Raw genomic sequence first — 217,553 nt, forward strand, 5'->3', positions numbered from 1 at the left:
TTTCTATTTTAAAAAATAATTATATAATAATTTAAAATAAAATTTTAAACATAAAATTTATTTTAAAAACATTAAAAATATGTTAAAAATATTTTAAATCCTCAAATATATTTTTATTCTATAAAATATAATATAACAGTTTTTCAAAAATATTCTTAAAAATTATTTTTTTAGTATTATTTTAAAAATAGTTTTAAAATAAGACGTGAATTGGCAAATAATAATAATATTATTATTTTTAGTATTGTTTTTAATTTACCTTTCACGTTTTTACAAGTAGAGTTTTGGATGGTCAGACCAATGTGTTTTTCAAAACATGTTTTTAGATTAAAAAATAGTTTGACAAATTTTTATTAAAAATAATTTTATAAAAGATTAATAATTTTTTTATATTTCGACCCTCAAAGAACAAACATAGGTTAAGACAATATTTGGTAATTGTAGCCAAATCTTTAAATTTTAAAATTTACTTTTACTTGTTATTAGTTATTTTTACTTACTTCAAAAAAATTAATTATACACATACGAAAAATAATTAAAAATAAAACACATGTAAAAGTTACTTTTTTAATTAATATTTAAAAATATAAAAAATGGGTTAAAAACATTCATGTTCCCAAACAATTTTTCGTTTTATAAAACATTAAAAATAAATTTAAAAAATTATTCTCAAAAGAAATGTTTTCGAAAGCATTTCCCAAAAATGCTAAAAACCTATTTGGTCATGTTTTTCGAAACTTGTTTTTAAAAATTATTTTTTATTATTTAACTTAAAAACAGTTTTTAAAAACAAAAAACATGATAAACGAGTTAATATTTTTAAAAATGGATGAAAACAACGTCTATTTGTTATTTTAAAATTATTTTTTATTTCACTTTATTTTTTAAAATGTTAAAAAAAAATTTTAACAGAAAACTAATTTTAAATCACACTGCTATAAGATTTTCATGTTATTTGAATAACCTTTTTTTGAATAAAATATATATATATATATATTCTCTGGTCTATAAGTCAAACAGAAATAGTTGGTAAGCTCTCACCAAACCATTCCAAAATTCATTAAGAGTTGTTTTTCAGACTTTGCCTCAGATTGATAGGTAATATCTGAAGTTACAATGTCTGAAGCAGTTGCTTCCCTCCCAATCTACTAAAAACAAACAAAATTCAAGCCGATGAAACCAATGGTCCATCTAAATATAGGGAAGGAAAACAAATTCCTAGGTTCATACAACTAAGCTGCTGGGGTTGGGCCTCCCCACTTGCCATAACCAGACACACTGTGGTTTCAAATTTGGTTCAAAGAGCCTGAATCAGGAGAGTGTCATAGCTAATATTGAAGAAATCCTTTCTCCTCCAAGTAGGTCACTACATCCCCGGCCATGTCGTTCGGACTAGGGCAAACCCCATCCTTCTGTTGTATTTCTATCTGAAAAGAGAGAAGAAAAAGAAATCAGTAACAAACACAGGAAGACATGTTACACAAGAAATATCAGCTCTTCCATAGTTTAATGAACACTTGCCTCACAATTCAATGGTGGTTCATACGGATCATCTATCCCGGTGAAACCTGCAATGTAATATAACCATCAGAAAAAATAACTAAACACAAGCCACTGCATTCATCAATGCTGTTGTGATCCCCGTCACAAGCAGGTGGATCTTGGTAAAAACACAAATGACCTGAAATACGTAGGAATTAGGATACGTTATTTGGACATTGAGTTGTTCGTGTAAGTCATACAAAGCTTTATAATTATGATTTCTAGTAAAATCACACAACACAATTTCAAAATAAATAGAGGCTAGAAGAACGGGATATTTTATGATAGTAATTGCTACTTTATGAACAAAACTAATTAGACGAGCCATGTTCTAACAACAATGTTGGGGAAACACAAAATGGTGTGTTACTAACATGCTTTCAGCAGAGTGAGGATATGGGTGGGGGGGGAGGAATTTGTTTTTATTTTTTATTTTTTGTGCTCTTAGGCTACATCTTGTTGCCATTTGAATTTGAAGAAGTGGCATTAATTCAGAATCTCAAGATATTTTTGCACATGACAGCTTTAAATTCTAGGAGATATTTTTTCTACTGAAGACTCCAAGTAATGTGGAAGAAAGAAAATTATGAATGGACTCAATAGCGAGCAAATCTCATCCCCCAAAACAATACCATAGAAAATGAATAGCAAGCCAAGAAATGTAGTAAAATGCACCTCCTGGTAATCAAAGAAGAGAAAATCAAACTGTGACCTTCCATCTAGGCAAAAATGCTTGTTCCATATTTCACATCAGATTTGGTTTTTTTTTACTTTTTCTTTTTTGGAAAAACCATACTCTCAAGCAACAAATATCATCAAACCAAAGCTGCATATAAGATATTTTTTAAATGAACCTTTGATCTTTCCAGCACGTGCAAGCTTGTAAAGGCCTTTGGCATCCCTCTCCTCACACAATTGTAAAGGCATGTTCATGAAAACCTGTCAAAGTAAGTTACCATCCCATATAAGAAAAATATAAAATGGAAAAAGAAAATAATCAGATGATTACAATAAGAACAATTTCCAAAAGGGCTCTTGCCTCAATAAAATTTGCATTAGGCAACATTGCACGGCAAGCATCTCGGTCCTTTCTATATGGAGATATCAAACTGGCAATACAGATCAAACCAGCATCTGCAAAGAGTTTTGCTACTTCCCCTAAAATTCAAATCGTAACTTAGAAATGACAAGATAAGACAAAAAAAACACAGATGACACGATAAGATTCGTTCATTTCGTAAAAAAAAAAAAAAAAAGGTGGTTTGGGTGGGGGGTGCAAAACAAGCTCTTCCAAGTTTAAAAAGTTTATAAATTTTAAGTTCAAACTTTATTAATTGTGAGGGTTGCAACAAGCAATCTAATCCAAGTTATGACCTGAGGATTTTAAGAGGCGATTAATCAACTTTAAAATGTTATCCATCCCCTTGTTTTAGCCAATATATTCTCAGCATTTAAGAAGATACTTGACACTTCAGCATTTACAAAAGTTTCCTCCTGATTTTCCCACAAGCATCACATTTAGAGAGGCTGCTGTTTCTCAAGGAAATCTAAAGAACATTAATGAGATTACTTATACAAGTATTCTTTCACAATAGAAGGAAATAAAAACATCTGATAAATCATGATTATATGATACTAAATGTGCAGGCATCTCATATTTTTAATCTCAGTGCAAATGTTTCTTCATATGCCTTATAAAGAAGATGAAATATCTCTTGATACAAAGTTCAATTCAAAGCACACCTAGCTTAAACTTAATGTTAAACAAAGTTCGATTCATGCCCTACAAACACATACTTACCAACTCTGCGTATATTTTCTGTTCGATCTTCTGCTTTGAATCCAAGATCCCTGTTCAGCCCATGCCTCAGGTTATCTCCATCAAGAATGTATGACAGCTTACCCTTGGAGTGCAGTTCTCTACCTACTGTGCATGCCAATGTGCTTTTCCCTAAACAGTTTGTACAAAGTGCTTCATGAAAGGTAGTGTAAACCCAAACATATAAGAGCAAAGTAGGTTCCATTTGGGGTCTTTTTCCCAACACAAGATTCACCAAGCATGCTTAAAAACTAATTCCACATCAACAATTAACAAGAAAGAAAGAAGAAAAAGAAAGGATGATTAAATAAATATCAGGCATTCAAAAAAGTTTGTGTTTCCTTCTAATTTTCAAATTGGTCATCAAAATTCCATTTTTTTTCTTCCAGAAATTGACCATCATGCAGATCATTAACTAGAAAACCAGAAGATGCTAGTATAATTCCCTAAATTAATGAGATCCACATTCTAGGATAGCTCATTGCAAAAAAGAAGGGGCATCAAATCCACCTCCAAAATGAAACAGGGAAAACAGCAGCAGTCACTAAAAACCATGGGGCAGCCCTAAACTTTGAGACCATCAATAACTTTGAAACCATCAAGTCAATTTTCCACCATGGGCTTTGCCCTCTAATGGCAAAGCAATCAAGCAGCAAAATCTTAAATTTAGAGACCAAATAGGGGTACAGAGTAAAAAAACCCAATTCCATGAAAAGCTGGACAATTTTCAGAACAGTTCTAAGTTTCAAAAACCCAAACAAAAATAAATAAAATATAGAGAAACATAAACTACTATATCTTCCAGCAGATCCTCTTTTAGATGGTTGAACAGGAAAACAAGAAAGTTAGGAAGATAGTTTTGATAATAAACCTGATCCACTGAGGCCCGTAATCCATAGAACGCATCCCTTTTGGTTTAGTAGTTTCTGCCTTTCAGCCCTCCCAACAGGACATTCCTGCCAGAAAATGTTGGTCGAATTGCCCACAGTAGACATCAGAAATGTTATTCTTGTTCCTGCTCACAAGTATATGTCCAAATCAAAGGAAACAACCCAATTATATAAGAATACAAGATATTACTTTTTCTTTTTTTCTTTTTAAAAAAAATACAATGTATAATAAGAAAACCCGAAAATACACCATTAAAAACAAAAGGCAAACAAGAAAATATCTGGTTCTTTAAGGAAAGAAATAATCAATTGATCAGAATCCATCCTTCTTTTGAAACTAGAAAGGTTAGGCTGCCAAATTCGATATTGCAAAACACTAAGATCAGGGATTTTTTCTTGAAAAATTAACAAAATTTCCTTTTAATATTCGGTGGATTTATTATTTTTTATTTTTGGAAAGTTCAATACAAAGATAATAAAAAAGTAACAAAATCTAGTTTAGTTGCAAGAAAAAATATTGAAATAAATAAATAAATTACAAATCATTGTTTTTTCAATCTTTTCCCACAATATCTTAGGAACGGATCAAAATTCCTTTTCCCCCGTCCAGGTGTTTCTAAGAATAAGAAAACCGTTTTCCTTTTTCCTTTTTCCTTGTTTTTTTCCACGAATCAAACATAACGGTTTTCCATTGCGAAAGGCAGTGATTTCCGCCTCCCATTTTCATCCTAGTACAAAAAATTTATGATCTTGATCAAGATCAAAAGGCATTCCATGTGTTCTTTTGCCTTAACCTCGTTCAGAAGGATGTTTCCTAGCAAGAAGTTAATGCCGCGGATGTGAAAAAGAAGAACTGGACACAATTCAAAATTTCAAAGGGGTTGATCAGGAATCATCATCCGATTCATATTCCACAGAACCATCATTTAAAAGATTCAAAAGAATATTCGAGCTCGGATCAAAACTATGCGCATTCAGAAGATTCGAAAGAGAAACCAAACTGAATTCAAGCAAATAATATCACATTTTCAGCTATTAATCATCAAAAAGAAATGGAAAAAAGACCAAAAAGAAGGGAATATACAGAAAGAAACGAACCGAAGAGGGAGAAGCATGAAGCCGAGAATTCCTACTTCTGGTTTTTGAATAATCAACGCTTTGTTTTTCTTGTAAACGTTTACAATGTGGGCCTCTCATGGGCTTGGCCCAAACCCATTTTAGAATGGGCTTTTCAAGCCCACTGTGAGATGAGGATTTTCATTTTCACTGAACCCTTGCGGGAATTGGGTGGCAGAGATGATTGCCTGAAAATGCAGGCACGCCTTATGGTGGGACCCAGTTCCATCAACGGCGGTGGTTTGATCTCCGCCGCCGCCAAGGGGATGATCCTCTTGGTGGACCCGCGAACGCGGTCCCATGGTCATGGCCGTACAGCTAAGTGCCGGTGTCGGGCCGCAATCAACGGCGATCAGGACCACTACGCCGTGCTCGGACTTTCTCGGGCCGCTTCATCCGCCGACATAAAAAAGGCTTATCGCCTTCTTGCTCGAAAGGTACTCCACTTATATTTGTATTTTTGTTTGGTTGTTGAGAAATGGGAGGAAAAGAGAGAAAAATTTAGAATCTTAGGAAGCAAAATCTAACCCTAACTTGTTATAAGATTCAAAGATTTGTACCATAGCTGAGAAGCGAAAGTGGAGGAGCTTTTGCATTATAAGTGCTGATTTCTAATCAAGTCTGATTGAATACAGTTGTATTTTTCATATTGTGGACACAGCTGATATGCAAAAGGGAAACAAGAATTAGTTTTTTGGATTCTACTAATTTACTTGCTTTTGAATGTCTGCTGACTCTGCTTCATGTCTAATGAGTATCCAAAGTCTTTGTCGATGATGAGTTAGCTTGAGTGGCTTGGAGTGGTATACTACACTATTTTCTGTCAATTATTTGGGGGTTTTACGAATCCAAGTTGTTGAAATGATGCTTGCTGCGAATGAGTGGAGGAATCAATGGCTTTCTTGATGTGAATCCAATACCTGTTAGAAATTAGTCAATAAGATCTCTCCTGAAAAATGGTAGCTCGAAGATCCTCAGTGTGGAATAAATCCTTGGGAGGGTTTTAGAAGCCTTATATATTTTGAAGACTGTAGTTTAACTGTTAGTTCGTCCCATTAGACTTGTGGGAAAAGATAATTTCCAAGTGGGGTGAACATGTGTCATTTGAGACTTGTAGTGGCAGCAGACCTTGATATTCCCAGTTTAGTCTGAATCTCCTAGGTTCTGTCCCAACAACTATGCACCTTGAGCCACTTGTTAATTACATTTTGCCTGATACGAGTGGTGAGAAATTAATGACCCTCATTAAAATTCGCCCTGTTTATGCTTGCCTTGTTTATATCTTTATGACCCTACTACAGGCATTTGGAGGGTGGTTGTTAGAATGTTCCGGTCTTTGCATTTCTTCTGGTTAGGCAGTTAAAATTCATTGAGATTGGTTCTGTTTGTGGTTTGTGAATTCTTTATAAAGCATGCACCGACAAATTTTCCACAAAATGATCACACTCATGATATTATATTCTCCTTATTTCCCCTTATTAAATTGAAATGACTTAGCCATTGATATTAGTAGATGGAATGTTGGAATACTTTTGCTTTTGCATTTCTTCCAGAACAAAGCCCCATTGAGATTTAATCTTTTAGTTTTTTTTATGAACTCTCTGTAAAACAGGTATTAACAATTTGTTCCATTGTATCTTCATTCATGATTGCAGTATCATCCTGATGTTAGCAAGGATTCACAAGCTGGTGAGGTGTTTAAAAGCATACGTCTTGCATATGAAGTGAGCCATCCTTTATAATCTTCTTTGATTTCTCATTTACCAGCATCTGCTTTCAATACAAAGGAAATTGTAGAAACTTCTTTTGAGCTGTTAACAAAATTAATTAAGTGAAGGACCAAATTTGAACTTTCAAAGTGACAAAGTTTTCATGTGGTGATGTCACCATGGGCTTGGTTTAAACTGCCCAGGAACCAGTGAGTGCTAAAATTTTGACTTGATTGTACTTTGAAATTATATCGCCTGTAGCCTCCATATTACTGTGAAATATGTGTATAAATCTCCTTTTTTGCTTCCTTGTTTTTGCTCAAATTTTGGAAAATTAATGGCAAAATATTCAAGATTCCCATCTCTGCTTTTGAACAGATACTATCAAATGAAGCAACAAGATCTCAGTATGATCGAGCACTTAGATTTCAAGAGCATACTGGTTGGCCATGGAGAGGGAGCCAGAACTACAACCATGAATTTGAAGATAGGATAAGAACCTACAGATGGGCTGATCTGAGGCGGAAAATGCAACGTGAGAGATATTGGGAACGATATAATGCCAATGGGCAGAATTTTTCTGCTTACAGTGAAACAGATGAGATTTTTGAGGAAGAAACCCCTGATGAAGAGAGAGGCCCCTTCACTGAAGTGCTTAGATCTGCTTTCCTCTCTCTGTTTTTAATGCAGACATTTGGTTCCCAAATAGCTCTCACATTTACTGCTCTGATGGCTTTTGTGGACAGGAAGTTGGATGCTGGATATAAGCTAGGTTATTTAATTGCATGGATTTTAGGAGGGAGAGGTGGCATATTGCTTACTTTGTGCCTCTCATTTGCCAGTTGGGTTTGTGGAAAAACCAGCAGCAGTGTAGTCACTCTAGTGGTGGTAGCCATGTGGGTTGGCTCAAATCTTGCAAGATATGCTCCACTTCCTCAAGGTGCACTTCTTACACTATTGTACATGTCTATTAAACTACAAGTAGATCTAAACTAAATCGTTTCCTGCTTCTTGTGTAATGAATGTTTATATTCATTTTCCTAAAGGTGATTGTAAATATGTCTTTCCATCAAATAAAACTCAATGGTGTCAATTGTTTGATTATAAGGAAATGTTTAGCAATGCTGATGAAAATTCAAAATCCTTTGTATCAATATTTTGAACCCTTCCAAATGTTATCGTGCACCATCTTGTTTGCATTTATTGATTAACTTTTCCCCTTTCACTATGAGCACCAAAACTACTGTACCCTTCGGTACTTGACAATTAATCTCTTCTTTGATTTGTTCTATCCTTGAAAAATAACAGCAATGGCTTCATCTTCCAAGTTGATTCTAAGGGAGCTTTTGAATTTCTTTGCATAGCCAAACCTGTTCCAAATTGAAGTAAAATGTTTTATTTGATGGATACACAATCGCTTAAACGAAGAGCTTCCCAGATTTGGTATTCATCACAGAGAAATATTAGTTGCATTTGAAATGTACATTTTGCATTTGCAGAATAGTTCGAAATGTACAGCCCCCATGTCTACTTCATTGTACATGAACACACACAAAAGAATAGGAAGAATACACAGAAATATTAGATGGGGTCTTTTTGGGTCACTAAATTCTAAGAGTTCTTCACATCCTCATGACACTTCCCCTTCAGATTCCTCCACAGGTACCTCCCACTGGCCATGTCAACAAATACCCAGAACCCATCTGCAACCATCTGAAATTCCAAAGCACGAAAAGTTTAGGAAGTGAAAAGAGAGGAATCCCAAAATCCAAGAATTAAATGAAATAGAAATGGATTTACCGTTTTGAAGTTGAGTTCTTGTTTATCCTTAGATGATGATGATGTAGTTTGTGGGCATGAATCTTCAGAAACCAGAGCATTTTCCTGAGATGAACGAACTGTACTCCATGCAAAATACCCTGCCAATACCGCTGACAAGAACACCAATATGAACCTTAGAGGACACATTCCCCTTCTGCAAAACAAACTCCTGAGAGAGAGGCTGATACTACTTTGCGGGGTAGAGAAACAGAGAAAACTGTTGCTTTCTTGGTTGGGTTGGGGCGTGCTGGGATGGGTTGAATATAAAGAATTAGAAGACGCGTAGTTGGAAATATAGAATGTGAAATGGTGGACTTGGTACAAGAAATGATGTGGGATGATTGTGTTTACAGGGTCAAAAAATGATGGGTGGCTCCACCTACTACATCCATTTACTCATGATGGTTGTGAAAGTGTGTGGGGTTCCCCCCTCTAATTTTGTTTCTTGTTAATGAATCAGGTTAAGAAAGCTAATAATATTTAGAAAATTCTATACCATGGCATGGAATAGCACTACACCCAATTCAGTTCTTAGAAGGTATTAAAGGAAAATAAATTAAAAAATGCAAGAAAAATATTTCTCATATTTGCTTTTATTATAAAAAAATTAAATATAATTATTAATTAGGAATTTGTGTATTTTAAAATCATTTAATTTTTATATAATAAAAAAATAAAATAGTTTTAAAAAAACATATAAAAATAATTTATTAATTTTAAATTTATTTTTTATTTTCCTTTCATTCTCTTTTTTATTTTTATTTTCTTTCCTTTATATTTTTTTTTCATGTTTTCTAGAAACTAAACATAGCCTAAAATTAGTAAGAAGAAAAAGGGTATGAATATAAAATAAAATAAAACGAAATCTATGTATAAATAATGAAACTCTTTTATGATAAGGTGGTATATAAAAATGACTTGTCAACATTATATGGGCCTAATGGGTAAAGTGACTTGATTGAAAGCTTGCAGTGGTGACTGATCAAGTCTTAAAGGCATAGAATTGTAGAAGTTATTTGAATAGGCCCAGTTGGGTTGGTACATTATTGACATCTTCAATTTTGATTTCTTCCCTAGGGAAGAAGATATTTGCATGAAACTAAACGTTGACAATTTGTGCCAAATAATAAATTTACATGTTCTATTCTTTGAAGGTTGGTTGGATATTAATTTTTTGAATAATTGACTTTTCTTGGTAAATTTAAAAGGAAATATTTGATTTTATTATATTTTATTATAAGACACTTCACTTGTGACTTGAACCCATAACTTAGATCGAGTCACCCTAATGATCTCTTTTTATAACATGAGTCATTTCTGATTGAGAGTGTATTTGATAGTGATTTCAAAAAATATTTTTAACTTTTTTAACACTTAAATAATAAAAATTTTCTAAAGTGTTAAAAATATTAGAAATGTTTTATAAAATTACTACCAAACGGGTTCTGAACTCAACATTCAAAATCACTCCTTGCAAAAATAAAGTCATAATTCAAGTAAATTCGGTGATGAATTAAAAGAAAAATGGAAACTTATGAAATAGCAATTTTAGATGATATAAATTGGTTGGCCCTTTCAAAGGCAAAGTGGCCATAATCTTTCCACATCAGCAATCCTCAACCTCTGGGAGGGGACCACAGCTTCCAGTGCACAACCCACCCAAGCCCAAATCATTTCCATCATAATAGCCCAAAATCCAAGTACGAACACACTGAACTTGGGCGGCCCAAAACTGAGGAACCCATATTCTTAAATGGATTTTGGGCCCAAGGCAGCCCAATTGAGAAACCCAGGTGGAGGAATGTGAAAAGGTAATTTCAGCATATGTTACTTTTGGAAACATTTAGGAATTGTGATTTCTATTGAATTTCAAGTTTAGGAATTGCATTTTATAAATACTCTCATTAAAGAAAAATATGATTATGATATTTTGAAAATTTTTGCTTTCTAAAGTAGGTTCCAGGAAAAATAAGAATCTTTCTACTTTTTCAAAATACAAATTTAGAAAGCATGACAGCCATGATGGAAAATTTTATCCAAATACTCTTAAAGCTTGTGTGTTTGACCTTCTTCATTGCTTTTGATGTCTAAAAACATTTTTTGAAAGGGAAAAAACGAAAAAAGAAAGAAGAAAAAAAAAATGATTAGTGCTTTTCCAATGGGAATCTATCTCAATCTGCTACAGCCTATGGTGGAGTTGGTGGTTTGTTGTAGATTCTGAGGAGGATTTCCATCACCAGGTTCTCCCCTAGTGGAATCCTCATGTTTAGTTTTTTTTTTCATTATTTCTTGGATTTTGGTTTTCATGGTAGAAAAGCAAGACAGTAGAGAAAAAGACACTCAAAACATTATGGCCAACATCTTGAAACTTTATTCCTCCAACATGAATGGGTAGAGACGCAAATCCAATTTTCCCTGTAGTGTTGATGAATTATGATCCACCCCCAAATTGATTGGAACTAGAAACATCAAATCAATCAATGTCCATTCTTTCTCAAAAGAAATTAGCAAGATAATGCAGGGACTTTGCTTTGAATTTCTGCAATTCTCATTCATTTTTTCTGTAGAGAGGCTTTTAGTGAGTGGATGGGAATGTGGGTTTGAATTGTATGTTGTTGGGTAATGAGACAAAGGCAACAAGGCGTGAAGGGGGTGTCTTAGTGGAATCCACCTTTAAGGCTTTAACCCCTCATACATCACTACGCTCAATTGTCATTCTCTCAGTGACAGAAGCACACAGTCCCAGTGCTTTTCAATTATGGCCCATAATTTTATTCTAACAACTGCTTTCCAGCATCTTTCTGATACGATGGAGTAAAGGGTTTCCTGTGTTGCATGGAGGAATACGACGTGATAAGTTTTTTATATCAAACCTTATTCCCTCTTTTGATTCTTCCTGTCATTGACACAAAGAGGATTCCAGGACAAAGAGGATTCCAGGGATCAAACCACTGTTTGGAGGCTGGGAATATGACACCCAATGAAAGTTTTTGAATTTCTCACCAGACTCTAAACAAACTCTCAACTAATTAATTTTTGGATAATTATGTTCAGCAACTTCAAAACTACTATATTTGCAGGGGGAGCTCTTTGAATATGCACTGTTTTTCTATACCTCCTTTGTTTTCCATTCTTTAATTGACATGAGATTCCTAACCTTCTTTCTTTATTGAAATGTTTCTTTAGTTGCCCACAAAGTTAGTAAGTCAATTGAAAATGCTTTATAAATGACTCAACTTTTCAGTACTTTTTTTTTTTACTTCTAATACCCATATAATATTATTTCCAAATTTAAAAGTGGGGGAAAGCTGTGAAAAAGGGAAAAAATATTCTAAAACCTGAGCAAAATTGATGAGGAAATTGATAACAAAAGACAAGGGATTGAAACTTTTTGAGTATGATTAAAAGGACAAGCATGTGAAGAGTACGGCGCATTTTACTGATACATTACCAGCATTTCGATGACATAATGCATAGAACCAAACAGGTCATGTAATTATAAGTCCATTGATGCATCAAAATCATCATCCTAAATCTGGGTTTCCTGGAAAAAACTTTTTGGTCCGTAAAGTAAGGGCTTTTAGTTTTCCTGTTTCGGGCTCACTATTCTGAATTCTGATATGCAAACTTGCCATCCCACATCCATTTGAATTCTATCATTTTCTTTGTTTCAGAATATGTGCATGGAGGAGAGACTTGTGTGACCAACAACCACTAAGATTTGTGTGAAACTGTACGGATTCAGTCAATGCCCTTATCTTGTTTCCGTAAAAAAGACCCCATAATGAACTTGACCCACAAGTTCATTTCAAACTCTGGGTGTACCCTGTACCTCAATCATAACAACCCGTAAAATTTTCTGGGTGTTTTCATTACGCTCCATTTGAATTTTGTTGTTTTTTGATAAACGCAAAGACGACAAAAACAGAGCCTACTCAGGAATCTACATCATGGGTTTCTTCTTTAAACCTGGTTGCTGTTGGCTCTTGGGTTCATTTCTTAATTGGAAAAATAAGACGTGGAACATGTAAATACTTGGGGTCTCAGTCTATTCAAAGAAGTGGGTCATGGGTGTATGATCATCCAACTGAGAAAGTGAAAGTGAAAAGTGGAAATAATTCTCAAAGAAAAAGAATCAGTGAAGCAAATAATTCTCAATTAGTTTGTTAAGAGAGTAGGAGGGAGATTGGTCACTGGTATGACTATGAGTCTTCTCTATATATATACAGATACAGATATAGATATCATGCATATGAGAATACACAGATATGGTGACCCAAATCCCTAATCAATGATGATGATTTGAGAAGGTGGAGGTCGCGTCGGATTCACGGACAGATTTGTGATTCCATGACGGTGGTGGGTTAATGGAAGGTGCGTTTATACTGAGACCTCAGCAGACAGGGCATCATATTCTTCTCTCTCAAATTTGAACCTATTGCCTATTTGGTTTGATTCATTCACTTTTCTTTATTTATAAATCCCATCAAATTTTGGGTTTGGTTGCAGGGATTTGGAGATAATTTGGTGGGGTTCTGTGGAACTGATTCTGATTCTGCTGCTGGGTTTTTCACTCTGTAATCTATATATAAATATACTCTGTCTCTGGATTCGGAGTCGGAGTCGGATTTGGATTTGGATTTGGATTGGGTTAGATTATCTCTCTCAGCCTCCGGACTTCTCTCCAATTTTCGGTATCATTTCTGTCTCTGTTTCCTTTGTTTCTGATTGCTTCGTTTTCTGAAAACGAAGTGTTTTTGCTTCTGAAAAACAGAACCCATTCTTTCCGCTGTGATTGTTGGCTTTTGTTTCATTTGGTCCTTAGTCATGGTAGTTTGGAGGACTCTGGAGACCCTGGACCGTCCACATGCCATGGACCCGCCAGATGATGGTGTGATCTGGTGGGGTCTAGCACAGGTCCATGGACTCAATGGGTCACTTTTCAAAAATAATTTCTCTTTATTTATTTGTGTTTTGTTTTAAATAAAGAATAAATGATTTGAAAGCAGTGACCGTGTAATTGAAGAAATAAATTATGAGGGAGTTTTTCATCTTATCCTATCATGGAAACACTTCATGGGTCCATAACCCAATTGTTATTTATATATATTTACACTTCTTAGAAGATATCTGGATATCAGGATTTGGAGAAAAATTGTAAGTGAAAACTAGTCAAATATATAGATGAGATTTACAGCAGATCTGCTTTGATTTTGGAAATCCAAGTAATTCTCATATGGGATTCTTCATTCTTGGACTTTTAACAACATGGACCATCCCACGAATAGGACAATTAACCATCAAATTGTGTGTTTCTTGAGGAATTGGTACTGTTTAATGTTGCCCTCATACAAAACGGGAAAAGGAAACTCGATTCAGGGTGTTTTTGCTTCTGAAATTTTGCTGCCCCACAACAAAATGCTCATATAATGTCATCAATCTCAGCTTATTACAGAGATTGATGACATTATTACCTAATGGGTTTGCTTCCTTGTCACTGAAGGATGTGAATGAGGTTTATATTTATGGGATCATCTTCCCTTATTATATCTTATTGTGTTTGACTTTCAGTTGGTGGTCCTCACTCAGAAACTGTTCATCTAGTGATACGAAACTGCCTTACTGCTTACTTTAGCATAAAAGAATTGGCTAAGATTGATCTATTTTTCTCATTTTGGAGTTGAAAAGAGAGAGATCTGATCTGAATTTAGGTCTTTACACAGTTCCAAGACCAACCATGAATGCATTGGTGGCAACCAACCGAAACTTTAAGCTGGCAGCTCGCCTTTTGGGGTTGGACTCAAAGCTTGAAAAGAGTTTACTCATCCCGTTTAGGGAAATCAAGGTCAGAATGACTCTTTTTTTTTTTTCCTGATTTCTAATTTTGTAAATGTTGTTGAACTGTCAGCAGAGAAATCTTGGAAATCATTGTTTTAATGAATTTTTTTCCCCATCCTTTGGAGCCACTGCTTGAACTGATTTTGTAGTGATCTTTCCCAAACAATTTAAAAGGCGATTCCATTTTGGGGAGTAAAAGTTAAAGGGGGATTAGCTGGGTCATTCAGAGGTTCTCCAAAAACTTTGAAGAGAAATAGCATCTCCCAAAATTTTAGAAGGATGAACAGAATAGCTATCCATTCTAAATTTGCTGACTCTGTCCTGTGTGTTACTTTGAGCTTCTTCCTCTTGGACGTCATTTTTTTTAATATTTCATTTCTTTTGTACGGTCAATGGGGGCAATATGGGTCGTTTTGAAACTCCCAGTTTTCACATCTCAGACAAGTCTTCAACACTGAACTTTATGCAACACAAGAAGTTAAATGCAACCATCCAATATTCAGCTCTTTTAGTCCTCCAAATTTGAGTTGTCTACTCAATCTGTCAATTAAATTAAAATTTAAACCATTTTATCATTTATATAAACTTGATTCTCTTATGGCATGTCGCCCCATATTCTTCTGGAAAATCTCGACTATGGAGAGATTTTTATTTGATTCCTAGGTCTTATTGATCAATTCTGGTTTATTTGAGGTATGTTGCTTGTACAAGTTGTGGTTTCTAATGATATGCTCAGTTTTCTCATCCATGATAACCGAATGATTTACCATTTTTTGACTATGCTCTTTTCACTTCTTTTGAACAAAATTGCAGGTTGAGTGCACCATACCCAAAGACGATGGTACTTTGGCATCATTTGTTGGATTCAGGGTTCAACATGACAACGCTAGAGGCCCCATGAAGGGAGGGATCAGATACCACCCAGAGGTTGTTTACACTCAAGCATCTGAAATATTTTAAAAAGGGGGAAAACAATAGTTATTCTCATGCTTGGACTGACCTTTTAGATATAACTATACCTGGATTTCCTCTCCTCCCAAACGTATATGGCATTTCAACATGGCTACAACTTATACTTTTTTTTTTTTCTTAAACATCCGATTTCTCCAATTCATAAATTTGAAAAGAAAATGCTCATCTTTTTGTGACAAAAATTTATGGGAAGTTTGAGTAACTTGTTAGGTTAATTCTGTTCTCCAGGGTTTTCATGTAGCTTTAAATTAAATCTACTCTCCAGCTTGGGAACAGATTTGTGCTATTGCAGTTTCAGTTTGGATGATCGCATAGCTTTTGTAGGTTGACCCAGATGAGGTAAATGCTTTGGCACAACTAATGACATGGAAGACAGCAGTAGCAAATATTCCATACGGTGGGGCCAAAGGAGGGATAGGATGTAATCCAGGGGAGCTAAGCTTGTCTGAGCTAGAGCGACTGACAAGAGTCTTCACCCAAAAGATACATGATCTAATTGGGGTCTCCACAGATGTTCCAGCACCTGATATGGGAACAAACTCACAGGTTTGAGTATGGAAGATTTAAATAAAAGATAGTTATTTAGTTTCACTAGTTGTTTGAGTGCTGGTTTTATCATGCTAGTTATCTTTACCAAGAAACATGTGTATCAACATCCAGGGACAGAAAATAAAAAATAAATAATTGTTACCTATCAAAAGAAGAAAAAAAAAAAAGTTATGGTATCTTTGGTTTGAATGTTCAACCATATTTGGACTAACTGTGGCTTTTGTTTCTGGTTCTTGTGTTGTTGAACAGACCATGGCATGGATACTAGATGAGTACTCGAAATTTCATGGCTACTCACCTGCTGTGGTGACTGGAAAGCCTATTGTGAGTATATAGCACTCTTATGATGGGTTGAAAAGTACAGGTTTATACCATAATTGTAGGTTTAATTTCCTGTAGATGTAAATTTCTGCTGATTCAAGTACCATACATCGATTCTTTGGCATATCCTATATTGAAATCACCATGATGTATATTGCTGCCTTGGATTCTGTTTGTTTCTATAATTTGACAGTGATAAATTCTTTAAATTAGGATCTCGGTGGATCTCTGGGCAGAGATGCAGCTACAGGAAGGGGAGTACTCTTTGCAACAGAGGCCCTTCTTCATGAACATGGGAAGAGCATTGCCGGACAACGGTTTGTTGTACAGGTGACCTTTTATATTAGTAATGCCATATTTGATCTTTATGCAATTTGAGTGAATGGTTATGCAGTCAAAAAAAATTGAGATATGGTACCTTTTGAATAATAACTCATGGAAACTACCACATATTATCACACTTCCAGGGCCACTATTATAGAACAATGGATGTAAGGGAGAAAAACTTGATAAACTGGATAAATAAATCATTTATTTATAAGCTTTTTCCATTATTAATGGATCTTTTTTATCCCAGGGGTTTGGGAATGTGGGTTCCTGGGCTGCCCAACTCATCAGTGAACATGGTGGAAAGATTGTTGCTGTAAGTGACATTACTGGAGCCATTAAGAATAGCAAAGGAATTGACATTCCAAGCCTCCTCAAGCATTCTGTGGAACACCGTGGAGTCAAAGGTTTCAATGGGGCAGATCCAATAGATCCAAAGTCGATATTGGTTGAAGATTGTGACGTCCTCATCCCAGCAGCCCTTGGGGGTGTGATCAACAGGTTCTTCTCACCAGCATCTGTTTTGTTGAAGTTCACTGTTCTTCTTGTTCTTTGTTATAATTTTTATTGCAATTCAGAAATTAATAGATCTTTATCTTAATATGTAAGATATCGTAAATAAAACATTTTCCTTCAAACAGAAGAATAAAATGACAGACAAAGGGAACAGAAACAAGCTAGTACTCTAGAAGTAACATATCCAACTTCTAAAATTGTCAAACCACATTCAATCCCTATACGCTTTGATCACCAATAACCAAGAGAGTAGTGATGATTTTCTCGCTCTTTCTTTTCTTATTTTCCTTATAAGGATACCTCCAAATCCAGTACATTATGCAATGCTTTTTATGAAAGAGATAACTAACTCGGTTTATCATCATCAATTCAGTTCCTAACCTAACACTGAAGGCCAAATTTTGATCATTTTAAACAACCTTCAAAGTTTTCCTATTACTTTAAAATTCTTCAGTTCCTTTTGGATTTGGGCATTGCAACAAAATAGTCAACCATCCTAGGTTTTAGCTCATGATGCTTAATCATAAGATTCATAACTAAATGTTGTTCTTTTGGTCCGTTTGTAGGGAAAATGCAAATGAAATTAAAGCCAAATTTATTATTGAAGCAGCCAACCATCCAACAGACCCTGAAGCAGATGAGGTTAGTGCAAACTTTGAAATTTAGAGTTCTGAAAAAAAAAAAAAAAACTGCAATGCCATAACTGTTGTATTCTCTTGCAGATCCTATCAAAGAAAGGTGTTGTCATTCTTCCAGACATATATGCAAACTCGGGGGGAGTCACTGTCAGTTATTTTGAGTGGGTTCAGGTATCATACTTCCCTCTCTTCTATATTAGCAAGTTTTCCTCACAGCTACATGCCATAGAAAATAGCAGTGTTAAGAGTAGGCATTTCAACCATTTATTGAGAATTTTCTCCTGCAGTTTCTTACCACGAACAAACCAAAAATCAGGAAAAAGAATGTGATGCTAGAGCTGTAATGAATGTTGAATTTTATAAAAACTGACAATGAATGTGCACACATTTGCATGGTAGTAAAACTCAGTGGTTTTGTGACTTGCAGAACATTCAAGGTTTCATGTGGGATGAGGAGAAAGTAAACAATGAACTGCGGACGTACATGACCAGAGGGTTCAAAGATGTGAAGGAGATGTGCAGAACCCACAATTGCGATCTGCGCATGGGAGCATTCACCCTTGGAGTTAACCGTGTTGCCAGGGCAACCGTCCTTAGGGGTTGGGAAGCCTAAGAGGGTAGCTATCTGAATAAAGATGAGGGAGTCTCCTTTGGGACAAGAGTCCCTCATTCTTGTCCGTGTTTGATATGCCTGTTGCATTTTAACTAGTTCAGCAATGGTTTTGTCATTCCCTTTATGGGTTTTAATCTTATTAGCTGTATCGACAATTTCATAAGGTTTAATCATCATCTCCTATTTAAGGATATATAGGTTGCACAATTTTTATCCATTATGAGTTCATTTGCATCCTTAAGCAACAACTCATTTCACTTCCTAAATAAAATGATTTCAATAATTCTTAGAGTGTGTTTGACAGTGATTTTATTTCAGAAAATAACACTTGAAAATTTTTATCTTTTAAATATTAAAAATGATATAAACGCTTTTTAAAATCACTACTAAACACACTCCTAATACCATTTCTCTCGATTTGGGCAGTAATTGCTGAGAGGACAAAATACTCTACTCAATGGGCAGAGTGGGTTGATTGGGCTGGAAGCGACCTTGTGAAAGCTTCACTTTCATAAATGGCCTATTCAGTGTAAACTGCTTCCAACTTTTGGTTACATTTAACTGCACAAAATGCTTTATCCAAAACCAGAAGTTGATTAACCACAATTTCCTGGAATCTAGCCACCATTTTCAGATGATCTGGTAGAACTAAACCCACATTATAACCATAGAATGTGGTCACAAACAAGCCAACAGAAAACTAATTCGATTAACAAACACAAGTCAATTTAACGTCAGCATTCAAATTGAAATTCTTGTGTACCCAATGCATCTTGGAATGACAACTCGATTACAAGAAGAAGAGCACTACAAACTGTTACACAAAAGCTGTTCTATGATCTGCCTCTGCCTCTGAAGCCACCACCACGACCACCTCTAGGAGGACCTCTGCCACCCCTAGGTCCACCCCTTCCTCGAAAGCCACCACCTCCACGGCCACCACCCCTACCACCACCTCTGCCTCCACCGCGACCACCCCTAAAAGCAGCTTGTGGATGTCCCCTGCAAGATAATCCCACATCACACTTCAATTCGAAACAACAAGACATTCCAGTCGGTTAGAGTACTGGGAAACAATGTAAATAAAATTTTAGCGCTGAATAAAAGCCCAAAAAATCTGAAGGGCCAAATTCAGCATATTCCGTGAATCATACTCATTACTGCAAGTAACTGGACTGCAGTTAGGTTAGAGCAAAATGGGATGTGTTCTAATTCTCCAGAAATGACAAAGTTTGATTGGTACAGATGTATAATGCCATCTATAGCTAAACAGCACCATTTTCAATTCTATCACTAAAACCTTACTCACATGCACTAAGAAAAATGGGTTAATTCAAACAAGCTAAATTTTCCAGCTCATGCTAACATAAAATCAACTAAGACTGTAAACTTGGGCCTTGCTGTATCCCATGAACCTAAAACTGAATCCCCAGCCAGATTTATGAGAGAGACTGAGCAGATCAGCCCTATGCAGCCATCCCATACATAATCAAAGTTCTACTATAAAAATAGCATGTTATGTCTCTCTCTTATGTTGAGGAAGGTCCTTGCTAAACAATTACATCCTAATACACATACCAAAAGAAAGAAACGAGGAAGAAAAAGGAAGAAAGCACATTATTTGAGCTATTCCATTAAGCCAAATCATATATTAGGTTCTTGACCACAAAATTTGCGGCAGTCATATAGAGCTTTGAAGTCACCAAACAGTATATCATAATTACAAATCAAGAAGAAAAGGGTATGCAACAAGTAATTTTCTGAGTTAAACTATGAAAATACTGGCATTTGGAGACTTTTTAAGTCAACTAACTCAGAAAAAATTCAATCTCATATGCCCACTTTGATCATACTAGGGGAGAGAATAATGTAGCATGATAAAAATATAGATTTCACACAAGGGAATCTCATCAGTTGTAACCCAAGCTATGTCAAAGGGATACACAAATTTAGAGAACAAAACGTACGAAAGAAGAGCAAACATACTTGGGTTGGGGAAGAAATCTCTCCAAGGGCAAAAGCTTGGCAGGATCAATGAAGAACTTATCACCAGATGAATATGAAGTGGCCACGATCCCTTCCATCATTTTAACAGAGAAATACTGCCATAATAAAACAAGAACTAGATCAAACCCCTGAACCAAACATGATCTACAAATCAAAACTAGAGAATAAAATGTAGGAGAAGGCTGGCTACTCACAGACTCATTGATGGGGCCGAAGATTTCATCAACTTTCCCTATCTGGGTCTTGTTCTGCAGATAAATTGGAGCATTAAAGTAGGGTATTTTCGCATTTGTGAGCTTTGTCACTGCATCACCCTCACAAGCATGTAGGAATGTGGAAACCTCTACATACAGAAACGACAGTTGGATTTTTAGAAACAAAGGCAACAGAGGAAGTACCAAAAATTTATAAAAAATAAAAATAGAAATAGAAATTTTATTCATTTTTCTTTCTATTTTCCTACATTTTATCGAGCAAAACGAAAAGCGGAAAACGAACCTACGACTTCGGAAGGGGGGCCTTCATCGCGAAATCCACCGCGGCCACCACCGAAGCGACCACCCCTACCGCCGCCACGACCGCCGTCTCGGCCCCTGAAACCACCGCCTCTCCCTCTTGGAGGTCTCATGGTCCACTGATCAACCAAAAGTAGGAGATGAGAGGAGTTGAGGAAAAATGGGGATGGCGAGTAGCAGCGCGGGTGACTAAGGTTTAGGGTTTAAGCGGGTGTGGTGGTCTTCATCTAAGGCTTAAATTACTATAATGACCCCACATTTTCCGATTTTTCCAAAATGCCCCTGTGGTAGCTCTCACCTTTTGCTAGAAATTATATCTTTAAAATATTTTTATTAATTACAAGAATAATTTTAATATTGTTAAATTTTAATAAAAAATATATATAAAAATAAAAATGAAACTTGTTTAATATTTTTTATAGAATAAATAATAATTATAATATTTTTAAAATTTTAATATAATAAAAAATTTATTTTCCTATATTCACTTTTTGACCTTTAAATGATATTTTAACTTTCTACAATTCTCAAAATGGCAAAAGCCCTTTTCCTTCATACAGCCTACACTTGATTATGTCAAATTTAAAAGCAACAATCCTCATAGTATTTGGTTAATAATTTAATATGTACATTTATAATCTTATAAATTATATAAAATAATAAAATATCCATTTATTTTTTATTTCAATAAGCTGTAATTTTTTTCGAAAACCACGTTGTTATAGGTAAATCAATTTGTGTTTTATATGGTTAAATCCAAAAATATTTTATTTATCATCCATGAAAAATATATTGACAAATTGTATTGTATGAAATTTTATCACCCTGTCAAAGTGTCTTTATGTTATAGATGGTGTTGAACATAAGATTATAATTATTAGGGTGCAACTTGGACAAGTTGATCCAACCTAACCCAAAATCCAACCTAATATTTAAATGATTTTGAACAAATATTTTCATTACTTGGATTAGGCTTGAATTGAGTTTTCTTAACCCGATCTCAACTTGGATTGGTCTCAAGTCAAAGTTTGGACAACCCGACCCAAACTTGATTTAATATTTTTATAATATTTATTATTCTATATGATAATATTTAATTTCTTTTTTAATTAAAAAATATCAAATTATAACCTATCATATACTTTTTCATTTTTTTTTTAAAAAGATACATAAGTTTATTTTTATTTTTTTATTGTTATTTTAAATTTTTATATTATTTATTATTTAAATTTTGATATAAATATATAGAAAAAAAAGTTTTTAAAAACCATCGTATGAATTTTGAATCTTACAACCCATTAAACCCAAATAATTCAAGTCTAACCCAATCAACCTAAGTTGAATTCAATATGATCAACTCAAGTTTAACTCAACCAACCCGAATTTAGAAAAATGAGATTACATTGGATTTGGGTTGAATACTCCAATTAAAGGTTGGGTTGGATCGAGTTCAAGTCGATTGTTTCTTAATTCAGATTGGATTTAGGTTAACATGAATTCAACCAACCCACCCAAATTACAGCCCTAATAATTATGAAATATGAACAACATCCAACCCCTACTAGGCTACTGGCAGTAGCCACTCTTTTATCCATAATTTTCAAGAATCCATTTTCTGTCGATTCAAATATGGAAAATCTGGTTTTCCATTAATAATAATTCCAAGCACAATGGGAGTAATCAAGTTCAACATTAGTTGGGTGCAATTGCCAGATTACTATCAAAATATATATGTTTCTCATCAAACCCCTTTTGCCACCACTGGCTCCGATTGTTTCATGCTACACGCCCCTTCCAACTCTCTTGATTCTATTGCCTTCCATTTTTTCTTTTCCATTTTACAGAGTCATCATGTGAGCAGGATTCTACATGTAAACAACAACCTGGATTTTCTTTTCCAGGGCCTCCATTCCAAAACCAAGTGTCTTCAGAGTCCCTCCTGGCTTTCAAAATTTACTTCATATATTCTCCACCAAAATCACAAAAATATACAATCCACAAATTAACAAACAGTTCGCCCATAACAAATTGCTGCAATGTAGAGATTTTTGGACCATTTTTCCTGTAAAAAAAAAAAAAAAAGATAAGAAGAGAAAATAGACAGCAAAGTGACCAACCAGTAATTAAAAAAGTTAAAAAGGAAATTAAAAAGAAAAAAGAAAAACAGGGAAACCACCACAAAACAGTACATAAAAAAGCATGTTCCCTAGTATCAATATTCATACAAGGAAAACAAATGCTTTGATAATAAGCACCTCAAACTTTTCAGAGCCCTGCTTAAGTTGAGAAAGAAACAGATAAGCGTGGATCATGCAAAAGCAGATTTTAAAAACTTAAATCATCTTGATTTCTTCTCTAAGGCCGTGAAATAAATCTTCATGGGATTGAACAATTTGCTTGGTTAAAAAGTGACAAATGTGTGTTCATACCTTTACATGGGTGCTTGGGAAGGCAGAGGTACGAAGGGTTTCTTGAGTTTCGTCCATCATTTTACGTTTTGGTATGCTCAGTATGAAAGCTGCTTGGTCATTAGTTGCAGCCATAGATGTAATCCGGTAACCACACTCCCATCTCCGGTGTATTCCTTCACTTGGATACAGAAAATCAAGCTCCACAACCTTTGTATCAGCAACACCAGTAAAAAGGGGAAATAAATATCAGCTACTTCTAAAAGAAATTGTTCATACATTTACTAAAGTGAGAAAAATAATAAAATATTAATTGTAACCTGATCAGTATATCCAGAGTTCCTGGACATTACCACCCCCCAGCGACTTCCAGCAGTAGTCATAGATGTGACATGGAAACCTTCTTTCCACTTCTTATTAATCCATTTAAAGGGAAAGGATTCACTCACTTTGTATGACTGCTGGGTATAAGGAGTTCCTAACATAAACAGAAAACACCATATAAACACATGGGCCAACTCAAAACAATATGCAACATGACAAGATTAAATTCCATGATCAAATTTGGATAAGACTCATGTGTTAGCCTGATTAATTAAGATAGGGAGACTATCAGCATCATGAATAAAAGAGTAAGTGCCTCTAGCTATGCAACTCGGTGAAATGTCAGCACTAGGACACATTCAGAACATAATTAGTCTTCTGTCACTGATGCTCGAGCCTTGTGAAAAAAATTGCCTCTTCTAATTTGTTCGTTTTTCTTGTTCAGATTTGCGCTATTTGCACTATTCTAGAATTTTTGCACTTTCGTCACAGATTAGCAGGGAGGAGTGATGACAAGGCAATGATAACAGCAGTGGTAGTGGGTGCAGAACTGGACCAGAGGTTCTTTTTGTCAGTGGTGCAGGGCAGAAGATGGCAGGCCAAGCCTGCAGGTCTCAAAAGCCCCTAAGAGGGCCAATCCAGAGGCCACTTAATAAACCTCCATCTCTGAACTCATGATACTTATGCTTTAACTGTAACGAGTTTAAACCTCCATCTCTGAACTTGTATCCTTCCAAGTCCAAGTGCATATATATACACACACAAAAATAGCAGTATGTTATTTTGTTGGTATTGTGCCACCTTATAGAAGATTTATGCTGTTTCCTTATCATCACCAGAAAGTTAAATGCAGAGAAAAAATGAGAAGCAAAAAAGGAAACAGACAGACAAACACAGAGAATAAATGCCTTGACAATCTATGGGAATGTGATCCAACCTTTAGACATGACAACCAAAGAACTCCCATTAGCAGCCCCTGCTATTGAGCTGATGTAGTAATTCTTTTCCCACTGTTCCATAATCCAATCCTGGTGAAAATCCAAAAGTGAAAGGTCAGTAGTATCAGGTATGCATGAACCCACTCACAGAAGATAATAGAAATCAACACATGAAAAAAAATAACCTTATGCAGGAAGACAGCTGATAGTTCATAGACCTGGGAACTATAACCTGTTCCCGCATCCATAATAAGGGCCCAAAGATTTGATGAAGAGGCCACACAGCTTATATGTAACCCATCTTCATTACCCTTCTCTACGTGCTGAGGCAGCCTTGAGTCTGCTACATTGTAGTGATATCTACAAATACCATAAAAATTCTTAATGCTAACCTAAAGAAGCTCTTCATATATATGTTTACTGGCTTACACATTTTATTAGGCCTAACATATTCTGTCCAGCCCAACATCCAAATCTCAAGATTCAATCTTTTTCCTGAGGAGAATGTCTTGACCATGGATACACATGACATGGGTTAATTTCTAGACGAGACAGTACAAGATAAGCCCTCTTCAAGCACTTGTGAGGGTTCAAAAATCTTTAGGTCCACAACACTTCATACCTCACTTGAGAACTTCCTCAGGCAACATTTTACACAGACACAAAAATAAATTCACCACCTAAGGAAAAATGATAAGATCAGAGACACCACATTTCATACTTAGACAAAATTAAAACCAGTTTCACATTCAAGTTCTAAACAACACCTCCCTTGAGACAAATTAACCCTGATTTCATATTTTAGACGCAATTATATCCCTGGTTTGGAAGACAAGGAACAAAGTTGCTTTTGAGGAAGAGGAGCTGTCAATTCAAAGACTTAAGTCTTCTTTTGTTTATTTTCTTTGGTCGGAGACAAAGAGGTCTATAAAAGATGGGCCCTCGACCTTAGTTGATTTTGTTGGTTGGGTGGCTTCCCATTAAGGGTGTGGGTAGGGATGCTCTTCGGGCCTTGGCATTTTGCTAGGGAGCGAGGGGCGTTCTTCTTTTTCTTTTCTCTTTCTTGTACTTTTAGCCATTGCTTCGGTGGTTTTTTAATACAATCTCTTTATTTATCAAAAGAAAAATATATATATATTCCTTCTCATCCTTCTATTCTATCATGATAATTGTCATTTTACTTTTGCAATAAATCACATGCCAACAAAAACAGTCCCTTTGCTACTTAAAATTCCATGTACCATATACTAGCAACACCATTTGTAATTTCCTTAATCAAGACTTTGTTTCCATTCAGCTCTCCATCTATATCATTATGTAGCATTTTCATCTAAGGTTAGTGAAATTGTTTGAATTCTCTTGGCAACCCCAAAAAGGAAGGATGTTTAACAGTGTACACCATTTCTAACACAAATAAAGAGTCAGATGAAGAATTTAGGAAAATTTTAAATGAGATCTAGAAGGTGTAAACCTTTCAATATTGGGTTTGTTCTGATAATTGTTTCACATCGAGCCAGGCATATCACAAGGAAAACCCTAGTTTTTGTTCCATCTAAAGAATTTAATGAAAATTTAATGAGGCAGAACAGACTGGAAACTCAACTCTACTTGATCAGACACCATTGTGATATGACCTAAAATGGACATGCAATAAATTATGCTGAAAACCAAAACCTGATATCCTATATACAGGATGAACAACAGGATAAGTTATCAGAACATTATGTCACAGTTAGTCACAGGATAATTTATCAGAACATGAATGCCACAATTAGTTAGATTAGAATGACCAACAGCTATTAAACTGACAACATAATGGGCTCATCTGAACTGAATAAAGAACCAATTCATTCATCACATTATTTCGAAAAATTTTATTGAGGAAGTTTATGAGTTCCAGAAGATTATTAAACTTATGAAAAATGTCTCATGAGAATGGACAGGAAATAAAGAACAAAGAAAAAAGACAATCCATGAGTAAAACAAACCACATGTAGGAGTTTGGATATTACAGAACCATATATCACAGATTAAAGAATGCCATTTTGACTGAGAACATATCCATTTACCTCTGCTTCATGGGACGACGCGCATTGTAAACTGATATCCACTGGGTCGCAGGGCTACCTAATCGTACTTTCTTCTTTGGCTGCTCATCTTCTTCCAAATTTATGAGCAATCTTCCCCGCTTTTGCCCAACCTAGTCATGCAGAAGACATTACAATAAAGAAAAGGAATCCTACCATCTGATCTGAAGTAAAGAAATAAAAATATGAAACATCACAACAACCTTAAGAGCTCCATCAATTCTAATCGGTCTCGTTTGTACAGGTTCAATTAGGTTCTCAAAAAGAGATATCAGCTTGGGATAATTTGGCTCCTCGTCAAATTTCATATTAGTAACAGCTTCAAGGAACTGTTTGAATGGAGCAGGACAAAAGCAACACATCAACTCTGGTGAAGTAGCCATCTTTTTCTTACAAACAAGGAAACTCTTGTTGTCTCCCTGTAATATTCCAAATGAGAAAAAACTAAAATCAGATGAAGTTTCCTCAGCCTGAATGGATCAAAGACACAAACAATATAAAATCACCTGATAGCCCTGCCATGGTAATCTTCCTTTAATGAGAAATATTAATGTGTAAGCTAGTGACTCGAGATCATCCCTTCTACTTCCTGTCCGTCCTAAATGTGCATGCACACTTGCATACCGTATTGTTCCCCTGCCAAAAGAGGAGATTAATATATTATAAAGGTCAAAGCATTTTTTTTTTTTTTATGAACATCCAGAAATCCACAAACCTGAATATGTCAGGCCTCTGATCATAATCAACATGTTGACCAGATGTGGTGTCTTTCCATTTAGAGGCTGAAACAAAAATGTGTTAATTGCACTGGCAATAAATACTAACAATAGAAAAGCATTTGCTCTATAATGTTTAATATCAGAGGCAAAGAACAAAAATGTAACCAAAAAGAAGTGCTGAACACTCATGCACATTGTTTCACATGGTGAAACAATACTATGGTTCACACCACGCAGAGGACATGACACAACAGGTGAAAGACTTGAGGAAGGATGGCATACCCAAACCAAGATCAATAAGAAATAGCTTCTTCTCATCAGCAGTTCCAGGTTGACCAAGTAAAAAGTTCTCTGGCTTCACATCTCCATGCACAAACCTTGGTTGAGGAAGAAAAAAGATGACAATAATTAACAGAATGAAGAAGCCACTTTGAGGAAAGTGCTCAAGAGAGGCAGGATGATTCTGAGAAAGTGAAACATGGAATTATTAATAGTACTCACCCCTTCATGTGAAGCTTCTCGAGAATTGATATTGCCTCTACTGCAATGCAAGCCACCATATTTGGTGACATCCTGTTACAGGATTTAAATAAATTAAAAACAGGAAAAAAATGTCCACTTGTGTGTGTGTGTGTGTGTGAGAGAGAGAGAGAGAGAGATTCTATTTCTTACGTCTGGCCTACAGAATTCCAAAGATCCCAAAGACTTGGCCCCAACATGTCCATGACCTGACATGTTTATTTTATTTAATTCAGGCACAATGTGTAAATTTGGAAGTCCTGATGATGAACAATTTCAAACCAAAACTCACCAGAATGTAGTAATCTCCTTGGCGACCCTTGTAGTGAACCCAGGGAATCCCATAACAACCATTTAGAGTGCTTTTCAAGGGGGAAAAAGAAAGAAAAACAAAAATCAAAATGATAATTTAAGCCTTTAAATTTAAAACAAATTTAACCACAATTAGTCTTACTTGTAGACTTGCCACTCGTAAGGAGGGCCATAATTGCATCCTTTGCTATTCCGGTGCTCAAACTTCAATGCTACCTGTTATGAGAATCCCTTTAAATAGCATATCTGAAGTGACTAATCATTGAAAAACTTTGATATGGTTAAAAAAATTTGAATAGTACCTCAAGCGCATCAGGTCCCGTTCTTTCAGTGCCACCACTTACCCTTCTGCCAACATACACTTGACCAAAACCACCCTTACCTAACTTCCTTTCTATCTTGTATATAGGAGAATTACCCACTTGTACCTAGAACCAAAAACAGAAAACAACTAGATGCTTTGAAAGAATCCGTGTTGAAGAACGAGTGAAGGAAAAATCTTAACAAATGCTCCATTAGCCCCTCAGAAATCAGGGTAATGAGGGTAGAAGCAAAACCTTGGACCCTTACAACAGTCTATTCAAACACAACCATCTATGAAACTTGAGTTTTGACCTGTTACCCTACAATTTTTCATGAGTGGAATAAATTGTCAGGTCGCCTGACGAGGGTACAATTTTGGAAGATTTATGGCAATAGGTGTTTGTTACTAAAATGAGCAGGCCCACATTCGCTCATCTTGAGACTCGAATTTTAACATTTTAAAATCACATAGGAACTCAAATTGAGTAATGAGTAAACAAAGGGCTACCCTCTCTGGGACAGGAGTGGTGCTTGCTTCTTCCTCGGCTCCAATAATTTTCTCTGCACTTCCACCTTCCATTGCAATTTCTTTATCTGCCACGGCGTCTACTCGATTAAAAGCAGGCTCTGCAACACCTAAAGCACCAGCTTCTGGATGAACCTCACAAGGAGGCTCTGGATCTAAGTCTATCAATCTAATGCCCCTGCCTCTACCGGCAGCCGCTGGCCTTGTGGCTATCGCTGCTGAAGGCCCTTTTGCTAGAGGCGTAGCATTACAGCCCCTTCCTCTTCCACCACCAACTCTCCTCCTGGGTCTGTTTTGAGCAGGCAGAAGCCAATTTTCTGCTTGATCCCCTGGTTGTGGCGAAGGTTGAAGATCATCAAGCCGCTTTGATCTCCGCGGTCCACTTCGCAACTCTGGCATCCTCAACCCATGCAACTCACATCCCAATCATTCCCCTAATACGCCTTCAGTTCTTCTGTAACCCAAAAAAAAATTGAAAAGAAGAAGAAATTACAAAACAAAACAAAAGTACATGCTGTAACCACGAATCTGAAGAATACCAGCATAAAACCTCTTAAAGCAACAAAAAAAAGGCAAATCGTAGAAAAAGCCTTCCCACACGAGAAACTGGACCGCAGGCTTTTTTCTTTTTTATCATCATGAGATTATATAATTTCAAATAATAACAATAATCAGGGAACTTGTGAAGCTTCCCTCAATATCTAGCATATACAAAATCATAGAAAATAAGAAAGAAATAGTAGCGTAGTGTAAAAGCAATAGAAATGAGAAGAAGATACCATATTTGGCAAAAAAAAATATCTGCACATTTATAAGTAGAATTTTTTGTTGCATGATTTAAAACCTGATTTTTTTTTCCACTAACGAAAAAGCTAATGTAGCTAAAACAATACATATGGCTAATATTCTATATATCAACTTTGCTGAATCCATTTCGAACTAAGCGGAGATTATGCTCCAACTTCAACAAAAAAATAGGAGGTCTCACTAACAAAACAAACCCCAAAAAAATTAAAAAATAATCAAATCAACCCGATCAAACAGTCAAGAAACGATGATCGGAATCCATTCAGATTCTAAGCAACCAAACACCCTCAAATCCATCCACCAACAGCAGGACCAGAAACTCAAAAACACCATACCGATCATCAAACAGAGCCCAAAACTGAAAACAAAACACTCTTCCTACACCGAAAACACATGTACTTACAGATCGAGCCTGTGAAACTTCGAATCCACAAGGATCGGAGCCCAAATTTGATGAGATCGACGCATTCACGCTGCTGAGAACCCAGCGATGTAGCGATCATGCTCGGATCCTTGAGACTGTATCATTTTTACATTATTTTACAATATTTGAAAATCTGGAGCTGAAACCTGTGATAAAGTTGAGGATAATGGAGCTGTCTAGGGTTTGGTTGGTCCGAATCCGATTTTTATGTGAGAAAATTTGGGAAAGTGTTTTTTTTTTCGTTTGTGTTTTAAAAATGTGTCTGATGATATCCGTGCTGTCTGAACCACCTTCTCCTTGTGTTTTATACGAAGCCATCTTGAAAATTACATGGAAGCATACAAATGTGGTCCTCCGAATACCCATCAACCCCAAAAGTTTTTTAGAGTTTTGATTTTACAAGAGTCAAAAATATAAATTACTTTTGATCCAGTGCCCTGCATTAAACCCATCTTTTTTTTTAATTATATATATATATATTTACTTTTATTAAAAATATATATATATCTTAATAAAGCAATTCTCGACAATTTCACATCACACATGTACCATGTTTTTTTGCTCCATAGATTTCAAAGTATCACTCACGTGGTTATTCATTTTCCTTAGCATGAAGAAGACAAAAGTTAAATGTATTTACAAGTACAAATTTACAAAAAATAAAAATGAATCTAATAACTTTGTCAGTAGAAAAATAAATAAATTTCACTTATCTAAGAATTGAATAAATATATATATATATATATATATATATATATATTTTTTGTCTTTGGATTGAATACATTGGAATGGTTTGGTGGATAAATCATGTTCCCACATTTTAAATAATATGTCGTTATTCCATTTAATGAACAAATACTCGAGGAAGGAAGATTTAAATGAAAAAAAAAATAGATGATGTAAGACATTAAACACTAGATGGTAATTTTGTCGTATTAGGATAAGAGTATGATCATATTTCAGGTACCATTCATGTGAGTAATGAAACTAATACCATCTATTTCATTGTCCTGTTTTTGTCGCATGTTTCATGATTTTAAATATTATGTTGATACCCGGGTAAATGAAAAAATATACTATAATAGACTATATTATAGATGATCATTATGTCGTATTATGATAAAAGCAAAATTGTCTTATATACATAATTCATGTGAGTGATGAAATTGATATCGTCTATTTTGGTTTTATTTTATTTTATTTTCTTAATAATTAAAATAGTCAAATATCGAATGTTTCGATGTTCCAATTTCTTTCATTTTGAAGTTACCCTCAAAACACTAACGAGAAAAAAAAATAATATTAATGAAAAAAAATAATAATAAAACATTCAAATAGATTTGTATTTGTTGTCACATTAATGACATACAAATAAATATACTTTTATTATTAGTACTAAATATCAATCTCTTATTTTAAAATACATAAAGAATATGACTAAGACAATTCTTAATAAATATCAATCATTGAAGCACAGTCTCTTATCTTTTGACTTGTTTTCTTATAATATATGATATATTTTTAACAAACATTTATAGCTCAAAACACATTTAAAAAAATTAAGCATTTGACAAATTTTAGAAAACATGTTTAACGAGTTAAAAAATCACTTATTATATTTATGGAAAAACATTTGATAAGTGATTATCCCATAAATACTTATAAAAATCTACATATCTAAGACTAACTTTTTATATGCCTTATATGATCCCGGTATGAATTTAAGTTAATAGATATAAGAAATTGAATAACAAAACTTTTAATTTGATTTTCATCCACCATTATACTGATGGAATAGAGATTTATACTTTTTGTTTATATCATATTTTTAAAAACTTAGTAAAGTAATACACTCAACTAAGGCAATCTTTGATAAATATCAACCTTTCAAGTATTTCTTACGTGTATTCATTTTACTTATTTTCTTATACAATATGATTAAATATCATTCACTCTTTCCTTGCTCTCTGAATATATATATTTTTTTAATTTTACTCGATAGATTTCCTCAAGTCAAAACGAAGAAATTCTCATTAAATAAAATAAATTTTATTTGTTACCATTTACATCCCTTTGTACTTTTGCATTGAAAAAACAAATATATTTTTAGTATTAATGATATAAGCATGTTATAAATGTCACTAGTAATTTTGTTTTTATACGACATTCTCATGCAATTCAAATCTTCAATATTAATCATATAAACATGTTCGAATTATCATTTACCATTTTGTTTTTATATGATGCACATCTTCGATATTAATAATACATCTACAATTTTGTTTTTGCATTGCTATTGTGAGATGCACATCTTTAATATTAATTATACAAACATGTTACAACTATCGTATATAATTTGTCTTTACGTGATTCAAAACACACACATAATTGGGGTACCAAAGTCATTTTCTTAATTTATTAAATTAAATAATCTAAATACTTCGGGGATATTTGGTATAACTTAATACTTATTATTTAATGACTTAAGTTGATTTTAAGTTAAATTATATTTAAACTGTTAACTTAAAACTTATCACTTAATTTTTACTTTTAGTATTAAGATTGTTTTGATAAAATTAATTATAAATCATCATATTGACATATTTATCATTGTAAATTATAATTAAGGTAAAAAATATCGAGTACAATGAAGGTCGTGTAATAGTAAAGGAACGTGAAGGTAATTAGGGCAAATAAAGGTAAAAATGTAAAATAAAAATTTAGACTTAATTATTTTTACTATTATTTAAATTTGTTTTTTTACTTTAAGTCATACTATTAAATTATTTTACTAAATATACTCGATTTACTTAATGACTTAAATTAAATTATTAAACTGGTTTACCAAACACCCACTTATTAATAGTCAAATATATAATATTTCAAATTTTCAATTTCTTTAACTTCAAAATTACTTTCAAATAACCATAAGAAAAAAAGTAATATCGATGAAAAGAAAAAATGAATGATAAAACTTTTAATTAAACTTGTATTTGTTATCACATTAATGAAAGATGGATAAATATACTTTTATTATTAATATTAAATATCAAAATTTTATTTGAAAATAAATAAAGGACTTATTAACAAAGTCTGCACATTTGTTGTGTCTTTTTGCTACTATCAATAACTAGTTGTAAGTGTCCTAAAACTTTAAATAATATGTTGGTATTTTGGCTAACGAAAAAGTATTTGAAGAATGAAGATTTGGTTGGAAAAGATCAATCAACATAATATGCTAAACAATATATGGTAACATTGTCGTGTTTGGATAAGAGCAAAATCATATTGCATGATATCATGTTGATATTATGAGCAATGAAAATAATATTTTATAATAGACTATATCACAAATAGTCATTTTATTGCATAATTTGCATCATGATAAGAGCAAAATTGTCATACATGCATGATTTATGCGAGTAATAAAGTTGATATCGACTATTTTGGTTTATTCTTATTTTTCTATTTTTTGAATAATTAAAATAGTTTAATGTCGAATAGTATAGTTTTCAGTTTTCTTGACTTGAAGTCACCTCCCCACTGATGAAAAAAGAGTAATATCAATAAAAGGAAAAAAACTAATGATAAAACTTTCAACTAGATTTGTATTTGTTATCACATAAATAAGATGTAAATAAATATACTTTTATTATTAATACTTAATTTTAATTTTTTATTTTGAAGTAAAATCCAACCAAGACAATTCTCAATAAATACCAATTATTGAAGCAATTCATACATTCATCTTCTTTTGACTTATATTGAAAACATATTTTTATTCATCTTCTTGATAAATGTTGATTATTTTTAGATAAGTATTTGAAATCTGTATTTTATAAATTTAGATTTATATTTGAAAACATATATTTTTTTTAATTTTAATTTTTAGGTTTTTTTATTTATTTATTTTTTAATTTTCTTAAGAATTTGGAATAAATATTCGGTGGAATAGAAAATAAATAAAAAAACTGAGCATTACATATATATAGTTTGGACCGACCAAACGCAGCATTGCGTAAGATGGCTGGACGGGACCCTGAAATCAGGAAAGACACGGTCACGGACCGGTGGGTTGTCTTCTCACCTGCTAGGGCTCGAAGACCCTCCGATTTCAAATCCAAAGACTCTGCGAACCCTAACCACACCCAATCGGAGTGTCCATTCTGTAGGGGCCACGAGCACGAGTGCGCCCCAGAGATCTTCCGGTTCCCACCGGATTCCACCGTCGATTGGAAGATCAGAGTCATTCAAAATCTCTACCCTGCTCTCAGCAGAGATGTTCAACTGAACCCTAGTTCCGATGGCATGGTTCTCACTGGGTTTGGATTTCACGATGTGGTGATCGAGTCTCCGGTTCACGCCGTTCACTTGTCCGATCTCTCGCCGTCGGAGGTCGCCGAGGTTCTCCTGGCGCATAAGAAGAGGATCCACCAGTTGTCCTTCCACCAATCTGTCAAATACGTTCAGGTTTCTTAGCTTGTGCTTGAAGCTACTTTCTTTTTAGTGGGTTTCATTTCTTTATCTATTTTCTTTGTAGTTTAATGCTCAATTATGGATCTATCTGTTTTCATTTATTGGTTATTGCATTGAATTTTTGAATCATGATTAAATTATTGGCGAAAATTTTGCTAAAATTTGAATATGCTACATAAGCGAAATTCCATTTCTAGTTTTTTTTTTTTTTTTGTTCATTTCAAAACAAAATGATTATCTTTCTTTGTTAAGTCCAAGATGTCATTTCTACATCAATGGGCATGGACAGCCACCATAAGTGGGTTTGAATGAGTGTCCTTTTCTTGAAGAATTTCATGTGGCATGAATTTGGATGTCTCTATAGCTCAGTGGGTTTGTTACTGTTGCATTGCATCCTTGCAATTCTTTCTATTTACTGCACTCTCTGTGATTTTTGCTGACTCCAGTTTTATGCCTTACAGGTGTTTAAGAACCACGGTGCTTCAGCTGGGGCATCAATGAGTCATTCTCACAGCCAGATAATGGCTCTTCCAATCGTTCCTCCTACTGTTTCTTCTCGCCTTGATTGCATGAAGGGGTATTTTGAGCAGACAGGGAAGTGTAGTGTTTGTGAGATGCCAGTGAAGGATCTTTTGATTGATGAGTCAACTCATTACATTTCAATTATTCCATTTGCCGCCACATTTCCTTTTGAGATATGGATTGTTCCACGGGATCACTCTCCTCATTTCCATGAAATAGACAGTGAGAAGGTAATCATCAATTCTGGGTCCAGAATATTAAATGCAAATTGATTTTCTTGTTCTTGCTGTTTATTGAAGAATATGAGCTCTTATTTGATTAAGTTCGCTAAATGAACTATTATAAGTTGGCTAAATGGTCATCAAGCATCATATCCATGTAAAGACGTGCAATATTTATTCTAATATAAAGCAAACTTTGAAATGTGAAGGAACTATGATATCTTTTGATTATATTAAACTCAATTTATCCGGTTTTAGTAGTCGGGTTTTTAGCTTGTTGGCAATTGTGAACTGAGCAGGTAAGGCCCCTAAACCCTGAAAAATTAGAAAATTAAAAATAAATAACGATAAGGTATAACCAAATTATCATCTACCGAAGAAAAAAGAAGAAAATTATGCCGGCGGAGCCTGTTGGATTAGCAGGTGTGGAATTGCATTACAATTTCTCCTGTTAGGATTGTGTTTTATTGATGGAAGGCATATGAAATTTGAGAATGAAGGGCATTACGGCAATCACTTCTATGATGATTGTAGATAAAAGAATAATCACCATACCAGGTTGGAACTTCAGTGAAACCCTCATTTGAGGAATGGAACTGAAAATAGCATATATATATAGAGAGAGAGAGAGAGAGAGGGAAAGAGTTATTTTATGATGAGATGGAGTTTAAGGATTTTACCTGAGGTTTATTACTGATTATTATATGGCTGTGAACAAAAAAAGGTGCTGAGTTTAGTTTTTAGCTAGAAATGACTAAGAACATTTGTCAGCATGTATAAGAACCAGTATAATTTGTTTGTCTGCCATGTATTAATTTGCACTGCTGTTTATGGATTTATTCAAATACTTTGTTCATAGTTTTGATGGGCATTTGTGCAGGCAGTTGATCTTGGTGGTTTACTGAAATTGATGCTTCAGAAGATGTCTCTGCAGTTGAATAACCCGCCATTTAATTTCATGATTCACACATCTCCACTTCAGGTTACCGATTCACTACTATCCTACACCCATTGGTTTTTACAGATTGTACCTCAATTGACTGGGATCGGAGGTTTTGAACTTGGGACTGGGTGTTACATAAATCCTGTTTTCCCAGAGGATGCTGCCAAAGTTCTGAGGGAAGTAAATCTTCCAAAGTAGGGATGTAATATTGGTATTCTGATGAGAGGTACATAATTTTGTTTTGAGGAAACCACTGTTGAATGCGTTCACACAATTCCTCTTGTATGGTCAAGCACATTTATCAAAAATAAAAGATATGACCCATTCAAAAATAACTATCTAGATCAGACTTAAAGTCTGGCATATGGTGATCTGACACAACTCTTTTAGAAGTGACTTGATTGTAATGTCTGAATTCATTGTAAATGTAAAAACTGCCAGTGCTATATCACAGGGATTACTCCTGGAATAACATGCTAATTTTATGAATTGACCTGGACTTGCCTTGTATTCCTTGTACCAATGGAAATTTTGACCTTGATCATCTTTGATTTGGGTTCTATTTGATTTTGATGAACTTGTAAATTATACTTTTACTTCCCGAAAACAGGAACAAAACATAAAAATAAAAGTCAGTGGCATTCCGAAATATGATAGAAGTTTGGAGAGCAAAATTAAAGTTCAAAGCCATGATTGAAGAGTGTTGAGAGGAGAAAATGAATCACCCATTTGATTTGTGTGGTTATGGTTAGCTTCCCAATGAGGTATTGAATTTGCATGTCCCACTGCTTTTGGAGCATTCATCTGAGTTGTTCATAAAAGACAACCTGACTTCAATTCAAATTTATTTTCATTTGGCTGCAGGCAACCCTTTAAAAAATACTCAAATTAGACTGATCGATTTATTGCAGGGAAAGTTCAACTTGTAATCCATGGTTACAGAGGTAAGAAAACTCGGTAACATAAAAATTGCTTGATTACAATCAGCAATAGACGAGAACATTTACATTTCTCATAAGATATTGCATCATTTGATGAATATTGGCAACAAGAGCCAGGTGCAAATCACTCTTTTCTGCAGCAACCCTTAAATTGAGCTATAAAACAGTAATTAGCTACCCAGCAGAGTACATTTCCCAAAGATTCAAAACAGCAACCCTGCATCTTCCTCATTTCTGGTTATTCACAGGCAACACGGAAATTTAGCATTTCTAATCGAGTAACAAAATCAAACCCAGCAAAACAAGAGATATCCTTTACTTCTGGAAACCTGATTACTGGAATCTTGACTCCATCCTCTCATTTTCTACCTATGCATTGTACAGTGTACACGCTCGGCCAAAAAACTGGAATCTACTATCCATATATATAGCTCAGGAAATTGGTGAGAACCTAATTTTGACCAAAAGCCAGGTGAGGCAGGCATGGCTTATTTCTTCAACCCGCAGCTGGATAAGACCTTTTTCCCATATGGGTTTGTCCTGAGTGCTGGAATATGGGGCCTTATTGCCTCCAATAATGCAGCATGAAGTGCCCCCTGGGGAATGTAACCAAAGGGGATTTAGCGATGGAAACTTGAAGATGAAAAGTAGAATTGATATTCTCAAAGGGAGGGTTTACCTTGGAGTGGTTTAATGCGGTTTGAATGACATAATTGGCATATGGGTCCAGCATCATCTGATCTAATTGGGGATGATCCATGAATTCTTGAATGATACGAGCAAACTGCTCTTCCCCAGCATATTTCAGGCACTTCTCAACAACATTGCTGCTGTACTTCTGCATGGAGAGGTACCTATAGTAACCCTCCAATTGGTTGAGCACTTCTGTTCTTGCCCATGAACCCTCAAGTTCAAATACATATTGCACAACATAATTCCTGCCCATTTTAGTCAGATTTGAGAACTCGATAATTATTGGAAGGGGAGAGAGAGAGAGAGAGGGAGAGAGAGGGAGAGTACCCAAATGGATCTTGGGACAGGATAAGAGCATTGGCAATGATTGCAGATAGCAAACGGCGTCTATGTTCCCCATCAGAATGGCCAAGGCATTTTTGAAGTACACGGCAGCCATGACAATCCGTTGCAAGCTCAACACAGTGAGCACTCACAGCTTCAAAAAGGAACTGCAAAATGAGATCTCTCAGTATTTCATTGCAATCACCTTTAATCAAAAGCTTGTTGATAGAATGGAAGTTAACAGCATTATGTACATATGCCTCCAAACAGAGGCTGGGTATACAGTTGAACACACACAATTTCAACCATTTTGTTGATGGATTTTTTAATGTACTATAGTGGTGGTGGAAATGGGTGGGGATGCAGGGTTGACAATGTTGATAATTGCAGAAGATCAAATATCCCTTCTGTGAGCAATATATAAACAAAGCATATATAGAGGCAATTAAAATAAACTAGGGATAAAAAAAACTCCACAGGATATCTGCTCTACTACCTAACACCCAAAACCTAAACTCCCTTGCTATTCAGAAACTTCAGCAACCTATTTTCTTCTCTTTTTTTTTAAGGTTTCCAACAATCCATCAACTCTAAATTCCAAAATTATTAAATAACTATTCCCACTGTCTGTTTCTGTGAATAAAATCTTAGGCATAAGAGTTTTGGAAAGCTAAGACAGAGAGCCTTGTTTCCTAGTTTACATGTTGTCCAGCACAATTTACAGTCTCAAGATTCAACCAAGGTAATTGGGAAATCCCTCAAAGAACTTGTGGATTTTAAGTTTTTAACTAAAAGAATGAGGGTGATTATTTTGATAATCTCAACGGTTTTGGATACCAGAGGTGACGATTAGCCTGTTTGTACGTGGGTACAAGAGATGTTGACAAGACAAGGCTCCAAAAAGATTGTGCACAGCAATCAAATATCATTGCATCATGACTTCAGTATGGAAAATATGGTCATTATTCCTTTTGTGCACAAACAAAGCAATAATTTGATTACGATGGCATGGCAACCAACTGGTTCACTAGTGATGTGACCGTTATAAGATTTATCAATTCCGGAAAGGATTAGCATTGCACCAGAGGAGAATTCATTTTTGGTACAGGTCAACATTACTTCTGGTAAAATACAATTGCCTATCACTTTCTCAATTAGCGACAACTTGAAATAATTTATACGATTCGTTGCCCATGAAGATTAATAATAGTCTTGCTTCGAAGACCTCAGGAATGGCTTTCTGTATGTGAACACCTGTACCACTGTCTTGTCCACATATGTCCTAAGACAGTACTAAGAGCAATGAGAAAACATAAACCTTCAAAGCAACCAAATTTGGATGGGATTGATTTTATACGAAGTTATGTAAGATGAAAGAACCTGGTAAAGACGACAAAGAATGTTAACCAGAACAAAAGGTTATCCTCACCAATTTTCATATCCTATGCTAAAGAAGTTGTGCAATGAGTCATCAAAATGCAGAGTCACCACATCTCAAGTTCTACCAATTGAGAAATCAATTCTCAAACTTAGCGAAACTATGGAATTAACTCCATTGGCATGATAAAATCCTAGAGAACAAAATTATTGAAAACCCCAGAAAATTTAATTCTACAAGGTTGGATTAATTCTCTATCTTGGTTTCTGTCCTACATCAACAGTTTAGCAATTTTCTCATGTTTAAAACCTTCTCCTCTAACATAATTGTATGATATCATCCTTCTTTGTATCTGCTATTTTAATACAATAAATTGATTGTTTCTGATTAAAAAAAAATCCAATGAATGACTAGAAGAAGAAATAGATGCATAAATATATAATAGAAAGGTGTGAAAGCAGTTCATGCGAGCATCAATGTAGATGATAATAGTAAGAAATCACCTATACCTCAATATATCCAGGCATCAAGTACTGCAAGCAGCATTCTGCAACATGATAACCATTCAAATCTTTAATCAAATTCACGATACCAGGCTTCAGTGATGCAACAACCATCCAAAATTGCTCTGGGCTTTTAATGGTTTCAATCACCTTTTGAACAGACCTAGTCCTGTTATTGAAAAGAAAATGTTAACAGAAAGATATGCATTCATTTTAAGAATTTAAAGGAAAAGGAAAAGGGAAAGAAGCACAAACCCATGCATGTTAATTGAAACTGTAAGAAGATCTCCGGCTTTTGCAGTGATCGCAAAGACTATTTGTGTCCTCTGATCCTCGCTACACACTTCAAGCAGCTTTTGAACAAGATAATTGCCAAAAGGATGTGTCATAAGCTCAACAACATGTCCAACAATCTCAAGGAAGATCTTCTCAATATCTTCAGCATTGCCCTCTGTCATTTTCCTTTGCAAGAAACGGCAACCACTTTGATCCTTAGCCATTAAATAAATTCTACCAGTAACTTCATCTACTGAATTATACTTCCGAGTTTGCAACCTCAGATTATCATGCCTGCTGTCTTTAGTATCAAGGGGCTGGGGCCAGTATTTCCTACCATCCACTGGGGATGATCTAGTGCCAACGATATGAGCATTGTGGTAGAAATGGCCATTTGAAATCATCCTTCCATTAGAGCTCGAATTTGTAAACAATTCACTTTCTCTGATAAAGTTGATTTCTTTAACTGAATTTAGACCATTCTTCCTCATTAATATCTTTTCAGGATAAGATTGTTCCCCCATTTTCCCAAAACCTTGGACAACGTTAAAATCTTTTGGGGAAAGGGCAGGTTGCGGATTAGCAAAACTGATTGGACATTTCTTCCTCTGGCCATGCGTGAATGGACAATTCTCACCCCTTCCACAGAAACCCTGAGCATAGTAGCGACAAAGAATGCTGCTGATTAAATTGGAGCCTGAACAACCAAATCTCCTGGGAATTGCACCATCGCTGTGAAAGGATTCTTCACTAAAATTTTCATATTGATAGGAAATGGGATTGTTGACATATGATTTTTCAATGTTCCAAGTTCTAATCACATTTGATGCATTCTCACTGGCCTGAATCAGATTTCGGGCTTCTGATCGCTGATTTTGGAGATCATGCCAGTGCAGATATTTCTTATGCATTATGGAATACCGCTCCTCCTCTGCATGCAGCCATGGAATGTGAGACTCTGTAAATTCTTGTGATTGCATTCCAAGAACAGGAGACTGCAGACTTGAGAAGTAACTTTGCGAACAGGGCACATCTGGAACCTCGGTTCCAGGAGAAGAAACGGTCAAAAGAACCTGAGAAGGATTTGTTTGATAAGCTAACAGCTGGCAAGAAACAGCTTTCTCCCCCTGCACTTGATCATCAAACTTCAGAAAGTCCACATTGCGTTTCCCATTCATTTCCACATTGAATTGATCAAAGCGGTTTGGTGGGATGTCCTCAGTATTTGTTCTAGTAAGTATACTATGTGATTGTGGAGAAAGGGGGAGAGAGTCTTTTAGCAAGTTTGCAAATTGATCATCCAGTAAAAAGGTGTGATCGAGCCTCTGAGAATTGGCAGCTTTAATTGCCTCTTCTTCCCCTTTGAAGCTCAATTCTGCTAATGAAGATGAAAGGGATTGCTCACTGGGCAGGTTAGACTCCTCCTGGTCCATAATCTTGATGGGTGTCTGGTGACCGCCTTCTAGGCCTAATCTGTCACCATCTAACCTTCCGTAGGTTTCAATTTTCCCATCACAAGTTCCTTCAAATGAATTGCCTTGTTTGCCAAAGGACAAAGCAGGAGGAGGAGGAAAGGACTCTCTAGTCTCTTCATGCAAATGATTCCGTTCAAAATCCGTTGAGGAATATTTCTGTATAGAATTCTGAGGATGCCAACTTCCAGAAGTGGCATTTGGTATCAACTTTAATAGGATCTCGAGCTCATCGACTTCTTGTTCAGCCTTTCCTTCTTCCATCTTGCTGATAGCAGGAAACTTACGACTACCTCGATTTGAAAACACAGCCAGCTCTACTCAGCAGCACAGAAACACGATCTCTCTCTTCATCAAATCCCATTTAAGAGATAATCTAGTCTCTGTAATCAATGTCCACAACAAATGTAAGCATCATTCAAGCAAATATAAAATGCAAATTTTGGTCTGAGCATTGACAAACCATCAATCAGAATTTATAAAAACTGAGGATTTCTATAAAATGATGTAGCTTTCAGAATTTATAAAAACAAAAAATTTATATAAAACCATATAACTAGAATTCTCTTCCTTAGATAACCAAATTCTATTTCTATGCAACAAACATCCGAAAGATAAATGTCTATTCCCAAACTGCGATATTAAAACAAAATCCCATTTCATTGATGACGGTGGGAAGATAATTCCGCTGATAATTCAATGAAATCCACCCTGTTCGCAATCAGATTTTACAGCCAAGTCCAAAACCCCTCAAAACCACAAACAAATGACAACCCTTTATTTGGCGATCCAGATCGTCATTATCATTCAATTCTCAATTTCACAGTCAAGACGATAAATGAAATACCAAATCCGACGGTTTCAACGAAATCCGAACTCAAATTCGACAACCCCATCAAACTTACCAAAACCCCTAAAACCCTGATCATCAATAAAACACACCCAACTCAGAGGATAAATCCAGTTTCCCGGAGAACCCACCACAGAAGAGCCACAAAAAACTAAAACCCATCAATGAAAATGGGCTAACACGTCAAGAAACGGACTGAGAAAGAAGAGATAAAAGAGAACCCACGTTCCATTAAAGCGTACCAATTGAATGTGCACCAGCATTGCCATTTGCAGAGAGGGAAAAAAACGTAGAGCCTTTTGGGGTTGTGCAGAAAGGTGGAGAAGAGAAGCTTTCCAAAGAAGAATAGAGAAAAAAGAGAGAGAAAGTGAACATCAACAATAACACACAACACCAACTACATGGCAAATAACATAGCATGCATGATTTCCTTCTGTTTTTAATAAGGTTTTGGGAACTTGCTACGGCAGTTTCCACTCCTCTTCTTACTCTTTTCACATAAATCCCCTTTTGTCCTATATGTTAGACCATGCCATGTGTGGGAATATAAAGAGACAAGTAGGAAAACAATTTGGGTTTTTCCTTCTCTTCGTGTCATTCATCCAGACCCCATCTTTATTTCTTGATAGAAATTCGTAAAAATTAAAATATGTAAACAAATCTCCCGTATCTTTCGTCCCGACTTTCTTTCATTATCAACTTCTTTTTGACTATGAACCCACAAAATTCAGAGAAGTTTTCACAAATAATTTCTCTCTCTTTTAAAAACTCTTTGATTTTAAACACCCCCATCAATGATATTTGACTGGCAGTTAGAAATCAAAGTGGCAGACCCATTAACCCAGTCGTTTCTGCTTCTATTTATATCTTACTCGTTTTGATTTTCAAAAAACACTTTTCTTGAAACATATATAACAAGTATGATATCATTAGTTATGAAGATATATTCTTTTGAAGTATGGACCATGGAGGAGCCCAAACCAGCCCACATTGGAATCCTTAGGGGAGAAGAAACTGACCCATATGTCATTGACAGTGAAAAATAACGCGCTTTAGAAGAAAATGTATAGAGAAGATTCTCAGAAATAGCATGGAAGGGATTCTGGAAGGATGTTTATCTTTGGGAATGGGTGATTCAATTGGGTTCCTTGGAGGAATAGTTGGAGCCTTAGACTAGCAGGTCAAGTATTAGATTAGTTGCAACTTGCAAGTACGGTACATAGTGATAAGATACACGGTTTGGGGACTTTTTCAAAAAACTTTTGAAAGTTCAAAGTTTGTTTTTTTCTTTAATGTGATTAATTTTAATAATTTGTTTTTTTTTTTCAAAATTTAATACAAAAACAATAATAATTTGTTTTTTTTATAGAGGATAAGGGCATGTTTAATAATTAGTTTTTGAAAACAGATTTTGAAAATTGTTATCCGGTTTTTGCAAACCAAATTTTGTTTAAAAACCTAAAATGTTTTAAACTTGTTTTTAATATTTTAAAAAATAAATTTAATTATTTTAAAAAATAATTTTTATATATAGGATTCTATTTTTAATCATTTTACATATTTATATAATTATTTCTTAAAACAATACTCATAAGATAAGTAAAAACGATATCAAACAACTAAAAAACATTGTGTGAAAAGTTTAATTTTTATTTATTTAAAAATATATGTATTTTTTTTCATAAATTAGATAATTATCTTCTAAAATGTTTTTTTACTTGATAATATTAAATAAAATTATCAAAAAAGTAACTTATCGTTTTAATTTGATAAAAGTATCGTACAAATAAATATATTATAATTTTTTTATATTATATAATATGAAATACAAATCATTTTGAAAAGAATTTTCACGATCCCAAGCAATAAATAAAGTATTTTTAATTTTCTAATTAATAATGATTTTATATTTTTGTATCATGTAAATCCACCCATCTTCTATTTTTTTTGAAATGGATAAAAATCTTATTAGTTGACATAGATTAAAAAACAATTAAAACTTTTTTTTAATTTGAAAAAAAGTATTTGTATTTTAAAATATTTTTAAATTAATGAAAGTTGAAAAAAAAAATTTATATTTTTTCAAATCAATCGAGACTCACTTTTTCTTTAGTTTTTATATGATGCAATACATCACATCAATCTTATTTATAATTTCCAAAAATATATAATTTTGTGATATGAGAATTATCTTATAATTTTAATTCAAAAATATTATAAATATAAATACACATTAAATCATGACTTTATTTATTTATTTATTCCAACTTTCACTAACTCATACCCATGAAGACAAATACTAACAATAAAATCAATTGTAGCAATGACATGAAAATGAATCAAAGTTTGAATTATCACCCTAAATATTTTTTTATTTAAATTGTGAAAAACAAATATATGGTTTTTTTTTTCTAATTTGATAGAATGATGGCAATTGCCTTGGAATTATACACAATTCAAAAAATAATTTTCAAATAATTGTCTGCAAGGTACCAAAATAAAATCAAGGTACGACCATGGAGGAGTTAAGTGGACCTTTCGAGTGGGCCCAGTAAGGCCCATTGGAATTTTGGTGTCTAACCATTTATACTGGTATTTCCCTTAGCCCCTAAGGAATCTCCTTTTTGACTACTACGTATTCCACCAAAACAAGATAAGCCAAACAAGAAACAAAGTCTTCCACATAAGTCTTTAGGATTTGTTTTAGGGTAGCCCTCTTTTTCATGCCTTAATAAAGAAATGTTTCATATAAAATATTTGGTTTGTTTGGTAATGTTTTGAAATATAATTTTTTTTAAATTAGTTATTTTTTTATAATAAAATTATATTCCAAGACTCAATTTTGGAAAATATTATTATTGTTTTATTTTTCTATTTATATAATATGGTCTTACTTAAATATTCCTAATTGTGTTCATTTTTCAGAACACTCTACAAAAAAAATATTTTAAAAATACCTTTAATTTATTTTGTTTTTAAATAAAATTTTAGGGCCTATCTGGTAGTTTTATGTTTTTCTATAACAAAAAAACATAGAACACATATTTGATAACAAAAAATTATTTTTTGCTATTCAAGATATAAAATACGGTGTTTTCTATATTATTTTTTACTTTATTTTTTCACTTGTTTTCTGATGACCGCGTTATAAAATAATTATATAAATATTAAAAATAAAATATTAGATATAACATTTATTTTTAAAACATATTTAAAAATAAATTAAAAATATTTGAAGTTTCCAAACATACTTTTATTCTACAAAAATCAAATAACTCTGGTTTCAAAAACTATTTTTATAATTATTTTTTAAAACAGTTACTAAACATTTAAAATTAAAAAATTATCAAATATTTTTTTATCCTCGATTTGATATATATATATATATATATATATATATATATATAAGGATTTGAAACCCTACAAATTCAAATTCAATCATTTTGTTAATTATTTTAAAATAAGATAATTATCCTTCAAAATTTTCTTATCAAAACCACAAAAGGCCCGGAAACAACTTCATACAGCTGGCCCATGATGCAACATCCCCAAGTATTATTGGTACCATATCAATCCTTTTCTCATTTGGTTGTATTTTGTAACTTGTAATTTGCTTTTGTTTTTTTTTCCCTTTTACATATATTTTTAAACTATCTTTCCCCCTTAACCAATTAAAATTTTGGTAAACACTACCACATTGTAATAGTAATTCAACCTAATATGAGAAGAATTATTGAATAGTAAGATTAGTTATTGTTTCATTGAAAAACGTAAACTTACCATAAGTTGAATTATGACGGAATATCTTTCGGGAATATCTTTCAACTAGAAGCGATAAGTGTTCCCACCCCTTGATTGCCGACCCTCGAGAAGGTCTACGGGCCACATGTCATTGGTTAAACCCTTATGATGATTAACTACTGATAATTTCATTAAAATAGTTTATTATCTAAAAGATAGCTTAAAATAATTTTGTATTCAATGAAAATTTTATATACATTAAATATTTATTTGAAAGTTCTTTCAAAGTAGTTTTTGAAAATCAAACATAGCTTTTAAAAGTTTTTATGAGTCTATCTTCTTATTATTTTGAAAAATAAACGGATACACGTATTTCCTAAATTGAATATTAGAAGTAATTTTTGTTAATTAATCAATAATTAAACGATATCTTAATTAAGTCTTAACACTACTCCTTGAGATTTATGATATAGTTTTTATAAAAATCAATAATATGCTTTAAATTAAAGTGAAAAGCTAAAAAAAAATAAAATTGGTTGATGGGTATGTGGGGTGTGTATGGGCTACAAACACCCAAGCGGAGCCCAGAAGGAAAAAGGCCCAAACCCTAGAAAGAGTATAGAGTTCAGCGAGGGGGTTCACATTCTCGACTGATTAGGGTTTGAAAAGAATCGACTAGAAAGTCTGAAAATCTAGAAACATAAATAGATAAAAATCCAAAAAAAGAAAGAAAGAAAAAAATATATCTCCGGTTTTGGAGGCAGAGCCGTGGTGCTATTTGAATCACCGCTTTTCTCAATAGTCTCTCTATATAACCCCTTTCTTTCTCTCTCTAAAACCCTCTTTCTCTCTCTCTCTCTAAACCTCCCAAAACTCTTTGGCGGCTACCCTTTCTGCAAGCCAAACACCCATCTATCCCTTTTCGCTCCATACCATTCATTGTTGAATTTCTAGGGTTTGGGTCGCTTTGGGTCTGCTCCAGAGTTCGTCTCAGCCGTCGATCTCGTCATGGCAACCGTTGCCCCGCCGTCTGATCGTATCCTTACTCGGGTCGGCTGGTTGTGCTGTGTTTTTTTGGGTTTTTGTTTTTTCTCGATCTGTTCGATCATGGGGTTATTGATTGGTTGAATTGTTCGATTCTTTTTTTATCCTCTTATTCTATTTCGTGTGTGGGTTTTGCTTGGGTTTATGCGTATATCAGCAAGGGTGTTTTTTGCTTATATGATTTGCGATATGATTGGAGAGGTCCTCTAGGGTTTAGTATATGTGGGCTTACAGATTTGTTTGTTTGTTTGTCTTTTTTTTTTTTAATTCCTTATTTGCGGGTGTTGTAGACTTGTACTTGTTTAATATTGAAATATATGCAATTTAGGTTTGTTGATACTTTTTATGCTAAAAAGTAGTTAAAAAGGAAAAGAAACAGAACTTGGAATCTTGATACTGTTATGTCCTTATGAACTGCTAATTATTATGAAATTTGGGCTGTCATTTCCTTTACCCTTTCTGTCACAGAAGCTGCAGATTTACTGCAGAAGCTGTCATTAGACCCCCAGGCCAAGAGCCTTGAAGTATCTGAGCAGGCTAAGAAGGTAGTCTTTCTTTTTTATCCATTTATACTACTCAAAAGTTATTGTTTTTAAACTTTTATTTCGGTATTGATGCGGGTAAACATATTTTCTGCGATTCAGTTTGTGTCTGTTGATTCGGGTGATTTGGCTAATGGTTTGGGTAAACCATTTGAGCGATCCGCCACACATTTACATCAAGATTTCGTGGATCCAAATATGTGTTACCTTCCTAATGGATACCCATCTACTTATTATTTTGCACCAGGTAATTTGTTATGATAATTGTTCACAGATGACCGATGTTGGAAATAATATATGCTTGGCGTGATGTGGATTTTTCTTATACAGGTTATGATGGGCAAATGAACGAGTGGGGTGATGGCGTTGAGATGCCTCCTGTAAGTTATGCCAATTTCTCATTTATGTTTGTGTAGATGATGTGTTGACCATTTGAAGAGGAATTGCTCATAATGGTGTCTTTTAGGCATTTCTTCTGATTTGTCTCCTTTTAGGTGGTGTGAATATAACAATTATCCTGATGGTAGGTGTTAGTATCTTAGGATACAAGCACATCCAAAGTGTGTGTGTTTATATCCAAGATATATTATTGTGTTTAATTTTGTTTAATTTTTTTTTTATGTGCATCTGCACAACAAAAGTAGTTTTCTAAATGGAAATGTATCCCTTCCCTAGTGTCAAGGTTCCCCACTGGGTTGTTAAAGCGTGTGTTCATATCCACGATACATTAGTATGTTCCATTTTGTTTCATTTTTTTATATGTATATGCACAACACAAGTAGTATTCTAAGTGGAAATGTATCCCTTCCCTAGTCCCAAGGTTCCCTACTGGGTTGTTAAATTTGCTATGGTTCTTTTTTCTGGGAATGTACCTGAACTGGGAATGGACCAGCAGCTTTCATAATGATATCCACATAATTTCTAACAAGTCTACAATCAACCTAAGCCGTTCAGGGGTTGCTAAGCCATTACAACCTCCACCGGTTAAATTTTTTAACCCATGGCCCTACTTTTTTCCTGACCAAAAAAAGGGTTGTACTCCTGTTTCAAGGTTAAAATGGTGATAACTTCTAATTTTGTTAAAAAAAACCCGTGTAAAGCTTTTTTCTAGCTTAAAAGTTACAACCTATCCTCTTAATATACCATTTTTTTTTTTGGTACTAGTGGTTTTATCTATTGTCAGTTTTGGATGAGAGTTAGGTGAACTTTATGCATAAGTTTAACTACTGTTATGAAAATAGCTTTTCATCAGTTATTTTTTTGTTGACAGGGTGTATACGGTGATATATATCACCATGGTTTTGGTTATCCATATGGAACGTATCCCCCACCAGGTTCACCTGTTCCCACCATGGGACACGATGGTCAGTTGTATGGACCACAACATTACCAGTATCCTACTCCTTATTACCAGCCTCAAGCTCCAAATGGTGGGCCTTATGCTCCCAGCCAAGTCACTGCTCCCCAGGGGGATGTCTCTACTTCAGTTGCACCCGACCAAGTTCCTTTATCTGTTGAAGCGGCTAAAGGGAATACAAACAATCTAGTAAATGGTGGGAATGTGAATGGAAATAATGGCCCAAAAGCACTTAGACCGAGCCACCAAAACTCATCTTTAAGTTCAAATGGTTCCTATGGAAGGGCATCACTGCCAACAGGTGTTCCATCTTCAGGTTATCAGGATCCAAGGTTTGGGTTTGATGGAACTAGATCATTGATCCCTTCAGCAGATATGTTTTCTGATGGTCAGTCCAAACATGTAGCAAGTGTGGGTTTCTCATCACCAGTTTCTCATGCCAACAACTTTCCATCTGGAAGGAATCAGAATTTTCGCCCTATTCCGCAACTGATGGTATGTAATAGATAAAGCATTTGACAAACCATTCCAAAATTGAATGACTCCATTTTTGGTTGGCATCTGAGTCTTCAGATTAGTATATTACATTCCAGCTTATTTTAAATGGTTTTTTTCCCTTCGAAGTTGCTCTGAGATTAGGCCATTTGATATTTACTTCCAGTAAGAAATATATGTAGAGTTGTTTTCGAGTGGTGTAAAGAGGGGAAAAAAAAAAACAATCTTTGTTTCAAAATCACTTCTATTTCTCATATTGTTAATTTGTCACATGACGTTCTCTTGGTTTTACATGACCAGCTTGTTTGTTTAATTTTTATAGAAGTTGAACTTGGTTTTCAAACTTTGATTTTTCATCCACTATTTTTAAAATGATTTTATGTTATTGTATTTGTGTTCAAACCATTTTATTAAAACTTGACTTATTGATCTGATCACTGGGTTTACAGCATGCAAGGGCGGCATCTGGCTTGGGCCAGGCTTCTGGATTCATGAGCCGCATGTACCCAAACAATAGGATGTATGACCAGTATGGGAATGCATTCCGGACAGGTTCTGGATTTGGATCTAATGGCTATGATTCAAGAACAAGTGGGCGTGGTTGGTTGACTGTTGACAGCAGGTACAGAAACAAGAGCCGAGCCAATAGTGTCCTTGGCTATGGGAATGAGAATATGGATGGCTTGAATGAACTGAACAGAGGGCCTAGAGCCAAGGGTTTTAAGAATCAAAAGGGGTTTGGACCTGTCACATTAGCTGTCAGGGGCCAGAACCTCCAATTAAATGGGAATAATAGTAATAGCGATGGTAATTTGACTCTGGTTCCAGACAAGGAGCAGTACAACAGAGAAGATTTCCCTGAGAACTACTCAGATGCCAAGTTTTTCATCATTAAATCCTATAGTGAAGATGATGTTCATAAAAGCATTAAGTATAATATGTGGGCCAGCACAGCTAATGGCAATAAGAAGCTTGATGCAGCATATCAGGAAGCACAAGGAAAGTCTGGCAGCTGCCCCATATTTCTGTTATTTTCAGTGAGTATCTGTGGTTGGTTAGCTTTGTTTGAGTTCAATTTAATGTGCATTTGTGTGCTTGGTTTTACGCATCTCTCCTCTCTTTTTTCAGGTCAATGCCAGTGGGCAGTTTGTTGGTGTAGCAGAGATGGTGGGCTCTGTAGACTTTAACAGGAGTTTGGAGTATTGGCAACAGGACAAGTGGACTGGTTGCTTTCCTGTGAAATGGCATGTGATAAAAGACATTCCAAATAGTTTGTTGAAGCACATTACTCTTGAAAACAATGAAAATAAGCCTGTCACTAATAGCAGGGACACACAAGAGGTGGGTATGCTCTTCCAATCCTGCTAGTTTGATTACAAAGGGCTTTCCCAACAGTTGAAAATTTGCTGCAGGTTAAATTTGAGCAAGGCATTCAAGTCCTCAAAATTTTCAAGAATCATTCAAGTAAGACGACCATCCTAGATGATTTTGGGTTTTATGAGGCACGACAGAGAACAATGCAGGAAAAAAGGGCTAAGCAACAGCTGTTTCAAAAACAGGCAAGAATCTTGGTGCATTTTCTTTTCCCTCTGAGCAACTTCTATTCCCATTCTATTTGAGATATTTAATCTGCATTTTAACACTTTCCCATCTTTGTTTTTGCGATGTTTTTACAACTGCTTATCAATGGAAAATATTGTTTTCATTTGGAGACAACGTTCATGTATGGTTGGGACCTGTAAATTTCCTGCTATGATTTGATTATGCTTATAGAATGCTGACCTTGTAAAACAGGTACGGGATGTGAAATCCACTGATGGTGTTGCAACTGATGATAAAGACAGATTACATCAATCTGTGGATGTTGCTTCATCGTTGATCAAGGAACCAACAGGCCCAGTTAAGGCTAATGGGGAGCTGAAGGCACTGGAAGAGATTGGATCTGCTGCAGTGGCCGATGATGCTCCAAAAAGCGCCAAACAGGATGTATTGTCAGAGAAGAGAGTTGTACCAAATGGGGTTGCTAATGCTTGCTAATTGTTTATTCCTCTTCGTTGGCCCATTCCCTTGCTCGCGAGAATAGTCTGACTGAGTTGGCGGGCCTTGAGGAATGGAGGTACAAGTTTTGCTTCTGTAAAGCAGTATACAGAATCAAGTTCTGACTTTGTTCAACAGTTTGGGTGCTGGCTGGCCTTCTTCAAAGAGGGGGAAATAAAGATACAGTGTAGGGGTGTGTGGGGTGGGTAGAAAGCCCTCGCAGCTTTATCATACTTATGGTAATACAGGTTGGACTGCTTAGAATCTCAATTTCGAGGTGTTTTTTCTTGTTCTTTTTAGTTTTTAGGTTTTAGTTTAGGATTTAATTTTTTCTTTGTTATTTCAGTTTCTCACCTTCCAGTTATGTTGCTTGTTGCAATTTATGTTTTTTTCTTTCTTTTCCCCTTCTATGTAAAAAGCTAGAGTCGTCTCTCTTTCAGCTTCGTTTTTAGAAAGATTATCAGGTGGGTTGGGGGGTATGGAGGGGTTCAATGGGCTATTTTGAATTTGGAAATTTCAAAAGGAAAAAGTCACCAGAAAATTTGATAAATATATATAAATAATTTATTAATTTTAATTTATTTATTTATTTTTTTCATTCGAATTAGTTTCTTTAAAGATTAAGGTGGGAAAATTGATGATTTAATTGGAGAAGAAAATATCAATTATGATTAAGATTTATGTAATGATTCGGTCGACAAGTATTATCTTTAATGTAATATTTTTGCAATTTGTTTTCATATTTACCTTTTTTGTTCTACTTGAAGGTATGCGGTCCTTCGCTTTCACAAAATCCAATAAAAATGTATGTTTCTTTTTAGATTTATTATTGGACCATCCTAATGTAAATATTAATATCCTAATGTGGGTTTTATCTTCATTTAAATATTAATTTATCATTTTGGTTTGATAAAAGTATTTTATAAATAAATATATTATAAATCTTTTATTATATAATATAAAATACAAATTATTGTGAAAAAAATTCTCAGGTTTTTAAGTGATAAATAAAATGTTTTTAATTTCCTAATTAATAATTATTTTATATCATGTAGTGTATAAATCTACTCGTTTAAAATTTTGTTAGTTGACATCAACAATAAGATAAGAAATTTTAAAAATAAAAAATATAATTAAATCTAAAATGCATAAAAATTAAAATATAAAATAATTTTAGTTTTATTTTATTTATTTTATAGTTTTAATAGCATTTTTAATTTTTAAAATTTCTTATTATATTAATCTCAAATTAGTTTTTCTGTTAAAAAAATTGTTAAGTGGTATTATTAACATATAAAAGAGTCATTTTAACAAATAGTTATTTGAGATGTGAAAAAATGTATATATTTTAAAATGTTTTTAAATTTGTAAAGGTAAATATGATTTATAAAAGTTTAGATTTTTTTCTATATTTTTAAAATTAGTGGGTAAAAACCGTTCTTTCTATAGATTTTATCTACAAAATCCCTAATATGAAATTCCAAAATTACACGATCTTTTGTAGGACTCTCTTAAAGAACTTTATTTTGTTGAAATGTATTCACCCTAATTTCCACTTTGAATTCTTTTAAATTTCAATTTAATTTATACCTTAAAATTACCCAAATTTTCTTAATTTTGAATTAAAAATCTATACTACCTATAAAAGTAGGAGCTATTTTTTCACTTTTTTTATTTCTTAAAATACCCTAATTGACACTAATAAATAACTTAAATGATAATTTAATCTTTTTAAAATAATTTAATCTTTTTATTTTGTTACGCTTTTAAATTATTTGACGGCAAACCATTCTTAAAATTGCTATCACAAATTTAAAAGATAATTCAAAATTTAATATTTTTCATACTCATAATCAACTTAAATGATAATTTAATATTTTCATTTTCTTAGAGTTAATATAAGTCTTTTCTTAAATTGTAAAAGATAATACAAATTTTGGGAATTTAATTTTTTCATTTCTTATGATTAACCTAAGTCATTCTTGAAATCGGTATCACAAACTTAGAAGGTAATGAAAAATTTAATCTTTTCATCTGCTTCCAATATTTATTCCATCAATAATACTTTAATTTAATTTTTTAATTACTCGACACAAAAGAAATCTGTATTTCATAACTTCATTTTGATTTTATATTCAAATTTAATACTTTATTTTAATTTTATATTTAAATTCAATATTGAAAACTACTCTTAATAAACTATAAAATCAAATATTAATGTTTATGAGAAACCTCTCAAATTGGGCATTCATATTTAGTGTCTTCTCGAACATAACTACTTCATCCTTCATTCTATTTAACAAAATGATGATATAATCTACCAATACGATGTTTATTAGTTTCAACCATTGATTTTGGTTTGTTTATAATATACATGTAAAAAAATCTGATTACAGTAAAAGGTCGTTATAGAGCGTTTTTCAAATTGGATTTAAAATTGAGATGAAAGATAGTTAAAGTTTGTTTGAAACTTTCTCATAAATCATAGTTTTTTTTTTTAATAACAAATTTGAAGCATTTTAAATCATAATTGAGTGTATTTTAAGAAAAGAAAAAAAAATGCATTTAATATTTATATCTATTATTAATATTTTATTTTTATTCTAATATATATTTTATTTCTTCAACAAAATAAATTATTTAAAAAGAATTTACATGAAACTTTTTACTTTTTATAACCCGCGATTTTCATTTATTTTGAGATATTTGAATCTTTTAAACTTTTTATATTTAATTAAATAATAGTGAATCAATAATAATACTTATTATATTATAGATAATTATTGAATAAAAAATTTCATAATTCATTTACATTATTTTTTTAAAAAAATTTAAATTCATTAAGAAAATTATTACATTATTTTAAAAACACTAAGATTTTGATATAACATTTACCAAAATGATGAAAATTTTTCTAGAGATTTTAATTCTTTTGATTTTTTTTTTTAAATATTTTTAGAACAAAACTTATTTGTCTGCTACATATTCTTCTTTTGATTGAATAATTGATATATTTTATATTTATCTTTGATATAAAATTATTTAATTTAATCTAATTCTATTTTTATATTTACAAACAAAGAATAATAATAAGTTTTACAAAATATATAATGGTTTTTAAAAACAAATTAAAAATATAATTTTTAATAACATAATATAAGTCAATGATTTTTTCATTTTTAAATTTGGTACAAAAAAATGTGATCTTATTTATTTTTTAAAATTGGTTTCATATTTAATTAAATTATTTGATTTTAATATTTATATAATTTTTATATAATTTTTAAAATAATAAATTCACATATTAATTTTTTTATAGAACTTTTTTCATATTCGCTTCGTCACGTGTACATTCACCAATTAATAATAAAATTTCGAATATTTTCACATATATATTTAATTACATGTTTTTTATTTGATGGTAAAACCGCCTTATTTTCAAAAGGCGCATTCATATATAAGTAGAAAGTGGCAGGGTTCTAGAGCTTACTCGGTTGAAGTAGGGTTAGGGTTTTGGTTTCTCAGGGACTCTCTGGTTGAACACCGAGCAGGAGGAAGAAGAAATGGGGTTCCAAATGCAGCCATATGGTGTACAATCGATGCTCAAAGAAGGTCACAAGCATCTCTCTGGCCTTGAGGAAGCAGTTCTCAAGAACATTGACGCCTGCAAGCAACTCTCCGTTATCACTCGCACGTCTCTCGGTCCCAATGGTAATCCTTTTCATTTCTCATATGTTGTTCTAACCGGGACCTTTTTGGAGACTTTCGATCAGTTCGCTGTGCACTCTATCTTCTTGTTGAGTTGGGAAAATAATTGATTTTTAAATCGCGCTAGATTTGATCGGGTTATGTTTGTAAGAATTGGGTGTTTTTTTAATTTTATTATTATTATTTTTTTATGTGATTCAGGAATGAATAAGATGGTCATCAATCATTTAGACAAGATCTTTGTGACGAATGATGCTGCAACTATTGTAAATGAGCTTGAGGTTCAGCATCCTGCCGCCAAGATTTTGGTTTTGGCTAGCAAGGCTCAACAGGAGGAAATCGGTGATGGGGCTAATTTGACAATTTCTTTTGCTGGAGAGCTCCTCCAAAATGCTGAGGAGCTTATCAGGATGGGGCTGCACCCGAGTGAGATCATCAGTGGATACTCAAAAGCCATTAATAAGGTTTCTCCATGCTTGCTAATGCTTTGTTTTAACAACTAGTCTTCTCCCCTGGATGAATTTCTAGACATGCTATTCTGATTCTCTCTCTCTCTGTGTCTTCAGACTGTTGAAATTTTGGAAGAATTGGTTGAAAAAGGTTCTGAAAAAATGGATGTGCGAAACAAGGAGCAAGTTATTTCCCGAATGAAAGCTGCTGTCGCCAGCAAGCAATTTGGACAAGAAGACATTTTATGTCCTCTCATTGCAGATGTAATTAACCTGCTTATCTTTTCTTGTCTGTTGGTCTTTTACAAACTATTTGTCTTAATATTCTGATTCCATGGACTGCTTTTGTATTTTAGGCATGCATTCAAGTGTGCCCAAAGAACCCAGTTAACTTCAATGTTGATAATGTCCGAGTTGCTAAGCTTCTGGGAGGAGGTCTTCATAATTGCACAGTAGTTCGAGGTATGGCTTTGAAAACTGATGCTGTTGGGAGTATAAAGAGAGTGGAAAAGGCAAAAGTAAGAACATCTCTCTCACACACACTCTCTCTTTTGCAGATTGATTTTGTCTTGAATTGCCTCTTATTTTATTTCTCTTTCTTGTGGTAAATGTTACCCTTCCATTTAAAGTACTGCTTAATTGGAATTTCTAATGGTACTAATATTTATTGTCCACTGATTCCAAGGTCCATCTTTTTAGACGTTTATGAATTAGGATTTTTTAATGAATAATTATTTCTATATTGGACTCAAATTACTTATAGTTGTTGTTGCTGGCTTGCCCATGTAGAATTTAACCATTGGTTGGCCCCTGCTTAATTCAGGAATGGAATAATTTTATGTTTGAAACAAAAAAAGCAATTAAATGTCTTAGCTGTTGAAAATCAAACCATAACCTAGAGGCATGAAATAATGCAAATGTGGTTATTGAAAATAAGTTGGAAATTTTTTAACATGAACTGGAGTAGGGTGAATAATTTGTATGTGTTTTTGTAATGTCTCATCAATTCAATGAGATGAATTACAGTGGGCTGGTTGATTTCCTAGGTTCTATACATAAGCTAAACTTTAGATCCTGGGGTGTTTGAATTGGAAATCAAATCCTTGTAGCAAAAGTAATTTTGGGATTGGTCTTTTGATTCTTTCAGCAACATTTGTCAATACCTTCGTTTTAATTCTTAGAATGGTAATTCCATGCTAGACTGGTTTAAGTAATAATCAGGGGGATTTTCACAGATATGTTGTTTTATGAGCTGGAAATATTAAAGATTTTTTGGGGAGCATGGTAGTACACAAGGTTCACTATGTTTGTGGGGAAATATTAAAGAGTTTCATATCTGCTTCTTGTGTGTTCTTAATTTGTACGGTTTTCACAGATATGTTGTTTTATGAGGCAGAAACATTAAAGAGTTTTTGGGGAGCATGGTAGTACACAAGGTTCACCATGTTTTTGGGGAAATATTAAAGAGTTTCACATCTGCTTCTTGTGTATTCTTACTTCGTACTTTTACTTCTTCTAATCAAACATTGAATAAGTTTTCTTGGTCTGTCGAGGAGCAGTTTATTTGTATGCCTGATTAGTTGAAATTCGTTGTGTTTAAGAGACCTTCTTACTTATTTAGACAGGCTTTTAACTCTGTTTGTGATCAGGGGCATCTGTTAAAAATCCACATTATCATTGTTTCCTGTTGGGGTGTGTGAGTATTTCCATATTTAACTTATTATGGTTTTCAGACAGTTTTTGTATGGTGTAGGAACTGAAATTCTCTTCTATTCAAATTGTATTATTTTTTTTTTTCACATTCAGTATTAATTTTCTTGGTTATTTTCATATGGCTAACCATTTAGTGGGAGTTCTTGTTGACCACTTTAATCATTTATTCACCCTTTTGTAGGTTGCGGTGTTTGCCAGTGGTGTTGATACCTCTGCAACAGAAACAAAAGGAACTGTCCTAATTCATAGTGCTGAGCAGGTATATTTGGAGGAAGTTCTCCATGGAATTACTATTGTATCTATATTTCACCTAAGTTCATCATGTCTTTCTGTTCTCTTTTACTTCCTGTGTCCATGCTGTAGATAGAGCACTAATCAGGGTGGTTTCTGGTGATTGTTTGTTGGCCTTTAGTTTCAAGGTTTCAAGGTTTCTCAAGATGGTTGATTAAAAATACTACCTTATTGTTTTTCATTCTTTTCTGTTTGAAATGGTGACTCTTTCTGTGGTATGTTGTCTGATGCTATAATTATTGCATGAAATTCTTTGTTGCCTCACATGGGTTTATATTGTTACATATACATGAATTTGGAAACAATTTGTGAATTCCTTTGCTTATTTGATGCTATATTTCACTGAACCCTTATTTTTGTTGTTGCATTGCAGCTTGAGAATTACGCAAAAACTGAAGAAGCCAAAATTGAAGAGCTCATCAAAGCTGTTGCAGATTCAGGTGCCAAAGTAATTGTTAGTGGAGGGGCAGTTGGAGAGATGGCATTGCATTTCTGTGAGCGATACAAGTACATTATTTTTCATTGGCCTCAATTTTTAATTATGATTCTTCGATATGCTTTTTGATGTTGTAATAGGGATTAGACCTATGTCCAAAATGTTTTAAATGTTAAGTTTGTTTATTTTTGGAGAGGCAAATAGATCTGTATAGAAAAACACCCAACAAAAAAGAGGGGTGCACCTTATGTAAACAGGAAGTGTAGAAAAGGCTGCATCCCCAGTTTAAACAATCAATCAATTACGATAAAGAACAAGACAATATCTCTGACGGAACTCTAGACCACTCTTGCAATCTGAAGCGACAGAGCTGTGTTTTTAATGAGGTTCCTGATCAACATCTAAAGGAGGCCTTCATTAAAACCCATATGAAGTGGTCTAGAGTTCTGTTGGAGATAACAATTTTGTTGAAATGCTGTGTGTTGCACTAATTCAGTCTAACTAGAAGATGTGCTCCAAACTCAAGAAAAATATTTTCCCCATGTAGGTTGCACATGTTAGTATCATCTTTATCGGGTAAACATACATGTTTCACTCTGATACTGCCACTGCTGAGATCATGTTGGAATATGTGCTAGTGTAATCTCAACCTTTTCTCATCTTCTCTAACTTGCTGGTTATTATGATGATTCAACTCTACCGGATAAATGACACAAACACATCACATTCGCATCCACACATACATTTCTTTGCATGTGTCTTGGTATACATATATGCATAGATAAATCTACATTCACCATATTTTGCATCTTTTCTTCATCAAGGGATGCATATCCAAAAAGAACAATCTATGCATGTGGTATGGCGATGTATGAACTGAACCAGTTTGTTTCTTGCTTGCAGACTTATGGTTTTGAAAATCAGCTCAAAGTTTGAACTGCGGCGATTTTGCCGTACAACTGGAGCTGTTGCTGTTGTAAGCATATTAGCACTTGGTGTTGTTTGAAAAATTCTTTAATGGTTTCATAACATGCTTATTTAATGTGACAACAGCTGAAGCTTAGCCAGCCAAACCCAGATGATCTAGGATATGTAGATTCTGTTTCGGTTGAGGAAATTGGCGGTGTTAGGGTACTTCCAAACGTCCACCCCTATCTTCCTGGATTTAGCATTTTGGTTCATATTTTTCTTCCCTTTCATTACCATGATGCATGTGTTTTCCTCTTCAAATAATATCTATTAGGTCACCATTGTGAAAAATGAAGAAGGTGGAAACTCTGTATGCACTGTGGTTTTACGAGGAAGTACTGATAGTATATTAGATGACCTTGAAAGAGCAGTTGATGACGGTGTAAATACATACAAGGTAATTCTTATATTGGATGGGCTGGTCTTGTAAATATAGGTTTTTGAGCACTATGGAGTGGTGGTTGCATCATCTCTTACTTTTTTGTTGGAAATTTATGACGTTAATATTTGGTGCTTTACATTTCGATGCCAGGCAATGTGCAGGGACAGCCGGATTGTGCCTGGAGCTGCAGCTACAGAAATTGAGCTTGCTAGAAAATTGAAGGAATTCTCTTTTAAAGAGACAGGGTATTTCTTTGTTTCTTCTTCCTGCTGTGATCTATTTGCAGTTCTGTGGCTTTATCTCTATCAGTCTAGGAAATTTTCGATTTCTCCTCCACAAAGATCTGTTGCCAGCTTAGAAAATAAGTTGGAAAAGAAAAGTTATCTATCTGTGTCGGCCCTGACATTGATATCTTATGTGTTTTTAGATTTTCCTTGTGGTTAGTCTTCTTCATATTATGCATGTTATCTCGTGTCACATGGATGTGGATACTCATACCAAGTGCAGGTTTAGGTATTAGATTCAAAGTTTTGCACAGGTGCATTTGGTGGACTGTCTAAGAGTAACTTTCATTCGCGTGTCATTGGGTGAAGTGAAGTGTCTTCTTCAATATCATGTCCAATGTGAACAGTTTTCTCATTCTGAAATATTCTCAAAGATTGAAGTAGTATTCTAGGAAACTTGTAAAAACTAGCAATGTGTTTCTCTCTTCCTTTACACACCTATTAGGTCATGTCCCATTCGCGTAGGTGTTCCCTACCTGATTAGTTTTTGGATAGTAGTATGCTAGTGTTTTCTGGTTCAACTGAAATTGGTGAATGGTTGGAAGGTGTGGTTGAATATTGCAATTTTTTTTTTTCCCATTAATTTTATCCCCTGGCATCAGAATTCAATGTGGCAGCCTGTGCCGACTAGTCAAAATTTAACTTTGTTGATTGATTTCTGCTGCTATGGTAACTCATGACTGCCACATCCTATTAAGATGGAGGAATGGTTTTGCAGATTGGATCAGTATGCCATTGCAAAGTTTGCTGAAAGTTTTGAGATGGTTCCTAAAACCCTAGCTGAGAATGCTGGGCTTAACGCCATGGAGATAATATCTTCTCTATATGCTGAGCATTCAACTGGAAACACCAAAGTGGGCATTGACTTGGATCAAGGTGTTGTCTGTAAGGATGTTTCAACAATGAATGTTTGGGACCTCTACATCACTAAGTAAGCTTCTTTGATATGCCTTATAATCATTCAGTCCTTTTGTCTAAGTATTCCAATGTTGGTTGTTTCTCATAGTTGCTTTGTTCTTCTCTCAATGTAACTTTTAGGCAGTTCTTTTTGTGAACTTGATACGTTATTATGCATGTGAATGCACACTGAAAAACTTGTTTTGATCCTGCTTTAGATTGGATTTTGCAATTGACTATTGGGGCTCACTTATGGTACTAGTTTTAGTTTGCACTGAATGAACCATATCATAAGTCATCCACCAGTTGTCAATAGAAAACCAGCACCTTGTAGTGACTTGCAACTGGAGTGCCTAAAGGGCAAGGAAATCTAAATTGCTTAAAAGTTGTTTTCTCTGTTTTTTTTGAGTTTTAGTAATCATTGGGATACAAAAGCAAGCTGAACTCAGCAAAGTCTTAGGTTACAATGCGGGTTAGTTCATATCTTCATCTGTCCTGTTGGCCTGTACCTGTGTCTGGCATGACTTCCAAGTTTCTTCATCTCAAATATTTATTGTAATTGGTAAAGGGTGTGAATTTCCTATAGTGAAATGATGCTGCCTTCTGTATTTTTAAATTTTGATACTAATCGTAATGTCGTCATTAGCTGAGTGTTGATTCCCTAGGATCTATTATATGGATCAGTAGGTTTTCTGGAGCTTGTAATAATTTGAGGCACATTATACTGGATTCAAAGTTTCTTGGGTTTTGTACAGGTATTTTGCTCTTAAATATGCTGCAGATGCTGCCTGTACTGTACTACGAGTGGACCAGGTAATCAACTAGAGCTTGCACATGGTTACATGATTGCTCCTGTTTACCTCACTCATCACTTCATATCCTATGCAGGAACCCTTTTCTCCTCAATTTTTTTTTTTTTTTTGCTGATGAGGTCATTTTGCAAAACCACTTGCTTGCTGTCATCTGAGTCCCTAAGTCTCAAACGTATCAATGAGTTTTAGTGTAAATTGCAGTGAGATGCTGGGAACTGAATTAATATGTTAGGAAATAACTTACAGTTGCAACAACAGAAATTGAAAACAGTTGGAGTTATTTATTTGAGAAGGGAGATTAAACTGTAAGCGCTATTTGGCACTGCATTGGGAATCATTAAAAAAACACATGAAAACTTCAAGCATATATGGAGCTTTCATCATGAACTTCCTTCTATCCTACTTTTCCTTTTCAATAATTTTGCTGACCCTGCCTGGCCTTTCTATGTTGCAGATTATAATGGCAAAACCAGCGGGCGGCCCAAAAAGAGATCCAGCTGCTGGGATGGATGAGGACTAGTTTTGTGTATGGCAATCGACTATGTATTCTTGCTTTGCATCTGTTTGGGAAGGAGGTTTCTCTGTGTTTTTTTTTCAAATGCCAAATGACTTGGCCAAAGAAAATTTTGATTACCCTGAGGAGTACATGCATGTATGTGCCTCGTGTTCGACGTGGAGTGGAGTTTGGTGGTGATATCATTCCTTGTATGATGGCTATAGGTTTCAACTTAACGTAAACGTAAAATCTTTGGGTGCTGCATGTTGATTTAAGTTTCAATGAATTTATTTCTCGACTTTTTCCTCGGAAACTATTGTTGATTTTTTGGTTTTTAACTTATTAAGATTTTCTTTCCAAGTCGAAGTGTAACTTAGTTTTGGTCGCCGTATACCATCACACTTATCTTCTCGGGTCTATAAGTTGAGCAGGCTGAGTAGCATACTTTTGCATGCCTTCATACACTGGGCTGAACCATTTTATTGGGAAGTAAGCAAGTCTCTGCATTAATTAGACGTCTGGCTTGGTATGTTTACTATCAGCTTTCTATATGATGGGTGGGCCTGGTACAGAGCTGAGTCTAACAGCTCCAGGAGTAAATCTCGGGGCCAGGTGTGACTCTGGTCCGGCTTCTTGATGCCTACTCCCCTTCTTAAAGTTCTGTTTGGAAGGTTCTCAATTACAAAATTCCAACTTTAAAAAAAGATCGCCCATTTTAAGATGTGTCTCATTTATGGGACCTAACTCTAAACAAATCATTAATTGGCAAGTGACTAGTGACAACAAAAGCAAGATGAAAAGCTTGTTTGAAAATGATTTAAAGTGCTTCTAGGTTTTTTAGCACTTAAAAATAATTTTTGTGATAAAAATTTTTAGGTGTTAGAAAGTTTAAAATTATTTCCTAAATCATTATTAAATAGATTCAAAATTATGGGGATTGTCTGAGGTACAATCTAGCGGGTAAAGAAAAATCGGAGTGGCCAGTGGCCTCAGGCACAAGCTTGCTGGAATAGAGGAAGGAAGCTGTAAAGTAAAGCCCGGTAGAAACTTGACAGGATGAGGCAGGTAAATTTGATTCGTAGTGAGAGGAAAGGAGAAAAAAGTGGAGGACATCAAGCGATACAGTTGTGAGTAAAGGATGAGGCTAGCAGAGTGGCCACTGGTCACTGGTGTGTGTGGATTGTGTAAGGTGTAAAGCCTTGTTACTCTCATCACTCATGGCCTCTTCTCTTCTTTCATTCTCTCTCCCCAAATCAAACTTGATCAAGGCCTGCTCTTCCCCTCCTACTGCAACCTCCACCCTCTCCATCCCGGACACTCTTGACCAAAAATTTGGTCGCAAAGGCATTAAATTCTTGGAATCTGGCAATGTTCCACTGGTTGAGCTGACTGTTAGAAATGGCAGTTCTCTCCGGCTTCGAATACCAGATGGCCTTGTCACCTCTTACAAGCCCAAAGTCAACTGGAAGGATGATGGGTTTGAGGAGGTTCTTTACACTCTCCCTGCAGCTGCCTCAGATTCTACCAAGCCCAAAGGTGGGATTGGTTTGGTCATCAATGATGTATCCGACCCTGCTTCCAAACTCTCTCCCCTCTCCACTGAATGGGCTGTGAAGGATGTTGATTCTGATGCCATTGATGCTCTCCAGGTACTTCATCCTTTTCTCTATATATTTATGCCCCACTCTTTCTCTAAACTAGTCGGTTATTAGTTTCTATATGGTAGATTCATTCTGGATTCTGCAAAAAACAACTGCAAGTTCAGGATAAGGCTCCGTGGAACATAATCAAGAATTAATAGATATCCTTTTCAAAGTATGGCACTAGTCTAGTGAAGAGGTTTTTGGTACATTTCAGGGCATACCAGACTTATAACTAGTGTGTAAAATATCCTTCATCTTCATATAGATGCCCTTTTCCCCAATAATTTTGATGTTTGAGTTTGTGTCATGCTGAATTGTAAATCTTATTTTTCTACCAGAGGCATTGATTCATTGAAATTCTCCTTCGCAAGGAAATTTGGGTGGAGTGATATACTCATCCTTGGTAAAAGCAATTTATCACTTTAGGTTTAACGCTACTGTGCCAGAATGTATTTTTCCCCTTTTCTAGGAAATGCTTCCTATTGCTACAAAGTACAAAATGAACCTAAATTTGGAGAGCCCTGTTAGAATGCTCCAAAAAGAGTGAAGCATGAAAATAGTATGAACTGCTAAGCTTATTACTCCCAAAATAATTTGAGCAAAAAAATTGTTTGATTTTTCAATGCAATGTTGCAGGTTGAATTGAGCTGCACCAGTGGAACTCTTGATATAACCTATGTTGTCTCACTCTATCCAGAAAGCATGGCAACAGCAGTTCTTGTTAATAACAATGGCCGCAAGCCTGTGTCTCTTACCAGTGCAATGCTTAGCCATTTCAAATTTAAGAGACGAGGTGGAGCAGCGATCCAAGGGCTCAAGGGCTGCTCTTACTGCTCACACCCTCCTTTATCTTCACCCTTTGAGATTTTATCTCCTGCTGAAGCAATGAAAACTGAGTCTCCTGGCTGGTTCTCTTTTGATTCTGAGTCTGAAAAAAAACGGGGCTCCTGGACCGTACAAGATGATCCATACATCATTTTGAAGAATAAACTGAGTAGAGTATACACAACCCCACCAACAGAAAGATTGAAGGAGTTCTACGACACCCCACCTTCAAAATATGAGACCATTGATCAGGTAACCTAGGCATTCCTACTTACAAGCCAAGCTTGACATAGGCTACAACAAATAGAACATATATGGAGAACTTTTAGCTTCTATAATTTTCTATCACAAATACAATTCAGGATCTTTCCTATGCAGTGAGTAATCCAAACATCAGGAAATAATTGTTAAGATTGTGTTGGGGATGATGAATATCTGTTCAACCACCCACAATAATGCCACTGAGGAATGGAGAGATGAAAAATTGGAAGCACTAAAGAGGGCAATTTTTATTGATTACCATTCATGGACACTGCATTGTGTTGTTTGACATGCATGAAATTAGAAAGAAAGATGATCCAAGTATACTTTTGAGATCGATCTTTAGTAGTAGATACGCAAAATGAAATCCCATGTGTGAGTTCTTTTAGTACTTCTCATTATGGAATTAGCTGATCCCTGGTATATTTATATTTTCTTGATTCTTTCTGTCTGGTTCTTCTTTACAGGGCCGTGAGCTTTTCTTCAGGGTAATACGCATTGGTTATGAAGACATCTACTTGTCCAGCCCTGGTTCCCTCTCAGAGAAGTATGGGAAGGACTATTTTATCTGCACTGGCCCTGCGTCAATTCTGGTGCCTGTGGTTGTGAACCCTGGTGAAGGGTGGAGAGCAGCACAAGTTATTGAGCATGACAATTTGTAATTACATTTTTTAAAGATAGAATCAAAATTCCATTTTATTTTCTTTTCAATTTTTTTCTTGAACCTGGATCCGTTTTTCTTTTTTAAAATCAAAGTTGTAATAATATAGTTATATTGTCTACGGTCATATTTGAATTTCCAATGGATGAAATTCAGGATTCATGCGTACTCGCAATATTTGTAAGATAAGGTTATATGCTTTGGCAGAACACTCTATATATGACCAACAGTAAAGAGAGAATGGGAACTAGTCAAAATGAATCATGGGAAGACAAATATCAAAATATCTATGGAGTCTTCAACTACAACCAACCAAAGCACAAGGGCAATTATCCAAACGTATTATCCAAATGTAGGCTGCAGAGTTTAGAATAAAGCCAAAAAGGATAAAGAGACCCTCCCTCCCTCCCTCCCCCTCCCCCTCCCTCTCTCTCTCTCTCTCTCTCTCTCTCTCTCTCTCTCTCTCTCTCTCTCTCTCCCCCATGTAAAAGGAAAATATAAATTGTCTATCAACCTAAAAATGATTCTGCATTTCTGAAGAAGCATGACCATGGCTTGCAGTCCTTTCTTCTCACCCTGCCTCGGTTCTCTTTGGTCCACAAAACCCACTAAACATCTCCCTTGTCATTTCTCTACTCCTTTCCAATATAGCAACAAGAGAGAGTTCCCATTGGCTGCAGTAGCTTCAGTCCCATACATACCTGCTAATGTAGACTATTTGGAGACACAGTTCAGTGGCCATGGAGTCACCTTTGAGGGTATAGGTGACAGCTATGTTGTCAAGATGGGCTTGGAAAATGGAAGCTTGGCCAGCTTGATGCTGCCAAGCGGCTTGATCACATCATACAAGGCTCCCATGTGGCATGGGGGGACGCTAGAGGTGCTGCACACAACAGTTACAGAGGAGGATAGTGGCGCTGTTATTCAAGGAGGGGTATCTTTAGCCTTGGAATGTGAAAGTGATGGTGGGAATTCATGGTCTCCAAGTTCTTGGATTCTTCAAGATGTTAGAGGAAATGCTGAAGAGCTAATTCAGGTTAGTTCCCTATTCTGTGAGGGCATAATTACAAATTTGAAGGATGGGAAAAAGCTTTTTGATAAGGGAAGCCTATAAACTCTGGAGAACTGTTACTTTCTCCAAACTAGTATTTTCTAACAGCATCAAATTTTAAACATAAGTGTCCAAACATAGCATGGAATGTTAAATATGGCTTCTCCTCACCCTGCCTTCTTGTAATTTTGCCATTTTTGCTTTACTATTGGTGCTTGGGTCTATGAACAAATTCTTATATGAATTCAACAAGTGCAGGTAGAAATGGTTAGCAGCGACTCAGAGAATATGGCTGAAGCTAAATACATTGTGACTCTCCAACAAGATATAATAAGCTCGGAGATTGTAATATCAAACTTAAAATCTTTGCCCCTCCAACTGACTGGCTCTGTCATCAGTCATCTGACAGTCAGTAACCTGGATGCAACTTATGCCATTGGATTAGAAGGATCAAATTTCTTCAGCAGGACACCATTTTTGTCGAACTTTGGTTTAATTCCCCCAGACTTTGGCCAGAAAAATGAAGTGGGTTCTAGCCAATTATGGGGACAACCTGGGATCAGGAGATTTTTATCTGGCTCGAATGCAAAAAACCAGAACAATGCAGACCAAGTAGAAAGAATAAAAAAGGAAGAAATGGAAGGTGAAGAGGAAGACAACTACAAGCAGTTGAGTAGTGAAATGAGCAGGATTTACACCAGTGCACCACGGAACTTCACCGTCATTGACAGGGTAATTCTTTTATGAATACTAGCGTAAATTCATTTTGCTGAACAACTATATCTGTTCTTGCATTGAAACAAAATTCAAAAAATCACTCCCATGGTAACCACAATGGAGATTTTGGTTGCATTCATTGAGACTTCTTATTGGCCTTCTTTCCCCTGTTCTGTAACTCATTTCTTTTGATGGGTCATTTCTGTAAGGATGCATTTTACAAGCTTGTTTTCATCTTCGATTACCAGAGAAAAAAATAAGGCATGTGGTGCTTGGAAGACCAAGCAAACTAATCCAATTGAGAAGACAGACTACTAAAATTACCTTTTGGGTTCAATTAGGCTTTGTCATTGCTATGCCTTCTTTTTTTCATTTTTCTTTTTTTTTTTCTCTGGTTTCTACCTACCAATCTTGAGTACATTGATGAGTTTCTTTTTCTTTCTTTCCTTGCTATGAAACAGGGCAGAAGAAATTCTGTTGTAGTAGGAAGAGATGGGTTCAAGGAACTGTACATGTTCAGTCCTGGCTCCACCCATGAATGCTACAGCAAGTACACTTACATATGTGTAGGCCAGTCAGCTGTTCTTAAACCAATAATCCTAGGTCCTGAAGATGTATGGAGAGGTGGGCAACATTTACACAACCCAAATCTCTAAATCAATGTGAGCCTGAGGCAAGCTTGGCTTTTATCTTCTTTATATGCAGATATCAGATGATCTTCTTGAGTATTAATACATGCAGTGTTTCAATGCATTTACAGCATAGTTACCCTGAATGTTATATTTGCTGAAGGAGAAAACAAATAAATTGCAGATAAGCATATGTTGCAAAGGCAATCTTCAGGGTTTGGGATTCAAAGGAACCCATGTTTTTCCATTGTCATAAGAAGAAGTGATATTTCCATTGATAAGGGGAGTTTCTCAGAAGTACAAATTCCGCTCCTTTTTCTAAGCACATTAAAACAAAAACACCCCTTGGATGCAATACATGTCTACAGAAAACACAAAGGACTCATACACTGACAAACTCAAATTCTGACAAAGATTGCTACAGCTAACCACGATCCTGATTTTCTATGATCAAAAGATTTTGATACATCAGAATAGGTAAACTAAGTTGGAACTAGATTGTAGCCTCCATCCTGAGTATCAACCCACAGAAGAGAAACCAAAGTTGCAAATAGCAAAAAGATGAGACCATAAACCAATTTGAATGAAATCTTTTCTCCAGCCTTCTTCATGCCAACCATGCCAACCTCTTGAGTATCGATTGTATCTCCAGGAATCACCTCATGTGACACTTGCACATTGGCTTCAGTAGGAACATCTTCTGTTGATGACACTGATTCAGAGTCCCCTTGGGACTGGTCACCACCACCACCACTAGATAAGTTTCCATTCTTTCCAACCTCATAGTTCATATCATGGGAGAAACCGCTTTGGCCATAATTGACACTTGGGCTCCACTCATACTTGCTTGGGATGGACTTCTGAGCCTTCTATTTTGTTTCTCTGAGAAGTTTGAGTCCTGAAGAGAGTGAACAAGCTTCCGTGGAGTAGTGTAGATATTAACATTGTCAACATTAATCTGCGAGCGCAGCCTCTAATGAACAAAAGAGAGGAAAATATCACTTCCAATTCATTATCGCAAATAAAGGAACAAATGTGATCAAATAGAAATAGTTGAACAAATGGTAGAACTTAGAAGAGTCGCTGATTTAATAAACTTTAAGTTTCAGTTTACCTGAGGACTGGGAGTAGTGCTTCTTAGAACTCTATTTCTAGGAGTTCTTTGCACAAACCCAGCAAATTCATCTGTGTAATCTCCTCTTTTATTGGTTAGATCTTCATGCCTGGAGTGCTCAGAAAATGCAGCAGATACACCATTTCCCTTACTCAATTCTGAGAACAAACCATCCTTTAGTGATACATCTACCCCACCATTGCCATACCTCCAGAGCTTCCGGTTCGCGCTACCACGATCATAATCCAAGTTACGAGAAACCTGCCTTGTTGAAATTGGGGATTCAATCAAAGATTCATATTCAACAAAGGAGTCAAGGGTCTGTGATTCAGGTGACCCAGAAAAAGGAGATTGATCTCCATTACTCAATAAGTTTTTCCTCTGAATATGATCTCCCCTAACAACATTTGACCCAGCGAACAAGCCCATATCCTTGTCAAATTTAGACCCTTTCTCCGAAACTACCCTTCTTGCAGTTTGCAAAGCTTCATATGCAGCCCCCCTCACATATGCCATCTGATCAGATTGACAATTTTCCATCTCCTTAATTATAAGTCCAAGCTCCGAGAATATGCTCCTGGGATCCAGACACTTCATCAAGAAATTCACCATTTGAATAGCTGACAACCGTTTCTGAGAATTCGCCTCATCGATGCCAGCATTCAAGATGCGCAATCCAGATTGTATTAACAACCTTGCATAGGCTTCAACAATGAGACTATTGTGCTTGGCCAAAGCCATAACCAAGCTCATGTGTGTATTAGTCTGTGTGGGACTGTCCTCCAAAGCCCCAGCAACATTCTGACAAACCTCATTTACCATGTCATCAGAGGCAAACCGCCAGTTATCAGAGTCAACAAGGGCCTTCAAGCAAAGAGCAGCCCCAGAAGACAAGCTCTCATGGGAACCCAACAGGCAATCTGAAAGGGGCTTACAAAGAGAGTGGATTATATGCCGCTTCTTGTCCTCGGGAGTAGTTGGGTCAATCCCATATCTGGCAATGGCCGGGAGGACCTTGGAGCAGGCCTGATGAAGGGCAAAAGAGGCAGCTCTCAAACTCAAGGTCTTGATAATGGTGGTCATGATGTTATCAATCTGAGGAATGATGTTGGGGCCATGGACACGAGCAAGAAGCTCATAGAGTGAAATGGTGTATTCCCCATAGGAAGAACCGGGTTCTTTGGTCTCAGAAACCTGGGCAAGAAAGAGGGGAATAGCAGTGGAATCCAAATCTTTAACATAGGATTTGAGAGCTTTCATTGCTGATTTACGACTATCAGCATCTTTGTCAAGATTTGCCAACTCTCGCCGCACGATGGGACTCAGATTCCTACCCATTTCTTTACCTCAAAAAGATCTGTGCAATTCATTAATTGATCAATGAATTCTGTGCCCATATTTGAGATACCCAGGTGAAAACTTTTCAAAATCAATCAAATAACATGGAGATTAAAGTTTTTTTTTTTTTTAAAAAAAGAGGGGGTGGGGGGTGGGTGGGTGGTTTTGATGCAGAATAAGAGAATTAAGGGGAACTCAGAGAAAGAGAAAGAAATACCTGTACACAGAAGAGAGATTTTAAATGCAGTGTTATGAATGTTCTGCTTCTCAGAGAAAGAGAAACGTTCTGCCTCTCGTTAAATGAATCATCTTGAAATCGAAGACAGCGTTTCAAGGATGGAAGGTTTAGGGTGTAGGAATTGGGTTGGGGATTGTTTGCGTTTGATTGGTGCCGTGGTTTTCGCTGTGTCGGATGAGAATGAGCTTTTGTTTTTGGACTCGGACAATTCGAATCTTTTTCTGAAATTCCCCCGCTATCCCTTTCAAATCTAATTTCCTTCTTGGTATCATCCACCCACCACTCTCTAGACTTTTCTGTAAAGTTTTCTAAAATAGTTCTTTGAAACATCGTTTTTGGTTGTTTTTAGAAATAAAGTTTTGTTTCAAATTTGAAACATGAAAAACAGTTTATTTGGTTTATTCTTTTCAAGGGTGCTAGAAACTTTATATACTATAAGAATTTTTAGAATATTCTTATATTTTCAATTATTTCTCAAAATAGCCAAAACATTCTTTTAAAAAATTGATTTTCCTAAAAAAAATTTCAAATGTGTTTTATATGTTTGAAAATTATTTTCCGTTCTAAAAAACAAAAAATTATCTTTAAGAAAGTTTTTAAGACTTGTTTGGTAACTATTTTTTAAAACAAGATTCTATTTCTTCTCAATAAAAAATTGAAAAACTTTTTGACAACTAAAAATTGTTTTCTATTTTCACTTTTTAATAACAAAAAATAGAGTATTTTCAAAAAATATTTTTTAATTGTTTTCTATTGTTTTCACTCGTAAGATTATTTTGAAAAATAATTATACAAATACTTAGAATGATTAAAAATAAAACACTATACATAAATTTTATTTTAAAAATATATTTTAAAATATTAAAAACATATTAGTTCTAAAAACTGTTTTGAAAAACTATTTTTCAGAATTATTTTTGAAAATAATTACTAAATAGACCCCAAACTTACCTTTGTAATTGAATGAAAATTTTCATTTTCCATTTTTTATGAATTACCACCCACAATCATGGAAATTTTAATCACCTAAATAAAATAATATGCATGAGATCTCATTACCCTTTTAAATCTAAATTAAGTAGGAATGAAATGAAAAAACATATGAAAATAATAATAATCAATAATAATAAATAATAATAATAATAATTTCCATGGCAATAAATCTTTGGTTTATATTCCTATTTTTAACTGTAATCTAAATACGCTAATAAATGAAAATGCCGTTCCTATTTCGGGTTTTAAACATGGCTTTTATTAAATATGACATTAACAAATACCTAATTAGAGTTGATAATTGCATTTATTTACAAGCAAGAATTGACAATCACCAATGGAAGCAAAGTTCATGAGGCTTTGTTTCTTAATTTGGGTGTTTTAAGGGTAGTTTGGGGATTGATAAAAACATCTTGGACATTTTGAGTGGGGTTAGAAAAGCTTGGTTTCCCGCCCTTTTCCATAATTCTTTCTTCTTTCTTCTTTCTTCTTCCAATGATTTAAAACAAAATATTTTTGACCAAGGCCCCACTCTGTGAAATTCAATGAAAAGGGAGGCCTCATGGCCCATTGGCCCCCATCAACACAAAATACATATGCTTGAATCCTTGATGATGGCAGTGGACCTCTCCTGCATCTCCCACACTTGGGCATGAATAATGATCCACATTGAACAGAATGAATGAACACTGGTAATTTTGATCCATACTACTGCCCTGCCAAATATTATATTAGTATTAGCTACCTTTTTCTAAACCACATCCAAATGCTTTCCTAAGTACAGGCTACAGCTGCTTCAAGTTTTAATCGAACAGCGTCAATTGGAATAAGGGAATAACAGAGTAGGGAAGTGACTACCAGTCTACCAAATCCCCTGAAGGCCAGAAACATTTTCCTTTTCTTCCCCCTCTCCATTGATGTTGAAATTAGTGACCCTCCCAGTAATCAATTCCACAGCCAGCAGAAAAAAATAACAGATTTCCCAGGCCTTGAATACACATCATAAATCAGAACTTTTTGTCCTGAGTTCTCTTCGCCATGCAAAAAAATATTGAAAACAGCACTGCCTGTGTCATCTGCTGAAGCAACTCAACAGGGCTGCGGTAATAGCCTGCAGGTTGGACAATACCACTTTCCTTTGAATCTGGTCTCTGGTGTGAGCCCAACACATGAGTAGTGGAACCATTCGCCTCCTTGGCACTGTAAAGGGAAAACTGGCTAAGTAATCCAGAAAGCATCTCAACAAAATGTACAATGACATAAAACAGAACCAATTGTTAGGTTTTGGTGAGAACTGGAAATTGGGAAGTCCTGTGGCAAAGCAACCTGTTCAAATTCCAAGACTAAAACAAGCACTGATACTCTCACTACAAAACATTTTAAAAATATTGAATGCTTGTTCTTCCTGTAAATGAAACCATTCTCTTATGCTTTATTGTTTTGACTGTTCCATGTCCCATGACTATATTTGCTTTCACATTGGTGCTCAAGGATATCTTATCTATATCTCATCATAAATGTAAACTATATGGGAACAAAGCCACCAGAAAACAACTAAAGAGCAAAAGAAATACAGAGAAAATAGTGACTCACATTTTCATTGTCACAGGCAATCATGTCTCCAAAGGATACCTGAATGATTAAGAAAATTACAGCACTTTAGCACATATGACAAACACTGACCATAATTACAAATATTGATGTACAATGGGTGGTTTTGGAAAGAGTTAAAAAAATGTAAAAATAAAGGACCAGAAGTTCAAACCTGATGGCAGACACAGTATGTGGGTTCATTTGGATCAATGGGTTGATCAACATCAAGGGGAGTGGCAAAATCCTTTCTATGACTTCCTGGGGGTGGCATCAGCTCAAAATCCCTATCACGCTCTCGATCCCAATCCCTGTCTCTATAATCTACCCTCTTTGGTTGAGGTGTTCCATAAAGGAACTTGCGTTTTTCATTTTTTGGGACTATAGGTAATGGTGGAAGGATTGCTGGCTCATCTGGTGATATTTTACCCTCTGAGAAAATTGGGAAAAGAAAATTAAACAAACAGTTAGTTTCTACGTAGTCCACTAATAGAAAAAGAAAAAACCACATCATTATTGCCTCGTCACAGGAACTTCAGCTAAAGGGAATTGAAACCTTAGAACTATTTGATTGGATAATAATGATAGAATACCAGCAATATTAAGCTATCTAGCATCAAACTTTCTTTTCCCTTATAATTTTGAAATTAAACATGGGTGGAAATGACTTTATGGTGTATAAGAAACTCCTAGTAGTCCTATAAAGCATCATTAGAACAAAAAAAGGGCCTTTGGCATGAGCTCGTTAAATAATATATATGTCCATCAAGATCCTAGAACACCTTTAACAGAAGAATAGAAACTGGATAACCCAGGATGAATGCACCATACCTTGCTTTAGATCTTCTGCAAAATTGGTCAGATCCTCATCAAGACGCTTCACATGGCTATCTATCTGAATGAAAATATAAAATATATTAGAGAAACAACAGGATAAAATTCTCCTTGAATATTGCCAGAAAATATAAACGTCAACCAAGAATGGTGCCAATGTACTCTAGAGAAAAATCGATGGCAATCTTCTTAACAACTGATATCTGGATTAGCCACATAATTCAGTTCTTTAGGAAAGGAGCTTCAGAAGCAAGGACAAATATGTTAGCATCTTATAGAACTAACATGAAGAATTCTGAAAGACCAATCAAAAGACAAATCTCTGTGAAAGGAAATAAGAATAATTCAATCATCAATACTTATCTCACTTTATTTTCAGGATCATCCACCCCTCTGTATTTTAGGTAATCAGTCTGACAAGAGGTTCTAGGACAAAACTCCACGAACATATAAGAATTCCATAAACATAAAATATGCAACCATCTAAAATCACTCATTAAATCTTTCATACCTATAGCTGCAACAACTCTATTCTTTTTCAGTTTTCTCTTCTTTGGCTTTCTGTTTTATGGTATCACTTGGAAAGTAAGGTTACAAATTTATTTTAGAGTAACTAACACAGCCAAGATCCCATTGCCCATCTTGCAAACCAGATGTCTACAAGTAAATTACAGTAGTATGGTATATTTGGAATTTTATAGACATGTAAAAGGTTGAAGCACTTTTTTTTAAATGAAATTATTATCAACAATAAAACATTTATAATCATCTAACATACAAAACACCTGGTGCAATAGGGCCATGTGAATGCGCAGAAATCAATAATTACTGATAATTTTCAAAAGCTCATCAAGATTGATATGTATTGATGATTGTGCAACAATTATGTATGAAGATATAAATGAATTTAGGAAGCTCGAATAGTTTTTTTTAAAGTATCAAGATTTATTGTTGGATAATTTATCATGGTATTCCATGTTGAATGTTTGAAATTTTTTCCCACATGTTTCATCAGATACACATTATTTTCTTCATCCTAATGTGCAAAAAAGAAATGTATAAGATTGGAGCAAAAAACATAGTGAACAGGAGTCAATATGCCTCAGTTATTAATTGGATGAAGAAAGTAAAGACTATAACTAATTATGAACGGGATGAAAATCAGTGGCCCATGTGTTGGATGCAGAAATAATCCCTAACTTCTCTTATCGGACTAAAATTGATAGAAATGAGGCAAATTTACGCACCCTAGAAGGATCAGAGCTAGAAATAATTCTCTGAATCAACCCAACAAAAAATTTTACTGGGTCACTAAAATGGAAAACAGAAACACAGAGCAATAATGGTTATCAGTGAACACTCAGAACCTAGTGCCAAGCAAGATTCTGTTTCCGAATATAATGATTACTAAATCTTAATGGGATTAAAAAAGAGAAGCCGGTTTTTGCTATACTTCAGATCCCAGATGTTTTCCAAGACATCAAAGAAATATGCCTTAAGAGAGAATGTGAGAGACATCTGAGCAATGTAATTTGGCAGTTTGCCCTACTAAGCTTCTTAAAAAATCTCACAGTGCATACAAGTTTACTATGTGATGCTAGTTTTACTTGGCAAATTGCAATACAAATTCTATACCCTTCATATGATGGCATCATAAGCCATTACTAGAGGAGATCTGTGTTATCTTCCACGCTATAGTGGAAATTTCCTTCTCCATGGAGGCAAAACTAATCCCTTTATTCTCTTGTGTAGCAGTTTCTATTAGCATCACTTGGGCTTAGGGCTTTTTTTGCATGGAGAAGACTACCTTTGCCATAGCTCTTCAGGTTGTATCAAATACCCAGAGACACATGTGGCTCATGAAATTTCAAGGTTTGGGATTTATATTGCTAAATCAAAATAGAAATTTCTGTCTGAAAAAGACCTGAGTAATCATCTTTTCTCAAGAAGGAGAACCATCGTTTTTAGAAGAGGATGCCTTATACAAATCTTGAGCATAAACGGGCAAGTTATTGATCACAAAAATTATCTAGTGAATGGTGTAACAAAGACTCCATTTCAAATTCAACAGATTTGCATCTGCACAAAAGACAAAATAAGGCATTGGAAGTATAGTGCAACTACCTCTTTGTAGTCTACCATATAAGTAAATGGGTTAACAAGCGTTTGGAACAAGCATTGGCACCTAAAGATCAGAGGATTTTTATGATTTCCAATTACTAAAAGCTAATAACACAAGCTACAGAGATGCTAAAGTAGTGTAAAGTCGTTGACGCATTGTAATGTGATCATCCATAGTGCTTCACATGCCAAGGCCTTTTGAAATGCCCTGGAGTGTTATTCAATGGGCTATTGGGATCAAATTTAAAAATGCCAAACAAGCATTTCCCTGCTTTCATTTATATACATTCATCATTCTAAGAACATATTATTTATTTTTTCTTACTTATCTACAATATTGAAAGGAGGGTAAATGAAGATTTAAAAAATTATGCAGGGCTTTGTAATTGTCATGCCAAGAACTGCATTTTTCATGATTCTTTATTCATTTCCCACTTTAGGTATCCCATTAAATTGACATGTTAAGTTTCCCAAATTGCTAGAGTTCTTTATCAGACAGTCTTCATAGGAAAAAAGAGAAAAAAAGAAAAAGAAAAAAAAGGGAAAGAACCTTTCATAACTATATAGCTGCTGCGTTAAGCATTTACAGGAGGAGATAAAGCAATGCTGAAAAAAACAAAGAATGAGTAAATTTCAGCATAAGAGAAAGCTCTGCAACATAATCCTGGTTTGGCTTCTAGTCCTAGACCTCTCAAAAATGGTAACCCTAGTTTGGCTTATATGTGGTAAAACACGATCAACTCAATTATTAGTTTATTACCTAATTGGTATTTAACTTATAAATAAAGTCATAACCAATAAACACAGCAACATAATCTTGATCGATTCAAAGTCCTTATTCAAGATACCACTTAGAGATAGGACAATGAACTCCAATAGAGCAAAGCATTGGAATTAAACAATCGAAATTAAAATTAGAAAAGCAGCTTACAAGGTCAAACGCTTGTTGTGCCAATAAAACTTTCTCGGTGCACAGGCTCAGTGCATTGTCCTGATTTGCCTCAATATCTTTTCTCATTTTTTCAAATGCGACCTCATCTTCTTCAGGATTCCCTTTCTTTGAGCTCTGAGAGGACAACCCCAAGCAGTACTTCGTCTGCTGCCTCGTCTGATTTATCATGGCTTCCACCACCAAAAACAAAAGTTCAATAAATAAACCATATAAGACCCAACAAATGAACAAAAAATTATCTAGAATTAGGAAAAAGGAAAAGGGTTTTACATTGGGACCGTTCGTCGAGTTCTCGTATGGTATTGAGAAGCCTCTGAAGCTCTGCCGGCAATGTGCTTGCATCTATTAAAAAATCAAGTGAGAAATCAGATTAAGACTCCCAAAATAATTAAAAAGAAAATAAAAGCGAGGAATTGTGAAGAATCTTACACTCCAAATAGTCATCGACGAACACCCCAGTTCTTGCAATCGCCATTTCTAGGGTTTACTGTAACTCGTTGGTTTTATGGTTTCAACGAGAGGGAAAAAATATGGGGAAAAAAAAAACAAACGACGCCGTTTCGGGTCTCTTTTATTTTTATGCGCTGACAAAATCGTATTATCTTGGGCGAACGACTTCTGACCGTTGGGAAGGCCACAGAATTATGGTGGGCCCAAACAAAGCACACAATTCTGTAATTAAAGAACAGAAAAATTCTGCGGGTAATAACTGAATTTATGAACAAAATAAATTGATTAAATTCTATAGTGTAACAGAAAAGGAAAAAAGCTTTCTCCTTGGTAGTGTCTTTGGGTCAGTGGTAATATGCCATTTGGCCATGAAAGGAGCAAAAACCCGACACAGTTAAAGGCTTTTGAATGTTGATGGTAGGCGATATTCAAGTATTCATGGTCGCTAGCTCCATTTCTCTTCGTGGGTCCTTGTCAAATTCCTTGTTTCATCATTTCCCGCGTAACATCACACACCGGTCTTCTTGTAAGGTAATTTTCACCCCTCGTTTTTCTGTCCTATTTCTATCTGTTGTTGTTTTTCTTTGTTTTGAATTCTTGGCGGGTGTTGCAGTACTTTAATGGGAATGAGGGTAGGTTCAAGTCGGCTCGTTTTTGCAGTACCGCGATTTGGGATGCTTTAGATGAATCTCCTGTGGTACAAAATGGAAAGGGGATTGATTTTCTTCATCTGATGGAAGAGCGTGGAATTCGTGCCAATGTTCAGACTTACCTTTGGCTCTTTGAAGGATGTTTCAAGTCTGGGTCTCTGTTAGATGCTAAGAAGCTTCACGCTAGGATCTTCAAGTCCGGGTTTGATGGAGAAGACGTTTTGGGGAGCCGACTGATTGATGTTTACCTGGCGCATGGGGAAGTGGATAATGCAATCAAGCTTTTCGATGATATACCCAGCTCAAATGTTTCTTTATGGAATAAAGTCATTTCTGGGCTTTTGGCCAAGAAGTTGGCTAGTCAAGTACTGGGTCTCTTTTCGCTAATGATAACAGAAAATGTGACTCCTGATGAATCCACATTTGCCAGTGTCTTGAGGGCTTGCAGTGGTGGTAAAGCTCCTTTCCAAGTCATTGAACAGATTCATGCTAAGATTATTCATCATGGTTTTGGTAGTAGCCCTCTTGTATGTAATCCCTTGATTGATTTGTATTCAAAGAATGGGCATGTAGATTTGGCTAAATTGGTCTTTGAAAGATTGTTTTTGAGGGATAGCGTTTCTTGGGTGGCTATGATCTCTGGTTTATCTCAAAATGGACGAGAAGACGAAGCCATTCTCCTATTCTGTCAGATGCATAAATCCGCTGTTATTCCTACTCCTTATGTCTTCTCTAGTGTTTTAAGTGCCTGCACCAAAATAGAGTTGTTCAAGCTGGGAGAGCAGCTTCATGGCTTCATTGTTAAGTGGGGGTTATCTTCTGAGACTTTTGTGTGCAATGCCCTTGTGACATTGCACTCCCGTTGGGGCAACTTGATAGCTGCTGAGCAAATTTTCAGCAAGATGCACCGCAGGGATAGAATTTCGTATAACTCACTTATATCAGGGCTAGCACAACGTGGATTCAGTGATAGAGCTCTTCAGTTGTTTGAGAAGATGCAGCTTGATTGCATGAAACCAGATTGTGTTACAGTTGCTAGTCTGTTGAGTGCTTGCGCCTCGGTTGGTGCTGGTTATAAGGGAAAACAACTTCATTCTTATGTGATAAAGACGGGAATGTCTTCAGATCTCATTATTGAAGGTTCTCTACTTGACCTTTATGTAAAATGCTTCGACATAGAAACTGCCCATGAATACTTCCTAACAACAGAGACTGAAAATGTGGTTCTATGGAATGTGATGCTAGTGGCTTATGGGCAGTTGGGTAATCTAAGTGAGTCGTATTGGATATTTTTGCAGATGCAGATTGAAGGACTGATGCCTAACCAATACACCTACCCAAGTATATTGAGAACTTGTACTTCTTTGGGTGCTCTGGATTTAGGAGAGCAGATCCATACACAAGTCATAAAAAGTGGCTTTCAGTTTAATGTGTATGTTTGTAGCGTGCTTATAGATATGTATGCTAAGCATGGAGAACTAGATACTGCCCGGGGAATTCTCCAAAGACTGAGGGAAGAAGATGTTGTTTCTTGGACGGCTATGATTGCAGGGTACACACAGCATGATTTGTTCGCCGAAGCTCTGAAACTTTTTCAAGAAATGGAAAACCAGGGGATCCGATCTGATAACATAGGGTTTTCTAGTGCAATCAGCGCTTGTGCTGGTATTCAAGCATTAAATCAAGGACAGCAAATTCACGCTCAATCATATATTTCTGGTTACTCAGAAGATCTTTCAATTGGAAATGCACTAGTTAGTCTTTATGCTAGATGTGGTAGAGCACAAGATGCATACTTAGCATTTGAGAAAATTGATGCTAAAGATAATATATCATGGAATGCTCTTATATCAGGATTTGCACAGAGTGGGCACTGTGAGGAAGCACTGCAGGTCTTCTCTCAAATGAATCAAGCTGGAGTAGAAGCTAATTTGTTCACATTTGGCTCTGCAGTTAGCGCCACTGCCAATACAGCGAATATAAAGCAAGGGAAGCAGATTCATGCTATGATGATCAAAACAGGGCATGACTCAGAAACAGAGGCTTCCAATGTTTTAATCACATTATATTCCAAGTGTGGGAGCATTGAGGATGCGAAGAGAGAGTTCTTTGAAATGCCTGAGAAAAATGTGGTTTCATGGAATGCGATGATCACAGGCTATTCTCAACATGGATATGGTAGTGAAGCTGTAAGTCTTTTTGAGGAGATGAAACAGCTTGGTTTGATGCCAAACCATGTCACCTTTGTGGGGGTTTTATCAGCCTGTAGCCATGTGGGTTTGGTCAATGAGGGGCTCAGCTACTTCAGGTCCATGAGCAAAGAGCATGGCCTAGTCCCAAAACCAGAACATTATGTTTGTGTTGTGGATCTTCTTGGACGGGCTGCTCTTTTGTGCTGTGCAAGAGAATTCATAGAGGAGATGCCAATTGAACCGGATGCTATGATTTGGAGAACACTTTTAAGTGCTTGTACGGTTCATAAGAACATTGAGATTGGAGAGTTTGCTGCACGTCATCTTCTAGAATTGGAGCCTGAAGATTCAGCAACTTACGTGTTGCTGTCAAATATGTACGCAGTGTCTGGTAAATGGGATTATAGGGATCGAACAAGGCAAATGATGAAAGACAGAGGTGTAAAAAAAGAGCCTGGTCGCAGCTGGATCGAGGTTAAAAACTCAATTCATGCCTTCTTTGTGGGTGATAGACTCCACCCTCTAGCAGAACAGATATATGAGTATATAGATGACCTGAATGAACGGGCAGGTGAAATTGGTTATGTGCAAGACCGGTACAACCTTTTGAATGATGTGGAGCAGGAGCAGAAGGACCCAACCGCATATATTCACAGCGAAAAACTAGCTGTTGCTTTTGGACTCCTCAGCTTGACTAATACAATGCCAATACGTGTGATTAAGAATCTTCGGGTCTGTAATGATTGTCATAACTGGATTAAGTTTGTATCAAAGATTTCAAATCGAGCTATTGTAGTACGAGATGCATACCGGTTTCATCATTTTGAAGGGGGTGTTTGTTCCTGTAAAGATTACTGGTAAGGGAACTGGGGAATACAAGGAAAAGGCATACTTATGGATGGCCAGAAACTACACTTAATCTCAAGAGATGATTGTGCCCTCTGCCCTCTGCTAAGGTTCTACTTATAGAAATATGTGGTAATCACTTCAGCTCCTACTTGTTTTAATAATTTTTGTTGTGATTTTGTACTGATTTAGATGGGCTTCTGGCTTAGGAAGACCATAACCAACCAACTGGATAGCAAATGGAATTTCCATTTCTCTTAAGTATTTAAGGAAGCAAAATTCAAATCAGCATCTTCGGCAGCCTCCTGTCCGACGTCATCCATGACCTTGCTCATATGAAGAAGTTATTTTGTGTTAAACAACAGAGGGCGATTGTGACATTTTTGCTGCATTAAATTAATATCAAGACTTGAGATTGGATCTTCAATTATTTATTCCCATTCATGGTTTCCTATAAAAAGGTATAAGCCCTTCTCTCTTATCCAATCCTCTTCTCTCCACTCTTCCTTGTGAGTAGTTGTAGTGGTGGCAGAATCAGGCATGGACGACCCAGTTCCAACCTCTTCTTCCCTTCCACTTGAGGGGCGGGTGGCCATCGTTACTGGCGCCTCACGCGGGATTGGACGAGCAATCGCCATCCACCTCCGGTCTCTTGGTGCCAGACTGGTGCTCAATTATGCATCCAACTCCGCCCTAGCTGACGCCCTTGCATCTCAGCTCAATTCCCCCGATTCTTCTTCTTCTCATCCTGTAGCTATTGCAGTCCAGGCCAATGTCTCCGACCCAGACCAAGTCAAGATGCTCTTTGATCGGGCACAACAGGAGTTCGGTTCAATCCATATCCTTGTCAACTGTGCTGGGGTTCTGGATCCTAAGTACCCATCTCTAGCCAACACCACTGTGGAGGACTGGGACAATACTTTCAGCATTAACACCAGGGGCTCATTTCTGGTATGTCGAGAGGCAGCCAATCGGTTGATCCGCGGGGGTGGAGGTAGAATCATATTAATAACTACATCCGCTGTTGCGGCACTCACACCTGGGTATGCAGCCTATGCAGCCTCCAAGGCGGCTGTGGAGACCATGACCAAGATCCTAGCTAAGGAGCTCAAGGGCACCAGCGTTACCGCCAATTGTGTTGCTCCGGGACCTATAGCCACCGAGATGTTCTTTGAGGGTAAAAGTGAAGAGCTGATAAAGAGATTGGTGGATGCATGTCCTATGGGTCGTCTTGGGGAGCCCAAGGATGTTATCCAGTTGGTGGGTTTCTTGGCTACTGATGCCGGAGAGTGGATCAACGGCCAGATCATTAGGATTAATGGTGGATTTGCTGTTTAATCCATTACATGTATACACCCTATTCTCTGCTGCTTCTGAGTCTTCTTCATCCGTTTCTGTCTCTTCCCATGTCTTTAATCTCTATAATAAAAGCTGAATTTCATTTGCGTGTGTGCAATTTTTGTTGCAGAATCGAGTAAGCAATTTTCCTTTTTTTAGATTGGCAATCAAACAGCAAATATGGCACTATGTTTTTTGCAATGTTTTCATAACTGGATTGATAATTGATATAGAAAAATTATCGATTTACCGTTGTAATGGTCAAACCACAGTTGAATCATATTTTATATTTTATATTAATTAAATTTATTTATAAGAAATTAAGATTAAAAAATAATGATATTTTATTATATTATTAAAATAAATAATAAGAATAAATATAAATATATTAATATATTACATTTTATTGAATAAAAAATATATGATATTTTAGTGTAAAGATATATTCTAAATAGAAGAAAAATTATAATATATGGTTTTATATTCACATCAAAAGTTGTATATCTTATTATTTTATAATTTTAAAAAAATGATGTGCTATTTTCATCTAGATTAATATATAGTAAATAATTTAATATTAATTAATTAAGGGTTATAAATAATAAATATTTGAAAAACATATTAATTTTATATAGTAGTTTTTGACAGTAAAAATAATGTTAGACTTTAATACCTCAATGGTTCAATTGCATTTTAATTAACCAGAAATCCAAGTTCGAAGGCATGGAAGAAAAACAAGCCCAGCCCATGAGCCCATATACACCTGGGCTGGAAGTGGATAAGTGACCCATATCAAATTTTGATCAAATGAGGTTTGAACGGTTCAACGGTTCAACCATTCAACCATCGGTTCAAATGGCTCGAATCCAGTTTTTACCCCATATGGTTCAACCAAGCTTGATCGGAATACATTGTAAGACCAAAATTAAAAATTGGGAAAAAAGATACTTAGGGCCTGTTTGTTTAGTGTTTTCAAGAACTGTTTTCTGTTCTTGAAAACAAAAAACACCAAAAACTTGTTTGGTTGAGAGAGTCATTTTTGTTTTTGTTGTTTCCCGTGTTCTCAAAATGGCACTGTTTAGAGAACAAGGTGAGATTGGGCTTGTTTTCTGCTTTCGTTTTTTATTTTTGTTTTCTTAAAATATGATTTTTTTTCAAAATGTATTTTATTAAGCAAGGTGAAATATGTTATAAGAAAATAAATATTGTAAATATTAAAAAATATTAATATGAATAAAAATTAAACATTATGTTAAAAGCAGGTATAAATGTTTTCTTTATTTATCAAATTACGAATTTTATAAAAATATATATTTATATAATAAAATAATTTACTAGATTAATTATAAGTATATTAGAATATTTTACTAAACTATATGGTAAAAAAATAAAAAATAATGGACAAATACAATATAATAATAATAATAAAAAGGCAATATTATCTTTTTTACTAATATATCTCATAATTTTCTATGCTTGAACTCAAAATCAAACGGGATTTCACGAATTTTATTTTTAAAAATAACTCCAAAAATAAAAAAATAGGAGATAAAGTTCATTTTAAAAAATAAGAAAAGAAAATATTTTCCATATTAAAGGTAACCTAAATTGGTGTTGCTTTTTTTTTCTTTTTCTTAGAGTTAATTTTCAAAAGAAAGAAAAAGAAAAAAATAGAAAAATATGTTTTCTTTTTTAAGTTTTTACTAAAAATTTACCTTTAGATGTTTTTTCACTTTTTAGTAATTTATTATTTTTTTAATTTTTAAAAAAATAATTGACTTTTTTGAAATGTTAAAAATAATATATATATGGTATCAGAGTCACAGGGAGGGAAGTTGAGTTTGTTTTGAGCTTTTGATTTATCTTAGGTTGAACTCGTTATTAGCCGGAGATAGGTGTTTGTTAGGGCTGTAAAAGGGTTAGGGTGATTACTCACTAGGTTTGTTAATCTGCTATTGAACTCTAGATTAAAACCTTAAAATGAGTTCGATTTTCCGAACCATGTCTTGGAAATCCACAGATTCTCAAGACGTTGTAGTAAATAGTGAAGAGATCAATTATCCTAAGATCCAAAATGATTTAAATGATTGGTACCCAAGGTGTCTAATTAGGAAATTTACAAGAAATGAACTTTTACGTTTTTTACAAACTACACCATTAAGACCTTGAACAATCCGTAAGCTTAGAACAAGACGATCAAGTGATAAGACTCTTGGATGATAAATCCATAGAGAGACATAAGCGTGACTACAACTTCATACACTTTGGTATGATTCAAGTTACAGCTAAGCCTTTGACAAGACTAGGTTTAAACACTTCTATTGTCATGTGTCTAAGGGATAATAGACATCTTGATTACTGATATTCTATTATTGGAGTAGTCCAAGCAGGATTGAATGATGGTCTTCTTTATTTCTAGTGTTTTCATAACTTCATAGTTAGATTAAGAGATGCTAACATCTTAGATTCAACTATCCTCCATGTTAAAACCCATGGATTTAAGTTTAAAAAAGGAAACAATCCTATTTTCATCATCACCAGATTTGCCTATAAGAGTATGACTACAAGCGTTGGATCTGGAGCATTGTGCACCAGTCCCAAGGGTGAGACTACTCTCTTCCACTTAGGTATGCTAAACAAGTCAAATTTCATAATCCCCAAAAAGATTAAGTGGAATGAGGTTGAGTTTCCTGAAACTTGGCATTTTGGCTAATGTTGTTCCAGCCATAGAGCAAAGATATGAAATGATTGAGTAGATTGTTCAATATCTTGATGGGGGAGGAGATTTGATTTTCTCCAACTTTTTTCATCATTCTAGCAGCCCTAGAATTTCAGATTATGAACCCTCTAGAGCTTCAAGTTCATATATCCCAATAAGAACCACTAGAATAGAAGAAGGATTTAGTTCAGCAAATCCTAAGAACATTAAGCTAACAGGTGTAAGAAGTCACACCAACTTGACCAGACCTTTTTACATAGAGAAAAAAGAGTTTACTTAAGAATCACATCAGGATGAATCTCCTGATATGTCTCCTACTTATTCTCAGATAATTAACATTATTAGCCTTGATGATGAGGATTTTGAGATCAATAAGGATCTCTTAAGAAAAGACTTCTATTATGAAGTCAATAAGAAAATGAGAGTTTGACTCTTTAGCAAGGTCCCTAAAGACATTACAACCCTCTACCAAGAAGAATTCTATATGTACTTAAGATAAGAAAAGAAGAATGTTAAGTATTGGATCTGGTTTGAACTCTTCAAACAAGAAGAATATCCAGATTACCCTAGTAAGCGTGTTAATAACACATCCGCAAAAACCAAGATATGGAAAACTAGTGACAAGAATGTCATAGAATCCATCCACCCTTCTGAAACTAAGATAGAAAATAACATTAATGGAACCATAGTCAAAGCTTCACCTTTTAAGACTAAGCTAGAAAATAAAGGAACTGCTAGTGCTGTAAATATTAGAAGAATCATGGAATAGAACAACTACACTAACGTGTTTCTTAAAACTATAAGTGATCAACTCAACAGGGTTGAGGAGATTATTGAAACCCAAGATCACATTAAGACTTCGCTTGTTAAGAAAGATAATAAGCCTTTATTTAAGCCTTTTGAATTCTCCAAAAAATTTCAGGAAAATCCCCATATTGATCAAGCTTTTATTGATAGGATAAACCAAAAGATCAAGGATAACCTTGTTGTCCCAGAAACACCTCAGCCTTCTCACAGAAGAATCAATATGGTAAAAGGAGATATTAGTTCTGAGGCAGAGGCTGGTGAACTAATTAAGATTTTTAAGGAACCTCCTAACCAGACTGTTATGAGGATTATCCACAACCAAGAAGCCCCTAGGACTAGGAATTATTATCCTAGACCAACCTTTCCTGTTATGAAATATGAGGAAAGAAACTAGTATTCTCAAGCTTCCTACACTAGTGGTACTATCTATGAATGGAACATAGATGGTATGATTGAGTATAACATACTCACTAAGCTTCAAGAAATGACCATGGTTAGCACAACCTATAAGTTGAACAATAGATTATCAGATTAAGTTGTAGCTTGGACAATTGTTGTTGGGTTTACAAGTCAGCTTAAGGGATGGTGGGATAACTATCTCACTTTTGAGGACAGAAATGGCATCCTAAAAGCCTACCGGATTAATGAGGATAATGAAGTGGTTAAGGACGAAGAAGGACAAGATATAGAGGATGCGGTGGCTACTCTAATCTATTTAATTTCAAAACACTTTATTGGAGATCCTGCAAAGATTAAAGATAAGACTACAGATCTCTTAACCAACCTTAAGTGTCCCAAGTTTCATGACTTTAGGTAGTATAGAGAAGTTTTCTTAACCAAAGTCATGTTAAGATCAGACTGTAATCAGTCTTTTTGGAAAGAAAAGTTTATCTCAGGACTACCTAGACTTTTCTTTGAGAGATTTAGGATTAAGATAAGGAAACATTTTAATGGATAAATCCCTTATGATAAGCTTACTTATGGAGAAATCATAAGCATTGTCACAAAATAAGGAATTAAACTGTGCAATGACTTTAAACATAAGCAACAAATGAAAAATGAACAGAAGATCTACAAGAATGAATTTGGATCATTCTATAGCCAATTTGGATTTAACCAAAAAGAAACCAAGCCTCCCTTTAAGCAACGTAAGAAACGAGTAAGCAGAACGCCTAGTAAGGAAAAGTTCTATCACAACAAGAGAGGTACTCATGACATCTATAGGATGAATGAAACTAAGCATTCAAGACACATCCAAAGAATGATGAACAAGGAAGCCCAGAAAAAGCTAGAGCCCTTTCCACAATCTAAGCCAGTTTGTTTTAAGTGTGGCAAAGTAGGCCACTATAAGAAAGATTGTAGGGTTAGAAATAAAATTAATAACTTGAATGTCTTTGAAGACTTAAAAGATATGCTTTATGAAGTAATGCTAAACACCTCAGAATTTGAATCAATGACCGATTCAGATAATGAAGATGATATTAATCAACTAGATAGTAGTGGTGAGATCTCAAGCCAAACTTCTAGTGACCATGAAGATTGCATTAAGGGTAATTGTGATTGCCGACCTAAGACTATAAATGTCATAAGTCAGGATCAAGAACTTGTCCTAGATGTTTTAAGAAAAATTGAAGATGAAAAAACTAAGCAAGATCTTTATGAAGTCTTTAAGAAATCTGTCGGTAAGCAAGAAGTAAAGAAGACAATAAATCCTTATAACTTAAATTAAATCTTAACAAGATTTAACCAATAATCTACCAAAGACGTAACCATTAAGGATCTTCAAGAAGAAGTTAGACAGTATAAGAAGGAAATTAAGGATTTAAGACAATTCACAAGCTTAGGTTTGATAGACCTCCAAGAACAAATCAATAGGATTGTTGTAGGAAATATTGTTGATAACCAGGAAGACCTTGAAGAAGTTCCAGAATCTTCACAAGCTAATGATGAAGAAGCAGATGCATACTTGAATACTGTCAGTAAGGTTATTTTCCAGAGGTGGAAAGTCTCCTTTATTATTGTAATTAAGAATAAATTTGCTATTGATATTGTTATTTTGATTGATTCAGTAGTAGATTTGAATTGTCTTCAGGAAGGCCTAGTGCCTACTCAGCTTTATGAAAAAACTAGGCAAACTCTTTTTGGAGCTAATGGTAAAAGACTTGCTATTAAGTATAAGTTGTCTAATGCTCATATTTGCAACCAAGACATTTGCATTAAGCAAACCTTCATTCTAGTTAAGGATCTTAAGGAGAAAGCTCTCATTGGAGCCCCATTTCTAAGCTCTATTTATCCTATGTGGGTAGATGACCAAGGTATAAGAACTAAGCTCTTAGACAAGAAAATTCTTTTTGAATTTTCCAATCCACCAAATGTAAAAAATATAAACACCTTAAATGATCAGGTGATTCAAGCTAAGGAAAACCAAGTGAATTTTTTAAAACAATAAATTAATATTGTAAGAATAAAAAAAACAGTTGCAAGTTAAGAAAACTCAAAATGCAATAGAAAAATTTAAGGATAAGATTGTTGGAGAAGTTTGCTTTAACATTCCTAATGCGTTTTGGCATAAAAAACAGAATGAGGTAGAATTACCTTATGAACCAAACTTTAGTGAGAAAAATATTCCTACAAAAGCCCGACCTATCTAGATGAATAAAGATTTGTTAAGTTACTGTGAAAAGGAGATCCAGGATCTTCTCGACAAGAAATTGATAAGAAAGTCTAAGTCCCATTAGAGTTGTTCAGCCTTCTATGTTCAAAAACAGACTAAATTAGAAAGAAGAATACCTAGACTAGTTATCAACTACAAGCCTCTTAATGATGCATTAAGATGGATTAGGTATCATATTCCTAATAAGAAAGACCTCATTCAAAAGTTAGTTAAGTCTAAAGTTTTTTCTAAGTTTGATATGAAATCAGGATTTTGGCAGATCCAGATTGCTGAAAAAAAATAGATATAAGATTGCCTTTATGGTTCTCTTTGGACATTATGAATGGAACGTAATGCCCTTTGGCCTTAAGAATGCACTTTCAGAATTTCAAAACATAATGAATGAAATATTTAACCAGTCTTCTAATTTCATCATCGTCTATATTGATGATGTGTTAGTTTACTCTGATTCTATAGAACGACATTGGAAACATCTCAATAAATTTGTTCAGACTGTCAAAAGTAATGGTTTAAGCTTGTCAGCCACCAAAATTAACATGTTTCAGACTAAGATAAGATTCTTAGGCCATCATATCCATCAAGGAACCATAACCCCAATTCAAAGGTCAATAGAATTTGCTGATAAGTTTCATGATGAAATTGAGGATAAGAAACAATTACAACATTTCTCAGGAAGCCTTAATTATGTGTGAGACTTTATTCAAGATTTAAGCCAACTTCGTGCTTCTTTGAGACAAAGACTTAAGAAAAATCCTGTTCCATGGAATAAGGATCACACCAAAATTGTCAAGATTGTCAAATCCAGAGTTAAGACCCTATCATGACTTGCCCTAGCCGATCTAGATGCCTTTAAGATTGTTGAGATAGATTCGTCAAACATAGGATATGGTGGGATTCTTAAGCAAAAAATTAATAACCAAGAGAAGTTGGGTAGATATACTTCAAGAACTTAGAATAGTGCTCAACTCAACTACAACACCATTAAAAAAGAGATTTTAAGCATTGTTTTATGCATTTCAAAATTTCAAGATGATCTTTTGAACCAAGAGTTTTTAATAAGAGTTGATTGCAAATCTGCAAAATCAGTTTTACAAAAGGATGTTAAGAATATATCTTCTAAGCATATTTTTGCTAGATGACAAGTTATTTTAAGCAATTTTGATTTTCAAATTGAGTATATTAGAGGAGAAAATAATTTAATCCCTGATTTCTTAATGCGTGAATTTTTACAGGATTCACAAGATTATGACCCCTAAAAAAGAAAAACAACCTCTTAAACCCATTAAGAAATCTCTAGACTCTAAGAAATCTCATCTAGCTCTTTTTGAGAAATTCATGCCACTTTATTATGAACATTTTGAAGTTGCAGGTTCTTGCAGCTTTTCCAAAGATCCAATTCCTTCAGCATCACTTAAGCAATCTATCCCGAACAGGGATAATGAAACAAGTTCGAGTTTTCTACCTTCTGTGGATGATTCCTTCCTCACAAATCCTTCCACTATTGATACTAAATCCTTAACTAAAAGTCTTTGTGAATTGCAGGAAATGTGCATGACTTTAGAAAGAAAACTAGAAATAGTTGACTTTCTCAAAAGTCATCCAGATTCGATCAAGGTCCAAGCTCCATTTTCCCCACTGGGAAATGGTGAGAATAAGCAATTCACCTTACTGGTGAATGAAGCAAATTTAAGTGAGGACGAGTGGAATTGCTTCAAAATAAGAATGTATTTTCAAAATAAAGAGATATTGTATTCTCTTAAGCATGATGTTTGTTTTTTAATCTTTGAAAAAGCCAAGGCCCTTGTAGAAGAAAAACAAGTTTTTATTTCTGCCTATCTTCAAGATCTTCATATTTATCTTTCAACTATAATTGTGAGAATAAGCAATTCACCCCACTGGTGAATGAAGCAAATTTAAGTGAGGACGAGTGGAATTGCTTCAAAATAAGAATGTATTTTCAAAATAAGGAAATATTGTATTCTCTTAAGCATGATGTTTGTTTTTTAATCTTTGAAAAAGCCAAGGCCCTTGTAGAAGAAAAACAAGTTTTTATTTTTGTCTATCTTCAAGATCTTCATATTTATCTTTCAGCTATACCTGGTCTTCAAATCCCAAGTTTAAAATTAGTCAAAGATATGGAGTTTGATGGTTCTAAGATTTGTAGATTTATTGATAAACCTCTTCTCCACTAGCAAGACATCAAGAAGTTTGTTTGCAAATGCAATCGAAACTTTACGATCAGCAGGGTTTGCCTAGATTTGCAGTACTATCAGTCAATCAGTCTTTCTTTTAAGAATGGGGAATTAATCCTGACTCCATAATTACTTTTGGATTATAGACTAGTCCATCAACTGGTTCGCTCAGACCATTGCCATGCAAATAATTTTGGAAGAAAGATAGCCTTGGGGATGATTCAAGGTTTTAAGATGAATAAGAAGTTTGATGATGCCATTATCATCAGCGAAGCTTCATAATGGATCTCGTATGGCAGTCTTCTCCCAGCACAACACTATATTTCTTTCTATTATCATAACAGAAGACCAAATCTATTATCCTGCCCTTTTGAACAACCTGATATATGTGCTGAACCACTCATCAATCGGATGAAGAATTGGAGAGTTAGGATTATCAGTAGAGACTTCGAAGCCTATCCAAAGAATATGGGTTACCTTATTGTTGCAGATCCCTTTCATCATATCTTCTACAGTAAAAGGATTGATCCTTTATCGACCAAATCTGCTACTGAAGAAATCCAATTGCTTATGGAGACGTGAACATACTATATTCTCCTTTGATATCTCATTCCATCGACAAGCTTTAAGCAGTCAGCACCGAAAGCAATTTTGTCTATAAGCATGTGATACTATAGCTCTTAACTAGCTTTCCTTCGTCGAAAGCAAGATTCGTCTACTAACAAGTAAAGATTTTTACAGTAAAAAGTCAATATTCATTCACGAATAGTTACTATTTTCAGTTGGAATCAAAAGTTACAGAGTGTCTTATCATCCACTATGTTCTATTTTTTATTCTTTTTTTGGCTATTTAAGGAGGTCAAATATGAATTGTAAACACAATTCATATTTCACTATTTTTCCCGTCTTAAGCTTTCCCTTATAACCTTGACTCCTTATATTTTATTTTTATTAAATATTATATATATATATATATATATAATATTTAATAAAAATAAAATATAAGGAGTCAAAAGTTACACATGTCTTATCGTCACTACGTTATGTTTTTTATTCCTTTTTTGGAGGAGCCCGATCCTTATTGTAAACACAAATCATATTTCACTATTTTTCCGGTCTTATATATATATATATATATATAATATTTAATAAAAATAAAATATTAAAAAAACAAATCTCACAAATCTTATCACTATAAGACACTACCCTGCACAATTCAGGCTTCACCCTTACTCCCAACCCTTTCCACCATCCAAAAGTCAAATATGGCGACTCCTCTCCCCCTCCAAGACCGAATCGCAATCGTCACCGGCGCTTCCCGGGGCATTGGTCGGGCCACCGCGCTCCACCTTGCCTCGCTCGGCGCAAAACTTGTCATCAACTATACATCCAACAAGGCCCAAGCGGAACTCGTAGCAGCCGAAATCAACTCCTCCTCTTCTCATTCCTCGCCACGAGCCATCATTTGCCAGGCCGACGTCTCGGATCCGACCCAGGTGAAGTCCCTCTTCGAAACGGCAGAACAGATCTTCAACTCGCCACCCCACATCCTGGTCAACTCAGCTGGAGTCCTGGACGCCAAGTATCCCACCATAGCCAACACTTCCTTAGAGGACTTTGATAAGATTTTCAGCATCAACAGCCGAGGAGCTTTCCTGTGCTGTAGGGAGGCTGCCAACCGGATAAAGCGCGGGGGCGCCGGTCGTATTATACTGATGTCCACATCTTTGGTTGGGTCACTGAAGCCGGGTTTTGGGGCCTACGCTGCATCAAAGGCTGCTGTGGAAACAATGGCAAAGATAATGGCGAAGGAGCTCAAGGGGACAGGGATAACAGTAAACTGCGTGGCACCGGGTCCTATAGCCACAGACATGTTCTTTTCAGGGAAAAGCGAAGAGGATGTGAAGAAGGCGATTGAGGACAGCCCACTGAGTCGACTGGGAGAGACCAAGGACGTGGCTAGTGTTGTTGGCTTCTTAGCAAGTGATGGTGGTGAATGGGTTAATGGGCAGGTCGTTCGGGTTAACGGCGGATATGTGTGACCCATTCCTTGTATTTCTCTGTAGTAGCATGCCGCCAGTTGGATGGCAATGATGATTGAAAAATAAAGAGTCTGCGTTCTCATAGAATTGTAAGACAATATACAAAATATTATCATTTTGTGAAGGAAGAAATCAGAAAGTTGCAGTTGTGTTTCAAATATGATTAGAAAAAGAAGAAAATGGCCAAAGGTAACGGCTAAATGGAAGAATTTTAAGGTTAATTAAGATGGCTATAAGGACAATTTTGGATTTAGAACCCTAAAAATTTCATTACAATTTTTTATTATTTTTTTATTTTTTTATATACCAGAGGGGATGCCATTTACTATAATTTCACTTAAATGGAGACTTCTGTTATTTTTCACACGTTTATCTAAAACGACATCGTTTTTCTATCTGGGATATTCCCCTTTTCCTCTCTGGGTGCGGGAAAAAGATATTTGTAACATGTGGTGACGGATCTTTCCGTGAAGAAAACAGCACTTGCTTTCTTCCATCAAACTTGCAGACGAAAATTGGGTGTTACAAAGAGTGGGACTGTGGGAGAAGGCTGAGAACAGAAGCGAGAAATAGTAGATGATGGCACAGTTTACGGCACAGGGACAAGGGCGGTTGAAGCCCCTAGGAGTGGAACCCAAAGACCCATATCACTGCTATAAGTTTGGCGGTGGTTGTTGGCCCAGATTTCGAATCCACAGCCCCAAACTCGGATTTCTTGATTCTACCAAACTATACTCGTCATCTCTCAATACCAAATCAAACCATTTTAGAGCGCAAGCTCGGTTAAATGTGGGTCATAAGGGTATCTACGATGACGATGTCCATGCGGGTGATGGTGAGTTTGAGATGGACGAGTTGGCTTGTTTCAGAGGTTTGGTCTTGGATCTCTCTTACAGGTCTCTCCCTCCTTTGAAATCCCCCTATTTGTTTCTTACTTTCTTTAAATTATACTATTTGGAGCTCTGTTTTGTTAAATAATTGATAAAATTTCTGGGGTTGCTTTTGCTTTAGGCGTTTAGCTTTTGTATTCTTCAGTTGGTATTTTAGTGGGACTGACGTGGTATTAATTCTTATCCAATTGGGTCCCATTCTTTTAACACGCTTTAAGTATTCCCTAGTGTTGGAAGATGAGGGATTCCTACTGGAACAAGACTTGGATGCCCTTTGAAAGCAACAAAGGATATGCTATAACTTTGATTTCCAATTCAGACGAGAGTGCTATTTATGTTTTGTGTCTACTTCATGCTGTTGTAACAGCCGCTAGTATTGTAGTGTCTATTTGGTTGCAATGGCTGTCTTTGAAGGGCTCTTTCTTATCATTAGGAAGTTGATGTCCTCCCATTGGGTTCTGGGATTTCTCTGTGTATAGGATTTTATTGGTTGCTTGCACCTTATGGTTGTTAATATTTTCTTTTCTTTTCTTTTTCTTTTTGATATTTTGTCGCTTCTTAATTTTCCATACTTTGTATGTTACAGTTCTTTAGTCTATGCCCTAGGTAACACGTCCCTATAGGTGCTCTTCCCCTTTCCTGTATTTCTAAGTTTGAAGTATAATTGTTCATTGATTTCCTGATTTTCTTGTTACTATGATGTTATAATTTAGTTTATTGACATTCAAAAAGACAGAAAAGAAAGTTATAATTTCTAAGCTGTTGATTGATTTCCCACTTTGTATGGCCTTCTAAGAAAGAAACTTGCATGGTTGCTTGCTCATGCATTTCATGGTGGTTGTCCTGTGTCAGGCCTGTCAATGTTGTTTGCTGGAGGCGTGCTATTTGTTTGGAGTTCATGGAGAAGGTTAGACTGGAGGCTTATGGATTTATCTTTTATGTTTGGAAAGGGTCTATCAGTAGTAGTTTCTTCAGTTAATTACTCTGTCAAGGCAACTTTATCCATTAGAAAGTAAAGAAATATTGTGTAGCAGAACTGGAACAAGCTAATGTTATGCCAAGTAATTGGGTGAGATCATTTCACAACTGGTTCTCTGCCTTATGTCAGTCCTCATGATGGGTAGGTAAATCCCCGAAGGAAACCAGTTGTACCTGTTGCATTTAGTATATCACTTGGTAATCATATAACAAATATGCTGGTATACTGGTAGTCCTTATGGTTTACTGGTTTATATTGAGTTCCACTTAAAAAGAGACTGTCATTGTCAGATACATTATGTCTTTCCTTTTAACCAGTATGCAAAGGAACATACACATGTGCCTGTGTTGGATGGTGAATTTGCACGCACAAATGCATGCACACAAGAAATGCTCATCTTTAACTTTGAGTTCTTGACCTTGTTTTTATCCAGGCTGATGTTCTAGAATATTATGATCAGACTGTGAACTCACCCAGCGGATCCTTCTACATACCAGCTGTCTTGAGGGTATCTAGTTGAAAAGCACTATTGGCTTATTGCATTATTTTTTCTTTTCTTTTTTGAAATTTTAACACTGATGCTTGTTGGCTAACTGCTCCTTCCTTTTCTTTTTGAATAAAATGGTCCTGATCCTTGCTTGTATCACCTAGTGCATGTGAACTGACTCTCCTTTTGTGTTCCAGGTTCCACATCTACTGCAGGTTGTCAAGAGAAGAAGAATAAAAAACAACCTTAGTCGTAAAAATATATTTTATCGGGACAATTTCACTTGTCAGTAAGTAATCTGTCATTTGTCATTGATTTCCTTTCGGTCAACTTAGACAAAAAAAAAAAAAAAACCATAATTTTGCTGACTTCTTGTGGTTGAGGATAAATTTGATGAGCAAATCATAGTTTCATATGCCTAAATTTTTTCTCATGAAAAGACTTTCCAAGGTAGGAGTTCCAACAAGAGGAAAGAGAATATGAATAGTTCTATAGTAGCCTAAGAAATTTAAGCAAATCAATTTTAAGAAGACCTCTTTTGAGCTGGCTTTAATGCTAGAAGTTCAAAACTTGCAGATTGGTTTCTTCAATTAGGGATTGAATTGTGCAGATGAAATCGATGGATTAGAAATTTGGTGCTATCATGCAGGGAAGCATGAAAAACCATGGCTTGAAAGGTGTTGGATCAAGTGTGGCCACCCATGAATCAGAATTATTTTTTATCAGGTTATTCCACTTCAAAAATATAACAGAAAAAAAAAAAAAAACGCTTCCATTTTGGTATATTTGATAGCTTAATCACCTAATCAGTGAACTCAAGATGATGTCTTTTGGATGAAAATTGATAATATAGTCAATATATGAATGGAGGATCACCCCACAATGGTATTTTGTAATTTAGGTTTTAGTTTCTGATGCTAGAGTTTTTTTTTCTTCTTTTCTTTTTTTAAATAAGAATAAAAATTTTTGAAGTTCTAATGATTCTAGAAGTCTTTGTTATGAAATAGAAAGCATTTCATATTTTATTCAAGAAACCATAGGAATTAGGAATAGTATCATTTTCTATTGTAGTTTTCCTTTTTTTCCCTTTTTTTTCTTCTTTTTCACCAACTTCCTGCAAATTTCATCTATAATCAGTCATGTCTGCCTCCTTATCTAACAGCCTATTCCTTTAATTCCAAACCATAGCCCACCTGTTACTTTTATCTAGGAAGTTTTGCTCTTTAAGCGCTGTCCTAAGACATGTGGCTCCTTTTTCCAACTGCATTGTTTTGTGGCTTTCTCAGGTCCCTATGGGATAAGGCTGAATATCTATAAGCTATTATTGAGGAGGATTTGATGAAATAGAGCTTTTAGAGATATGTTTGTGTCATACTGCTATCAATGATATCCTTGATTTGTCTTTATTGATGGTTTTCTCATTGTGATCAGTTTGCAAAATCCTAACCTTTTAAAAAAGGGACTGCCTGGCTTGGAGCTCCCCTGCAAGACCAATATCCCCTTGTAAAAAACAATTGTTTTGTGATAGATGTTCATTTTTTTTTTTTAATCCTTTTAGACTACAGGAAACTTCAGGATTTTTTTATTTTTATTTTTTGGATGGGGTGGGGGTTGGCAGCCCTTATGGTGATTTAGTTGAAAAAGTATTTTCCTTGCAATGAAATTTTCTAGCAGCTGAGACAGCAAAGTTTTGTTTCCTTTTACTGTATTTCATCACATTTATAAATTGTATATTAATATGGTGGCCCTTTGTCAACAGGTATTGTTCTTCGGGTGAGAACTTGACCGTTGACCATGTTCTACCAGTTGCACGAGGTGGAGAATGGAAATGGGAAAATCTGGTAAGACATCCTATCATATAGATACTTAACTTGAAAGCAAAACATTATGAAAATTTATGTCTTTCACTTTGGTGCTCAATTGTCAGTGCTTCTAGTGCACTATGTATTCTCCTACTTTGTTAAACCAAAGTGAACAGGTCAGCTGAGAAAATTTTGTAATGGAGAGCATTTTGACAATTTCCATGTGTAGAGCTGATAGGGAATTCTTGATGTCCTGCAAGCATTGTCCACTTTTTGAATAATGTGCTCAAGAAACCATGACACAGTTTGGAGAACTCTCAGCTTAGTCTTTGTGAGAACATATGAGAGTTGTTTTTGTTTCTTGAGATTGGTTGGATGAAACTGGTCTGTAATGATTATCATGGGCAGGGGAACTCTGGAGGTTGGTGGCTTCAGGTTGGCTTTCTTTATTTTCAAATTTCTGATGCAACTCAAGTTTGGGACTTGGCAGAGATTAAATGTCATTTTCTAGAAAGATGACAATACCACTGCTAATTACCACCTGTTGCTACCCCCATGCCTCTGTTCTTTGCCTCTCCCAATAATTGGTCTAACTTTTTTTAATGGATTTGTGCCCATAAAGTCTGAAAATTTACTTAGGCACTCTCCCTTTTTGTTTTTTTGTATTTTGGTATTATATGAAAATTTTCCCTTTCCATCGTGTTAATCACAGAAGAGGAACTCTTTTTCTGGAATACTCTTAAGCGTATCTAAGCCCAACTGTGGTGTTAATGAATGGATTCAAATGCATTACTTGAGATGATGCTTTTTCTGTGAGCCTGTGACTAGAGTGGATTTCCAGGTTGCTAAGGGGAAGAGCTGAACTAATGTGGTTGTTGCCTGCACAGATGCACCCATTTGTAGACATAGAGGACTTGTATATTTAAATTTTCAATTGAATTAAATTAGGTAGGCAGTCTAACAATGTTTATTTTATAAAAGCAAGCCAACCCTGCTTTTACATTAGAGCTTGTTCAGCTATATAATTTCCTTGCTAGAATGAATCCCTGCCAGTCTGCACTAATCACTGTCACCAAAAACCTCACAGTGCCACTGGTTTTAATTTTTATTTTCTCCGACATTCTGCAAACTTACTGCTAATAGACATGCTGCTGCAACATCATCACTTCATCGTGCCAAAATATCTCAATAACTGCCAGCCACTATCATCCTCTCTTTTTATCCAAGACGGAGTTCACTGGAACTTTTAGAAAGTCTCATACCAAAGCTGACATTTTACTAAAGCATATATGAGGTATTAGTTATAATTCATAAATCATCCATAATGATTATGGGAATGGCAAGTAATTCCCAGATTATTGTGAAGATTTTGGACTGATGGCAGTCCTTACCTTCTTTTTATTTTTTGATAGGTAAATTTTTGTCCCCATTGGGACTTGAACCCAGAACCTCACACAAACCCTCCCCATCCCGTTACCACTCTGAACCTCCCACAATCCTTACCTTCTTAATTCTCATATCATTTTTCTCCCACTCAATTTTTTTTTTTTTAAATTCTCAATTATCCCTTCTATTCCTTTTTATTTATTTATTTTATTTTGCTTCACCCGAGTGCTTCTGTTCATGATATCTCTATCCATTCACCTAATTCAAAATTTCCTCCAGCTGTGGAACTTCTGCCTAGCTACTTGCACACTGTCATTGTTGGCTATTAGGGTCTCATGGCCCACTGCCCTAGCCAATCTTTTTATCAGATCTCATTGTATTGCTGAGCTTTTCTCTGTTCTCATTTGAAACCTGAAGAATCCATCATCATTAATTCCATTTCTCTCCTAGTAATTTTAGCACTATAAATTTATGTATATCCATAAGTCAGGTACAATTTTAAATTCAGAAATTGTAAGTCTCTGCATTGTCTCATGAGTGAACCAATTGAAGGCAGCAGCTTAGATACTGGTACAAAACATTGGGGATCGTTTGGTTTTGTTTGAGATTCTTCGTATCCATATATCCTTTCATACACCATTTTACTTTTATTATTAGAGTGATACTCATGTTGCCTGTAATGCAATATCTTAAGAGTAGAGCATACATGAAGATTGACCACCAGTTTGCCAAGTATTCTTTGTGTGGATTGTTCCTTTGCCTTGATGCAGTCTCTAGAGGTTTTTTTTCTCTCAAAAGGATTTTACGATGCAATCAGATAAAATTAGGCCCTTGTCTCATTTTTTTTGTTTATTATATTTTATTTCCATATACATTGTGGAGTCACCTAGCCCTTGTCTCATTTTTCCTTGTTTTTTATATTTTATTTCCATACTAAGACATCTAGGCACTACATGGATGTAAATTTAAAGCTATTTTAGCATTTCTTTCAAGTATGTTCATAGTGATGACTGAAAACACTGATGAGAAACAATGTCAAAGCAGTAAGTGCATTAGAAAATGTAAATACAGCCTAAAATTTGACTTCCCACTGTCACAAAATATTCAGAGCAGGAAAGGTAGGAAGTGGATTCACTCAAGGGGAGAGTGTTTCCAGTGACAAGGTTTTAACCCTCTATTATTCACTTCCTTAATACTTTTCCTTCTAAGTAAATAATCATGCAGTTTTTCCTTGAAACAGGTCACTGCTTGTGCAAAATGTAACTCAAAAAAGGGCCAAAAAACTTTAGAGGAATCAAATATGAAGCTGAGTAAGGTTCCCAAGGTATTTTCTGTTTCTCCTTCACCCCCCTCCATACAGTATGACTTTAAGCTCAGCTTTATTACTAGTAAATCAATTTGCCAAAAATGCCATCACATGAGTTTGTCTACAAAAAGTAATACTTGCATTGATGTGTCTTTCTAGGCAAAATTGACAAAGAAGTATATTTTTTGGAAATATTACTAGTGGACAATGTTAAAGCTCTCAACTATTTGAAGTTTTGTTGACTGACACATGAATCTCCTTTGAAAAATGATATCTGGAAATGCAACTAGTGTTTTTTATTTGTTTTCCCTCACCATTGATTGATCTTACCCTTGATCTTGCAGGCCCCAAAAGACTATGACATACTTGCCATACCCCTGACAAACACAGCTATAAGGATGCTGAGGATGAGAAAGGGTACGCCCGAAGAGTGGCGTCAATACCTATCCAAACCATCTGCAGAGCCATGACATCAATCCCTGGTGACATTTGTATATTCTTGTGCCTCATACATATCAATGTTATTGCTCATTCTGGTTGCTGAATGTAGCTAAAAGCGCCCAAAATTTACATATTGCGTAACTGATACAAGTTTAACCATTCCTCTCATGTCCTTCATGAGTCAATTGAATTCCTGTATAGTGACTCTAAATTGATATATAGTAACTCTTCCTGTGATGATGTTTTTCGTGTTCTTAGGCTATTCTTTGCCATCTGTCAAAGGTTCAAAACTCAAGCTATACTCTTGGTATTTTGTTGATGGTTGGACTGGGGTAACAGCAGGAAGTGTGATTGTTGAGAGTTTCTCACCCATGCTCCTTCCTGTTGATATCTCCTGGTCCTTTTTATGGAACTGGGTTTTCAGACTTCAATATTTGCCTTTCTTCATCAACTCTCCTTGGTTCCTCTTGGCATTTTGGATCACAATCTGGTCCTTCTGTATGGAGGAACACTCCAGCATTTTTGTTTGGGAAACCATTCAAAATTGGGAAATAATAATTTGATCATTGGATGCTTCTGCTTTATGCTGATCAGATCATGCTCAACAACCTGAGTAATTAGTTGTGTTGACCCCTGTTTGGTCCCGATGCCTGTACCTAATCATTATGAAAGAATCTGAATTTTTTATGAAGAAGATACAATAACTCTGTTGTATCACTGTCAGATTTTAACTCAGTTTCCATCTTGATGCCTAGCACATGAATCATATTTCGCCATTCTACACTTTTGCCATTTCTAACTGGCATGTACCTAGGTTCTTGCGGTTTCAGGTTTGACAAAAGATGAACAAAACTAGGGTTAGTTTGGTACTTCATTGATCCATTGGTTTAGTTTAATCACAAACCTTGTATTGATAATATACCCCCATGCATAACCCTAACTAGTTGGGATAAAGCTTACTAGTGTTAGGTATTTTCATTCTACCCATCCCCCCATTTGGATTCATTTGTGTGGCTTGTCTTATAACTACCTACTATTACCTTCTCCGTTCATTTCTGTAGTATTATTGATCACTCCCGACATTGCACATGCCTCTTCACTTCAACCATTTATCTAAGTTAATAACAACTGTTGTCTTCAATCATCGACATTCTTATGAGTAACTTTAACAAAGTTGATGATAGAATAGTTGGGCGCCAACAAGCTTTGAATGCTCTCTTGACTTTTAGCAGCATTTCAAATTTGAACAAATACACATTACTTTACCCCATTAAAAGTTCATCCTTTTTTCCCCTGATAAGTTTTCTAACAACCATTTTGGATGAACACATTTCTGGAATCCCAGGCTCCTCTCCCCACTCTTTATTGTGATGTGGTCATGGGTGTGGACTTTTTCACATACAGATGGACAGAATCATATCCAGAAGCACATTTTTTTCTCATCTCATTATTATTCATATTCTCTCTCCCCCTCCCATCTCCTACAATAATTGCTGCCTGTCTCCTGCATTGTGACTGCCATTATTCTTGCAGTAGGTAACTTTGTCCAGTTAAAACTAACTTTAAACATCAATTAAGAGACTTCAGCTTAATGATCACATAGCATGACACTAGTGGTTGCTTCAAGGTATATATACGGGGTGGGTTTGGACACCATAATGTAAAGAGTTTGGGTCTTATTAACATGTCGTAATGTGTCACCAAGCTCTTAGTGCTGGTACAAGCGTGCATGCTCATGTCTCCATGTGAACCATAAAAATGTCTAGTAAAAACAGAAGGGAACGGAAGAAAAAACAAGGGAAAATGTAATCTTTTGTTGTATTCTAAAACCATAATTGTTGAGGTTGACATTGATTTTTTCGGACTTTTGGGTTTTTTTGGAATTTAGGGAGTAAGATTGGCTGATGTTGAATGCATCCGTTTCCAAGTAAACTAAAATACTAATCCAAGGATTCCTTCCAATGCTATGTGGGGTTTCATTTTTCTTTTTAAACATGCAATCGATGTGGGATTGTGTTTCAAAAGTGAAAGTGAAAGGAAAAACAATGTCCTATTCAGGAGTTCAGTCAAATAGCACAGCAATAACATTATTTTTAAAAGCTCCAATTTAGCGATTCTTTCCCGCTTCCCCTGTCACGACTGAAGGACTTTTCTCTCTTTTCTGAAAAAAGTCCGTAACTCTCATTTCTAGGAAAAGCCATATCTTGCATTTGCAGCAGAAGGGGCATCTCTTGTAGGCTCTGAATTGACGTCCCATGATCTTGTGTGCAGACGTTTAGGACCCTTTGTGTTTATACCCGATAAACAACACCTTTCACTTAACAAAGAAAAAAGGATTAACACATAAAAAGGAACATGCTCCTGGAAATGCTGAAGGGTCCCCCTGGTAAAGGCTAGAAAAAAACTTCCCAATTTGAAGTTTTTTTATAATGAAAAAGCTAAAGGCTGTAAAACCCACTTATATGAGTTGATTTTCCATATAATTCACCTCTGACTCTACATATGGAGCAAAATAAAAAGTGGGTTTTGGTCCTTTTAGGTATTGGGCAACGAGAGGAACCCAACTCAGTTCATGGGTTAACTGTATTAGAGCCAGATTCTCAAAGAACCCCTTCTTTGTTGGTACTTGAAGTTCCCTTACTAAAACAAAAGAAACGTTTGGAAATGATGTTTGAAAATTTCAGATCTTCCTAGTCTAAAGCCATTCATCAGAAGGGACCATTATCTGTCTGACACTCCTAATTTATCCTATATATTTAAGACCACCTGGTGATCCTGGTTTAAGAAATTTAAGAATCTGGCTCCTTACCGTAGACTGGTCCTCTGATAGTTAGAATCTGGAGGCTGTTGATTCATTAAATATCCAGCACCTTAATGCACAAACAGTAGTACTTGGATTAACTTGGTAGTTTTTCAAATCTCAATAAAGAGATAAAAGGCCTAGACTTGTGGCCACAGTAATTACTCCTTCTGTACACTGTACAGCTGCATCCAAACCAAAAGCTTTTGGGTAAAATGGGAAGAAATAACCTCTCACTCTCTCTGCTTCCCTCGCACAAACAGTAACCTTTTTCCTTTTTGGGTTTCTCACCAGCTGAATAAACAACTGGGTTTAGGGGGTGGTAAACATGGTTTACTTAAGTGAAACCAAGAGAGGAAAGTAGGAAATAGACAATATAAAGATACAAAATGAGGAAATGTGGTAAGCAGTAACGGGCAGTTAGGTGTACATAGAAATTGATTGATAGGATGAGAGAGAGAGTGAGGAAGTGAGAGTGAGGGAGGGAGAGCTTTGGTTGATTGATTGAATTTAGATTTGTTATTTTAGCTTTATCTGCCGACACACAAGAGGCCATAAAGGACCACTGGGGGACAGCTGCTCAAGACTACGTTTTCTCCTGTGTTCTCTCCTCTCTCTCTTTCTTTTTATCTCCCTATTTGTATTTCTGGGTGGGTTTCAAAAATATAGCAGAGGGTGGTTATGGATTTCTACCGGGAAGTATCAGTTTCCGGTGAATACCCTCAGGAGCAGGTCCCTTCCACAGTCTGCTCCAAGCTTGGGGGCTTATCAGCTGGTTCTCTTGATGATCTTTTCTCCACCCAGAATACGGTCAGGGCTCTCTTTCTTTAACGTTTTTTGGGTACTATTTTAAGTTGTGGTCTTGTTTTACTTTCCAAGTTCTCCTTTCCTTAATATGGGTACTTTGTCTGATGAGGGTTTGAGTTTGAGGATTGAGTAGAGTTGATGAAGTGCTCTTGTTTTCTGCCTATACTTTTAATACATGTTCTACATGCCATTGGGGGCTTTTTCCTGCCACTTTAACTTCTTCTGGGGTTTCCTCTTTTACATGTTCTTTCTTGTGCAAGTCTCTGATAGAGCTACACAATCTTTTTTAACTGGGTTTTTGTTCTCTTACATGTATACATGCTGTGTCTGCTCTTTTTGGTTTGTTCACCTGTACAGTATTGGGCCAAATATCTATCTTAGATTTCTGATACTGATTTTTTTCGTTTTGGGCATAAATAAATGCAGGAAGTGGATGTTAGCTTAGAGTGGCTGTCAATTTTCGTAGAGGACTGCTTATCCAGCACCGGAAACTGCCTCCCGGCGCCCAAAAATGTTGCAAGTGATAGTGCAACCCCGAAACCCTCAAAACCCTTGCAGTCAATGCAGAAACCCCAACAAAAACCTTCGTCCCCACTGCAAAATTTGGTAATCCCAGGCAAGGCCAGAAGCAAAAGAAAAAGGGCCACAACCATAACCACCTCGTTCAGCAACTGGGTTCACCATCTAAACCCGGAAAACCAAAACCTCCATATTACCAGCTCTGACCCTCCTTTGCTTCAACAAGCTTATTGGTTGGCTGACAGTGAGCTCATTGTGCCCAAAAAGGAGGAGAGCAGCAGCAATAATAACAACAACAATAACAACAGCATGGTGAAAGAAGAAGAGGAAGTAGAAGAAGAAGAGGAGGAGGAAGAAGAAGAGGAAGAAGCAAGGGAGGAGGTGGAGGTGGAGAAGGGGAACAAGGAGAGCTGGGGCAATTTGGAGGGGAGTAATGGGCAGCCAAGGAGGTGCACCCATTGTCTAGCACAGAGGACCCCACAGTGGAGGGCAGGACCATTAGGCCCTAAAACACTCTGCAATGCATGTGGGGTGAGGTACAAGTCGGGCAGGTTGCTGCCCGAATACAGGCCGGCCAAAAGCCCTACTTTTGTGAGCTATAAGCACTCCAATTCTCATAAGAAAGTCATGGAGATGAGAATGGCTGTTCTCTCTTCCATTCCCAGTGACCAGTGAGCAGTCAGCAATCAGCAATCAGCAGTCAGCAGTGAGCATTAATTATCCCTTAAATTTGTTAGTTTTCAAAAGTTTCAACCCTCCATTTCCACCACCCTCCAATGTCCACCCAGTGTAAATCATAGTTGAAACACTAAAATCTATTCAGAAATTCTTATATATATAATGCTATTTTATATGTTTACCTCTTACTTGTTACCTTACTTCCTACTTTTATCGTTATCATTTTTCTCAAAGCCCTTTCTTTTCTGGGTAGCTGTTTAGCTCTGGCCTCTATTTGTCAGACTAGAATCCCAATGCAGAAACCCAAAACAAAAACAAAAACGAAAACGAAAAAGGACAACATTGAAGTTTTGCAAACCATATCTCTATACGAATGACAATTTTATAATGAATGAGATGCTGATCACTGAGGATAAAATATGGGTTCACAATGCTGGGCCGGTTACAGTTTCCGAGGCAAGTCGACGGTCAAAGTGATGCCAATTTTATTTATCTTCAAGATCATTTCTTTCTACTGTGTAGAGGGGATAGGAGGAGATAAGAGGACAGATGGATTCCAGGATCCACGTGAATTTTCATTATCCATGGTTGCCAGATGACTCTCATGAAAATGGGAAACAGGGGTTTTGGAGATTCTTGTCCTTTCATCATCAGCAGCGACTGCTAGTCTCTTGTCCCCCACCTTCCCCTTTTTCTCCACCTCCATACATTTATCAGTACATCTGTACATGCTCCCAAAACCAATTTCACTCTTCTTTTTTTCTCTGCTTTTTTCAGAAAATTATGCCAAATTCAGACACCCCATATGAAATGTAGAATGAGGTTTTTCCAAATCTCCCTAAAGAACTTAAATTTTTGAAATTTGAATTACCCATACAGAGGAAGAGGAGGGACGAGTCTTTTTTGAATTAGTTGGTGGTTGTTATGAGTTATGCCACTGGGCACACTCTGTAATGGGTCCCCTTGTACAATCCACTATTTGAAAACTACACCTCATGTTGACCACCCACTCCTAGATCTAATATAATCCATCCCCATTATGGGTGGAATTCCCATAGATTTCCCTCCTAAAAAACATCCTTTGATTGCTCTAAAACCATGGCTGCCGACACCCAACAACAACCTAACAACCTAAGTAAAACACCAATTTCAACTTGGGTGTAATATTATTTTTGTTGACGAATTAGAAGAATGAAATTAACAAGTGGGTCCAAACATATATCTCATCTCATGATGATCCAACCTAACAAGCATAAGCCATGTTTGGAATATTGAATAGAAGTAATTATTGCATTGTAATTCAATTTTATATCTGAATATTATTATTATTTTTAAATATTTTTATTAAAGATAAAAATTATTATGATATTTCAAACCGTCTCATAGTTTTCTAAAACACAGATAAATAATTAGGTGTGAGGTTCACAATTAAAAGTCATAGATGTATTCGTTCTGAAGTAATTCAACATTCCTTGCATCTTGTTACACAAGCCAACTAGACCTTCATTATCAAGGAGCATGAGGATAAAAAAGTTGTGACATGGTGCCCCATAAGTCTATTTCATATGGCTTCAATAATTATACTTGTCTTTAAATAATTCTATACTTCCTGCATGAGGATAAAGAGAAGTTAAAAACACAGGCTCATTATGATAAAGAAGTTGTGATGTGATACACCAGAGATCTTATTTTATGGGGCCTCAATAATTACTTTGTCAATTTTTAAGCTCATATTTTATGTGTTAATGTATGGTTAAGTTGCTTGACCCGTACATTTAGAAGTATAAGTAGAAGAGTCTAGAGTTGGAGGCTTAGGTAAAGTATATTTGATGTTTGAATTTTAGGACAAAGTAGAGATAAATTTGCAACTTGAGTTATAGAAAAACCTAAGAGAAGAGCAAAGAATACTTAAAAGCAATTGAAAGTGATATGCGAGCTTTGAGTATAAAGTATAGGAAACTAGATAGGATGCTCGAACATTCAATGTGGGCGCTCAAACACTAACATGAAAGATGTTCAAGAATGTTCTATTTTGGAAAAATTTTGAAAACTATAAATAAAAAATAAATCATAAGGCTATATGAATAAGATATTAGGGTTTAGATATAAAAACAAAGAGAGAACACTTTTTGAGTAAGTCTCGTGAAAAGAAAATGATCTATCATTAGGTACTATAGATCCAAAAAATCTTGAAAGTAGACAAGAGATGGAACTTTAATCCTCTAAGGTGTAATGTGGTTTTGAAAATTCAATCCATTAATCTTTTTTTTAAAAGAAATCAAAAAAGAAAAAAGGTACAAAAACCACTTTTTCAAGCCCGTCATAAAAGAAGAACTATTTGTCATTATTCTACTCTAAATTTGGAAATTCTTAAAAAACTTTTAAGGATAAATGATTCACTAAGAAGCACAAAAAACTAGTACATTATATACATGAAGTGTAGGTCCTAACTAAATATAAATGTATAGCGAGTTGGTATTCTTGGGACTAAATAAACTTGCACTTTGTTTCATAATTATTAGATAATTTTCACAATAAAAAGCTCTATTTACTAATATTTTTTTAAGTATATCTCATGTTTCATGCAAAAGTATGCTAGAGATATTTCTAGATTCCGTTTGACTCGTATGAGTTTCAAGAATAGAGAACTCATGCTTCACCCATCATTTTCTTTATTGTCATGCATCGACTGGTTACTTGGGCGTGCTACTTAATCATAAGTAGCATAGCTTCTTCTTATTAGTCTATCAACCTCTGGCACCTTTGCATAACTACACTAGACTAGACAAGATGACTATTAATCATGAATTAGAGAGAAAAGAATATAAAAGGGACATACTTGATAAGGTATGATATTGTTGGCACTCCTAGACTCTATTACTTCACGTGGATAATCCGAAAGAAGAAAGATAAGATCATGTTTGATAACTATTTTAATTGTTTTCACTTCTTTTATTATTTTAAAAAATAATTATATAAATATAAAAATAAAGTATTGTATATATAAATTATTTTTAAAATATTTCTAAATTTTAAGTTAACTTTTGTTTTATAAAACATGAGAGAATGGTTTCCAAAAATTGTTTTTTAAAACACTTCCCAAATAGAGTATAATAGTTTTACTTCCACTCACATATTAGCGGGTAGACTCCACGCTACAACATATTATCTGATGGGAAGGGCTTGTTCCAAAAAGTATGCCTCGGGTCATGGAATAGCTTGTGGCTAGGACTAAAAGGAAAGCCCATGACAATGCCTCCTTTCTATAACTTCTTTTCCTTTATATTATTGTTTAAAGAATCTTTGCAGGTGATTGTTTGACAACCCTTTTGTAATGGAACATATGAAGGAACCTTATAATGAAGATCCTCATATTTTTGAACCAACTATATATACATGCAGCAATGGAGAAGCTCAGTGAGTTTATTGAGATAGACAAGATACCTAACAAAACAAGCGATGAGGAAAATCAGCATGCCATACTCAAGACTCTGATAGAGATGGAGATGGACCCACACAGAGAGAAAAGCTTTTAGAAAGATCATCAGCAAAATAGAGAACAACATGGCTTGCTAAGAACAATCAAAGTGGAAGATTAAAATTATAACCACTGGAGTGTCATTAGCATTTTAAATGATATCTCCATTGAAATGATTGTTGGTTCCCACTAATTGAGATCCAAATTTTGAGTTAAGAGATGAGTCAAAGATCGTATCTTATTAGACATATAATCTGTCAATTTGAAGTGGAGGAACTTTAAAATAATCCAAGCAAAAGTTGAAAGTTGCAATAAGAGGAGTATGATCATGGGATGGGATGACAGGATGAGATATCACATCCATGGTCCATGAGCATGAGAGAGGTGGATGCTAGGCTAGAAACACAAATGAGTGTTGTTGTGTTGGTAGGTGTTTCGGGTGAATAATTGAGGCTCCTTTTAGATACTAGTTATTGTTTTTGTCTGCCCAGTGAGGAATGAGGTGGGGTCCTACCAAAGTGCCTTCATCAAGCTTTTGAAATGCAGGTGCAATTCCAAAACACATTAAAGAAAATGAAAGGGAGAATTGCATGTTGTTGGAGACAATCAAAAGCACAATATGACTGGGAGTTCTTTCATATGGCCTAATGTACATGTTGAACCCACAACATGTAACAGCTAACCAGGATACTTGTGTGTTGTCCAAATGCAACTCCAAAAACGTATTCGTTACTCCTCTGCCACGAGTTAGGCAGTGTGTGACATTTGTATAGTGGAAGAGGATGTATAGGAATCTTACAGTAAGTTCATATATGGATTATACATACTGTAGTGGTCCATAGTGGTCCTTCGCCAGCAGAATCACCACTAAAACAACTTCTGAAAGGCCATGTTATCATAGAAATGTCTGAATCAACGCTGCAAAGTTCCTTTGGTTGTGAGACTTCTGCACCAGTACTGTCATCAAATTGGGATTCAATGACCTATCTGTCTGATGTCCAATGGGTTTGCAAGTTCAAGAACACTATCACAATAAATTTAACCAAAGATAGTGATGCGCATTAGTCTGGTAGGCTCACTATACGAGTGTCATAGGCATTCACAATTGCAGTGTTTCAAGCACAGTAGGCAGTGCATGTTTCTTGGCTTGGTTCAAAATCTGGGTCAATTTAGCTGGTTTAACTAAGCCTCCCAGTGGCTTGGTTAACTTAGCAAAGAGGAAAGATAAAACCCAGATGGGAAAGCAACACCAGCGGCCAGCCCAGCTACTGTGGATTAGACCAAGTAAAAGTAAATGACAACCGATTAAACTACCTTACTATGGGGGTGAATCAAGTTCTGATACTGCCACAGGGTTAGCTTAGTTCATGCTTTCCTAAATCCTACCAGGCCCACTAAGCTTGACATCATACTATCAGAATAGAAGAATGGCAAAGTGGTTTCTATGGGGAGAGACAACATCTTCAAGCAGACTACCACAATAACAAGCCAGCATATCTTTTCCTCTGGCACAACAAAAACAAGTATCAAGAACCACCCCTCCCTTCCTTCGCACATCCAAACCCACACCTCCCATGCTGGCTGAATCCCATACCAAAGGCTTACAATGGCTCCATCTTCTTCTAGATATTAGACACTAGTCTTACAATGTTTCTTTGTGTGCTTTAAAGAGAAAAAAAGTCCCTAGGAGACAACTGATAAATGCAAAATTTACAATTCAATTAAAAAAGGAAAAAGAAGAGAGAGAGAAACCGGTGCAAGAAGTTAGCAGGGAAATGATGCTAGTTACCAAGTCAACTTTGAAAATTCGAGGGTCTAAACTTCAGATACCTCTTCTAGAAATGAGCAATAAACCAACATAAGAACTCCTGATGTCACTGAATTGAGTATTGTTCAGTTATCAAACATGGTAAACACTTATAAAGCATTCCTCTAAATGAGGCATCCTGTATAGACAATGGCAATAGTCCACAACAAGGAGCTGGACTAAGCAGACTATTTGGAATAAGGGACTGGTGATGATCCAATCCTGGGTTCCTAAAATATAACTTAGCAAAAACACCCAACATAATTCAAATACGGTTTAAAGTTCCAGTCCCTGTCTGCCAGTAAAATCATCAAAAATAACCAAGGCCACCCACTGACCAAAACCGTAGGAATAATCCTCAAGTGTGTATCACACCTATGATAACCATGATTTTTTTATTACTATTTTCATATTTTTTAAATATAAAGGAAAGGTAGAAACAATTAAAATGAAAATGAGAAAGGAAGTCTGAGGTTATTTTTATGTTTTTTAAGTATCAAAGAGAGGTGAAAACAATTGAAATGAAAATAAGAAAGAAAATCTAAGGTTGAATAGATGATTCATGGAAAACAAAGAGACCACTGAAACTAAATTTAGGTCTGAGTCGTGTGACTGACCAAAATCTTCTGGTATCATGAAGATGAAAGGAGATTTATTGAACGATGAATTGGTGTGTACAAGTAATCCTAAGAAGAGTTTACATAGATGTCTTGGAATGTAAACATAGTAACTAAAATATTTTCAAGTCTAATTAAATAATATGGGGATTATGGTAAGATAGGTAGGTGATAATTTGGCATAGCATACACATTAAAACCAAGTGCCAAATAATAATCTCCTATGAACATCATAGGGCTAACACATAAACAAAGTATATGCTAATAAGCTAAGAGATTAGTAAATTCAATGTTGTTTTATTAAAGAATCTTAAAAAAAAAAAAAAAAAACAGAAACAAAATTTAATGGGTCCTTAAGCTAACAAGAACAAATATATTAAAAAAAATGGTACATCAAGTTAACTATAGAAACAAATCTATAGGACCAGAAATGCAAGTACCATTACAAATGCTGAAGCCACCAGTGAGGGCTGCCAAAGAGAAGAAGAAGAAGAAGATTCTATCTGAACGATGAAATTGCAGCTCCCTTGGGAGATATTTTGTGTGGTCACCTTAGCCAGACCTTGAAAGTAACAGCTCAAGTCGTCCTGGTTTTTCACCTGGAAGTACATATTAAATGCATATGAAGCATTTCCTTGAGCATCCAAGCCGTTACAAGAAGACCCATATCCAAGTGCTGTGCAATCTGAGAATGTGCAAGCATAATTAATGTTATCTCCAAGTTTGCTTAGATCACCAGCATTTGGATTGAACATACACCATTTCTGAGGAAGATATGTAACATCCTTTGCAGCCACAAGAAGCTTATTTTGACCCTGACCTGAAATATCTAATGCATATTTGGGCTGCCCATCATACTTAAAGATACCCCAATGGCGCTCAAAATTCCCAGGAGCAATGCTCTTGGCATCCTCATCAATAAGTCCAAACAAGTAAACTTCAATATAACCTGGCCGAAGTGGGGTACCTATATTCCCTGCAAGTCTTGGTAACAGCCCATTATAAAATCTATAAGCATTATTTGAATTGGCATTCTTATCCCCATCTGTGGGCCAGCCCACCTCCCCTACCAAAATGGTCATGTCCCCTAAACCCACCGCTTTCAGAGCTGAAACCAAGGTATCAAAGTTGGCATCAAAAACATTGGTATATGAAATGCCATTATCGACAATGGGATTGCTTACTCCATCAAAGAATGCATAGTCAAAAGGGAAGTTGTCGTTCCCATATAGACTAAGGAAAGGGTAAATATTTACAGTGAAAGGTGCATTGTTCTTGTTCAAGAACTGAACAATCTGGGTCATGAGTTCACTGATATCAGTTCTGAACCTTCCAGCAGACGGTACGGGATTACTTTCTGGAGAGTTATAAACATCTGCATTTAAGGGCACAGTGGCTTTTATGGAGTCTCCAACCCCAGCTTCATTGAGGGCATTTTGGATGTTCTGCAGTGCAGGGAGAGTGATATTCAAGAATGACCCATTGTAGGATGAGAGGAAAGGCTCATTCCCAACTCCAACATATCTGTGCAAAGACAAAAATTATATCAAGGACGCTAATAAGGACAGCTTAATTAAGAGTTACCATTCCCACTAAATTTAAATTTTCAAAATAAAAAAACTCAGTTACAGAAAAAAGAAAAACGAAAAGAAAAGAATCTATGGACATAGAATGCTCAACATATCTTTTTCAACTAATTTGCTAGAAAATAAGCCAAAAAGGGTACATATTCGTAGTGGGTGTGTTTATCAGCAATTGAGACAGATATGTTAGAAATCTTCTTCCATTTCAATAGTCTCAAGTTACATCATTACCAAGAAAGGTTTATCTTAATTGTCAAGGATGCCCAAATTAAATTCTTAGACCAAGTTTTCTGTAATTGCACTAAGAAGAAGAATCAGATTCTTCAACTAAAGTAGAATTAGAAAAGAAATTTAACAAATAAAATATTTCCCTTTAATAAATCTGTCACTTCAACAAAGTAAATAGATTTTACGCCATCTTCCGACAAAATCTGTGATATAAAAAAGTTAAAAAAACATATTGGAGGTTTTTATAAACAGTCACGTGAAAGAAAGAAACACTCATCGTTCAAACTTCATAAAAAGAAATGTATAGACGTTCTATTTATGCTTTTCCTTCTAACCATTATACTTGGCATGGATTAGGCGTGTTAAAGAGAGGGAAAACTGCTATTTGTGATATTTTGAACAACTTTTAGATTTAATTCAGATCAAACTTGGTGTTCACAATAATGTCTTGTCCCATTTGATGTTACATAACAACCAAGTGTCACAGCCAAAACTACCTCATAACATCACTTTATCCTCTTGTCAACACCAGCAACCCCACCCTAAAGAATCTATTGCTCTGCTGTATATATAAGAAAAGAAATGAAAACTGGAATCCAATAATGAAATTGAAGTTTGGAGTTGCAACGGTTGTTGTTAGATTCAAAACTTTCTTTCATCCTCCAACAACTTCTCAGCAATCAATGAGAGCATAAGCACCAAAAACAGATCAAAAGGAAAAGCATGTGATGTATTCTGCTGACCAAATAAAAAATGAAAACTTGGACCTAAAAAAGTGGGGGAATATAAAATTAGGTACCCAATAAATTTCTTTAAATACTTTACAACGAAAAATTTCAAAGACGAGGCCATAAATGAACATCTAATGAAATCGGCAGGGAAGTAGTCAACCAATAAATTAATCCCAACTGCTTCCTCCCAAAGAATACAAAATGTAAGATTTAAATTAACAAGGCTGAAAATAAGCGAGTGGCATCTATATGGGTATTGAGGATGAGAGTAGGAGGAGTGATAATTAATCAATTCATAACATCAATGAAACAAAGAAACAGGGAAGATAACAACAGTTTCAAAGGCAAAGGCAATCGAATTGGGAATGCATATAACAGAGATAATAAAAAGGAGAGAAGAGAAAAAGATACTTGATTGTAACTCCTCCATTGAAATTGTAACGAGTGACGTTTCTGCGAACCCACGCCTTGGCTCGATCATAATCGTTCATGACAGCAAGCTGATCATTTGGAATTGCAACCATGACTTCAATGCCAGAGCCAGCGAGGGCACTCATAGTGACTGAATCCGCATCAAACAGCTTCACCTTCTGAATTCCATTGTCTTTCAACATCTGAACCACAACTTTAGGGGGCAACTTATGACTGGCCATGGTACCCCAGTTGACCCCAAGGCCTTCAACGCTAGCACAACAGAACAGCCCCACAAGCAAAACCCATGAGAAAAACCACAGCCTCCTTACCATTTTATCAGTTTTCCAGCAAAACAGAAACGGGAAGGAGGGGAGATCTCTGTAAGGCAACGGGTTTTCTGCAGGTGGGTCGGCTGGAGAACCGAAAACCCAGTGATTTTATCCCGTGAAAACTGAGATCGTCACGGGCAGCTTAGCAGCAGAGTGGTGGAAACTGGCGAACCAAAAGAAAATACCAATAAATCTCAAACCCAAAACATCCAAATATATAAACTATAACGCCAAAAGATCGTACCCACCAGTCGAAACCGATCAAACGTTATTCAGAGAGGGAGAGACCGGAAAATACGTGGGAAAAGCCAGCTCTTCCCACGAACCCAATGTAAGAGAGGAAGAGAAAATCAATCTATGAAAAAGAAGTAGAAATAGGGTAGGGATGATGAGTGATTTCAAAAAAATTTGAACAAAAAAAGCGATGAACACGAAGAAAATAGAGGGTGAGAGGAATCAAATCAACAAATGGAACAAGCAGCAATGATTAAGACAGAGCAGCAAAGGTTTCAGACTTCAGCGGGGAGAGGGGTTTTTTCTCGTGCTAAACCTCAATTGGGAATTGGGAACCCAATCCCAACGGCTATAATTCGATTCAGGAAACCAAAACACGTATCTATGCGTGGGCAGATCAGGACTCCCTTCCTTTTTTCTCCTCAACCTTTTTTTTTGGCCTTTTTGCCAAAAGCTCACCTACATATACAATAATACAAATGAAAAGAAATTCGAAATCCCCAGAAGAGAGAAGGAGAGAGAGCGCTTTGAAAAGTTGCCTTTCTCTTCTTCTGTTCTCTTCCCTTGAGTAGAAGAAAATGACAACTCAATTCCCCATTATCATTATTATCATTATCATCACCCTCCCTCCCTCCCTCTCTCTCTCTCTCTCTCCCTCTCTCCCTCAACCTTTATTTTTTTCCCTTAATTTTCTGATTTATTGTATTTAAATCAAGAAATGGGAGCTGAGGTGGGCCACTCCGCCCACTTCACCCACATTCTGACAAAGCCTCCCACGTTGCAAACCCAAATGTAGCCAACGTTAACCGATAAGGTGCGTATTGTGATTTTTTGAACTTGGATTTTTTAAATTAATAATTTCAGCCTAAGATTAATCCTGTTTCTCACATGACTCCACCCGGGAGTGTCTCACTTTTGAGGAGGTCGGTCGCCGACAGCATGACATGACGTCCTGGATGGGCCTCTTTTCAGATTCCGGGATTTGGGAAATAAATGGAAATCATCTCCCTTTTCCCATTCCCAAGTTAATACCAGCTTAGTTACATTTTTTTTTTCCAATGAGAAATCTGGCAAGAAAGACAAGTATAAAGATGGCATCTGATCCCATCCACTGATTTTTCGACCAAACGCGGGATTCCAAGGGGCCTTGTGTAAAAAGCGAACAGCCTTTGTCAAAGCATAAGAATAAATGGTAGTACCATCTAATAAAGAGATGAAATTAATGAGAACAGAGAGGCGTTCATTATTTGAATTTTATAGAAAATAACTTTTAAAGAAATTAAAAATATTATAAAATAAAAATAATTGAATTTAAAGGTAATCTATCTTTATCATAAATGTCTTTTAATATATTGATTATTTACATTAATGTTTTAAATGAAAATATTATTTTTATGAGAAAAAAAGGAAAATATTTCCGTCTAAAATAAATATTTTTTAAAATAAAAAATGGAAGGTTTAGATTTATAAAATGGGTTTCTATTCTTAAAAGAGCAATTTGAAGAAGCGTTTTCTAGTTTGAATTAAAATCATAATTTTTAAATATATCATAATTTTGTTTAAAAAAAATAAAAAATAAAGTACAATATGGGAAAAATAATAATAATAATAATAACAATTTTAAAAATATGTTCGGGATGTATGGTTTAATTGCCCAACGGGCCCTTTTGGCCCCACAGAACTCAAATTCCTGTTCCTCTGACTGCTAGCACTGCCGCCAATACGGAAAACGCATCCTATCCGCTATCCCTTCCACACTCCCATGTCTTTTTATTTGGAGTTTAGGTATTAGATGCTCCCCGCACACCATTCAATTCCCATTACGAGATAATCTATTAAGTTGATGACCTATGTGTTAAAGAAATTTTGAGAAAGGTTAATGAACAAGGCGATGACTTGGTTGAACCTTACCGGACACCCATATCATATTCAATTTCAGTCTATCAGTTGTGCACGCATGCATTTTCACTTCAATTGAAAAGGCCATTCTCGTTGTTATTATATCAATTGCGCTTACCAATCTCAATCCAAATTAACAAATCATACAACAATTCTCTTGTCGTTCTGGGTCTAGATGAAGGTTCTGAAATGACATGTTCGAAGTGTTTGGTCATTGAGCTCAACATCTTATCCAACAATTCTATTATATCCTCTCAGGATCGTTCCACACAATTTCAAAAGATTAGCATCTGAGACGACATCAATCTAAAGTTCCAAATAAATTAGTTTTTTTTTTTTCTCATACTTTTGGTAAAACTAAAAAAAAAAAAGAACTGAAATCTGACACAGTTATCGCAGGATTTTTTAAATGTTTTACCATGGAATACGAAGAGTCCAAGGATAGAATCGTAGCAGAGGGGCGGGCATTCGGGGTTATGCGATAAGGCCGGTCTTGGGGGTCCACCCTAATCCTCACAACTGGCTTTTCTGATAACAAGCATTTTTGAAAAGTACCGCCCCTATATATGACTTTCCAGTTATGTTTATATTAACTGTTTTCGGCCTCCAACACCCACGTTTCTATGAGAGAGAAAAGATTCCTGATCAGGTACCAATAAGATGAGATGGCGAAGGATACGCATTTATATCTGTCATTGAAAACATAATATCCCTTTGGATTTTGAGGTTTAAACGATTGGGCATGGTAACATGAAGTCTAATGACCCATACCCTGGTGAAAGATCAGAGGATGATCAATAAAAGGTTCTTAGTTTCCAACACTTTCTAAGCAACTGTCCGACCCAAGTTCAGGCAATTACCTGCAAGCACAAGGGTATAAAGCATGGAAAAAAAAATACTTTAGTATCATTTATTTTTAATTCAAAAATTCCATCAGCACACGATACTCATTCTGGGTGAGGAATAACAACCAAAAAAATAAAAAAGGAAATAGAGAAACACAACATATCTGATCACCCCAAAAATAAGGCCTAAATAACAATGGTTAAAATATCATTCACCTTTATAAGGTTTTGGCGAAATACACGCAACTCTCGTTGGTTTGAAATGTCATCAAATGCCATCCATATCTTTTTTATGTATCATTTTCACTCGATCTTCTCACACAAAATAACAAAGGTATTTGATGAAATTTCAAACCTGTGAAGGGTAAATGTATTTAACCAAAACCTCGAGGTAAATCTCAACCCAAATGATAACACAAGAGATTTAATGGATAAAGAATACAGAACAGAGTGTAGAGCAAGCTAGCCTTGTTACTAATGGACAACTAAACCATTTTCTAGTAAAAGTATTGCAAATGAGTAATACTTGTGATGGATTCAGGCTACTTCTAGAACATTGTCTATGAGAACCCACTTCTTGTTGCCAATAGCCGACCAACATGAGAATCCTGAAAATGGGTTTAATACTGAGAATTCCAGTATTGGGCTAAAATCTGAATAACTAGGATGATTGCTATCAACTCTGAATGCAAACAAAATTCGACTGATTTTTTAGGGTACCATGCACGACCTTAGTGGAGATACAAGGGCATGGTTATGTATGTAGGATTCCCATCAAAGTCTTTTAAATGAGGGACTGCTTTTGATAGCCACACATAAAACAGCTGCTCCTACTACCATTCCGTCAATAAGTATGAATGAGGTCAAATCACAATTTAAATGGCAGTACTAGTATTCCAAGTAACAGAAACTTGCTGACATAAAATCTAGCATAGTGGGCATGGTACAAACCAAGTGTCAACAATGATCATCGATGTAGAATCTTTTGTTCATCTTCTATACAATAAGTTCATCTTCAAGATAGTTGTATTCAAAAGTGAATTCAGTCTTGATCCTCTGGCACCTGGTATCACCATTTAATAAAAACATTAATCATGAGAACAAAATATACAAAGAAAGAAACAGCATTGTGCTCTTCATTTAAGGATGAACTTCCAAAAAAGTCATCAGAAGATTGAGATTTAAGATAATCAAACATCATGTTCACTGAGGGCTAGTGCATGCCCCCAAAAAAACAATAAATACTTTTATCTCATTTCAAATACAGAATCTGGAGTGATGAGACACCATTCAACTTCAAAGCCTATAGTTTAGATTCTTCAAAGGTTGGTTAAATAAGTAAACACTCTCATGGCTGATTTACTAACTAGGTCACCAATTCACAAGGCTTTTTCCCTTTATCTGATCAACTAACTCAGGAAGTTAAAAATTTTGTAGTTTCTAATAATACAAATCCTTAATATTTTATTTTGATAAAAAAGATCCCTCAATTATCATTTTAGCTCAGCAAGATTCCACAATGATAAGCATGGCATTTAACCACTAAAGTTTTTTTTTTTTTTTCTTCTTTTAATAACCAAGGAACCTTCCATGGCCAAACCCTTCGGACTCTCCATGGGTATCCAAACCTCAAGGTGAGAATTGCACCTACCACAACCAACACCAGGTAATCTAGGGTATTCAACCAGCAGCAGAAATTAAACTCAAGACCGTGCATCTCAACATTCACCCTAACTAATTGGGCACCCTGACAAGCTTGTAACCACTAAAGTTATGGCTTGATTATTGGAAACATTTCAAAACTCGATAGTCTTGCAGCTCCTTCAGAAAAAAATTATAGGACAAGATGAGATGCTAATTGCTTTTCTTATGAAGTTTTAACAGATTAGTTTTCAAGTTGCTAAAATTATAAAAGCCATGGTAATTAAATAAAATTAAATAAAATACTGTTAATCCAATCATTTGACGTTGTTAATCATTAGATAAAGAATAAGAAGTAGAATTAAACCTTGAACTACAGTAAGGTGAATCTAGGCAAGATTCCTTTGAGGAATAGAGCTCTTTTTAGGGAAATGACACTTTCCCCTGTGAAAGTTATGTTTTATAACATAAGGTCATTTTAAGTATCTACAAGTTACTCGTTAATGGTTGGGATGCCAACATTGCAATTACATGGTCACACCATTGCACTAGGAAAGCCATTGCTCAAGTTCTATCAGATTTTTCTATTCACACTCTATTTTCTATGGGTAATGGTACTAGGATTTGTTTTCTGGGAAGATTTATGATGGGGAAATCAACCACTTTGCTCCCAATTTCGAAACCTGTTCAGAGTAATGACAAATAGAAATTCTCTTATTTCATTTGTTTGAAATTTCTCCTCTTTGTCTTGGAACTTTAATTTTTGTTATAACCTTACTAATTAGGAATTGAGGATCTTAAAAATCTCGTGTCCTTGCCTATTCATGTAAACTTATCGCCTTCTTTTCTAGATGCAAAAGTATGGTCATTATCGCCCCCACAGGATAATTTTTGTTCTAAAATGACTACCAGACATTTGGTTAATTCATGATGCAATTACACTTGTTAAAATGAGATACATGTGATATTATGTATTTTTATGGTTAAAATAAGGAAATTGTATCAAGGAGGTTAGTCTCCAAAGGAAGAAGGGTATTTGGTCCATAAGGCAAGACCCCAAAATTTACCAAAAGATCTTCTTGGACATATAATCCAGGTTTAGATGTATATCCCTTTTTTTATAGGCAAATGAGAAATAAAAACTAAAGGCAACAAAAAGGAAGCACATGGTACACAGGAAGAATACAAGTGTGCTACAAAGTGGCTTTTGGAACAAAGAGGTTTGGATGTGTATCCTTGCTAAGCCCTAGAATATAAGTATTGTTGCATAATCATACCATGTGCATAAACAGTAATTACTTGCAATCATTTCTTCAGCGGAGCTGCTTAGATTATGTCTATGGAGCCTTTGCATTTTAAAATTGTAGAACACATAAATTTTGGTAATGGAGTGGTGTTTTTTATGGTATACGTAGTAGTATGTACAAGTTTGATGGATAGATGTAAAATAAATTCAAGGTTACCTTAATTTTTGGAAGCTTTATCTAAGAATGAATTACCTTTGAGGTTTACATCAATGTACATTTCAAATTAACTCAGTTGATCTCACGCTTTAGTTCAATCAACTACTACGACTAAGTCAATATACTAGCTTTTATGCAGCAAAATGTTAATCAAAAGTCTTATTAGTCTAAATTAAATTTATTGAATTAATTAATATCCCTGCACACCAAAGGTCTTGGGATTCAAGGAGTGACAAAATCATTCACCAAAATACATAAATCATTCATTTGTGGAGTTTTCATGCCACTGCCTGTATGAATGCAAAAAAAAAAAAAAAAAAAAAAGGAAGAAAGAAAAGAAGAAGCACAGGCCTAATTTGAATTTGAAAGGTATAAATGCAGTTCCTCAATTAGCTTATTTTGCAACCAACAAGGTATAATTGCAACTTATGAGCAGAAAAGATATAATTGCAAGGATATAATTGAACTTGATTCATATAAAAATCACCTAGATCTATGATCACAAATAAACTGGCCCCGTAAGCATCCAAAATAATATAACTAAGAGTTTGTTTATTTGTAAGATATCAACCAAACATGTTCACAAGCAAAAGCTTCAAGTAAGTGTTATGTCAACATACCATCCATGTTGTAGGTCATCATTAGCAATATGGAAATCAAAGTACACATATGTCCCCTGTTCAAATTCATCAGTGGCAACTTTTGGCTCCTCATGCCTCTGAAACCATGTGTTATATTTCCTGTGGTATCTCCACGATTGCTTCTTTAGTTCTTTTGCAGCCAAATATTGCTGATAAGTATTCTACAGGAAGTAATGCGCTTGAGAATATGCTCAAGATAACCACATAATGTTAAACACTGTATGAAGGATTGTTACAGAAAGCTAACAATACCTGCTGATAGTAAAATGCAAAGAACAGGGTGTCAGTGCCAAAAGTATCAAGACCCAGCCGTTCCCAGAAGGCAGGATTATTGACAATGGGTGCCTGTACTTGAGGATAGCTTGGAGGGGTCACTGCAGGGTGCCTCTGTAGAAGAAACAGGAAAAACATATATTTATACCATATAAATGGCTATAGAAAACTTTGCAATACCACATAAATCAAGATGCTGTCATACTGGAGTATAGTTCCTTGCACGTTCCGAGTCTTTAGGTTGAGGAAGCTTGTAAAAAGCAGCCTCAAGCATCTGTAGATTGTAAAGCTGATCATGCATCCCCCCAGAATTCACAGCTGATCCACTGAGGGTATCACCTATTGCACCAAGGTCAGATATGCTTCTTCGACCAATAACACCAAGGCTGCCAGAAGGTTGGTTAGATTGTACAGGTTGCCCAGGAGAGAGATCAGTATCTCTTGGCACTTGGGAAGGCTCTGTCAAAGAGCCAGATACTCCTGCCTGCAATACAAAAATTTATAAATCAAGATTATGTCAAAGGAAAAATATTTTTTTTTATAAAATATAAAACATCAACTCCAGTCATATAACAACAATCCTGTTTTTAGCAAACCATAACTTGCCCAAACAAGATAGTATATAAGTCAAAAACCATAAAAATCTAACATACAGATGTGTCCATTGCATATGAAGCTTTCAAATCATCCTCATTCATGAGATTCTTTCCAAGAGAACTAGGAGCAGATTCCATTGTCGAGTCATCAGATACATTTTGTTGTTGCTGCTGGTCCTCAGCTTTGACATGGCCAACATCTACATGTTATGCAAATAACATTTCATCTATTCTGGTTTTGTAATATAGAGATAATCAAAATAGAGCCTTCTGCTATTACCTCATTTCTTTTACCATTATTAATAAATACCCTGCATTTTCTAGCATCTTTAATATTCCTTTCAGTTTGTTTAATTTATTTCAAGTTCAGTCTTATGCTACTTAACTGAACATGGAAAAAATTTGATCACAAACATTGGGTTAAAATAGAGTTCTAGGCCAATTTTCATAAAAGATTCAAATCAACTGTCTCAACCCCACTTGCAAACAAGGTTGAAAGTGACATTTGTTCTGGACTTATAAGAAAGATCACTAGGGCATGGAAAATTGCAACCAAAAACTAAGATTTTTATGGAATGGAGGAGTGAAGTGCAGTTTCAACTGCCAACCCTCAAAGTGTGCCTTGTGGGAGTAATAGTCACACTGTCCCTAGCACTAAAACTATACCCCCAAAATTAGAACAAACAGGCATGACTAATTTGAGGTTACCAGCATCTTTTGGACCAGTAGATAACAAAGCTTGCTGATTAGACTGTTGGTGGATGGAACCTGGCTGTTGCTGTATGGCGGCAGATGTAACAGTGTTGAGACTAGGTGCCTGGACTCCAAGTCCCAGACCAACTTGAGGTGAGACAGATGAGCTTTGAGAATTAAACTGCACACGGAATCAAATGTTATGCAAGGAATATTGATGATTCTTTGCTTTATTTTATTTTGATAGGAAACAAGGAACAAGGAAGAATGTATATTGTTGCTTAAGAGATGTTATAAAAAGACAATAAGAAACAGATGGAATCATTAAAGGGAAAATACATATGAAGAAAAAAGGTCCCTGGAGAGACAAAATGGAGACCATCACCTTATACAAAATCAGAGCATGATAAAAAAACATAACTTCTTCCATTTTAAGCTGAATGAATTTACATTCAGCATCAAATTTTTGAAAATTCTGATCAGGGCATCCTGCAATTTTATGGATTCACCCACTGAATGACCAAATGGCATTCAAGCGATTTTGGGTTGTTAGAAACAGCTCGTTAAAACTTGAATCCCGTAGCAGACAGGAGTTGGACAGCAATTGTCCACAACATAGTGAAAATGGGAGCAGGTAAGGTAAGGAATGCTGTTGATGTAGATAGAGGGTGGCAATTCTACAAGGAGATGGGTGATAATGGAAAATGTCAGTGGCACAGTGAGGGTGGTTTAGGTGGCCGCTGATCCATAGAGGCAGTGCAGCTTGATTTGACTGTGGCATCTGGTGGTGGTTGTGATAAGAAAAGGTTGTGGGTTGATGATTAGCTTTTATTAAATAGTTAAATAGTGACAGTATTGATCAGTTCCCATTCAAATTTCCAATTAGATGACTAACAAAATAAAGGATTACTCTTTTTCTAGATGAATAGGACAGCTTTTAGATAAGCATATTAATAAAATTTGTTGGACTATTAATCTCCTAGAAATATAATAATAGGAAGCATACAAAAAAAAATTATCTCAATATATAGAACTAAATTTAACATGAACATTTTTTATGACTCCAAGTTCTTTCTGTGCCTTGTCATCTACAATCATGCCACAAAACCTTTAGAAAGCATACAGCTAGCGTTGTCCACAAATATGTTTTTCATAAGAAACCAACTTGGAAGCATAAGCAAAATAAACAAATAAATAGATAATTCGAAACAGTCTCATAAAAAAAAAAAATTGGATAATTCAAAACAAGAAATAGCACCTGCTGCAAGAGTGGGTTTTGCTGTTGTGCAGAGAACTGCTTATGATTTCCTCCAGAAAGAGGGGGCATACCAAGAATGGTACTCTGAGTTTGTTGCTGCACTTGCTGGAGACGCTGCAAAAATTTCTCCTTCTGATCAAGAGTAATTTCAGTTCTTCCCCGAAACTGTCCCTGAAAATGCAAAATAGATGAGTTCCAACAGAACAATACTTAACATTTTACTACAATGAAAGTAATTAAACCTTGAAATATAAAAATGAAGCCAAGCAAAGAGAATTTGAAGGATCATTTGGAATGCTGCAATCATACTGAATGAAGAAGAGATTAGAGATGAGATGAGGAAACCACACAATTTAACATTATTGATGAGTTCTTAACCTTTGGCAATCATTAAATTACATTGATCAATATTTGGAAAAGTCGCTAGCTGGTGCAGATCCCATTTTGGGGGTTCTAAAGGGCGGGCTGGTACTCCTAATCTAACACATTTCTGCATGATATGGCAACATATAAACCTGAAGCATCATTTTCAGACAAGACAATCTGACCGGATACCATTTCACCAAAAAATAGTCTCTATCCATATTTGATGTAAATATTCCTTCTAATGAGCTTTTCAATCATTTGACAGGGCAGATAACTATTTTGGTACGATCAAATTCTTTATGAACTTCCATAGACAACCAAATAGCATGCTCATATTTTTCCATTCTTTTAATATTTTGTATGCATAGGATAATTCTCCCAATCAACGACATGCATGTTGGGGGCATGTTGAAAAGTGTCAGCAATGTTGGCATCCTTCAGTAGACAAATGGGTTCGCCTTATTTGCCTCTCAAATGTTTAGAACTATGTAAATGTGATTCTATCCTCCTCCCTACCAGGACTTGAACCTGGAACCTCTCATCTAAGCAGTTCAATCCATTGCCACCTTAACCAGGCCTCAAGGAATACATAGGTGCACTTCTACTGTAAAAGACACCATGAAATTGTTCCGCTCTTCATCATCTGATAGAGTATGGCTGATGAGCAATGAAATGAATTAGGATAAGAATTACACCATTATATTATAAGCAATGTTTCTAGTGGACGGTTTTCTTCCAATTCAGTTTTTAGGTAGCTAGCCTCTTGCTCCAAACTGTTGTCGTCAGATATGGGTAGGTGAATAGACTTTCAACATATTTATTCATCAATTCTTTTACTTATATTTGCAACTAAAGTGATCATTTTATAAATTTCCAACCATTTTTACATTGTACCCATTGCAATCTAAATTCTTTTCAACTGAAACTACACACCAGAAGAAAAAAATTAAAGTGGATAATAAAAGAACAACTCGATATCATAATGACCCAGATAATTTGCATTTTGGTATAAGATATCCAAAAAGGGGCACGTATGTTTCAAAGTTTCTAAAAGTAGCAAATAATTCACATTTGCTTTAAAAGCATAAAGCATAAAGCATAAAGCATATACCACATAAAAACGAGCTAAAGTGGAAAGTAGAACTAAGTGGCATACCGATTCATTTTGATTCTGAAAGGAACTTCCTGGCCTCCATTGCATGCCAGGAACTACAGAAGGAGAGAAGACTCTGCCAGCTATGACTGCAGCCTCTCCAACACTACTAGAATCAGCCAAGCCAGTTCCATCATTAGTCTTGGCAGTTTGTGGCAAGATCATTCTATTACTCAGTGGGGAAACCAAAGGCTGCACCATACCACCACCCCCAAGTCTCTCATCAGCACCTAAAGTACTTCTCTTTGACATGTCACTGGCTGAAGGAACTGCACCAAGGCCTCCATTGCTTGGAATTGTAATGCCAGAACTAAGTGGGACACTTGTTGATGGTTGGCTGGATGGAACACCTCTGCCAATGCCCCTCACTAGTCCAGTTTCAACAAGAGCAGGTGAAGATCTCCTGCCTGGGAAGCTTGCAATCTCTTCTTCCTTTGCAGAACTAGACACATTAACAGGAGATGAAATAGCAGTACCTGCATTTTCCAGGACACCTCGAACAGAAGTAGAACTGGGAAGAATTGTCGGAGCAGGTGATGCAGACAAATTATGAGCTGAAACAGTCAAAGGTATAGGAGTTGCATGGCTCCCCGTTGGTGTTGATGAAGCAGAAGAACCAATTACACTATTTTTGGCAGGTGGAGTTCTTGGACCAATCTCAGAATTGCTGTCCTGTGAAGCTGTCTCCTCGGATTGTTCCGGGATGGAAGTACTCTGTTGAAGAGGAGATGTGACTGTGGCCTGGAAATGAGGGGCGTTTATAAGTAATGAGGTAAAATAACGTATAACTTAAGATACAGAAAAACGTTTTGACTCTCCTTTGGATCCACATGAGAACTGATTCCATTCTATGAAGCAGATAAAGAAATCATCAAATATGTTGACGATTGAATGTTGAGTCGTTGACAAACAAATTTTCAAAGAGAAACTTCGGTGCAAGCACACAGACACGGTTGGAATCTCTGCCACAATATACCGAACAGCAAATAGTATGCAATATAACATAATTATGGATGCGAGTTTACCATGCCAACAAATAGCAACCACCAAATGATGCATTATATTTTACCATGTCTACAAAGGACATATCACAAAATAGGTCTTCAACAAAGCTGTCAAATAAATTACAAAAGAAATAGACTACGACCACATCTTTAGTTTCTCTGAACATTTTTAAAATCCAATGCATTTTTCATGAATGCCAGGCACAAAACTAAATATTCTTGACGTAACAGTGAAAGAATGTACCGGTATTTGGGTTGGTGTCAAAGAATTCTTCAAGCTTAGAGCTGGTGCACCCTACAAAGCATAAAATTTTATTTTGAATCAACTGATATAGAGTTATCCTATGCTTTTATTCATGGCACTATGAAGAATGAACCTCAAATTCCAAGGCAAACTGCTTCTTTCAAGGTCATAGTTCATGGCATCAAGTCATAAAATATTATAGCCAAAACATGCATCCAAGATAAAAGTCATATATATCCTTCGAACAACAGATAGTGACCCATGAGTAATCAACGCATGGTGAAATTTCATGCTAATATGCAAGACCATTGCTCAGATTTAAATCAATGCCAAATGTAAGTCAGAGGCGTGGGCATTTGGTAAATTGATCCTGCAAGTCTCTAAATAAATGTCTCTAAACAGGGTAATTGACCTATTGAAGAATCAATACAACAAAAATATGGTGATACATTCAGTGTTTCAAATTGAAGGTCCAATGCTAATAATCCACACAACTAATTAGCAAACTTGAACAGCACTGAAAGGAAGAAAGAAGATGGGGTTTTTTTCCCCTCTCAGTATTAAGTCATGTCTTTGCTTCAGTATTTTTCAAACAGAATGGTTCCTCTTTGACGAGAACATTATCTTCAGCATTGTTATCAAAACATCTAGGTGATCCCAAGTGATGACACTATCAAGCATGTAAAGTAACCCATCAATAAATTATAATCATATAAAAATAAATCAATCTATAAGATGAAAGGTTCTTAAGCACTAAGACCAGAGTTATCTTAGTAACATATATAAAATGGCATTGAAACAAAGGACACCCTTAACAAGATAATAAGACTTAATCAGTAATGCAAAAGGCTACGAAGATGATCAACTCCTTACTACCGGCTGTTGTTAGCTCTCTCATAAGTCATAATCTTTGGCAGTTAGTTCAGCAAAGCTTCACATATGGGTTCTACAACAAAATATGCCCTTCAAGTTTTATTGTTACTTCCCCCCCCCCCCCCCTCTTCAACATTTTGTGGGTAACTAACTGGTGCAATGGTCATAGTCTAGAGCAGCACAAATGCACAGGTTTAAGTTTTGAAGATCGCCACCGCATGAGATAATTCCCAAGGAAAGGCCTGAATCCAACTTGACTGTCCCAAGGCCCTCCTTAGCAGGGCAACCACCACATGAGTGGCCTTTTTTTCTACTGAATATTCGTGAACAAGCACAACCTCCTAAACTTTGACTAGAACATCTCCTAAAAACCCAAGCGATTAGGACGTATCAATAAATAAATATGCATAAGGCCATGTGTATCTCATGCTTCCATCACTGGAAACATAAGCATCAGAAAACACAGGATAAGCCAGAAAGATTCACCTTAACAAGGCCTGGAGCACCAATTGTAACCAGATCTTCAAGTGATTCCACCTTGTCTAATGGCAAAGAGTTGTACAGCTCATCTACATCACTAAATTCTTCAAAGTCCTCCTGAAAAATTAATTCAAGGCAACAAAAATATTTATGTCTCATGAAGAAGCAAACATCTAAAGCAGCTCTCTCATTATTCTCATTGGTAGCAAGTCATTATCAGACCTTTTGTTATACATACAGAAGGCAATGCATGCATGTACTCATAAAATATGTCGCATCTAAAAGTGGCAGGATATGTCAAGGAAAATAAAGAAACAAAATTAAAGTTTGAGCAACTTAAACCTGATTACGTTCCACATAATCATCCAAGAAGTCTTTTACATCATTGACCTGCTCAGGACTCAATTCATCATTATCCAGTAGCCTCAAAATCAGTTCTAACTTCATTATATGAGCCTTGTGTCGAGCAATAGATGTCTCCAAATGTGTCTGCAGGACAAGTGAAATCCATCAACCACCAACAAAAATATTAGCTATCTTTCCATATAGTGCCTTTTTTTCTGTCCTACCAGTCTAGGTGGCCTTGTCTTTCCTTTTTTAACAGATAGCCCTTCAATTTCGGCTTCAAAGTTATCAACTTGACACTCCAACTCCCCCACCTGCTCAAGGCAGTACATGTTACTGAACCACATGAAAAAAAATTTAACTCAAAATAAAAGAAAACAGATCGACACTAATTCAATCACTGTAACATGGAACTATTATTTCAAATTTAAAAAATGAAACCATTATTTCAAAACACTAACAAATATCACTAAAAATGGTATAGCAAAACATCACAAAGAAAAACAAGATAGAAATGCAAATTCATAAAAAACAAAAAGAAGAAACTACTATCAAGCTGGTAGGCACTTGGGCCATCCACCCATTTGTTCATTTTCATGTTTCTCCAAACCCTACATAGCAAAAAATGTCATTTGGACTTCATTATGCAGTATGCACAAGCACAAACAACCAATTTTTTATGCAAATAATTTGACAGAATATGATGCACAACTTGCATGCCAAACTGGAAAGGATAAATCTGAAATCATTAAAACATATAGATAAAAAATGTAAAAGAAGAAAAAAGAAAAAAGAAAAACCAGTTCTGTTTTTAGGCAAAGAAAGTATAAAACATGAAATTAAGCAAAAGGCTCAGTTACAAACCACAGTGTTCAACCAGTCCCTTGTCTCTGATTTAGCCTTCTCCTTTGGGTCCTATCAAAAAAAGAATTACATGATAAACAATCTGATTAAAAGGTTAGATTTTAAAATTGAAAACATGACTAAATTAGAGTACTTTATATTAAACCGGTGCTCAATGATGCAACCAACCAAACCACCACTGAGCTCCCTCTCACCACCCAAAAGAGCACATATATTTAACAAAGAGGTCCAAGCCTGACCAGAATGGTTGATATGAACTCCTTCAAAATATAATAAAAAGTAACACCAAAAAACAAACCAAATTAACCATGCAACTCACAATAAATCTACCAATGTTCTCCAATTTGTTCTTTCCATTTTAGGAAGGCAACTAAGCTGGTAAGACGGGATTTGAACCCAGAAGGGTGTTCTAAAAATGGCACTAAAAATCTCACACTATCCAGTCCCTCACTGAGCAAGAACCATAACTATTAACTCTCTCACAAAATGGCACCAAGAAAATAAAATACAAAATTTGAAAGGTGAGCAATGCTGTTTTAAAGCATTTCTACAAAGAACAAGCTGCTTGCCAGTTGAAACACATCAAACCAATCCACATAAGGATTCAAACTAGGATAGTGGATAAACTCTGATTACTCCAAAATGAAATTAAATCATACACAACTTCTCAACAGTTTGAAACCATGATGATTGAAGCTCATTAAAAAAAAAATTACTATCAGAAATTCATGTGCTTGGTTCAACATTGGGCAGAAAGCAAGACAGTGTCTAAAACTTACAGTTTTAGGTTGTTGGCCCAGCCCTTCTTTGGAGAATGCTTTCGTCTTAGTTTCTTTTTCACATATCTTAAATCTTTCCATTTCACGCTCGATAAGCTTCCGAGCATCCAGCAGAGCCTGCTCATAAGAGGCACTAACCTATGTCAACATATATCAAAAAACAAATAACTGTCAACTTCAGAATCGAGGAGTATATGTCATAGTTATTATCAACAGAATCCACAAGCTAAAATTATCCAACTATAAAGAAATTGCTAGGAAAAATGAGGCTGAAAAGACAATAATGACACATAAATCACATCTCAAAATTGGTAATATAAATCAGAAGATGAAACTAGACAACAATGCAGAACAGTAGGAAACTCAGATACTCAAATTTCCCCCACACTTTATGATGTTAATTTCAAAATGCAAAGAAGAACTATACATCAGAAACCGTTAAATAGTTTATGGATTCTTCTTTATTAACAGGTAAAAGAACCAGCAACCATAAATGTCAATCTCAATCCATATCATTTCCTTCCATAGAAACATGGAGAAAATATCCACAAATACAACTAGTCCTTGGATATCCAATTCCAAAATTTTGAATTCTCCTTGGAACTAGAATACAATTAAAAACATATTTAGAACTGATACAGAAGTTTTGGAGGCAACAAGGTGGTGGCGGTTGCAGTTAACAAGTCAGTGAGGGTTGTATTGGAGTAGTGGTGGAGGTGGAAATTGAAGTTAGAAAATGTGGAATGTTTTTTTTTTATCAATAAGTATAATATGTATAGCAAGGAGGCGCTAAAGAAGCAACTCAAAGAGTTACAGTATAGAACAACTCACCCCCTTACAAAAGGACTCAAGACACTAGGAAAGCACAAAGAACCCTCTCCCTTAACGCATACACACCCATTCTATAAAATCTATTAAGGTCGAAGGACCATCTTTTAACCACTAGAAAATGTGGAATGTTGTGAATGGCTGTTACAGTAGTGCTGGTGGTGACAGTTATAACCCTGAAAGTGAACAGGGTAGTAGTTGCCAGGAGTGACCCAGAATTAGTGGCAATCTCAAGATTGCCAGAAACAATCGTAGCGATGGTGCTATAACTACACAGATAGTGGCAAAATAGAGTAGCGGTGGCTATGCAAGTGAAAATATCACTATGTAACACAGATACATTAAGAGCAACATTGACAGCTAAAAAAATGCAGAAATTGGTAATTAAAATAGGGAAAAATACAATAAATATTGAGAAATGACTGTCAATATAATGCACACATGAAAAATATAACATGCAAAACATACAAGCGAATGTAAAAGAATCCATCAATTGGCACCATTTCTACATTATTTCTTACACCTAAAGACAATAACATTCCTATCTAGACTCATTTTGAAAACAGGTGGCTCCCCCAACCAGAGTCTAGGAGATCCTCTAGGTGCATGACAGAAGTGAATTAGATTGCAAGCTTGAAGGTCTCAAATTTATAGCTATTAGCCCTTCTTCAATTGTAGATTTTTTTGGATTGGGGTGCTTTTTTGGGGTTACTCTTTTAATATTTGTTTCCTTTATCCATCAAATAGAAAAAGGCCTCAAATTTACAAAATATCTGCAATATGTGAGAAAGACGATTGAAAAGTGGGATAAGCAACCTTCAGATTGATTACATAAGCTAAAGTGCACGAGCAGTCAAGGTAAGAGGAAGATGCCCTGTGATGAAGGTTGTATGAAGAGGATTTGTGCTAAAAAAAGGTTGGAAGAGATTCTTCTCGGAAAGGAAGTAATATAGATGCATCCAATTGATTAATGGCAATAATAAAATTTTCCCATTGATTAGAAAATGTAGAGGAAAAGAAGTGACACACGATGAAGATGCTGTGTCCTTCTGTCTCGTGCTATTGTGGAAAAGAACATCACTGAATCGGTTAAAAGCAATCAAATCAGCAACGCCATTGCAGAGGAGAGTACTAATGATGGTGGCCGCAGTGATGGAGCTTAAATGAATATAACAACAGCTAAAATAGTCAAAATTCTGGAAATCGCCAGGGCACATGTAACATCGTGTCTCTTAAAGCTAAACCCCCACCACCCCCACCAACCCCCCCACCCCCCACCACCCAAATCGAAGTCTCTTGGGGAAAAAAAGAAAAAAAAGGAGTCAGAAAATAAAGGAAAGAGGAGAGGCAGGGACTGGGACTGAGACTGAGACTAACCTTCTTGTCCTTGATCTCGCTGGACTGAATCCATGTCTTGATCTGGTCTCTATACCGCTGAAGTTTCTTGATCTCCTTCTTCAAATCAGCCTCAAACTTCTCCTTCTGATTGGCATTATCCGTGTCGTAAACCTGAAGTAAATAGAGGAGATTAAGAAACGAATAACCGATAAACAATAAGATTTGAGATACGAGGCATTACCTTGTTCCAGATACTATCGAAAACATCCACGCCTTCCTGAACCTTCTTCAGAACCCTGTCAATCTCGCCTTGTAGTTTTCGACTCGCCCCCATTCCACCTACTGATCATCCACAACCCTATCGGTCAGCGCTGCTATTTGCCCGATCCAGGTCCTAGGGTTTCAGAGAGAGATCGAGAGAGAAGAGGAAGTTTTGAGATGGTATGTGCGGTCAGGGATGAGAATGATGGATCAGTTCGGTAAGTGAGACTGGGCTGGGCTCTTTTTGATTTTCAGCGGCTTCGACTCGCGAGGCAGCATCATGCGCGCACCCAAATCAGCGCCCACGATTTGCGAATTTTCCCGAATATTAAAAATGAAATGCATATTTCCATCAAATAAAAAGGTAAAATTTAATTTTTATTCAAGTTTTATTAACAATATTTTTCCCAACTCAAATCGATGATTATAATCCCCTCTACGATGACTTTTTAAATTAAAATTTTACTCTCTTCTCGACTTGATAAAATGAACATTTTTTCATCTGCCACTGGTAACTTAGTACTAAAGGCATAGGAAAGTAGATAATAAAAAATGAAAAAGTAGGTTTTGGTTTGTTAATTTTAAAAAATATTAAATAAATAATTTCAACATTTTATAAATCAAAATTTTTTTCTTTCATTTTTAAATTTATTTAAAATATATATACTTTTTCATAACCTAAATAATTATTTCATAAAATACATGATAGTATTAAATAAAATTATTCAAAATTAAATTATTATTTTATTAAAGTGTCTTACAAATAAATATATTTTAATTTTTTATTATATAATATTAAATACGAATTATGGTGGAAAATTTTTCAAGATTCTTAAATGATAAATAAAATATTTATAATCCCCTAATTAATAATAATTTTATAATATAAAAATATTTATAATCTCCTAATTAATAATGATTTTTATATTGTATAGTATGTAAATTCTCTTATCTTTCATTTTATTTAACAAAATTTTTGTTAATAGACATCAACAATAAAATAAAAAAATTAAAATTACAATTAAAACTAAATACAATTAAAAACAAAAAAAAAATATTTACTCTCATGGTATTTTTAGCTATTTATCATATTTATATTTTATACCAAAATGGTTTAATTAAGTGAAAGTCAATTTTTTTTTATATATTTTTGTTTTAAAGTTTTTTTTAGTTTTAATTGTATTTTAAAATATATATATATATATATATTTTATTTATCTCAAATTAGCTCTCATGATAAAAATAAAAAAAAATGTTAATGAGTATTATTAACATGTGTAAAATGGTCATTTCATGAAATAATCATTTAAATTATGAAAAAATGCATATATTTTTAAATATTTAAAGATAAATATGATCTATACAAATTTGTGTTTTTTTTTTCTATATTTTTTCAAACTATTCACTCAAAACTCACTTTTCCCGATACATTTAATGTTAAGTTACTAAATTCAAAAATATTGTAAGTACAATTTTAAGGATTTGTTTGGAAATTAATTTTAAAACAGTTTTCTCTTATCTAAAATAAAAAACATGAAAACACATTGGTAACTAAAAACAATTTTTTATTTTTTATTATTAAAAATATAAAATAATGTTTGTGGAAAGCGTATTTTAGTTATTTTCATTTGTATTTTATTTTATATTATTAAAAATATAAAATAATGTTTTTAAAAAACATGTTTTAGTTATTTTCATTTGTATTTTAAGAGTTATTTTAAAAAATAACTATATAAATATGTAAATTAAATTTTAAATTATTCAATTTATTTTTTAAATTGTTTTAAAAAAGAAGCAGGTCATGGTTACATTTAATGCTAAGCACATATTTTTAATGTTTGTTTAAATATTCAAAAAATAGAATGATTTTAATTTTTTTTTGTCTAGTTTTAATGATTTAAATTCGGTTCTTGTATACTAACAATTAAACCAATTGAATAGGAAATTGGTTGATTTGGTTCAATTCAATTTAATAATAATAATTAATTTAAGCTGGTTTATTTTATCATGCCTTGGTTCTATTTAATTTTTTAATTTATTTTAAAAATTCATGGAGCCGGCTCGCGCTGCCAATAAAGTCACTGACATGACTTTCCTCGGAAAAATTTACCCCGGCGGTCGAGAAAATTTGCAGAAGCTGAATCTTGAATGGTGCCAAAAGGGAACGAAGAGCGAAAAAAGCTCACGTAACAATGAGGCACGGAGCGTGGTAACTCAATGGTTTGGTGCTCTAAACTCTAAAGCATTCACATGCGTAAAAGGTTGTTTCCTTTTTATTTCATTGTATTTTCTGTTTGTTGTTTATATCTGCATTTGGTTGCTGAGAAAATTGATGTTTCTACGATGACTCACGGGAGTCGGGGTTTCCTCACTTAAATTTTGTTTTACGATTTAAACCTCTGATTTATTTTCTCTTTCTTTTTCTACATTTTCTCGACTACCAAACGCTGAAGCTAGTGCTTAATTATTTCTGCTTTTGTATCTAAAACTTGATTAATGGAGCCCTAGAAATCACACGCCAAGCAGTTGCCACACGAGAATGGCGGATCATGGTTCAACTTGGGTTGAAGAAATGTACCAGTACACATATATCGAGACAAATTGCATAACTGAAATTATTATACACGAGTCTCATTCGAGCTCTGAAAGAAATATGTCGGTTGATAATAGAAGTACAAGATTTTGATTTGGTTGTTAGGCATTTGATACTTATTTCCTCTCAGTCTGAGCCTGAAGGAGAGGGCTGCAGGCTGACTTTGCAGAGTTTCCGACTTCCCTCTGGGATGCCAAATTAGAATTCGAGTACTTTTTCCTCCACATTTTTTTCCTTTACAGCGGATCCTCTCAGTTCCAGCTGAAACCATTCAAATCAAATTGTTTGCAACTCAAAGTGACATCATTTTCGTCATGGGCATTTAGGTCCAATTTTGCCCCAAAACAAGGGAGCCTGTATCCATGCGACATCTTCTCATTCTCTTGTTTAACCGAATTGCCTGAATCTGCTCCATGGTTGGTTCGATCTACAAAATTGTCTGCCTCAGCTCTCCCTTTAAATCTCCCCTCAGAATAGCTGTTGCTGCCATTCCCTTTTTCTCCTTGAAGTCCAATGCGCATGGATAAATCACTGTTGCTTCTCTCGGCAGTCATTGTTCTCCTCTCAGCATCCCTTTGCATTGAGGATATAAACTGTCTATTCTCCTTTGTGTCTTCGCACCACTTCAGCACTGCATGTTGCAGCCCAGGAGGCTCTGCGGTATCTTTTGCCTCTAGAGGTGTACTACCATTAGTATATGGTCTCAACCCCATCCCACAGTTGTGTATCTCCTGGTCTCTTTGAGATCCTTCACATGAGGTCAAACAGCTGTCCATGGAACAGTCTGTGGGCTGGGTTTGGGTTTGCTGAGGGCACAAACTCTGCAGTTCTTTGAGCTCTGAAAATGCAGAATGGAGGCATTGGGTTGATACTTTAGATACCAACTCAGACAGCTGAACTTTGGCTGCTTCAAGTCCCACTGCTCCCAAGTTCTGTCTTCCTAGTGTCTCCTGGGCTTTCTCCAGCACTGCCTGTAGGTATTTTCCTTGTGCTTCGATCCGGAGCTGTAGGTGTCGCTGCACCTAGTTCAATTCAGGAAATAATTTTGTTCAAAGATTAGCTCATAATCATTTACCGACTTCAGAATGAAAAGAAAGGAACTGGAGAGCAGTGGATTGTAACATATAATGTTATAAAAATCACTTTCTGATCACATGTGTGAATTTTGACGAAACCATAAATTTGTGCAAGTTCTATCTCAAAAACTGATCAGTCAGCATGCACAAAGAATATGTAATGAAGCATTTAGATTTGTGAACTTATCTATGGATTTTGTTTCTGATTTCCTGACTCTATAATTGAACTGTTATATCCCTGGAATTAATATAATTTTCTGACATATACACTAAGGTACACACACATTATAACTCTCTCTTTTGTAAAATCAAAATATGCACATCAAACATAAAGGCTGGATGGTATGTACATCAATTCATATTTCTATTTCCAAAAAAATGTCTTTAATGTAAATTCATATTTCTATTTCCCCAAAAAAAAGGTCTTTAATTTTCTCAGATGATTATTAGGAGTTATCTTTGCAGTCATGCATTTATGGGAATTGAGGAATTATGGGGTCTGCTGTTGGATTTGTGTCCAAATCCTTGCTGGGACTTCTCTTAAATTGCAGGTATGAAATTTCATGCATGTGAAAACCTTATAGCATTATTTTCAGTAGTGCTAAGAAGGCTTTCAGTTATTCTTTAGCAATGAAGTTTTCAGTATTGCTTACCTCAAGCTGCTCATGTAACCTTCTCTGTGCTTCAATCATCTGTAGTGTTTCACTTAAATGTAAGCTCCTGGATTCAGGAATTTTCATTGTTAGTGTAAAGGGCTGAACTTGAAATTATTTTTAGAAACCAAATAACTACATGTAGATGACACACATGAAAAGATTCTACAGCTCTTACTTGTTTGTTTGGTTCCCAATGTTGGGGCTGCTCATTAGGGCTCCATTTGCTTCAGGCATCCTCTCTCCCACCACTGCAACCATACACATACTAAGTTTAGTTTTCTTATTTTGTTTTTCCCACTAAATGTTTAATACTTGGGGAATGATGCTTCCTCATTCTGAGAGTGTTAGCAAATTCTAGTCAGAATTTCAAAAGAACTTAAGAGACTATCCTCCTACCAGTTTTGCTGGTCGCACTGTTAGCTTGTCCATGAAGATTCTTACTGAGCCTGTATTTCTGTCAGAAAAATGCTAGAGTTAGTCTCTGTGGGTTACACAATTCAACAAACCACAACCCTATCAACTAAAACAAAAAGGAGGGGATATTTAGCTTATTATTGGGCATTTTCCTCTTCTCAGGCCTGTTCAGGTTTTTTTTCCTAATCACAGTGTACAGATCAACACAAGGGGTTTCGTTATTTTTTTGAAACAAGTAAAGAGTGCAACTATCAAAACAACATGGCTTTTTGTTCAAAATGATGGAATTGACAGTAGATTCCTTCAGTTAGCACCCTGTGATAGGTAACTTAATGAATGATAGATGGAAATACCTGAACATTTCTGAGTCCTATTATCACAGAAAAATTAAAAAATAACATTGGTAATATTGATACTTAACCTGTAGATGACTCTTCAGATGGTATAAGGTAAGTCCAGGAATTCCCATAAGTTTCATAACCGTTTTTGGAGTAGCCTCTGCAACAGAAAAGAGTAATATTTAAATTAGCTGAGTCTGATCATATATTTTCTCCAGAATTTCTTGAATCTCATTTTGTTGTGTACACTCACTGTCTGCCCCTCCAAGCTGATTAACTGCTTCTATGAACCGCTCATGAAGGTCTGGCGTCCATTTAAGTCTAGGCTTAGCATCAGTTGAGAGGACAAGTCCTGAATCACCAGGGCCATTCCCACCCTGCAGGAACAAATTCCTTTCAGGAGTGATGGGCGTTCTTGAAGAAGGATGGATGTTCTTTCCTTGATGATGGTGATGATGATACATCTTCTATCATCAAAACAACTGATTAATGTCTATTTTAATAGAGAACTACTTACAAACAAATAAATCTTATTCAAGATTAGTTGCATTTTTACCTGACACGTCCTTTTTTTTTTCTCTTGATCCAATCTGCTATCCTTGAAATTTAGAACTTGACGATGCTATATTCTTCACAAGTACAATTCCAAGTTCTGATACTTAGAAAAATAACTGTATACTACTGCTCTTGCCTATCTCCTGTCTTCTTTGACCAATTCTCACAAGGCAAAGGTGTGCCCAATGATGTCCTTATAAAGCCAATTGGGAATAGATGGTGAGGCGGGCATAGAATCTTGGACAGAGCCGATGGAACACAAGACCCAATCCAATCTTCACAGCGACTTGAAAAGAGATATTGTCCTCCCTGCTTTGTGCATCTGTGGGCCCTGTCCCACAACTCCACTTTCCATTCTCAGAACACACTACCGTTTGAATTCCTCTGCAGTATAACTTTTTGAAACACTTCACGCCTTGCAATAGGTACCAGAATAGATCCACCAAAGTTTTTTTGTGTACATTCGTATTCGTCCGCCTGGCAAAGGCAGGAACCCCATTCCGGGATTTAGGTGAAGAATTTTTCTGACTGGGGGTGAGGGGCATCCACTATCTCTGTTTTCTCAAAGGCTTCAAAGCCTCCTCTTCCCCACGGAAGATTCTTAGAACTCCTATATCTTTGTCCTTCACCTTGGACTTGGAGTCATTTTTTCACTCATCGATATGCATAGTAAATTGGCGGCAATATAAATGGCTTTAATTCAATCTTATCTATATTAAAGAGTGCGGATGGAGACATGAACACACATTTTAACTGGTTAAATTTGAAGAAAGTATAAGAAGATTCTGTTGACTGAAGCATCTTGAAACTTTGGAATTAGATACATACAAGAGAGAAAATTAAAAAATGGTGGAGAGATGCTCCTTGGGGATTGTTTGAAGGCAAGGAATGGAATATGGAATACATTCCTTTTTGTCTCCTTCAGTAAGTTTGGTACTTATTCAGCCCACACAGTATAAAATAGAAGATGAGGGGCCCAAATCTTTTTCATTCTTCAATTGGCATAAGATGGTTGGGTCCACAACAACGAATCCGAAGCTCTTGGGACCCAGAGAAAAGAGAAAAAAAAAGGATTGTACTTGCTTCCATACTTGCATTTGATGAAAAATGATAAGTCATGGCCTAGAGAGGACCACTTGCCTCATCCTTGACTCGTAACTTGGTTGGCTTTGCAGATTCTATGGTGTGAATCTATATACTCTTCTTACTGCATGTGATTGCATTCTTATTTCTATGCTCTTGATTATATAAGGAGTATGCACAAATGCTGTGTGCATGCAATGCAATACATGAAATATGTGCCTAAAGCTCAAAAGTCAGACCTGCGCTTTTGTACACCTATGAAGTTTGTTTTTTTTTCCTTTTTCTTTTCTCTTCTTGCTTTGATAGAATTTAATAAATTTTGAACCCATTTGTATCTGTTTTTTGGTGTCCTGTGTGCATATACATAATATAGATATGCAGATGCATGACATGCATTCATGTGAAGAAATATTTCATCCTATAAAGTTTTTGTATTCTCCTTAGCCTCTAGGAAAAAGTTATCCCCGGAAACAATAAACTATATCAACTATTAATTGCACTTCTATGTAAACACCTGATTCGTTTCTCCAGATTTGCATTCGACAAGCTTTGCATGTGTCATTGGCAATTTGGCATAGGTGCTTATGCTGTTCTATTGCACAGCAATTAAGGATCTTGTCCTATGGTGACAATCAGGAGTTCTTCTAGACCTATATATAATAGGAAGAATATATCCGTCTGAACAACAGCTAATGCAGGATAAATTTGTATATTAAGCCATTGAGACCAAATCTGCCAACTTTCCTTTAATCCCACTTGACAGAGAAATGAAACCGATTGACAAGTGAGGACACAACTTATATGTCAATACCAATGTTAGGAGTGCCCATTAGAAGTCAAAAACAAACATTGCCAAACTACATGGAAATTGCAAGAGCTCACCTATAGACACGTAAATAAAATTCCTCTTCCCTGAACATTATCTTCCATTAGCTGTAATTGACAGTTTAGGAAGATAAGCTGATTCTGATATTTCAGGATATTTTATGCAGTTTGGGGGAATCTACAAAAACCTTTAGGTAAAGTGTTAAAGAAGAATTCCTAAATAGTTATCTGGCATGTGGATAGGAATAAATTGCACAAGAGCCATGATCAGGTACCCTGCAACTCACAACTTTTAATTGCTCCCTGCTGTGTCACCACTTTTGTAGTTCCCAAGGATTATGATCATGTCTTATATTACAATATCAAGGGTTCGATATGGCAGATTTGGAACTAAGTGTGTAATGTCATTTGATTGCATAAACAAATGCAATGTAAATTTATGGTGCTGAGAAATCAATGCCTTTTTGCTACAATAGTAAAAAATATAAGGGTGTTTTGGCAACTTAAGTATGTTACAAAACTGTCACTTGGCTACCATGCCCTGTAGTAAGCAAACCATATATAAGAATTTATTGAATAAAGACATGGGATAGGTCTTGCTAGCCCTTATAGTCATCATATCATATGTGGATCTATATCTTGCTGTGCAGTCTGTTGTAATTAGAGATGTGACAATCACATGTTTTGGCGTGGTTGTAACTAGCCATAAATGAACTAAACATGTTGCTACAACTTTCACCTCATGTCCCTCAGCCTCAAGTATCCAATGATCTTTCCAGTAATGGTGCATGTAAAGTAGTTGCTTTTCCTTGATGTTGCCAAAATGCCTAAACTGCTATTACAGCTCTCCCTCTCTCTCACACACACATCCATTATGAGTGGGGGTACAGTACAATGGGAGTACTTAGCTTTTACCAATCTTATCTAACTGCTGTTACCTTCCTCTCTTTTTCCTTCTCAATATATGTTATTCTTCACTTTAGGGCAGAGAACAAGGATATTTGTTCTTTCTTGTACTTACATTTCCTCTTCAAGGCTTTTATATTAATATAATTTTACTTTTAAGGACAACTGGACAAGAAGCTCTTAGATAGAAACACATCATATATGAGAATCCAGTCAATCATAAGGGAATACAGGTGTAAGACAGCAGTTGGTTGAGGTCTGTTGACCACACGTGACAGCATTGGCTGAAATGAAAAGTGAAAAATGACCACGGAATGCTATTCCTTGTGGGAAAAAAAAAAAGTTTGGGGCCAGGGGGGAGAAAAAGTCTAAAAGATTCCCATGGAATCGAATGTGAGAATCTTAACTCCAAACTAAAGCCAACCAGTCTTATTCTCCAGTCAAGAAATGGGTTATTCTTTCTTCCCAACGCCACAAAAAATGGGTTCCCACCCATCCTATCCCCTTTACCTAATTTAGTTTGATGCCTCCGAACATTCATTTTAATGTTTAGTGCTGTTGCTTCCTTGTAAGTATTCCGTCTTTTACAAAATATTATTGCCATGTTTAGAGATTGTTTAGGTTTCTATGAATAACTTTGCTCAACCCCCCCCCCCCTTACCTTTACCCACTGTTTCTTTAACACTCATGGGCTGACATGGCATGTATATCATACTCTTGTGGTATTGCTTTCAGCACTTCTGTATTACAAGCGGTTTTGACGAAAAATATGCCTTTACAAAATTCTAGAAACACTTTTAAAAAGTTAAAAATCAGCTATAGTATTTTGTGAAAAAACACTCGATAAGTGACTCTCTCAAGAACAGCTTCAAAGAAACACACTCTTCACCAAACATGAGGGTGAAACATGAGATTTTAAGGAGGACATGGAAGGTGGTTCTGTGCAGAGTATAGACCACATGGAGTAGGGAGCTTTTTGAAGACAGACCTCCCACCTCAAGTGGGCCAAATATTCCCACTACAAAGCTAAGGATACCCACCCACCCTGTCCACCTCTTAGATATGTGATTAGACAACAATGTGAAACATATTATTCTTGCAGCCTCTCTGTTGATTGCATGGTAGAATCGTTCTTCATTTCCAAATCAAGCACGAGTTTGCAACACAGGACCGTAGCTGAAATGGCCCCCCATGCTGTATTGATGATGACACCATCATGTCACGGGGGGTGATACCATAGGCTAAAGTGGGGTGGCAAAAAAATTTGGTGGTCCAACTTAGAGAAAACCAGTGGGATATGTGGATATGGTTAGGACGAATTCTTTTAAAAAGTGGGATGGATGATATGGTCCTCGTCTAACAAGTATGTCTCCGAATGTTAAAACTGTTAAAAAGGTAGATTTTGTGTCTTCTCTCAGCCTTTTGCCTTTCCTTTTGAGATGCTTCCAATCCATTTTATCAGAAAGTTCAAAGATGAACAGTGTAGGGCGTGTTTTTTAATACTAAAATTTTTCCTATTTTCTATTATTTTTCAAAAATCTTCACAAAAACATCTAAAAATGTCTTAGATTTGTCTTCGAAAACAGTCTCTTATAAAAAAAAACCTGCATTTCTTTCTTACTAGCTCTTAATAACTTTAAAGGAAATGCATGTTGTGCTCAAAGAAATTTGTAAGATTAATTTTAGGGGGAAAGTTGGTCATGTTGAAAATTCTAGATACAAAGTGATGGGATTTTGTGGTCCTACTGCATCTCATTCTAATCTCTCCCTCCATGCGTTCTTTTCACTGAAAAAGTAACAGCCCCCAATGCTTTTATTTCAATAATAATTATCCTATTATTTTATTTCGAGAAATTGTATGGTATATTCCAAGTATTATTCCTTCAAAATCTCCGTTATCGTATATTTAGGGTTCATATCATAAATTAATCCATGTGTAAGCATCAACCCACTGCTTTTACGTGTCAGGTTTAAATTTCTCGTCTAGATGATAGGTTTTGTCACAAATCAAATTTTATTCAGATATCAGAACGATTCTAAGAGAGTTTAAAGCGCTTCATACTGTTTCGAATTTTTATTTTTGTTTTTGTTTTCAAAAACAAAACTAATATTTTTTTAACAGATTTGTTTTGACACACTTTTAAGATAAAACAGTTTTTATTTTTGAAAACGTATTATTGTTTTTTAAAATAAATTTTAACTGTGTTCAGTTGTTTTTGCAGTGTATCCGAGCGATAGCAATAAAATGTTTTGGAAATTTTTTAATCATAAAAAATATCAATGGAATAATTATAGTAGATGATAAAAAAATGTAAAAGAAAAGATAAATACTAAGGGTCTTTGTTAAATTAATTTATTAACTTAAGTTGATTTAATGATTAATTTAAATTATAAATTTGCATTTAAATTATAAATTATATCAAATATGTTTGATAAAGTAATTTTTTGATATAAATGTTTAAAATAATTTTGATAATCAGATTAATGATTTAATATACTTTAATAACTAAAATATAATTTAACTTTTTATAATGTTCCACATCAAATAGAGAATACGTTTCTCACGTTATGTATAAATTTTTTTTAATCATATTAATATGTTTGAAAGTCGTAAGAGCTTTGAAACACAACATTCTTTCTCGACTTAGATCTTACAATATCTATACTGAAAAAATCTATTAATGATTATAAAAATAGAAATATAACTAAAACAATAAAAAAATAGAGATATAACTAAGATGATATAAGGATGTGTTTGATATGTGAAAATTAAAAATGAAAATGGATATCTCATTCATTTTCTAATATCTATTCCCATGTTTGGATAAGTGACAATGAGATTGAAATTAAGAATCATTCAAATACTTATTTTGGTTTCTTAGTCCAAATTAATTTTAAAACCAGAAAAAAAACATATATATATTTTTGATTTTATAAAAAAATTATAAAATTAATTTATATGATATAAAATAAATTTAATTCAAGTCTTATTAAAGATAAAAAAATTTGCAATTACAAATAAATTAATAAAATAAACAATTTTTAATACGATATGAATAGTAATATTATGATATAATCATATAATATACTAATTTAAAATTTTTGAGGTTTTTTTTCCATATATTTTCGATGAATCAAATCTCACTTTTCCCAGTAAAAAATTATTTTCACCTATATATAATGTACAAATTTTTTAAATGAAAATAAAATATTATTTTTAATTATATGTGTATGAATATTATTATTAATTTATTTATTGTGTCATTCTCACTTGATTTGTTACTTAATATTGAAATAAAAGTAAACATTCATTTAAACCCTAAATTTCTATTTGCATCCAAATGTAAGAATTAGAATTACCAAATTTATTTTTATTAAAAAAAAACAAGAATGAGAATAAAATTTTCATTATCATTCCTTATTATATATCAAACATGGCTTTAAGTGGAATTAAAAATAAGTATTTTTATAAGTATAATTATTACTAGTTATGATAAAAACGTTAAAAATAATCCATCATAGTAATTTAATTTAATTTATTTTATAAAAATAAATTGGATTAAAAAAAATGAAATTTTTTTTGAGAAGTTTATATTATTCAAAAAATTATTAAAATAGAAAAAGAGAAAAAAAAAATGAAAAAAAACAAGGTCATTGATAAAATCTATCTTAATAAAGTTCAAATTTTATGCAAAATATTTTGTTTTTAATCAAATTGAAATCTTTTAAATGAATTCATTTTTTTCCCATCAATATCTTTTAATAAAAAAAAAAATCTAGAAGAGGAAAGGGAGTTCGTCCGTTTGATTTCATCGGTGATTTCACCAGTCATCAGACGGCGGTCGCGAAAAATACAATTGTAGTAGAGATTTGAGATCCTTCGGAAATTGGGGTTGATGGGGTTTAGGGAGGGTTTACTCGGAGGAGCCACAGAGACGATGGCAGCAGATTCCAAGCCTCCAAACAATTCCAGATGTCATCACTGTGCCGGTCCTCTGTCCAAGGACATTGTCTCTTTCTTCAATCTCTCATCTTTTCCCTTCCATACTCGTTGTTTTGGAATTTAACACTTGCCCCATCTCAATTTAACTTCTGTCATGTTCAAATCGCAGGAGACTAGCGCTTGGACCGTTCCTCCTTTCATCAGGGACAGTTTTTCTATGGTGATTCTTCGTCACTCTCCTTGTTACTGCAACAATTTGTTGCTTGAATTTCTATCTGGGTCTTCTTTGTTTTGCTTAATACAATTAGGTTTTTGGTTTTTGTTTTGGTTTAGATTGGTACTGCTGTTGGTGGAATAGCAAGTGCTTTCTACGGATTCAATTATGGTATTGTATTTAGATTTCCATTCTTCATTTTCATTCACTTGTTTTGTTATCTTGATCTAGTCCAGTTGTTCTCATTTTATCAGTAATCGTTGATTTGCTGGTATCCTATCTACTTATCTCATGGGAATGTTCTTCATGTTGTTCTTATTGTATGCTTTTTAATCCAATTTATTAGTAACATTCTTGATAATAAAAACTATATTAACAAATTAAATTGAGATCCACATAGTTACAGTTGTTAATAAGGCAAAGTTGGACTACTAAAAACTTATATACGTTGACATATCTTGCCCATGTATTAACTATTTCAAAGAGACAGGGAAAAAAAAACCCTTCTCTAAGGTTGTCATTTGCTGCAATATTTGTTTTCAATCTTCAAATCCATTTTTTACTCTGAAAAGGCATGTGTGTAATAATGTTATCTATGCTATTCTATACTCTTTGGATACACCCTCACCAGTGCTTCTTGATAGAATTGGGTAAAGAAATTAAGTGATGAACTGTTTTTACCCTTAAGACAGAAACAGGAATTTTACTGCATGTTTATGTGACACGACATAATTAAAGGAATGTATTGCACAAACGATAACATTATCATATAAGCTCCAAACTACTATTAATTGTTTGATAGACATCTGGCATTCTGATGGTTTGACTTTAACTGTGGCTTCTTTAATCTAAACTGTGAATCCTGAATCTCTGTCCCATATTTTTATTTATGAGATGTCATGGCACAATTCATTCAACGTAACAAAGCTGTAGCCCAAGTTACATTGGTTTGGCTACAGTTGTCCCCTAGTTGGAGCTACTTCCTCCCATGAATCCTGGCGAAAAACATGTCTTGTTAACCAATTCGTTGACATCTTTTTGGTTATCCTTTTGTCTTTCTAGAATTTTCAGCGTCAATGAACAACTCTTCTAGTTGATATCTTTGTGGGTCTTTGTCTTTCTTTTTATTTTTTTTTATTTTTTTCTATATATATATATTTTTTAAAATAGGAATTCTTATTAGTCTTTGAAACATATGATTGAACCCTCTCGGATGATTTTCCTTTGTCCTATCCTCAATTTACACATCCATTATTTCTTTATAAATGCATTTGTTTTTTATTCTATCTTACCTTGTATTGCCAAACATTGTTTTTTAATTTCTTATTTTGGCTGTTCATTTTTTGGACATGCTATGATGTAATTACCAAACAATTTCTACTATAAATTAGAGCTCATATTATGTTAGTTTTTCTTTAACTTGATCGATATTCTACAATTGCACAGCAATCTAGTTGTATTTCTCCACTTCATCCATTGTGCTTTACTTCAGTGGCATTGACCATTGCTTTATTTATGGATAAATGATCCCTAATATAATGGAAATGGTGACTTTGAAATATCCCTTTGCCATAAATATCCTCATTACTATTTAATATATTTTGTTTAGTCTTACATAATATCAAACCTCTAGGTACTTACTCTTGTTCCTTTTTTATAAGGTAACAGTATCTTTTATGTAGTTTAATGTGGAACTAACACCTAACTTTGTCTTATCAACTAAAACTATATTGGAAAGCCTAGGATATCAAGATGCCTAGCAAGCTCATCCATGGCCCTAGCAAAATAGAGCTGGGCTTAATGCTGATCCTTACATGATCTCATTTCTTCCATCACTTGCTTTTATGCTGGTTATTAGTCATTATACATGTTCTTAATTACATCAAATTGATATCCTGATTCATTCTAAGGTCCACGACATTGTGTCTCTAGGGACCTTATCAAATGCCTTTTTCCATATCTATTGACGCCATTTGGAGTTACGGATTTTCCATAGGACAATACACTGAAAAAATAAACTTTGTTTTCCAATATTAATCAAGAAGTTTTTTCTGCTTGATATATTATCATCATTTGTACCTATAAAAATCATCATTTATGGATGCATTCATAATTTAAATATGTCTCCTTCTCTTGATATTCTATAGTTGCTTATAACATGTAGCATTCCTTCTTGTTGATGTTTACTTCTTAAATTTTAAAGTTTTGTTCTTGTTGTGCGCCTAATTCTTTTTATTTACTGAATAGAAGATGCTATGCATTTTTTTACATGCATAGGAGACTATTTTGAGAATGAAATCTTTACATATGTTTCCCACTGCAGTGATGCCAATTGTCCAGAAGCGGGTGAAAGGACCTATGTGGTTGCATTTTCTTGTTGGTGTAAGTTTCTTAATGTGTTTATTTTGACTTCCTTTTTTCTTTGTGCTAGAGATATGCATGGTGTTTGTAAGAGAGAGTACTTTCTCTATATTCTGTTCTATTGGAGGTTTATATTGTCCCAGTGTTTTGTACAGAGCTGAGGCAAGGCTATGATTCACCTTTTAATTTGTTACTCTTTTTAGGTTTGGTTTATGCCCACTTGTTTGGAATAAGTTAATTAAGACCTTGGTTAGTAATTGTTTTCAAAAATAGTTTTTTGTTCTCTAGAACAAAAAACAGGAAAATATGTTTGACAATTAGAAAGTGAAAAATAGTTTTCTGTTTTTAAAAAGAGATAACATATTGTTTTTATAGAATATGTTTTAGTTGTTTTCAGTTCTTATATGGGGACTATTCTGAAAACAATTATACAAATTTGGAGAATGATTAAAAACAAAGTACTACATATAGAAGTTATTTTTAAAATATATATATAAAAACATGGAAAATAGGTTAAAAATTTTCAGATTCCCAAACAGTCTTCTGTTTTATAGAACATCAGAGAACAATTTTCAAAAACTATTCTCAAAAAGTAGTTTTAAGAACTATTTTTTAAAACAATTACCAAATAGGGTTAAATCTTATGATGCCCACGAGAATGTACATAGTGGGGCTCACAAAATGAACGATGTCCTGGTGATGGTCAAGGAGGGGTGGTGGTCTCAGATATTGTATCTTTGATATCACATAGAGCCTAATCAACTGCTTAGCACACATGATTAAAAATCATAATGTATCTTCACCAATGTTGGTAAATCAGCCAATTGTCATTGCTGATAAATATGCTTCTTTACCCATTTGATGTAGGAGAACACCCACATGGTTTCCTCCTGTAAGACTGCTGAGGGTATCCATGCTGTTTCTGGGACTACTAAGGATGTTTGTATATCTGCAGAATATCATCTTATGCCCACTAATCCATATATTAGTCCCTATTTTGTTTGTTTTGTCCTTCCACCAAGCACTCTTTTCCTCTAAGTTGAATGATGATCCTTATTCTGGTAATGGCTCTTTTTGGATCATCATGATCTCCAGCTCTGTGGTGGGCCATCTCATCCTCAAGCTTAGAGGTCCAGCAGTGATGAAGCATCTGACAGGAAATCTTATCGCATCCTTTTTTGGGCTCATAGCTTATAGTGCTGGCGATAGTTTTAATTGCATCTGTGGATGCTCTATTTTTTGGCACAATGAAATACACTACTTTGCTAATTTCCTTATTTGGGTCCCAAGGGGTGTATTCTCTGGAATATCTGTTTCCGATTTTCATAATATTTAGGATGCCTTCTGCCTTCTTGGCTGCTTTGCTTTATGCAGTATGAAGTCTACTTTTACTGCCCTTTTTACATCTTCCTTTTTTTTTCCTTTTGTTCTCAATGAAAAATATTTCTTATCCAAAGTCTCTTTGTATGGCTGCAGGCACCACCTGTGATTGTATTCTCTTCAACTTGCGCAGGCTTGGCAGGTGACAGATTCATTATGCATCCTTTCATTGGCTTATGTTTTGTTTGTTCATCATCTATATGTGTTTGGTGAACTCACTGAATTGGCTACATTTTTCCCCCTTTATTGCGGACTGAGGATGTGTAATTTTGCTGGAGAAACAGTGCCCAAAAGCATTCTCAGTACATGAAATGCCAACTTGGACCATATTTAGGAAGAATCCTCCTTGTCACTGGGTGGCTAAATTTTGTGTAATCAACTAGATCCCCTCAACCATATATGACCCTGAAATTTTCTCAGAATATTACTTACGAAACCCAAAATTTACAGATTCATTGGTGAGCCAGACCCCTATGTTGCAGTTACACTAGATTCTATTTTTTCCCTCTTCTGTAATACTTGGGTTAGCTGTATGGAACTTACATATGGATGTTATTTAATCTTTATGAGAATCATGACTACTTTTTTGTTCCCTTAAAAGTTATAATTTCTTTCTTTTATTGTGTCTCTTTGGCTTGTGGATTCCTATTGAAACTGTTAATATCTTCTGGGAATTCTACAGGTGGTGCAGTTCCAGCTGTAGCCCAACTCGCCTCTTCTTCTTATCATGCAGTGGTCACGTCTCGTCGATTGCCTCCTCCATCCTCACAGGATGACAAGATGCACAAGACCGGAACTGCTCTGTAATACATAATAGTTTTCTGTTGTGTTTTTAAGGAGAGAGAGAGAGGGGGGTGCTCTATGAGTTCATATATGCTCCAATGTACATGCTCTTACAAATATACATGAGTGTAGTCAGATTTTGCGGTGGTTTCTTACATTGCTTTAATAAAAAGATGGTTCTAAGCTTAGCTATGGAGTTGGAATGCTCCTCTGTGTTGCACTGGAGCATTATTCCATATCTGCTCCTATTCTTTTAGTCAGATTCTCTACCGTTTGGGAGATCACTCATCCTTCTATGTTTTCCTGTAATTCATATCAATGAATTGATTGTTTCTTGCTAAAAAATACGTCTAGGTTTACTTATTGATTCATGAAAATGTCACCAATAGGTTCTTCTTGGTCGCCTCATTATTATTATTATTAGCATTTTGGTGGTTTCAATAAAATGTTGCTATGTTCCCTTCTTTTTTTTCTTTGGCTCATAAATATCATAACTTTAGTGTAAAAGTTACTAAAACAAGGGATGCTTAATTATCTGGTGGGCTCTCCTAGCTTTGTTATACCTATCATATCAACTTTCAATTCGGATCACCATGTGAAACAATGATCAAGGTCTAAAGAAATCATATCAAGTATAAAACAGTGAGATAAAAAATCTTGGTATTATATATAGTTGATATTGTATATAGATCAATGAGTATTGGTGCCTAAAAAAGTGGGGTTTTGTGGTATAGAAAGACCCATATGAAGAAGGGCCTGTGAAATGTTCTTTTCATAGGTTGCTGTCAGTTAAAAAATCCCCAAGAGGTGAGTGGAGAATGGTGGAATGGAGAGATGCTGCATAACCACAACCAATGTTGCACAAATATGCATTTCATTATTCCCAAGTCAAGCTTATTTCCCTTCCAAAATGATTGGGTGCTGCTCGTCTTCTTTTTGAAGCATTACATCACTCCACCTGCGTTCGTGTGTAGAGCGAATGTAGATGTGGTAGGACTAGGATTCTAGGAACCCCAAAGGTTACCTAAATATTATTTAAGAACCAATAATAACAATAATGATAATGCTTCATTCATACGCATCGAATGAATGCCAACCCCTTTTCTTTTTCAGATGAAAGCACTCTTTTCAACCTCAGATTGGGCTGAGTAGTGGAAGAATAATAATAATAAGCCCCCCTCAATCACAGCCTCCCAACAATAGTCGAATTGACCAAATTAATTTCTTTATACTTTTATTCTCGAATGCCATTTGTTATGTAACCTCTGAGTTTGAGGGTTAAAAGGGGGGAGAAAGGGAAGGGAATAGGTGCTTCCTGCTTGGAATGGACCAAGTGTAAGCAAGAAGATTTGATTATTCGCTTGAATATATTATTTGTGGGTTTTGTTAATAATGAACCAATTTCAAGAATCGATGATAATACAAGGAAGTAGAATATGAATAGGAAAAGGAAAAGATTTGAAGGACATTTGAACTAACAATGACGCATATAAAGGTCGTTAGTACTTAGTTAGTAGAAGTAGTCTATGCAAAGTGGGATTGGGACTGGGAATTTTATATATGTACACATATATGTGAGTTTGTAACTGAAGCAGCATTGTGGTTTGTGCGTTAGGACTTGGGCGGTGGACTGTGGAGAAAGCGCAAAGCTTTCTATATCTCTGTGTGAGTGGGGGGTGATTTGGTGTTTAGAATGGAGGGGGGAGGAGGATGGAAAAGGCCCAAGACAAAGATAGTGTGCACGTTGGGACCGGCGTCCAGGTCTGTTGAAGTGATAGAGAAGCTTTTGAGGGCTGGTATGAACGTGGCGCGCTTCAACTTCTCCCATGGCTCCCATGCCTACCACCAGCAAACCCTTGACAATCTCAGGACTGCCATGGCCAACACCGAAACCCTCTGCGCCGTCATGTTGGATACGAAGGTCTCTCTCGCTCTTCTCTCTTTGTTTATCTATCTGCATGGCATATTTCTGGTTCTTGGGACTGGGTTTCCTGAACCCATTTAAACCCTCTTCCCTTGCATTGCCTCCAAAATTATTTTAAAAACCCTAAATAAATTTTTGAAGAAAAAGAAACAAAAGGTAGGGGAAGGCTGAAGCCTGGTTTTGAATTTTTTTTCTTTCTTATTTTTGTTAATGCAATTTATTCGTTCTTGACTTCTTCCCCTGTTTCCATCAATATATATACGTCATGACAAAGCTGACATTTCTTGGTCCGAAGCAGGGGATATTACCAAAAATATTCCAGAGAATTCTTTTTTTTATATATTTGGATGTAAACATGGCAGGGTCCAGAGATTCGTACTGGATTTTTGAAGGATGGGAAGCCTGTCCAACTCAAAAAGGGTCAAGAGATCACCATCTCCACTGACTATAGCATCAAGGGTGATGACCACATGATCTGTATGAGCTACCAAAAGCTGGCTGAGGATTTGAGGCCACAGAGTGTAATTCTATGTGCTGATGGCACTATCACCCTCACAGTCTTGGCCTGTGACAAAGAATTGGGGTTGGTTCGATGTCGTTGTGAAAACTCTGCAGTTCTGGGTGAGAGGAAGAATGTCAATCTTCCTGGGGTTGTTGTGGACCTTCCCACCTTAACAGAGAAAGACAAAGAGGATATCTTAGAATGGGGGGTACCCAATAAGATTGATATGATTGCTCTGTCTTTTGTTCGCAAAGGGTCAGACCTTGTGGAGGTCCGAATGCTGCTGGCGGAACATGCTAAGTCTATCCTTCTCATGTCAAAGGTATGTTGAGGCTGCAAAGAACTCTGTTGAAGTATTTGCATTTTTGGGAAGGATATGACTAATTTTGTGATTTGGCAGGTTGAAAATCAAGAGGGTGTTGCTAATTTTGATGAAATTCTTGCAAACTCAGATGCATTTATGGTGGCCAGGGGTGACCTTGGAATGGAGATCCCCATTGAGAAGATATTTCTTGCACAGAAAGTGATGATATATAAGTGTAACATTCAGGGAAAACCTGTAGTCACTGCAACTCAGATGTTGGAGTCCATGATCAAATCTCCCCGGCCTACACGAGCTGAAGCCACTGATGTTGCCAATGCAGTTCTTGATGGCACCGACTGTGTGATGCTGAGTGGGGAAACTGCTGCTGGGGCATACCCTGAACTTGCTGTTCAAACCATGGCCAGGATTTGCTTGGAGGCAGAGAATTCACTTAATTATGGTGATGTCTTCAAGACAATCATGGAAACTGCACCAATGCCCATGAGCCCCATAGAGAGTTTGGCCTCCTCAGCAGTGCGGGCAGCCAATGGGTCTAAGGCAGCTTTGATTTTGGTCCTGACCAGAGGTGGAACGACTGCTAATCTGGTGGCTAAGTACCGGCCCAGCATGCCAATTTTGTCTGTGGTAGTCCCGGAGATCACAGCAGATTCCTTTGATTGGTCTTGCAGTGATGAATCCCCGGCCAGACACGGCCTGATTTTCAGGGGACTGGTGCCTGTTCTATGCTCAGGATCTGCAAAAGCTTCTGACAGTGAGTCAACAGAAGAGGCTTTGGAGTTTTCACTTCAATATGCAAAGACCAAGGAAATGTGCAAGCCTGGAGACTCAGTTGTGGCATTGCACCGAGTTGGAACTGCTTCTGTGATCAAGATACTAACTGTCAAATGAAATGATGATACATTTATGGAGATTTTGTCATGTGGGGTTGGTCCAGATTTTGCAGTGGCTTGTTTTTTGGTTTACTCTGAGACCAGATAGTTATAGAATGAAGAAATCAGTCAAGGGTTTTTTTTTTTGAGGATCTCTACATATCATAGAAATCTAGGCTTTGATACTTATGGGAAGATTTTGTGAATGGGTTTTGATTTGAGGAGTTCTAATGATACATTGAACTGAATCAAGAAAGATGTTATTAATTGATATAGGATTAAGTTAACCAATAAGTGCCAACCCAATCAGAAAATGCTTTCTTGGTTTGGCATGGAATCACTTTTTATATTCTGGTGAGGTAAAATATGGAAGCAATTATTTTTATGTGACTGATTTTGTGATAAAAATAAAAATATTTTTATTATAAATGGATTATATATTGCAGGTGCTTATTTAAATATCTTTAGAATTTATATTTTTGTCTAGCTCTTGAAGGAAAATATATATATATATATATATCTGATATACCAGATTATGATATTTTATTTATGTGAGGAAAATAGGGCGGAAATGAGAAGGGGTGTTTTGGGAAATGAGAGGGCTATAAAATGAGGGGAGGGAGCCCTAGGGAAGGCCACACTACTTGATCTTATCAGAGCGGAGGGTTGATGGGCTGTGAGCGGGCGAGTCACCCACCCCTTCTAAAGGGGGCTGCAGGCGGCTCACTCTCCCTCCTTGCGTCCTTTTCCCTCTGCGATGAAGACTGCCCGCCGCCTGAGCATCATTGACGGTGATGGCTGCGCGGGCTCAACCCAACCCACACTACCATTTCACTCTTTTAATCTTTCTTCTTTTCTTTCTTTTTCCGATCTTCCCAATCTAATTCATCTTTCTTTTTTTCTGTTGTTTTCCGATCTCTTCAAATCTAACCCGATTTCTGAACCGATAATTTTTTTCTTCTGCAAGTTCTTGTATTGGGTGGAGCCTAACGATTGCCCCATTTTATCAATTTTCTGAATTTTCTTTTAGTGCGCGTTTTTTTTTTCAAGATTTTGTCTACAGTCTGGGATCCTCTAAATTTGTTCTTTGTTGTACCTGGCAGGAAATGAACGAGATGTTGAGAAAATGTTGGATCGGATCGGAGGATGTCGTCAGAGAGAGCCCTGTCCAATGTGATTGGAAAATGTGTACAGCCAAAATTTTACATGTAAAATTATGGTTTGAACTTCGAATGCCCATTGGGTGTTATGATATGTTTGTTTATTCCTGGAATGTCTTGCCGAATCAATAGTAGCAAAAACATAACTAGGCTGAAATTTTTTGATTGTTGTCTGATTGATGCACATGAAGAGAAGGTCTCAAAAATCAAAATGTGAGAATGGAATCCATGAATCCAATCACCATCGCCAACAACAGTAGCCAAAACTTACATTGATCGGAATTAATATTAAAATTGGTAACTTAACTCTTAAAACTAGTATGCTTTTTCCCAGATGCTTATATCTCAAGAGGGCTAAAAGGAAACAGAAAAAATGAAAAAAAGAAAGAAAAAGAAAAAGCCAGTTCAACACGCATGTAAAATCCTACAAAATTCTAATGTCACCCGGTGAAAACTACAATCAAGTGAATAACATAAATGAAACTATTGGACTGAGGTAGAAGATGAGGCCCCATTCCCATTCCTGCAGAAAACCTTTCTATTGAAGAAATCTTGACCCATCTTCCCTTTAAACTTGAAATGCTTTTTAAGATGATTCTTTAGCAAGGAGCCACTGCCCCCGTTTGGGCGAGGCACTGTCCAAAGCCACTTCCTTCTCACACTTTCTTTGTCATTGTCATTGCATGAAGCTTCATCATTCCTGTGGTTTCCTTGGCCACCACTTATCACAACCCCTCTGCTCCGCCTTACTGTTCTTAAAGCCATCTGCAAGGGTTCCGACACGGCCGGGGATTCCTCCAATGTTCCAATTGTTTTCAAGCACATGGGGCATGGAGGGTCATGAATCTGGGCCTTTGGGGTCATTTGCTCCAAGCATTCTGCATGAAACACGTGGCTGCAGGGTAGTATCCCAGCAATTGGCATGTCACTACCTCTCATGATTCGATGTGAACTCCATGGAGATTTCTGCCATAAAAGTTTTCCGCAAATTCCACACCTTTGATCTCCCACAGGACAGACAGGGGATCTCTGGCTTTCTACATCCATGTGCTCCGCCATGTCAAAGGTTTCTCCGTCAAACCCCATGTCAAAACTACTGGCACTGCTCCACCTGAAACCCTCCCTTCTAGAGCTCGCACTGGGATCAGGCGATGTCTCCAACTTTTGAAGCTCTGTGAGGCTTCTATGGAACTTGTGCTCAGTACTTGAATTGCTGTCAGGCCAATGAGATGGTGGGATCTGATCATCACTCGGTGTGAGCCTGCCAAGGCTAGGTCTCTCTGCATCACCAAAGGCTTCACAGTCTGAAACAGGGTTGCGAAACACTAATGGGTAAACAGGTTTTGACATAAAGGAGCGCCGACCAGAGCAGTTGCGAGTGGGGAGAGAAAGAGACTGTTTTGTAGATAATTCCCACTGGCAAGACTCAGGAAGTGAGGATGGGGACCCAAAACTGTGAGATGTTGCAGATGCTCTAGCAGTATACCGTCTCTGCAAAATGAACATCAAAAGAGAGAAGGCATTCAATAGCAGTTTTTCTTTTTTTTTAGGTTATATTTGTCAATAAAGTTGAAGCAAATAGTCACCTCGTTGGAGTGGGGAAGCCAAAAGGCCTCTGACCTTGATCCTGATAATGATACATTCAAAAAATAAACAAATGTAATTAGAATTTAACAAAGGTAAGGAACAATTCAAACAAGGCCAGACATACAACAGATTCAGTGAAAGTAAAGCTGAATAAACACAGATGAGCACAGGTACTCTCCAACAGTTATATAGCTAGTGTTTCTAAATTTGTTTTGACTCACCTCACAACATGGCAACTAAGTGAAGTGAAATCATGGGTCAAAGAAACTAAAAGAAATGTACAGTTGAGAAATTCAAAACAGATATTAGTAAGGTAAGCTACATATATACAGGGTATTGCTTTTTTTCCTCACATGCAACAACGGAGAATGGGTGTGAACAATTTTTAAGCAATGAACAAATTGATGGGAGTAGTCCATCGGGTAAGGATTACATAGTTAAAACAAAATTTATATAAAACAAAAAATCAGTTCAGTATTATGTCAAGAAAATCAACTATGGAATCCATTCTCTTACCTAGAGCAACTGCTGGAAAGTTTTAGAGAGGAAAAGAACCTTGACATGGTGTTAACTGGCTCAAAGAAGCACATAAATAAAATGACATGGCTTCAAGAGAAGTATCTAAAAAAATGGACATGATCAAGGACTGTAATTAGCATTAGACAAACTCGAGGATCAACTGAATTTTCAGTCACAGTATGCCTATAAAAAAGGGTTTAAAATAAGCATATTAAAAACATGGTACAATGGCAATTTGTGGCAAGGGAGTGGCCAATGATTGTTGGAACCGGCAAAGTAGAGCAAAATGGCCAAACTAGAATGACACAGGAAGTCTAGGAAAAGTGTAAAAAGGATCAGCGAACAACAGAGGTTAGAAACAAGGTAGGTTAGAAACAAGGTCTATACAACCAATCTCACAGAAAAACACTATCAGTGCATCCATGTACTTTTTTTATATCTGATATAGAAATTTGGTTCTGATGAAAAAATGTACATTACTAAAGCAGCAGCACTAAGCCTCACGTTTTGCTTCAAAGAGCATCATAACAACTAATTAAAACCTTATTGACTTCTCTTGTCCTTTTTCCAACACTCTTGCTATGGTGCACAGGAAGTGCTTCCACCTCTCCATTTGAAGGAGAAAGACTATGACATAGAGAGGAAAATATTTCTCCCCTGTAAAGGAGAGAAAATGGAAGAGAAAAACAAGAAATAAAAGGCTGATGAATACACAAGAAAGGTAACCGTGAAGCTTTCCAGTGTCATCGATCCTTTCTTAGATAAGAAGTCAGCTTCCATGTTAACTTATAGAGAAATCAGAGCAAATCCCAGAAAAGAAATTTGACCAGTCTTTGTCAGTGGGGAATCTCCTTATAGTGTAAAAATATCTGAATTGTGCCTGGAAGCCCACTTCACATCAACAAGCTTGGCAAACAAGATGGCCGTACTGAACTGGAAAAGATATAACATTTCCTTAGCAATCTTTGCATATGCTTCTAAGACCTATATATGACTGAACACAAACATCAATGTTCAACTCAAAGCAAATGGGAAAAGGCACTAAGGGAACTCTAGCAAGGGAGGAGGCTAAACTGGATTTTCAATCCCTTATGATGTCTGAGAGCTAAATTCCAGAGAACTTTGAACACATTTAAAACTAGACGAGGCTCTGAATCTAATTCAAGGTGGAATAAAAAACATATGTCAGCTATGGTACTTACACTCTGCAAACTTTAAGAGGATAGAAGATGAGAATTTGTTAGAGAAGCAACAAAATGGACCAGGGCTTCAAGGCCCATCATCAAAAAAAAAAAAAAGAAGAAGGAAAAGGAATCAGACATATACTCAATGAATTGTTGAGCTCAATGATATCCTTATTTTCCAAGTAAAAATAAAGAACACCACAACATGGTGTTTCATTAAAGATTTTTATAAGCATAGGATGTTTAGCTAATCATCAATTCATGCAGAGATCTTCCATGTAGGATTTTGAGCACAGTTGTTCATTCCCTTTGACGAAACAGTAACAATTATTAATCCATGTCTGTTTTAACTTCTGACCATGTAACTGTTTTCAAAATCCTTCTTTGCCATTCAAGGAATTAGCTTGAATAAGAAACAAGCAGCACTAGAACCACTTTCAAAGTTCATTAAAACAGCCAAAGTCACAAATATAAGTGGTTAAGCGCACCCCAGAAATTCTGGGAAAGGCAGAAGAGGTAAACCTAATTTCCCTTTGCAAAAGTGATCCTTTGAAATATCAAATTATGCTACATCTACTAAGAAGGATCAAGCTGACTTACCTCCCATGGAAGAAGTAGCAAACTCCCCAAGATTGAATTTCAGCATTGGTGAGGTCCAGCGGGGTGCCTGGTAATTATCAGGTGGACTACCAGAATAGGAAAGTGCACCGTCAGACACAGAATGATGATGGTTAGCATACCTATCGTCGCTGTCCACCCCACTTCTGTTTCCTTTGCTATTTAAGGAAAATGATGAACCATGTTCTGGAGCACCATAGGACCCATGAGGCAAACCGTCTGATTGCAATCTACAATCCCATGTCCGCAATGGAGGAGGAGAAAAGCTAGAGTTTGTCCGCCATTGTGGTTCTCCATGATCTGTGGAGTGGTCTCCACCTGTATTTGTTTTTGCTTCATGTGGCCCAGCGGCCACACAACAAAGTGCACCCGTGTTAGCTATTTTCTATTGCCAACAGTAAAGAAGTATCGTGATCTAGTGCAAGCCTATCAAGGATTGAAACCAGTATTTCTCATCAAAGAAAAATTCGACTGAGGTTAATAACTTCCCAGCAGAGTGAATCCAACAAGTTGGACTATTGAACTCTCATGTTACAATAAAGCATATACACAAGCACTTCAAAATCCACTGGTGATTGTGCAACTTTCTGGTTAAATTTACCACTCCAGAAGACTCAGCTTGTTGCTTGCTCTCCTGTTGCACTTCATTCAAGGCAGCATTCCATATAAGTATTTTGCCTGAGAGGTGGAGCATGTTAAGACCAGAACAACAAAGTCCCTAGCTTAAAGATAACATGCAAAAGTGGCATAAAAGAAAGGGAATTATGTACCAGTGTGGAGTGCAAAGCAATTTATAAAAGGAAAGAGAAGAAAAAACCTGAGTTCTCTAATTAACAACTAACCATAGGGTTAGATAAATTCAACTAAGCTTGCAAGTATTAAAATTCCAACTATTTTTATTCAAAACCCTGTTTCTCATGGAACTAAAACAATCCTCAGGCAATTCCTTAAGTTCATAATGTCTAGCAAATGTCACCAGAAAAATGTTCTTTATTTTGGTACTTTTTGAAATTAAAAAAAAAAAAAATCTTTTGAAACATCTTTAATATAATATATTGTTGTATTGCCTAATTTTGCAAATGGAATCAAAGAATAAGAAGGATTCAAAATCTATCTCATTGGTTGCATTTAACATCGATGGTGCAGAGGTTTTACAGAATATCACTCACAGATTTAATTTAAGTCCATTATTCTATATTTGTAAATCATTTTTTTTTATAGGCATTAATCTATATATGTATATCATGTATTCTTACTGCCTAGCCTTTTTGGGGCATTGTGTATATTTCGTGTGTACTGTTTTCACGTTTTAAAATGTTTATAATGTAAGCCCTCTTATTACCTTTAAAAAAATCTGTGTATATCATGTGACCATATGTTAGACTTATTATATACAGATTTCCTCTCAATGGACAGAAGTATCAACCATCATCTACACAAGCTGGGTGGACAGAAGCCTCCCCTCTCCATTTTACATTAGCCATATTGACTACAGTTTCTTGTAGATACCATAGATCACACAACATATTATTCTTTTCCCAATTGCAAACTAGTGGTGACAACAACACGACGATGAGACAACTATTTATCCTTCTTTTTCCATGCAATATAATTCGATTACAAAGCCTATATTGTTTTCGTCTCCCTAATTTTATTTTTTTTTGTTTGATAGGTAAAAGAGGTTATGATTCAAAGGGCAAATAAGGCAGGAAAACCGTGGTTTCCTATCAAATAATAATAATAATAATAAGGCAGGAAAACCCTATTATATATTATGTATATAAAAAACACCCCACCCATAAAAAGGCAGACAAACACCATATCAGTCCACCTCTACCAATAAAGCAGTTAAAAAAGAGACAAATTCCACTCCCTTAAATATCAATGTCTTTCACAAAAGAGTTTCTGCCATGTGGAAACCCCATTATTTGAGGCTTAGGTAGGCTCTGTTTGGATTGACTTCTCAGAAATCAAAAGCTTTTTTTTAAGCTCAATAAGAGCTCCTATATCTGTTTCATTGATTTTGTTCAAAGAGCTTATGACTTATAAATAAATAAATAAAAACTTAATATGGAAGTTAAGAAAATGTTACTTATTGTAGAAGCTTTATTTTGGCTTATGTAAGAAGTTCTTTCACATTTAATAAAACTTTTATAATACTAATGTTGCCATTTGAAAATTATGACTTTGGCTTCATCTTCCGGTTAAAGCCAAAAATATGAAGCTATTCCAAATGATGCCCTATAAATCTAGGGGAAAACATTAAAAAGGATCAACTTCTCAACAATTATGGCAGTCTTAACTCTCAACTGTGGGATACCAAGTGAGCTCTAAGAAGTTAACAAGAGAACTTGTTCATTATCACTTCTAAACCTATCTGACAATCAATGTGGTTTTCTGGTTCAATGAATCATGGCTTTATGCATTGAACAGTGTTCTATATTTTCTTGCATTGGGTGTTTCATCTCACAAGCATCCTATATTGTTAACTAGGGCAAAAAACTAATATTTATTCAATTATTAGAAGTTTCTGGAAACAATTCTTCAGCTACCAACAATTGAGAGGCATTTGACCAAGATTCATGTAGTGATCAGTTCAATTACTGAATCTTTGAGATTAGGATACTGTCACCGAAGTTGTGAGACCATAACTACAGACTATCCCCTTACAAATGATTTGTGACAGCATTTTACCTCTTTTTTTTTTTTCTTTTTTTCTATTTTCTAAAATAAGACATCAGGGTTGAAGAATAACAACTACATGCACTGAGGCAGAGGGCCTGATGGATCAAAAAACAATAATTTTAGACAATAATTTGCAATTAGAGAAACTGACAATAAGTCGAAACAATTTACATCATTTGATAATTATATTCCTAAAAAAAATGTTAGGCAGGATTTTAAAATTTAGTGAAACCTTTTACGACCGACAATTTATGTTCACAATGGGGACAGTGGATGACAACACTATCAAATTCAAAACTAATCACCACTGAAAATCTTCAACCTTACCTGAAGACAAAAAAAAAAAAAAAAGGAAGGAAAGAAAGAAGGGGGAAAATTGAACTCATACACGAAATTTCAAGTTTTCAACAGAAAGAGAAAAAAAAAAAAAAAGGAAGAGAAAGCAAATATCGCTCAAACAAATCCTCAGAGAAAGATAACCACGAGAGTTGCGGAGATCCTAATGAAATTAAGCATAAATGACAAACACAAAACTGATGGAGAAGATGAGGCAACTGACAAAGCTTGACAAAGCAAGCATAAAAGAAACAATTTCAAAGCAAACATAGGAACACGGAGCTGGCACCTGAAACACAAAAAAGAAAAAAAAAAAGATTTTGGGACAAAGGAAAGTCCCAGAATTATTGGAGGAGAGAAAGAGAGAGAGAAGGAGAGGAAGAGACACATCCATACCTCGAAATCTGTTGGGATTATTAGGGTTAGGGTTAGGGTTAGGATGATGAAAAGAAAACCCTAGCTCCGGAATGATGATGGGCGGCGATTCTGTGATGCGAGAGGAAATATTCTGCCTTTTTTTCTTTTGGTCTGTTTGACAGAGAATGAAAGCCGTATTATTGGGTAATTATTTAAGTGAATAGAATAAAATACGCTATCCACCTATTCACTACTTCATACTCTGCTCCAAACATATCAATTTCCCAGATTTGGATCACATTCATTACTGGGTATCAATCATAAAATACTCTCGCCACATCCTCCTCCTCCTTTAAATAATAATAATAATTTCTTTTTAATCTGAAATTCATATAGAATATAATTTTTTAAATTTAAATTTTATTTTCATTTTTTTAAATCTGAAATTTATGGAATCTTTTTTTTTTTAATTTATTTGTGTTCTCCCTCAATTAAAAAAAAAAAAACACTTTCATCTTTCAACTTGTATGCATTAATTTAATTCAAATCTTATTCAAAGATAAAAACATTTTTTTAATTACAAATAAATTAAAAAATAAAATCATAAATTATATTTTTTTTATAAAAAAGAAATACTATTTTAGTATATGTTAAAAATATAAGAATATTAACATCTTTCCTTTTTTTTAAGAATAATAATTATTATTATTAATTTTTTATTTAAAATAAATAACCAACCAAATTTAACATTTCTAACAATAAATAAGTAAGGTCTTTATTTAATACTCAATTATGAATATAATATTTTAAAATATTTTGATTTAATATGTAATTGATTAAATTGGTTTTTTGAATTCCAGATTATTCTTAAAATTTAAAATTAAAAGATTCATAAATTAATTTAAATTATTAATTATATTTTACTTAATTTATAACCTATTTACAACTAATATCCAATAGGTTGAATGAGTATATTTAAAATTTATAATATAAGGAATGAAATTTATTAACTCGGTTTTAAACCTACTAGATATTTAAGATAATCAACATAATCAATACTCAAATGATCATATTTTTTTTCTATGTGGATATCTTGATCCAATAAAACAATTTTCGATTGCTCTAATAAATACATCTTAGTCTCTTTAAGTTATTTTTTAAAATTATTACACCCAATCCAATCACTTTAAGTCTTACTTAATTGGAGTTTATTTGCTTAATTAAAATATTTATAAAAATATAATATATGTAAAGAAGAAACTAACCAAGTCATTAAAATGAATTTTGCCTAATGACTTTTTTAATATTATTAAGTTCCATCACTTTTGGTATTAATTAAATCGGTTTTTTAATTTCAAATTATTTTGAAAAATTAATAAATTTTATGTATCAGTTATTTATTGATTTGGATTATATTTTCTTAATAAAAAAATTTAAATTAAAAGAAATTTAGAAAAAAACACTTTTTATTTGAAGATTTTTGGTATTTGTCTTAGATAATTGAAAGAGAAAAATAATAGTATCCAGTTCAATTTTATTTGTTTTTTTGTGTTTTTTTTTTAATTTTTCTATATTTTTATTTTGTTTCTAAAAACCGATGAAAATAACTTCATTGTTTTCTATTTCACTTTGTTTCTAAAAACCGAATTAGTTTTTTTATTTCACTTTGTTTTAAAAAAATTGAAAGTAGAGAATAATGATCAAAGAGACTTTTACTACTTATACAACTCCAAAAAGAAGGTGAAGTGATTTTTTAGTCTTTTAAAAGTTTATCAAATACCTAGGTTTGTTTGGTCGGATGATTAAAAAATAATTTTTTTACTTTTAAAAACAAAAATCTATTTTTAAAAATTTTATAGGACTATTTGATTATTGTTCTTTATATCTAGCTTTTTTTAAAAAAAAAAAAAAAAGTAAAATAGAGAGCAGATTTTTATAAAATAGATTAAAGTTTTCACCTTTTTTTTTTTTGTAACAAAAAGAAACCATTGAGAAATTTAAAAACCATAAAAAAACAAATAAATTCGAACATCTTGTCACTCTTGTTTTTTGTGTTTTTCCATGGAAAAATTTTAAATATAATATTCCTTTAAATTACAAGTGTTTGTATGAATTTCTTTCAATTTAATAAAATTTTGTCATTAATTAAGTAAATTCAAAATCAAACTATACTTTTTATATAACATTTATTCATTTTTAAAAATCAATTTAATGAGTACTAAAAAGTCATGCAACTCAACTAGTTTATTTTTTACATATTTTCATAATTTTACAAAAAAATTTAACTGAACAAATAAATTTCAAATCAAACAAGATTTAATGTGTTAAATTCTTTAACGAGTCTAATATTTTTTTAAAACAACTTAGAAACTCAAATAGTAATTTAATTAATACTATAAATTTCTAAACAAAAATTAATTTAAAACAACTTTATTGTTTATCTTTTACATAAAATCATATTTAATGCATTAAATTCATTGATAAGAATAATAATTTTTAAAATAATTTAAAACTCAAATAGTGAACCAATTAATATAAAAAAAATTATGGACAAAAATTTGTTTATAATGATTTTATTATTATTTTTTACACATAATCATATTTTTATAAATTGTTTCACTATACAAATGAACTTCAAATCAAACAATACTTTATATTGAATTTATTAATGAGTTAACTTAAAAACGATTTTTAAAAATAAGTATAAGAAAATATGATCAAATCGACCCTTAATTTTTGTATCAAAGCATTTACAAAATTAAGAAACATTTATAGCTATTTTCAAATTCATTTTCGTTCTTAACACCTTATTAATTCAACTTTTATTATAAATTCGCATCATCTTTTGTTTTTTTGATATTTTTTATTATTCTAAAAATAATATGTTAATATCAATCAATATAACCAAAATAAACTTATTATCAATAAGTTTGACTTAGTTATATTGGTTAATATTAATAGGTTACTTTTAGTTTAATAGAAAAAATCAAAATATTCAATTAAAAAACAAACACCAACTAATCATATACTTTTCTATAAATGATTTGATTTAAAAAAAAAACATAACTAATCTCATTACATGAATTTTATCTTATTATTATTATTATTATTTTACTTTTTAATTTTTTTTATTTTATTTTAATCCATTTATATATATATATATATATATATATATATATATATATATGTATATGTATATATATATATATTTATTTATATGATATTTAAAATTTTAATATAATAAAGTAGATAGAGATATAAAATATAAATTATGATGATAAGGATGAAATCTAATTTATGGTAAATGAAAAAAAAAACTGAACATATAAAAAAATTAAGGTAAATATATTCCAATGATGACTTTTATTTAATTATTTTTAATATTTTATTTCATTTTTACAATAACTTTATTTTTATTTTAACAAAGTTTATTTTTCTAATAGTAAAAATATTTTTTTTAAAATTATTTAAAGAAATACGATAAATTGCTAAAAATATGTGGTGGCAAGATTTTATGAATTGTCTTTCTCGAAAAATATAGAAAAAGAAATCTCAATTTTTATAAATCAATTTTATTTTTTAAAAGTATTTTTAAACTATGTGTATTTTTTTTATAAATGAGATAATTATTTTCTAAAAGACACCTTTACTTATAACATTAAATAAATTTATCAAAAAAAAAAATTATCATTTTAATTTGATAAAATTATCTTACAAATAAACATATTATAATTTTTTTTTTATAATATAATATGATATACAAACCATTTAAAAAAAATTCTCCAGAATTCTCAAATAGTAAATAAAATGTTTTTAATTCTCTAATTAATAATGATTTTATATATTGAATTAAATAAATCCACTCATCTTCTAATTTTTTTAATAAAATTGAATAAAATTTTTATTAATTAACATCAACAATAAAATAAGAAATTTTAAAAATTAATCATACAATTAAATCTAAAATATTTAAAAATGAAATACAATTAAAACAAAAAAATACTTAAAAATTTAAAAAAATGAAATATTGATTTTCATTGTATTTCCAACTCTTTCTTGAATCTATATTTTTTATTAGTGTGATTTAAAGAAGTGAAAATTAATATTTTATTTTTATATTTTTTCATTTAAAGTTTTTTTTTAGTTTTAATTGTATTTTTAATTTTTAATATTTTTAATTGGTGTTGTTAACATGAGGGTCATTTCAAGTGATAATTATTTGAATTATGAAAAAAATAGATATATTTTAAAATATTTTTATATGGGTGAAGATAAAACTGTTATGATTTTTTTTTTAAAATTAGTGAGTAAAAATCCACTCTTCCTTTTTGGAAGAAGTGCCCCCTTTATTACACATTAATATCGTTAAATTATTTGGTTTTATATGCTAAAATTAATAAGATTTTTGCAGACACATGATAAGAAATATCTCAACAGTATTAAAATATTATTACAACTGAATATATAAAAAAAATGATAGAAAATATTTTTATTTCCACACATCACTGCACCTGTCTCCTTTTCAGTTTTCACTTTCTTCTACACCCATATGCACTGTCACTACCGTTATGGGCAAAAAAGAGTCCAAGGTTTAGCTCCATTGCAATCTGTTCTTGTTGAATTGGAGCTGCTGCATTTCTTCTCTAGAATTCAGTTTTGGGCTTTAACCAAACTTCTGTGAAAGCTCATATTCTTATTCTTATTAGGGTTATTTTTATCTTTGCAGAAATCTAAGGCAGATGGGGGCCATAAAAGCCTTTAAATTCAGAAACTGTGAGTTCCCAGAGATCTCACAGTTGGATTTTTAAAGCTTAGATTCAGCCATTAACATGGGTAGTATCATCTTGAAAAGCTTGTGCTAAAGGGTTGCCATTTCCAAGAGATTTCTGTGATGGGTCATGATATTGTGGTCAATCTGATCTTTTAAAAGGGATCTTTTGTTCAGGAAAAAAAAAATGAGAGCTTCTAGATATTCTTTCCTTGGGTTTTCTAGTATTATACCTGTCTGCTACCTTTTAGTTAATTTTGAATCTCCAACTTTCAAAAGGAGGCCCAGTTAGAGAGACCTAGAGTTCTCTTTTAAGGTTGAAAGGAGAGGAAAAGAAAGGATGTGAACCAACAAAATAGGATAAAACAATAAGAACACAGTCTACCAATCTTCCTCACACGGAGTTGAAAAAATAGAGATATATTTATGCACGAGTTGATCAAAAAAGAATTTGAGCCACACAAATTTTATTCTTACCTGAAAAGGGCAAGTAAAGCCACTCTCTCCCTCAAATTGATGGGATGCAGAATCTGTCTCTTGGGTTAAGTGAAGAGCAAGAATTTGAGGACCCACTTGCAGTTACCTATGATGGCCCTTTGTAGCTCTACTTAATACTTAATACATATGAAGATGATACGATGAGCAGAAGAGTCGCCCCTTTTGCCCTAACTGAGATCTTCCCAATGGAGTGTTTAAAATTTGTTTATCTAATTTTTGACCAAACACTTGTCCTTTCCCAATTCAATAACTATACAACAAAACAAAATTGGATTAGAGATAAAAGTGATCATGTGCTATGCTGCAGTGCTCCTGAAAAGCCCATCTGCCTTGCTTTTTCTTCTGTTGAATGAAGGGAAATTATCGTTAAGGCGGATTAAGATTAAATTACTCAAGAGTTGGGCGTGGTTGGGTATCATCCATAGGATGGAATTAAGGGTTTTATGTATTAGCTTTTGCCTGATCACTTGATCTCTCATTGTGCAACTAAAGACAAAGCTTTCTTTGTCTAATAAATGCAGCTGCAGTCTCAGGATAATACCACTCTTATGTCAATCCCTTTTCTTTCCATCTACTTGCACAAGTCCTTTCCATGTCTTCAACTTTTTCTTTTTCCTTTTGAGTTGGATTTGTTATTTCTTTTGGCCATCTGCTTCTTCTGTTACTTCAGTCATTGATCAGCTATCATAGACAGTGAGTGAGACCCACTTAAGGATAAGGTGCAGATGGGGGTGTAGTTTTAGATTTTAGTTTTCTACTCTTTCATGAAGGAATTAATACCATAAACCATATGGTTTTAAGGCCTTAAGGGGTGATGAGATTGATATCTTTGAGTGAACAAATTTCATTCCCATGTATGGTTCATTGATTTAACTAAATTTATCTTGATGAGGGGGACAGTACTCTCTTTTTTGCAAACCAAGGAACATGGGCCTTGGGGGAGAGAAGAATCCAGACTATATTTTCTATTGAGTGCTAAAGCAAAGGGCCAATGCCCCACAAAACAGGCCTTGATCCTCGAGTCCCTCACTTCCCTAGATTAATCGTTTTTGCAGGACTCCACTGCACTGCCCCTTATATGTTTCCTCCCCACATTTATTTTCCTCTCCTGCAACATTCATCTGAAATGGACCCCTTTTTTCTTGCCTCTGCAGTGAATATAAGTTCTTCCAGGAAAACACGAGCATCCATTATTACTGTACTACATTGCAGAATGCTCCCTCCCAGGCAAAATATATGTAATAATTTATTTCATTTCAATTTTACAGAAGATATTACCATTCTTCCTTTTTGTATATACATACACTGTTATTCTTCGGATGTATGCAAGTTTATTATTTACTCCTACTGCAGTCTATCCTATCCACAAGGCAAGTGGCCCCATAGGACCGAAAAATCATTTAGCTTCCATACCACCATTCTGATGCAATAAATCGAACTTTAACATTGCCCATCTGAGCGTGTTGGCGTTTGGTTGATTGTGAACTCATCAATGACTCTGGAAGTTTTTCTATTTGAGAAGCACTCAAGTTGGGCTACTTTAAAATTATATATTGACCTAATTTTTCCTTTCTTGGCAATATGTTCTAATGAGAGGCATGGAAGGAACCTTATCGCTTTATGCCACTGGCCAACGTTGGACCTTTGTAAGAGCTGTCCTCATCACCTCGATTTAAGATAATGCATAAAATTTGCAGCAGTTCATCAATAATAGCTCCATCCATCCAGCCATTGCTTCTCCTCCTCCCTTCACTTCTATATAAAAGCTTCATCAACCTCCTCCTTCCTTTTCATCCGTACTTCCCCTTTTCCATTTGGTTCTCCGTCCCCTCTCTCTCTCTTCCCTGGTGTATTTTCTGCATCTCCATTTTAGCCCATTGCTCGCAAGGCATAGCAGCTGTTTCTGCTAGGGTTATCATCTCTCTCACCCGCAGCCTTGCATGTAGGCTCAGAAAGTATGGTGCAGCCAAGGATGACTTGCCGACTCTCTACTTAGACATCTGCCTTTCTCCAAGGAGGCTTACAGTACTGATGAAGCCGGCAAGTTGTCTTTGGCTACATGCTTCTTTCTGCTCCTCATGCTAGGCTTTTGGTGATAATTAATAATACTTGGAGGCAGCTTCTTCGAAGGCTTGACCTGCTCTCTACAGCGTAAATCTTATTGTGGCTAAGAATCATAATTAATTGTTGTTTCTTCCTGCATTGTCCGAGATCAAGACCTCACGATCGATTTATCTCTATTATGTGCCGCAGCACTGATCTCTTTCTCTAACCAGAAATCAGTCTAGTGACGAAGTTACTTTTAGCATCATGTGATCTTTAATTTGTTGGGACGAGGTACATTTGCCAAATCCCTTCCGTTTATGCTTTAACTTCTCGGTTTTTCTGTTGATTCAATGCTCTTGCTAAGATGTGTTGTGCATTCGTTAGACTAAACCTTTTAGATCATGTTCAATGTGTCAATTTTCTATGGATTTACGAGTTTCTACCTTAATTAATTCCAAATTAGCGGTTGCCACCAGCCAATATTTAAGCCATTTGACAACTGTTTGATATTAGACTGAATTGATTAGAAAACATTGATCATTGTAAAATCATTCATCTAGTCTCATAATGTAAGGTGGTCAAGCCATAAAACCTAAAGAAGGTTTCAGTCTATTCTATCATTTTAGTATTTCTTTGGGTGGAAAAAAGTGTATGACCCTCTGCTGCTGCCTGGTTCTGTTGTTGGTTTCTTGAATGCATGCTTGGGCAAGTTTTCTCTCTTTCTTTTTGGGCTTCAAATGGCCAACTGGGGAACCTGCATGACTACACTGAGAGATATGCAAATTAGGAAACATTTGCTCTTCTTAAGAGATAAAAACACCATGCGGCTGGTGACTGATACAAGGATATATAGCTTCCTGAATTTGGACATGTTCAGAAGCCTGCAGCTTGGCTTGGGCTCCCCCCAAATTGATGGCGAATTACCTAGGAGAAGAAATTCAATTCTTAACATAGTGGCTGCTTTGATAGTAGAAGTTCCTTTGTAGCTTTCATGTTGTATGATTTCTTATATGTAGTCAAGCAGATTCATCGTTTTTTCAAGTTTGCTTCTGGTCAAGTATGCTTTATCATAACCTCAACATGCTTGGGCCTGGCTCAAGCGATGAGTCTACCCTTGGATGGGCCTCCTCCAATCTTGGGCCTGGGTTTAAAAGTATAAAGCCTGCACTATACAAATTGATTGAGCTCAGCCTTGGTCCAACAAATGGGACATTTTAATGCTAAGCGCCACACGAGAAAGGTACGTGGGTGTGACCCAACAGGAGAGGTTGAGACTTGAGACACATGACATCTTTGTTTAAAAAAGGCCTGGTATCACATTCGGCAATCAATTATCTTAATAAATTGTGATGTCCCTTCAATTAAGGCTCCGTATCATATCTCACAACCAATTTTTTAAAAAATTTAAGCGATTGGCTCAACGTCATATTCCACAACCAATTTTCTTAAAACTTAAGTTATCAATATTTAAATGATATTCAAAAAATCAATTTAATATATTAGCGAGTGTTTGATAAATCATCTTAATAACTTAAAGTGATTTAATAATTTAATTTAAATCATTAAATAAATTAAGTATGTATGATAATATGATTTAATAGTATGACTTAAAAGTTAAAAATAACTGTTAAGTAAAACCAATTTATTTGTTCTTAATTCTACATCTTTATTTTACTTTTTTACCATTGTTTGTTCTAATTATCTACACTATCTCCTTTTTTACTCCTCCACCTTTATTATTACTTAACCTCATTTACTCTAATTATAATTTATGAGAATAAATATATCAATTTGATGATTTAAAATATGTTTTAAGTTATTTTCATCAAACAACCTTAATACTTAAAGTAAAAATTAAGTAATAAGTTTTAAGTTTACAATTTAAGTATAATTTGATTTATAGTCAACTTAATTAATTAAGTAATAAATATCAAGTTTTAGCAAACACCTCTTAATGACTTACTTAAGTTATTAAATAGATTAAACATGTTTAATAAAATAACTTAATATTACGATTTAAAATAAAATTAATTTTAAGTATTAAGTTAAAATAATTAGTGAGGATGTCGGTTTTTTTAACTTTATGTTAAAAGCAATTTACTTTCATATTTTAGATTGCTTATTTTTCTACTTTTTTTTTTTGATTTATTATAAACTTTGTGCTAAATGAAAAAAACAACATGTTGATTTTTCTTTACTTTTTAATGTTTAATAAAAATAAAATATTATTAAAAAAAAACAACCTAATACATAACACTATTAAACATTAAAATTCTATTTAAAATTAAGTAAAAAAAACACCACCTTAGTCTTAATTTCAAATCTCCTTTGTCTTCTTTGTCTATAATATTTTACAACTATAACTTTACATTCACATCTCATCTTTTATAATAAATATTTTTATAAATATCTTTTGTATTTATAATATTTAAATAGATATTTAACAAATAAATTTATTATTTAAGATTAGTGAAAGGATAATTATTATCAAACACCCTTAATATTTAATACTTAAAATAAAAATTAAATAATAAATTTTAAGTTAATAATTTAACTTAAAATTAACTTAAATTATTAAGTAATAAACATTAAATTTGACCGAATACCCTCTTAAACTCACAACCAGTATCATTCTTTCTCATAATAATATTGAAAACATTTAAGTATTTTTATCACAAGGTTAGTAATGAAAAACAAATTTACTTTGAATAATCAATGGACCTTAACTTGATAGTCTCATTTCAAATGGAAATGATATAACCAATTCACAAATCATTAATTTTCACTAAATACTAGGATGAGAGTACTAAAAGCAAATTGAGTGAGGAAGAGGAAATGGAATGATACTTTCCAATGACCAAATAAATTTGTTGGGTCTTTGTTTTTTTCTTTTCTTAATTTTATCTGTGGATAAAATTTAGAATATGCTTTAAAATAAGCTTAGACACTCAACCCCATTTTGGCTTCAATCTTTAATTGTTTTAAAATTAGACCAAATCACTAAATAAGTAATTAATAAATATAGTTTAGACTTGGTGTCACATGATCTAACACACAATCTAAACCGTTTAAATGTATGGTAAAACAAAGATTATTAAATGATAATAAAAATATATAAGACAAAGTAAAAAAAAAAATATCTAAATTAAAAATAATAAGATCATTTATAAGATATAAAGTAATGAACCCGTTATAATATTTTGTAATCGTCACTCTTAGGGTGTTCGGGAGGGCAAATAGGTTTGGATCAAGTGAACCACACATATTCAAAATAAAAGAAGAGTGTGTGACATTGTTGAGTGTTGAGTGCTGAGTGACGTCCATTCAAGCCAATCTTTACACCGATGACAGCTGAGTAGTTAAAGATCTTAAACTTGATATGGACACATGGGATTGGGTGGGTGAGAAAAGGATAAGCCTTGAAATTAGTAAATTGCAATGGACAGAGGACCCCCCACAGCGCATTAGCTTAGCGTGTCAAGGTAGGCAGGCCACGTTGAGGCCTCCACCCACATACACGCAACCTTATCCATCGCTTTGTAATGTAGCTTCCACCCTTAAACTCATCATCATCTACTCCTGTGGTCCAACACCCAAAAGCGACCCAATCCTTTTTCAAACAAATATTCATCCTCATGCCATAGGCTACGTGGGAGATGCGAAGAATCCATCGCTGCAGGACTCCTGGAACCCACATTCCTTTTACCAGAAGCTTTGATCGACAAGAAAAAGGAAAATATCAACAGGCCCACACAGAGAGAAAAAGAGAAAAAAGAAAAAGCAAAAGAGCTCTTATATTGAAGAAGCAAATAGAGGAGCAACCTATTTAGTATTTACAATCACAAGAGGCCAAAGAGCCAGTAAACTCAGCACACATCTATATTACCTCTTGATAGCTCCCATAGATTAGCAGGCTTTGATCCAAAAAAATTAATCCAAACGCCTGCAACTCCATGGAGGCATACACTTGCTATGCCTTGGATTTTTTATGGTTTGTTAATTTCTAAACACGAATTATATGAACAAAAACACACACAACTGTACAGGGAAGGGATGAGATTGACTGTGGGGAATGCCGTCTAAATCATGGCCACGGTTTTCTCTTTCACTTCAGAGTCATGAAAACCCTTCAGGCTTGTTGAGGGAAGAGGAAGTGATAGAGGGAGAGGCAGAGGAGGAGGAAGCTCTGCATTTGAAGGGGCCGCTGCCGATGTTGCTTCTACTGCTATCTCTTCCTGTGCAGGCGTAGGCACTGGTTTCGGCGAGTAGTTAAAGGAGAAATCTTTGTTAGCAGACAGCGCCAGCAGCTCCTTCTCCTCCAGCCCCTTTGTCGGTTCAAGACTGCATCTATCTGGGGTGTGTTTGGCCAATGCATCCTTAAATTTCTTGATCTGTAAATACGATCATAATCCATAGATCAGAACAAAAAGAAAGAAACCCAAGAACATTAAACCAAATATAACCAAGTTTAAACGAATATGCTTTCAAACCCAATTTAGTTGCCACAAAAAAAAAATAAATAAATAAAATCCCAATTGGGTTGAGAATGGAATGATAGATTAAGAGAAACAGATAGGCCTGTTATTTGAAAGCACAAATATTCGAGGAAGATGAAAACTAACCGTGGCGTTGGTACAGCTGAAACTGCATAGACGGCCATGAGCCCCTCTGTAAAAACGGAAGAAGGGAAGAACATGGACGTTGAGGCTGTAACACATGGATTTATGCTCCTCATAGTTCACCTGAAGGAACTCAACATCTGGATTCATCTCTGCCAACTGACAGATCTGCCCAAATAAAAACAGAGCATCCATCTCAATGACGACATATTTTAGACAAACCCATAACTTGAAGGGCCTCCCATATCAATCGATTTTTTTTTTTTTTTTTTTGGGAAGGGGTGTAAAGGAGAGTCGCACCTTGGGATGAAGGGCTCTGCAGCCTCCACAACCAGGGGAGAAGAAATCAACAACAACCAGTTTATCCCCAGCGTTTAGAAGGGAGTCCACAAGGTCTTGGGCACCGGTCACCTCTCTCATGTTTGGTTGAAGCCCTTTCTCCCACCATTTCTGAGCTTTTCCAATGGCAAGTCCCATCTGTAGATTTCACAAACACAAAATTACAGCCAAGCCTGAAATTAAAGGGGGGAAAAGGATTTTGCCTTTGTCCTCCAAAAACACCATCTACAAGGCCCTAAAAATAGATAAACACAAGGAGTTTCGATAGAGAATGTGGAGATCCTGACCAGTGTGCAAGAAGCTTGGGCATTTCTTCTCTTGGGCATGCTTCCAATCTCTTGAAGAACGATTCTTCCGCCATGGAAGTCACTATTCGATGAAGAGGATGATAACGATCTGAGATTGCGGTGCTTCAGTTTCAGAGATGGAAACCCCCTTGCAGAAGCAGGGGCCGCTGATCTATGGTGCCCATAATCATTATTGGGGAAAGCAGAGACGCAACAACGACGATGATGATGATGGCATGGGGAAAACACGCTAGTCTTGCTCAAAATTTGGGCCATCGACGTGAAATTATGAAAACCTAAACACCGAAGAAACCCACAGAAACAGAAACGAATTTCCAAGAGAATAAAGAGATTTAAATCGCTTTGTCTTCTTTTAAGAGGGGTTTGAAAGTTGAACAAGAAAGGAAACAGGGAAATGGGAAATGGATAACAACGAAAAAACGACACAAAATACTCCACCGGAGCGGGCTGTTAATGGATGAAATGGAGTCCATGTGTCCAGCCCCCATGTGGATAACAAACACTTCCCCCTTACGTTTTCTCCTTTCCATTTTGTTTCTCTTCCAACAGTGGTCTGAAGGCGGTTTCCATGGTTGACGAGGGGGGCACGTGACGTATGTAAGTGGCAACACGTAGCGCCATCGACCATCTACCAAAACCTTGGCTTTGGGAAATAATGGATAAATTATAAAATATAGCAACAGAGAGAAAAGGATTGACGGGACCCTTGGCCATTTATTCGTTGGATACATTCCGAAAAGGGCGTCTCTTTTATGATTCAATCCTATCCATATGGCCCAAACCAATTTGGGTTGTCCATCTATTTTATCCCCATCGTCATAAGATGGGCCTTGACTTTTATCCATGTGATTAATTTTCTTTTCAAATTTTTATCACAAATCTGCACTCCCAATCACATGTTACTCGCATAATTGTAGGCATGAGAAAAATTAAACATGAAAATATAGTTTTTTTCATGTGATTATGATCATTTTATGTCTCTTTATATGAAGCAAATAAAGTGAATTACGATACATTGGTGTAGTTGGACCTTGAACTATGATGCATTGAATGATCTAACAATTTCTTTGTCAAGTCAGACAAGGAATTATTGGATTGATTTTCACAAAAAAAAAAAAGGGAGAATTCAAAGAGAACTCACACGAATTTTCGCATCGACAAAACAAGAAGTCCATAGACTAGTCAATAAGAATAAGAGCAAGAGTTGGAAGTTTTTATATATACTAATGGAATGAAAGGTTTAAGTGAAGTGTTAAGGTCCTCGACCTCTTCTTTATGACTTGTGTTAACTAGTCATGATCACTTGTACTGTTTAAGGGAAAAATAAAAAAGGTTTAAAATAAAGATTGGGTATCACCATGAAAGAAAATATCGTAAAAAAAAACAATATTTCTCAATAAATTGCAATTTTTTTTTGCGATATATCGAATGGTCAACACACTATAGTAAGCTACAACTGCTCCTGCTATTTTTTTTCTTTTTTTTTGCCGTTTAGGGGACTTGAACCCTGAGGTCCAACTCATCATATCACTAGGGCAAGTCTGCTTCTTGTTAAATGTAATACATTAAAAATATATATTCAAAGTCATCATTTAAAGAAAATTTTAGAGAGCAAATTAATTATAATTATTTTATAATTAAATACAAAAATTTCTTTTAATTGATAACCAAAAATATAAAAATTATCATAATAATTATATTCATAGTGTTTTTAATATCATTAATAAATTAATTAAATATTAAAAAATTATACATATATCATAATTTATTTTATATCATTTAATATAATTGAATTAAATGACTCATAATTTTAATATTGATATATATTTTAAAATTAGACATATTATAATAATATTATTATGAAATAATATTTGATGTAATTTAATAATAAATGTACACTTATAAAATTCATATTTTTATCGATGCATACGATATTATTATCAAATATGATAAATCATATTATACATATATGAGATATAATAATTATTTTTATTACTTTTTTTTACCACCCTGCAAGTGAATTGTTTAGAGCGGGAAGATGGGACCGGAAGTGAGCTGTTTTTTGGGCGGCTAGATGGGACGGAAAGGCAGAAACAGAGAGCTAGATTGGGACGTGCAAAAGAAAAAGCTTGGGGGAAAGCAAAAAAAAATGAGGGATAAAAAGAGGAGAGTAATTGGTTGAGAGGAAAAGTTGTACCAGGGAAAGCAAAAACAGAAAGCTAAAAGAAAAAGGCCTCCAAGTACATTTGTTGTGATTTTCCATGTTTTTTCATATTTCTGACCTCATTTTTCATCCTTTCATGTCGTTCCTAAACATGGTTGGTTAGTTTGTTGGTGGATGTGTGCTAATGCTCTGTTTTTCTCACATTTTCTCATGATTTCCATATCAGGATAAGTCGGTATATGGCTTTTAGTTTTTCTTCCCACTAATCATGGAGCCCATAGGTTTCAAAATGAAATGTGTCTTCTGTTTAATGGATCTCTTGTTAGCATTCTAGACGGTACTCTCTTTTGGAATATTTTCCTTTCCATGCAGCAGGTTAACTTGAGCCTTTTCTCTGTTCATTATCATTAGCTGTTTTTGCTTCAAATTGCACTATTTTGCTTATGGGATTTATAGTTTCTATGTTCATGGAGGACCTTTTTCTTTTAGCTTTTTGTTTCTGGTTTCCTAGGTACGAGCCTTCCCTCTCAATTGATTCCTCTCATCTTTTTCTCCTTTTTTTTTTTTTTCTTTGCTTTCCCCCAAGCTTTTTCTTTTACATGTCCCAATCTAGCTCTCTGTTTCTGCCTTTCCATCCAATCTGACCGCACTAAAAATAACTCACTTCTAATCTCATTTTCCCGCTCAAAACAACTCACTTGTGGGGTGGTAAGAAAAATGAATAAAAATAATCCTTCTATTCAAGGGGGTCTACACAAATTCTTTAATAAAACAATTTTAAAATGTCTACTATATTTCTAATTACATTTTTATGAAGTTTTTCTTATATTTTTATAAAGTTTGATTAATTTTACGTCTATCGATATTTTTTTTCAAAATATTCACCTATATATCTCTCTGGCATATCCATAAAATTGAAAAATCGATATATCCGTGATTTCCAATCTTTTTATCTTTGGGTGTCACGCATTACTATTTAGTCAATTTATGTTAGGAAATTGATAGTAATTAAGACATGTCAGAAGTAGACACAGATAAATATATAATGTGTCATACCTCTTACACGATGTGAGGTAAAATGTTATCCCTAAACTCACCTAATGTGATTTGCATTTTTTTTTTACCCATCTAAGATGAGTTATTCATCTAAGTTTATATTTCTTGGTGATCCAACCTACACTAGTGGATTGCCCATGAATTGCCAACTTGGACTAGGCTCCACCATCGTAAAAATTAATAATTGCAAAATATTTTAAGTTTTTATATCTTAAATGTTTTAAAGATGCCATAAAGTCGTATAAGAAAGAAATAAATTTGTTTTTTTAATAGAGTTAGATTTATTGAAAAAAGAAATAGGAAGGTGGTAAGGTGGAGGGATAATAATAATTACTAAGTTGTTTACAATTTTTTTTTTTCATTGCTTGATAGTTAATCTAAATTTCCTATATATATATATATATATATATATATATTTTATTATTATATAAAACAACATGAGTCTATAATCTATGTTATACGAAATATATAAAATAATGTTGAGATGTAGTTCCTCCTATTATCATATACTATTTGAATGGCGTGATGGGTCAAAGTTGGGACTCCGAATCTGACCAAGAAAGATTCCGTTGGGCTGCTTCTAGTTCTATGTTCTGCCTCCAACTATCATTGCATCGCATCCTATTCACGCTCGAAGCCAATATGCTTCTGCCTCGCCCTCTTCCTCCAGCCAAACCCAACCCATCAACAACAACGAGGTATCTTCAACTCCCAACTCTCACCATTCCCCACAATCGAACTAACAAGCTCATCGGTGTTAACCCCATCTCTACCCCCAAATCCAGCCACCGATTAACCCTCATTACAGGGTGTACCAGGAACCACAATGATGTCCCAATTTCTGTTACTTATGGTGATCATGCCGCCGCTCCCCACGAGCCTCTACCAGTCCACCGACAAACCCAAGGGAAGAACTTCTGGGGTGCTGTTAGTTTGATTATTGGCACTGCCGTCGGCCCTGGAATGCTGGGTTTGCCCGCCGCAACCATAAGATCCGGTCCACTTCCATCAACTATTTCCATCCTCCTCTCCTGGGTCTATGTTATCTCCTCTATAATCCTTGTTGCAGAGCTCAGCTTTGCTGCCATGGAAGAAGACGGGGTTGCAGAAGTGAGCTTCACTGGTCTCGCTACTAAGACTCTGGGAAATCGTTTCGGGGCTTTCGTCGCTCTAGTCTACGCCTCCCTCAGTTTTTCTTTATTGGTTGCCTGTGTGTCGGGCATTGGTTCTATTGTCTCCCAGTGGTTTCCATGGTTGAATACTATAATCGCTCATGCCTTGTTTCCTTTCGCCTTCGGAACTGTAATCTGCTTCTTTCCCTTCAAGGTCATTGATGCTGCCAACAGGGGTCTATGCGTTCTCATGCTTTTCTCCATATCTGCGCTTGTGGGCATTGGTTTATCTGTAGCGAGAAATAGCATAATGGGTTCCTTTTCTCGCGCCTCATGGGGCCTTTCCTCCGTCTTGCCTGCCATACCCGTCACTGTACTCACATTAGGTTTCCATGTTATAACCCCTTTTGTTTGCAAGATTGCTGGCGACACTATATCTGAGGTTCGTCAAGCAATACTGATCGGTGGAGCTGTTCCATTATTAATGGTTTTATCCTGGAATTTGATTGTTTTGGGACTTGCGGGAACTAACCCACCCACCTCCGGAGAACCCATCTCTCTCTTGCTTTCTGTTCATTCCTCTGCTTTATCTGCAGTTCAAGGTTTTGCGTTTTCAGCATTGGCAACTAGCTTGATTGGGTATGCTGTTAGCTTCCCCAAACAACTTGTGGATACCCTAGAGTTGATTTTTGGGACAATTTTTTCTGATCAACAATCTTGCTCTCAACCTCAAGTGGGTTGTTCTCAGGATGGAATTGGAAGGGTTGGGTTTGCTATTTATTCCAGTGCCTGTGATCTTGGAAATGTGGGGAAGGTTTCATTTATTGGATCAAGGTGTAATCCTCGTTCAGAATCTAAAATGATGTCAAGAAGGGTCAATTTTAATTCATTAAACATCCTTGTAATACCACTTGTTCTTGGTGTTCCAGTTCTCTTAGCCTCTTTTTTTCACTCGACCTTCTCTAGAGCTCTTGATTTTGCTGGGGTTTATGCAAACTGCTTTCTGTTTGGTATTCTTCCTCCAGTAATGACATACATTTACCAATCCAGGAAGATATCCAGGTATTGTCAAAACTCCCTAGTTTGATCATTGTTTACTAATTTATATTTATCTAACAACTTCCTGCCTGGATAGAGGAAAGTAAAATGAACCACAATCTAAGTTTTTTTTTTTCTTAAAGATTCTTCTCATTTTGTCAAAATCTACTAATCTTTATGAATATGACCTAGACTACATTCTATGGTCAAGACAAATTTTCTCCGGTTCATCCATTTTGAATTCACTTCAACAAATATATTTGAAATGTGACATTTCAAAAGGCCTTGGATTCCAGATTAATTGCTATCAAGTTAGTGTTTGAGATTTCTTAGAATACTTATCTTTCCGGAATTTATGCGGTCCTCTGCACATTGAATAATCTTTATCTAATCAATCAAATATTAAGCACCATTTGATGCTCAATGGATGCAATTACCCTCCCAAAAGAATTTTGCTCAATGGATGTCTTGTCCAACACCCACAGGATGATGGGCTTTCCAGCTTAACCTTATTGGGTTATTTGGTTAAAGGGGTCAACTTATCCCCCATATTTGCAAGAATAACCCATCAACCTTATTCTGCTTGAAGGAAGTACTCTGAAAGTCATGCTCGGATTTTGCAGGTTGTCCATCCTTCCAGGTGGAGATTTTGCACTTCTGCTTCTCTTTGGCATAGCTGTGGTATTGGGCATTTGGCATTAGATGGTCAGCAGCAAGATCTAACAGTAAAACAGGATCCTTTCAACAGGCTAAAGCTAACAGTCATGATCTTGTTATGCCTTAATTATTGGATAAACTGCATCTTTTGAATTTCCAAGATCATTAAAGGTCAAAATTCATCTTAAAGTCCTTTTAAGATCGCATTTGGGTTTAGAATTTCAAAGGGGAAGATTAGGGTTGAAAGTAATGTTAGAATAATCTCGGAAGTAATAATCGTGTATGGTGCAATTGTTAATGCTTATCCGACTTACACGCATATGTCAAGCTGTCCTACTGGGTGGCCGTAGGTGCGGGGTTGGGCTCTAAATATTGATTTAAATGTCTATTCATTTCCCTTTATACGCAATAGACTAAACATCAGGACTAAAGGGCACAAATGGATTCAATGCTAAAAGCAACGAGGCTAGAAGGAGATATCTGTAGTGAAAAGAGAATGCCAGATTTCTTTGAGACAAAACAGTCGGTGAAATGGGATTTGTTTACTTCTCTGGGCCATAAGTCATTTAGTATCATCTGGCTTCAATGGGTATGTGATGAAGAAGCCCTGGACTCTTCTGGCTGCATAAGTGGCCCAATGTCTATTAAATTGTTCACTGTTTAGGCAGCTATACTAGTTCAGTCACTCCTTTCTATTCTATGTTTGATGGGGTGGAGTCTTGCTCTTCTGCGCATTATCCTGTCAATCCAGTGTCCCCACACCCACGAGCGAATTACACCAGGACCCACATCCACTGGAGGGTCAAATAACTTTATCTTGACTGACTTCTTCATCTACTGGCTAACAGGTCTAGAAAGATGGGATTTTCTAAAAACTACACTGATTCTCATAAACTACTTCTCTTTTGCCTTCTGAGATATTCCAAAGTCGGCCCCAATGGTCACTTCTAGTCTTCAAGTTAAGGCATCGCCCATTGACATCCATTGGAGCACCGCCCCAATGAACTCCTGGACTGTACTTGCCTCTAGAAACCACCCAGTCATGATCATCAAAATGGATGAAGGATAACAAGTTTGAAAACTGTTCATGACTGATTGACAATCTATGGATGTTGACCATGGGCAAGGGAATGCCATTCCCTTATGGAAACCAGCAGGAAGTTTCATCATTATATTCAGAGGTATGACCGTATGAATACGCGTACCAACCTATTCCTCCAAACCCATGTTTAATCATTCTTTTTTGTATTTTTATAAAATCGTAACTGGGATTGTAGTCAAGAAAGAACAACGACCCAAAACTACGAGCTAAAGAATAATGCTCTAGAATATCCTAAATCAACTAGCCCACACCCAAATTGTTCACATCTACATCTCATCTATATGAATCAAAATAGTATATTTGGTGGTTGTGTCAATCCGTTTTATTTGGCGGTTGGGTTGAAAAGGGGAAAGGGGATTACCAAATCAAACCACCCCAAGCAGAAAAAAGTCAATTCAATTGACTTTTAATAAATCGAAACCCGGGTTTTCTTTTTTTTAAAAGGGGGAATTATCTGCTTCGATGTTAGCATGTGCGTGACCCGACCCTCGGCTTGAGTCTTTTCTTTCAGTGTGTTGAATTGTCCCATCTGTCTCAGCCCATGAAACAGTGGTGGGGATGCTGAATCTGAATACTGCTGCTTTTACTCTTCTCCTCTTTTAAGTCATACACTGTTGCAATTAATTAATTAATTAGTATCGAAAATGAGGTGATGTGATTTTCAAGTCGTATGGTTGTGAATCAGATTATAGACAAAATCGGTGGTGGGGAGGCCAGGCGCGTGCCCATCGTCATGTTACGTCATCACGAATGCTGCCTGCACACCAAAGTCAACATCTGGAGGAGTTAGGCTAACTCTTCCTTTCCCCGGAACGTTGATGGGGCGTGGCCCCACACGCTCCTCTTTTTTAACTCGGCCTTTAACTTCATTTTTGCGTATTTTATAATCCTGATTCCCGAGTTGAATCCGTATCTTGCGTTCTCGATGGATTAAATTTAATACCGGGGAATGAATGAGGTGGCATAATCCGAGTAGTTTCCAGCTCAGCTTCGCTGATGACCACATGGAACCGACTTGATCGGGCCCCTCAGTAACCACTGGGGTGACTAAAATTCCATTCAATCTGCAATCTCTCTGAAAGCGGGGCTGGGCTTTGGAGTTGAAGTTTGAGTTGCCAGCGCGCACCTTTTCTCAGTCGGCGCCTCATGTTTACTTTTTTATTTTTTTTTGAAAAAATTTCCCATATGCACGTGGGGATTCCCTTTCTCCCACACCCCAACTGGATTTCCTGCAAAATAAAAGATGGGTAAGCTTGATTTTGTGGAAATATGAAAAAAAATACAATATACTGGACAAAAAATTCAAAAAGTTGTAAGAGATTAATATAAATATGAATGTATGTTTGGGAGTATGTCTAATTTGACAGAACCCTCCAAGTGGCTTCTTCCAGTCATGGATCCATGTTCCTGGAAAGGGACAAGATATTACAAGGAGAAAGCTTAGGAAAATATGGAGGATAATGGGAGTGAAGCTGGGGAGGAGGATGAGGATGGGGCTGGGGCTTAAGCCAGGAGTGCGCCACTTCGAAATGGATGGATTTGACATTTTCCCAAAGCATTAAAGGGGGGAGTGTTGTTGGTTAGGGATGAGGGATGAGGGATGAAGGAGGATTAAAGACGAAATCCAAATTCCAAAGTCGTATTTTTAATGTGAAAGGGAGCTGGAAACATGGGTCCCAGACCAGCCCCAACATAGAAACCACCTTGTACCATTTCCTCTTTCACGGCCCTTTTCAAAGAGGTAGATAAAGCTAATTAAGAAAATACACAAAAAGGACAAGAGGAAAACCATAAAAAAATGATATTGTAAGGCTTCTCGGAGAAGTGCCGTGCAGCGCAAGGATCTTATGACTTGTGAGCTGCGGGCGAAGCCCCTCTATTTAAGCTCCTTTTCTTTCCGTTCTTCTACTTTCTTAACTGCTCTCTTTGAAAACTCCTTCAATACAGGCTCTTCTCTCCCTTGCTTTCTGCTATTGTTGTTTGTGCGTATTTGGTTTGGAATATTACTTCTTTGCTGTATTCTACATTCGCTTAGAGCTTTTTTTTTTTTAAAGGTATTAATTGATATACAGTAGTGGTGTAACCATGGAAGAGGCTTCACTTGCCGATCAAGGTGATGACCTTATGGATTTGCCCCCAGGTTTTAGATTCCACCCTACAGATGAAGAGATCATATCCTATTATCTCACAGAAAGGGTGATGAATAGTAGCTTCAGTGCAAGAGCTATCGGAGAAGTTGACCTTAACAAGTGTGAACCCTGGGATTTACCTAGTAATCTCTCTCTCTTCCTCTCTCTGTGAGTTCTTTGGTTTTTTGGATTTGGTATTTGGGGCGTTATTTCTAATCTTTTATTGGACTTGATTGTACAGAGAAAGCAAAGATGGGAGAGAAGGAATGGTATTTCTTTTGCCAGAGAGATAGGAAGTATCCTACAGGCATGAGAACGAATCGAGCTACCGAATCTGGATACTGGAAGGCCACTGGAAAGGATAAAGAGATTTACAAGGGGAAGGGTTGTCTTGTTGGGATGAAGAAGACCCTTGTTTTCTACCGAGGGAGAGCCCCCAAAGGAGAGAAAAGCAATTGGGTCATGCACGAATACAGACTGGAAGGCAAATTCTCATATTACAACCTCCCCAAAGCCGCAAAGGTACATATATATATATGCCCTATAATATCCCTTTTTCTCTTTTGAGTTTTTGTTCCAACCCAACCCCATGTCTCTGTGCCTTTTCAATGATCATCATCATCATCTTTTTCGCTAATGGGTTAGCTTTGGTAATATTTTTTTGTTTTCTCGTGAATAGCGAGGGATATTCAATATTCATGTGGAGTATTTGGAAATTTTGTTGCAGGATGAATGGGTCGTCTGTAGGGTATTCCACAAGAGCGCGGGGATCAAACGAAGTCTTATTCCTGCGCCGATAAGGATGAACTCTTTTGGGGATGATCTCTTGGACTGTTCTTCTCTACCGCCTCTTATTGACCCTCCTTATTCCAACCCCAACAAAAATGATTCCTGCTTTACAAATGGTGAAGATGAATTCAAGGGATCATCAACCAGATTTTCAGATGGAAACCACCACTACCCTTACTTCTCCCCCACCATAAACGGTCATCAACTGCAAAAGCAACAAGATCAGAAGAGCTTTCTTCTATCCCCCAATAACGTGCACACCACCTCCAACTACCAAGCCACCCTAAGCAACCCTACACCAAACTCCATTTTCTACCCCCAAGTTTCTCCCTCGAATCCTCTCTTCCCCTTCCAAGCATCCCCAACTCCTGGTTATTCACACTGGCAGATGGGTAGTTCATTCCCAAGCTTTCCGGGCTCTGGCTTCAAAGGTAGTGATCCGACCAGTACCGTAAGAGCCCAGACATCTGGCGTACAGAGGCAATGCAAGGTGGAGCAGTTCTCATCCAACCAGTCTATGGTCAGCCTCTCGCAGGACACCGGGCTCAGCACTGACATGAACACGGAGATATCCTCTGTGCTTTCAAAGCATCATGACATAGGAAACAACAGGTCTTACGAAGATCTTCAAGGTCCATCGGTCGGCCAAATCGGAGATTTGGATTATTTACTCGACTACTGAAGATACAAGAAGAAGCAGCCTGCGAGACGATCTTCTCCAACTGGTTAATCAATTAGTCCAAAAGATGAAAGGTTCTAGGGTTTCAAATATACTGTATAGTCAATTTCTTCATGTCTAGAGCGTTTCAAATTACATTTTCATGAACAGATACCAAAGGAAAAGAAATTAACATTAACTCCACGATCTCATGTACATGTTTTTTTTTTTTTCTTTACAATATTTATAATTAGTAACTCCATTTCTTATTAATTCTAGCTTTTGTTATGTTAAATTTAATAATTCATTATTGTATGAGTCAGATTTAATTCTTGTCAACTTCATAATCATTCAAATGGTGAGCTGTTTGAAACCCAAATGATTCCATTGCTGTGCTGGTAATTAAAAAGCATGGACCAATGGTCCAGTGGCTATATGAAAGGTGGGGAGAGAGGAAACGAGAGAGAGAGAGAGGGAGTTGTTGGGTTATAAAAGTAAGAGAAAGGCGTAGGTGGCGGAGGAGGAGATCGGTTACAGCAAGAGAAGAGAAGGTTCATGTGATTTGCTTCCGCCATTAACTTACTTTCTATTCAAAGCAAAGCGTCCGTTGGTCGCATACTTGCAAGGAAGAGAACCGCCCTTTTTTTTTTCTTCATTGTTTTAGACTTTAGAATAGCAAGTATTCTGTTCGAAGCAAATTAATCTACTTCTGAATCAACTAAAAACCCTGATTTCTTGCATTAAAACATGGGCGCCAACGACCAACTCCCACATTAGCACATTGCTGTCCCAGAATCAACGCGTACATATCTATATTTATATATTTATATATACAATCATCTTTCAGTTTACTTCTCATCAACTTATTTGTACCTATTCTAAATTTCTCTTCTAGAACAATTTTCTAATCAACCTGGGATTTTTCAGTACTTTTTTTTTTCTTATTTCTTATTCAATCTTGAAAGGGGGGAAAATATTTGATTTTGTTTTTGAAGTTAATTTTATAATAAAGTATTTTGAAATGAAAGAAATTAAAAAATAAAAAAAATCATTGTCACATAAGTGAAAATCATTATCACATATGTTTCAAGCATGCGTGGCCTGCATTTGCTTTCCACCTAACAAAACCATGCCAATCACAACATTATTGTACTTTGTCACTCCAAAAATTAGAAATTTTGGATCAACACGGGTGGGTTTGGGTAGCGTGAACAAAATTTGACGTGGTTCATCAACACATTCCAATTCATCACATTTTTTTTCTCACATATTTAGGTTGAGTATAATCAATGATGAAAATATTGATAATCACGAATATTTCGAAGTTATATCGATCGATATTTTGAGACAAAATATCGATAGATTAAAAATTGATCAAAACTTATAAAAATATAAGAAAAAACTCTTAAAAATGAAATTAAAAGTATAAATAGACATTTTAAAATTCTTTTGTTGAAGAAATTGATATATGTATGATATGATTTGCGATATTAAATTTAATTATATAGTATCAGTTGATAAGAAATGTGAATTTTGTAAGTGTGCACTAATTATGAAATTAAATAATTACAAATATACTAATTATTCGATTCAAATATATTATCATGTTAAGTTAATTCACTTACCTCTATTGAAAATATATTAATTAATTGTAAAAAAGTACTAATTTAAATTCAATGTTATACTAATTTAAAAATGTACTAAGTTAATTTGTTCTTAATATACTATTATTACACTTGAATATCAAAATAAAATAAAATTATTAATTTAAAATGAAATTATTGCAAAGGTACTAATTATATGATTTAAATATATTTATGATTTTTATTTAAAAATATTGGTACATTTTGATACAAAATATTTTTATATATGATTTTATATTTAATTAGTATAGAAAATAAATTATAAAATAATTAAAATTATTTATTTATAATAACTTAATTTTTCACTGATATATCTCTAAAATTTTAACGATTTTTTTCTCATTTAGGGTTGATATTTTGCTTGTATCGTCGATATATCTGTGATTATTGATATATTGTCAATATATCACCGATATTTAACGATATTTTTGTCAGAGGATATATCTTACCTATATATTACATCCACCTTCTCCGATACATGATATATCCCAATATTAAGTGTAATTGAGTTTGGTCAAATTCATGTCGACCTCTATAACCCTTTTAATAAATAAGTAGTTTTCAGATACAAATTTGATATGAATTAACTTATTTAATAATCCTACTAATTAATCTAATTATAACTTTATACTATTTAACCTTTTCTCATTAGACCATATGTAGAACTCATAGCCACAACTCTAATTCGATTATTTCCTAATAATTGTTGTACTGTACAAGTCACATTAATTTGTTGATCGATAGTATCCTGACCCTTAACTACTAGCGCATTGTAAATATTAGGCATCGTGACTGGGGGAAAAGTTACATTTAGGACCGGACCAATGATTTGAACCATATGTCCCAAGTTTTTGTTTTTTTTTTCAAGTGTGGAAACCCTAAGACCAGAAGTATGGATCAATTAAATTATAAACATATTTAGTTGAGACATGAATCACGTAGACTTATATCAGACTTAATTCAACTTAATTATTAAATAGGAGGACATGATTATTCAATGAGTTAAATAAATTATTTCATGTTTAATCTCTTTAATAATTAGGTAAAATTTTGTTTTATATTTTTAACATAATTATTATTCGTATCGAGTTAAAGTTCACCTATATAATAAAAAGCTTAAGTTTTAACATGACACAAAAATAACCCATCAATACGAATTGCTGCCCCTAGTTTTGACTCTCATTCCATCATTTGGTTGACAAATCCTTGAGCTTAAGAACTATACTAAACAAACAATACATAATATCACACAATCGTCTTAAATTAGATGGGATGTCCAAAATTTATTTTCTATATGTTTAGAAAATAGTTTTCATAGATAAAAATGAGGACGTAATTTTTAAATTTTTGTTGTGGTAAAATGCTTGATAATATAAATTAAACAATAGATTATGCGTTTATCATAATAAAATTTTGATATATGAATTGAAAATAGTTTAGGAAATAATAAAAATACAAAGTTATTTGGGTATTTCCTGAAATTAACTTCAGTTTATTATATTTTTTTGCCTTTTAGTTATTTAATTTGTAACACACCAATGATTAGGAAGATGGTATTAGATACAGTTTTTATGCTTAGGAGGACTATACTATATGTAAGAATATATTGGTGGAGCTAGAAATTCAATGGGGGACAATATTTGATAATAAGATATATTAATTGCTAGTATTTTAATAATTTGGAATTATCAATTATACATATCTCATGCAAAAAATAAAATAAAATAACGAATATTTTTTACGGGAGATGCTTTTACTTAAAAAAAAAAAAACTCATTTCTCTAAGAAATTTTTTTTAGAAGTTATAAAAGTTCAAGTAATTTAAAAATTGAAAAAATTAAAAAATAATTGAAAATTTTATATTTATTTTAAAGTTTTAAAAATATATGTATAAAAAATTCAAAATTATTACCAACAAATAAGAAAAAAAATCTTATAAATAAAAAAATTAAACTGCATCCTTAATGAAATCAGAAGTTGAATACATTCCTTTCTATTTTAATTTATACCTTAGATGATGTGATTTTATTATTATTACTATTATTTTATTCTAAAAGAAAAGGCTATGTCAACTTATGGGTGTATAAGATCGTGACATTTGAATGCATAGTCATTTTATTGTTAATTTATGGAACAACAACTTTCTCTTTCAGGGGATTGGTTTCCTCCAAATGGTGAAGCTGGCATATTTGCAGTTGAGGCTCAACTTTTTTTTTTTTCTCTTCCCTTCTTTTTTTTTTTCTGCATTTAATTATAATTTAAACAGATCAAGCACCCACCAATGGAGACTTGTTCATATCCTTCTAAACTGGAAGAAAAGTAGTCTGATAGGCATGAGCTTGTTTGAAACCTTCTCATCATATATGTTCAGTCTTTCTCTTTTCCTGTATCTTTCAATTTTGTGAAAAGTTCTTCCACAACTGTAAGCTGACTGTTTCAGGTCTGCAGCGTGATTTACTGTTGATGGGTGGAGGAGAAGCCAACACAGAATCCCCACCAGAGAAATGGTGGATATGATTTAGCTTAATGCTCTTGGTGGGGTGCTGTTGAAGGATGGAAATGGTTGTTATATACTAATAACAGTCAAGAGGCCACCCGGGAGGACTCAGTCTTCATGATGTCACTTAAATTTGCAGAAGTAGTAGGGTATCAAGATTCAACATCAAACTGAATATATATTGGAGGATATAGAAAGTGATCAAGATAAAGCAACAGGACATGTCTGTATAGAGCAACAACATGATTTTCACACATACTGAACATGAAAACAGAAATTATACATGAAGATAACAACCGACATTTCTTCCCTCTGTCCATATTTATGCAAACATAGGCATCTAGATACGGGGACTCCATCACAAGAATATCCTGCATTTAACATTCACACAAGGAAAGATTTAGAGACAGTGGAATAGATTGTGTCAGTTGAGAGGGAAAGGGGTTTTCAACTTCTCAAACTATGGTGATAATCAAGGTCTGTTATTATTTAATTCTTTTTAAATTTCTATTTATCTAGGCTGTCTGATTTGGGAGAGACTATGAAAGATCTGAGATATTTGGAGAATATTAAGAGACAAAACAAACTAAAACCCCCTTCATATATTAGAAGACTTACAGTAGGGGCTGATTTTCCATAGCTGGTTATCTCCTTTCTTCCACTTGTTGAGCACAATAGTAGTACAGTCATGGACACCTCCATGGCTCCTATCCCCATGTAAAGCATCAACATTCAAGTGAATGTTATTGATCATCCTGATACTTCTGAAATTATCTCCCAAGTCCTTGCTTTCAGTCCATAGAACAGACTCATCAAGGACATCTGGATTGTAAGGGATCAGCTGCACCTGCAGAACAATTTTATAGGACAAGTTCAAAATCCAATATATTCATGATTCCAGCAATGCCAGATAAAGAGAGGAAAGCAATAGCAAAGGGGCACCAAGCGGACGCTTACTCACAAGCTCCCATACTTCAGTTTCCCCAAGTTGCTAATCACAATGCACAGGATGAAAACTCTTGCTAATCAGTTATGATGGCCTAGAAGACTCATATAGTTCTTAGTAAGTGTTTCAGAGGGTTTTAGAATCTAGATTGAAACTCAGTGCTCAAAACCCCCCCTGTTTAACACAAAAGACATTACAAAGCAAGAGAGTCTGCATTTTAGCTATGACTTTTGAAAGTTGATTTTGGTTATAATTCTGCAAAACATACTTCTGTGACTACAACTAATCATCTTCCAAGGTGCAGGTTGTAAAAGCTATCTCTATTTGTAGTCCTATTCCTATTCTTATTCCTGATATATTTGACATTCTATGAAGTAAAATCACAGCAAGCGTAGAGCCACATGTGGTGAAGAACATCTAGAATTTCTAAAATGAAGAACCCCATCTGAACCAGGATAAACAAAGTATATTAGTTGGGGATGATGCTGCTTACTATCAAAACAAACAGATAACCAAAACAAAATTGGAAAAATTGATAGTTACTAAACCCAAATCTGGATCACTTACCCTGGCCCCTCCATACTACAGTCCCTGCAGCTGCACTTAGTCCAATGAATAACATAGGAGTCTAGTAAATGCAAAAGAAAATAAAAAAAATTGCAACTTCTACATCAGGGGAAGGAATCAGGAGAAACAAACAAGAGGAAGATCAGCAATTATGGCAGCAAAGGAAGTAGACTTACAGGATGAGAAGCCCCAATTGAATGTTTCATTGCCTGACCGGTGGCTTTATTAACCAAAGCAAAGCTTGGAAATCCCTCTTCGTCCTTCACACTTGTGCTGTATTTCTCATCTTTGATCCAGTGCTGCAACAACCAACCAGGTACAGAAGAAACAGAGAGATGTGAGCGAATTCAAGGCATTTAAAAGATGAAGCAGATAATTCAAGGAAAATCTTCATGGGGATTGATTTTTAAGTACTTGGAGCATGTCGGTTTTGTCGGATGGCGCCAGATAGACCTTCCCATCTAGGATGGTAAGGGAGTGATTAGGCTTGGCCTTGCAGAAAACCCTCACAGTGGGTTTATTGGACAGGTTAGAACCTACCCCGTGGGCTTCGTTGTGATGATGAAGGAAACCTGGCAAATGATGAAGATGATGGGTTTCAACCTGTTCAGTACCCTGAGGCTGCTGAGGGTTCAAATGGTGAGAGACATGCCGGACAGAAGCAGAGGCGGAATAGGAAACAGGCGGCGGTCGAGCATAAGGAGGCCCTTCGTGCGTGTAATTTTCGCGGCCAAAGCCTTGATCTTCTACATGTGAAATATGATGCACGTGCGATGAAGGCGGTGGTCGCGGTGGATCAGCATGGGAAATGTGATGCACTTGTGCCCGCGGCGGTGGTGGTTCATCTTCTCCATAAAAATATGCTGGCGGTGGTGGTTCATCTTCTCCATGAAAATATGCTGGCGGTGGTGGCGGAGAATGAATAAGAGGCGGTGGGGGTGGGGGCTGCAGGTACTCTTCTTCTTCGCCTGCGCCATATTCAGGCCTGTGATGATGGGTGTGATGGTGATGCCCAAATGGGAATTCCATCGTTCCCAAATCTGAGTTAGGTCTAAAAGGGGAGATTCATGTTTTATGATTAATATTGATCGCTCGTTTGGATTTTGGAATGGCTTGTTTTTCACTCAACTTAAAGTTGAAGTTGGATTAAAAATCATAATTTCAAAGAATCAATCTTGCAACCAATTGGAATCCCCGAAAAATCATCCCTAAAAGCACATTAAAATTTAGAAAGGGAACCTTCTTTGGAATCATTTCAAAATGAAAGAAATTGATTTTGAAACGTCTAGGTAAGTCCGGTCTTTCCTCGAAATTTCGATTTAGTGAAATCTTATCTCTCTTTTAATATTTGGAATCCATTATAAATTTATACTACTCACCATACAAAACAAAAAATGTTTTATTAAATCTTAAACTTTTAGTTCCTTCGAAAATAAAAATGAATTGTGTTTGTATGTATTTAATAATATTGTAATATCTCACATTAGATTAGGTAGAAAATTACTGAATTTATATATTAATGAACATTTGTTAATATTATAGACACTGTTTTAAAATCGAGATAGTTTATTTGAATTTAAAGTGGATAATACTTATAGAATTAGGTGATTTGATCTCATAATTGCATGGGATACAACGAGAATGTTGTGTCTATATAAAATATTTGTGAAACCTTTTAAAGTCGGGACTAATAAGGATGTTATGTCTTAATAAGGATATTCGTGAAACCTTTTAAAGTCGCACAATTGAGTGTAATAGTGTTTATTAATTATGATAAAATTACTTATTAAAGTATAAACGGTAGAATATAAGAGAAATTTAATACTTTTAATAATAAGTATGATATATTTCCATTATTTATTTATATGGCATGTTTGGATATGGTATCCAAACAACCAGCTCTGGCCGTACAATTCAACTAGTGATATGTTGGCGTGAAAATTTCTAAATCATTAATTTGAAATTTACTTAAACACCGTTCTTATTTTAAGGCAAAGATAGAAATGAATTAATGATAAGTTTGAAAAAATAATTTAATATTTTAATTGAAAAAATAATTTAAAATTCTTTGATTACTCCTGTTCCTTTTTTTTGGCAACTTTGTTACTAAATATCTATAAAGCAAAATCTAAAAATTTAGTAGTTTATAATAAATTTTAAATTAGAATTTTTCAACCATCGTCTAAATCATTTTATAATATTTAAGTTAAAAATAAAATATAAAATTATAAATTGATAACTTAAATATAATTTAATTCAAAGTGAATTTGATAGTAATTTTATGAAGTGTTTTTAGTCTTTTTAATACTTTAAAAGATAAAAATTTTCAAGTGTTAAAAAAATTAAAAATGTTCCTAAAATCACTATCAAACATGCTCGTAAAATTGTTTAAACTACTCATGAAAGAAAAATAAAATATTAGAAAATTTTAATTTTTTATGTTTGATTTATAAAATCAAATATAATTAAAATTAATAAAAAATTATTTTTTTTTCTAATTTTTTTCTTGAAGCAAATATAAGACTGAACACACTAAATATTAGAATATGATTTAACAGTATTTTTACTTGAAGTGTTTTTAGTATAAGTATTTTATTTGGAAGTATTTAAAAAAAATATTTTTAGGAAAATCACCTAGAAGTATTTCTCTAGCAAACACTACAACCAATTTTTCAAAATTTTAAAAATATTTCCTAATTTAAAAAAAATATTTTTTAGGCTAAAAATGCTTCTTAAATTCACTGTCCAATGAATTCTTAAGATGAGTTTGTTAGCTCAAGGGTTCTCCTAATTAGGTTTTGATAATAACAAACCATAATTAAGTTACTAATTAGTTTGAATTATAAAGAATTTCAAGTGTTAATTTGAAAATTCATCAAATGACCTAATGGATGCAAGATCAAGACCTTTGCAAGACTCTTTAATCATAGGAAATATTTGTAAGATGAATGTATGAGTACACTTAGGTTTTACATATCATTTTATGCATTTTTGAAAAACTCGGTTCATTATTTAAAGTTACAGTTTCATCAAAACCCAAGTTTTATCAAATGAACCTGAGGAAAATCACTTCAAAATTGACATATTAATTTACCTAAAGACCTTGCTTAAATGTTAGAAGAGAAAAGAATGGAAAAATATAGGTTTTTCGACCAAAAATGGTGAACCAGTCGAGACACTGGCCAATCGGCTCAACCAGTCGGGATACTGGTCGACCAGTCCCTCTTCCCGGTCGAGGTCCAGTTGAGGAGTACAAAAAGCACACTCTCTCTTCCAGTAGTCTTTATTTTATGGTCGAGGTATTTGTCTTCCCGGTCGACCTCCAATTGAGGTCTAGTCGAGAATAACGGTCACTTGCTAAGCATTAAATGCTCTAACAACTAATTAACTGGTCAACCCCCAGCTCAACCAGTTGAGGCTTTTTTTTAATTTTCTTGGCTTCCGATGTTAGAAACTTATAAATAGAGAACTTCACTTTATTTATGAGAAAGAGAACACTTGCATTTATTTGTCTACTCACTTGTTCGTGCTTTAAAAGCTCTCATTATTTTCTTGGTACATTAAATCTTCATTTGCATATCATTTAGTACACCTTTGTGATTCATCGTAACATTAAGTTGTATTTGAGGTATTGTTTAGATAGGTTGAGAGATTCATTCTTGTTAATTGAGTGTTAAAACCTTCAAGTGAGTTGAAACTTGAAGAAATTGTGTAAGAGTTCATTGGAGCCGGAACCTAAGTGTAAAGGTGATTAGAATCTTGGTTGAAACTTCAAGTTAATGGAACTCTCACTCGATTAAGAGCTTAAGAAGAGTGGACGTAGGCAAGAAAATATCGAACCACTATAAAATCTGAGCTTGATTTTTCTAACTCTATTTCTTTATATTTGCTTCTCTTGTACTTAAATTTATTGTGTTTAAAAAGATTTTTTTTTAAAATCAATTCACTCCCCTCTTAGGTGTTTTTCTTGTTTAAGATTAGCCTTTATTTTCTCAGAGTTTAACAATGTTTTTATTCGAAGTGTTTGTAATTGAAGTTTTTTTTTTTTTAAAGTATTTTTAAAACAATCACCTCTCAATAGTTTTTTCCGAAAACTATAAGTGGTTTTTTAATCCTACAAATGATTTTTTCAAATTTTTAAAAATGTTTTCTAACTTTTATCAAACATCTAATTCATTTTTTAAAACGCTTTTTAAACTAAAAACACTTAAAACACTCGTAAGATTTATTTGGTAACTGTTTTAAAAAATAGTTTAAAAAAATCATTTTTAATAATAGTTTTTAAAAACTATTTTATGATTTTTTTTTATAAAATTTTAACCTATTTTTAATATTTTTAAAAATAATTTTTTATATTTAAAGTTCTATTTTTAACCATTTTATATATTTGTATAATTATTTTTTAAAATAACATTCCGAAAAAACAAGTAAAAACAATATATATATTACCCTCATCAAGAGAAACAACCTAAGGGCAACAGCATGATACTGTTGACATTTACAAGCATATGAAGGCACTTTTCCCCAAGTCCATATATGCAAATACAGGCTTCTCAAATTGGGTAAACGTGCTTCTATTCAAAGTTGTACGGCCAAGAGAAGAATTCTTGGTTTAAGAAAAATTGGATTTTACATCCCTTCATTTGTAAGAAAGAATTCTATTTTATCATGCCCCATTGAATGAAAAAAGACTAAGATGATGACGTATTTAATCAAAAGAAAATTCTATTATTATTTACGTGTATAACAAAATCTGTATTTTTAAATAACAATATAAATATATGGAACTAAAAGAATGGGATAAGTCATGGGGAAATAAAATCCACGTCATCATATCTAAAATATAAAGGGATGAGATTAAAAATGAACACGCTACACTAGAGTGGAAAAAGGTTCCATTCAATGGCATAACGAAATCCTTGACCAAATTACTAGTCTATTTTTTTGCAGCTCATTTGTTGGTTTTTATTCTGTTTCATTGTCATGGCCTAATTTGTAATGGCATCTGTTTGCTTTCTCTTTATGCCATTTAAGTGTTGGATATCCGGTCCAGCTTTCCACAATTTTCCATACACGAAAGTCTAGCACATATCCCCTCTCTGGCTCTATCTGTACACATCTTTATCAGTGGCGGTGGGTGAGTCCATTGTTCTTCCTTTCTTTTTTCTTTTTTTTCACTTTCTTCTTTTCCTTGGCGAAAACCCCTTTTTCATCCTTGAAATGGGAAATAAGGATTCAAAAGTAATGCCTGATTGAATAATGATTGATTGAAGTAGCTCTGCGGGAGGTCTGACTGATTAGGGTTGGTGGTGAAAGTGCAAGAACTTGTAAGTTTCTTTGATGGGCATGGCACATCCCCATCCATGCTCGAACGTTGGCGCTTCAGCTGGTTTTCCATGCTTGGAACCGACTTCCAGTAAGGAAGCTTTGGGAGGATGTCGTTGGATTGGCCCAGACTCCCATACTTGGCCGGTGGGGTGGGTTCGAAACCAGTGGGATCAGAGTATTGGATATCAGAGAAGAGATGACCGAGTGTGGAAGAGTCCACGGCGTCCAGTATGTTGGAGAAGGAAGAAGGTTTCTGCGGCTGGATGGTGCTCTGGTTAGGGTGGCTTTTCAAGCTCTCTTCCATAAAAGAATCTTCTTGTTCTCGGTCGTCGTCTATGGCGGCTGCTGTTGCCGGAGGAACCGCATTGGATTTCTTGTAGATCCGGCAGAGAACCCAATTATCCAACTAAAGGAAACAACACCCATCACGAACTAGATTAGTTGAAAACTACTTTAAAAAATTGTTTTTAAAAATTATGCTTTGAGAATTAATTATTTTCTAAAACTTCAAACTGACACTATTATTTTTACTATTAAGTTGACAAAATCTTTTCAAACATCTAAATTAAATATGTTTTAAACAATTTTAAAATTATATATTATTTATAATTATTATTAAAATATTTTAAAATTAAGTAGGTAGTTTATCTACCTTATAAACAACAAACAAAATCCCATCTCAAAAACCAATCAAAAGTGAGAGAAGTGTAAAACAAGCCATGAGCATGGCGGCGCAGTAACTTCACTATAAGCGCAGTATATCTCCAAAAACAAAAGTCTAAACGAATAGGATAGAGTGCTCACCCTCATGGATGCATCTCTGAGCTTGAGGGGGGGTTTGTTGATGGCGGGGTTGGGGGGCTGAGCTAGGCGATACTCATGCATGATCCAATTAGTCTTGATTCCCTTGGGAGGTCTTCCCTGGTAAAACACAAGCGCCTTCTTCACACCAATATGCCCATGCCCTCCTCCTCCGATACTCGACGCTGCTACAATGGTTTTATCCGTTCCGGTTGCTTTCCAGTAGCCTGACGCAGCAGCTCTGTTGGGTCTTAGTCCATTGGGGTACTTGCGATCTCTAGGACTGAAAAAATACCACTCCTTCTCGCCAAAAACAGCTTTACCTGCAGACGTAGATCGGAAAACCAACTTTAAATTTTAATACAAGTATTTTATTTTTAATTAATTGATAAGGATTATATATGAATGAGGTAGGTATATAGAAGCAAACCAGGTAACTCCCATGGATCAAACTTGTAGATATCGACATCGGCTATGATGGAAACTGGGAAGGGCGTGGACGTCACCTTCTTGCTCAGGTAGTGAAGAATGAGCTCCTCATCTGTTGGGTGGAAACGAAAGCCTGGGGGGAGAGTGGATTGCGGGTTGTCCATGGCTGTCGCTGAAAAATTATGCCTATTGTGGATTATGTAAAGAGGGGAGGAGGGAGGAGGGAGGAGGATTGAAATTTTTGGATGAAAGGGCGTAACGCCGCTTTATGGTTGCAGGAATTTGTCGTGTTGTGGATCCGAGGTGAGAATGGAGAGGAAGCAATCGGTTGTTTTGGAGGCCCACGTATGACTCTACTGCATAATGCCACGCCAGCTGGAGGAGGGAAGGCGGCTGATAATCTCTTCTCCTCTCTTCTCGTCTCGTCTCGTCTCTCATCTAAAGGATGAGGTTAACCTTATGACATCATCACGCCACGTGCCCAAATGGCTTTGGCCGAATCGGGATACGACTGCCAACCCTAACTCCTAACGCGCTTGTTCATAGGAATATTCAAACAGCCTCTCTAGCCAACAAAATGGATCGAATCCTATTGAACCATCCCAACCAATCATTCTTTAAAGGTTTTTCATTAATTTCATTTTATTTTTAAAAAAATATGAAATTGGATTACATCAATTCAATCCCCAGTTTTTCATCTATAAAAATATAGATATAATTTCCGAATAAAAAATTATATATTCACTAATTTATCTTATTTAAAATTTCAAACCATATCCATATCAACCGTTTTTATGATTAGACTATTTAATATGATTAATATAGGATATATTATTATATGAATGAATTACATATTATTACTATGTGACTTATATAAGTTATTTAAACTAAAATCATTTAAGGGTGTCACTCCATTCCAAACACCAACGTGCAACTCTACCCCACGAGCTACATCATCAAGGGGCAGAGCCTCACTCTTATAAAAAAGAAATTCAATGAATCCAGAGCCTCGCTTTTACAAAAAGGTAATTCAATGAGTTGTAATTACTAACTTATGTAACGAGTATCATCTTCCTATTATAATATTATTTTGAAGCTGGATAAAAGTTTTTCTTTATTTTAACCAAATCAATAAATAAAACATATTTATAAAAAATAAATATAAATTAAATGGATTTAAATTAATTACTATTATCATCAAATCAAATAAAATTAGACCCATCAATTCAATTGATAACAAATAAAAACTAATTAAATTGATTCAAATTGACTCCAATGGTGATCATTGAACCAACAAAACCACACGTGGCTCTTTTCCTCAACTGTTCCAAATCACATTTTGCGTAAATACAAATGACGCAGGCACATGCATCAACCTCATACTCATACCTCGCATCAATGGTCATTTTGTTGGGTGTTATCTCTGCTCTTGTTTCGATCAAAATAAGATATTGCCATAATCCATTACCCGTTTACAATCTAACATGACTTTTTCATTTTCAAATTTAATTAACTAATCATTTGAATTTATAAATTAAGATATTGGGGTTTATAGCCGTAATTCATAAATAATACAATAATCATAGGTCACGTGTGATACAAATAAAGTGGTTGAGAGATTGTCAAAAGGTTGGGTAATCATTTCCGCCATGTTTGGTAGCTTGTGCAGCTAAAATTTCAAATCCCCACGTGTCATTTCCAAATGCAGAAAATATTATCCGCGTGATGAACCACCGATAACTCTCTTGTCAGCTTTGAAATATTCAGAGCTCTGTTCTAGCCTCTAGGATCCCAAGAACATTGAAAACTTTGGGAAAACCCCAAGAAGGGAAAGCACGACAGGGCGAATATGAATATGCATGCGAGCAGGCGGTTCTAGTTAAAAGGATAGAGACCATACTTGCATAACAGACTAGTCAAACCCATGATGAAGAAGAAAATGTGTGAGCTCAAAATCGAATCCAGCTGCTAAGTCTTGACTGCGACATTCTGTAGTTTTCCACGTGGAGTTCACCTAATCCAGCACCTACTGGTTATCTATAGTCAAACACTAATGCACTAGTTTTACATTTGCCTAATGAGTTAGGCCGAACTCGGTATTATCCAAAGAGGTACCCCAATTTTCCATCTTTTCTGGGGCCACATCCCATTTTTAAAAATCCATGCTACCAATTCCATGCAATCGCTATGTGTCATTTAGATCGTTCAGTTTTAGGATATAAACATGTACAAAGCAATGAAATCCCACATAAAATAGAAAGGAATAATACTTTGGGCATAAAGCAATGGAACCTGGGAGGATAGGGATGCATATACGACAATCCATGATTGATGATACATTTTCAATATGGAATCATGTCACGTATAATGCGGAATCACAGTGGCAGAAGCAGATTTATAATTTAATCAATGGTTCTATCACATGCTCTCAACTATGATCCGTAAGATCTTGGATCGAGTCCACCAATAAAAAGCTTGAATAAAAGGGAAAGAAAAAAAAAAAAAAGCTTTGCGCAGTTTGGGCCAAATCAAACCCTGAAGGAAGAAAATGCGGGATTCCAAGCAATCAAGCCAAATTTGTTCTCAAAGGCCCAAATTCAAGATGCGACTTAAATCTACATCACAATGATTCACTAGAGATTTGTTCTACTTCCATCTTCTTCCTCGTTTATTCACTAGACAGATAATAGTTTCAGCCCACAACCAGAAAATAGAATAAAATCCTATTAAGTTAACTTACCTACTAACATAGAATTTCAGTTCATGCCTCTTCTCAGGCTTTCTTCTGCTTTGTTGGTGCTGGAAATAGGAATCGGAAGACCCATGCAGCCAATATTGCCCCTATGAAGGGGCAGATCCAATAAACGTACAACTGGTCCCATGTGTTATGCCAATTGTTTATATATGCCCATCCAAATGCCTGCAGAGACAAAATAAATATAAATATAATTAGGCTTTTAAATAATGGAAAAGGGAGCAAGGAAATGCTGACCATCATTTCAAATCGTAATGCCCCAACAATAAAGATTTCATAAACACGAAACAGAAGAAACAAATCTAGCAATTAATGCTATTAGCCAGCAATACCAACCTAACCCAAATTTCCCAAGGGTGGGACTGCCATAGCAAATTTCCCAGTGCTGACATAAACAGAGAATCCAAGAATGTATTATAATGTGCTGTGTGTGGAAATGAGGGCACCAACCCCTATCCAATTGCAGCTCTTGTTTTGCCAAAGGGATACCAGTGAATTCCTTTCTAAAGGAATTAGCATGGATAAGCAATCAGATTTTGCTCCATATACACAGAGAATCCAAGAGTGTATTACAATGTGCTGTGTGTGGAAATGAGGGCACCAACCCCATCTTATTGCAGCTCTTGTTTTGCCAAAGGGATACCAGTGAATTCCTTTCTAAAGGAATTAGCATGGATAAGCAATCAGATTTTGCTCCACATAGCTGCATTTGACTCATTACCATGCTTAAAAATCCTGTTACCAAACTCCCCCCCAACTCATGCACACAACTTTTTATGCTCCTCCAACATAGTCTCCAAAGCTAAAAAATAGGTGAACTGCCAAAAAGGCCTTACCCCTATACTCCTCAACCTTGGAAGTTTGATGCCAAGTAGACCAATCAGGCCTTGATACAACCCAACAGTCTCAGCTTCCTAGAAGAGGAAGACAAACAAAAGGCACTAGTAGGACAGTGGAGGAATATGTTATTAATAAATGCAGCAGCCAACTTAAACATGAAACATGTGTACTGGGCAGTTATGGGTGTGGACATGGTGGTGGAACTATATAAAATGGAAGCAACAAAAGAGGTGATGCAGTGATTATGATGGAATGTATTGTTTATGTTGGGTGGAGGTTGTGCTGGGGGCCAATTTTATTATTGGTAGAGATCGCATTAGCTCAGTAAGGTAGTGATTGTTGCAGTTGCATTACATGCAAGTTGGACAGAATGTCAGTGGTAGTGTTATAGTATTGGCAGAGTTGATGAAGTAAAAAATGAGTTGGTGACAATAACAGCCAGGTAGTGGTAATGAGGGTGGAGGCAGTGAAATGAAGTTAAGAGTTACATTGGTTTGACCAATATTCTGATCTTCCGACGAACTACAATAGCACCTCTCCCTATTTATCAGACAAGGAATTAGGGGCAGAGTTAACTGCCTTCAAGTTCATAGTGGAAAAATCATACACTATTTTCACATCTCTTAATAGATCATATCATAGTAACAATTGAAAATCTAATTCTATTTCCATAATACCCAACCTCCTTCCCATCTGTTAAAGGTTAATAGTAATAATTGTAACAAGGATTAGTTTAGGTTTTTATGGTACTTTAAGAACTATAAACATAATTTGTATTATCAGCACAAAACCCAACTCTTTTCTCCTTCTCATGCTATGGTACTGCAACAGTAATGCTGAAGTACTACACTGCAGTACTTCCAAAAATACCCCCACAGTACCACTAGAATACCTGTGCTTGAAAGCTGCCAATCCAAGTGCTAAGTCACTCTTTGTGCTTGTGTGATGTAAGTACTACGTGTGAGACCTATTCTCAAATGTATCGGTGGCCATGTCATGTTATGCAAGTATAGTGCAAATTTGGTTTAGTGTTAAAGTTACCTCACATCCTTTTGCTTCAAAGTTAAGTGTGATAGCTCCAATTTTCTCCTTTCAATAGTTAAAAAAATAAATAAATTATGGCATTTAGTGATGATCAAATGTAGAGATAGTGTTGGTATTCAGATTGTTTCAGTAAAACTCTTTTTTTTTTTTTTTTTTTTTTTTATAGATAAAACCACTTTCATTAAAAAAATAAAAAGCGCCACTAGGACGCACCAAAGTACACGTGACGTATGCACAAATAACACCTAATGGCACAAAAAACAAGAAAGAGCCCTAGCAACAACACCCTCACTTAACAAGAACCCAACAACTCAACAAAATCAAGTAAAGACGTAGAATCTGTCCCTATGTACTTCTTTATCCAAGTAAACAAATTTCTAAGAAAGAATATCTTCAAAAAATGAGTTGAATGCTCCTCATTATAAAACGACCGAAGATTCATTTCCTTCCAAACCATATTGTTTCAATGAAACTAAAGGGACCTGATTATTTATTTTGGGTTACAGCCATGAAGGTGTATTTAAGGTAAAGGGTAAAAAACATAATTGTTTGAAAATCCTCTTTTCCTTGAATCTAAGAGTTTTGACAAGTGGTGGCAAAATGGAGAATGTAGATAGGCATTGGTGGGAGAGTTTTGGGTTGGTCTAGTCTAGAGAGTTTGTTCGTATTATATTGTATTTTCTCATTTTCGTGTTCTTGTAGTTTAGTTTTCTTTGGTGGGAGGATTCTTCATCCTTCTCTTGTACTTCTTTTTTCTATTAATATATTCCTTTGTCATTTCCCATCAAAAAAAAGATAGGCATTGGAATTGGAGGATTCCAATAGATGTCATATTATTCAAGTCTTTTTGAATACAGTTGAATGTAGGTAAGCTACTGCATAGTTTTAAAAGGCACGCTTAAGGCTCAAGGCACAACCACTCCCTAGTTAGAACACCTCGCTTGCCAAGACATGCACCTTACTGAAGAGGTGCCCTTGTCTATTTAACTCTTCCTTTTTAAATACTTTTATTCCTGAAATTTCTAATTGTAGATTGGAAGTTATATAATATCATTACTTTTTTATTGAATGTTTCTTTTAAATGTTTGAAGTCTTAAATTTTTAACTAATTGGATTAGATTTTGAATCATATTTTATAAGATTGATATGCATCCTAGATCGCATTCCACTTCACCCAGGTGTGCCTTGTGTTGCATCTTGTGCCTTGTGCCTTGCACCTAAAAACTACAAGCTATTGAATCAAGTTTTGATAGTGAAGATAGGCATTAGGGGAATACAATAGATGTGATATTATTCAAGTATTTTTTTAAGATAGTTGAATTTATGCAAGCTATTGAAGCATAAGTGTCTCAAAGTAGCAAGAGAGTTGAACACAACGAGTTTGCTAGTGTAAGTCGCCTATAGTTTTGGCTTGTGTGACTAGTAATAGAGGGTCTTAGAGACATAACCATTGGATTTAGCAAATTTTGGACTTGGGTAGGATGTTAGGTTGCTTCTTATGGAATCCCAAATCGATTAATTGAGAAGCCACTAGGTTGGCTAAGGGGAGAGGACTATTCTCTAGTTAATTTGGTTGATGATCATGCTCCCTTGATTTTTGGATTTCTTTCTTAGGGTGTAAAACTAAAAGCTTTCTACTAAGAGGGTGATGAGGATGAATATTCAAGATATATATCAAGAAAGGGAATTAGTATTAATTGTAATTAAAGTAGGATTATTATTACTTGGAATTAAATTAGGATTGGTATTTGTTGGAGTCTAATTAGGATTAGCTAGTTGAGTTATAATATAATTAGAATTTGAGTCATGATAGGTTATTAGAGTCTTAGTAGAATAGGTTATTAGAGTCCTAGTAGATTTTGGATTTCTTAGAAAAGCCTATAAATAGGCTAATCAATGTAAATCAAAGAGATGAATTTTGATGAATAATATTATACTTTCTTTTATTGCAAGGTTGCAACCCTCAATGGTGAGACTCCATTGATTTTTCTTCTAGGTGAGACTCCTAGAAGGCCTTAGTGAGACTCTAAGGTTTTCCATCTTTTCTTCATTGTTTCTTCTTTCTCTCTATTTCTTATCTCATAATTTTCTCTACCATAAAGTTTATTCCTTGTTCCTCTCCTTACACCCTAAAAATAAAACCCTAGCCCACCTACCCTTGAGTGTAAGCAACCATCCTAGGGTTGTCCTACATCAATTTTGGTATCAGAGCCAAAATTCTTGGCATGAAGGCATATGTAATTGAGGAGTGGAGCAACATATGCAAACATGGTTGAAGGCTACAACTTTTTTATGCAACCATTGGTGAACATACCAAGGCTAAATGAAGAGGAGGATTGGCGACGTACTAGCATCTTCCAAACTCGTGTTGCTTGTCAAGGGAGACTATGTACTTTGATTATTGATGGAGGTAGTTGTTCCAATCTAGCTTCAGAGGAGCTTGTTAAGAAGCTTAATCTAAAGACAGAAGATCATCCAAATCCCTATCAAATAGCATGGGTAAATGACGCATCTATTTTGGTGAGTTCTCGTTGTCTAGTGACGTTTAATTTCAGTAATAATTTTGAGTTATCAACATGGTGTGATGTTTTGCCGATGAAAGTTGCCCATATTATGCTTGGAAGACCATGGCTTTTTGATGAAAGGGTCCAACATGATGGCTATGAGAACACTTACACACTTGTGCGCAATGGGCGAAAGAAGATCCTTCGTCCAATGAAGGAAATTCCACCACATAAGCAACCGGAGGAAAAAGTAGCACCCTTGAAACTAGAAGAGCCATCAAATATTCTTATTAAAAAGCAAGTCGAAGTTACTAGAAAGGACAAAGAAATCATCAATGATGAATCTAGAAAGCAAGAGGTGATGAAACTAATCTTAGATCAACCAATAGAAGAGCTCAAAGAAGTTGAAGAAGTTTTAGAAGAATCGATGTTTGACTTCCCAAGGCCAAACATTATCGTGAGTGGTGGAAAACATGAAGAATCTGCTGAAATTTCTTTTGAATATAGGGAATTCAAGAATCTTATTCTTCCACAAAACAATTTAAAAGAAGAGTGTGGGAAACAACTTCCCACAAGTTTGTTGAAGACACATAATTATTTCGAGAATTATCAACTTGTTGCACAACATCAAAAAGTTTTTCGAAGTCCAGTATTTGTCTTGCATGAAATTGAAAAAGTTCAAGAGATCTTGAGATCTTGTCTTACCATGGGAAAGAGACGACGAAGAAAGAAAGGGTGGAAGGCATTGCTCGGAATTTCAATTGATCGTGGAAAATCACTAAAACTCGAGGTCGAGTTTTTTTCAAGTCAGGGGGAATTGATGAGGATGAATATTCAAGATATATATCAAGAAAGGGAATTAGTATTAATTGTAATTAAAGTAGGATTATTATTACTTGGAATTAAATTAGGATTGGTATTTGTTGGAGTCTAATTAGGATTAGCTAGTTGAGTTATAATATAATTAGAATTTGAGTCATGATAGGTTATTAGAGTCTTAGTAGAATAGGTTATTAGAGTCCTAGTAGATTTTGGATTTCTTAGAAAAGCCTATAAATAGGCTAATCAATGTAAATCAAAGAGATGAATTTTGATGAATAATATTATACTTTCTTTTATTGCAAGGTTGCAACCCTCAATGGTGAGACTCCATTGATTTTTCTTCTAGGTGAGACTCCTAGAAGGCCTTAGTGAGACTCTAAGGTTTTCCATCTTTTCTTCATTGTTTCTTCTTTCTCTCTATTTCTTATCTCATAATTTTCTCTACCATAAAGTTTATTCCTTGTTCCTCTCCTTACACCCTAAAAATAAAACCCTAGCCCACCTACCCTTGAGTGTAAGCAACCATCCTAGGGTTGTCCTACATCAGAGGGTCTTTTTGCTTTACACTTTTATATGCATAACATTTTCTTTTGTTTATTTTCTAATTTTTTAAAGGAATTTCATCCTTCTTTTTATACAAATCCTTATAAATGATTGACAGGAAGAATGGGAGATGTAAAATCTAAAGAATGTGTAGAAGATGACCATGTTTGATGATGATGATTAGACATGGGGATCATGTTGCTAGATGCTACACCAGTAGGCTAATTTGATACTAGACCTAGATTATGTTCAAAAATGATAGATTAAGACCAAATCTAACAATGGAAAATGATGATATTGGTTAATTTGTGGATTTGGTTGATAAGTGATCATCATTAGCAATTTCTACATCTTTTTGCAAATGCTTTGTTCAAGTGGTTGGTTAGAATTGGGATCAAGGATCATACTTAGGTGATATACGAATACTTTCTACAAATACTAGGCTCTAAGAATTAATATGTTATATTCCATGCAGGCAGATGTGGTATGCCATTACAAAATGCACAAATCCATATCCAACAAAAATATATCTTTTCATCAATCATCAATGTAGTTAAATAATCAATGTTACATGATTTTGAAAAATTAAAGTGAAACGCCAAGGAAATGAGACAATTCCTAACTTCATATTAGGTAAACATTAATGCACATATATTCTTGCTTAGCAATTTATACTTTGTAGTTAAAACTACCGGAAGAATATAAATTTTGTGGCACCATAGCAGCATTGTACATACTTCAGCAAGTAGATCAGATTCAAGTGAATGCATGATATCAAGAAGGAAAAGGCAAAGCAAGCAGTTGATGGTGGGAACATAATGCAAAATAGTGATGGTATACTCACATTGGCGGGATTCATGGAAGGCCCAGTGTAAGCAGAGCCTGAGACGACCAGAGTTACAGTCGCCATGGCAAGCAACCATGTCTTCAATACTGGACTCTTTGGACCTTTGAGGACAACCAAAAGCACGAGAAAGCTAATTGTAAAGGTCAAAATCCCCTCAGCAATGGCTCCAGTATGCAAGTCCACTTTCAAAGAAGGCCCCCCAAGCATGTGTTTGTACTGTGTTGGCATCACCTCCATGATTGCCAGGGCACCACCCACAGCACCAGCTGCCTGTCAATGAGAGATTAACATTCTCGGTAGATAATCATTGTGTATAATCTGGAAAAATAATGTGCTCATGCCCATAGATGGGGTGGCTTGGTATTGAGATTGCAAGACCATTATCCTACTTCATTGAAAATTTTACAATTGATAGACAATTATACAATCTACATTTTCCTAAATGCCGAATAGCGCGAATCTTATTTTGGTTTTGATGGGAAAAGAAGAAGAAAAGGGCAAAAAAAAATCTGGATGTACTATGTAGCATTAGCCATATCATGAGTATTGGAAAAGGGGCATATATTCTATTGGATGGGGCCAAAAAAAAGAGGTTGGAAGACAAACAAAAGGGGGCGAGAAAGCAGGTGAGAAATCCTCCAAAAAGTGGATGGAAAAGGAAGGCGATGCTTGAAGAAACAGTATGCAGAATCCGCGTGAATCGAATCACGGAATGTGTGTGTGGGTATGGATGGGTGGGTGTGCGGGTGCCCACTGCAGCGGAATCTTCGAATAATTAGAAGAGGAAATATTCAAACCTGAGCAGGAAAACGGAAAGCCATGGAGATGAGGCTGTCGGGTGTGACACCGGCGGCATAGAGCGCAGCAGTTGCAGTGGGATTGAAGCTGGCCCCACCCAAGACATCCCCTATCGCGCTGAACACGAACACAAGAACAAAGATAAGGACAGTGGTGATGAAAATCGCAGCCAACGGCAGCGCCTGAACCCCCAAGGCCGACGATATGAGAGAGGTGAATATCCCCACCGTCGAAACGCAGAACACCCACATGAAAGTCAACACCCCATCACCAATCGCCGCCTTTATTACACCCATCCTCCCTCTCAATAACGCAAAATCCTTCTAGGCTCCCCCTTTCCCCTTCCTTTTTCTCTCCTCGTGCGGAGAGAGACAGACGGCTATATCCGCCTTTCCTACACCGGATGGATGATCAACCTTACCTAACCTAACCGCGCCCCAATAGTGTATATATTTTATCTCGCCACTCCTCTCCAACGAATTCCCTTTCCTATTTCAGGATTCCATGTCAGTCTCCATTTTCAATTTTATCCACATATTTGTAAATTCTTATCCAAAAAGTGGACACAATAATGACAAGTAAAATAAAATTTCTTTAAGATAAAAAAATAAAAATCTATCAAATAAGAATAAAAAAAAAAAAATAGGGTCCTAGTAACTTCTAGTAACTTTTACTTTTTCTATTTTAGCCTTTTTTGTACTCGATTAATGGCATGGAATTTTATTAAATATGGGTCTTTTATTTTTCAATAAAAATATTTAATTAAAAAATTATAAACACTAGGTTTTACCTACCATATAAGTAATTTTCAAAAGACATGGTGAGTGGGAAAGATAGGAGATAGGGGGGATGGGAGGGGAAGGATAAGAGGATCGTCCCTACTTTGTTGTTATTCGCTGGTGGGCCCGTGGCTCGCATGATTGGCATGCTAATGGGCCTCACTGACAGGCCTTAACATTTGGACTGGGTCCTGACTTTGAAAATGATCTTTCACCCCGAAATAAGCCAGAGAACACCCTGGACGTTGGGCCCCACAGTCAAATTTTATACTTCATGCCATTTCAGTGTGGTATTATAAAACTATTATATTCTATCTCAACCCGGTCGATTAGGTTGATAGTCTCCAACTTACAATTAGGTTGATAGTCTCCAACTTATAAAATTATTATATTCTATGCCATGGTTGACTATATTATGAATGTCCCACTTTCGTACCAATCTTAAAACAATAAAAAATAAAAAAATAAGAAAAAAAAGCTTTTTTTTTTTTTTTTTGAAAAAAAATCATGTAATCATACATTCATTTTCAAACTTTACTTTTTCTTTTTTAATTTTATTGTAAAATAAAAAAAATATTATATATTCATGCGCTCTAATAGTGCTTTCAAATTTGTTCAATAATTACCTTTAAAAGAATAAAGTACACATTAATTTAATATCATCCATTAATAAGTACATGTGTGATTTATTTTTATTATTTTTCTCACATCAATATATCTCTTTTACCACTTGTCACATTATCATTTTTTTTTCTTCTCTTACCAACATAATCCATTGTCACATATTATAATTTTTATTATTATTTTTCATTTTTTTTCCTTTATATTCTTTTTAATATGCTTGTGCATTTTTCATAAAACTTCTTTAATTTTAATTTTTTTTAATCTCTAATTTCTCTATATTTATTGATTCTAATTATATTTTTGACATATTAAACTTAAAATGATAATATATGATAAATAGTTAATATAACGAATTAAATAAAAACAAAATATATAATGGACAAAAATAAAAATATTATCCAACAAATAATATATTCTATGATTTTAAATATTAATTATAATAATACATTTTATAAATTAAGGTTTAAATTTAAAAATTCTATTTTATTAGATATACCAAATTTTTGGTACAAAGATTCAATTAGTACCATTTGATAATGCAGATTGAAATTTATGTGAATAAAACAAAATATACTAGCTAGTTTCTGGTAATGAGCTAAATAAAAAAAGTAGTTAAAAATAAAAAGATAATATAAAATAAAATAATAATATAGATTTAAAATAAAAAATAAATTAAAAATGAACAATTAAATTTTTTTTTAAATGATTAATATTTTTTAAAAAATCTTTATAAAAAAAATCTATAATTTTAAATCAACAAGGAATCATTTCCATCGCTTATTTCATATGACCGTCAAGGGCCAACCTTTCAAGCTATCAGCATCCCTCCATTTGCCTTACTGTCTAACCCACACTTCAAATCTAGTCATCCTAAAGGCATGTCTCTGATAGAGAGTCATGCCTATCTTTTTCCTACTGCACATATCTTAATAAAAATAAGTTTTTCACCCACATTCATGCGTCTTCCATGAAGGTTGTGCTCTTAGGTTAACTAGTGCACATAGCCTACCAATATAATTGTTTCAGCAATAGGCATGCCTTTAAAATCAAGGGTGTGCCCCTAGTTTGCATATTGCATATTGTATACCAAAATAATATTATCATACCCATGGGCATGCCTATGCAACGAAAGGTGCACCGCTACTTTGCCTTCTGCATGTTGCATTAGTAATATAATGTCATTCACACATAGGCACACCTTTCGAATGGAAAGTGCGCCCCTAGATTGCCTTTCGCACATAACATATCAAACTAATGTTATTGTATAAAAGAAATTCCATTGATTATAAGAGTACAATGTAAATGTTCGAATGCTTTCCTATGGTGTTAATGGGTCAACTTCCCTTTTACCAACTTCTCACATAACACGAAGCCAATTCCCACCTCAAAGATTCGGTACATGCTTCACAAAATTTGGTACATCCCTCATTAAATTTGATACATCCAATCCTATTGCTTATAGGACCACCATCTGAACATGGATGATCCATGATTTCATTTTGGAACCCATAAGGAAGTGATTGGGGGTCGATCCCCACCTTGAAACGCACTTTGGAACGCTTGGTACATCCTTCACAAAATTTGGTACATCCTTTAAAAAATTTGGTACATCTGATCCTATTGCTTTTGGGATCCCCATTCGAACATGAATGGTCCATGATTTCCTTTAGCAACCCATAAGGAAGTGATTGGCGGCCGATCCTCACCTCGAAATGCACTTTGGAACCCTTGGTACATCCTTCATTAAATTTGGTACATCTGATCCTATTGCTTCCGGGTCCCCCATCTGAACATGGATGGTCCATGATTTCATTTTAGAACCTATAAGGAAGTAATTGGGGTCTGATCCCCACCTCGTAATACACTTTGGAACCCTTGGTACATCATTCACAACATTTGGTACACCCTTCATTAAATTTGGTACATTTGTTCCTATTGTTTTTGGGACCCCCATCCAAACAAGGATGGTCTATGATTTCATTTTGGAACCCATAAGGAAGTGATTGGGGGCTGATTCCCACCTCAGAACGCACTTTGGAACCTTTAGTACATCCTTCACAAATTTTGGTACATCCTTCATTAAATTTGGTACATCCGTCATTAAATTTGGTACATCTGATCCTATTGCTTTCGAGTTCCCCATCCGAACATGGATAGTCCATCATTTCATTTGGGAAACCATAAAGAAGTGATTGGGGGTTGATCCCCACCTCAGAATGCACTTTGGAACCCTTAGTACATCCTTCACAAATTTTGGTACATTCTTCATTAAATTTGGTACATATATTCCTATTGTTTTCGGGACCCTTGTCTGAACATGGATGATCCATGATTTCATTTTGGAACCCATAAGGAAGTAATTGGAGGTCGATCTCCGCCTCGGAACACACTTTGGAACCTTTGGTACATCTTTCACAAAATTTGGTACATCTTTCATTAAATTGAGTACATCAATTCCAATTGTTTTTGGGACCCCCATTTGAACATGATCGTCCATGATTTCATTTTGGAACCGTAAGAAAATGATTGGGGACCAATCCTCACCTCGGAACGCACTTTGGAACTCTTGGTACATCCTTCACAAAATTTGGTACATCCTTCATTAAATTTGGTACATTCGATTCTCTTGTTTCCGGGACCCCCATATGAACATGGATGGTCCATGATTTGCTTTAGAAACCCATAAAGAAGTGATTAGCCTCTGATCCCCACCTCGAAACGCACTTTGGAACTTGGTACTTCATTAACAAAATTTGGTACATCCTTTATTAAATTTGGTACATTTGATCCTATTGCTTTTGGGTCCCCCAGCAGAACATGGATGGTCCATGATTTCATTTTGAAACCCATAAGGAAGTGATTAAAGGTCGATCCCCACCTTGTAACGCACTTTGGAAACTCTTGTACATCTTTCACAAAATTTGGTATATATTTCATTAAATTTGGTACATCCTTCATCAAATTTGGTATATTTGATCTTATTGCTTCCGAGTCCCCTATCTGATCATAGATAGTCCATGATTTCATTTTGAAACCCATAAGGAAGTGATTAGGGGTTGATCCCCACCTTGGAACGCACTTTGGAACCCTTGGTACACATCCTTTACAAAATTTGGTACATCCTTTAGTAAATTTGGTACATCCGTCATTAAATTTGGTACATCCGATCTTATTACTTTCGGGTCTCCCATCTCAACATGGATGGTCCATGATTCCATTTGGAACCCATAAGGAAGTGATTGGGGGCCGATCCCCACTTTGGAATGCACTTTGGAACCTTTGGTACATTTTTCACAAAATTTGGTGCATCATTCATTAAATTTTGTACATCATTCATTAAATTTGGTACATCCTTCATTAAATTTAGTACATCCGATCCTATTGGTTCCAGATCTCCTATCTAAACATGGATGGTCCATGATTTTATTTTGAAACCCATAAGAAAGTGATTGGGGGTCGATCTTCACCTTGGAACGTACTTTGGAACCTAAATTTTGTGAATGATGCACCAAGGATTCCAAATTGCTTTTCGAGGTAGGGATTGACCCCCAATTACCTTCTTATGGGTTGCTAAAGGAAATCATGGGTCATCCATCTTCAGATGGGGGTCCCGAAAGTAATAAAATCGGATGTACCAAATTTAATGAAGGATGTATAAAATTTTATGAAGGATGATGTACCAAATTTTGTGAAGGATTTATCAAGCGTTCCAAAGTACGTTCCGAGGTGGGGATCGGCTCCCAATCACTTCCTTATGGATTCCAAAATAAAATCATGGATCATCCCTGTTTAGATGGAGGTCCTAGAAACAATAGGATTAGATGTACCAAATTTAATGAAAGATGTACCAAATTTTGTGAATGATGTACCAAAGGTTCCAAACCGCGTTCCAAGGTAGGGATAAACCCTCAATCACTTCCTTATGGGTTGCTAAATGAAATCATGTACCATCCATGTTCAAATAGGGGTCATGGAAGCAATAGGGTTGGATGTGCCAAATTTTGTGAAGGATGTACCAAGCGTTTCAAAGTGCGTTCCGAGATGGCGATCGTCCCGCAATCACTTCCTTATGGGTTTCAAAATGAAATCATGAACCATCCATGTTCAGATGGGGGTCTCGGAAGCAATAGGATCGAATGTACCAAATTTAATAAAGGATGTACCAAATTTTGTGAATGATGTACCAAGGGTTCCAAAGTGCATTCCGATGTAGGGATCGGTCCCCAATCACTTCCTTATGGATTCTAAAATAAAATCATGGACCATACATGTTCAAATTGGGGACTCGAAAGCAATAAGATTGGATGTACCAAATTTTGTGAAGGATGTATGAAGGGTTCCAAACTGCGTTCCGATGTGGGGATTAACCCCCAATCACTTCCTTATGGTTTGCTAAAGGAAATCATGGACCATCCATGGTCAAATAGGGGTCTCGAAAGCAATAGGATTAGATGTACCAAATTTAATGAAGGATGTACCAAATTTTGTGAAGGATGTACCAAACGTTCCAAAGTGCGTTCTAAGGTGAGGATCGACCCCCAATCATTTTCTTATGAGTTTCAAAATAAAATCATGGACCATCGATATTCAGATGGGGGTCCCAGAAACAATATGAACGAATGTACCAAATTTAATGAAGGATGTACCAATTTTTTTGAATGATGTACCAAATGTTCCAAATTGCGTTTCGAGGTGGGGATTAACCCCCAATCACTTCCTTATGGGTTGCTAAAGGAAACCATGGACCATCCATGTTTAGATGGGGATCCTGGAAGCAATAGAATCATATATACCAAATTTAATGAATGATATACCAAATTTTGTGAAGAATGTATCAAGCGTTCCAAAGTGTGTTCCGAGGTGGGGATCAACCCCCAATCACTTCCTTATAGGTTCCAAAATGAAATCATGGATCATCCCTATTCAGATGGGGGTCCCGGAAACAATAGGATCAGATGTACCAAATTTAATGAATGATGTACCAAATTTTGTGAAAGATGTACCAAGTGTTCCAAAGTGAGTTTCAAGGTGGGGATCGACCCCCAATCACTTCCTTATGGGTTTTAAAATGAAATCATGGACATTCATGTTCAGATGAGGGTCTCAGAAACGATAGAAACAAATGTGTCAAATTTAATGAAGAATGTGCCAAATTTTGTGAATGATGTACCAAATAAAGTGCATTCCAAGGTGGGGATCAGCCCCTAATCACTTCCTTATGGGTTCCAAAATGAAATCATGGACCATCCATGTTCAGATTGGGGACCCGAAAGCAATAGGATCAGATGTACCAAATTTAATGAAAGATGTATTAAGGGTTCCAAAGTGCATTTCAAGGTGGGGATCAACCCCCAATCACTTTCTTATGGGTTCCCAAATGAAATCATGTACCGTCCATATTCAGATGGGGGACCCAGAAACAATAGGATCGAATGTACCAAATTTTGTAAAGGATGTACCAAGTGTTTCAAAGTGTGTTCCAAGATGGGGGATCAACCCCCAATCACTTCCTTATGGGTTCCAAAATGAAATTATGGATCATCCATGTTCAGATGGTGGTCCCCAAAGCAATAGAATCGGATGTACCAAATTTAATGAAGAATGTACCAAATTTTGTAAATGATGTACCAAATCCTTGAGGTGGGGATTGGCTTCATGTTATGTGAGGAGTTGGTAAAAGGAAGATTGACCCATTAATACCATGGGAAGACATTCAAACATTTACACTATACCCTTAGAATCAATGGAATTTCTTTTATACAATAACATTAGTTGGGTATGTTATGTGCAGAAGCCAATCTAGGGGTGCACCTTCCATTTGAAAGGCATGCCTATGTGTGAATGACATTATATTGCTATGCTACATGCTGAGGGCAAAGTAGAGGTGCACCCTTCGTTTCATAGGCATGCCCATGGGTATGGTAACATTATTTTGGTATACTATATGCAGTATGTAAACTAGGGGCACACCCTTGATTTTAGAAGCATGTCTATTGCTGAAATCATTATATTGGTAGACTATGTGCACTAGTCAACCTAAGAGCACAACTTTCATGGAAGACGCATGAATGTGGGTGAAAAACTTATTTTGTTAAGTTATGTGCAATAGGAAAAAGATAGGCATGACTCTATATTATAGGCATGTCTTTAGGATGACTAGATTTGAGGTATGGGTTGGGCAGTAAGGCAAATGAAAGCATGCTGATAGTTTAAAAGGTTAGCCCTTGACGTTCATATGAAATAAGCGATGGAAATGATTTCTTGTTGATTTAAAATCAAATATATTTTTTTTAATATTTATCATTTTAAAAAAATTTTAATTATTCATTTTAAATTTATTTTTTATTTTAAATCTATATTAACATTTTATTTTATATTATCTTTTTATTTTTAACTACTTTTTTTATTTAACTCATTACTGAAAACTAGCTAGTATATTTTGTTTCATTCACATAAATTTCAATCTGCATTGTAAAATGGTACCAGTTGAATCTCTATACCAAAAATTTGGTACATCTAATAAAATAGAATTTTTAAATTTAAATCTTAATTTATAAAATGTATTATTATAATTAATATTTAAAATCATAGAATATATTAGTTGTGGGACAATATTTTCATTTTTGTCTATTATATATTTTGTTTTTATTTAATTGGTTATATTAACTATTTATTATATATTATCATTTTAAGTTTAATATGTCAAAAAAATAATTAAAATCAATAAATATGGAGAAATTAGAGATTAAAAAATTTAAAATTAAAGAAGTTTTATGAAAAAAATGCACGAGCATATTAAAAGGAATATAAAAGAAAAAATAATAAAAATAATAATAAAAACTATAATAGGTGACAATGGATTATGATGGCAAGAAAGGAAAACAAAAGGAAAAAAAAAAGGAACATGACAAGTAGTATTGGAGATATACTGATGTGAAATAAATAATAAAAATAAATGATACATATACTTATTATCAGATGATATTAAATTGATGTGTACTTTGTCATTTACTTTTGAAGGTAATTGTGTAACAAATTTGAAAGCACTATTGGAGTGCATGAATAGATAATATTTTTTCACATTTTACACCAAAATTAAAAAGGAAAAAGTAAAGTTTCAAAATCTCATATTTTTTGTAGTTGGTATATGCTTACATGATTTACTTTTTTTTTTTTTAGTTTTATAAGTGTTATATACGGTATTTGAATAAGATTATTATTTTAATTTTTAAAATTCAACAAATAATCAAATATATTTATTTATTAAATAATAAAAATAAATTAAATTAACTATATTTTATTCATTATAATTAATTAATTTAATAAAATAATAATTAATTAATTTTATTTAATATTCAAAATTTCTTTTCAAAAACAATAAAAAATATAGAAAATAAATAAATATTTTATTAATTTATTATAAAACTTATTTCCAATTTTAATATAAATGGTACATCATTGAATTATAATTTGAAATATTATTTAAAAATAAATAAATAAAATTTTATTTTATCTTCTCTTCGAAAAAATAGATATAATTTAACTTGTTAATATAATCATTTAATAAGTATAAATGTTTTAAAATAAAATATTTAAAAATTTAATTAAATAATTAAATTTATATAAAAAAAATATTTATTAGTTAACATGTTTTGCACAATATAATAAATATGTAACAACTTGTACTGAATTGTGTAGATATTAACCGTTTTAAATAACTTGTACCTAATCATATATATATTAATTGTTTTAGATTCAAAGAGATTATTGGCTTTAAGATGCACCTATAAGATTAAAAATAGTTTATATTTAAATAATGTAAATAACTTTTTCCTTTATCTAATGTGAGACATCGCAAACACAACATTTTCGTTGTATCCTACGATATTATAAAGTCAAACAAATAAACACTCTTCATAGGATTAAACAACCCCCCCCCCACCTTCCCCCCCGGATTGGGGTCAAGAATCAGCTATTATACCAAATGAGCCCTCATACTTTTAAAACTTGTCTACAAGATTAAGAAAAGTTTATACTTACATAATATAAAAAACTTTATCCCTTATCCAACATGCAACATCACAAAATAACCCATTTTATCATAATATTTAATATTTTAAAAATTAAATTATACTACTATCCTATATTTAATATTTGTTATAAAAAATGAAAAACTCTTCCATATTTTAACATTGTTAAGATATGTTTAATTAGTAATTTTGTATTTTTATTATTCTTTTAGTAATTAAAATAATCAAATT

General features: G+C 35.0%; 30 protein-coding genes and 1 pseudogene across 42 annotated transcripts; 16 read left to right on the forward strand and 15 right to left on the reverse strand.

The window, feature by feature from the left end:
* Window positions 1–1,008: 1,008 nt before the first annotated feature.
* LOC117920538 (adenylyl-sulfate kinase 3) lies at window positions 1,009–5,429 on the reverse strand. Its single transcript, XM_034838136.1, has 7 exons — window positions 5,350–5,429; window positions 4,233–4,376; window positions 3,344–3,493; window positions 2,582–2,700; window positions 2,397–2,481; window positions 1,522–1,568; window positions 1,009–1,427 (listed from the first exon to the last, which is right to left on the reverse strand). The coding sequence occupies exons 2-7, from the start codon at window positions 4,354–4,356 to the stop codon at window positions 1,329–1,331; spliced, it is 624 nt and encodes a 207-aa protein (XP_034694027.1). The 5' UTR covers window positions 4,357–4,376; window positions 5,350–5,429; the 3' UTR covers window positions 1,009–1,328.
* Window positions 5,430–5,537: 108 nt separating this feature from the next.
* LOC117920537 (curved DNA-binding protein) lies at window positions 5,538–8,230 on the forward strand. The gene is made up of 3 exons (XM_034838135.1): window positions 5,538–5,804; window positions 7,023–7,091; window positions 7,455–8,230. Exons 1-3 carry the CDS (start codon window positions 5,562–5,564, stop codon window positions 8,070–8,072), a joined length of 930 nt encoding a protein of 309 aa, XP_034694026.1. The 5' UTR covers window positions 5,538–5,561; the 3' UTR covers window positions 8,073–8,230.
* Window positions 8,231–8,447: 217 nt separating this feature from the next.
* LOC117920539 lies at window positions 8,448–9,141 on the reverse strand. The gene is made up of 2 exons (XM_034838137.1): window positions 8,877–9,141; window positions 8,448–8,789 (listed from the first exon to the last, which is right to left on the reverse strand). The coding sequence occupies exons 1-2, from the start codon at window positions 9,042–9,044 to the stop codon at window positions 8,688–8,690; spliced, it is 270 nt and encodes an 89-aa protein (XP_034694028.1). The 5' UTR covers window positions 9,045–9,141; the 3' UTR covers window positions 8,448–8,687.
* Window positions 9,142–13,062: 3,921 nt separating this feature from the next.
* Window positions 13,063–18,886, forward strand: LOC117920501 (glutamate dehydrogenase 1). 3 transcript variants are annotated; one of them, XM_034838076.1, is made up of 11 exons: window positions 13,063–13,271; window positions 13,407–13,591; window positions 14,469–14,742; window positions 15,549–15,662; window positions 16,032–16,253; window positions 16,506–16,580; window positions 16,791–16,907; window positions 17,155–17,405; window positions 17,987–18,062; window positions 18,143–18,229; window positions 18,486–18,886. In XM_034838076.1, the coding sequence occupies exons 3-11, from the start codon at window positions 14,635–14,637 to the stop codon at window positions 18,669–18,671; spliced, it is 1,236 nt and encodes a 411-aa protein (XP_034693967.1). In that variant the 5' UTR covers window positions 13,063–13,271; window positions 13,407–13,591; window positions 14,469–14,634; the 3' UTR covers window positions 18,672–18,886. The 3 variants fall into 3 exon arrangements, with proteins under 3 accessions (XP_034693967.1, XP_034693969.1, XP_034693968.1); XM_034838078.1 differs by having other exon boundaries at window positions 14,609–14,742; XM_034838077.1 differs by having other exon boundaries at window positions 13,064–13,271; window positions 14,621–14,742.
* Window positions 18,887–19,311: 425 nt separating this feature from the next.
* LOC117920502 (putative H/ACA ribonucleoprotein complex subunit 1-like protein 1) lies at window positions 19,312–21,380 on the reverse strand. Its single transcript, XM_034838079.1, has 4 exons — window positions 21,177–21,380; window positions 20,873–21,021; window positions 20,658–20,773; window positions 19,312–19,673 (listed from the first exon to the last, which is right to left on the reverse strand). Exons 1-4 carry the CDS (start codon window positions 21,304–21,306, stop codon window positions 19,505–19,507), a joined length of 564 nt encoding a protein of 187 aa, XP_034693970.1. The 5' UTR covers window positions 21,307–21,380; the 3' UTR covers window positions 19,312–19,504.
* Window positions 21,381–22,815: 1,435 nt separating this feature from the next.
* Window positions 22,816–30,842, reverse strand: LOC117920316 (casein kinase 1-like protein HD16). Its single transcript, XM_034837761.1, has 17 exons — window positions 30,540–30,842; window positions 29,312–29,783; window positions 28,803–28,928; window positions 28,643–28,716; window positions 28,481–28,550; window positions 28,342–28,397; window positions 28,171–28,242; window positions 27,952–28,046; window positions 27,666–27,732; window positions 27,457–27,586; window positions 27,154–27,369; window positions 26,933–27,063; window positions 25,049–25,223; window positions 24,863–24,953; window positions 23,922–24,079; window positions 23,623–23,811; window positions 22,816–23,255 (listed from the first exon to the last, which is right to left on the reverse strand). The coding sequence occupies exons 2-17, from the start codon at window positions 29,726–29,728 to the stop codon at window positions 23,196–23,198; spliced, it is 2,127 nt and encodes a 708-aa protein (XP_034693652.1). The 5' UTR covers window positions 29,729–29,783; window positions 30,540–30,842; the 3' UTR covers window positions 22,816–23,195.
* A 3,741-nt stretch (window positions 30,843–34,583) lies between these two features.
* On the forward strand, window positions 34,584–37,221 carry LOC117920695 (ADP-glucose phosphorylase). Its single transcript, XM_034838288.1, has 3 exons — window positions 34,584–35,030; window positions 35,498–35,788; window positions 36,660–37,221. Exons 1-3 carry the CDS (start codon window positions 34,584–34,586, stop codon window positions 36,918–36,920), a joined length of 999 nt encoding a protein of 332 aa, XP_034694179.1. The 3' UTR covers window positions 36,921–37,221.
* A 384-nt stretch (window positions 37,222–37,605) lies between these two features.
* Window positions 37,606–43,640, reverse strand: LOC117921248. 2 transcript variants are annotated; one of them, XM_034839087.1, is made up of 6 exons: window positions 43,402–43,640; window positions 40,817–42,692; window positions 40,568–40,730; window positions 38,684–38,847; window positions 38,343–38,601; window positions 37,606–38,259 (listed from the first exon to the last, which is right to left on the reverse strand). In XM_034839087.1, exons 2-6 carry the CDS (start codon window positions 42,571–42,573, stop codon window positions 38,152–38,154), a joined length of 2,451 nt encoding a protein of 816 aa, XP_034694978.1. In that variant the 5' UTR covers window positions 42,574–42,692; window positions 43,402–43,640; the 3' UTR covers window positions 37,606–38,151. The 2 variants fall into 2 exon arrangements, with proteins under 2 accessions (XP_034694978.1, XP_034694979.1); XM_034839088.1 differs by having other exon boundaries at window positions 43,385–43,640.
* A 4,008-nt stretch (window positions 43,641–47,648) lies between these two features.
* On the forward strand, window positions 47,649–52,818 carry LOC117920350 (YTH domain-containing protein ECT4-like). Of its 2 annotated transcripts, none has more exons than XM_034837817.1 (9): window positions 47,649–47,936; window positions 48,413–48,489; window positions 48,589–48,733; window positions 48,817–48,866; window positions 49,757–50,338; window positions 50,788–51,375; window positions 51,467–51,679; window positions 51,751–51,909; window positions 52,133–52,818. In XM_034837817.1, exons 1-9 carry the CDS (start codon window positions 47,909–47,911, stop codon window positions 52,373–52,375), a joined length of 2,085 nt encoding a protein of 694 aa, XP_034693708.1. In that variant the 5' UTR covers window positions 47,649–47,908; the 3' UTR covers window positions 52,376–52,818. The 2 variants fall into 2 exon arrangements, with proteins under 2 accessions (XP_034693708.1, XP_034693709.1); XM_034837818.1 differs by having other exon boundaries at window positions 47,651–47,936; window positions 51,751–51,897.
* Window positions 52,819–55,854: 3,036 nt separating this feature from the next.
* Window positions 55,855–63,125, forward strand: LOC117920715 (T-complex protein 1 subunit theta). The gene is made up of 13 exons (XM_034838306.1): window positions 55,855–56,086; window positions 56,285–56,547; window positions 56,650–56,796; window positions 56,889–57,050; window positions 58,427–58,504; window positions 58,910–59,043; window positions 59,876–59,948; window positions 60,026–60,103; window positions 60,216–60,338; window positions 60,474–60,568; window positions 61,326–61,538; window positions 62,260–62,317; window positions 62,771–63,125. The coding sequence occupies exons 1-13, from the start codon at window positions 55,939–55,941 to the stop codon at window positions 62,834–62,836; spliced, it is 1,638 nt and encodes a 545-aa protein (XP_034694197.1). The 5' UTR covers window positions 55,855–55,938; the 3' UTR covers window positions 62,837–63,125.
* Window positions 63,126–63,745: 620 nt separating this feature from the next.
* Window positions 63,746–66,370, forward strand: LOC117919801 (photosynthetic NDH subunit of subcomplex B 2, chloroplastic). Its single transcript, XM_034837059.1, has 3 exons — window positions 63,746–64,461; window positions 65,092–65,532; window positions 66,009–66,370. The coding sequence occupies exons 1-3, from the start codon at window positions 64,030–64,032 to the stop codon at window positions 66,201–66,203; spliced, it is 1,068 nt and encodes a 355-aa protein (XP_034692950.1). The 5' UTR covers window positions 63,746–64,029; the 3' UTR covers window positions 66,204–66,370.
* Window positions 66,371–66,662: 292 nt separating this feature from the next.
* Window positions 66,663–68,723, forward strand: LOC117920995 (protein NDH-DEPENDENT CYCLIC ELECTRON FLOW 5). The gene is made up of 3 exons (XM_034838731.1): window positions 66,663–67,238; window positions 67,512–67,985; window positions 68,432–68,723. Exons 1-3 carry the CDS (start codon window positions 66,747–66,749, stop codon window positions 68,624–68,626), a joined length of 1,161 nt encoding a protein of 386 aa, XP_034694622.1. The 5' UTR covers window positions 66,663–66,746; the 3' UTR covers window positions 68,627–68,723.
* Window positions 68,724–68,846: 123 nt separating this feature from the next.
* LOC117920996 lies at window positions 68,847–71,566 on the reverse strand (annotated as a pseudogene).
* A 1,385-nt stretch (window positions 71,567–72,951) lies between these two features.
* LOC117920362 (PHD finger protein ING2) lies at window positions 72,952–78,328 on the reverse strand. Its single transcript, XM_034837832.1, has 7 exons — window positions 78,209–78,328; window positions 78,050–78,121; window positions 77,759–77,949; window positions 74,704–74,767; window positions 74,048–74,304; window positions 73,876–73,914; window positions 72,952–73,482 (listed from the first exon to the last, which is right to left on the reverse strand). The coding sequence occupies exons 1-7, from the start codon at window positions 78,252–78,254 to the stop codon at window positions 73,372–73,374; spliced, it is 780 nt and encodes a 259-aa protein (XP_034693723.1). The 5' UTR covers window positions 78,255–78,328; the 3' UTR covers window positions 72,952–73,371.
* A 154-nt stretch (window positions 78,329–78,482) lies between these two features.
* On the forward strand, window positions 78,483–82,344 carry LOC117920359 (pentatricopeptide repeat-containing protein At4g13650). 3 transcript variants are annotated; one of them, XR_004652235.1, is made up of 3 exons: window positions 78,483–78,760; window positions 78,843–82,049; window positions 82,127–82,344. XR_004652235.1 is itself a non-coding variant. In XM_034837830.1 (2 exons), exons 1-2 carry the CDS (start codon window positions 78,638–78,640, stop codon window positions 81,930–81,932), a joined length of 3,213 nt encoding a protein of 1,070 aa, XP_034693721.1. In that variant the 5' UTR covers window positions 78,483–78,637; the 3' UTR covers window positions 81,933–82,344. The 3 variants fall into 3 exon arrangements, 1 of the variants encoding a protein (XP_034693721.1); XR_004652236.1 differs by having other exon boundaries at window positions 82,131–82,344; XM_034837830.1 differs by having other exon boundaries at window positions 78,843–82,344.
* Window positions 82,345–82,352: 8 nt separating this feature from the next.
* LOC117920360 (NADPH-dependent aldehyde reductase-like protein, chloroplastic) lies at window positions 82,353–83,384 on the forward strand. Its single transcript, XM_034837831.1, has one exon. It carries the CDS (start codon window positions 82,458–82,460, stop codon window positions 83,253–83,255), a length of 798 nt encoding a protein of 265 aa, XP_034693722.1. The 5' UTR covers window positions 82,353–82,457; the 3' UTR covers window positions 83,256–83,384.
* Window positions 83,385–92,874: 9,490 nt separating this feature from the next.
* LOC117919886 (NADPH-dependent aldehyde reductase-like protein, chloroplastic) lies at window positions 92,875–93,847 on the forward strand. Its single transcript, XM_034837170.1, has one exon. The coding sequence runs from the start codon at window positions 92,913–92,915 to the stop codon at window positions 93,687–93,689; it is 777 nt and encodes a 258-aa protein (XP_034693061.1). The 5' UTR covers window positions 92,875–92,912; the 3' UTR covers window positions 93,690–93,847.
* Window positions 93,848–94,104: 257 nt separating this feature from the next.
* LOC117919885 lies at window positions 94,105–101,222 on the forward strand. Its single transcript, XM_034837169.1, has 7 exons — window positions 94,105–94,585; window positions 95,432–95,486; window positions 95,992–96,066; window positions 96,243–96,334; window positions 97,805–97,886; window positions 100,474–100,557; window positions 100,884–101,222. The coding sequence occupies exons 1-7, from the start codon at window positions 94,266–94,268 to the stop codon at window positions 101,007–101,009; spliced, it is 834 nt and encodes a 277-aa protein (XP_034693060.1). The 5' UTR covers window positions 94,105–94,265; the 3' UTR covers window positions 101,010–101,222.
* A 3,025-nt stretch (window positions 101,223–104,247) lies between these two features.
* On the forward strand, window positions 104,248–105,972 carry LOC117919884 (GATA transcription factor 7-like). The gene is made up of 2 exons (XM_034837168.1): window positions 104,248–104,590; window positions 105,014–105,972. Exons 1-2 carry the CDS (start codon window positions 104,462–104,464, stop codon window positions 105,779–105,781), a joined length of 897 nt encoding a protein of 298 aa, XP_034693059.1. The 5' UTR covers window positions 104,248–104,461; the 3' UTR covers window positions 105,782–105,972.
* Window positions 105,973–112,032: 6,060 nt separating this feature from the next.
* Window positions 112,033–115,798, reverse strand: LOC117920810 (glucan endo-1,3-beta-glucosidase 8-like). 2 transcript variants are annotated; one of them, XM_034838452.1, is made up of 3 exons: window positions 115,220–115,798; window positions 114,640–115,134; window positions 112,033–113,210 (listed from the first exon to the last, which is right to left on the reverse strand). In XM_034838452.1, exons 2-3 carry the CDS (start codon window positions 114,972–114,974, stop codon window positions 112,103–112,105), a joined length of 1,443 nt encoding a protein of 480 aa, XP_034694343.1. In that variant the 5' UTR covers window positions 114,975–115,134; window positions 115,220–115,798; the 3' UTR covers window positions 112,033–112,102. The 2 variants fall into 2 exon arrangements, with proteins under 2 accessions (XP_034694343.1, XP_034694344.1); XM_034838453.1 differs by having other exon boundaries at window positions 115,216–115,798.
* Window positions 115,799–117,762: 1,964 nt separating this feature from the next.
* LOC117920157 (general negative regulator of transcription subunit 3) lies at window positions 117,763–133,328 on the reverse strand. Of its 5 annotated transcripts, none has more exons than XM_034837528.1 (17): window positions 133,030–133,327; window positions 132,828–132,959; window positions 130,623–130,760; window positions 129,844–129,894; window positions 129,204–129,293; window positions 128,977–129,123; window positions 128,641–128,751; window positions 127,282–127,332; window positions 126,037–126,774; window positions 124,515–124,685; window positions 123,272–123,437; window positions 122,621–122,763; window positions 122,173–122,451; window positions 121,947–122,081; window positions 121,674–121,855; window positions 118,901–119,012; window positions 117,763–117,964 (listed from the first exon to the last, which is right to left on the reverse strand). In XM_034837528.1, exons 1-16 carry the CDS (start codon window positions 133,120–133,122, stop codon window positions 118,946–118,948), a joined length of 2,694 nt encoding a protein of 897 aa, XP_034693419.1. In that variant the 5' UTR covers window positions 133,123–133,327; the 3' UTR covers window positions 117,763–117,964; window positions 118,901–118,945. The 5 variants fall into 5 exon arrangements, with proteins under 5 accessions (XP_034693419.1, XP_034693420.1, XP_034693421.1 ...); XM_034837529.1 differs by lacking the exon at window positions 117,763–117,964 and adding an exon at window positions 118,115–118,557; XM_034837530.1 differs by lacking the exon at window positions 117,763–117,964 and having other exon boundaries at window positions 118,704–119,012; window positions 130,623–130,739.
* Window positions 133,329–135,589: 2,261 nt separating this feature from the next.
* On the reverse strand, window positions 135,590–138,864 carry LOC117919685 (myb-related protein 2-like). Of its 2 annotated transcripts, none has more exons than XM_034836908.1 (7): window positions 138,683–138,864; window positions 138,380–138,590; window positions 138,210–138,286; window positions 137,771–137,828; window positions 137,550–137,622; window positions 137,372–137,438; window positions 135,590–136,664 (listed from the first exon to the last, which is right to left on the reverse strand). In XM_034836908.1, the coding sequence occupies exons 2-7, from the start codon at window positions 138,588–138,590 to the stop codon at window positions 135,894–135,896; spliced, it is 1,257 nt and encodes a 418-aa protein (XP_034692799.1). In that variant the 5' UTR covers window positions 138,683–138,864; the 3' UTR covers window positions 135,590–135,893. The 2 variants fall into 2 exon arrangements, with proteins under 2 accessions (XP_034692799.1, XP_034692800.1); XM_034836909.1 differs by having other exon boundaries at window positions 138,380–138,593.
* Window positions 138,865–145,315: 6,451 nt separating this feature from the next.
* Window positions 145,316–150,368, forward strand: LOC117919776. Its single transcript, XM_034837025.1, has 6 exons — window positions 145,316–145,505; window positions 145,608–145,658; window positions 145,772–145,823; window positions 147,976–148,034; window positions 149,490–149,535; window positions 150,076–150,368. Exons 1-6 carry the CDS (start codon window positions 145,392–145,394, stop codon window positions 150,198–150,200), a joined length of 447 nt encoding a protein of 148 aa, XP_034692916.1. The 5' UTR covers window positions 145,316–145,391; the 3' UTR covers window positions 150,201–150,368.
* Window positions 150,369–151,648: 1,280 nt separating this feature from the next.
* Window positions 151,649–154,032, forward strand: LOC117920172 (pyruvate kinase, cytosolic isozyme-like). The gene is made up of 3 exons (XM_034837553.1): window positions 151,649–152,097; window positions 152,463–152,924; window positions 153,003–154,032. Exons 1-3 carry the CDS (start codon window positions 151,870–151,872, stop codon window positions 153,813–153,815), a joined length of 1,503 nt encoding a protein of 500 aa, XP_034693444.1. The 5' UTR covers window positions 151,649–151,869; the 3' UTR covers window positions 153,816–154,032.
* Window positions 154,033–155,200: 1,168 nt separating this feature from the next.
* Window positions 155,201–159,558, reverse strand: LOC117920696. Its single transcript, XM_034838289.1, has 4 exons — window positions 159,466–159,558; window positions 158,847–159,249; window positions 156,543–156,583; window positions 155,201–156,447 (listed from the first exon to the last, which is right to left on the reverse strand). Exons 1-4 carry the CDS (start codon window positions 159,556–159,558, stop codon window positions 155,440–155,442), a joined length of 1,545 nt encoding a protein of 514 aa, XP_034694180.1. The 3' UTR covers window positions 155,201–155,439.
* A 13,763-nt stretch (window positions 159,559–173,321) lies between these two features.
* On the reverse strand, window positions 173,322–175,423 carry LOC117920861 (thioredoxin-like 1-1, chloroplastic). Its single transcript, XM_034838524.1, has 4 exons — window positions 174,800–175,423; window positions 174,474–174,650; window positions 174,177–174,341; window positions 173,322–173,945 (listed from the first exon to the last, which is right to left on the reverse strand). Exons 1-4 carry the CDS (start codon window positions 175,073–175,075, stop codon window positions 173,634–173,636), a joined length of 930 nt encoding a protein of 309 aa, XP_034694415.1. The 5' UTR covers window positions 175,076–175,423; the 3' UTR covers window positions 173,322–173,633.
* Window positions 175,424–178,604: 3,181 nt separating this feature from the next.
* On the forward strand, window positions 178,605–181,223 carry LOC117919993 (tyrosine-specific transport protein). The gene is made up of 2 exons (XM_034837327.1): window positions 178,605–180,214; window positions 180,814–181,223. The coding sequence occupies exons 1-2, from the start codon at window positions 178,629–178,631 to the stop codon at window positions 180,890–180,892; spliced, it is 1,665 nt and encodes a 554-aa protein (XP_034693218.1). The 5' UTR covers window positions 178,605–178,628; the 3' UTR covers window positions 180,893–181,223.
* A 2,631-nt stretch (window positions 181,224–183,854) lies between these two features.
* On the forward strand, window positions 183,855–185,798 carry LOC117919570 (NAC domain-containing protein 87). The gene is made up of 3 exons (XM_034836748.1): window positions 183,855–184,221; window positions 184,320–184,600; window positions 184,806–185,798. Exons 1-3 carry the CDS (start codon window positions 184,035–184,037, stop codon window positions 185,547–185,549), a joined length of 1,212 nt encoding a protein of 403 aa, XP_034692639.1. The 5' UTR covers window positions 183,855–184,034; the 3' UTR covers window positions 185,550–185,798.
* A 3,990-nt stretch (window positions 185,799–189,788) lies between these two features.
* Window positions 189,789–192,394, reverse strand: LOC117921238 (ricin B-like lectin R40G3). Its single transcript, XM_034839074.1, has 4 exons — window positions 191,593–192,394; window positions 191,355–191,477; window positions 190,284–190,512; window positions 189,789–190,036 (listed from the first exon to the last, which is right to left on the reverse strand). Coding segments are annotated over exons 1-4 (969 nt in total). The 5' UTR covers window positions 192,208–192,394; the 3' UTR covers window positions 189,789–190,034.
* Window positions 192,395–195,986: 3,592 nt separating this feature from the next.
* LOC117919791 (NAC transcription factor 47-like) lies at window positions 195,987–198,031 on the reverse strand. The gene is made up of 3 exons (XM_034837044.1): window positions 197,738–198,031; window positions 197,311–197,630; window positions 195,987–196,912 (listed from the first exon to the last, which is right to left on the reverse strand). The coding sequence occupies exons 1-3, from the start codon at window positions 197,898–197,900 to the stop codon at window positions 196,388–196,390; spliced, it is 1,008 nt and encodes a 335-aa protein (XP_034692935.1). The 5' UTR covers window positions 197,901–198,031; the 3' UTR covers window positions 195,987–196,387.
* A 2,070-nt stretch (window positions 198,032–200,101) lies between these two features.
* LOC117920549 (aquaporin SIP1-2-like) lies at window positions 200,102–208,335 on the reverse strand. Its single transcript, XM_034838152.1, has 3 exons — window positions 207,889–208,335; window positions 207,089–207,361; window positions 200,102–200,656 (listed from the first exon to the last, which is right to left on the reverse strand). The coding sequence occupies exons 1-3, from the start codon at window positions 208,183–208,185 to the stop codon at window positions 200,510–200,512; spliced, it is 717 nt and encodes a 238-aa protein (XP_034694043.1). The 5' UTR covers window positions 208,186–208,335; the 3' UTR covers window positions 200,102–200,509.
* Window positions 208,336–217,553: the final 9,218 nt, after the last annotated feature.

Source organism: Vitis riparia, chromosome 8 (genome assembly GCF_004353265.1).
Source record: "Vitis riparia cultivar Riparia Gloire de Montpellier isolate 1030 chromosome 8, EGFV_Vit.rip_1.0, whole genome shotgun sequence".
Taxonomy (NCBI): Eukaryota; Viridiplantae; Streptophyta; class Magnoliopsida; order Vitales; family Vitaceae; genus Vitis; species Vitis riparia.

Bases quoted from the DNA above. Each gene is read 5' to 3' on its own strand.
- LOC117920549 (XM_034838152.1), bottom strand. From the start codon at position 208,185: ATGGGTGTAATAAAGGCGGCGATTGGTGATGGGGTGTTGACTTTCATG. The intron at 207,362-207,888 runs GTTTGAATATTT...TCTCATTGACAG, and splicing joins CTTTCCGTTTTCCTGCTCAG to GCAGCTGGTGCTGTGGGTGG. The intron at 200,657-207,088 runs GTGAGTATACCA...TTGTCTCTGCAG, and splicing joins CTTCCATGAATCCCGCCAAT to GCATTTGGATGGGCATATAT.
- LOC117919886 (XM_034837170.1), top strand. From the start codon at position 92,913: ATGGCGACTCCTCTCCCCCTCCAAGACCGAATCGCAATCGTCACCGGC.
- LOC117920501 (XM_034838076.1), top strand. From the start codon at position 14,635: ATGAATGCATTGGTGGCAACCAACCGAAACTTTAAGCTGGCAGCTCGC. The intron at 15,663-16,031 runs GTTGTTTACACT...TAGCTTTTGTAG, and splicing joins GGATCAGATACCACCCAGAG to GTTGACCCAGATGAGGTAAA. The intron at 18,230-18,485 runs GTATCATACTTC...TGTGACTTGCAG, and splicing joins GTTATTTTGAGTGGGTTCAG to AACATTCAAGGTTTCATGTG.
- LOC117920861 (XM_034838524.1), bottom strand. From the start codon at position 175,075: ATGGCCCAAATTTTGAGCAAGACTAGCGTGTTTTCCCCATGCCATCAT. The intron at 174,651-174,799 runs GTCAGGATCTCC...TGAAATCTACAG, and splicing joins CCCAAGCTTCTTGCACACTG to ATGGGACTTGCCATTGGAAA. The intron at 174,342-174,473 runs GTGCGACTCTCC...TTATTTGGGCAG, and splicing joins GCAGAGCCCTTCATCCCAAG to ATCTGTCAGTTGGCAGAGAT.
- LOC117921248 (XM_034839087.1), bottom strand. From the start codon at position 42,573: ATGGAAGAAGGAAAGGCTGAACAAGAAGTCGATGAGCTCGAGATCCTA. The intron at 40,731-40,816 runs GTTTGTGCTTCT...TTTCAATAACAG, and splicing joins GTTTCAATTAACATGCATGG to GACTAGGTCTGTTCAAAAGG. The intron at 38,848-40,567 runs GTATAGGTGATT...CTCATTTTGCAG, and splicing joins TGATGCCTGGATATATTGAG to TTCCTTTTTGAAGCTGTGAG.
- LOC117920696 (XM_034838289.1), bottom strand. From the start codon at position 159,558: ATGCTCCACCTCTCAGGCAAAATACTTATATGGAATGCTGCCTTGAAT. The intron at 159,250-159,465 runs GTAAATTTAACC...TGTTGGCAATAG, and splicing joins AAGCTGAGTCTTCTGGAGTG to AAAATAGCTAACACGGGTGC. The intron at 156,448-156,542 runs GTGACTATTTGC...TTCATTTTGCAG, and splicing joins GGCTTCCCCACTCCAACGAG to AGACGGTATACTGCTAGAGC.
- LOC117920537 (XM_034838135.1), top strand. From the start codon at position 5,562: ATGCAGGCACGCCTTATGGTGGGACCCAGTTCCATCAACGGCGGTGGT. The intron at 5,805-7,022 runs GTACTCCACTTA...TCATGATTGCAG, and splicing joins ATCGCCTTCTTGCTCGAAAG to TATCATCCTGATGTTAGCAA. The intron at 7,092-7,454 runs GTGAGCCATCCT...GCTTTTGAACAG, and splicing joins GCATACGTCTTGCATATGAA to ATACTATCAAATGAAGCAAC.
- LOC117920362 (XM_034837832.1), bottom strand. From the start codon at position 78,254: ATGGCGATTGCAAGAACTGGGGTGTTCGTCGATGACTATTTGGAGT. The intron at 77,950-78,049 runs GTAAAACCCTTT...TGGTGGTGGAAG, and splicing joins ACTCGACGAACGGTCCCAAT to CCATGATAAATCAGACGAGG. The intron at 73,483-73,875 runs GTGAGTCACTAT...TTCCCTTTACAG, and splicing joins TTGCCTGTGACAATGAAAAT to TGCCAAGGAGGCGAATGGTT.
- LOC117920360 (XM_034837831.1), top strand. From the start codon at position 82,458: ATGGACGACCCAGTTCCAACCTCTTCTTCCCTTCCACTTGAGGGGCGG.
- LOC117920359 (XM_034837830.1), top strand. From the start codon at position 78,638: ATGTTGATGGTAGGCGATATTCAAGTATTCATGGTCGCTAGCTCCATT. The intron at 78,761-78,842 runs GTAATTTTCACC...CGGGTGTTGCAG, and splicing joins CACACCGGTCTTCTTGTAAG to TACTTTAATGGGAATGAGGG.
- LOC117920995 (XM_034838731.1), top strand. From the start codon at position 66,747: ATGACCATGGCTTGCAGTCCTTTCTTCTCACCCTGCCTCGGTTCTCTT. The intron at 67,239-67,511 runs GTTAGTTCCCTA...CAACAAGTGCAG, and splicing joins ATGCTGAAGAGCTAATTCAG to GTAGAAATGGTTAGCAGCGA. The intron at 67,986-68,431 runs GTAATTCTTTTA...GCTATGAAACAG, and splicing joins ACTTCACCGTCATTGACAGG to GGCAGAAGAAATTCTGTTGT.
- LOC117919685 (XM_034836908.1), bottom strand. From the start codon at position 138,590: ATGTATCATCATCACCATCATCAAGGAAAGAACATCCATCCTTCTTCA. The intron at 137,623-137,770 runs GTAGGAGGATAG...GTATGGTTGCAG, and splicing joins CAGTGCGACCAGCAAAACTG to TGGTGGGAGAGAGGATGCCT. The intron at 137,439-137,549 runs GTAAGAGCTGTA...TCCTGAATCCAG, and splicing joins ATTGGGAACCAAACAAACAA to GAGCTTACATTTAAGTGAAA.
- LOC117920715 (XM_034838306.1), top strand. From the start codon at position 55,939: ATGGGGTTCCAAATGCAGCCATATGGTGTACAATCGATGCTCAAAGAA. The intron at 58,505-58,909 runs GTATATTTGGAG...GTTGCATTGCAG, and splicing joins TAATTCATAGTGCTGAGCAG to CTTGAGAATTACGCAAAAAC. The intron at 59,949-60,025 runs GTAAGCATATTA...ATGTGACAACAG, and splicing joins CAACTGGAGCTGTTGCTGTT to CTGAAGCTTAGCCAGCCAAA.
- LOC117919885 (XM_034837169.1), top strand. From the start codon at position 94,266: ATGATGGCACAGTTTACGGCACAGGGACAAGGGCGGTTGAAGCCCCTA. The intron at 96,067-96,242 runs GTATCTAGTTGA...TTTGTGTTCCAG, and splicing joins ACATACCAGCTGTCTTGAGG to GTTCCACATCTACTGCAGGT. The intron at 100,558-100,883 runs GTATTTTCTGTT...TTGATCTTGCAG, and splicing joins AGCTGAGTAAGGTTCCCAAG to GCCCCAAAAGACTATGACAT.
- LOC117919570 (XM_034836748.1), top strand. From the start codon at position 184,035: ATGGAAGAGGCTTCACTTGCCGATCAAGGTGATGACCTTATGGATTTG. The intron at 184,222-184,319 runs GTAATCTCTCTC...TTGATTGTACAG, and splicing joins TGAACCCTGGGATTTACCTA to AGAAAGCAAAGATGGGAGAG. The intron at 184,601-184,805 runs GTACATATATAT...ATTTTGTTGCAG, and splicing joins ACCTCCCCAAAGCCGCAAAG to GATGAATGGGTCGTCTGTAG.
- LOC117920172 (XM_034837553.1), top strand. From the start codon at position 151,870: ATGGAGGGGGGAGGAGGATGGAAAAGGCCCAAGACAAAGATAGTGTGC. The intron at 152,098-152,462 runs GTCTCTCTCGCT...TAAACATGGCAG, and splicing joins CCGTCATGTTGGATACGAAG to GGTCCAGAGATTCGTACTGG. The intron at 152,925-153,002 runs GTATGTTGAGGC...GTGATTTGGCAG, and splicing joins CTATCCTTCTCATGTCAAAG to GTTGAAAATCAAGAGGGTGT.
- LOC117919776 (XM_034837025.1), top strand. From the start codon at position 145,392: ATGGGGTTTAGGGAGGGTTTACTCGGAGGAGCCACAGAGACGATGGCA. The intron at 145,659-145,771 runs GTGATTCTTCGT...GTTTTGGTTTAG, and splicing joins TCAGGGACAGTTTTTCTATG to ATTGGTACTGCTGTTGGTGG. The intron at 145,824-147,975 runs GTATTGTATTTA...TTCCCACTGCAG, and splicing joins TTTCTACGGATTCAATTATG to TGATGCCAATTGTCCAGAAG.
- LOC117920539 (XM_034838137.1), bottom strand. From the start codon at position 9,044: ATGTGTCCTCTAAGGTTCATATTGGTGTTCTTGTCAGCGGTATTGGCA. The intron at 8,790-8,876 runs GTAAATCCATTT...TTGGAATTTCAG, and splicing joins AAGAACTCAACTTCAAAACG to ATGGTTGCAGATGGGTTCTG.
- LOC117919993 (XM_034837327.1), top strand. From the start codon at position 178,629: ATGTTCTGCCTCCAACTATCATTGCATCGCATCCTATTCACGCTCGAA. The intron at 180,215-180,813 runs GTATTGTCAAAA...CGGATTTTGCAG, and splicing joins CAATCCAGGAAGATATCCAG to GTTGTCCATCCTTCCAGGTG.
- LOC117919884 (XM_034837168.1), top strand. From the start codon at position 104,462: ATGGATTTCTACCGGGAAGTATCAGTTTCCGGTGAATACCCTCAGGAG. The intron at 104,591-105,013 runs GTCAGGGCTCTC...AAATAAATGCAG, and splicing joins TTTTCTCCACCCAGAATACG to GAAGTGGATGTTAGCTTAGA.
- LOC117921238 (XM_034839074.1), bottom strand. From the start codon at position 192,207: ATGGAATTCCCATTTGGGCATCACCATCACACCCATCATCACAGGCCT. The intron at 191,478-191,592 runs GTACTTAAAAAT...TGGTTGTTGCAG, and splicing joins ACAAAACCGACATGCTCCAA to CACTGGATCAAAGATGAGAA. The intron at 190,513-191,354 runs GTAAGTCTACTT...ATTGTTCTGCAG, and splicing joins CAATTGGGGCTTCTCATCCT to GTGCAGCTGATCCCTTACAA.
- LOC117920157 (XM_034837528.1), bottom strand. From the start codon at position 133,122: ATGGGGGCGAGTCGAAAACTACAAGGCGAGATTGACAGGGTTCTGAAG. The intron at 129,124-129,203 runs GTAGGACAGAAA...CTTGTCCTGCAG, and splicing joins AGACAAGGCCACCTAGACTG to ACACATTTGGAGACATCTAT. The intron at 123,438-124,514 runs GTGCTATTTCTT...TTCCGTGTGCAG, and splicing joins AAAACCCACTCTTGCAGCAG to TTTAATTCTCAAAGCTCATC.
- LOC117920810 (XM_034838452.1), bottom strand. From the start codon at position 114,974: ATGGTAAGGAGGCTGTGGTTTTTCTCATGGGTTTTGCTTGTGGGGCTG. The intron at 113,211-114,639 runs GTATCTTTTTCT...GTCTTTGCACAG, and splicing joins AATGGAGGAGTTACAATCAA to ATATGTTGGAGTTGGGAATG.
- LOC117920502 (XM_034838079.1), bottom strand. From the start codon at position 21,306: ATGAGACCTCCAAGAGGGAGAGGCGGTGGTTTCAGGGGCCGAGACGGC. The intron at 20,774-20,872 runs GTGAGTAGCCAG...TTATTATGGCAG, and splicing joins TCGGCCCCATCAATGAGTCT to TATTTCTCTGTTAAAATGAT. The intron at 19,674-20,657 runs GTATGTTTGCTC...ATTATCTTGCAG, and splicing joins AGATTTCTTCCCCAACCCAA to GGGACATCCACAAGCTGCTT.
- LOC117920695 (XM_034838288.1), top strand. From the start codon at position 34,584: ATGGCTGGACGGGACCCTGAAATCAGGAAAGACACGGTCACGGACCGG. The intron at 35,031-35,497 runs GTTTCTTAGCTT...TATGCCTTACAG, and splicing joins AATCTGTCAAATACGTTCAG to GTGTTTAAGAACCACGGTGC. The intron at 35,789-36,659 runs GTAATCATCAAT...GCATTTGTGCAG, and splicing joins ATGAAATAGACAGTGAGAAG to GCAGTTGATCTTGGTGGTTT.
- LOC117920316 (XM_034837761.1), bottom strand. From the start codon at position 29,728: ATGCCAGAGTTGCGAAGTGGACCGCGGAGATCAAAGCGGCTTGATGAT. The intron at 28,551-28,642 runs GTAAGACTAATT...CCCCTTGAAAAG, and splicing joins TACGAGTGGCAAGTCTACAA to CACTCTAAATGGTTGTTATG. The intron at 27,370-27,456 runs GTGATTTTATAT...GGAATATTACAG, and splicing joins TACCATGGCAGGGCTATCAG to GGAGACAACAAGAGTTTCCT.
- LOC117920538 (XM_034838136.1), bottom strand. From the start codon at position 4,356: ATGTCTACTGTGGGCAATTCGACCAACATTTTCTGGCAGGAATGTCCT. The intron at 2,701-3,343 runs GTAAGTATGTGT...TTTGAATTTTAG, and splicing joins AGAAAATATACGCAGAGTTG to GGGAAGTAGCAAAACTCTTT. The intron at 1,428-1,521 runs GCAAGTGTTCAT...CTCTCTTTTCAG, and splicing joins AACCACCATTGAATTGTGAG to ATAGAAATACAACAGAAGGA.
- LOC117919791 (XM_034837044.1), bottom strand. From the start codon at position 197,900: ATGGACAACCCGCAATCCACTCTCCCCCCAGGCTTTCGTTTCCACCCA. The intron at 197,631-197,737 runs GTTTGCTTCTAT...CTACGTCTGCAG, and splicing joins TGATCCATGGGAGTTACCTG to GTAAAGCTGTTTTTGGCGAG. The intron at 196,913-197,310 runs GTGAGCACTCTA...TGTTTCCTTTAG, and splicing joins TCAGAGATGCATCCATGAGG to TTGGATAATTGGGTTCTCTG.
- LOC117919801 (XM_034837059.1), top strand. From the start codon at position 64,030: ATGGCCTCTTCTCTTCTTTCATTCTCTCTCCCCAAATCAAACTTGATC. The intron at 64,462-65,091 runs GTACTTCATCCT...GCAATGTTGCAG, and splicing joins ATGCCATTGATGCTCTCCAG to GTTGAATTGAGCTGCACCAG. The intron at 65,533-66,008 runs GTAACCTAGGCA...TCTTCTTTACAG, and splicing joins AATATGAGACCATTGATCAG to GGCCGTGAGCTTTTCTTCAG.
- LOC117920350 (XM_034837817.1), top strand. From the start codon at position 47,909: ATGGCAACCGTTGCCCCGCCGTCTGATC. The intron at 51,376-51,466 runs GTGAGTATCTGT...CTCTTTTTTCAG, and splicing joins CCATATTTCTGTTATTTTCA to GTCAATGCCAGTGGGCAGTT. The intron at 51,910-52,132 runs GTGCATTTTCTT...CTTGTAAAACAG, and splicing joins AAAAACAGGCAAGAATCTTG to GTACGGGATGTGAAATCCAC.